Source organism: Haliotis asinina, chromosome 1 (assembly GCF_037392515.1).
Source record: "Haliotis asinina isolate JCU_RB_2024 chromosome 1, JCU_Hal_asi_v2, whole genome shotgun sequence".
NCBI classification, from domain to species: domain Eukaryota; kingdom Metazoa; phylum Mollusca; class Gastropoda; order Lepetellida; family Haliotidae; genus Haliotis; species Haliotis asinina.
Genome location: NC_090280.1, coordinates 88048663 through 88337020, shown reverse-complemented (window position 1 = coordinate 88337020; position 288358 = coordinate 88048663). Strand labels below are relative to the sequence as shown.

Sequence of the window (288358 nt, the reverse complement as noted above, 5' to 3'; positions counted from 1 at the left end):
AGGCAAACGGCCTCTCAAACCAAAGTCATGTACATCTCTTAAAATACCATGTTTCCATGTTGTATCATAGGCCTTTTCCAGATCCAAAAAGATTGATACAGCATGCTGGTTATTTACAATGGAATTTTTAACGAATGATTCTAGGCGAACCAAATGATCAATAGTGCTTCACTTTTTCGGAAAACCACATTGAATGTTAGAAATAAGATGACTGGATTCTACAAACCATACTTATCTATTATTGACCATGCGTTCCATGGTTTTACAAACACAGCTTGCTAAAGAAATTGGTCTATACTTAGATGGATCTATATTGTCTCGGGCAGGCTTAGGCATTGGTACAACAATGGCGTAGCGCCACGAAGGAGGAAAGTGTCCTGTAGTCCAAATATGATAAAAAAATGTTCAAAAGTGTCTGAAGACAGGCATTGGGAAAATGTTTCAGGAGCTGGTAGTGGATATTATCTGCTCCAGTGGCCGTATCATGAGCTTGAGCAAAGGTAGTATTCAGCTCATGCAGTGAAAATACTTCATTATAGTCTTCACCATTTTCGGAATGAAAGTTGAGTTTCAACTTTTCTTGATGAGTTTAATATCTCTTAAACTTATGAAGATGATTTGATGAAGAAGAGTGAGTAGCTGAAGTTTCACCCAACTTGTTGGCAATGTCAGTTGGCAATTATCTGTTAACATGTCATGTCCATCTTTAAGATGATGAACACTAGAATTCCTACCTTTGTCCTTGATTCTCTGCATCATGTTCCACACCTTCGTCATTGGTGTAGGTGAATTTTTGACACAAAGGTCTTCCAAGACTGACTTTTACTTTGTTTAAAAGTACGCCGAGCCTTGGCATTATTTATTTTTACATTATTTAAATTGTGAAGTGTAGGATGTCGTCGAAAGTACTTCTCTGCCTTTTTCCTACTCTTCCTTGCCTGCTTACAATCATCAGAAAACCATGATTTACGGCAATGAGGTTTAGCAGAGGACGTGGGAACAGTTTCATCAGCGATATCATTCAGTGTATCCGAGAACAACTGAATAAGATCAGGAGCATTTACAAAAATGTCAGATTTCAATTTTTCTGTACATAGTGTTTGAAATATAGGCCAGTTAGCCTTACTAAAATTCCACCTTGTTGCAGGTATGTCATCAGTCGGATTTAAAGTTTTGAGAATTGTCTGAAAGTGGTCACTAGCACAAAGGGCATCATGGACCGACCATCCAAATATTTGGATCTGAGAGTGATAAGTCAAGTTCAGAATACGTTCCAGTCCCATGATGTAAATGCATGGCTGATCCATCATTTAATAGGCATAGATTATTGTTCGAAATGAAGTCTTCAGGGATTTTGCCTTTATTGTTAATATTAGTATTTCCAAACAAAAGGGTTATGACCGTTAAGATCACCCATAATTATAGAGGGTTTGGGAAGTTGGTAAAATAGATTCTGAAGATCGCTCTGCTGAAGATCCGAAGAAGAGGAAATATACAAAGAGCAAAGCGTAAAGGTTATCTGAAGAGTAAGACGAACGGCAACAGCCTGAAGATTGGTTTTAAGAGGAACCGGGCTATGAATAACACCCTGCCTCACGAGTATAGAAGCACCGCCAGTGGCTTTTACATCTGGAGGGGAGAATTATTGAAAAGAATTGTACCGACGCAATTCAAATTGATCTGTACTTTTCAAGTACGTCTCCTGTAGACTAAAAGCTGATGGTGTAAAATCTTGTGACAATAACTGTAAGTCGTTAAAATTGGTCCTCAGGTCTTTGCAATTCCATTGTATTAATTTCATATAACTGCTTAAGGTTCTTCAACTGGAGATCGTGAGCGCGTGGCAACGCTACTCCTACACCCTGTTTGTGACGGAGTTATCTCCATGTCAATCGGTTCGAACTGATTTCGAACCGCCACAGAAGTGTTAAATGAGAAGATTCTTCTGTATGCTGAAGGGCTCTGATCTTTCTTTTCAACTTTTTCTTTTCTTTATTTATGAGTTTATCAACGTTCTGAGTATCTGGAGTTAAATTAACATCAGATATTTGTCCTGGCTGGTTGTTCTCAGTTTGTGAGGCTGATGATCGCTGACAATCTTGTGATGACTGAGTCGCATCATCTAAGGTTATGTGAGAGTCTTTTATCCAAGATATTTCAGTCTGACAAGATGTTGCAGTTTTTTTTACAGAAGAGTGAACGGGAGAAGACACTGTGGTAGAATAGGTAGGAACTGTTGCTGGTTTTGACTGAGCCTGAATCAGTCTCTTTGCTTCGAAGTATGAGATAATATTATTACATTTCAATTTTAGGATTTTGTTCTCATACTCAAATGTTTGACACGTTTTCGATGATGCCATACGTTCTGCACTGCAGTTGGCACACCTTATGTCATTAGTATATTCAGTGCCTTCATGGTTTCCACCACAGCGTGAGCATACTGATTTACCTGTGCAAGATCTTGCACCATGTCCAAACGTTTGACATTTGTATCACCGGAGTTGATTTGGTACGTACATCTCCACTCCAATATTACAACACCCAGCCTTTATGAATTTTTGAAGAGTTGTCAGACCAAACGTGAAAAGATAGGTATTTGTTTTGACTAAAGTTGATTCTCGTTTTCTGCTGAAACGTTTAACAGAAGTAACTCCCTGATCTTTCAGTTCTGCCACAATCTTATCTTCTGTCATATCGTACAAACAACGTGTCCTGTCTCTAACAATACCTCTACAGGTGTTGAGAGTTTTGTGAACAGAAACAACAACCTAGCTGATTACAAACTGCTTTACTCCCAACGGATTGACAGATTGTTGCCTATGTAAATATTCAATTGAAAGAGAACCATTTCGTAAACGGGTGACGTTTTTTACCTCTCCACAGATACCGTAGGTGCCCTTAGAAACGGCAAAAGGATTGATCTCTAAAGGATTTCCATCAGAACTTTCAATGACCAAAAACCTTGGACAGGAAACAGTTTTGGAAGTAGATATCTCTTCATCGGATGAAGAAGAGATATGACGACGTTTGCTCGTTTTAGATGAACCAGAATGAGCGTTTTTCGCCATAGTGTATTAGTGTAATTCTACCAGACTGCAACACCAGACTCCATACTCCAGAAAATACAGACCTGAAAAGCCATGGTATCTTAAAGAATAAGTGTCAGACTGGTTCGGCCCATGACACGGTTCTTAAGAACACAGAATTCAGAGGTCTAAAGAACCAGATTGACCCATGAGCCATCGCCTTCTGGCATAGGACTCCAGGTAAGTAAATGTATCAATAATTTGTATACTAGATTTTAAAATGACCAATACCCAAAAATGTGAGTTCAAAATGTAAGCAATTTCTATGCACAGGGCATGGCGTGACCAACTGATTGACTGAATCGGGCCCATTCAACCTCCCGTCTAGGTGAAGTCAGGGCCAAAGTGGTGTGTTGAGCAACAGGAACACGGTCACTGGCCCCTGTTACCATCAACCACCAGGATCCCTTCCTCCACCGACACAGGGCCGCAACCCACGGCTAACGGGTTGGTGGACCAAATATTCCCCAGGGTCCACAACGGGGGTTTGGCGAGCACGCAGCGTTACACCCACCACGAGGAGGTGGCTCGCCACGGGTGCCCCCTGTAATGAAACCTGGCTTCATCATTATGACCCTGAGAGCAAGCAGGAGTCAATGGAATGGAGACATGTCACCTCTCCAAGGACAAAGAAGTTGAAATCGACCAGGTCCCCAAAGAAGGTTATGGCAATTATTTTTGGGGACAGTAAAGGTGTTAACCACATCGACTACTTACCTCATGGAACGACAATGAATGGAGAGTACTATGCTCACCCTGTGAAGCAGGTACGCCAGTCCATTAAAGCGGCAAGTCCAGAGAAGCGGCAAGGAAAGATCGAGCGAGAGATTCTTCTTCACCAGGACAATGCGCCAGTCCACACCAGTCGAGCTGCAATGGAAAGTGCATGCGAGTGCGGGTACGAAATTTTACCTCACACTCCCAATTCACCAGACCTAGCCCCTAGCGACTTCCACCTCTTTCCTCGACTGAAGAAACACATCCGGGGCGAGAAATTTCAGGATGATGATGAGCTTATAGCTGCTGTGGTGTGTTTTTAGGGGACCAAGATGTGGAGTTCTTCAGATCAGGAATCAGCAATTGGCAAACCAGATGGGAGAAGTGTGCCTATGTTGAAAAATAAAGCAGTATGAATTCCAAAATATTGCTTTTTCAGGGCGAGGCTCAAAACTTTTTCATAGCCCCTCGTACCACAAGTGTTGGTTCCGGCTTTTTTGGACTCTCAAAAGCACTTTTGATTGAGGTCATGTTGGGAATTGAGAGGGAAAAGGCAACACTTTCGTGGACCTGTTGTCTTAACATGCGACATTTTGTAAAATCACAAAATGACATATAAGTAGATATAATACTAATGTACGGATTTAGACTCATGATAAAGTGGGTCTATTACGGCATGAGCCAAGTTTCAATGCACCTCATATGCCATTCCGACAGCATTCCGGCTCATTCCGCCTCAAATATGAAGGGTGTATTGTGCAATGACAGTTGAGAGATTCAAATGCACACGCTCCCGTGGGATAACGTTGAGTGTATTTCTGACGCTATCATGGACCTGTTTTGGATATTTTACGTGCGGTTTACAATATGTATGGGAAGAAAATGTATAACGATAATCGCGTGTTACAACAATATATTCATACATAACTGATACACTTTACCATGTTTAACACTGGGCTTACATAACGGTCGGACGTTTACAATCTATTTAATTTTACAAATCCAAGAGGTGTGACAGCTAGGTTACGAGAAAGTTCAGTTTGAGAAATAGTTCGTATCCGTTTTGTACGGAAGCGTATTAGGGCCAAGGTAAAAAATCTTTTTGGTGTCACTATCTCCTACGTAGAACTTAATATCTCCTACGTAGGACTTACTACTTAGTATTTCCTGCGTAGGACATAGTACTCTAGGTGATAATAAGTCCTACGTAAGAGATACTAAGTCCTACGTAGGAGATTGTGACACCCAAAACACTTTTTACCGTGGCCCCAATACGAAGCCGTAGTTTTGGGATTTAATATAACTGAAGAAAATATTTGCACATTGGAATAAAGCAAATCCCATGCGTGATTCTTAAACCCTCTTTAGACATATACTTTTGGAAATATGCTACTTAGAATAAGGTAACTGTGCCTTCTTGCTATGCTATGTATTAATGGAAAACGGTAATGACATGATCTGTGAAGTTTTCCTTAATTGCTGTTTATCAGTTGACAGGATAAGATCGAAATCTGTATGATATGATATGAGGCATCGCAAAACGCCCTTGATGAGAAGTGGTGTCAAAAGTCAGTTCACAATATACCGTGTGTGTTCACGATTGGCGTCGATCCGGGCTTGACAACGACGGCTCACTGAGTGATTGAAGAAATGTTGTTACATGTCTGAACCGGTCCGTGAAGATCCAGGTTAGAACTGGTCTTTAGCAAAACGTTCTTGTGAAAAATCTCGTGGCCTTGGTTACCACATGGCATCGTATCCCAGTTGCGTAGATCAATGGTCATTGTTTTGGATTATCATTGTTTTGGATTTGGAATGTCTGGTCTAGACTCGATTATTTACAGAAACCATTTACAACCATGCAAAGGCAAGTGAAACGTTATTTGGAACAAACACGGGACATATATTCCGTATCACATATTTTACTCACACAATGCTATTCTTATGTACGTACAAAGAACACAAAATACGCAGAAAACTCACATGAATGGGACTCTGTGTCCGGCATGACTAGTTCCAGGTTTACAGCTTTATGATACGTTACGCTTCTAACTGGCCCAAAACTAATGCGCAGATGAGACTTTTATCATTCTGTTTGCCAGTTTCCCACTAAACATCAAGATGTGCCGCAAAAACCAGGTCACTATTTTCTGTATTGTTTCTGTATTGTTACTGTTACAGTTAATAATTTGCCGTGACAAAAGGTATAAGAAATCCCCTCAGAACCAGCAAAATACAACAAAGACATTCTAAAATATTCAATATCTTGTATTGAGCATACAAATAGCAAGATACATCGATTCAAAATAGAGCCTCTAGCAACTGAGTCAAATCTAAAGTAATGGGTCACAAATATAATATCAACTCGCCAAAGTCATGGTTTTCAGTGAGAAACAGTTCTACTGAATCTTTCACGGCGAGTGATCTTGAATGTAGGTCAACGCTGGCGAAAAGGCAGACAGATGTATATAAGCCGAATGGTGCCACAACGCCAGTGTACATCTGATTGTAAATCCGTGTTTGTGTGTCGTCAACACAGCCACCAGCATTCGCTGATTCTTGAACGTTCGAGCACTGTGTCATCACATCGCCACTTACTTAGGACTTTCTCGTTCGGCCTCGGCCTCGTGTTACCAACTACCAAAACACCCATATGCAGAAGAGCGCTGAATGGTAGGCACCTCTAAAGCGCTACCTTAACAGGCGTGTCGATAAATACTATTACTCTAAACATTGTGACCCGATAATAACTATCACTTGATCAATAATAATACAAATTACGGAAAACACTCTCGTAACATTACTGTTGGGAAAAGCGTCTAGATTGACGAATTAAAAACGGCAATAATGACTGGACAAAGCAGACAATTAGTCACTGAGTAAATTTCTGTGTTTTTATTTATATTTCGGCCCAGGCACCAACACTCATTCTCATGTTTTCTGCTTCTTCAACATCATTCTCTTCTCCATCATTTCACAAATGCATTTTTTCTCATAAAAAGTCGGATGTCTTCTGACAATGGATGCATTTATATTGAAAGAAAAGAGTGCTTCGTAATTCTCTTCAATAAAAGAAAAAAACTTGCGCCTTCCCATTGTTTGAGCAGTTTCCTGAAAAAGAGAAACACGTACGAGCATAATACATTTTAGAAACTGGGTGTGCTCTGAATGCAAATGAATACTTTCTGAATTTTGGTTAGATTTAACAGTAGTATTTATCCATATGATGATACTGTCATAAACGCATTTACAATAAATTCACAGACCACTGGGTAAGTGAATGAGTTGATATGTAACATCGCGTTTTCAATATTGCAAACAAATTGTGACGACAAAAAGCTATGAACTGAGAAAAAATATGCATACTTTAAAAGGTCAGCGAAGGACGACAAGAATATCACAAATTGATTGAAACTAGTTTGAGTTCAGTATAAAATGCTAAATCATTTTAAAACACATAATATAAAATCGGACTATAGATCGCCAGCAACTGAAGGTATGACACAATATCAATGACCATGGGAACAATACAATTACTTCTTGTGTTACTCAGTTTGTATGGTAGGGCCACTTCAGATTAAACATACAGTAAGGCGGGATGGAATAAAGTAAGGTAAAGTAAAGTCTGGTATGGAAAGGACAAGTTGAGGGCTTGTATTTGGGTATGCGAGGTTAAATGTATACCGGATAAGGTTAGCGAGATAGTGAGTCTACCCGTTTCAATAGTGAAAGTTGCTGAAGACCTACATTTTAATACCGGTCTTCAGGGAACAGAGAGAATTACATAGTATATGATCATCGTACCTCTGTATTCTTGTCTCGCAAGGATCCATCACTGTCTACAATTTCATGCATCTTTTCACAGATGAACTCCTGTGCAAAGACAAATGAAAGAAGGAATCATTATACAAACAAGAACTGAGTCTGAGCTACATGTAATAACAGACGGAACAACCCTTCACTTTTCTGTGATAATGTCACAAAATCTACACCCAGAATTAAGACACGTGACTATATGACAAGCCAATCGTGGTTTTAATGATTTCGTGGAATGACCTGCTGTAGTATCTTCATGGGATCCGTGTCTGCACAGGGACACACACGACATGCGAGTTGTTCCAATCACCCGCTTTATTATTCTGACGTAGTACACAAGTTCACAAGTTACATCACGTGACCTCAGATGCGATAAGGCATACAACTACATCTCAGAATTATGAGAATACTACACCTGCCCTTAATATTAAACAGAGGTCATCCAAAATAGTAGTTCCTTTCATAAACAATCACTATGTTCTTTAAAGTTGTGATGACAGTTGTGATTAAGGTTGTCTTGGAACCAGACCCTTAAACCCACTAAATCCACTTCTTCTTCAGTATGAAAATTTTTTGTGTGCCCTTGACACAGCCATGACCCCGGCAATGTGTCAATTTTCAATTCTATTAGTGTACACTCACACGTGGCATTCTACTCAGCCAATAACTACGACACCATTGGTGCCTTGTATGTTTAGTCAGGTTTACACTTTCGCTTCTGAAAATATTGTGCACATTTTTAGCAAAGCCCAACACAACCGTTCTGTTTCATGTCCTGTTACCTGCTTTCAAATCTCTTTTAAATTGGAAATTATTACGTTTCACCCAAAACACCATTCAAAAGATGAAAAAATCACGGCGTTTCTGATTCGCTCTTCACTGAGCCGGCAAATCCTCTGCCGGTCATCATGGATGGACATCACTGAATCTGCCTTCACCTATGAAGAGCACACGAGACCATTGACTTTGATTCCAGTAGCCGTGATGTCTACTCCATCTCAAACGAGGTGCTTGTGACGTGTCGGTAGGGTGGACGAACTGTCCGGTTGCCCTTCAACGTCGACTACCGGTACTCTCGGATACCCTAACATTCTTAACATTGAAGAGTTCTGTCTGAAGATTTGCTGCGTTAAAGATTGTGTTATGTAGTGTTGATCTCTGTCTGTTACGGTGAATACTTTGCCGTGACAAAATGTATAAGAAATCCCCTGATAACCAGCAAAATGAGAAGTCTGGTATTTTTTAAGAATGTGTATTCAGCAAAACAAAGGCAAGATACAAACGATTCACAATAGAACCAGAACTGAATCAAATCTTAAGCAATGGCTCACAAATATAATGTCATCTAACCGAAGTCATGGTGTGAGAGTGAGAAACAGTCATACTGAATGCAACACAGAGAGCGGTCAGGCAGCGGTTATGTAGGTCAAGCGCTGACGGAGAGGCTTGTACATAAGTACTCCAGTAAATCTCTGTGTGTCCTGCGTACCAACATGAGACCGAGCCTTGTGACTGATTCAAGAACTTTCGAGCACTTGCGACCCTCGCCATCAACATAGAAACTTATGGTAGTGTCCCGGAAGTACGCACAAATAATCAAAACATTTAGTCCAGAGGAAGTAACTCTAAAGCACTATCTTAAAGCCTGCTGCCACAATACGAAAAGTACTGAACATTTACGATATGAAATTTGACCTGGGGTGACCTGGTCCATGAGCATATTCAAGGGACCCATCGGCATGGAATTTCTGCCATACTCTACCCACTGCACTCTGTCTCACATTAAACTAGACAGCTATCTGCCTCTGATCATGAGTTTGATTTTGAATCCAAAGGGCCTATAGCCTGACCCCTTTCAGCAAGCGTCAAAAGGCTCATTTCAAGCTGCGATTTCAAAGGTAACAGAACCGCGAAACACAGTGAAAATGCATCATGTATGTGTTTTTTCCTCCACTTTCCATGGTGGAAAGAGCGACTTGCATGTTCACATCATCGACATTAAGTGGCAGGTGGATTTCCAAACTGATAGTTCAAATAAATAAGGTGCCATTTGTTACAGAATGTATCGGACGTTAGGAACGAAATAATGACATTTCAAAGGCCTGGTGTGTTTCCATACTGTTAAGAAAGTTTGTAAAACAATCAGTTGCATGTTTCAAACAAAAACGGAGATTTTACAACTTTTAAGAAAAAGTGGTACCAATAGCTTGATCGTGCAGTTTCGTTACCCATGTGTTGCATATGCCTGTTTTCACTAGTTTGTTTTATCACTGATCCTGTTCGCGAACGTTCTGACTAAATGATGAGTCATCACGTTTGGCTAGAATGTTAAAAAGCTGTGTCGGTATATATAAAGGCTGGTTGTTGTGTTGTGCGACGTGAAATCACACGGAATTATACTCGGATTAGTACTGGAGTTGTGTACATCTGCCAACCGTCATCGTGTGTTTGTCAACATCATCTGACGTACTTTCAAGATTGACAAGCTTCGTTTTGTATATCAGCTCAAACTGCAAATGCCAAGACTGGTGAATTAATATTTGATATTTGCGACCCATTACCTGAGACTTGTGACTCAAATGAATTGTACTAGAAATCCGTATTGTGATTCATTATTTGCTCAAAATATCATTAAATATTTTAGACTTGTCCGTGTTATATTTTGCTGGTTCGAAGGGGATTTATTATACCTTTCGTCAAGGCAAGTTATTAACCGTAACACATTAACACAATAAAAAGACTCCGGTGTCACTGAACAAGAATCACCACTAAAAGCAGGGCTGAGATTCTTTTAGGCTGCTGGCATGCTTGAACCAGTCAAATAGATTATGCGACTATCACCTCCGAGGTCTCGTTGACAGGGCCTGTGCTCAGCGAGCGGATTGTGGGTGGATATAACCTCCGAGATCTCTTGGACAGAGCCTGTGCTCAGAGAGTGGATGGTGGTTGGATATTGTTTGCGAGGTCTCTTGGGCAGAGTCTGTGCCCAGGGAGCGGACTGTGGGTGGATATCACCTCCGAGATCTCCTGGACAGAGTCTGTGCTCAGTGAGCGGATGGTGAGTGGATATCGCCTCCGAGGTCTCCTGGGCAGGGTCTGAGGTCAGAGAGCGGATGGTGGGTGGATATTGTCGCCAGCACAAAGCCTCTGTTATCCTGCCTGAGGGGATTGGTCAGCAGCAAAACAAGCGTGAAGGTCCCTGTAAGAATTAACATTAAGCAGCCCCTGGTTGTAAGAGACGACTAACGGGTGGTCAGACTCGCTGACCTAGTTCGGGCATATGATTGCATCTCAGTTGCGTAGATAGATGCTCATGAAGTTCACTGGAATGCCTGGTCCAGATTCGATTATTTACAGATCGCCGCCACATATTGCTTGAAAGGTGCCCAATGTCTCACATCTCATCTCCGGACATCTTAAATTACGCATAGCATTATGATTAAAATTTCCTAAATAAAATGTGACAAAATAATTATGACATATTGAGCAGAGACTTACATACGTAGTCAGAGATTTAAATAGTTAAATTGACGGCGTCCATCTTAGATTTTCTGCCATCAGAGGGAACTGCTGAGGTGTGGAACAACATATAAGTGTGCCAAGTTTGGTACTTTTAACTCAAAGTGCACAGTTTTGAGAAGATCCTGGTCTTACCCGCCATACTATCTGGTTTGCCTTTCACTGTACCTTTCATAACATGCTCACTGTCCACATATATATAATTGCAATCGTTACAAGCGAATAGACAACATCGTTGTCGTTCCTCTTGAACTAACACAGATGCTAGCAACCAAAACCATGCTTCTTCGCCCTCTCTTTTTTCACAATAGCATGTAACCCGCTCACACATTTTAATACAGATGACACTGTAGGATGTAAAGAACCGAAAGGAAATACTCACCAGACAAGGTTTGACGTTGTAGTACATGATAGACATCTGCAGTTTCAGTTAACGTAATAACAATGTTTCATATTAAGCAATGAAGGGTAAATAGCACATTGTGTCTTAGAGCTAAATTATATGACAAAATGGAACGTTTCGTGTTGTCAGCTATAAGTGACATCAGGGCATGGGTCGCCAATGGAAAATTTGGAGGTTGTGATGTATATCCATTGCTACAACAGATGTAGCATTCCTACAGCTCATTGCAGTCATTGATCCAGCTCATCACAGACATTCATTCAGCTCATCACAGTCACTGATACAGCTCATTAATACAGGTCATCTCGGTCATTTTGTTAACAAAGGATACAGAAGGGTTCGTGAAGTCAAAATGGATGAAGATGTTTGTTTTCAAGACATGTCCAAGACTGTAGTTGCACACCCAGCGCTTCATTTTTCTTTCACTCTGTAACAATACATACACACAAAATATAATTTACGATCTTCTTTAAATTAAAACTCTCTATATTTAGCACCAAATTCTTGATATGATGGACAAAATAGCCAGTTGTGTTCAGTTGTGTCACATGCAAATGTTTCAAATACCCTATCCAAAAGGTAGTTAATATTCCACCTGACAATATTTGAAAAGGTGCATGATTGCATATGGATTTAGAAAACGGGCATTTGCAGTGAAATGACTCATTACTTGCTGGCCATCCTTGTGATAAAATCCAGAAGGTGTTCTGTTATTGTTTTTTGAGACGTCTGTCACGTCAAGAATGGATGCGTATTACTGGAATGGATATGGGAACATGACAGCGCTCTCGTCCTTTCAATCAGTAATTACAGATTACAATCACGACTGTTAAATTACGTTGATGACACAAGGGCCACAACTGACATACAAGACAGTATCATCAGAAAAATTAGTAAGGGAAGCTGGCCAAAGTGCATCTCAAATTGGAAATTATCACCAGAGTCAAATGTGTCTCGGTGAAAAGGGAACGATACATAAATGCGCTACAAAAGGGTAGATTCTTCCTCATGTCCGACAATGGCTATGCATTGTTAGACAGGTGTCACGGGTACCCCAACATGGCCGAGTCTGGCCGAGGATTAGTGAAAACAAAGGTCGACAGGTATATTTATGAAAAAAGTTACGGACACGTTTTACAGAACTTATTCCTTTCACTATACAACTACATGGTAGCCAGTTGCACATTAGTGACCAACATACTTGGTACAATACACACTCACCAATCGCCGGGTGATGCAAAATAAAAATATTTGCACAAATAGCAGCCCCGGAAAAATTCCAAACCACATAAACGTAGTATCAAACAGGTGGTTTTGTTTCGTATGTATCAAAGCCAAGGCGAATGCTACAAGTAGGAACCACAAAACCAAGCTGATGAAGCACCAACTGCAGCATCGCCCACCGGAACTGAAGATGGAAAAGTATTTCATGCGGAAGGACTTGTTGATCACATCCCGTGCTTCATAATACGTTCTTTCAGCAAACTGAAATTGACGGATGAATATATATTAAAACTAGTAATAGCTCCGAAGGAAGCATCAAAGATGGCATTTCATGTAAATTTGCAATATTCTTCACTATAAATGTTTGGCAAGCAAGTTATGGCAAGGGTTATAATATCTATCTGTCTCAAGATCAGTTGAAATGCAGACAACCAGGACATGAAAATATTGCAATACTAAATGTTCAAGAGATAAACATTTACTCCATACATTTAATGATCATGTAGACTCATTTGGATTTGATTCACCAACTATTGCTCCTGATTATAGCTATAAGCACTTAACAACATGTGTCCATTTCAGATTTCTTGCTTCATATTAAAAAAATAAAAAAGTGAAATATTTGAGGTCTACATGGTGTCTTAGTGTTGGCAAAATAATCAAAGGAGATGCAAGCAAAACAATTTCATTTTAAGTATTCAAAATGGGGGAAACAATAAGTGACAACAAGTATTCGTGAATGTTCTCCTTGTTCACTGTGTCTCGTTAAAACCAGTCGTTAGTGGTGTTTACAGCCAAACTACACAGATAAGTTACAACACATTAATGCATTGCCGCATCTTCTAACTGCTCCAACACCTTGCTGCCAAGCTGCCGTAACTGGTAGCGCTGATGCTGGTCAAGACTTGGAAACCACCACGCCGACCCTCTGCAGGATCTGAACACTTGTTCTCCGCGTATCTGAACCATTCGTCCATTCAGTTGTTCTAAATGTAGACAATTTTCAAATATAACAATATCATTGATTTACAAACATCTTTAAGTTTGTTCTTAACATGAGCAATTCCACTTTGATCATATCAATTGGGCTAAATGGACTTTGATCAACAATTTGAAACTGTGGAGATTGCAAATTGGATGCCACAACTGACATTTAGATTGTTCAGTATGCTGATAGGATCAGGTGATGAAACAATGTCATTGTTTGGTCTTTGCCATAAAATTCGACATTACGCTGGAAAGCTTGAATGATACACTCTGATACATTTGCTTTTACATCCAGAGATTACGTTATTCACATGCGCACATTTCAACAGTGCTTAACGTACATATCGGGCAGTTTAAGAGTTGTAAGGTTGAATGGATTAATTTTCATTCTTACAGAAATGGTATCGGATCTTTAATGGCCATCATACAAATCGTCTTACCTGCTCCCTTGTCTCGACGGTTCACTTCTGGCACGAGGTGCTTCAGATCAACTGCAAATATTGACATGAATTATATATATATCCACATAGTTAGCCATCAGCGTATCGGCAAACGAATCAGCCAATGAAAAGACTTCGTTATACATGAATGCACACCCACCCTCTCTGACTAGGTTCCTTCTCAAGGGTGCTTCGTTACGAGGGAAGTGAACCCAAGTAAAACATATTGCACTTTTGCCCCGCGATTGTATGTTTATAATTTTGTGTAATTGTGAAAATCTCCCCAGTGTCTGGAACATAAAAGCCACCCCTGATGTCATTTATTCAGCTGTGTATCACCCTCTTGTGTTTACATCTCCCCATCATCATTGTTTATATAACGTCTATATGATCTAAATCAGTGATTGTATACACATGTACACCTCTGACTACCTGTAAATCTAATTACCTGTATGTCACTCTGCTGTGTACACATCTCTTAACTGGCTTCACTTTATCCCTGTTATCATTGTTTTTATAACTGCATTTGATCTGTCCTCTGTGTTTTGGGCAGCAAAATATAGCATGTGGATAAATGATATGTCTACCAGTACAGATTGAAGTTATTGCAAATTTTCTTGAGGAAACATCTCCCACACGTCTAGTTGGCCCACACTTCATTTCTTTCCTGGGTACGCCCCTGACCTCTGCATTACAGTGTATTCCAGAAGGGGTGCACTTTTGACTCGTTTGTCCTGCTGTTGTGTGAAGATCCCTTTTCACCCTAGTTTCACAACCAAGGTCCACTAACGCCGCTAAGTGAATAGTTTATACTGGCATCAAATATGCCACTCTATTTTGTATGACCAATGAAATTACGTTGCAGCATTTAGTAATCATTTGTAAACTCAAGTCAAATTTCATGAATTACTGTTTATGGGCAACGTTTGATCTTTGGTGTTGTTTTCACACCAACCATGTATAGGTACATACTTCTGGAAGGCACAATTTGATTTCCCAAATATGTCCAATGGTGGAAGAGGTCAGGACTGAGTGGAAGCCAAGCGAGACTTGAATGCTTAGTAGTCGTGGTTTGAGGGCTTCTGGCTCACATCCAGCTATGTTAAAACTCTATGGGCTCGGAGTGATGTGGTGCTAAATATATCCATGACAGTCTGTGGTGCAATCCCTACCCGTATGGGAACATTCCCAAAGCTATGTATAGAAAGTGACGGTCAGTGTACAGTGATTGTTGAATCAGGGAACACAGCGAGCGAGACGGGCGGTGTATAGCTCTGATACGTGAAACTGTCGGGTTTTGTGCTTCATCATACCTCTGCCACAGTACATGTGGGGGTATATCTGTCTTGCCAAGGTCATCACTTGCTGCTTTTCCACGAGGTTGTTAAATAGCACCAGATAATGACAGTTTCTTCTCTGGATTGGGTCTATCTTGTAGTAAGTTTTGACTGATAGCGGTCACCGACAGATTTCTGCAATGACTTCTCTCTGTAAACAGATCATTGACACGAGAGTCCTTGCTGGCCATAGACATGAGGTCATCTAGTGCTATAAGGTTTCTGACTCTGGGATTAATGAAATCATCCTTTTCCAAGTCAGCTGGAATACCTTGTATACATTCCACTCGTGCGTAGACTGTAGCTTTAATATTGTCATACAGAGGCTGCCAACGTCGATAGAACTATAGGATGAGAGGGGGTTGAATTTCAAAATATCCAAAGTATTTCTTTCACTAGATGAGTTTTACCTCACGAAATTGGACCAGACACGGTCATGGTAAATACGTGTATCAGAACTGAGATATCAACTGAATAAGCTCGATCTGCAGGAGGAGCAGGAGCCAAAGGAGCCATTGGAATTGTTGGAGCCATTGGAGCAACAAGAGCCAAAGGAGCCATCTGAGCATGAGCTAAATGACGGAGATCTAACGAAGGTTGATAAATGTAATGTATTACTCTCATATGACGTTTCACGTTCAATGGTTTCGAAAAAGAATGTTTGCATAGAGGACACAAGCTCTTTTCCATGATGAGATCCCTTCAGTTTGTCAGCTCACAAATGATTGTGATTAGACACTCTCCTCCTTTTATAGTGTGGGGATTCTCCAATGGTCATAAGCTTAGCCCATCTTCCAGCAAATACGTCCTGTCATCATAGAGGCTCAGTCCACGTTTGTTGAGCATATATGTCCATAGCGCCTTGGCCTCTTTGCACAAAGTGACCTTAGTGCTACGACTATATTAAGCCTATGTTGGAGAATGGGTATTACAAACATTGTAGCGCTATGATCGCTTTATGCCAGTGGGCCCTGATCATGGACATGGTTGACATATGTGCTTCTCTTTCAGACACTGTTTATAGTGCTCATGTTTGGTATGGTATTTAATCACAGATTTTTTACAACCTTAGCAGTCTTTTTCTTTACCAGTGATGACTTGGCTGTCTTCACATCCATTGCTTCAAAGATCAGTGAATACATTTTGGATTTGAGACCTATAAATTCATGGATGGGTGTACCATTGGTCTCATCTTTCATTTTGCCTAAGACTTTCTTGTTTGTGATGCTGTATAAAGGATGGTCCTTGTGATAGCCTGAGGTATCAAACAGATCCGGATCTTCCCACATATCTACATAGACATTCTCTGTCTGGATACCATAACACGGTGAGTCTGTGTCAGTAAACATTAGTTGAGCATCATACTTGTGCTTGACATAGTTGTAGTGGAATTTGTTCAGCATTTTTGAAATGTCCAGAATACTGAAACCTACATAGATGGGTCGATTGAGGTATAGTTTTTGTTTCTTTAGATGGGCAGCAACCAGATTTTCATCGAAGATTCGGAAGGAATCTTTGGACCTTGAAGAAACTTGACATCGACTCCATTTCTCAGGTTTTCCATGGTTTAGCCCAACACTGAGTTATTTATGAATTTTTAGAAGTCTTCTTTAAAGTCATTTCTAGCCTGTTTTCTCATGCTGGTGTTTAATTCAATGTAAGTCCCCAACCAGGCCCGCTGCACAAATCTTAAGACTCTATGAACTTTGGTGAGAGATAAAACTTTAGATTCTGATAGTGGAGGACATATTTTTGTTTAGATCCCGAATTTGGAATGTGCTTCTGGACAGGTTTGGATCATTTGCCTTCTGTTTCTCAGTTGGTTTTCTTTCTATTTTCTTCTTGTCTCGAATTTCACCCTTCACATCCTTGAAATCTTTATCCAATTTGCTTTTCAATGTCTGTGCATAGGGTAAAAGCATATCGTTTGACACTCCAAGGGATTCTGGTGCAAGCGGATATTCATTGTGATCATGTCACCCTTCCGGGTAGTTCAAGTCCACTTATGATATGTATCCATCCTCTGCATCATCACGAACTTGAGTGATATCAGGTACGTCATCCACCCATGTAAACCCAGACATTAGAAGAGGCTGACTCATAGTCCAACCATACAAATTTTAACATCAAGGTACATACCCTTCAGCTCTTCAGGATTGTAACCATGGGCACTGGGATGTTTGGCTTTTGTATATTGGTGACTGATCATCGATATACCACCCCTCAAGCCTTGCCACAAAGAGATGTTGATTGGTATCTGTCAGTGCCTTGACTCCTGTCATTTTGAGAGCAGCCAGCCAGGCAAGGCCCGGAAATGGGTGGGGTCTAAAGCATAGGCATCCAAACAACGGTGTCTGCTATTTTCAAAGACATCAGTAAAATGCCAGCACATCAGTTCGTACGTACAAGTCATGATATTGACCTAATTTTTTTAATTCCAAAGGTGTTCCATACTACTTGGGCATGAGCAAAATCTTCGCCCCGGACAGAGTGCTGTAAAAGGCTTCCTGAGGAGGGAGAGATGTCACGGTAAACCTCTCTTCAGCATCAAAATACTCATAGGGGTACACCTGCTTCCTCAGCATCAACGGGAGTATGTCCTGAGCACATTGTTCAGTCATATGCGTGAATTGCATAGGTCCTTCCTGTGCCAAATTATCCACTTTTCGAGGGAGGAATTCATAAACTGAAATAAGTCTATGAAATCCATACAGCCTAATGAAAAGGAGATGTATTTCTTCATGCATTTGAGGAATACAGTTGATCTCCTTGTTCTGGATTTTACCAATTGCCTGCATGGTCAGATGACTGTCATATCCCCCTCAAGTTAAGGAAAACTACAGGAATTCGTCCTGTGAATTTATAGTGCTGATTACAAACACCATGTGCTGCTCCACGATATGTACCAGTCACGCGACAGTGGTCTCTTAAGTCCCTTTTCCACACAGGCCACTAATCCAACGAATCACCAGGAATTGATAACATTTAGGATTCATGAACTTTCGTGGAATTGCACAAATTTTCTGGCTCAATCGGCGTTGATCTATCTTTAAGTTACAATACAGGAACGGTAGAGTTAAGAATATTTATGGGATTATGTTGAACTCGCACATATGAACTCACTATGGTCTAGAAGAACTTATTACGAATATTGTGTGAACGTTAGGAACCAATTACGAATCAGTGAAGAATATGCCGAATGCACGTAAGAATCAGGTACGAATAAATTAATTGTACCTATACTTGACAATTCATGGGAAAAGGCAGTCACTGTTGTTTGGGTATCAATTCCAAAATGGATGTTTAAGGTAGAGCTGACCCTTCACCGTACTTGCCCTGGAACTGGAGAATCAACACTAACTGGTGATTCCTGGATGAAGACTACTTCGAAGAAGAAGGAGATCCCATGTGGTGGGTTAGACTGTGGTAGACACCACCCAGTTTGACTTCCGATGTGGTTACAGCGACAGTGGTCATGCAGGCTGTCATGCAGGAACTGAAGGATGAAGTCATGGAAAGCCATTGTCCAGCAGTAACAAGCGCGGTGGAATATTCCTCATGCCCCGTGGGGCATTGGTTGGCAAGCTCATAGTCACCAGAATAATACAATCTGATACATCCATCACTGGTGGTCTGTCATCTCAACAGGTGACTGCCCACTTTACTTTCTTCTGAATTTTGGTACGGATGCTTTCAAAAATGCCCTCACCTCCTTATCCATCTGCCTTCTTGTCCCTCTTCCCTGGGTCTCTTGCTTCTCTTAACTTTCCCCTTACCCTTGCCTGCAACACTTATCGTGGCACAATTGTTAGCAGCTTAATGACCCGAATGCAATGTTCAACTCCTTATATACCCAATTTGCTGGCAATCGTAGCTGATTCGTAGATGTAGATAGGTATCACTTGCTTCTTGCCTGCTTCAGGGTGTATTTGTGGGATTCGTAACTGATTCATTGTTGATTCGTGGTTAAGCCGAATGAGTTAAGAATATCGAAGAATGAATTTGAAATGATTATGATTCAGCTTCTATGCCTAAGAATGCACTACGAATTTGTTACAAATTAAATATGATTTTTTTTTGGAATCGGGAGTACGTGGCCAAAATTTTGAACAGTTTAAAACTTTGGTCACGATTTCACGATTGCTCAACAATTGCCAGAACTAACTACTACTACATTACGAAGTAGTTACGATCTTCACAAACTGATAACAATTCAGCTACGAATCCTCGAATTTGTCAATTTGTGGCAATTTGTGAGATTCGTGGCCTGTGTGGAATAGGGGCATTACAGGGTTTTTGACAGCTGTGACACTGGGTGGTGTTTTTGAACTTTTTGTCAATCAGATCCTGTCATGTGAAGAGACTCACCATGCTTGAACTTCTGGGCTATATTATCCTGTTCCTGGATCATATGCTCTACAAATTTGGTAGCTGCATCTAAACCTCTGTAACTTACAAGTGGCTTGCAGTTGTCAGGCGTAAGACCTACTACTTTGTAAACAAAACCACATGGTCGATGTTTGGTGAGCATCTCGGTGAACGATAAGCTCCGATGTGAAGTGCAGCTGGCGATGGGGACTTGTAAGCTCTCAAAGTCGGCGTAGATGACGTAGGGAGCCTTCAATTGCTTCTTCACGTGTTTGAGCTCATATGACAGCCATCTGTCTTCTTCCTTGGGCAGTTCAATACGCCGAAGTCCATGGGTTTGACAGTAAGGTGTGTGGTCATTCAAAAGTCTTTCTTTTGTAAAGTCATGGAGACAGTAAGGGCAGCAAAATGACAAGTATTACGTTTGGTCCTTCCGCCAAGTAGTCAGGTCGTGTGTCTGATAGAGCAGTAGTAGGTTTTCTTCCGGTCTGAAATCAGTAACAAATTGACATGTTTCTGCAAATTGATGTTTTGTTATATGTAGAGAGGGTGCACTTGTCCTTTCTCATAGCCAAACGTGTTGATAGAAATTCGGTTCTGTGACTCAAACTTTGTCCTTAAGAGCCTTCTTCAGTATAGACTTCACCTCTTCATAGTAATTTCTGAGGAAATTCATAGGGTCGTATTTTACCACGCCCTCTCCCAGGATAGCTTAAACCTCCATCGTACCCCTCGATGCTTTCTGGCTGCAATGATGATCTTGTTGATCATCAGCTGTCTAACCTCCTACCCGTCTGTTCTTAGCAGGAAGGGACATTGACTTCAAGAGATCTTTCAGCTTATCATTTCTGCTGAACTGGTTTGAGCACATGTCACATTTGAACTTCTTAAGGCTATGGGTAGATGTTTTATGACGATGTAAACTTTGTCTGCTTGAGAAAGTTTTGTCACACTTGTCACATCTATATATAACGGGGCTTCTTAGTAGCAGGTGCCATATTCTGTAAATAAGTGAATGAATGAATGAATGAATGAATAGATAAATATAGAGAATATATACATATAACTTAGAAGCTGAGGGCTGGCTTTAGTAACTCTGTCCAATGATGTATTGACAGTCAACATCAAATCATTTGAATGGGAATAATCTCTCACCTACATGGTTACTTCATCTCAAAATGATCTGCGGAGCGACCTCCATATGAGATGATAACACATCCTTAACCTGCTCTTATATACACAGACTCAGGGCCAAGAAAGGTTCATTCATCCGCGCAAATCAACGCATGGCATCAATAATAAAAGTAATATGTGTTCATATATGACAACCAAGAAAATAGAATATATTGGGTTATCTCTATGAAACGATTAATCAAATTTAATATAGTTTGTGGAACTACATTTAAATAATTCTATACCTGATCCAATATCATATATATAACTCACCGTTGAATTATTCTCTCAAAACCCCAAGCACCCCAACAACAAGGAAAGCGGGTTTGTGCAGTGTATCCCTTCTCAAGATACTGTTCCCAGAATGAAGAAAATGAGTGGTTTCTGATTTCATATACAGCGCCTATAGGCCGGGGTGGGTTCATTTAAGACAACTGTTGTTAGTCCTACACAAGCGGGCTCAGTCTATGCTTAGTATAGTTTACTCAGCAGACGTGACACGGACTGCTAGAATATTCCCCACATACATGTAGGGTTCTATCTCACAAGTTCTCAGGCGTGACCCGACAGTTTCACGTATCAGAGCTATACACCGCCCGTCTCGCTCGCTGTGTTCCCTGATTCAACAATCACTGTACACTGACCGTCACTTTCTATACATAGCTTTGGGAATGTTCCCATACGGGTAGGGATTGCACCACAGACTGTCATGGCTACATTTAGTACCACATCACTCCGAGCTCCCTCATTGGTTAACAATGGCATACCTCCTGTACCTGGCGCAGCCATTTTTAAAACTCTATGTCATCCCGACTCGGAGGGATGACCCTGACAGGAATGACAGATTTCACATAGAGTTACCATGATAGCTGGGTGTGAGCCAGAAGCCCTCGAACCTTGAAAGATGTAACGATGCCCAAAACGCTTTGCTAATGGCAACGCAAGTGGTGCAATGATGTTGCTCCAGTTGCATTCACCAATGACTATGTGCAACGCAGTTTGGTCAGGCAATCTGATACAGCCTGTACCAGTTGTGATAAATGTGGTCTCCCATAACCAAGTCGTTAAAACTGATCCTAATAATTGCCATCAATGCGTACGTAAAACTGGGATCTAGACAAGCAATTCATGTATACAAATAATACCTGTATTAATGTAAATTGCAATAATATACAAATAGTTATTATAAATACGATGTTTGCTTGAAATGTAACAATCAACGTTTGACCGAAAAATCAATGACAGACACAAATGATATTCTTTAGGTCCTAATTTGACAAAATTTAATGTTCACTAATACCCAGTAATTGAAAGGGTTGACAAAATAAGATGTTTTCTAATACCCTGTAATTGAAAGAGAATTATTATGTTATGCCGTCTGTACGTTTTAATGATAAACTTACATGTGTCTTCGTCAAAAGAGCGTCGGATTCTGAAGACATAGTCTTCCCCAGCTGTTACATCGACATAGTTCATGGTTCGCATTATTCCAGGGAATTCACACTCTTTCAGTTTAACAGGAATGATGAGGTTCTCTGGGCTGTCCACAGAAATTCCAAAAGCCAAATTACGTTCATACTTACACCACCCACTGTTCACTGCCTCTGGGGTCATAACGAAGACGACCTTCATGGAACACAATATTCCTTCTTGTATTAACGATCCGAGGTCTCGACCTGGTGTAAAATCTCGTTTTGGCCAAAGACATTTCAAGCCAAAGTCTCGTTCCATAGTGTTGACCAGTTCCTCCGCCCATGCCTCTTCATCTGAAGGGTCGTTGCTGTGGGAAATGAAAAGATGGTGTGTTTTTCCGTCTGGAAGTTTGGGGATGTCAAGTTTGAGGGTGTTTCTTTCAAGCGCTTCTTCCTCTCTAACAGCTCTCTCAGCCTCTATGCGATGTTGTGTCAGTTCAAAGTCTTCCTCCTCATCTTCTTCCATTTGGATCAGGTTCTGGCGATCAGACGATGTGGTCATTGCTATTTCTACAAAGTCTGCAAGAATGAGTAAATGAGTATTACCAGCAAAACGCGTGTGTGCAAGTACAATAGTCTTACAGTGAGTTAATATTTAACGTCACATCGGCAGTATTGCAGCCATATTGTGACGAGAGCATTCTTAAAAATGGAATCTATGCACATGATAAAAACCTGTCGACGAAGGACAGTAAAACAACTAGAATATCACAATGAGAAATAAAACTAGCGTGAAAAGTTAAAACTAATATTCCTATTCAGACAACACAATATAAAAACAGGCTATATAGATCACCAACAACTGAAAGTAGATTACCATACTAGGGGCCATGGGGACTTACAGTACTTCTGCTATCTGCATGGTCCCTAGCTGGATTTACACCATCCTCTCAGCTGCTGGTGACTGTATGCAAGATTAGCCACAAATTAAAATGACAGAAATACTACGACTAAAAAACAGGAAGATCAAATTTGACTTCAAATGTTTTGGGACTTACGTACCCTCTCAGGAGGACAATAATTTTACAGTGTTTTAACCCCCCTCGAGGATACAGCCACTAACACTCTAAGTTCCTAATTCGAAATTCCAAGCATAAAATATTTATATATTTACAATTCATTTAGCAAATCTAATTCTTTTAAAAATTCAATAATTAAATGAGAACTAACTTTATTAAAAAGATCCTTCAAAATTTTTGAATTAAAATATTTATCCCTTGTGATGGAATATTCAACACAGTCAAGCAGGACATGCTTGACTGTGATTCTTTCATCACAAGGGATACAAAACGGAGGATCTTCACCTTTTAATAGATACTCGTGAGTATACCTCGTATGGCCAATGCGACATCGTCGCATGATGACCTCTTCAAATCTGGACTGACAACCCAAGTAAGTATAACCGATATAAGGTTTCATTTCATGTAATTTATTGATCCCGGATATAAGATCTTATTATAGCTTTATAATCAGAGTATGGAATAAGAAGTGGTGTCACAGATTTCTTGAGTGCCGCCTTAGCAGCAAGATCGGCCATTGTGTTACCAGAAATGCCTACGTGACTAGGTAACCAACAAAAGATGATGTCGCACTGGCCAGTAGCAAAATTATTGTACAATTCAATAATTTCTATTAAAAGTGGATGTTTACAAGAAATGTTTTTAATATCCTGAAGGCAAGAAAGAGAGTCGGAATATATTATATACTGTTTACGTTTCGAGTGTCTTTGAATATATTTAAGACCTCAACGTAGAGACTGTCAATAGGTGAAGTTCTGAAAGACCCAAGACAAAGTCTTAAGCCTTGATGGTGGACAGAATCAAGAAGTTTAAGGTTGCTTTTGCAGGCTCCACCATATACGATGGAGCCATAATCAAGTTTCGAACGTATGAGTGATCGATACAGGTGTAAGAGGGTTGCTTGATCCCCTCCCCATTTAGAATTTGACACCACTTTCAACAAATCAAGTGCTTTCAGGCACTTAGTTTTCAGAGATTTAATATGGGGCAGAAACGTTAGGTGTGAGTCAAATATTAGGCCTAAGAATTTGGCCTCCTTGACAACTTTAATGGGAGTAGCATCTAGAGATAGTTCAGGGTCTTTATGCGGTTTGTATTTACGACAAAAATGTATACAGTTAGTTTTCGATTTAGAAAATTTAAAGCCGTTTTCAAGACACCATTTATCTATTTTGTTCAAACACAGCTGCAGTTGCCGTTCAATAGTATGCATATTTTTCCCACGACAAGAAATATTAAAATCATCCACAAATAACGATCCATCAATTGAATCGTTTAAAACTTTTGATAAACTGTTTATCTTTATACTAAAAAGTGTGACTGACAAAATACTGCCTTGTGGAACACCCTGATCCTGACTGTAATGATCAGACAGGGTAGAACCCACTCGGACTTGAAATTGTCTGTTGTTTAAAAATTTGCCTATGAACTCAGGCAAACGACCTCGCAAACCGAAATCATGTAAATCTCTCAAAATCCCATATTTCCAGGTTGTGTCATATGCCTTTTCAAGAAAAAAGATAGACACAGCATGTTGTTTATTAATCAGCGCGTTCTTCACAAATGATTCTAAACGCACTAAGTGATCGACTGTACTTCTGTTTTTTCGGAAACCACATTGTATGTCTGCGATAAGGTTATTGGTTTCCAAGTACCAAACAAGTCGATTATTTATCATGCGTTCCATGGTCTTGCAAACACAGCTAGTTAGTGAAATAGGTCGATAATTGGATGGATCCGTATGATCACGTCCAGGTTTAGGTATTGGTACTACTATGGCGTCACGCCATGAGGGGGGAAAGTTACCAAATGTCCAAATATCATCAAAAATAATGAGAAGAGTTTCTAGGCAGGATTCTGGTAAGTGCTTCAGGAGTTGATAATGTATGTTATCAGCTCCTGTAGCAGTATCATGAGCTTGATCAAGAGCAGTATGGAGCTCATGAATAGAAAAAGTTTCATTATAATCTTCCCCATTATCTGAATTGAAATTAATAGTTTTCTTTTCTTATTGCTTTTGATACTGCTGGAATTTAGGTAAATAATTAGAAGAGGAAGAGTGTTTAGCGAGGGTTTCGCTCAGTTTATTTGCGATATCTGATTTATCAGTAAGTAAATGATCTCCATGTTTAAGATGATGGACAGTAGATTTAGTACCTTTACCTTTAATTTTTGGACCATGTTCCATACCTTGGACATTGGTGTCTGAGAATTTATTTTGGATACATAATTTTGCCAAGATTGGCGTTTGTTCTGTTTAAAAGTACGCCATGCTTTAGCATTTAAAATTTAAAATTTATTTAAATTATGCACCATAGGATGGCGACGGAAATAATGTTCTGCTTTTTTCCTTGCCTTCCTAGCTTGTTTGCACTCATCGTTGAACCATGGTTTTCTTATGTGTGGAACTGCAGAGGACTTAGGTATACACTCATCAGCTATGTAAATCAGTTCATCAGAAAAGCATTTAATAGCATCGGGAACGTCACTAAAACGTTCAGGTTTAAGTTTTTCAGCACACAGTGTTTCATATAAAGCCCAGTTAGCCTTTTTAAAATTTCGTCTTGATGATGGAGGAACATCAGATGGAGTTACAGCTTTTAATATAGTAGGAAAATGGTCACTTCCACAGAGATCATCGTGGACTGACCATTCGAATTCATTCAGTAGTTCTGAATTTGTCAATGACAAGTCAAGAGCAGAATAGGTCCCTGTAGCAGGGTGTAAATATGTGCTGGAACCATCATTATAAATACATAAATCATTGTCAGAACAAAAGTCCTCCAACAACTTACCTTTAGTGTTTGTAGTTACACTACCCCAAAGTGGGTTATGCCCATTTAAATCTCCCATTATAATACAGGGCTTCGGGAGTTGGTCATACAGGGCTTGAAGATCAATTTTGGCAAATGTCGAAGAAGGCGAAATATAGAGTGAGCATAGCGTAAACGCTACATGTAAAGTAATTCTCACAGCAACAGCCTGCATATTAATATTTAGTGAAACAGGGCTTTGAATAACGTTTTGTCTGACTAGAACGGATGACCCGCCAGTGGCTCTATCACCCGGAGGTGAAAAAGAATAATATGCATTAAAATGACGAAGGTCAAATGTATCTGTTTGTTTTAAGTATGTCTCCAAGAGACATATCGCTGAAGGTGTAAAATCTTGGACTAATAGCTGTAATTCATGTAAATTTGTCCTCAATCCTCTGCAGTTCCACTGTATAATATTATTGGAATAAACTATCTTTTAGGGGGATTTATTGGGGATCTACCCCGCACTCTTTTGGAGGGCGACAAGCTATGTGCCCTAGAATGGACGTTTTCAGAAACGTCCATGTCTTCAAGAGACCCGTATTTATTAAACAGTTGAATTTTGTTCTGTGACCCTTTAGGAGCTCTGCCACTTTGTTGTTTTAAAGCATCAGGCTTTGGCTTCGGTTTACTTTTTACAGTGTGTTGACTATCAGCTGTCGATTGAGACTTTGAGTGTGACTGAGATGATGATTTGTGATCAGAAGAAGACTTTGATGTACTAGGAAGTGATTCCTCAGTCTGTGATGATATAGCAGTGCACAAAGTCTGTGGAGAATCACAATTGACCCAAGTCAAGGTAGTTTGGCACCCTGTGGTTGATGTTGTTTTAGAGCTACACCCCGATGATATTTTTGTTACTGTAGCATAACTTTCCGAAAGTTCAGATCTCTTTACCAGTGTTTTGGCCTCTGAAAAAGAGATTTTTTGTGTAAATTTTATTTTATTGATCTCCATTTGCTCTTTCCAAATAGGACACTGTTTAGAAAATGACGAATGGTCGCCTGAGCAATTGGTACATTTTTTATAGTCACTGTCACAATCTTCTGTTGTGTGTGTCTTCTCACCACAGTGAGCACACACAACAGACAATGTGCAAGTATTTACGCCGTGTCCATATTTCTGGCATTTAAAACACCTGAGCGGGTTGGGGATGTAGGTATCAACTGGAATGTTACAGTAGCCTGCCTTCACTGATTTGGGAGCATTAGGACATGAAAAAGTAAACAGATAGGTGTTCGTTTTGATGGTTTCACTGTTTCTCCGAGTTGAAAAGCGCTTGATGAAGAGTACACCTTGATCCTTCATTTCAGATCCTATATCAAGTTCCGACATATCATCAAACAATCGGTCTCGATCTCTAACGATACCTTTGCTTGAATTCAAGGTTTTGTGTGCAGAAACCGTGACCGGAATACCCACGAAAGATTTGATATTCAGCAAATTAGTTGCTTGTAGCTTTTTTCCGCACTCTACTAACAGGGCACCTGAACGTAAGCGTCTTATGTTCTTCACATCCCCTGCAAAGGGGTTCAACTTTAATGGTGTCTTGTCAGGAGTCTCAATAACAATGAAACGCGGCCAGTACTCAATCGATGCAGACGGTCTATGGTCAGTATCAACAGGGTCAATATCAAGTGGACGTTTTGGTTTTTTTGTTGGGTTCTCATAAGCCATGGTTAGTTTAAATGGTTCATCATCCGAGCTCCCCACCCACCACGGAGTATCACAAGGACAATGCTAAAGTAAGCGGGCCTCCAGCTTACAGCACCAAGGATACTCGGATGATATACTCCAGCAGAAGAATTAAAACATTAATAATTCCACCAGATTGGCCCATGAGCCACCGCCTTCTGGGCATACGACTCTAGGCAAAAATATGAATTAGTAAAATTTGAAATTCAGAAGATCCAAAAATCGGCCAAGACCTAATAATATCCATCTTACGATTCTCAAAATTTTGTGTAACATTACATACAGTAATGCTCAGGGCTTGGCGTGACCAGCCGATTGGTTGAACCGGGCCCATTCAACCTCCCGTCTAGGTGAAGTCAGGGCCGAAGTGGTGTGTTGAGCAATAGGAACACTGGTCTTGCTCCCATTGCCCTCAACCACCAGGATCCCCTCCTCCACCGACACAGGGCCGCAACCCACGGCAAACGGGTTGGTGGACCAAATATCCCCCCGGGTCCACTACGGGGGTGTCGGCGAGCTCTTGGCGTTACCCAGCACCCACCACGAGGAGGTGGCTCGCCACGGGTGCCCAATAGTCTTACAAGGCTGAAGGTCTCAAATATTTTTAGGAATGGTATTTTAGATTTAACATGCCATGAAAAAAGACAACATTTAAAGCAACGGAAAACAGACACCGACACAGTGACCCTAGAACTAGTTGAAATGTTTTGGAAAACACGTAAGTTTATACCAATGCCGAAATAGGCTTCCGCCATATAGGATTGTGATAAGAATGAGAGTGCACGAACCCGGCATGTTGAATGGTGAATTAAATAAATTGTACGTGATTACTTACTAAGTATGAGGATGGAAATCTACGAGCACAACTCTGAGAGGAATTGGTTATCTAAATTTGATGGTGGCGATATATTTATTTTAAGTGCCAAGTCTTGTATCGTAGGCATGCATCGTTGGCATTTTGGAAGAGGGCTTATGAGGAATATTATATAACGACATATGTACCCCGGGCTGCTGAAGGGTAGAAGAAGAGTCCATCAGTGAGTCCACAATACTTTATTCATGATATAATCGGTATGCAACTACATGATGTTGTAACAGGGGCTAGGTGCATTTAGGGAGGCTGTGGTCACCCAACCTGCCAAGCCGATGTCCGAGGGTCAAGTCCTGACTAACACAATGCATTCTTAACTTAACCTTTGGATCCTAATCAGACTGTCACGTGACGTATTTCTCCAGATGTCAGCCTGCAGTATCCCGCACCTCATCCACCATGTCATGCTTCAGTGGCCAACCGGCCTTTGTCTAACTAACTGTGTTGATTTCCTTTCTATTGACAGTCATTATTTAGAGAGCTATTTCAATTTACATAAGTCAAGGAATATTATAAATATTCCTCATATTTACATTCTTCATATTTCCAAAATGCCAACGACATATGCCTACGGTACTTGCTCGCTTTGCACGCATATAGAAAGGCTTTTACAAATTGTCTTTATATTGCGCAACCCTAATTGCGCCGCGTGGACAGTTTGCCTGTGCTTGAACCGGTGTATTCAATACTGACGCGTAGTAGAGCTTGAAACGTAGGTTAGGGGAATCTGTTAGGGGAATCGTTGAAATGAGGACCTGTGCAGCGAGACGAGCGTTGATCACCACAAAGAAATGGTTCTGCGTGTGGTTGACGGATTATTAAGAAGGTAACCGATTTTAGTTGTTGTATATTTACGTTATGATATTATTCACTGTCCCTGAGAACTACATTGTACTATTATATCGCTGTGTTCACTGTATCAGGAATTGTGTGGTGTAGAAGCATATGAATGAGCCTTACACCTCACATTCTTGACTGTTTGCGGGTGTTTACCCATTTATGGACACATTAATATTTAATTGACGAATTGAATGAACCACGTTTAAATGGATGTTTAGACCCGTTGAAAGGTAAAAAGATCTTTCACATACCCCAGTCTTCCCCTTGCTAATATCCGTCCTCAGTGGCACCCGCAAACAAACATGGTCACGCAAGTAAAGTTCAAGGACGCAATGACGTAAGTTTCTGTAACAATGATGAGTCACCTGAGCCGTATACTTCGGGGTGACTCCTGGCGAAGAAACCTTGATCGTGGGTTCGATCCTGAATTTGTTTTTTGGAAAGGATTGTCGTCAACATGTCCGTGAATATGCTTTAAACGGAAGCAGTGAACGTTTGCGGATGGCATGCTAGGGCTTTCCAAAGACAAATAAAAGCTTACGCACGCACGCACAACATACATACATACATACATACATACATACATACATACATACATACATACATACATACATACATACATACATACATACATACATACATACATACATACATACATACATACATACATACATACATACATACATACATACATACATACATACATACATACATACGTTAATGAATATCTCTCTCTCTCTCTCTGACCCGTGAAGGTCCCGGGGTAGAATAGGCCTTCAGCAACCCATGCTTGCCATAAAAGGTGACTATGCTTGTCGTAAGAGGCGACTAACGGGATCGGGTGGTCAGACTAGCTGACTTGGTTGACACATGTCATCGGTTCCCCATTGCGCAGATCGATGCTCATGTTATTGATCACTGGATTGTCTGGTCCAGACTCGATTATTTACAGACCGTCGCCATATAGCTGGAATATTGCTAAGTGCGACGTAAAACTAAACTCACTCACTCACTCTCTCTCTCTCTCTGTGTGTGTGTGTGTGTGTGTTCGTGTAAAGTGTGACACTAATATGTTAAACCTTTTGATTTCCACTTAACCCGAAATGTATGTATTATTTCAGACCACGGCATTTGCACCAAACAGCATGTAATAAACACCACCGTATCGAGATATCGGGACGTAAAGACTTCAAGTTATCCGAGGTACGACACAACCAAATGATGACAAAACAAGATTTAAACAGCGGCTGAGCTTCCAATTCGAGACAGTCGAACATTCAATATTTCGAAGTTTGCAAAAACGATACTGGACGTGCTCATACTTCTTGTGCGTGGAAAGATCAGAAAATGCTTACACTGGGGTCTTGGACTCTGCTTTTAGTTCTTCTTGTAGGAATGGCGGACACTCGCTGGTGTAGTCCAAACTGGGTGTCAATAGGCAACATGTTTGACGAATGTATAACTGTGAAGGACTGTGTAGGGAGAGGCTTTCTGATTTATGATCGAAGATGTGTGCATTCCTGTCCTATTGGGACATATTACCTGCAGGAGACACAAACATGCTACAACCAGTGTCCAAGACATACCATTTTAATTGGAACGAAATGTTTGAATGGAACATACAGCAAGGCAAACCATAACCAGGTGCTATTTAACGGGACCTGTATGGCAAGGTGTCCTTCCTCCGTTCCTATCAAGAAGGATGGGACTTGTTACAGAACATGTCCATCTGATACAGTCGTTAATGGATCGGAATGCGTGTTTCTGGAGGATTGCAAGAAGAACGGCTTCGTCAATGGCAGGTCATGTGTAGCCCAATGCCCTCCAGAACACAAATACACTCTGCACGGTGTATGCCACCGTTCCTGCCCTCCGGGTATCGCTGTCATGGGCAATGGAACAAGCTGTTTAACCAAGGAATATTGCACTGTTAAACTAGAAAGGGTTATATTTAATAACTCCTGTGTCGCGGCCTGCCCACAAGAAGCGCCTTACAGTGATCACAGTGCATGTTCCAGTGAGTGTCCGACTCCAAAGGTCGCTCTTGGACATAAATGTGTTTCTGCTGAAGAATGTTGGCAAAGGAACATGAGTTTGTATCAGAATGCTTGCATAGCTTACTGTCCGGCTGCTGCACCGTTCCTTGTTGACCATTACTGTCATGGTAACTGTCCAGAAAACACAGTCTTCTTTAATGATTCATGCATCAACGAGCGGGACTGTTTATCTCCATCAGGTCGTTATATGGTAATATTCAATGGGACATGCGTCGATAAGTGTCCACTTGAAGCACCAATTAACAACGAGGGGAACTGTGTGAGCTCGTGCCCAAGCACAAGAGTCGTTAGTGATATGCAATGTCTCGACATTGTTGACTGTTTTGAAAGCAATCGCTATGTTTTAAATGAAACCTGTGTTTCAAAATGTCCACAAAACTCGCCATACATATTATACCGCCGCTGTCACCAATCCTGTCCAGAAGGAAGCGTAATTAGTGAACCAGGATCGAGACTATGCATTGGGGAACCACAGTGTACCTTCAATAAAAAGGTGTATAACAGCACATGCGTAGCGGCATGTCCACTACAAAGTCCATACATATATTCCAGTCACTGTTACTCAGTGTGTCCACACAAAACTGTCAGCTTACCGAGTAAAATTTGCATAGCAGCATCACATTGCAGATCTCAAAACAAATTTGTTCAAGAAAACGAGTGCCTTAACACATGCTCCCCAACTTTTCCATATACAATGGACAACACCTGCTACTCCGCGTGTCCATCCAACAGTTCATTGTTTCCTGGGAACCGATGTGTGACTGTTACGAATTGTCGGTTTGAGTATAATGCCGTCATTTACAACGGGACATGTTTGCCGTCGTGTCCACGGAATGTCCAATATATACACGAAGGTAAATGTTTGTCGAAGTGCCCAGAGAGAATGTTAACGGAGGGTCATGATTGTATTCAACCACGTATGTGTCCACCAGGCGTCATCTATAATGGAACATGTTTACCATCGTGCCCACGGAATGCCCCATATAAACATAATGGTAAATGCTTGGCGAAGTGTCCAGAGGGGTGGTTAGCGAAAGGTCATGATCAAGATTGTATTAAACGATATCTGTGTCTACAAGGCGTCATTTACAACGGAAGATGTTTACCATCGTGTCCACAAAATGTCCAATATAAACATGATGGTAAATGTTTGTCAAAGTGCCCAGAGGGGACGGTTCTTAAAGACTCTGACTGCATTAGCGAGTTTTTATGTTTGAACGGATACATTTATAATGGGTCATGCATGTCAGCCTGTCCAAAGGAGGCACCATACAGTGCCAATTCGTTCGGCAGTACATGTTATTCAGTGTGCCCAAAAGACTGGGTCTTGAATGGTTCCAACTGTGTCATGGAATTACTGTGTTTTTCAAGCACGAATTACTTTGTATACAATGGAAGTTGTGTGACAGAATGTCCACCCGGCTCATCGACGTTCGTGAGGGGAGTGTGCTACGATGCAAAAATAGACCAGTATGCCATCAGGGTTATTCCAGCTGTAATACTGGTGATGTTCGTGTTATTGTACTGTTTGGTCCATAATCCTAAAAACTTGAAAGGAAAGGATATCACACAGATACGACCTGAGAATCAAAAGGTAAGTAGCATTGGGTTCAGGGTAACGCATACAAAACTCTTAGAACATTTACCTCGTTACTTTTAATGATCCTCATCATTATGAGTTGTTTACAGGTTTGAAAATAGTTTAATGGCAATAGCTTGGATCTTGGTTCTTCACAATGCTGCTCGACTGTTTCTTCTGTAAAATACATTTTCATAAAGTCTATGTCCATTGTGAATAAAATGTGTTACATGGGCTGCACAGGATAATCTTACATACGTAAAGTTAGATTAAAACGTTCCACGTTTTTAATGTCTGGCTAGAATTGTCTAAATTGCTTACGGCTAAAGGGATGGTGTAAATCCAGCTAGGAACCACGCAGGAAGCGAATGCATTGTATGTCGACCTACCTTCAGCTGTTGGAGATCCATAGCCTGAATTTTAAATTGTATCGTAATGTATGGTTAAATGATTTTAGATACAACTACAAGTTTTATATTAATATCTGTGATTATCTAGTTGTTTTACTGCCCTCGTTGACAGATATGTCTAATTTACCTTTAACTATTGTTCATCTCTAATTCGATTTAGTCACGATGTCACTGAAATATTGCGGATATGACTATATATGTTAACTCACTAAATTTTGAGGTATGGTTTTCATTAGTACCCTGACCTAATTTGTAACGTGTAAGTTTGACATCATAGATAATTTGAATCTAACCTATCCTACACTTCATATGTTTCTTGGGTATATTTTGTTGTTGTTGTTGTCGTCGTCGTTGTCGTTTTCGATATAGACAGCTTTCCTACACAGTGCAGTTTCTCTGCTGCTTAATAGTTGAAGTAATATTTCATTCATTGTAATACATTTTGTTTGATTTTTTTATTAACACGCACATGCAATTTGGATGTGCCGACTTCATATACGAAGAGGCCCGTTGGTATGGCCTTGACATCTGCTTTACCTGGTGATGCAGCGGTTTGTCAGTCACATGTACAACTGTTCACGTCTATGTTTCTTTGGTTAAAAAATCCAATGTTTTGTTGAAGTTACTGGACGTCGAGGATGAAGATAGCTGTACAGTTCCTCAGGCTGAGCCATCCCAGGACCAAGAAGCCTCCCAAGGACCCGATTCAAGGATAACATGTTCTGGAGTGTTACTAGAGATGGACGACGTACCCAATACCCACCCTCCCATGGCGGAAGGTGGTACTGACGACGTCATTGTCCAGCATCACCGCGACCAAGATGACGTGCCATTGCTTCTAGATGACAGCTGTTTGATTCAGCTGGAAGAAGTGCGTCAGAATCACTAACCAAATGTTGTCCTATTTAGTGATGGAAACAACGTTTGGTTTAACTTTGGCCGAGGGTGACCTGATTCACTGCTGTTACAATAGTCAAAATAAAAAGGTTGTTCAACAAGCTATCGACAAAATATTGAAACTGTTACTATTAGTCACGCGGGGGAATGCAGAGAGAGAAACAGTGCAAGAAAGTGTGGGGACGGCACAGCACACGTTGATGAATCAATTGCATTATCGGCACTAATGCATGTGCTTCACGAACACTTGGCTGTCCTTTTTGCTGCACTCCTCACTCGTAACAAAGAGTGAACCGTGTTAACATTTTAATAATAGTTTGTTAGACAACTTTTCTGTATTTAAGATATTTAGGACATGAATTCTGAAAAAAGCAGAGTTCTTCAGATGTTTTTCTTATGATCAGCGTTTCATTGAGGAGTACACGTTTATTAGTTTTCGAGTTGGATTGCAGTTCATTCGTCCGCTTTTGAGCCAAACGGACTATGCGAGAAAAGAAGATAAAAGTCCTTTTGCTATGTATGGTCATGTTGAACATGTACTGGACCAACAGAGAAACAATAGTAACACCAAGATATGATTACATAAAACCATACAATGCATAAATGTAAGACTGGACCGTACAGGAAGCACGATATAGGTAGGGCTTAGTGAAGCTTTTACGTCTGTTTGAAAGGGGATGACTTGAAGTTATGTCCCTTTGATGGCAGTTCCTTCAATACACACTTGGTGTTACACCACAGACACAATGTGTCACAAACTGAGAACACATGTAATCACGGGATTGCACTGTACATTGTTTTGTTACTGATGCCTCAAGTTTGAAAATGTCCTTTACATTGTGTTTGAAGCTTTCCTGAGATTGTAACCATAATTGTACATATGGTTGAATGATGCGCTTTAAAATCCGTGTACATAGAGTTTTACGACTTGGATTGCCGGAAGCTGCGGCAGTTTGAACACTATTTGACATAAAGAAAAAGTTGACTGTGGGAAGGTTTTTAGGATAGTAATGGGTAAATCAATTATTTTTGCACCGATTTCATTAGGAAATGGTCATACAGCAAGTATAATCATGCATATCCACATTTTATTATAGAATATTTATATATAGCGCACTTATCACACCTTGTGCATGCTCAAAATGCTGGTAGCTTTTCCCATCGAACATGGGATGTCAATCTCAAGGGCACAATGCATCATCAATCTCTACTCCCTTGGGAGTATACAAAGTGTTGCTGCCTCTAGACGCATCGAGTTTACAGTAGCTTTCTCATCCTAACGAGGTACCTATTCACAGCTGGGTGGACTAAGTCACAGTACTTTGTCCAAGTCCAATGCACGTTTCTGTACCCGCGTGTGCCTACCATCTGGTCATATACCAGCGGATTCGTGGGTTCTTTTAATGTGCACCGGGTCGTACTGTACTCTGTGGGTGTGACAACACGGAACCAGTCTACAAAGAATATTGACTCCAAGCTTTTATACCTGGGTGGGCTCGATCCCGACACCTCAACCGCTTTGGATCACTAGCCTGGCGCCCTATAGCCATCTCGCACCCCGTGCCCTACATTTTCGCTCAAACAACAATCACGCCCGCGATTTGCATTCAAACAACTTTCGTATTCTTTTAGAATTGTTCTTTCTGCAGTGACTTTCTTTGTGATGTGCAGAGCGTGCGTGTGGCACAATAAATAAAACTATCTACAACATGTGCTTTTGTTGAATATTAAGAAATACAGTTTGAGTTAAGTGATAGATGGCCAGCTGTGTATATTACGAGGATTACGAAACAACATACTCCCAGCATAATAGTACGGAGTTATATGTATTTCAAGGAGATTGCAGCTGACAATGTTTTGGCAAATGTATTAACAACGGTAGTTATAAGCTGTTAACAATAACACAATACATTGTTGAATCTAGGACGTGAGTGTGCGTGCGTGCGTGCGTGCGTCCGCGTGCGTGTACGTGTGCATGCTTGCTCGCGTTCGCGTGTGTGCGTGTTTGCGTGTGTGTGTGTGCGTGCGTGCGTGCGAACTTCATATACTTCAGCAGCGCCATGGGAAATACTTTGAGGATGGGAGGTCGACTAAATAGATTGCCACTACTCTGACACATGTTCTTTGTAAATATACAGCGTAAAAGCCAGAGACTAACCAGTCTCGATTATTCATCGAGGCAGATTACATCAGGCGCAAAAGTCAAACACAGAGGTGAAAACTGTTTAAATGGTTCTCTGAAAGTTCATGAATATCATGAAAGGTGAAATCATGGCTTTTCCCCAAAGCGGTTTGCGTAACAGTGTTACACGTGAATATCCGGGTAAGAGTTGGTTTTCAGCAAACAATGGTTTAACCTAGGACACCCTTCATGGTTGTTCATTCCACACATGAAGTGAGTTTTCAGCTTACACAGAAACCCATGAAGATCCGAGTTTGAATTAAACTTCAGTAACCTTACGCATCGTAAGAGGCGACAAACGGAATCGGGTGGTCAGGCACACTGACTTGGATGACAAAAGTCTTCGTATCCCCATTGTGTAGATCGATGCTCATTGATCACTGGATTGTCTTGACTCGATTATTTACAGACCGACGGCATACAGCTGGAATAGTGTGGCGTTAAACCACAAACAAACCAAACTTAACGATGTGTGTGTTGCTTCACGAACCTGGCTTTAAAAGTCCAAACAGCAAATCATATTGTTATTCGCCTGCGCCAGACAATTGCCCATTATGTAAAACCATGGCCAGTTTAAATTGTATCAGCATCACAACGCCACTGGTTCCAATGTAACTAGTTCAGTTTAAGCTTGAAGCGGACCGTCATTCTCCACAAAACTAACACACATTGAGTGTTCGAGACTAGACTATGGTGTAGTCTCTGAAATGAACGTATTTTACAGAAACAATAACTGTTCAAATTATAGTAATAAAATAAATAAATAAATAAAAAGGAACCCATAGAGTATCTTCATTTTCAGAAACTTCGGTAATCTAGATTCAACAGATATTCTAGATTTCTATTAAATGCATTGGGTATGTTTGTTCAGGGTCTGTAGTGAGTTTAGTTTTAGGAGATTTTTAGCAATATTCCATCAATATCACAGCGGGAACACCAGAAATGGGATTCACACATTTTATCCAATAGGGAATCGAACAGGGATCTTTGGTGTGACGAGCGAAGGCTTTAACCACTATTCTACCCGAACAAAATGACAGACTGGCATCGGACATCAATAAGCCAGTTTAGACGGTGGGACAATAGCAGTTACAGGGTAGAGTTCATTGTTTGCTGAACAGATATGTGGATACGCCCATCACATTGTGTCCTATGTAATTATGTTCAGTACTGTGTGCCTGACGTTGGTAATAAGGTTAAGCAGATGAATGATTAACTGACTAACCCTGTCGGATTCGTTTACTAAACGGCTTTCCACGAAAAACCATTCTTCGAAAACAATACACAATTAGATCTGAACATAGCTGCTTAGAGATGCTTGTGAACACGTTGTTGTGAATTCTGCACCATTGCTCTTGCAAGGCAGCGCCACCTTCCTGCAAATTCCGAGGTTGCTTCCGAAGACCATGAAGCCTTCTCCCAAGTGCATTCCAAACGTGCTCTTTTGGATTAAGGTCAGGTGGCCTCGATGGCCAGTCCATGACGTTGATTCCAGCATTTTGAAAGACATTTCGTGTCAACATCGTGGTGTGCGACTGAGCATTATCATGCTGGAACTGTAGACCTGGGCCATGAGCCGCCATGAAAGGAACGAGTTCAGGGGTGAGCTCCTCGTCGCGGTAAGCAGTAGCTGTGAGGTTTCCACGGATGACCAGAACTCGAGAACGGATGTTCCCACAGAAAGCACCCCACTTCCGCCCCCGAATCTGTTGACTTCCTGTACACAGCATTGGGCATACCGTTCACGACGTCGTCTCCAGACTCTGTGCCTGCCGTCCGCGAATCTGAGGGTAAACCTGGATTCATCGCTAAAGACGACTCGAGTCCAGTCTCTCCGGGTCCATCGGAGGTGACGTTGGGCCCACAGCAGACGATGACGTTGATGAAACGACGTCAGTATATGGACGTCGATATGGACGTCGAGAATAGAGACTGGAAGCCCGCAACCGATTTCGAATGGTCTGTGACGACAGTCGATCTCTTAACATCTCATCCCTGGTTCGTGTTGTGGCTCCATTACTCTAAATGTCTGAAGGGGTGTAGAGATAGGCTTTATCCTCATGGTCGATTTACAGAGGTGCGTCCCTTTGGGAGTATGAGGATCCTTGAAGATTTGCCAAGACAATCTCACAAGTCACTAAATCAGGGAGGGATTGAGAAAGGCATGGGCCATTTTGTACTTCAGAAGAAAACAATGGCCCATTAGAATTTTGAAGGTTACTATTAATGCAAAGGCACTCGTCCTTTCTGAATCCAGAAAATTACTGATAATCCAGAAAATGGCCCATGGTCAAAGTGTATCCCAATCCCTGCTTAAGTTAGAAAAAAGACACAAACAAAATCAAGTGAACACTTTATTTATACAGCTTCAACGTAGAGTTTTGTATGTCATGTACATTACCTGTTTTGACAGGTGAGTCTTGAATGACACCGGCTATTGCAGAGAAGATTGTTCTTAAAGCATTTGTATTCTTTGGTCCCACATCTGCGGCTGCAGCACAGTTACACTATATGAAGCCTTGGCCTCCTGATAAAGACTCGGCTCCAGCAGCAGTTCGAAGGGATACTAAAGTTTCAGTTTTGCCTTCTGATAAAGTTTCTCTGGGCACAGATCGAATTGGTTCCTCGAGAACTTGTCTTGGAGGATACCAGCAGGACGAGCGATTGTATACTGTCCGTTGTCACTCACATTATTTCTCTCATCACCAAGACCACGGTCCACTGCTGGAATGAGAATCACCACATTGCCTTCCACACACCCTTCTATTTTTCATGACAACATTTCTGCTCTTCGCTATCCTCTCGCTCATCACGACGAAGACCAGGGTCCCGCTTCACGACACTCTCGTATGCCTTAGATCTCGGAACCTTTCTCATAGCATCCGCATCTCCTATGTTACAATATAAGAGGTACGAATGCTGCGAGAAAAGTTACGACATCTTAGACCTCCGACAGTTTTGTTAAACGGGACCCCGGATTCTAATTCTGCACCATGTGGTTTCAACCATGTGTTGAGACAACATTTAAAAAAAAGAAAAAAAAAAAGGAAAGAAAAAAAGAGAAAAAACCTCACGTGATGGATTGGTTGTACATTCAATCAGTCAGTTTAGTTTTATTACCAAATGCGGATACTTTTAGTCATCTGACCAACTCGTGAAGGTCCGGCTTAGAATATAGACCTTGAGTAACCATTGTTTGTCGTAAGAGGCAACTAACGGGTCAGGTGGTCAGGCTCACAACCTTGGTTGACACATTTCATCGGTTCCCAGTTGCGCAGATCGATGCTTATGTTGTTGATCACTGGCTTGTCTGGTTCAGACTCGATTATTTACAGTCCGTCGCTATATGGCTGGAATATTGCTGAGTGTGGCGTAAAACTAAACTCACTCACTCAATCATTTGACCTAATAACTGAAACTTTTAGTCTTTTAACCAAATGACTGATTATTTTAGTACTTTTTACCAAATAACGGTTTTACAGAATGATTGTAACATATACATATAATAGAAAGGAGGCGGTGGGGTAGCCTAGCGGTTAAAGCGTTCGATCGTCACGGCGAAGACCCGGGTTTGAATCCATGCATGGGCACAATGTGGGAAGTCCATTTCTGGTGTCAGCCGCAGTGATATTTCTTGAATGTTCTAAAAACGGGGTAAATCTAAACTCACTCGCTATAAGAGAAAGGACAGACAACAGTAAGCAGGGAAGTTCGTGGTTGTTTAACGTCGCGCCCGTATTCTTCCTGTATGGCGGCGACATTAATGTAAAGACGATTAATGGTAGTGTCGGAAGAGGTATAGGAGAATGTTCCACAGTAAAGCAGCTTCGTGAAGAAAGGATCCGCTTATTCTGATAAAAGAGAGTTTTATTATGAAAACGTAGTCACCATTATTTTCTAGGTGTCACAACACCATACTAGTGCTTCTGGTGTTTATTACCAGTATCACAATCATTGAATATCTGTATGTCTTTGTGTCGCTTTCCTTCTGCAGCGTTTCAAACTGAAGTTCAAAAGCAACTATGCCTCTCGGTTAAATAAATCACTATGTTAAATCACTGAAATTTGAAATACACATCTTTATTGAACTGGACTTCGTTAGCACTCAAACGATAACTCCATACTGTTTTGTATTCTGAAAATACTTTTTACAAACCTTGATGAAGCAAAATACAGATTTTCGCATAATATACGATTTATAATGGGTATCTTACCCTTGGGCGGATCCAGGAATTTTTAAAAGAGGGGATTCAGGGGGATCAAACCCACTAAACCCCCCACTGGCTCAGACAACGAAAAATATAACCTTCGATGTGATCATAAGATATTTTCAAAGGGGACATGAGGTTGGGTGGGTTCGGCACAAATTTACAACATTCCAAAAAGTGGTAGGTGTCAGTGGATTGCAAACATTACTATCTTACCTGGTCTTTCTTAATTTCATTTTTTTAGACAAAACAATCCTGTCACCTTTTGAGAAATGATCGATCGTTAAGTATGCATGAATAAATAAATTTAAAACAGTTGACTTGGCTCGTTCCCCAGTGTAACGTCAGTTGTGTTTAACCACGGAGACTATATAGAGTATAGTTGTAGATTATCCCTGGTTTAACAAAACTTCAGCCAGTTTATTGTATCAGTCGGAATTCTACAATGATTGAAGGAATTAGAGTAAGAATTAAGAGCAAGAATTATGTGAATGAATGAACGAAATAAAGAAAAGGAAGAAAAGAAAGAAGTACATATGTGAATGAATGAAAGAATAAGTGATACACCGCGGCCTTCCCTCCCAAAACATGTTAAAGAACGCAAACGTATCGCGAGAACACGCGAGAACATCAGCTGTCTTTTTAAAAAATCTACTTTGAAAGATTTTCGTTTACATTAATAATTAATTCAGATATCTTATTGCATGTGGGGAATGGAATGGACATTAACAAAATGTTAACTGACACTGTTACACTGCCCTAAAAAATATAGTGTAAAACCCTCACAAAGCGTTCTTAAACATCTTTCCAGTTTTGTCAAATAATTTTTCACACACCCCAATTACACCCTAACAATTTTTAAGTCATAAAACTGTCACTATTACTGGCAAATACCTTTCAACTTCTAAATATTAAACGAATGTGTGAAAGAAGTTTTTAGCGGCACAATTTAGTCTATCGCTGTGAATCGAGAATAGAAGCCAGTGAGCTATAACTTACCGACTTGAAACTTTACTACAAATCTACTGTCCTAATACGACACTAATACCAATTATTTGACTTAAACTGAAGTGACAAAATAGTTAACCTATCTTCTGCATGTTGGATTTCAGTTGTTACAACACTCAGCGAACTTAATCAGCTGTTGAAAATAAACCGGGCTCGATCTTAAATACTACGCTGCCACCATAATGGTTACACTGGCTACGTAACGTACCGAGACATACGCTCAGCGGCTTTTCGAGGAGTTGCTTCTCCCCCTCTATATAGGCTCCCTGATAAAATCTTTCTTTTGAATCTCGATACAGTTTGATAAGGGTCACCTTTGTAATACACGCACACTTTCATAAATGACGCATTTTGTTATTAACGCAATATCCTGATTAATAACTAAGATATTCACATCTCTAAAATATTATGCGACACTGCATGTATTTGTTTCTAGTACGTTTACAAATGCAAACGTTTACATGAGACCGGAGGTATTGTAAATTCAAACGCTCAGCTGTAGTAAAACCCCATGCTACGATTAAAAATATGATCCAGTTGGCACCAAAAAAATAAATGAATAAGATAGGATAAAAAGAAAGAAAGAAAACTAAACAATTGAGCAAAAGCAAGTATAGATGTGAAAATTTGATTTGACCCAAATGTCACTTGCTTTATGAAACGTCTCTAGGCTAAAAACCGTCGTTGAAACACTGCAAAATGAAGGTCGGACGAAAATACAGTTATTGTACACGTATTCTAACCACGTATTCTATGGATGTGTACTTTGTTTCGCGGGTCAGTTTTCTTCAGATGCAGTAATAATAAGAACTTGCCCCCAAATATTAAAAAGGCGTTTAAAATAATTCGAAATCACCAAACAAAGTAGTTGCACTGAATGAACTATTTTAAACATGAATAGGTATTTATCGCGAATAGATTGTTTCCGTGCCTCAAAACTGTAACCCTGCCCACCAGTCACATGTTGGTAATGTTTACAAAACATAAACACGGGATTTTCCCTCATGTATTTTTAGAAACAACCGGTTGCGACCGTTGTCAATGCATACTGGGATGTTTCAACCTCCTAATGTTGATCGCTACTTTAGCCAATCAGCTAGCAGAATAAGGCCAATCGGATGCGGCGAGTAGGCGTCCATAGTGCCCGCGTTGTCAAGTTACCTTGATAAAAAAAAGAGACCCGCGATTTACATTCAGACGACGATCTGTCATCTACATTGAGAAGGCAGAAGTTGCAGTTAATATTCTTACAGTTTTGATAATACGTCTTTCAAACCAACAGAAATGTAAGTATGACCTATCTAATGGTTCAGTGCGCGTGTACAATGACTTCGTTTAGAACCTTTCATGCGCACATTATTATTTCGCGTGCTTTTCAATTTCCGAATAATTCTCACTGACGACCGGTGCCCGTGGAACACCATTACATAATTTATGTCAATCTTAAATACCGGCAACTTGTTCTCACTAACACAGCATCATACTAAGAGAGAAAGCATCTAGAGTCAATTGTCACGTGTCATAATGTTTAATTATGAAGGCATTGTTAATCTCCGATTTATTATGTCTTCGCTAAATTGATGATATACTCAACATTCGGCTCGTAAAAAAATCCTCAATCGACCTTAGTCATTCTTAGGATTTTAAAAGACTGACGTACAGCAGTGACAAATCTTGACTAGATGATAGACCACAGGTACACGTGGTTCCGATTCACTTACTTGAAGTATCAGGATCTCTGGGATTTATTTTGCAGAATGTACTGGTATCCTATTGTTTATTGTAGGTACTATATTAACCATTAATTTAGAAAATAGTTCATATACGCTTAATTGCATTAGTGGACCTTACTTACAGGGTTATGCATTTTAATCTCCACTTCAAATATATTCAGACTGATAAAAAATAAAGATATGCCTTATTGGTAATATTCATGTGAATCTCTATTTTATATTAATGTTTCAATTTTATACCCCTTCTTTTATCCATCGCTGGCCATTCCTTTATTTCGAATCATATGGTCGGGTATCTTAATATATTCTCTCACCAGTAAGGTTGTGGCCATGTCCGAGATAGCTGTTTATGTGCAAAAGGTCTTCCCTTTCACCTCTGGGCACACCCTGCTGAGCCTTGTAAGCAAGAATGTTGAATATAAATGACAGTCTTATACCCTAGGTGATCGCTTTCTTTCTTCTTATGGCAGTGAATGGCCTTTGGGCCTTTAAGTTGAGGATTCCAGAATGTCAAACATATATATCCATAGCTGTAGACTTGGATGCCTTGACTTCAGTTTCAAGCTTCTATGTCCTTGCCCTGGTGCCCACCTAGGTTCATGTTCTTATAAATGTATTAGGGTGCATGAAAATAATGAAATGTTTCTTGGGCACATATGTTTTTAAAAGTGACGATGGCAGTAGGACTTTTTTACAAATTTTTAATGAAAAGTGATGAGGGAGGAACACTTTTTTTCTCTCTCTTGGAAATACAGTTTGGAAAGTTTGGCACGTGGAAATGATTCAGTCACACTTGTTCTTACAGACACTCATTCTTACAGTGAACAAATGGATGATCAGGATGTGGCAAAGTAAAACTTATTTTTTAAAATGGCAATAAAAAAATATGCCCAAGAAACATTTCATTTTTATTTATTCTTAGCCTTAAATATTCACATAGTCTAAGGACATGGTCCTGTGATTTGACCAATGGTATATAACCCTTGAATTGCGTTCATATTTTTAAAACGCTGTAACGCATAATTAAAGACAACATATTGCGGGTTCATTTGTTTCAGGTTTTGGGGCCAGGCTTGCTGACTTGGTTACGCAAATGGCATTGTGTCCCAGATGTGTAGATTGATGCTCCAGTTGTTTATTACTGGATTGTCAGATCCAGGCTCTATTATTTACAGACAGCTCCTATATACCTTGAATACTGCTGAGAGTGGCATAAAATTAAACCCACACACTCAGGTCTTGCCTCAATAATTTGTATTAGTGGTTGGATTTTGTATGGATTATTTCCGACTTTTCATGTGAAACATTTTATTTCCAGCAAAATGACCGAAAGGAAAGCAGTCATCAAGAATGCTGACATGAGTGAAGACATGCAGCAGGATGCTGTAGACTGTGCCACAACAGCCCTTGAGAAGTACAACATTGAAAAAGACATTGCTGCCTACATCAAGAAAGAGTTCGACAAGAAGTACAACCCAACATGGCATTGTATTGTTGGACGCAACTTTGGAAGCTATGTGACCCATGAAACAAAGCACTTTATCTATTTCTATCTTGGACAAGTTGCCATCTTGCTTTTCAAATCAGGATGAAATGGGACTCTGTACTTCCTCCACAATGATATTTACCAGTCTCTTTCCTACATATGATGGATGAAAGGCAAGCTAACAGCTGTCGGCTGATTAGTGTTGACTTGTGTGTGAGATGATGTTTCTTGACTGTTTGTGGATCTGCATTTCTCAAAGAGCCAAATCAACCGCAATCACTGAACCAGGACATGTGAGCCTGCAACTGAAAAAAACGTTTTTGTACCTATATATTTATCATTTTTTGTTACTTTTGTTGTCATCATGTGGAACATAATGAAGCCTTTTTATTTCATGTATTAAAATGATATTGTTTACTACACAATCTTTTTTTGTGTTTTGTTGTGCTGTCTGGAGGAAATATATTAAGTACAAACCAGGGGTTCAAAAATCCCATCGCCAGACGCCCGGGACAAGTCAGTTTTCATTTTGGGCAATCAAATAATGGTATCTTACTTGTCCGTGGACTACCAGATAATTTGCACTTATGGTTTTAAACTGCAAATAATCTTGGATTTCATTTTATTTCTGCTCATAATGAAGCTATTAAAGTTAGCACTAATAATAAAGTAGAGCTAGTGGAGAGTGAAATTGTCACTCTTTGATAAATAGTCCAGTAAACATTAACATTATGCATTGTGTCATAAAATCAGGGCAAGTGAAAAATTAGTGAGGACAAGTTACTTTCTTGAAGTCACTTGTATTTTGAACCCCTGTAAACAGTCACCTGTCTGTGAGTTGAACAAAAAGCTCCATCCAGTCTTAGCATAAATATCGCAAGTACTGTGTACCAGTGGGTCAAAACTGGAATGCAACATATGACTAGTTTTTATCATAACTATCAAGTCATTCTGTTAATTTTGTCTCTGATATGCTGCATATTCTTTTTCATGTTTGCCAGTAAATTGCCACCGTTACATTTTTTGTCCAAAGCTGACTGCAGACCAAGGTTTCATTCCACAAAGTAAATGCAGCACAAAGGTGATTATATCTTCTGTACATACAACTGTCTGAAAGCTACAATGGCTTTGTTGAACAGGGCCCATGTCACTTAAGACTGGTGGAGATGTGATGCTCATAGCTGTTGCAGGATTGTCTGGTCCTTGCTCATAACTCCACTAAGCAAATTTAATGCTACAATGACCCTATGTCAGAGGATGAGAGTCAAATACGTTAAGTGTTCAGATGTCTTTATGAAAACGGCACAGACTATTACTCATAGATTGTCGAAAGCAGGGATATTGTTGAGTGTCATGGGTACTTCAGATTCTAACCTTATCTCCATCATTTATACTTTCAGTTAAGCCACACTAACCTCCAGATCCACTCTGGGGATCATTTCAATTCATATTCACCCTCCTTGATTTCATGTGATCAAGTTAATCTGCTAATCTTCTCCATCTCACAGACCAGTCAGAATGCAGATTGCCTCAATGTTGGGTTGGGAATACCAATATGGTGTCCAGTCCCATTACCAAATTGACAAACTGATAGACTGACATACCAAAGGAAACCACAAGCAACCTTTTGATGGAAATAACTTTGTGTCCATTTCCATTACCCATTTTTTTTTCATTGTCTTGACATTTGATTGGTCAGTGACATGAACCATCTTCGGAGGTAATTTAGCACACTGTACTCGTGTCATTGCGAGAATTAAAGATTACTGTTTTAAGATGAAATTTTGAGATGACCTCGGACTTGAAACTCTCCACAGTACAAAATGTCTAGTTATATGAGCAGTCATAAAAATAACTCATAATCACGTAATTGACATATCAAAGTTCTTGTTTCATGTGAGCATTATTTGGGGACTGTGATATGATGGTTGGGTGGGTATCATGAAAAAGTGTTTCATGGTTACTTTGGATGTTTTTTTTTAAAAAAGTTACTGTTTTCTTAGGAGTGGTATTGGGGTGAGGGAAGAAGGTTTGACGTACTTCAGAATATTTTGCTCATGACTACATTGCATGCTTGTGATTGTGTGGCTGATTGAACCTGACCAGACATGAAATTGTTTTATAGTGACGGCCCACTGAAATACCCTGCCACAGTCAAACATGAATACTCCATTCACACACATAATACTGACTCTTAGCCAACCAGTTCTTGTACCCATTAATACTGAGCACCAGGCAGGGACCAACAAGTACCATATTTTGATGTCTTTTGGTAGGATGCGGCTGGGAATACATCAAATCGGAGGCACAGTGGGGTTAGGGAGCAAAATACAAGTGTCCTGAGAACACCAAGGCTACAGTTAGGGTGTGTGTTTGTGATCCTTGTGTGGAAGTCCTGGATGTAAGCACACAGTTCATAACTTCATTTTGGATAATCTGTCTTGAAAGGACAAAATGTCAAGTCCGTCAATAAGACTTGTTGAAGCTGTGAATATTTTCTGGATAAACAAATTATACCCCAAAATACTCCACAGTAATTTCTAAGTGAAATCAATTGGCAAGTAGTGCCATGGAAGTGCTGAAATCAATAATGAAAATGACAAGAACAAATTACAAGTACTGTATTGAGCATTTCTCCTTCAAATGTTGTTGCACGCCTCACTCAGCAATATTCCAGCAGTATGGCAGCAGTGAGTAAATAATGAAATCTGGACGATACAAACCAGTGATTAATATCATGAGTAATGATCTGCACAACTGGGATATGATGACATGTATCAGTCAAGTGTGAGTCTGACCTTTCAATCCCACTAAGACCAATTCTGAGCTGGACACCCAATGATGGACATTATAGATGCATGGGGGCATGGGGGGCACATGAGGCTGAATCATCTAATGTGCTGAAATCATGGTGCAACTTGTAATGACCAATCGGGTACAAATCACATTTCCATGTTTGTCAGTACATATCCTTGCTTAAGGGTAAGAGTCTAAGACTGCCTCAAACTCTCCACCTCCCATATCAGGTGGCATGATCTAACTTGAATACTGTTCAAATTAGCGACAAGCCCATTTCTTTCCCTGTCCACTCACTCACACTCACTGACCCACTTACCACCCACCAACCCGCCCTCTCTCACTCCCTTGCTTGCTCACCACCCACATGCTCACCCAGTGAAGTGAAGGGTTTACTGTTTGTGGCTTGTTCTTTGAGAAAGACATCACTAGGCAAGTTCAGAATGCTTTTTCTACAGGGCAGAACAGGTCTTCAGTAACCCATACTTGCAACAAAAGGCAACTCTGCTTGTCATGAGAGGCGGCTAATGAGATAGGTTGGTCAGGCTCACAACCTTGGTTGCCATGTCATTGGTTCCCTGTTGTGCAGATTGATGCTTATGCCATTGATCACTGGATAGTCTGGTCCAGACTCGATTATTTACAGATTGCTGTCATATTGCTGGAATATTGCTGAGTGTGATGGAAAACTAAACTCACTCACTCACTGGTGCCAAAAATTTCTGAAATAGCTCTGCTGAAACTTCATTCTTCAACAATAATGGTCACAGTGCATACCAATGCCCACATACTTGACCAGATAATGAAGTTGTACCTATTATGACCTTAATCTTACCACATTTTCGTCAAACCATCGTCAGCACCATTAAGCGCTCATGCACATAACGTTTTATTCCATTACAAAACCAGTAACACCAAGGAAAGACTGAGTACACACAAAACCTGTTTTTGTGCCATTTCTTCTGAGGCAACATCACAATTACAATGAACTGATCACCTTGTCTTTCTATATGCTGATCATGACTTATCTGTCTCTCACAAAGGTCCATCACCAACCATTGCGTCTCAGAGGTAAAGCTTTGTCACTCAAGGACTAATCTCCACTGGTCTCATTTTGTCAGACCTTTCACTCTGTTACAACACAGTGTGCATGTGTGGCAAAACAGGATTAATTCCCCCATCTAATTATATCAGACCTTTTACTCTGTTATGATACTACATTTTGTGCATATGTGACAAAACAGATGTTAATGTTATTCTTCCCCAACCGAAGTAACAAACACTGGTTTTACTCTCACCCAGTGCCACCTGGAGAAAGTAAGTTTTTGCAGGAGAGCCATTTTGTTCTGTCAACCTTGGCGCTATTGCCGCCAACTTCTGAGTGAGCGAGTGTGTGAGTGCTTGCATGCTTTCCTGTGTGAGTGCATGCAAACAAGACAAGCCAGCAGCCAGCTCAAACTGAGCCATTTGATTTATACAGGCTCTGATGACAAGGACCCGTGAAGAATAGAATATGCCTTCAGCAACCCATGCTTGAATAATAGGCAACTGCTTATTGTAAGAAGCGACTAGCTGGATCAGCTGGTCAGGCTCGCTGACTTGGTTGACACATGTCATTGGTTCCCAACTGTGTAGATCAATGCTCATGCTGTTGATCACTGGATTGTCTGGTCCAGACTTGAGTATATACAGACTGCCGTCAAATAGCTGGAATATTGCTGAGTGTCAGTGGTGGCGGCGGTAGGTAAATAATGGAGTCTGGACCAGACAATGCAGTGATTAAGAGCATGCGCATTGATCTACACATTTGGGATACACTGACATGTGTCAATCAAGTCAGCAATCCTGATTGCCCGATCCTCTTAGCTGCCTCTTAAAACAAGCATGGGTTCTCTGTCAGTGAGGGCTCTGATAACCTGTTGTGTCACACAGTACAGGACCCAACTAAACATTGACAGGATGAGTGAAGGATGAGGGATCTGTGGAGTACTGAGCCAATCTAATGTCAGAATTCTGAAGATTTTGTCTCATTTAATAAGTTCAATTCTGAAATTTTGCAAAGAAAATTCACAATACAAATACTATTATAGGTAGTAGTGTTCCAACTAATCGATTTTATTGACCACTGATCAGTTGAAATTAGTAATCAAGAAATCGATTATGATTGGTTAACATATATGTACATATCTGCATAATGTAAGCCTGTAAGTATTTACACTGTTTTCAGTGTGAATTTCACTTATTTAATTCTTATATCACAGCCTGTGTATCCATCTTGGGCCACTTAAGTCAGTATCTCTTAAAGGCAAGCATGTAAGCACAAAACAAAGAGCTCCTTCATTGGCTCACACAACTGCATGTGACCAGTGGCAGCCAATGACAAGACTCGTAATAGTCTCATATCATAGCACCTGTAAGTTAAACACTCTTTTTAAGATTGAACCTTAATCCATGGTCGATTGCTATGATAAAGCAATGATCAATCATGAAAATTCAACCAATTCCCAACACTAATTATAGGATGTGGATGCCATCATTCTCACAAATAAAACACAGACACATAATATTCACATCAATAAACTGTCATACCATATGCTTTATTAATTACCATCCAGAACTGCCTGTCTTTGTGCAATTTCAAGAAGTCGATTATGCTGTTGTGGGCCCTGTTTCACAAAACTCTTGTAAGCCTAAGATCTCGTAAGTTTTCTTGTACCCACTGTGCCTCCTATACTGTAGCAAAGGAGCTATAGATGTTATGAGAAAAGTTACGAGATCTTAGACTTATGAGAGCTTTGTGAAACAGGGCTCTGGTAGCTCCACTCACTGATGATTTTGATTCCAAAGTCAGATTGACTGATTACACAGTTCAACTCAAGTGACTTATGTGAGTTTGTCAGATCTTCACACACAAAGGTTTATCAGAGGAAAGATCCCGTATAAATTCACACAATCTTGAATCCAGAATGAATGGCTGCCACTCCAAATGTGAGGTTCTCATGGTTGACAACTCTGAAGCCAGCCCTTTGGATCATGTCAGAAAATTCTTCCTGAAAAATAGAGAAAGATTGAGAGTTAGGACTATACTAGACCAGGGGTGGATCCAGGATTTTGGAAAAATGGGGTGCACACATATCATGATCATGGCCCACTTGCACAAAGTGATCTTAGAGCTGCAATGGTTGTAATTCACATTCTCCAGCATAGGCTTAAGATAGTCGTAGTGCTAAGATAGCTTTGTGCAAGTGGGCCAAGGACAGAGGCATTTACTACTTTAGCAAAAACCTATGAGCATAGGCTACACAATGGCATGACCAAGTATTGTAATGGGGCACAAAGTTGGCTCATGGCAACAGATCCTAATCTGACTAAGAGAAAGAACTCTTCAGTAAGGACCTTCATGGTACAAAGTGAATAACCAAGATTCTGGTTTAGCACTGGTCTGAAGAAACCTATGCGTCTCATGAAAGGTGACGCAATGGGCTGTTAGTTGTTTAATGTTGCTCTCACCAATATTCCAGCTATAAGAAGGCGGGTTATAAGTAATCATGTCTCAACCAGACAATCCAGTGAACAAAAGCATGGGGTACACTAACAGCCCTGACCACCCAGTCCGGTTAGTTGCCTCTTATGACAAGCATGGGTTGCTGAATACTAATTCTAACCTGTGCAATGACATGAATCACAGCCTGACCTCTAATGACCTATAAAGGAAGCTAAAGTCCGATTCTAACATGGTACACACATGGAGTCATTCTGTCAGAGGCATTCTCTCATCTGCTAAGCCAAAAATGACATGAATGAACCTGAACCATTGTTAACTTATAGCATTCTCACTTTCTGTCAGCGTAGAATGACAGGTATCAGAACCTGACTTCTCAAGACTGACAAATTTGTTGCTGGGGAAAAGTTTAAACCCTTAACACCTCTTGACTCGTTCTGACAATGGCATTCTCACACTTGGTCAGCTAAAAATTATATGAATCAGAGCCTGACTTCTCATGACTGACAAATGTGACTGAGGATTAATTTTAACATTGAATACTCTTGGGAGCATATGAATATGCACATCTGACATCTTGCATCTTTGTGACTATGGTTGGATCATGGAGATTCTGTTCTTCAGCTCCGTATTGATCCCTTCAGTGATGCAACTGCTTGTCACTACGACCCAGTAGATGGGTCGTGATGACCCAACAGATGGAAGACTTTAAGAAGATTTACTGCAAGCTTAGTACAAATGAATCCAACTGTCACAACGGTTTCTTGTTTGGCATCGAATTCAGCTTAAAAAATATCAATATCTTGATGAGCTGTCTTCAGATATACTTCTCAAAAGAAGTTAAAGAATACCCAGTTTTTTCAAATGACTTTAATTAATCTGTCTTGAAACATATATTAACTAATGCAAGCACAGAAAGATATAACACACAAGAGTTTCTGCACAGCACATATCAGAGATTTTGTGTCAAGACTATGGTCAGCTGAAGTTTGCAAGTTGAGTCTGAACCCAACAAAGCAGATAATATGTTTACAACGATCACCTTTAGGGATAGCCAGAGACATGTGTGTTGAGATGTTATATGTTTTTCATGCGCTGCTATCTTCTGGATTTTGGACTGACAGAGGATGTTGTTTTTATGTCAGCTGTTCAGTTTTCTCTGCAGGGAAGAATGAAGCATTGTTGGGGTAAGCACTGGACATCATTTTCAGGATGTCCTGAGCATCTCAATCACAAGTAAAACAATTGCTGGTTGCTAAATATCATTACAAGGATTTTCCCTGAATGAATACCCTGGTGAGTGAGTGAGACTCAGAGCATATAAATTCAAACCTTTTGGTCATAGAACCTTAAAACATTCAGCTGCTTTCCTGTGAAACTTGTGACTTAAAATCTAAACTCACTCACTAACTCCAGTGAAACTCTATCCCTACAGGCATTAAATCTGCTCAAACTCTTTGAAGTTTAAAAGCGCAACTAAAGCCATTCCTCTTCCTGAGTTCCTCACAGTGTTTGCTCTGAGAGCATGGCCAAGTTTTGTGGAGTCAGACACCTTAAAAATGACCTTTATTATTATCATTACGATGCCACACATGGTGAGACGTGCTGCTGGACACATCATTTAAATGCTGAATTGATTGCTAAATGAGGCTCTGTACAGTTTACATGATTCAAAACATGTTTTAGTGAGAATTTTCACTTGTTACAAGTAACAGTTTATTGTATATACATAAACATCAAGTGTGGTATTGTGACTCCACTGAGCTGCTGCGGCAGGTTATGGAAGGCTCTCTAATCTGATAGATGAAGATTTCAATCATCTGCAAGTCTTTATCTTGACTGCTGTCATCAATGTTTTTTTATACGACAACTACAGTATTGCTTCACGATAAAGTATCCTGATATTTCCTTATACTATCTGATATTTCTTGCATTGAGATGTTAAGTTAGTTAAAACATTCTTTGGTTTTGGTTGAAAATGTAAAACCATCAGGTTGGGAAAATCCATTGGGACTTATCTCGTTCCATTTTCAACCCAAATCTCACAGGAATTGTGCTGTAACCATAATGTCATCTGTTCCCGTCTGTGTTGCCCAGACATGATTTAGTTCATCCATCAGTTACATAGCTGGTCTAATGAGCTACAAAGAAGGCGATAACCACTGGATATTACTTTTAGCCATATCTGATGCTTTCAGTTTGAAGTAAAGATGTCAACCGTTCAGTTCAAATTCTGCAGGTTTGACAAAATCAGTTAACACTATGCCTGACCTTTCTCGACACTCATTATACACGAAAGAGTTCTGTCTACAACCAAGCTAGTACATTACACTCTGTTGTCCCTAACTGAATTACAGGCTATTTTAGACATCCCAAGGCTGCCAACATTATCCAGACTCTCAGCTGGTACAGTCACCACTGAGTGGTACAGTCACCTTGCATCATAGACTAGGGTATAAGTGGGATTACTGCCTGTAGACTGCTATACAGTCTCTCTCTCAGCTGGTACAGTCACCAATGAGTGGTACAGTCACCTTGTGTTACAGACTAGGGTATAAGTGGGATTACTGCCTGTAGACCGCTATACAGTCTCTCTTTCAGCTGATACAGTCACCAATGAGTGGTACAGTCACCTTGTGTTACAGACTAGGGTATAAGTGGGATTACTGCCTGTAGACTGCTATACAGTCTCTCTTTCAGCTGATACAGTCACCAATGAGTGGTACAGTCACCTTGTGTTATAGACTAGGGTATGAGTGGGATTACTGCCTGTAGACTGCTATACAGTCTCTCTCTCAGCTGATACAGTCACCAATGAGTGGTACAGTCACCTTGTGTTACAGACTAGGGTATAAGTGGGATTACTGCCTGTAGACTGCTATACAGTCTCTCTCTCAGCTGATACAGTCACCAATGAGTGGTACAGTCACCTTGTGTTACAGACTAGGGTATGAGTGGGATTACTGCCTGTAGACTGCTATACAGTCTCTCTCTCAGCTGATACAGTCACCAATGAGTGGTACAGTCACCTTGTGTTACAGACTAGGGTATAAGTGGGATTACTGCCTGTAGACTGCTATACAGTCTCTCTCTCAGCTGATACAGTCACCAATGAGTGGTACAGTCACCTTGTGTTACAGACTAGGGTATAAGTGGGATTACTGCCTGTAGACTGCTATACAGTCTCTCTCTCAGCTGATACAGTCACCAATGAGTGGTACAGTCACCTTGTGTTATAGACTAGGGTATAAGTGGGATTACTGCCTGTAGACTGCTATACAGTCTCTCTCTCAGCTGATACAGTCACCAATGAGTGGTACAGTCACCTTGTGTTATAGACTAGGGTATGAGTGGGATTACTGCCTGTAGACCGCTATACAGTCTCTCTTTCAGCTGATACAGTCACCAATGAGTGGTACAGTCACCTTGTGTTATAGACTAGGGTATGAGTGGGATTACTGCCTGTAGACCGCTATACAGTCTCTCTTTCAGCTGATACAGTCACCAATGAGTGGTACAGTCACCTTGTGTTACAGACTAGGGTATAAGTGGGATTACTGCCTGTAGACTGCTATACAGTCTCTCTTTCAGCTGATACAGTCACCAATGAGTGGTACAGTCACCTTGTGTTATAGACTAGGGTATGAGTGGGATTACTGCCTGTAGACCGCTATACAGTCTCTCTTTCAGCTGATACAGTCACCAATGAGTGGTACAGTCACCTTGTGTTACAGACTAGGGTATAAGTGGGATTACTGCCTGTAGACTGCTATACAGTCTCTCTTTCAGCTGATACAGTCACCAATGAGTGGTACAGTCACCTTGTGTTATAGACTAGGGTATAAGTGGGATTACTGCCTGTAGACCGCTATACAGTCTCTCTCTCAGCTGGTACAGTCACCAATGAGTGGTACAGTCACCTTGTGTTACAGACTAGGGTATAAGTGGGATTACTGCCTGTAGACTGCTATACAGTCTCTCTTTCAGCTGATACAGTCACCAATGAGTGGTACAGTCACCTTGTGTTATAGACTAGGGTATGAGTGGGATTACTGCCTGTAGACCGCTATACAGTCTCTCTTTCAGCTGATACAGTCACCAATGAGTGGTACAGTCACCTTGTGTTATAGACTAGGGTATGAGTGGGATTACTGCCTGTAGACCGCTATACAGTCTCTCTCTCAGCTGATACAGTCACCAATGAGTGGTACAGTCACCTTGTGTTACAGACTAGGGTATAAGTGGGATTACTGCCTGTAGACCGCTATACAGTCTCTCTCTCAGCTGGTACAGTCACCAATGAGTGGTACAGTCACCTTGTGTTACAGACTAGGGTATAAGTGGGATTACTGCCTGTAGACTGCTATACAGTCTCTCTTTCAGCTGATACAGTCACCAATGAGTGGTACAGTCACCTTGTGTTATAGACTAGGGTATGAGTGGGATTACTGCCTGTAGACCGCTATACAGTCTCTCTTTCAGCTGATACAGTCACCAATGAGTGGTACAGTCACCTTGTGTTATAGACTAGGGTATGAGTGGGATTACTGCCTGTAGACCGCTATACAGTCTCTCTCTCTCTCAGGTGGTACAGTCACCACCGAGTGGTACAGTCACCTTGTGTTACAGACTAGGGTATAAGTGGGATTACTGCCTGTAGACTGCTATACAGTCTCTCTTTCAGCTGATACAGTCACCAATGAGTGGTACAGTCAACTTGTGTTATAGACTAGGGTATGAGTGGGATTACTGCCTGTAGACCGCTATACAGTCTCTCTCTCTCTCAGCTGGTACAGTCACCACTGAGTGGTACAGTCACCTTGTGTTACAGACTAGGGTATAAGTGGGATTACTGCCTGTAGACCGCTATAGTCTCTCTTTCAGCTGATACAGTCACCACTGAGTGGTACAGTGACACCTTGTGTTATAGACTAGGATATGAGTGGGATTACTGCCTGTAGACTGCTAAACAGTCTCTCTCTGTTTCAGCTGATACACTCACCACCGAGTGGTACAGTCACCTTGTGTTACAGACTAGGGTATGAGTGGGATTACTGCCTGTAGACTGCTAAACAGTCTCTCTCTGTTTCAGCTGGTACAGTCACCACTGAGTGGTACAGTCACCTTGTGTTACAGACTAGGGTATAAGTGGGATTACTGCCTGTAGACTGCTAAACAGTCTCTCTCTGTTTCAGCTGGTACAGTCACCACTGAGTGGTACAGTCACCTTGTGTTACAGACTAGGGTATGAGTGGGATTGCTGCCTGTAGACCGCTGTACAGTCTCTCTCTCTCTCTCAGCTGGTACAGTCACCAATGAGTGGTACAGTCACCTTGTGTTACAGACTAGGGTATGAGTGGGATTGCTGCCTGTAGACCGCTGTACAGTCTCTCTCTCTCTCTCAGCTGATACACTCACCACTGAGTAGTACAGTCACCTTGTGTTACAGACTAGGGTATAAGTGGGGTTTAATACTGCATGTAGACTGCTATACAGTCTCTCTCTGTTTCATCTGGTACAGTCACCATGGAGTAGTACAGTCACCTTGTGTTACAGACTAGGGTATGAGTGGGATTACTGCCTGTATTCCAGCAATATGACGATCAGTCAGTATGAGACAACAGGCACAGTAATATGTGATTGTAGGTATGTCAATATGAGACAGGTACAGCAATAGGTGGCTGTATTCATGTCAGTATGAGACAATAAGTACAGTAATATAAGACTGTGGGCATGTCATTATGAGACAATAGGCACAGTAATATGTGATTGTAGGCATGTCAATATGAGACAGGTACAGCAATAGGTGGCTGTATTCATGTCAGTATGAGACAATAAGTACAGTAATATAAGACTGTGGGCATGTCATTATGAGACAATAGGCACAGTAATATGTGATTGTAGGCATGTCAATATGAGACAGGTACAGCAATCGTTGGCTGTATTCATGTCAGTATGAGACAATAAGTACAGTAATATAAGACTGTGGGCATGTCATTATGAGACAATTATTAGGCACAGTAATATGTGATTGTAGGCATGTCAATATGAGACAACAGGTACAGTAATAGGTGGCTGTATTCATGTCAGTATGAGGCAATAAGTTCAGTAATATATGACTGTGGGCATGTCATTATGAGACAATAGGCACAGTAATATGTGACTGTAGGCACAACAGTATGAGACAATAGGAACAGTAATAGGTGACTGTAGGCATGTATTAGACAATAGGCACAGTAATACACAACTGTAGGCATGTCATTGAGACAATAGGTACAGTAGTATGTGACTGTAGCCATGTCAGTATGAGACAATAGGTACAGTAGTATGTGACTGTAGCCATGTCAGTATGAGACAATAGGTAAAGTAATATACAATTGTACGCGTGTCATTGAGACAATAGGTACAGTAGTATGTGACTGCAGGCATGTCAGAATAACAGCTGTCATGACAGCAATGCACAAAAAGTTGACTGAAGATTCAACGTACAAGGAAGTCTCACATCAGTGGTGTGAAGATCCTTCCTCAGCCAGTGGTATCCCCTGCTGTGATATCGCAGGAATAGTGCTAAAAACGGCATAAACCCACACTCACTCACTCACTCTCTCTTCAGTAATTTGAAAACCATTACACCAAACAGAAGTTCTGTGGTGCTAGCTGTGCCGAAGGCCACTTTGCCCTCGTGACCAATTCCCTATTGATGACACAATCAACCAGACATAAAATGTTCAGCCTTGAGTGCCATATCACACAATAGCTGCTCTGTGAGGATACCATTACAAGCCTCATACCCAACAGCTTCATCCTTCTACAAGGTGTCAGACTTTCCCCCAAATACCACCAACCACTCCAAGTGTTACTAATTAGCATGGAATAATGTCAGCTCCATCAACTGATTGCATGTTGTAGGAAAATCACATGTCTGTTTACTCAGCTGAGGAAAACAAGCTCACATCGACTTGCTGTCTACACTATACAAATATTTATAGTATACAGAATGTCTTTGCTTAGGTCATGACGACCTTACCGATCATTATTTCTTTCGCAGTCTTCAAAGGTCACGTTTTACAGGACTTGTCTGATAATGACATCGAACAGAGAAGGGAAATGAAGTCTTGTAGTTCAGTGATAATTTCTATTATGATAATTCAGCTAAATACAAATGCAAGTATTACTTTAGATATATCCTTACTCCTGAATTAAGGAATATCTTATTTTGAGGTCATACCAATTTCTTGTATATTTCTTTTTTAACACTTAATATATATTTCAGTTAATTTTTATAAATATTTCACTTATTTTACCAACCAATATGCAAAACAGGCATGTATTTGATATTCACATTTTCACATGCATGTCTGCAAACAAGAGTCACTCCTTTAAGGGCTTCAATTCTTTTTGCCTTCAGAATACCTTTAACATTAAACAACCTGACTCAGTTTGCACTTGCAATGCATGCACAATATAGATTGTTGTCAGTTTTCATGGTCAGGGTCCTGTTTCACAAATTTGTCACAGCGGTACAACTGTCACAAGTCTTTGTTACAGAATAGGAGTAATAGATCTGTAATTTATGGCATTCACAGGGGATAAAAGGTTGAGAGAAATGTTTTTGTTGCTTAAATCTGAGCAAATACATTGGTTTTGTGGGTGTGTGTCACGTTGTCTGATATTCCAGTTATGGTGAGTAAGTTTAGTTTTTGTGGATATTTTTAACTAAATGAATTTAAACATATTTGTATTCACTTAATTTTGATGGGTCTTTTGAGGAGTGCAGCAAAGTAAAGTGGTTAAGTGAATGAGTGAGTGAGTGAGTGAGTGAGAATGGTTTTATAAAGCTTTTTGTGATATTCTAGACTATTGCTTAGTAACAAATAAACCCCTTCCAATTGAAAAGGAGCCTCAAGGAGACCTGAGATTCAGAAACGAGGAAATGTGGACTTCATACAGGGCTTTTAAGCACTGCAGAGACAGATAATAGGGAAAACAATGTGGTTCAGGGACTGTGAGACCGACATATTCCAGTATTATTCCAGCAGGGAATACCTCAAATGGGCTTCAGACATAGTATCCATGTTGGGAATGAAATCAAATTTACGCTGGTTCTGTGGTGCCGGGCAAGTGAAAACTTACCAGGAGCATTAACAGAGATGTTTGCAGTGGTTCTTGTATCCATGGTGTATTGATGGTTAAGTAAATCTACAAATGTTATTTTGGATCAGTGGAGTACAGACAGGACCACTAATTATTGTCCACTCACTGGTCAGTGTTCTAGTGGGAGATTTTGAAATTTTTCTTTCCCTGCCCAGGTCTTCAAGTGGGTGCTTTAACCTCTAAGCTACCCCACTGGCCCATATAACAGTTGTATTCCATGTCTGCTTCATTTGGGAGTTAAGTCTCAGGGAATACTGCCTGTGGTGTCTATTTCTAAATATAATCCACAAGAGTGGGTGTGGTGCAGACAAACCCAGGAAGACAACCAAGACGAATCTGAACTCAACCTCGTAACCATTGGTATCTGGTACACCCAAGGGAGGCAACTCTGCACAGCAATTTACAGCATCTTACAGCATCAATACAAGAACATCTATATCCCTGGCATGACAGTGGTCAGTGGCTATTTGCTGACCATTGTAATAATACCATTTTAAAGGACAACAAAAATAATACATGAGAATGATGCTGACAAGAAAATAAGAGAATCAAAGGTTTAATTTCAAATATTCAACAGATATGTACTGAAACTTCTAAAATGATAATATATGAGTGAGTGTATGATTGAGTGAGTATGGTTTTATGCCACTTTTAGCAATATTCCAGCAAAATTACAGTGGGGAACATCAGAAATAGGCTTCACATATTGTACCCATGTGGGAATGTATCTCCAGCGTAATGAGCAGTCACTTTAACCACTAGGCTACTCTATTGCCACAAGCCTGTTAGACACATACTTTCAAGTCTCAGATACAGTAAGTCCAAAGCTTTAAGAGTCTAATTCATATGAACACATCGTAGTGGGTGTGTTGGGCAAGCTGTCTAAGGCGCCAGGATAGTGATCTAGCAAAAATGGACGTGCTGAGTGTCAAACCTGTTAACTCAACATTGTGTGCAGACTCTTTCAGTGTTGTCATCACAACCCCTAGTGTACACAACCCTGTGCACTTGAAAGAACTCATGAATCTGTTGGTACATGACCAGATGGTGGCCACATGAATACGTGAAAAACACCTAGTTGCGGGTACAGCAAGGTGCAGTTAAAACATGGACAAAGTACTGTGGCTATGTGTCCTAGTCCACCCAGCTGTGAATGGGTACCTTGTAAGGATTGGAAAGCCACACTACATCGGTGCGCATAGTGACTGCATGAGTTACATGATCCCCAGGGAGTTGAGATTGAAAAGATGATTTGTCGCTGAGATTGACACCCAGTGCTTGAGGAAAAGATAAAAAAAACGCTTTGACCAAGCATATAAATGTAATGGGCTAGAGTGCTATATACCACTCACCACTTTGAAATCTCATTTCTAAATTAGTGCAAATACTGAGGGTAAAAAAGGCCCTTATCATGCCTTATGTTGAACTGTGTATTGGTGAACACACTGCATTGCACTACAGGGATCTTTATCTAGCCTCATGTAAGAATGTTGAGTTTTGATTGGTCCACGTGACTCTGATAAAATACCATGTACATCCATCACGATCCGTGAGCGGGAGTATAAAAGTTGTGTACTCCCGCTACGAAAGTCATATTACCCTGCTATGCCTCGGTGATGATGCAAAGTGAGAAAAGTGCGCATCGACAAGCCTTTAGTAACGTGCGGTGTATTGAGGTCAAACGATCAGCTGGTAGGCAGCAATGAAACATGTTGTGTTGCGTGTTGTTTTGTTTTGATCTAGTGAAAACATTCAGCTAGATAAATGCGTTATCACATCGTGTCTAGGGAAATACAGAGTTTTATCAGTCCCTCGTAAGGTTGTATTCCCTGAGCTGGAGGCGTATTTCCCTCTACACGATGTGATAACATGATGTGATAACACGATGTGAGTATCATACGTGTAGGATAAAACATGACTCGAAAGGTTTATATTTACTGCCAAACCGAGGAGAAGAGTTTTATCCAACTTATAAACTGTCATGAATGTAAAACACATATATCTTACTATGTACTATTTTCAGTTTGTGCAAATGTTTTGTGTACATGTAGTTTGCTGAACAACAATGATGAAACAGCCCACAAATGATGGAACAGTTGGCATCAACTGGGATGAGACTGGCAGACAACAACTTGCCTTGCACACACAATACACATGCTCTGCACACAGTACTGTCCAGTAAGTAACACATGGTTCATACAGACAACAATCTCGTTCTTCACAGTAATTAGCCTAGTGGATAAAACCGCAAAGCTAGAGAGCAAAGGGTTGTGGGTTTGAAACCAATTATTGGCAATATATATTGGAAGTTTTCAGTAATGTGATATTTTCCAATCAGCGATGGCAAGAGAAAGTTGTATCAATCATAAATAATGTTCAATGTCTTTACCAAAGACAAAATCTGAGACAGGTTTACAGGAGCTGCAATATACTGGGAACTGAGTGTTCCACTTGGATTGAGCTTGCTTGCACATGCAGATCTATTTTCTACAAAAAAGTAAATATACCATTCAAAAAGTAGGGGATATTAGATTTCTAAGATTGAAAAAATACAAATACAAAGTCAAGGACACTGATGAAGAACAAAAATTAAAGGAAAAAAAGACAATTTATTCTATGCCTTTGGAAATATATCATCTGTATGGATATACATTACTTTTTCTCACATGCCTTGGCATTGGCCAGTGGTATGCTTGCAAAATGGAATAACCCCTACTTTTTTATAATGGTACATTACCTAGTGCTGCCATTTAGTTGTTATGGATGCAGGGGAGATAACAAGAGAATATGTCCACATTTCTGTCATATGTTAATCACTTTTTGAAGCATATTTGTGAATCCATTTCCGCATATATTAAGTAAATGATGCAAACATAAATGAAACTTGTTATTTTTTAACCAAATTTAACACAGACTCCTCCCCCCTTCCAAACAAACCCCCTCAAAAAACAAAAACAACTTCAACACAAATCAATTAAAAAACACGACACCAAGCTAGTTAAATCGTAATTATCACAGGCCTAAAAACTGGAGACTAAGAAAAAGCTGAAAACTACTGTGCCTGAACACAATTAGACTCTAATCTTGGATGTTCCAACGTAACCCTGGAAAATCAATGATATAGCCAGCGACTGAGGACAAGATCAACATGTGCAAATCTCATTACTGAGCTCTTCAAGGGCATGTCCTGTAGTGAACAGCTTTATCCACTTATATCAATCTATATACACTTTTGAAGTTCTTTTTATCTGTAATACGTTCTGTGACCTAGAAAAAAACATCTGGCTTTTTTTCCATAATGACAGCTGCAATGAAGATGAATCCGAGAGGGTTATATCCCTAAGAAAGGGGGCGGATAAAAAAAACCTTTGTGAAAATATTTCACACAGTTACCAGAAGTACTTATAGTTCCATTTTCCTGATCACTTGATTAAATAAATAAGATCCCTTTATCACCTGATACATTTGCTTCAGTAAATTATACAACATATCACTTTAACAACATATGACACTTAAGTCTTTGGGATGATCCCTTCTTCATAGAGATACTTCATATCTCAGGGCAATATTTCTGAAAGATCCTGAGGATGATTTTGCCAACCAAAGTTTGAAGACATTATCAAACCAAGCCCACTCGGTGTCTTATTGCTAATAGAAAATCTTGGTTATCACCAAGACGGTTTCCAATAACCAGCCCATTGGATAGACTTACAGAAAATGACAGGATACAGCTACTTCTCAAAACAGGATTCTAGGTATCTCATATCTATGTTACAGATGTAGAAACTTCAAAATTAAAACATTGTGATTCATGTGACATTCTGGGTCTTGAAGCTGTGAGCTATGTTTGGACTTCCTTGTAAGGGAAACTATCCTTTATGAATACCATTTGAAATCACCTCTGGAATCATATATGTACATCTGAATCTATTTTTTGATGCTCTCAGAGTTTTGTTTCCCTATAGTGCCTGTGATGATGCAGGTTAGAATTTTTCTTCAGCAATCCATGCTTGTCGTAAGAGAAGAATAACGAGATCAGGTGGTCAAGCTTGCTGACTTGGTCAACACATGTCATTGTATCCTAGTTGCCTAGTACTCATGCTGTTGACCACTGGGCCACCATATAGCTGGTCTATTGCTGAATGCGGCGTAAAAGGACAACCAAACAACACCACTGACAAGGAACCTGATCTCTTGAATCAGGAACAAGACGATTAGGGCAACACAACTCCATGCAGATGACATTCCCAGGAATCCTGGTGTAACAGGTGACCTGGTTGATGGAATGTCATCACTGCTCTCAATATCAGGGGTGAGTGGGTGAGTGAGAGTTGGTTTTGCCTCTTTTAGCAATATTCCAATCATGTCACAGCAGGGGACACCAGAAATGGGATACATACACTGTACCCATGTGGGGAATAGAACCCGGGTCTTTGGCATGAAGAGCAATCACCAAGCTACCCTACCACATCTAGGGCTTTCTTTTTTCTTTCTATACATGCAATACTTTGACGAAATGATGAATGAATACGTTGCTGAAAACGAAGGCATTGTTTAGTTAATCAAACTTCTTTAGTTGGTTTCACAAGACATGACAAACGAGTATACATGAATGAGGTGAGCGGACTTCCAGCTCAACCCCAGGGCCTTTCCTGCAAGTGGCATAATCCTGCTCGCGGTCGTCCCTACAAAGACAGTCGGAATGCCGGCCTGACCACACTCACATCTCACGTTTCACATCTCACCTCCAGTATAGATGTGAGCATACACATATATATAGTGTTTTAACAACAATAGACAGGCAAAGATTCAACAATGGACAGATAGTGAAACTAATAGCACTTCCTTCTACACTTGATGTGATGACAGACACAGCCAAAGGAGATGACCAATAAAGGCCATAAATGTCATATACAGTAATTAATGGAAGTGACAAAGAGGAACAAGGTAGCTGACAAAACAATGTATTCTGCGATAGTGATAAAGATCAGGATTGAAGATTGAATAATAATAACTAAATATCATATAGCCTGGCCACATAGTTTTTGGTCTGTAGAAATATTTGGACGTGGCTGTCCTGAAATAGACACTATAACAACTAGGAAACAGTAGGAAACATCAGGAATATGCTTTACCCATGTCAGGAATCAAACTGGGACCTTTTTTAAGACAAGCCTAAGCACTAGGCCATTCCACTGACTGTGTCTCTGATGAATACTAAATGGTTAACCACTAAAAGTGGATGATTTCTGAGTCTAGATTTTCAGAATTTTGGTGTACACGTGTCTACGAACATCAATATAATTTCTCATAAATATTTCACGATTGAATCAATCTCCTTGGAAAGACCACAGCCTGTTCTTCCAGCACTAAAATCTATAAATAAACCTCTTTGGAATAAAGCCTACATTCATAAGAATTGGTTTCTTGATGAGAGTGGCATTAAAGTCCAGAAGGACTGTCTGATTACAGTAGAACTCCAGTGCCCCTGAAGGCTGTTGTACACAGGTTCAGTGAGGTCTGATGAACACTGGAAGTGTGTAGTTATCTTCCTTATCACAGCTAAACACTTGTGCCTGCCAAATCAACCTTAACACTGGGTGTGCCATCAGGTACAGCGGGGTGTCTCAGAGAGACTGACTTGGTTGAGAGAGGTTGAGAGAGGTTGAGAGAGAGAGGTTGAGAGAGAGGTTGAGAGAGAGGTTGAGAGAGGTTGAGAGAGAGGTTGAGGGAGAGGTTGAGAGAGGTTGAGAGAGAGGTTGAGAGAGGTTGAGAGAGAGAGGTTGAGAGGTTGAGAGAGAGATTGAGAGAGGTTGAGAGAGAGAGAGAGAGAATTGTTTATCCATGCAGTCATGACACAATGACTCTCTATCTCTCTTACATTCCCTCTCTCTCTCTTTCAGTGACACACAAACACACACACGCACGAAGGCACATACATACCCACAAACAATGGCTCTAAGACATACACATATTCACACAATAAATACATAGGCAAAATCCAGAGAGACACATGTACATACTGCAATGATCACAAATTGACCACAGAGCCTCCAAAATTCAAAACACAGAACACAGAGATTGCATGAATATCAGAACCAGAAGGTTTACCACATATCTGGCCACCATAAATAAATTGCCTAATTCTAGTTTGCATGAATATCAGAACCAGAAGGTTTACCACATATCTGGCCACCATAAATAAATTGCCTAATTCTAGTACCTGCCACACTGCATGTGACGTTACCAGTACCAGTCAATCTAGTTTGGCTCAGATGAGCCATGATAGATTCATCAAATAACAGTCCATTTCTCTTGTCACACAAATCAAGGCTGAAGTCCATTGCCACATGCTCCATCAACACCTTACAACAAAATCATTTTACAAAACCACCCCCTACCACTACTTAACTATTAATAAAGAGTATCAAGTTAGAGTCAGATTTCTTGTTTTGATATGTTTTCATGCAAACAGCATTGGAATTTGGTGTGGCGTTGAGCATTTACAGCTTCATTTCAAATTGATTAAATAGATCCACTGCTCCATACATTCACTGATGCAGTCATATTGCGTCACAGCATAAAATATCTTGAGTCCATACAAAAGATGAGTAGCTTGTGACATCGATCTGTAACCATGGTGACTAATTGAAACTGAAACAGACAACAGACAATATCACAAGCAATGTCTAATGCTGTCCGTGTATGGTGTCACGTACCATCAACCAATAATATAATTGCTTGCGGGAGGATCTCTAGTCTGTCATACAGACCCTGAAAGAAATATATCCCAGAAAGTCGATCCAAGTCTAGAAATTGAGGATACAGCAAGTTTTATGCGTATGCCATGAAATGGAAACTTCCTCTACCAGAAAAATAATCGTCTGCTCATTAAATATATTTCAAAAGACGCAGAGTAGAAAACTGACGAGAAGACAAGCAACTGGCAGCACATCCTTAAACCTTGTGTGTATATCGTTGATGAGATGGCTAAGCCAACAGGTTTTGGTCAGTACAAGGATACCCCATTCTAAATGTAGCAACACGTCTATTTAAGTGCATTACGCAATTCCAAACCATAACAGAAAGCTTATTTACCCTTATATGGACTGTGGTGTCCCATCAACTTTAACCCATCATTGCGCAGCCCTGTCGTCCTTTACCAAACAAGCGCCATTGACCTCTTTATGCCTATGGTCGTTTGCTTATTTGTTGATAGTATAACATATGGCATTAATTACTCAATCTGTTTTATAAAGTGTCCAGACAAACACAAAAAAAGATAATAATACGCGTTTCCAGTCTCTAGTTGTAGGTGTTCAAATTTAACTTGCCCTGTACCATGCTGAAAAAACTCATTATGATTGTTTCGTAAAGGAATCAGATTTACTGTACAAGCTGTTGCATTCTCCCAAACCAAATCAGACATTAACTCCAAACATTACTTTGTGGAACAACTTACTTTCACATCAGGAACATGTTTGTTGAAGCATATCGATAAACGTTTGAGATATTCGTCCGTGACCTCATAGGAACATCAAGGGCAGTTAATTTCATGACTTTGTTGGGAGTGGTTTCTCTTAGACTGTGACTGACGGACACCTTGCCCATCATTTAATTACTTTCACCCTTGTCCCCGTTGAAATACATAAATCTATTACTTTCCATGGCCAGTTAATTATGTCTCCCATAAAATATGTGTACATATCATAAAATACATACATGTTAATCACATGTTTAAATGTAAAGCTTTGAGTACATTATTTTCTGCATTAATTTCCCATTTGGTGCATCACCACGTTGTTTGGGTTTTTTTTGTATTCAGACATGAAATAATAGAAAATGTCACGCTGACTGAATTAATTCCCATATGTGATTAAGTCGATTTGCATTCAAAACAGTTCAGTTTTCTCCATAATATACATTCAATGAAATAATCTTTCAATAAGAAAGTGACCAGACATATATCAACTCTATAAAAATCATTAAATAAAGATACTATAAGTGATGTACATTTGAAAAACCTGATAAATAGATACACACTGGAACACATTTGTGCAGAGACAGTGCTCAGGAGTACCTGTTTGATGACTAGCAGTTATATGATTTTCAAGGAGAATATAAGACATACATTTTCAACAAAACATCAATCAAGTGATAGTGTTAAATTTAATACAACACTCTTCTTCATGGAGATTCTTTCAGAGTCTTTTTTCTACTGTTTCAAATAGTGAATGCCTACCTTTAAATTCCTGCATTTTGAACAAAAATGAACCAATATTTCTTCTGCGTTTGGACCTAGTGTTCATCAAATTATTTAACTGACATCGTTACATTATACGTAAGTTGAACCAGATGTGATTTTGGCTTAACTGACTATAGTTCATTAAGCACTCGATATGGTCTGATTTACAGTTTGTAGTTCTTTCACACTGCTCTTTCACGTACTAGTATGTTTTATGTTTCGGTATTTTTCAGTCAGGTGGTTAAGATCAATACTGAAATGACAACATACTGATATTTGTCAACAACTGGTGACCGTAAGTCCCCATAATTCCCAGCGTTGTGCCATAGCTTTGGTTGGGGTGGCTGTAATCTGTGTCTTTCAAAGGTGTAGATGGCACTGTCATGTGAAGAATCGTTCATGACAACATTGTTCTATAGGGAACGACAAAACTCCTCCTCCGCTGTACACACATATAAAACAGTTGTTATCTGGTATGTAGTTGCTCAGACAAGTACCTTTCGTAACACGTGAACACGTTTGACTCATATGCATAAATTGCGTAAATATACCGGCATAAATGATTTCATATGATCCGTCCATGGCAGTAGTTGTTTTACCGGCATGGTTACGGGAGAATACTTTCATCATTAACTGGATGTTGAGATAACACATCAAACAATAACGTATTTGACCTTATTTGCAACGATATATATGCTTAAATACATAATAATGTACATAATATATGAGTTACAGTTACACTATTAAACTATACTGTTATAGGATGTGTACCTGGTATATCAGTATATGGAATGATGACACTTTGGAATATTAAGGCAAGACCACACCGCTAGGGAATGTACGTCGTCTTTTTATTTTTCATTTTTCCTAAAATTGCAGTATAATGACGTTAATTCGGAACAAACACTTTCTGAAACTGCAAACAAATCTACATGGATTCCTTTTTACTGATAGAGTGAAAAAATCGCAGAGGACCTAGCTGCACGTTTCAATTATTGGTTGGTTGGTTTGATGTTCAACATTATTCCAGCTCCACATTGGAACGGACTAAATTATACAAATTTTAGTAAAAACATGGAGATAGAGTACATAATATGAACAAAATGACCACACTTGAACTTAAACACTTGTCATGGAGGATGTCAATCCGACCAATAGCCCGGAATAGCCCGACACGAGAGTTCGGAAAAGCCTGACGGGTGTTCGGAATAGCCTGACGTCATTGTTCGGAAAAGCCCGACGTCACTGTTTGGCAGAGCTGACAAGAGCTCAAAATCTGACAATTAGATTGTGTCAAATATTTGCCTGAAACAGGTTTACTAAGAGGGATTAACTTGTCTTCACACGTGATTATGATGCACATTGAATAGTTCGTTGTGTGTGTTAATTATTGTTAGGTGTGATGAAACAGGGTAGGAATTAGGCGGAATGAGGTGTTAAGTGTTCCGTAATACCCAACACCGCTCTAATGAACAAATTTCATAACTGTTTTATTTTTGATGAGTCTACACATCTAATTATGCATCTTTGTTAAAAGGTTCAGTTTCACTGAGAAATTATCCTAAAATTTCGATTTGCGTAGTGATCTTTTGTTTCCATGGGTTGTACGGCTCCACGTGCTGTCATCAAAGCATAATGGATAGCAAACCATGCAGCCGGTTTGGAATATAAATATGTATTGTCAAACATTACTGATGCAATAGTCGAAAAATATTTACGTAACACTGTAAAACATTATGAAAACCTCGTCGAATTGCTTGCCTTATGCCAGTCTCAGCATATTAATGAATGTGCGCATTTGTTTACAAACAAGAGAAAAGTCTGGTCACATGATATGCAAATTAGCCTGTGGCAGTGATGTCATGTCATTGCTGTGCTGGAGTGTGGAATTACCACAGACATATTTATCAACATAACCCTAGAGAACTTTTTAAACCAATCAGCGTGCAAAACAGCTTCCAGATTTTGTTGGCCAGTTGAGCAAGTTACGCCTGAAAGTTACTAGCCAACAACATAATTCACTAACCCAAAATTTGAATGTAGACACGGGTTTCATCATTAAGCCGCTAATATGATATTTATTTTTAGCAGGCCATAATCTTGCATGATTTTTAAAGTGTATAAACTTATCAAGTCAGAGATGACAAAATGACCCCATGTAAATTTACAAGCCAGATGGGCCACTGACTGTGAGGATTATTGGCCTGACTGGATTTTTAATAGCCACAGGCTAGGGGGCAAGTTGTTATTCTGCACACTGATACCAATATTAGCAACTGATTTAGATGAAACTTGGATGGACTGAGCAAACCTTTGAGCTGTGGGACTATACATTAATAGTCTTTAGGTGTCTGGTTCTTATTTCTTGATTCAGTCTTGAAAAAAGACATTTTAACTATTATCGTTAACTTGGTTTAGACAGTATTTTGAAATACATCGTGAAATTTAATCTTTTGATTGTTGACATAATCTGTTTAATAATCAATAATGCAACACTGATATTGATTGCTTCTTTGGCTGATGTTCTACATGTTACCTAGACCTTTGATATTCTATATGAACAGGTACAATGGCAAATTTGTCAAATGTGGAAGTACTTGCTTCAACCTCTCATATTTTTGTGTTATACCAATAAACATGGCTATTATGTTTCTCCTTGTTCTGGCAGCCATATTGGTTAAGCTGGTTCTTGGCTCCTTTTGCACACGCTAATGTTTGCCAAAGCTATGGTATAGAATGCCATATAAAACGCTCTGCTCGTTTATACATGTGACGTCACATCTGGATTGGTCAAGCTGCACTCTGTCTGTAGACTGATGTCATGCTGAAAGATCTGGAATCCAGTTAAGCCCCTGTATGTAAAGTGTTTTTTTTGTTGATGTTCTGGCGCACCTTTTCATAAGGTTTGAAAACTGAATGTGTGTAAAAATTGCGTTCGCTTGGTCCTGGATCTACCTACAACTATGAAATTACACAGAAATGTAGAATATTAAATTTCCAACTAGATGGTATCGATTGAAGTGCAAATACTTCGGAGGTTTGAAAAATAGACCTGCTAAATGGTGTATGAATTTTTATTGAAACAATAGTAAATGTCCCCGCTTTATTGTACACCGATAAAAGCACTGTGCGACGACATTTTCACATTTTTCATCTTTATGGAGAGTGTAAGTGAACAAAATACTGCCTGATATCTGAACGATGTAAAAAATATTAAGTGGGTTTGTCTGTTTATGTATAACATTAAATCTAAGAAATGCTGGCGCATCTACCTACTCTAAAACATGTAGATCTATACACATACCATTCTGACGTCAACAACGAAAGGCATCCAAAGTCTGAAATATTTGCTATACAAGATTTAATTTGTATGCATGTCCATAGGTATTACGTACCTGCATATCGTTCATACACCAGAGATGACTTTGTTCACTCACAGTTTTCTCACAAGCTTGTAATAAAAATCTTTGTCATATAGGGCAAGTAGGGTGCGGATTTAAAAATTGAAGATCTGTTCACGCCCATGAAATGAATATTTATGTTTAATGTTATTTCTCCTTTATACTAACATCAGAGACATATCATAACAGAAAGTAACAATTATAAAAAGAGACTTCAAAGACTTAAGAACTATTTCATTTTTCAAAGGCCTTTCCAGCACCTGCATGACAGGGATTTTAAAAAAATACACAACATGATTTCGACGTCTTCCAAAGGAAACAGGGCAGCCAGCTAAAATTAGCAACCAATGGATAATGAAATAACAGCTATCCTCTCTTTGACCTGTACCGGCTCATATATTGTGATATGCTAGATGGGGCCCAGCTTAATATTACAATAAGTAACCAACAAAAACAGAAATTGACGCAAACAAGTTTGCGTCCATTTCTTGAAAAAAATCATCAGATGTTTTTGACAAACAAATTTTTACAAGTCAGATCCTATCAATGTTTAACCCTGAGGGGATCTGTAAGAAGCTACAGGCAACTGAGTGAATCAGCTGGTAATAAATACTAGGTACACACTGGGATACTGTGCTATTTTTGTACTTTGTGTATCCAATGGGGTTTCATCAACATCAACTGTCTCAGATCTGTAAACAGCTTTTGACATACATTTATTTTATTCACCCTCATATTTTCCTCTATCAGGGCCAAGCAAATATGTGCTATTGCTGAAAGCAGATAATGTCAAAGCTTGTGAAGTTTTCCATATATTGTGTGATCAAATTTAAATGAACTGGCTCAGTGAATTCATATATGCTGGACAAAATAATTTAGGGGTATTGGTGTTTCTATGATTGATATCTTATCAGTGTGTTAATGAATTTATACATCATTACTCATAATTTCAAAATTCATATATAACAAAATTCATATATTTTTTTTTAATTTACAATTACAAATATTTTGGAGATTTATCAGAGTGAATCAATGTTGATATTAATGTTTTGAGAGTGCATTACAATCTGTACTTACTTACAACCATAGTTATTTGGAATGTAGTCGATTTTGAAAGAGGATTGGTGTATGGCATGTAATTTGCATGTATGTGATCTTCATTTTAAAACAAACACTAACAAATGTGTGATGCAAGACACGCATCAAAATTAATGCTCTAAGTGATTTCTTGACCTTCTTGAAAAAACGTCAGTATCAAGAATGGGACCCCATGCATGCGTGTGGGGCTACTGCGTTGTGCATGTGCATATTGTGCATTGTGTTTAGGGGTGGTTACAGAGGGAAATGGTGGTGTGTTCATAAGATGTCTGTCCTAGAAATGTTTTTTAACGTTTACACTTTCTATCCATAAGGAAAGTTCATTATCCCCTACTTTTTTTGAAGAGTATATATCCCCAGCTACTTCTGTATAAATCAATTGTCATGGCTCGGTATTTTGAGAAATGTCAGTTTTACCACACATTATTCAGTTTACAGTGAATTGTTCATGCCACCCTACAGTTTAGTACTGCAAGACTAAATGTCGATATCATTAATTATTTCAGTTGCAATCATCATGTGTGTGGTTGTATGAGTGGGTGTGAACGTGGGTGTGCATGTTGTATTTTTGTTTTTATTACTTATTCATATATTTTCTTTCTTTCTTTCTTTCTTTCTTTCTTTCTTTCTTTATTTATTTCTTTATTTATTTATTTATTTATTTATTTATTTATTTATTTATTTATTTATTTATTTATTTATTTATTTATTTATTTATTTATTTATTTATTTATTACCTCTTGCTAAACAGTGTCTTCATATATGTATACTATTGGGTTCCTCCACTTCCCACTTGTAACATTGTAACAGGGTTTTTGGAGAAATATTAAATATTAAAAAAATAAAGAAAAAACAATGAAATAAGATAAAACCTTGCCATGACCTGAGAATCATTTATTTTGCTCACATTATCAATCACTTGTTTGTCTGGTCCAGAATACAATATTTACAAAACACCAGAATACATGTGTCAGCAGGGTGGATCAACTGTACCCCTTGGTCACGCTCTTGACATGAACATATACAAATAAGGGAACTGATGAAATGACAGTGAAGGTGAAATTACTCTGGAAAGTCCACTAAAGCAAATTTGGGTATGAAGTTCAACATCTGGTATGTCCACCATGTTGGGCAACACATTCACGACACCTTGATGGCATACTATTGATTAGTTTCTGGATGGTTACAAGTGGTATTGACCGCCATTACTTCAGCAGAGCTGCAGGTTGACAGGTGCAGGGTCCCTGGAGTACACCCTTCAACTGAGAATATAGATGTTCAATTGACGACAGGTAAGGGGACTTAGAGAGCCAGTTCAATGTCTGTATGCCCTCTCATCGCAGATAAGATATGACAATTTGCGCCCAATGTGGTTTGGCATTATCATCTTAAAATTCAAAATTCCTGTCAATGATTCTAGCCAGTGGAGTCACGACCGGATGCAAAATTTCGTCAACATATCGCTGACCAGTCAAGGATCCATTATCGATGACCAGACCTGATCACCTGTCATGTGTAACCCTACCCCACACCATGACACTACCACCTCAATATTGATCATGGTCAATCATTGCCACGCTGGCATACCGCTCACTGCTATGGAACCAACAGCATTATATGCCATCTCTGAATCTGTGGCAGAACCTTGACTCATCTGAGAACATGGTGTAACGCCAATGGCGCAAAGCCCATCCCTGATGCTGCCTAGCCCAAGCCAATCTTTGGCACCTATGGTGAATTGTAAGGGTAACACCCTTGAAAGGCTGCCTTACTTTCAGACAGGCTTGACAGAGCCGGTTTTTAATGGTTGAATTTGAAATACATTGCCCACTGAGTGAAGGGAATTCCCTCTTGATGGCAGGTGCTGATTTGAACCTATTGCCATTAATGTAATGAGACGATCCATTGCAACCCCACCTGTTTGATGGTGCTAAGTCTCCCACAGGTATGAAGTTACACTTTTTGATTTACCAAACTTTTGGGCAACTTGACACAATGATGTACCCCCCTAAATTATCATCCCCACAATTCTCCATTTGTTTTGTTCATTGAGATACTGCCTCCTCAGAGGCATATTTCAGCATGTGTTCAACACTGTAGCATTAGTGATTGTGAGTTCTCCAATATGTTTACAGAAGTTAGCTTCTGTGTGTACGTGCATCACGTATTGGTAATGCATCACGTGGAATTTAATTGTCATTGGATGTTGTGTTCGGGGGCAACGCTACAGTAATGCACCCTTTCACCTCAAAGTTTACTGCATTCAGCTTTTTAGTTCCCTTATTTTTTGTCAATAGTAAATTTCTCATACTGTGCTAATTTCAGGTAAGAGTGATTGTATGTCATGTTAAACTTTATGAACTCTTTGTATTAATTGGGGATCAGGATGTTTTCCTATAAACTGTGACTGATACATGATTTCCCTGACCCTAAAACTATCAGACTTTATTTGTATTCCCAGGTGCTAGATAAGTGTGTCTTCCATTGATCCACCTATTTTTGTGCTCATGCAGTAAGATAATACAGCTCTTTGATAACATCTCATACGGAAAGATCATGAATCCTTTTGACAAAAAACAGTGTTCATCGTTATAATGTCTGTCTGATAAGAACTCAAGGCTAATGTAAGTATTTAGAATGTTTGGAACAGAAGTTTTAGTCAGAATTGTAAAAAATATCAAAATAATGAATTGCTGAAAAATATTTTCGTATATAGCAATGTGCTGGCACAGAAACTGTCAAGTCTTACAGTGAGTGAGTGAGTCAGTTTTATGCTGCACTCAGCAATATTCCAACTAAATGGCGGCGGTCTGTATATAATCAAGTCTGGACCAGACAATCCAGTGAGCAACTGCATAAGCATCGATCTGTGCAACTGGGAACCAATGACATGTGTCAACCAAGTCGGCAGGCCTGACCACATGATCCTGTTAGATGCCTTTTATGACAAGCATGGGTTATTGAAGCCACATATTCTAGCTGGACCTTCACGGGTAACAAATGTCAAGTCTTATAAGTCATACCAATGACAGCAAATCCTAATGGACTGTCTTATTCGTCTCTTATTTTTATCTTTCGTTCTAACTGACAAAATATGTCCAAAACAGCAAACAGTACACTGATTACCATCCTGTTCGTCTGAAAGTGATGAAAACAAGTCAACCACCACTATCAAACATTGATGTAGTTCAATATATTTGCTGTCTATGATTGATTTATTGGGTTTAGTTTTATTCTGCAGTCAACAATATTACACCTATATGGTGTGGTCAGTAAATAATTTGGACAAAACAAATCAGTGATCAACAGCATGAGCATCAATCTACACACTGGGACATGATGGAATGTGTCAACCAAGTCAGCATGTCTGTCAGTCTCCTCTTACAACAACTATTGGTTACTAAAGATCAATTCTAACCCAGATCTTCACAGATGTTTGAAATCTATGACATCCCTCTCTAAGAGGCAATATCTCTGTAAGCCCAATGTATAATGGATGATTTGCCATATGTGATAACCCACGCTGTGCAGACAGTCCAAGTGAGTGGGTGGTTAATAAATAGTGAATATCACTATCTGTTATGTGTGATATATATACTGCAAATGTCTTAAATAATCTTCTGTCCAGGACAGGACCTAATGAATGTCATGTGCTGGTAATATCCTAGTTTCTGGATCAACTGATGACTGTGTTCAATGATTTAGTTTAAAAAGAGGCTGAAAAAACTGGGTGAGAGAGCTTTATCGCCATGTTGAGCAATATTTCAGACATAGCATGACATGTCAATGGTGTGGGAGGATCAAAACCAGTGGTGGAGACATTTACTGCTTGGGAGCAAAACAGGCTGCAGAGAAAATATATGATGCAAGTTCACAATTTTCATAACATATCTTCTCGAAAGAATAGACTGATTCACAGCCTTTCTGCAATGTCCATCGTTATACAGAACAAATAATACAGGACTGATGACTGACCTGACTGTGTCAGAGACTGAGAGTTGCTTAAGACTGGGACTGGGACAGGGAGATGAAGAGAGAGGTAACGAGAGAGAGAAAGAGAGCGAAGGGGAGAGGGAGAAAAAGAGAGGGAGAGAGAGGGAGAGAGAGAGAGAGAGAAAGAGAGAGAGAGAGAGAGAAAGAGAGAGAGAGAGAGGGAGGGACATGGATTGACTGAGTCACTAAAAAGAGATTTGTTTGAGAGAGAGACAGGGTGACTGAGAGAGACAAACACTATGAGAGATTTGAATGAGAGAGACTGAGATTTGGTTCAGCAGGATGGAGACTCAGCAAGATCAACAGAGACCAAGGAAGATTTGGTTGACAGAGATTGGCACTGACCGAAACCAAGAGTGACATACCTGGTTGGGGAACTGCCTGATGCTCTCCACCAGGTATTGGTAGGACTTCCAGTCTCCTGCTATCACCTGCCCAATCACAGGAATCACTTGGAAGGAGTAGTTGTCATACAACCTGCAAGGACACAAACCAACGTCGGTAGGATTGGATCAATCATCTTAGGTCAGACCAATTTTATTTCTTCTTTCACAGATTTTTGTCCTTAGAAAACATAAGGGCAGGGGGAAAAATACAATTTACACAATCACTAGTCAAACCAAAACATCACATGAGTTTCCATGCTAATGCTTTTGGTTTGTTAATATCAACAAAATATATTTTAAGTTGAGTTTTGGTTTCACACTGATTTCAAGACTATTTCACTTTATATCATGTTAACATTAAAGTTTTCATTTTTGAATGGGAAAATTTATTTTTTTCTCCTCTTATCTTGAGAAAATATGACCAGCAGATCCATAAAAACAAGAAATATAATTGGTATGACCTGAGCTTGTTAACATCTGTCAATACAATTTGTCATCAGTGAGAGAGTGAATTGGGTTACTAGTACATAGTGCTTTTCACAATATTTCTGCAGTGTCGTGATGTTGGACATCAGAAAATGAGCTTCACACATTGTACCCATGTGAGGAAGTGAACCTGGGTCTTCAGTGTGACGAGCAAACACACCAACCACAATACTACCTCACCAACCCTGTGTGTGAAATCAAGGTGGTGGTCTCTCTTGGAGGCTTATACAGACTCCACAGCATGCACCTGTATTATGAAAAACCAGTCTATCACTGTCACACTCACCAAACCCAACATAAAGTTGGTGTCCTCGTTTAGAGGATACACCTGTACGTTGGAAAACAATCACTGTGTCCTATTCCTTGTCCTCTACTGGGGTTATGGGGTAGTCTAGTGGTAAAAGCACTGATCATCTCACCAAAGTCCTGGGTTCGATTCCCAACATGGGTACAATATGCCAAGCCAAATGATTCAGTTCTAACCCATCAACCAAACTGGAACAGGTGATGAGACTTTACACCTTGCATGTCATCTGTATCTAAATCCTGAAAACTGGATACTTCCAGATGGACAAGCTGGATTCTGATTATTCTCATTAAATATTTATTTCCCATTATTTGGTTGTTGTGAAATGGCTCAAAATCGAGTATCTGAGATGGAACATGAGTTGTTCAATCACTATGGCAGTGAAGGATATCCACTGAAAGGTCAGGTGCTGAAGTTGTAGTGCTGGACTGTTAATTTTACCTCAAGTTTAGAGAGAAACTCAAGTTTCTCTAAAGTAGGTTTATGAGATCTGACACAAGTATCTTATCACCATTGGCTCCCAAGATTATGTTTATTTAAAGAAATACATAAAATAAGACCAGTATTCTGACAGCACACACACACAGCTGAGCTGCCAGGAGTCCTCTTATAAGTTATATTCTGGAAGCTAATAATTGTTGACTTATCTGTATCTAGCAAATAACTACACAGCAGACCTGTAGCCACGTTATCAGGGGGAGAAGGTAGACTGGGAATAATCCCTCTTTCAAAATATACTCATCAAAAAAAGTAGGGGATCTTCATTTTTTTAAAAATTTATGATTACAAATATTTAGGAGATTTATCAGAGTCAATCAATGTTGATATGATATTATTGAATGTTCTCAGAGTGCATCACGATTTGCACTTCCTTACAACCATAGTTTATATTAGTTATTTGGAATGTAGTCGTATTTGAAAGAGGATTGGTGTGTAGCATGTAATTTGCAAGATGAGTGTCAAAATTAATACTCTAAGTGATTTCTCGACCCTCTTGAAAAAACATGTATGGGGCAACTGTGTTGTGCATGTGCATATCATGCCTTGTGATTAGGGGTGGTAACAGAGGGAAATGGTGGTGCGTTCATAAGATGTCTGTCCTTGAAATGTTTGTTAACATTTACACTTCCTATCCAAATACTTTCCCCTACTCTTTTGGAAGAGTATATAATCAATGAAGGTTGTCTCACTCAGCCATATTCATACTATTTGAAGGTGGTCTGTACATAAATCACCCACAAATTAGGAGTAGACTGGGAACAATGCCTTTTCAAAATGTAACAACTGAGTCATTTCAAAGTCACATTCACAATCCCATTTGCACCACACAATCCAGTGACTGGGGTAGACTGGCAACAGTCTCTTTCTAAATAAAAATGATCGTGGTTGTTCCCATGTTACACGCAGCAATATTCCAACATTTTGAGGGTGGTCTGTAAATAATCCTGTTTGCTATAACAATCCAGACATCTGGGGTCGACTGGCGACAGTCCCTTTTTCAAAATGAAAGGACAATGCATGATATCCGAGTATAGTTTAATGCTACACTGTGCAATATTCCAGCTATATGCTGGTGTTCTGTAAATATCTGAGTCAGGACCAGACAATCCAGTGGTCAACAGCATGAGCACCTATCTATTGCGAAACGATAACATGTGTCAACCAAGTCAGCAAGTCTGACCACATGATCCAGTTAGTTGCCTCTTACAGCAAGCTGGGTTACAAAAGAAATCTTTGTTGTACAGGTCCCTTGTCCTCATATTAAAAGGTAAACCTTTGGCGGGGTCCTGGATGTAAGTACCACTAAATGCATTAAAGTCACCAGAGGATTCACCTTTTAAACCTGACTCTTTGGTGCTTATTGTCATCCTCAGCAAATTTCTCACTATATGATGCTTCATGAAGCAGCCTTTACTAACCTTTACTCCCATTCTTCAACATTGCACTACAGTTGCCTTTGTGACTTATGATCACCTTAGTGCTTTGTAAATTGAGACCCTGGACTTGATAAGACAACTGACTACATTTAGTAGTCTGTGATACAGATCCTGAAACAAATGTACCCCATGTGGCCCATGCAAGTCTAGAATGTGTGGAATGTCTAGATTCCAATGATTAGTCTGTCATAAGGACCCTGAAACAAATAAACCCCATGTATCCCATGCACGTCTAGATTGTGTGGAATGTCTAGATTCCAATGATTAGTCTGTCATAAGGACCCTGAAACAAATAAACCCCATGTGGCCCATGCAAGTCTAGATTGTGTGGAATGTCTAGATTCCAATGATTAGTCTGTCATAAGGACCCTGAAACAAATAAACCCCATGTGGTCCATGCAAGTCTAGATTGTGTGGAATGTCTAGATTCCAATGATTAGTCTGTCATAAGGACCCTGAAACAAATAAACCCCATGTGGCCCATGCAAGTCTAGATTGTGTGGAATGTCTAGATTCCAATGATTAGTCTGTCATAAGGACCCTGAAACAAATAAACCCCATGTGGCCCATGCAAGTCTAGATTGTGTGGAATGTCTAGATTCCAATGATTAGTCTGTCATAAGGACCCTGAAACAAATAAACCCCATGTGGCCCATGCAAGTCTAGATTGTGTGGAATGTCTAGATTCCAATGATTAGTCTGTCATAAGGACCCTGAAACAAATAAACCCCATGTGGCCCATGCAAGTCTAGATTGTGTGGAATGTCTAGATTCCAATGATTAGTCTGTCATAAGGACCCTGAAACAAATAAACCCCATGTGGCCCATGCAAGTCTAGATTGTGTGGAATGTCTAGATTCCAATGATTAGTCTGTCATAAGGACTCTGAATCAAATATACCCCATGTATCCCATGCAAGTCTAGATTGTGTGGAATGTCTAGATTCCAATGATTAGTCTGTCATAAGGACCCTGAAACAAATAAACCCCATGTGGCCCATGCAAGTCTAGAATGTGTGGAATGTCTAGATTCCAATGATTAGTCTGTCATAAGGACCCTGAAACAAATATACCCCATCTAGACCATGCAAGTCTAAAATGTGTGGAATGTCTAGATTTCAACATTAGTCTGTCATAAGGACCCTGAAACAAGAACATCCTCTGTATCCCATGCAAGTCTAAAATGTGTGGCAAGTCTAGATTAGTTAGTATAGATAGTTAGCTAGGTGTTCTGACAATTTGATATTGCCATGCTCATCAAACTTAATTGCTTCTTACAACAAGTATGGGTTCCTGAAGACAAATTCTAACCTTGATATCTACAGGTCTTTAAAATCAAACACTGCATAAACAACTTCACACAACAAACATCCAGTAATAGAGCGATAAATGTGGAAAGTTATGAGAAGAAAATACCGGGAAAAATTTGTGACACAAAGTCGTAATAGTGTCATGACAGTTATTTCTGTAGACCAACAGCAAACACAAAGGTTGAGGACAAATATTTCTTTTATTGACTTTCAAACATTGCCAAACCAGCTAGCACATAATTAGATACATAATCCTGCACATCCTGTTTCCTGCCTGCATATCGTCCCACAGTGTCAACTCTCCAATCAGGAAAGGTTACTGACCTGTCACTAAGCACATGTAACAGTTAAAGAAATCCAGACATACACCGTTAAATCTACAGTTAAACACACTTCCTCATCCTTCCTAGTCAACAGCAGCAAAATATTTATCTAAAAACTGACACGGAACTACACGTGTTATCACACCTTCCTTTAATACTCACAGGAAACAACACATGCAAAAGTAGCTTTCATCTTTGAGAAATTTATCAATAGGTATCGCAAAACTTCAAACATGAAGTTGAAGTTATCATCAGCCATACTCAATAATTTGGGGGAACAATACTTTCTACGTTTACAGTATTTACTGTATAAGAAAAAGAAATGTTATCAGTACAGAAACATCAAAAAAGTTCAAACAGGTATGCGTCATCTACTCACGCAAATGTGTGCAAAAGAGGGACAGGCCAGGTAAAATTGCTGTGGGAGAATGTGATCTCTTAAACACAACAAGTAACAATCACTATTTTAATCAAGCCACAGTCAGTCTATCACAGAGAATTTGTAGTGAGTTTAGTTTTATGCTGCACTCAGAAATATTCCAGCTATATTTAAATCAGTCTGGACCAAACAATCCAGTGATAAACAACATAAGCATCAGTCCGCTTAACTGGGAACCGATGACATATGTCTACCAAGTCTGCGAGCCTGACCACCCAATCCCATTAGTCGTCTCTTATGACAAGCACAGTCACCTTTTTATGGCAAGCATATCCATATCATCACAAGTCAGAGAATTTGTAACCCGTACATCAAGTACCCAGCTAACATGTGACGTTCCCACAACGTTATGTTTGGTTACATCAGGAAATGATGTAACTAGGACATTATTAGAACATCCTAGGATAACGTCATATCACAACCTTGCCACAACGTTACACATTACGTTCTCCCTACGTCCTTGCAACATATTTTTAATACTTTGGTGTAACGTACTCGTAACATTGTGAGGACATTCGTTTTATATATTTTGTTTTCTTGACCTATTAGAAGATGTTTGTATTTGCAGTTGACCATCTAATTAGTTATCAAGATGATATTGAATCTGGAACAACTTTTGAATAAATTTGTTTTGCGTTCAACTGAAGAAAATATATAACTTCACGTTTGAAGGTTATGAGAATGTCATTTACAGACGTTGTCACAACGTTACACTTTACGTAACCAGGATGTCCTAACAGCGTGTATTTCAGACCAAGGAGCAACTTTCGTATAACGTTGTGAGGACGTTCTGTCTAGTAGCTTGCCAGCACTGACCCATTGGAAAATCGTTACGTCTTATTCTCCTCATCCCGGAGCTTACTTGATGGAATATCATATTTGACAGGGTCGAAGCATGTCATATTCTTTTTTAAATTACCATACAAATTCAGTGTCATTTGATATATGTTTTGAACTGTAAAAATCGGATAATTACTCGGAGTTCTGAATTTCTAAATAGCATATTAATGATCACTGACATCGGTTTTTCATGAAATCACCAATGATAATTCTGAACTTTGTAGATGAACCTAGAATCGGCTGGGATGTTTTCAAAAATACATGCTAACACTAAGTGCATTTAAAATTTCCGCCATTTTGGATACTGAGTAGTGTTTACATACCATATCGTACGTGGATTCAAGGGTACGCGATTTCATTGAGTGTTTCTGTTTGTTTGAATAATGGAAAATCGTTACGTCTTATTCTCCTCATCCCGGAGCTTACTTGATGGAATATCATATTTGACAGGGTCGAAGCATGTCATATTCTTTTTTAAATTACCATACAGATCTATCTCTTCAGTTAAATGAAGTCTATTCAAAGTACTTACCTTATTTTTGTTTCATACAATATATTTTTATATTATACACTTATTGTTGTGCTCTTGACTTCACTCATTTCAGTGAATGTATGAAACATGTTTCCTTCTATCTTTGAACCCACAAGATCCAAACTGAGACACATTGCACATGACTTCTTCATGTGACGTCATTGCCTGTGCGAGTACTTTCCCATTCGTTGACATCACAGTTCTCGCGCGGCTGCCAGTCCTACAGGGTTCTGAGTCTGTTCCTCACTTTTAAAAGGGGCTCATTGCCATAACAGTGAGTATTTTGTGTATTGTTTGGTTTAGATTAGTAAATTATATGTATTAATTCAGAACGGACTCATTGAGAATAATGAAAACGACTCTTTATTAGATCTATTTACTTGTCCTACTTTTTACACAAATCCGAAATTCAGTGTCATTTGATATATGTTTTGAACTGTAAAAATCGGATAATTACTCGGAGTTCTGAATTTCTAAATAGCATATTAATGATCACTGACATCGGTTTTTCATGAAATCACCAATGATAATTCTGAACTTTGTAGATGAACCTAGAATCGGCTGGGATGTTTTCAAAAATACATGCTAACACTAAGTGCATTTAAAATTTCCGCCATTTTGGATACTGAGTAGTGTTTACATACCATATCGTACATGGATTCAAGGGTACGCGATTTCATTGAGTGTTTCTGTTTGTTTGAATAATGTTTACATAAATATTGTCATATTGAGTGTAGTATACCACTTTTGAAACCGTTACTTCAAGTGTTATCAAGCATAGGCATAACTGTCGCATGCCCTAAGGCTGTACGGAGGGCTAGACCCATGGATGTAATTCTATCCTTCAAAGAGGCAAGTCTAGATAAGAGGACATTTCTGCCTTGTGAAATACCATCCCCCTCCCTCTCCCCACCCACGTGGTTATCTTTTCTCCTACGCTTCTCTTGCCATAGTTGTCCTAAAATTTACAAGGGTTATGATATGATGAAGGTTGATAGAGGAATATATTATCACTAACACTGAAATATTGATATTTATTAGGGAAATAATCTATCAAGCCACAGTAAAGACATCTCACTGCTCACACTGTTATAACAAAACAGGCAAAACTTGTACATAGGGTGCACATCCATTATAGCATTAACCCCCTGGATGCCACAGGGACACATATGTCATTCCTCCTGAATCTTCACCTTGAAGTCCAATAAAATTCTAAATATATCATGCACACAAACGTACTTCACAGTTGTGAATTCTGTGGGAAATTTCCTGTTTCTTGATACTATGCACTATTGTCTCAGATAAAGCTGAAGTGCTTAACCCCTCAAAACTGACTTCATCGTAAATGTCGCTTTTCGCGATTCGTTATTTGCTGTATGTTTTGACATGCGAAAATGGGATAATTACTGGGAGTATTGAATTTCAATAATGACATATCACTAATATCAAGTTTTCATGAAATCAGTAATGATAATTCTGAAACGTTGCAGCTGAACCCAGAATCAGTTGGGATGTTTTCGAAAACACACTTACACGAACGCCAAAGTCTGCTTTCCGCCATATTGGATAGTGTTTACAAAGTCACGTTTCACTGGCCGGTATTGAGACGCCTATTTCATCATGTATATTCCATTGTCAGCTGCGACACAGTTTAAGAATCTACACAACTGTTAGAGGATCACAAGTAGCTATTACTGCAACTTGTGCTTTATTCCTGTGATGTACAATATTCAGTATGATGGGACAAATATTGCAGTTTCATATGAACAGGCTAATAAACAGCGATTTAATTTACACTTATAAGTAAAACTGATAATATTAATGAAAATGATTTGTACATTTTCTGTGTAATTGTATAGCCATATGCAGACCCAGGACCACGCGAGAGCAATTCTCGCACAACTGTCACTTTTCAAAACTTCCAAAAATATGCGCATGAAAAACAACAACAAAAACAAACAAAAAAAAACCCCTCAGCATTCAGGGTGTTAAAAATGTAATGGCATGTTCTAATCTTGTGCTTTTGAATAATAATAGGGCTATCATGGAATAATAATTTATACAAAAATTTGTTTATTACCACAACAAGCATTATACATTAGGATTCAGATATTAAGAAAATATAGACATAGCATATTAATTTCATCATGATCAGTAGTAGCTTAGAGGAAGACACCAGCTTAAAGCAAAAACTAATTTCATAGATCTAGAATTCCACAAGACAAACCGTTCATTAAGACAAAAGCTGAATCTAGACAGTTTAATGAGCTTCTTTGAAGAAAACATATCATTAGTACAACAGTGTGAAAACATTTTTAATTAGGGTCATTAAGCCATGGCCCAGTGAAGCACATCTATTGTAATCCAAGCTATTATAATTGACACATCAAAACAGACTTGGATAGAGCTAGCCCAAGCATACAGTAAATGTGCCAGCAGGATTAATGCCACTTAAGATAGGATTAATAGGATTAAGAGCACTCCCCTCTGCCTGGTTATTCCAGTAGGTCACACCCCACTCTGTATATTCAGTATGTCATTGGCTATTATAGGGCACGCCCATTTTGTATCTTTTAACGAGCCACAACCTTTTTATTAAGTTGTTTCAAAGGCATTTAGAAGTTGGAGGAATCAAACTAAAAGTGCTTTATGGTTCAACTTCTTTATTATAAAAGGTCACAACGTTTCGAGACAGATTCTAGTCTCACAGATTCTAGTCTCACCTCACCTGAAGAAGAGACTAGAATCTGTCTCGAAACGTTGTGACCTTGTATAATAAAGAAGTTGAACCATAAAGCACTTTTAGTTTAACCATTTTATTGTTTCAAGTTTAGTCAATTTTATTATAGTCTCCAACTCCATTTATCGCTCAGAAGGGTTTAGACTTCCAACTCAGACCAACTCTAGCCCTCAGCCCAGAGGGTTGTACCGACTCTCTGTGGCCACCCTTGTTATTCTATTTCTTGTTAATAAAATTGTAATTAGCTTCTTGTGACTTCGGACTCTTTGCTGAGTTAATTCCCCCAAGCAGACCAGCATGCCAGTAAGACAAGGGATTTCACTGGTACGCTCATTTGGACACGAGACCCCTATCAAAATAAGTCTTTAAGATAAACTATTCTTTTTTCAGATGCATGCTGCCGCTGGGGAAGATGAGGAAGTGCAAGTCTAGAATGAAATGTTTCTTAGCAATGTATTTTACTTGAATAAATGGTTCAGTGTAAACAAAAGAAGCATCCCTGTTATTTGTTACCAGGGCTCAAAGTAGACAGTTTCGAAAAATCCAAACCAGTGTTGACCTAATTTTAGCGTTCGTAATCTAAATCTAACAAAAAACAACGTAAACTACGACTTTTAGCCCTGGATATTGTTATGATCATGGTGACAACAACCCAGAAACCGAATACAAATATTTATCCTCAGACTGCTGTACATTCTGAGTATGTATATACCCAAAAACTATACATAATGTTGTGACATTTTTTTTATGACGTCACGAGGACGTTATTTTTGAGTCGTATGAACGTAGAAAATAACCTTGTGACAATGTTCTGTTTATGACGTCGTGGGGACGTTATTTTTGGGTCGAAAATAATGTCATGAGGATGTGCTTTTGACGTAATGGGGACCGTTATATGCTGACGTTCTGGGGACGTAAACATAACTTTGGGGCAAGGTCCTCAAAACGTACTTTTGTTAGCTGGGTAGCGCTCATTTCTACACTTACAAACATATGTTCTTTTAAATCTTTTCACTTTCAAACAATCTTTGCCTATAAATGCACAATGCCATTTAGAAAGTGGTAAAATCCTGTTTGGGGTGGAAAATACACTGTCAGAGTGAGTGAGTGAGCTACTCAGTTTAAAGTACTCAGCAATATTCCAGCTATGTAGCAGCGATCTGTAAATAATGGAGTCTAGATCAGGCAGTGCAGCATAAACATCGATCTACACAACTGGGATACCATGACATGTCAACCAAGTCGCCGAATCTGACCATCTGATCCCGTTTGTCACCTCTTACATGACAAGTGTGGGTTACTGAAGATCCATTATAACCAGGGTCTTCACAGGCCCCACACTCTCAGAGTCTGGCACCCTAATGCCAGCACACAAAGTCAGTGATGTTAATCATTCTACCACCAGAGCTTACATGGGGAGATCTTAAGATTGTTGACTTTGTGACATCAGTCATGTCGACACTACAATACAAACTGCTATCACCTGTGGGTCTGATTAATACAGTCTGAATAACATAACAGGACAATTGAGAGCAAGGTAGTATGGCACCACGCTAGAGTACGTTGGGTTGATTCTTCTGTGCAACAATCAAAAAATAAAAGAAAAAAACAAAAACACATACAGAGTCCTCCATGATTAATTCTGAACATGACATCATGACATTTCAGAACACGTGCTATGATACCATCCTAGTGAGTGGGTGAGTGAGTTTGGTTTTACACCACTTGTAGCAATATTCCAACAATATAACTGCAGGGGCTACCAGAAATGGGCTTAACACATTGTGCCCATGAGGAGAATAGAACCCAGATGTTTAGTGCGATGAGCAAATGGCTTAACCACTAGGCTACCTCATACTAGAGCTATGCTGATCCTTCTGTGCAAAGAGATAAAGCCACATGTTGCATCACCGATAGGCCCTGATTAATTTATTAATAGGATATGGTAAATCTGACAGAACTATTTCCCAGAGCTGGAGCTCTATGTGTCACTTCCACTGATCAATGTATGACACAATACATTTTTGCATGTGACAGGGATGGCAACAGGTGAAAGTGATTTCAGCTGAAAATCAGTTGGGGTCTGGGGGACGCAGCAATGTATCTAAGGAAGTTACGGTGAAATTCTGAAAATTGGTAGCCCAAGAGATGCAAATGTGGGTACTTGAATATTTTCTCCCCGGATTTAGATTGACTCATTTGCATTTAAATCCACAGATTTCTGAGGATTCATGGAAAAATAGCCCTCCATGATTTGGAAAATTTATGCGCGGACTTAAACGACACAGTGCTAGAGATATGCGTCTCCTGTTCCACAACAGAGTGTGAGGAGTTCCCCAAAGGTAGCGATAATCAATAGCTGGCCAGCACACAAAGTGTTGCTGCATTGCATAGTCTGTGCCATATTACACAATATTGTACACACGGGTTCAAACTGCTGACAATGTATATTACATGAATTATATATCGCTTGATTTGATTACTGCTCATGTCTGGCATAGGTTTCCTATGCTGCTGGATGGCCCTGCGGTACTACATTGTACTGGAACTATAATTTTATCATGTTTCAATTTGGAAAAAAGGCTCTTGCTTACGTAAATAATGCTCATAGCAGTGATGAAGATGATGGACAACAAATCAAGCTGAATATGTAAAAGCGTTAGATATGGCACTGTGGTACTACATGATGATGATGATGATGATGATGATGATGATGATGATGATGACAACGACAATGACGATGATGTGTTGATTTGGGTAAAAAGTTGTTCATCATCATCATCATCATCATCATCATCATCATCATCATCACTACCACCACAAATGCTATTATTTTAACGATTAACACTTGAACCAGCACCTGATTAATTGAAATGTCTCAAGTTATACAAAATATCTAAAAAATATAGAAATGACTCACAAGAATGTTTTTAAAAAGTTAATAGTTAAATATCAGTTATGTAGAGCACCTAAAGACAAGGCCGCTCGTCAAGGTCGTGACATTTAAACATTCTCTGTAAAACAGTCAATAATTGATGGCAGCTGCTCAGTCAGCAGTTTTCATGCGAAGACATTTCTTTCCATTGTCAGTGAAGACAATCGTGAAAAGTACCCTTTGAATAATTATCTTTTTTATAAACAGTCAGGACTGTAATTCAGGAATACAGAGGATGTTTGCAAAGCTGCCAACTTGAAAATAAGTGACTGCTTTTAATAATGCTGATATTAGCTCCAAACCTGTGTCACTGTAGGTTCATATATGGACGATAACAAAGACAGAACCTTCCTGACTTGTGTCTCAATATCAATGATTAAATTGTTGGTCTGGTCTAGTTTAGGCACGACTACAAAATACCAGATACCTTCCGCCATCTTTGAAAGCAAGCAAATTTACTTTTGGATAGGGTTAGGGTAATGTTAGGGTTAGAAGAAGGTTTAGGGTTAGGGTTAGTGTTTGGTGATGTGACACTAAACAATGTGGCTGGTAGGTATCCGGTATTCTGTAGGTGTACCTTAGTTTCTTTCACAGTACACCGCTTAGATTTCATCCATTTTGGAAAATGTCAGTTCAGGCATTCTGGTATCCAATACTTTCACTCTGCACAACATTATCTAGTGTATAAATTATCTTGAGACTCATTTATAATATATACACAGAATCCAGTTGTTATGATAGCTCCGGTTCAGAATTCATGTCACGAGCATCATATTTTCTTATAATTTATAATGGAATTTCTTTCACTGATGACCTTGAATGTTTCTTTCTCAATGTTTTCACAACAGATCAGTATTTCCAATCTATGATTCATACAAATAAGTTGGAGGCTGTTAAAACTGTATACTCTGTTGTAAGGTAGTGAGGGAAATGAGTTTAATGCCTTTTTTAGCAAGATTCCAGCACTGTCATGACAAGGACATGAGATATGGGCTTCACACATTGTACCCATGTAGGGAATGGAACCCTAAGCGTACTGAGCAAACGCTTAAACAGCTAGGGTACCCTGCCACCTCTGCACTGCTAGAACAACAGGTGAATGTGTACTTTTACACTGCCTTTACCAGTATTCAAGCAATATCACAGCAGGGGACACCAGAAATGAGCTTCACACATTGTACCCATGTGGGGAATCAAAAACAGGTCTTTGGGGTGATGAGTGAACACTTAAACTACTAGGCTACCCCAACACCCCATTAGAATAATGGTCTTCATGGGTGTAAGTCATCATGATACATAGAGTTTCCAGTTGTATTGATGACAAGCCAAGATTAAGCCACCAGTGTGTGCATGAATGTTACTACCACCCTCCACGTCAGCGCTTTATGGGACATGATACAACCAAGTGGTTAAAGCCAGTTCACTCATCACACTGAAGCCCCTGATTGTCTGGTCGAGACTCAGTTCTTTACAGACTGTCGCCACATAGCTGGAATATTGCCCAGTAGGGCGTAAAACTGAACTCACTCACTCATATATCAGAAATCTGATGGTGATTAATGAGGATGAGTTCTATCAATAATGCTGGAATAAATCCCATAGTATTGCCTGCCTCAGATGAGACTAGAACAAGTGGTCATAGGATCATGGAACACTAAAGGGAGGCAATTCTACTGCGAAAAAAATTCAGTGTTGTCAGTCACAGACATTTGTTATCACAAAATAGTGGGAAAATAGTGCTGATGACAAGTGATCAAAATCAGAGTAAATCAGTGACTCAGCAGATCCTAGAGTACCTAAGAGATGCAACCCTGCACAGCCAAGTCTGCAGCTTCAAACTGTCAACAGCAAAACAATGAGCAGAATTCAGAAACAACTCCCCAACTCTGGAGCTTCCTGTTTAATGTTATCGATGTAGGATAAGGAACAAACACTGCCAATATTGTTGTGCAAAATACCATCTTTATCTCATCTTGCAAATGTGAAAACCTGAAGCCAAGATGGAAAATTAATGTTTTCCAGACACAATAAGAAAAAATCATAAGAACAAATATCCTCCATTTATCCCAATCCCAGTCTGTGGCGCATCTGTGTAGATGGTTTGAGACTACTACACATGAGAATATTACTGTCATACAGAACATGAAATAGAACTAAGCTATACATTGAGTAGTATAGGGAATGGGGAGAAAAACCGGTAGCGGGTACACTTTGCTCAGAAGCTTCTGAATATAGCTAATTCTGCTACCAGCATATATATTTCAACAAGACCCTTCGATAAGACCACTTTTCGGCTGCTCCCAATTACTCCCAATTATAGTGTATTCCCAATTAGAGCTATGCGGGTACATAGACATAGAAATATGCCAGGAACCAAGCTCTCGCGAGAAGCATATACCGAGATCCGATCGGGTCGTTTGTCCATTCGGGAAGCGAAGAGGAAGTATCACATATCGCAAGCTCGATACACACGGATCCGAGGTGGTATAGACAAACCCACAACTCCCGATATATCCGAAGACTTGGAGGCCCTGCTGCAGAAGTGTCGCCCCATGTTGCTTTCCGACCGAGAGAAACAAATCCTGGAGCAATCGGGACACACCTTCTACGAACACTACCAGATCCCCAAACAGTTTCTCGAACTCTACTTGCTGTGCTTTCGTCCACTAGTAGAAGCCGGCAAAATAGTTGATTTTGTCTACATCTACCCACCCAACCAATTTCAACCCTCGGCGGGCAAACTCCGAATCATTCTCGCTGATAACTGCTATCCGGGCCCCAAGGACAGACACAACCGATGCACCGACTGCCTAGCCACTCTATCGGAACTGCCTGCTCTCTTCGGACCCGACAACTCTACGTGCAAGTGTGGTGCCACCGACCACTGCGTCGACAGCAAGAAATGCATTCTCTGGGAACAGAAAGCGATAGACTACACACCCCAGGAGCGACTTCCACTCGAGGTTCCAGAAGAGATCGAGGTTGACAGCTGTTGTGTGAATATAGAGAACCTATACGACAACGCCTGCCTTTTCTGGAGCATAAAATACGCACTCCTCATCAACAAATTGATGGACTGTTGTACGTGTAAGGAGAAAGAGTCTTGTATCTTATGGCGGTTATCGGAGAAAGCAGAGGTACCACAGGGGCGGGGTAATATTTGGCATACCCCATTACCCGACTATGGTGGACCCAAGCATATGGAAGTAGCACCCCCTCCATGTAGCGAACTCAAAAAAGCTGCGAACGTCCCAGAAGGAGTCTACTTATGCAAAAAGTTTGCTGTAGCGGGACACGAAGGGAAGAACCGGCTGTTATTGCTACTCGATCCCCCGACTGGGGAAACGATTCCAGTCTATGGCTACAAGATACGAGAAACGATTCGGGCTGCCGGGGGAATAGAACGCCTACGGTTAGTGCGGGAACCGTTTCTATGCAAGCTCGGTAAAATCTGCTACTCACCTATATCAGAAAAGAAAGACGATAGAGAAATCGAATTACTGCTTCCAGACATTGGACGAGAATAGGTCCGGCAGCTCGCCTAGTATTTTGGTAGATGCAGTCGTGGGCTTACAAAGGACGAATACTTATCTAGGCTAGTTTTTCGTATTCCAACTGCTTTTCGTGGTACCCTACTACTTTTTTCCCCTCAAAAAACAACACTCTACTGCATAATGAAGGGATCCCCACGTTTCGTCTTGGGTGTTTCTACCTTCTCGGTCGGTGTGTGCACTGATTTGCTGTGCTTCCAGGTCTTGTAGACGACCTTCCAGAGAAAAACAGCGGCTAGCGAAAGGTAGGTCCACCTTTGGGCTGTTTCTAGTATCTGCCGCACCTTCTGAATATCCAGATGGGTCTCTTCTTGTTCCTCCTCAACGTTTTCTATTTCCTCTTCCTCATTGTCCTTATCCAGCATCGACAAGATGTCGACCAACAAATTCGTGGTTTGCTCCATATGAGCCGGCAACGTATTCGTGGTTTGTTCCAAACGAGCCGACATCGCTGCAGTTTGCTTCACACTAGCCTCTAGCCTCCCCAAGCGGTTGTAGAAGTCCTGGATGGTGGGCACAGTCGGCTCTGCAGCAGGCAATACGCTGCCGGCAGACGTCTCACTAGCGAGAGCAGGCAATACGCTCTCGCTAGGGGGTAAGATGGCCGCAGGCAATACGCTGCCGGCAGACGTCTCACTAGCGGGAGCAGGCAATACGTCTGTGCTGGTCGGAGGTTCTACAGCAGGCTCTCGCCATATGTCGTAGAGTCTTGTGGATCCAATACCGAAGCGCTTTTTGACCTCGCTTGCTGGGAGCACCCCTCGAAGGGAGCGTATTTCTTGGACCTTTTCCGAAGACAAATCTCTTCTTGGTGGCATGGGGTGTTTTTCCTGGGAATATATATATATACCATACTTCCTACTTGTCTATATAGGAACCAATCCTCTCCCAGGAAACTTCTAATAATGCTTAGCAATGCTTAGCAATGCTTAGCAAATGCTTAGTATTATTAAGCATTTGCTAAGCATTGCTAAGCATTGCTAAGCATTATTAGAAGTTTCCTGGGAGAGGATTGGTTCCTATATAGACAAGTAGGAAGTATGGTATATATATATATTCCCAGGAAAAACACCCCATGCCACCAAGAAGAGATTTGTCTTCGGAAAAGGTCCAAGAAATACGCTCCCTTCGAGGGGTGCTCCCAGCAAGCGAGGTCAAAAAGCGCTTCGGTATTGGATCCACAAGACTCTACGACATATGGCGAGAGCCTGCTGTAGAACCTCCGACCAGCACAGACGTATTGCCTGCTCCCGCTAGTGAGACGTCTGCCGGCAGCGTATTGCCTGCGGCCATCTTACCCCCTAGCGAGAGCGTATTGCCTGCTCTCGCTAGTGAGACGTCTGCCGGCAGCGTATTGCCTGCTGCAGAGCCGACTGTGCCCACCATCCAGGACTTCTACAACCGCTTGGGGAGGCTAGAGGCTAGTGTGAAGCAAACTGCAGCGATGTCGGCTCGTTTGGAACAAACCACGAATACGTTGCCGGCTCATATGGAGCAAACCACGAATTTGTTGGTCGACATCTTGTCGATGCTGGATAAGGACAATGAGGAAGAGGAAATAGAAAACGTTGAGGAGGAACAAGAAGAGACCCATCTGGATATTCAGAAGGTGCGGCAGATACTAGAAACAGCCCAAAGGTGGACCTACCTTTCGCTAGCCGCTGTTTTTCTCTGGAAGGTCGTCTACAAGACCTGGAAGCACAGCAAATCAGTGCACACACCGACCGAGAAGGTAGAAACACCCAAGACGAAACGTGGGGATCCCTTCATTATGCAGTAGAGTGTTGTTTTTTGAGGGGAAAAAAGTAGTAGGGTACCACGAAAAGCAGTTGGAATACGAAAAACTAGCCTAGATAAGTATTCGTCCTTTGTAAGCCCACGACTGCATCTACCAAAATACTAGGCGAGCTGCCGGACCTATTCTCGTCCAATGTCTGGAAGCAGTAATTCGATTTCTCTATCGTCTTTCTTTTCTGATATAGGTGAGTAGCAGATTTTACCGAGCTTGCATAGAAACGGTTCCCGCACTAACCGTAGGCGTTCTATTCCCCCGGCAGCCCGAATCGTTTCTCGTATCTTGTAGCCATAGACTGGAATCGTTTCCCCAGTCGGGGGATCGAGTAGCAATAACAGCCGGTTCTTCCCTTCGTGTCCCGCTACAGCAAACTTTTTGCATAAGTAGACTCCTTCTGGGACGTTCGCAGCTTTTTTGTGTTCGCTACATGGAGGGGGTGCTACTTCCATATGCTTGGGTCCACCATAGTCGGGTAATGGGGTATGCCAAATATTACCCCGCCCCTGTGGTACCTCTGCTTTCTCCGATAACCGCCATAAGATACAAGACTCTTTCTCCTTACACGTACAACAGTCCATCAATTTGTTGATGAGGAGTGCGTATTTTATGCTCCAGAAAAGGCAGGCGTTGTCGTATAGGTTCTCTATATTCACACAACAGCTGTCAACCTCGATCTCTTCTGGAACCTCGAGTGGAAGTCGCTCCTGGGGTGTGTAGTCTATCGCTTTCTGTTCCCAGAGAATGCATTTCTTGCTGTCGACGCAGTGGTCGGTGGCACCACACTTGCACGTAGAGTTGTCGGGTCCGAAGAGAGCAGGCAGTTCCGATAGAGTGGCTAGGCAGTCGGTGCATCGGTTGTGTCTGTCCTTGGGGCCCGGATAGCAGTTATCAGCGAGAATGATTCGGAGTTTGCCCGCCGAGGGTTGAAATTGGTTGGGTGGGTAGATGTAGACAAAATCAACTATTTTGCCGGCTTCTACTAGTGGACGAAAGCACAGCAAGTAGAGTTCGAGAAACTGTTTGGGGATCTGGTAGTGTTCGTAGAAGGTGTGTCCCGATTGCTCCAGGATTTGTTTCTCTCGGTCGGAAAGCAACATGGGGCGACACTTCTGCAGCAGGGCCTCCAAGTCTTCGGATATATCGGGAGTTGTGGGTTTGTCTATACCACCTCGGATCCGTGTGTATCGAGCTTGCGATATGTGATACTTCCTCTTCGCTTCCCGAATGGACAAACGACCCGATCGGATCTCGGTATATGCTTCTCGCGAGAGCTTGGTTCCTGGCATATTTCTATGTCTATGTACCCGCATAGCTCTAATTGGGAATACACTATAATTGGGAGTAATTGGGAGCAGCCGAAAAGTGGTCTTATCGAAGGGTCTTGTTGAAATATATATGCTGGTAGCAGAATTAGCTATATTCAGAAGCTTCTGAGCAAAGTGTACCCGCTACCGGTTTTTCTCCCCATTCCCTATACTACTCATTGAAACAAATCATGGGTATTGAGGGTTCCTGAATCACTGAAAACTGCCCAATGAGTACAGGGTGAATTTTTGTTTGTCCAGTCATCTTGATAATAATAATAAGAGTATTCATATAGTGCTGACTCAATGCTCAAAGTGCTGACAAGTCACATTTCATATGCACAAGGAAATACAGAGACTACTAAATGATATCCCGTGTATTATATAACTGTAAACCACTTTGATGTCATGTATGGCAGCATGCGTTGCAATTACACTGTATATGATCAGACAGTGTTATCTTCAATGGGTGAGTAATAAAGGGATCCGTGAAACATAGCATTGAAAGAGGTGTTTTTGGAGAATGGCAGAGTGTGTGTGTGTGACTGTGTGAGTATGTGCTTGTATCTATTTGCACATTGCTGCTTTCAAAATACTTGTTACAGTGTATGACAATCACTCCTTGTTTTTCCCCTTAATGTTGAGCAGAATCATTTTACTTTCTTTTTTAAATGTCCCATTTAAGCACTAACCTTCGCTTCACAGACTCGTTACTGAATTATCTTCGTTATTACTAAACATGTTAAAGTTATTTTGATTTTGATTTTGATTTGGTAGTTGCATCGTTTTATTTCTTCTTATATCAAAAGAAAACACCTGGTTAAACTTTCCGTTAGTTTCCCTTCATATGTGGCCTAATGACCCCAATACTACATGCCAGAGAGTAACTCATCCTACAAGGTATCTTAATAACTAGACCCTTGGTCTGTCTGTAATTACATACTTCTGACTGGACAAACAAACAACACATGTCACATCAAACAATAATATTTCTGTCAGTTTAAGGTACATGATCCACACTCAGGGCAAGATACCATTTTTCAAACCAGACGCAGCTTTAGACTTGCCTTTCCTGTACAGTAACTTTTTACTTTTACAAAAAACACTAGTCCTTCCACATTTTTACCAGCCTCTGACTAACATACTAGCAGCTAACTCTATCTTTTAACACTCTCTAACATGATGTGCAGGCCTGTGGTCTGTAGGAATCTTGTGTATTGCAAGGGTTTTGTCATAACAAGCAAATAACGGCTTCGGGTTGACAGGCATGCCGGTTGGTGCTTGTCATATACCACTCCCATGGATTGATGTTCAAGACATCAGTCACTGCATCAGGGATTTAGTCTTTGTTTTTTGTCTTTTGTTTATTATACATAACAATAATAAACAAATACTCAGCTTAAAGTAATATTTAATTGAGTGAGTTAATACTAAACGTCACGTAGGCAATATCTCAACAATATCATGACGAACTGAGTGAATTTACACCGGGTGATGAGCGGATGCTTTAATAAGTAAGCTACTTTACTGTCCCTGCAACATTTATGATGACTACAGGTCTTGGAATTAAACATAAAAGCGTAGGGGTAAAGCTAAAGCCATATCAAAAGTTTAATGTTTGGGGGCTACCCTCAGGTTTACACAGCACCCTCGCTTCAAGCCAGGATCTCAGGATTTCCCACATATCGAACACTGATTACAGAACATTCTCCTGGCAGTGTGTACCACAAGCTGAGAGAGAGCTTGCTACATACATAATTTACAAAGTCAACATGTGATAGTTTCCATCCATCAGCCAGATTCTGACTGACCTTTCCCCCTCAGTGCAGTACATAGAAACGGCTGAAGATCAGGCTTGTAGCCTCATGCAGTTAAGTCTGAAACACATAAATATCATATGTTGCCCTTCCTCCATACCCCAACCTTCCTCTGAGACCCCTGCCCTTCCCATCCCTGGACTCTGATGTGTTTACTACATGGCCTGGCACCTCCCTCCCTTGGTGGAATTACTCCCTTAGGGCCACATCAATATCCTATGATGTTTGAGGAGTTATCACATTAAGTGATACGGGACACCTGTGAAGTGTTTTGGGATGGTTTATTGCTGCATCTTCATATATACCGTAATTCTTCTAGTTAGAACAACCAATGACATTATTCTGAACTGTATTTACATGTTATTTAACAAAAACCTTGGTACATTAAACATATCTGTCATGTACAGATGTATGTTTGATGTAGCAGCCAATGTGTACTAACAAAATGTACAGACAAAAAACTTTACATACACACTGTATAAGCAGCTCTTAACTGAAGGAACTGTCTCAGCAGAACACAACAGCAGGAACTGTGTCAGTAGCACATCACAGCCCAGGAACTGGGAGAGCAGCTCACCACAAAAGCAGAAACTGTGAGAGCAGCTCACCACAACAGCAGGAGTTGTGTCAGCAGCTCACCACAACTGCAGGAACTGTGTCAGCGGCACAACAAAACAGCCCTAACTGTATCAGTAGCGCATCACAGCAGCAGGGACTGTGAGAGCAGCTCACCACAAAAGCAGAAACTGTGAGGGCAGCTCACCACAACAGCAGGAATTGTGTGAGAAGCTCATCACAACTGCAGGAACTGTGTCAGCAGCTCATCACAACAGTAGGAACAGTGTGAGCAGCTCATCACCACAGCAGGATCTTTATCAGCATCACACCACAAAAGCAGGATCTGTGTCAGCAGCTCGCCAAAAACAGCAGGATCTGTGTCAGCTGTTCATCACAACAGCAGGAACTGTTTCAGCAGCTCATCACAACAGCAGGAACTGTTTCAGCAGCACACCACAACAGAAGGATCTATGTCAGCAGCTCATCAAAACGGCAGGAACTGTGACAGCAGTTCATCACAACAGCAGTAACTGTTTCAGCAGCACACCACAACAGAAGGAGCTATGTCAGAAGAACACAACAGAGGGACTGTGTCAGAAGCTCATCACAACAGCAGGAGCTATGTCAGCAGAACTCAACAGCAGGAACTGTGTCAGCAGTTCACCACAGCAAGAACTATGATATATGGGATGAAGTGAAACCTGTATTCCCTTCTCACTGATTATAACAAATAGTTGAATATTAAGGACTTTGAATAGAAAGCTTATGTTTTGCCAGTTGAATGCATAACCTGTCTAGATTTATATGAGGCAGGGCAGTGTATAAAATAAGGTCCGTCCAATGGCACCAGTGTTTACAATACTTTAATTTGCTAGCTAGCCATGAGTGCCTGCAGGCTTTAAAATCTGCAGGCCCTGAATGAAATCTGCAGGCCCATTTTGTCAAACCAATAAAAACAAGAGGACAAAGTGATCGGTATCCTTTGCAATGGCAAAATACTCTTCGCAAATTTGTCTACAAGTTATGATTATGTCAAATGTTTTGGCATGTATGTGGCAAGGAGATGAGAGTATTGAAAGGTTTTTAAAGGTCACATGCAACATAATACACAACTTTGCAGATTCTGATACCTATCGGTGTGCACTTACTCAAACAAATCATCAAAAATGCCAATTCAACCTATAAAGCTGATAAAAAAGCCTGCGAAATCAGCGTTCAAATTTTTCCCCAGCATCGTGGGGAAAAAGTGGTTTCAACAACCCATGACGCATGCTCAGTGAGTAGGTTCGAGGAGCTTGAAATTGTATGCCTGTCTGGAGTATGAGGTTGTGAGCAGCAGGCTTGGTTGTGTACACAAACAAGTAAATAATCTACTTGTTAAAAAACATGTTGATTGTGATAAGCAGGCTCTGTCACAAAGAAAACTCAATGTCTGGTTTATTGACACCTATAGCTCTGCCTTTCTGTCTACTAATGACAATATGCAATGCACAACTTCAATCACTAACAAATTTGAAACTAACACATATTGGGCTTATAAGCCATAAACAAAGAGCTGGCTAAGCATATCGTCAAATGAACCAGTGGCCAATGATAAGGCTTTCCTACACATGAGTGCACACCCACCAGCTCTGACTGGGTTTTGTATTGCAGCTGCTTTGTTTTGAGAGAGGTAAACCCAAGTACAAAATATTGCCCTTTTAAACAAAGACCATGTAAAAAACAAATACTTGTAATTGAAACTGAATATCTAATCATACTTACGATCGGAGGAATAGATTGTTGACTTGACTAAACTCCAGGCACATGAATCTGCCCCCAGGCTTCAGAACCCTATATGCCTCTGACAGAACCTGAAAGACACAACGTAAGGACATGGAACCAGTCTCCAAAATACGAACCTTGGCTCTACACATTATAAAAATGTGGGGAATCAAACTGGGGTTTATGGTGTGAGGCGAGAATGCTGTAACCACTTGGCTACTTCAATGACCATCAAATACAGTGGATTCTGTCCAGGGGTTCAAAAATATTTGGAAAAGCCACTTGCCACAGGGCAAGTGACTTCAAGAAAGTAATTTGTCCTGAATAATTTTTCACTTGCCCTGATCTTATGATTATGACACAATGCGTGATGTTAATGTTTACTGGACTATTAATCGAAGAGTGATAACTTCACTCTCTACTGGCCTTACTCTATTACCATTGAGAACTTTAATAGCTTCATTATGAGCAGATATGAAATGAAATCCAAGATTATTTGTAGTTTGAAACCATAAGTGGAAATTATCTACTAGTCCACGGACAAGTAAGATACCATTATTCGATTGCCCAAAATGAAAACCGACTTGACACAGGCGTTGGACCATGGGATTTTTTAACCCTTGTCTGTTTAAAATGACATTGCTTAGGACCAGTGAAAAATGTTATTTATTAGGGATGCTGGTTAAGAAAGCATTTTGGGAAACTCAATCCAAAATTAAACCACACATAGACAAAATACAATAAACAAAGAAAAGCACATTCATGAAAGCACTCCTGGTAGCAGTGTCAACGTGTAGATATTGACTTATAGTGCAGTAACTGACCATGACTTCTTATTATATTACATGTTGGTTACACTGACTGGCAATACTCACACTAAACAGGGATCATCTCAATGTCGGTGTCATTATCACATGATCATAACAAGCATTTAACATGTGATTTCACCAATCTATGAATCCATTGCACAAGTTGTTAGCAAGTAATTAACAGTTAGTCCTACTACACTTTGGCAGGCCACTTCTAACATACGTGTTGATTGATGATTGATTACAATGTTGGTTTAGAGACAGTCAATTTGCACTGAAGCCAGATTTGACAGTCAGACTTCAGAATACTGGGATCTTGAATTGGATTGAGTTTCTTATATAATACTACACAGGGACAAATTTGAGACCAAATAAGTATGTGACTTTACAGGTAATGTCGGGAGAGGGATGTCGGTTTAGAGGGAGAGCACTGTTTAACTTTATCCATTTAGACCTGGTTGAGGTATCTGATCATATAATAACTGTGTCAGAAAGTGTATCTGATTTTAACTTCCACTCAAGCATCAACAGAGACAAGCTAAAGGAAGAAGAAAGATTCAATGTGGTGATGTTGTCATGGTAACCTGTGGCGATTTGGCTCTAAAATAAGCATCAAGGAACCAAACACTCTATGAGGAAGGGAAATGGAACCTCTTGCTGCATAAATCACAGAAAAGAAGAGTCCACACAATGTCCAGCAAGTGGAACTGGTCTAACCAAGAATGTTGAAACTTTCATTTCAATTTCCGTTTCTTGTCCTTCTCCTTCAGTTGTTTTTGTTTACATGGAGCAGGATTTTCAGATAATCCAGAAAAACAATTAATTTCAAGGCACTGATATACAAGGGGAAGTCCAAACATTTTGAGAACTTGATATACAGTGAGACCCCAGTTACCCGGACCCCAAATATCAGAAAATCTCGCCTTCTGGTCAATTTTCATAAAACACAAGCTCTTACATTATGAAAGTAAATGTCTATAACGGGTATGTGGTTTCCGTTTCAGGACCAACCAGCCAAATGAACACAAAATTCGCTTATATCTGCATGAAGCGTTGATCTTCCACTGACTGTGTGAAGTGAAGCGAAACAAAAGTGCCCACATGTTTTGACACGTGACAAGGTCTGCTAATCCAGATTAATGACCAATCAGCGGGGTACTGGTGGTGACTAGTAGGCCTATCTGACACTGAGTTAATTGTAACTGACAAATCAAAACGACAATGCTGTACTGAAGGTGATTTTGAAATGGAAGTATATATATGCACTGCCATGCATAAGTATGGATGACAGAAAACCAATATCTGGATATTCAGTTATCCACACATAAATACAAATGTATCCGGATATCTGGGCTCTCTCTGTACAATTAACAGTCAGAGCAGGTCTCAAACTTATATTTTTCACTATAGTCTCCCTTCAGTTAAGTACACTTAGTGTTTCCTCCAGAGCTTTTTAGAAGGGCGCTGTGCCCTGCCCTTTTTTCTGGTGCCCTGCCCCTTTTTACTGCGCCCTGCCCATTACTTGCTAGTTATGATGGAGCACAGGAACAGACTGAAAGTCAGCAACTGTAACAAGCATCTTATGATCAGCCTAAACACTGACAGCCACAATGACACCGACTTTGAAGCTTCCTAAGAAAAAAGAAAAGGAGACTGTAGGTTAATAATACATGAGGCTCAATCTGATCATTTTGTTGGTTTTTATTATGGTTTGTGCCCTTTTCAAACATGGGTGCCCTTTTCTGTAGAAACTTCGCCCTGCCCTTTTTGTGGTCTGGAGGAAACACTAACACTTTACCCATTGGTGCTGCAAGCTGGCAATGCCCTGGAAATGAAAGTCTCCTGACTGCTCTCTAAACCAAGCTTCTTCTGTACTTGCAGTCTTGAGTCCATTATTGGCAAGTCACCCTCATGCAAGTGAGACTTCAAATTCCAAATCAGATCATAATCAGTGGGTGCCAGGTCAGGACCGCACTCTTGGATTTTGCTTGCTTTGGTACCCTCAAGTGTCAGGACATGAACTACAGCTCTATACTCCGTTTCAGAATTCTCCATATTAGTAGGGTGTCTCTCTTCTTTTTATAACAATATTAATAATGTTTGTTTCAAGGTGTTGAAACTTTCACAGATACCTCATAAATGACAATGTAAATTATACTGCAAGCAACAGAGCTGTTTGACAACTTTAGGTAGTGAGTTCTCAAAAGCTTTTGATCTCCCCTCAAAGCTTCTGATTTTCAAAGTTAATCCCACAGAATTTGTACTTCTTGCTCATGAGCAACTAACTGATACTTACCTGGCACTTTATATTCATAAGTCGAGCATATTAACTGAAAAACCCTCACGGCTCTGAACTGATTCCACAGTATATGATCTGATGCAACTTTTAACACAATATACCTGTGAAGATCCTGGCTAGAGTTGATCTTCAGTAACCCATGCTTGTTGCAAGAGGCACTCAATGAGATCGGGTGGTCAGGTTAGCTGACTTGACCCATGTGATCGTATCCTAATTGCAGAGCGATACTCATGATGTTGACAACCACCATATTGCTGAGTGGCGCATAAAACTCACTCACTCATTCTAACACAACATCAATGGTTGGGTAGCTTGAAGTTAAAACATTCGCTGGCCATTTTGAAGACTCCGGTTAGATACCTCACATAGGTACAACGTGCAAAGCCCATTTCTTGTGTCCCCTACAATGATATTGCTGGATTATTGATTAAAAGAAGCAAAAAAGCATACTCGCCCCACCCATTTTAACACTGTACCAGTTATGTTATAGCAAGTCGGCCATGTTGGTGCATGTGAACATATCACATTGTACTTACTGATACTCTTGATGAAAATCACTGGATTGTCTGGTAATTGTTTACAGAATGTTTCAAAATTCAATTTTGTTCAGTGTCACATCACAACATCAAAAACACAATCATCTGGATGAAAGGAAAGCCTTCAGTAATGAAGTAAGTGAGTTGGGTTTTATGTTAGTATTGGCAATATCACAGGGTACACCAGAAGTAGGCTTCAAACATCATACCCATATAATAACTTCAATCTTTCCTAGTGAGTTCGGAAATCTCCACTTGCTTCATTTAGGGTTTTAGCATTGCAGGGAGGGCTGGGTGGAAGGGATATTATTGTGGTTTAGGGACGGTGAGACAAGGCAGAGTTACCTACCTTGTCTATATGGGTGCAGTTTCTGATGCCAAAAGCAATGGTATATACATCATAGGAATTGTCTTCGAGAGGCAGACTTTCGGCATTTCCTTGTAACCAATTGATTCCTGAAATGTAAGTTGACATCTTTTTTATATTTTGGTTTAAGATTTGACCAACCATGACACAAAATTATAACAAAAATAAACATTTTTTCCATATTAGCTTGCATCTCTCAAACTCTACTGGGTAAGATTATGAAATTTCATTGATACAGCTACAAAACAGAGTAAGAAGAATTAACACTTTCAGACAAATAATATAACATCCAGTTCTAAGGACATATTCTCATAAAGGGAAAACTGTCACAACAGCATTAATAAGATTAAATACCATCAACTACATTAAGAAATAGTATTTCATTTACAGTTTCTCATAAAAGTCACTTGATACAAGATAAACTGAGAAGTGAAAGGCTATCTGTAAGACTACTAAGAGAGTCATCATTTCGATGTTACAATTGTTAGCAATGTCAACCTCTTAGTGAATCCAGTAACCAAAGACTGAAATTTAGGGATTATGTGACATGTCTGTCATTGTACCCTGAGTGTGTGGATCATAGCTCATGTCAATCACTGGTTTGTCTGATCCCGGTTTGGGTCTCGGTCCACAAAATGTTTGTACCACTATGACATTAGCAAACCTATCATATGTTATAGTTACGACAGGTTGTAACAATAAGAATAGTTTGTAGATCAGGGCCTAGATTTTCGAAGTTCTCTTTGTGCTAGGATAGTCATCAGTTAATGTTAATGTATAGCATTTGCTATTATCATTGGTCTAAGAGTGCTTCAAAAATCTAGGCCCAAGACCCTATCATATACAGGAGGCTGGTCTACTGAGTGAGTTTAGTTTTACGCCGCACTCAGCAATATTCCAGCTAGATGGCGGCGGTGTGTAAATAATTGACACTGAACCAGACAATCCAGTGACCAACAACATGAGTATCGATCTGCGCAATTGGGAACCGATGACATGTGTCAACCAAGTCAGCGAGCCTGACCACCCGATCCGATTAGTCGCCTCTTACCTGTTCTACAATACATGAAACAAACAAACCTGTTGTATATCCCAGTTTCTCGAGTTTTGCCTTCCCGACATCCAGCATTGCCTGGTTGATATCACACACAGTAACCACTGAGTTGCGTTGAGGAGATTCTGTCTCCTCATCTGACGATGAACTGTCAGAGCTATACTCCTCTACTGAGTCCATATAAACATTTGCTGTTATATCCCTCGGCATTTTCACATTAAAATCTTGTTGACGTTCTGTTGATCTTTGTGACTGGATATATCTTAGAAACCGGAGGGCTATGTCACCTGAATGTGAAAAATATAGAACAAATTTTAAGTGTATAAAAAAAATCATATTCTTGTATTTCTGTGGTCAGTTCAAAATATCTGAAAGGTACATAAAAGATCACAAGTATTTATATGTTTGCCAGGTAATACACATTTGTCCACAGGCATGACCAACCAGTCCCCCTGCGATATGAATGAGCCATTTCTGTATAACAAGAAACATGGCCAACCTGTTCCCACTTCTAAATCAATGAACTTTCCATCAGCATATATCAAGAAACACGACTGACCTGTTTCCCCTGCTACATCAATGAACTTTCTATCAACATATACCTACAAACATGACCAACCTGTTTCCCCTGCTATATCAATGAGCCATTTCCATCAAGAAGCATGATGAACTTGTTCTCCCTGCTATATATATAAACCTGTTCCTGCAACTTAAAGGTCACATGCAACGTAAAACACAACTTTGCAGATTCTGGTACCTTTTGGTATGCAATTACCGAAACAAATAATAAAAAATGCCAATTCAATCTATAAAGTTGAAAAAAACGCCATGAAAAAAAAGCCCGCGAAATCGGAGTTCAAACGTTTCACTAAATTCCCCCCAGCGCTGGGGGGAAAACTGGTTTCAACAGCTGTGCTGCGCTGCGTCCAAAACGCATGCGCACTGAATAGATTCGCGGAGCTTGAAACAGTATGCATACTGAGGTCGTGAGCAGTAGTCTAATCTTGGTTGTGTACACAAACAAGTAAATAATCTGCTCGTTACGTAAAAAAAACATGTTGATTGTGGTGCGCAGTGTCTGTCACAGAGAAAGCTCAGTGTCTGGTTTATTCACACCTATATGTCTGCCTGACTGTCTGCTAAAGACAACATGCAATACACAGCTTCAGTCATTGACCACGTGCGATTTGAACTTAACACCTATCAGACTATACGACATAAAGAAAATAAGCTGATTTATGACTCGTGCACCCGAGTCCCGTGTCTGCCACATTATGTAATTAGGCACATGTGATACACATGATATGTTTTTATGTCTGTGGGTTGCAAACAAACTACATCCATTTTTTTCGGATGACTGGATCTGACGGAAACTGGTGCAAACTCTTGTCAGTTTCAAGTCCTGCTTTGTACTTGGACGAATGACAGATTCCAGCCGCGCAGTAGTTTACTATCTCTACTGACATGATTTTTTTATTGGATCGAGCGCAAATTCAGAGAATATGTATTTTCCAAACCCAACATCTCTATACACATTCTTCATGGATAACAACTTCTTTTAGTGTATATGATTTTGTTTGACAATAGTATATGAATCCATACTGAAACGACGGATCAAGTACACAAAAAGAAGTTGTTATCCATAAAGAATTTTACTTTCTGGTGACTGGCTATACTTCTAAAATGCCCATCAAACAGATCATCTTTCTGTACACACAATGAAACCTAGCATATCAGCAAATGAAACAACCAATCGGAAGCTGTCGTTTCACTTGACTGCATATCCACCCACTACGGCTGTGTTCGGTCTCCCGAGGGCTTCGTTTCGGGGGAAGTAAGCCCAAGTACAAAATATTGCACTTTTGAATCGCGATTGTACGCTTATAATTGTGTTTATTTGTTTTTTTAAAAGGAGCAGTGTATATTATATGTCATGAATAAGTGATATATGTGTTTTAATTATGTTTGATTTTTTGGTTGCATGTGACCTTTAATAATTTACAAGAGTCATTAGAAGAAGACATATCCCCCCATATTTAAAGGACAAATCATCTAACAGTTACTTAATGTTTTTTAGTCTAAGTCTGAATCACTTCCATGGAAATCATGAAAATTATACATGCCATATATCTGTAAATATCAAAAGGCACCACTTCAAGATATGTCTCATGTATCTGCCAAGATCTGTTGAAAGATACCAAATGGTTTTGAAGCTGTGCCCTGGAAATGAAGCCCATCCCTCCATGTTGAGACTAAGTCTGAATTGTTTCCATGGAAACTGGGAAAAAAAATGCCAAAACATTGTAAATAGCAAAAAGCACCACTTTGTGGTCTGCCTCACATATCTGCCAAGTTTTGCTGAAAGATATCAAAAAGTGTTATAGTTGTCCTCTGGAAACGAAGCCCATCCCTCTCTATTGAGACTAAGTCAGAATCACTGCCATGGAAAATGTGAAAATGTGATAAATCACAAATATCTGCAAATAGCAAAAGGCACCACTTTGAGGTCTGCCTCACATATCTGGCAAGTTTTGCTGAAAGATATTTAGAAATTTTCGAGTTGTGCTCTATAAACGAAACTCATTCATCCCTTTTGAGACTATATCCAAATCACTTCCATGGAAAATGGGAAAATGATAAATCACAAAAATCTGTAAACAGCAAAAGGCACCAGTTTAGGGTCTCCCTCACATATCTGCCAAGGTATGCAGATAGATATTGCAACGTTTTTGAGTTCTGTTTCGGAAACAAAGCCCATCCCTCCATTTTGAGACCGAGTCTGAATCGCTTCCATGGAAACCAAGAAAATGATAAATCACAAAAACCTGTAAATAGCAAAAGGCACCACTTTAGAGTTTGTCACAAACGAAACACACCTCTCACGTTTGAGACTAAATCCGAAACATTTCCATGGAAACAGAGAAAATAAGAAATCACAACAAGAAGACACAGTCATCAATATCCCCCTGCAAAACATGCTGCAGTGGATAAAAACCTGTCAATAGCAAAAGGCACCACCTTATGGTCTGGCACACATATCTGCCAAGTCAAAAAACCTGTCAATAGCAAAAGGCACCACCTTATGGTCTGGCACACATATCTGCCATGTTTTGCAGGAAAATATTGAACGGTTTTTGAGTTCTGCTCCGGAAACAAAGCCCATCCCACCATTAGACTAAAACCAAAACATTTCATGGAAAAACAAAAAAAAATAAAAATGCAAAAAATCTGTAAATAGCAAAAGGCACAAACATAGGTTCAAATTATTATATCTATCAATTATGGTCTAAAAATATTGAACATTTTTTGAGTTATGCTCCGGAAACAAAATGATTATGGACAGACGGACGGACTGACAAAGCGACGACTATATCCGCCCCGCATTACATGGGATGATAAGATGAAACATGACCAACCTGTTCCCCCTGCTACATCAATGAGAGTGGTCCCGGGTGTTGGTGCCATGCTTTCCAGAAAGTGATCTTTCCATAACCTGTGCACCCCAACACTCATGGTATCGTTCATCAGGTCATAGCGGGAGGCCACATTCTCAAATACTTCATACACTGGAAGAAGACAATGGTCATTTTACAAATTGTATCATACATACATAATACAGTCCAGTCAAAATAAATTTTAACCCTTTAAATGGAAAGAAAATATCTTGTATCAATGCTATATACTTCATATGAAATAAAAACTTTAGAAAAACATGGGGAATTACTAAATGTCTTATTGTGTGCTTTGGGGTATCAGGGATGCTACATCCAGGCAGGTTAAATACTACTAGCATGGTAGCTTCTATTGTGAGGTTGCATTTTGTGCAGGTAACATTTTCCACCACAGTGTATTTATTGGTCTAAATTTATAGTGTCAGATAAGTCTTCTCCTTATGTGTGAATCAGTTACCAGATGAAGATTATGTCGACATGTCCTTTTTCTTGCTCAAATCAGTAATGTACACTCACATTGGGTACACGGTTTTGTGATGTTTCTTGGAAGGTCAGAGGTAAACATGCTGATGACTGCCTCAAAGCAGAATGAGATGAAAGTTTTGAATGAAAATGTTAGTTCAAGTATAGCTAACATCTGTCAAAACATTCCCTGTGACATCAGTGTTTTTGAGCTGTTCTAGAGTTCGACAGATCATAACATTGACCACAACACTCCTCTCAGTATCAACTGTCACTGAGAGCAATATGACTGCAGAGACATGTGCAATCAATATTCTGATAATGCAACCTGTCACTTGGTTACACCTGATTGTTAGTGATATAAATGAAACTGTCACCTAGTTTTACAGTCATACATCATATGCCCAGCACTCGCCACAAGTGTCCGGCCAAAACTATGACCTCCTGGAACTCTCGATATAAAACGTTGACTAGTAAATAATATCTAAGGTCAGTGGGGTGCACTCCTGCAATTTGAACTATTTCATTTACTAGTAATTAAGAAACTTAATGACATTCTCGAAAATATTTTATATCACTCTGCCTTTGTTTCATGTTTTGAAAGGCAATGTTCTGAATTTCTCTGTCTAAGTTACTGCTATCAGAAAACTGTCTGAAAGTCACTAATGGTCCAAATAGAATTTATCTTTCATTTTTTATCTTTTCATATTTTTGGAAATTTAGCAGTTATCATTATATAGTGTCAAAGAGGTTTCAACTTTTATTGACACCACTATTGCAGAAATCTCCACACAGAGGAGATGTTGGCGAAAGTGACAGGTATTGACCAGAAATATGTTTAGTTATTTATTAGGATTCAATCATGCATTTCAATATACAGTACAATACATTACATGCATTATTTCATCTGTATTCATCTGTTTGGGGTAGGAAAAAAGCATATGTGTGCATCACACAGGCATGCCTGAGCCACACAAAGAGGTGAGGTCTCAAGGGGCTTCCAAGGGCTATAACATTTCAAAATTTATACGCATCTCAGAGATTTATATCATCATGCCCAAGTCAAACTGGCTGTTGTGGTTCATGAACCATCTGATCACATGTCCACAAGTCAATGTCATTATTTCTAGGATCAACTTTCACAAAGAATTTTGGAAGATGTGGTACACAAAATGTGACTAAAAAATCTCCGAACGGTACCGGTATTTTTCAAACATAACGTAATGTTTATAGTGTTCTCGTATCCTTAATAGAAACTGAAGGTCCATGTCACACTATTTCGTGGCACATTACCATGATAGCCCGACATTCATCCTTCCACTAATATTTGAGGATTGTTGCTCACAATATTAATGTCAGGTCATCTGGCAGTGACATAATTATTTAATTATTTACAGGCCACTGACATATATTTTGGATATCGGTGAGTGTACCCTAAAACAACGACAAATAGTTGGCCGAATATGATCTAGACGTAGACTGTGTTGTCGGGGTGTTTGTCAACACCATCACGTTTACCTTTGCCCTCTTTCTCTTCTTCTGGGATGTATTCAAATCCAAAATGTGTTTCCCTTTTCCCACCATCGTCACCATTCTTGGCCGTGGCCAGGCATCTAATAAATGCCCCCGATAGGTTTTGGTGGCTACATCGACGACGAAATACGTCTGCTAGGCACCGAGAAGCACGCATTGTCATGGGCGCAGCCATATTGGGAGTACTCGTAAAAGCAATAACAATTTAGGGATGTATTTCATTTACATTTACTACACAAGTTATAATGTGACAATTAAACACCAAATATTTATATTTACACACACTATAAATGTGTATAGTCATAAAATAACTAAGAAGTAATAATTTCTTGTAAAGAGGTATTTGTTATTTCTTTAGCACAATGAAGTATCCTTCTTGGAAACATGGCGGTGGATGGCGAATTCCTGAGAAGCGAACGAGAGACGTTTCGCAATTGTTGTTTTAAGCTGAGCAGATTCGTGTATAAAGACAACGACAGTTGCCGCACCAATTTGAATCTCTTATTGGATGAGCTTACTGCTGCCGAAAATTCACAGAGGAGCGTATCGGAAGAAGTAATTGTTAAACATGTCAAGCGTTCATCTGTCAAACTGCTCAGTGATACAGCTTTTGTCTCTCGCTTTATTTCGTAAGGATTAGTGCTAGTAGTAGCATCGCCTGGTTAACGAAGCCCACATCGAAATCTTTGGCTAGAGTGCAGTTTACCGGTCGCACTACCCGGGGACTGCTGAGCGCTCGCTAAATGAGCGCACTGCTCTATCCTTAGCCCTTGGGCACTCCACTTCTAGATCCTTAGCCCTTGGGCACCCCCCTTCTAGATCCTTTGGTGCAAGTATATCCATCCGAAAAAAATCGGAAAAACTGCGTTCAGTAAAGTGCACTACTCCCTGCCTTATGTATTTCTTGTATTGCCGCAAGCATGTGAGATACTTAGGTAGTCTGTCAATTTCATGAACTTGCAATTCTATGCCCATAAAATATATAAAACGGTTAAAAAATACAATACAACTTTTAACTTTCCTGACTGGGTATGTCCCAAACTTTTTATCTTGTTTAAAGTAACACAATATGTTAACCCATTGTTGAAAAGGAACCGGCTAAATAGAGCTACAGTGGGGTCCTACATGTTTCATGTCTCTGTTTTAAGAGAAGAGTCCAGGGAGTGATTAGAATGAGTAGAACAACTGAACCTGGTTAGAATCAGAATGATAATTATGTTTGTGACTGATGCTATGTGCAACTACTAAACTGAAAGTGTGATGCAGAACTGTTGGATGACACCTTCTTTTACTGTCATGAGGAAAGCAGCATTACATTTACGAAATCGTAAACTGTCAAATCAAAGTATTAGGTTGTCATATCAGTCAATCCAGAAATAACACCAATTTTACATACCTAGCACTGAATTTAAGCAACCTGCTCAAATCTTTTGCTGATGTTTCTAGAAAATATATCAGTTAAAATAAGAGTTTTCTTTTGATATTAAGGTATGTAAACAAAACGTGATGCACCTTTAATAATATTAATTAAAATTGCCTGCATCCTCATCCTCATGTTCTGACCAACAAGAAGCGTTTGACTTTTTTTTGTTCCTTATTTTGATCTCTGTATTGTTTCAGGAGGGTAATGAGTTGCTATGGAAACTTTCGTCCTTGGTTCCATTTCATCAGGAAAGGCTTATTGCCAAAGTCTGCCAGACCATAACCAACTTCAAACTCAGACATTCGGTGAGCTGCTTTACATGGCAGGCTACTATTCTAAGAGTAGAAAAGATTGATTATCTTGGTATACTCACGTTTCATATTTACTTGTGTGTCAGTTTGCCAGTCACCATGGTTAATATTGCTCTTCAGCAGCACATACTTGTGAGAAGCAACTGACACTATCAAATATCAGACACAGTGGTTTTGTGATTCTTCAAAGGCATTTAGAAGTTAGCGTAGCAATACAGGACAAATTTTATGGATAGCAACTTCTTGAGTTTATTTTCACGACGTTTCGGGGCTTATCCTAGCCCCCTCATCAGTTTGAGCTGAACTGAACATTACGTAACTGTTAGCCTTACTGTTCAGCTCAACCTGAAGAGGGGGCTAGGATAAGCCCCGAAACGTCGTGAAAGTAAACCCAAGAAGTTGCTACTCAATAAAATTTGTCCTGTATCACAGTGGTTTTGTTGATGTATGACATCCAAATAATATCCCATTAGTGTAGATAGCAGGATTGCCTGTATCATACCTGTGACTTTTTCAGGTACCCTCTGTTAAATCAGCCAATGCCTCGTCATCTAATAAGTAACTCACATGAATGGATTAACACTTCCTACTGTCTGTACAGTCATATAGTAGTTTTTACCGAACACACAGAAAACAAACTTCTAATTCACATGATACATGCATACTTTTAGGAGAAAGGGAAAATAACATTAAGCCACACACCACTTTTCATGTGCCTTTTTTTTTTGATTTGTTTGTGTCAGCAAATAAAATATATGGTTTCATGTGGCTTTTAGCAGTATTCAAGCTATATGTCATTAGGGGAACTTCAGAAATGTTCATTCATGTAATGTACGTTTACAGCATCCAGTTAGTGATCAGTGTCTGGAGTCCCTGCTGGACTTCTGTATTAGAGCCCTGCAGTGCTGCCAGCCGTGGTCCCACCCCGACATCCTGCAGGCACTCAGCGCCTCTCTCCATGACAACAGTAACCGAGTCAGCAAGGTCAGCTCCTTCTTTATCATGTGTGGCCTTCAAATTGATGCCACTGAAGATCTGTGTGCTTTCTAATACAGTTGACTTTCACCAGTACTTTTGAAGTTCCAGTGCATTAAAGGAGGCACAAATCATAAAATGGCATCTGATCATTTCATTTGACTATAATATTGGTAAAGTCATCCTTCTAGAAATTGTCAGCTTCAAAAGCATCTCAAACAACCCCAAAGTAAGGGAAGTGGCTCTGAACTGTGATCTGCTCAATAGAAACATGATATTTTACAAGTGCTTCAATCATTTGTTGCCTATTTTGCTCACAAAGTATTTAGTAACAAAATATTTCATGCCACATAACATGCAGTAACCCTCCAGTGTTGAATTGTGAATTAGAATGCTGTTGATAGACATGCTGTTCCCTGTACCCTGTAATCATGTGTCCTTTTACCATACATTGTCAGCAACATACAACATTTTATCAGTAACTGATTGCATTTTTACCAAACAATCAGTGGAAGCGGTTATAATTGGCAGCTGTCCAATCTGGCAAGTTGTCAATATCAGCATAAAATTTGAGTCTTGTCCGTGGCTAGTACATTTGTCATTATTTGAAAACTGCGCAATCCGGCATCTGATCCTACATGTGGCTAGGAGTCTGCCGGATGTGTATTGTCACCAAATTAATGCTGCGTTAAAACAACATCGACTGAGACAACTTAATCTTAGTTTAGTATAGGTATAGTTGTACATGTAATTAGTGAGTACAAGCTCACTGTCTGCCATTGTCATTGTGTGCAGTAATTGAGAGAACCATGTGATGCAGCAAGGCATATGAGAGTGACAAAAACTGTTCTGTTCTGGTCGTAGGGACACATGAAGATCCCGGGTAGAATAGGTCTTCAGCAACCCATGCCTGCCCGAAAAGGCAACTATGCTTGTCATAAGAGGCGACTAATGGGATCAGGTGGTCAGGTTTGCTGACTTGGTTGACATAGGTTATCGGTTTCCAGTTGTGCAGGTCGATGCTTATGCTGTTTATCACTGGATTGTCTGTTTCAGACTCGATTATTTACAGGTTGCCACCATATAGCTGGAATATTGCTGAGTGCGACATATAACTTAAGTCACTTACTCACTCACTCTGATCATAGGTATCCATGGCAGCTCTATAATCCACCATGCTGTCTAAACCGGATTATTTGTTTAGTTCAGACGAGTGCCGGCTGAGACAGCTTCCACTGTATTTCCTTTATGCTGAGCAAATATTGACTGCCATAAATTTCCTTGTACCTTTCTTGATTTATGAGTGATAATCCATTTTATGTTCCCCATGGCAACAGTACCATGAGTTGTTGCTAGGCAACCAAGGTATCTTGGTACAGCTGACAGATGAAGGAGTATCAGACGAAGACATCCTTACAGGTGGTGTACAGTGCCTTGAAAACCTCACTTCCAAGTACGTTACTTTTGTAGTCAGTACATTTTTATGCTTCCATTTTGGGATGATTACTGAATTACAGACATAAGCGATTAATCCAATAAGGCCACATTGTCACTGGAGATTTTACATTACTACCTGTGGTTATGTTACATGAGAGATTGGAAGTGGAGATAATAGCAATGGCTAGACTGACAGGCAGATGTTACAAACATGTCTCAAAGTGAATGTGTAATACAAAGTGACTGTCGTTTGTACAGAGTGCCTGGTCAGAATGGGCTGAGTGATGCACATGGTCAGTTGATCTTCTCCATCTTCCTGCGTCTGCTTCACACCGTCCCCACACAGAAGATTGACCTCATCGTGCAATGCAAGGTCAGGACATGAGTTAAACAGCTTTAACCATGAACATGGTGTATTCTTAAAAAATATAATGATACAACTGTCATACAGAAAATACACCATTGCTTTTATCAGTTTTGTTGCTGTTTGGAAAAAAAACTGAGGATATTTTCGAGATACTGTCAGTCAGTGTCCTAGAAAGTGGACTGATTTAAATCTTGGTACTTTTGAAACTGTAGCAGTATCATGATATCATGGAGGTTTACTGTTTTGCGTTATGTATGTATACTGCAAGAAATTGGTTTAAAATTTAACGAGGGACACCTAAAACCACAAATAACCAAAGTGATACTGCTAAAACTCATTTGTCAGCCAACAAGTTTCAATTTGCCGTCGTAAAAGAATTCAAACAAACTGAATGCTGTTTGTTCTAGCAAAGGTTAACCTGAATTTCATTGACTCACAGACAACATGAACCAGTCAAATAACATTCTGGCTTGGAAGTCAGATGACTATCATGATGTTTAGTGCTGGTGGTTGTCATGACAGTGTTGATGTTGGTGATGATAAAGTTGTTAATGATGATAATGATGATGATGATGATTTCCCTATTTCTCTTCAGATCCTGATTTGTTCTTTGCGTGGTATCCAGAATCTCCTTCTCACAACCAAGCTTATGCCGTCAGACAGTCTTGGACCACTTTTGGCCGGGATCAGGGTAAACATGGCAAATAGTTGTTGCATGAATTTAAATTTTCAACCCATTGGACTTATTATGTTTGCTAACGCAAATCAGTTTGCATTACATTATTTTTAACTTACCTTACCATAGGTCTTATGCATATTACCTCAAGCTTCGCTAGTAGAGATCAGACAGACGTTGATTCGCCATTCCCTGAATGGCTACCTCGTATAATCTACGGATGTAGTCACGGAAGTGACGTGATCTCCCTACTCGCGGGAAAGCGAGCCATCCCAAAATTCACTTTTACTTCTAGCGTTCGTCTGATCAGACGTGTTTGTTTCGCTCGGAGTTTTCTATTGTGTTGAATAAAGTTGTCGTTCAACAGGTAGGTATGTCTTGTTTCCCTAGGTGTGTGGTTAGTTAAATTGAATTTAACTTCACTTACCTTGCTACCTCGTGTTGTAAATGTTTCTTTCTTTTTCTCACTTCGATGTGGGTTTTCCTGCGTTGTTTGTGAGGTGTCATGGCGGCCTTGGAGGTTCTTTATTCCGTCAGGAATACTTCCTCCATCTGTTCTGCTATTTTGTATGGTATTTCCTCCCGATTTTTGCCGTTTTCATGTGTTTTTTTTTGTCCCACGTGGCATGTTTCACAGGTAGCCATGTTGGTTGCTAGCCGTCGCTGTCTCGAGCTTACAGGCGTACCCACTTTAGGTTGGGGGTGCGCTTTTGCTGCATTTTTTATGTAGGGGTGTTTTTCGTTTCTACCTCTAGCGTTATTGTTTTATTTCACGCTTCGGGTATGTTTTTATCTGTTGCAGTTAACTGTGTATGACTCGGCAGTTTTGTACTGTCTGCAAGGGGCAGAAGTCAGCCAAGGATCCCCACCCCTGGTGTCCGGATTGTGCATCGCAGACCTGTTCCCTTGTCAGCCGCTGTCAGCATTGTACTAGTCTTTCTGTGGCGGATTTCAAGACCTTTTTAGCTGTCCGTAGAAAGAGGTTTACTCAGCGGAAGAGGAGAATGTCTTCCCCAGCTTCTTCTTTAGGTTCTTTACAGGACGACCCGGAGCTGCCTACCTTTACAGCACCAACGCCGACGTCTGGTTTGGAGCGCTCATCTACGACGCCGGTTCGATCGTCTCCGGAGCCACTTCGCTCGGACGCCTTTGTTGACTTATCCCGTCCGGACGCCTTAGCGCACCCAGAAGTTCAGAGGCTATTACGGTCTCTCCTGACGCCCAGCACTTCTACTAGAGAGCCAGCGCCGACCTCAGCTACTGTGCCAGCGCCCATGTCAGCGCCTGCCTTGATTCCCGAACTAATTTCAACGTCAACGCCTACGCCTATGCCAGCACCGACACCTACGTCAGCGCCTATGCTCACGTCAGCGTCTACAGCCTTGATGGGGACACCTTCACTGGTTCCAATACCAGCACCTATACCTACGCCAGCGCTTGTTCAGACGCCGGCTCCTGTGCCTCCGCCAGCGCCTTACCGGATCCCCAGGATCTCTCACACGCTATCTAGAGAAGAGGTGCTACAACGTCAGCTAGACGAGGAGCGCGCTCGGCGCTTAGAAGCTGAGCGCTCGAGACGCAGATCATGGTCCAGATCTCCAAGGAATCGGCGCTCCCGTTCTCCTCACCGTAGTCGGCGCCGGCGCTCGCGCTCATGCTCACGCTCTCCTAGACGACGGCGCTTCCGTTCGCGATCCAGATCTCCTCGGCGCTCTTCCAGAACCCGGCGTTCACGTTCACCAGAGGCCTCGCGAGTTTCACTGAAGGATTCTTCTGCTCGGACGCCTTCTACCTCTTCCACCCAGCGGCGGGAATCGACTTCAGTCTCTTGGGAAGATTTGGAGGAGCAACACTTCTGCCCTGACTATGAAGAAGAGGCAGGTGTAGGCGAGGATGATGGCACCTATCTACCACTATCGGCAGTGTTTGAGTGGATTGCTGACAGGCTACCTGACTGTCCTTCTCCGTCAGTCGATCCTAATAATCCGGCGTCCATCCGTTTGTCCCCGGAACTACTAATTCCACCTCATCCTATGGTGGCGGAGGCAGTGTCTCTCCTGGACGAGGATTTTGCCAAGCTGTCTCTGAATCCTACGATCAAGGCGTCTAAGTCAAGGAAGTCGGATTACAAGATCCACAGCCTAGACTTCACAGATAATGGTGCAGCCCAGGACGACTCACTCAAGCGCTTGTCAAGTTCTTCACTCTCAGCTTATAAAGTGCAGGACTCCAAATTAGCAGCTATTGACACGGAACTCAAGCGTATGCTTAAACCCATTTCGGCGTTAGCCTCAGCTACTTCAGCGGCTGCAGCAGACCTATCAGAAGACAACGCCTCCAGGGTGGATCATCTCACGACGATCTTCCAGTGGCAGGGCAAAGTTCTTCATGACTTACTCGGTCACTTACGTGCAGCATTGGCTATGACAACTTCGGTTCGCCGTTCCGGCTTCCTGGATACATGTAATTGGCAGGAGGAATTTAAGCGCCAATTACTTCGGGCTCCCTTCACTTCCAAGTTTCTGTTCGCCGACAAGATTCCAGATATTTACAAGTCGCACGCGGAATTAACGAACACTGAAGTCGCGCTGTCTACCTTTGAGGCGCTTGGTTCTGCCTTTCGTGGCAGAGCCAGAGGAAGTGGAAAGAAGCGCTATATTCCCAGGAGGGAATCCATCCGCTCCTCCTTTGGGAGGGGACGGGGCCGCACCAAGGATAATGACACTCAGCGGAAGCCCCAGGAGCGCAGCCGGGACACCCCCTCGATGCCAGGGCGAGGCAGAGGCAAGCGCCCCTACTCTGGTCGCTGAAGCCGTGGATGTCTCCGACTGGGACCTCCCACCCCCAGTCGTACCTGTCCATCCGACTCCAGTAGGTGGGAGACTAGGGATCTTCTGGCCCAACTGGTCATTCCTAGAGGATCCGTTTGTAAGCAAGATTCTGAAGTCCGGCTACAAACTACCATTGGTCGAGACTCCACCGCTGACATCTACTCCCCAGTCGCGGATATATCTTCAACACCAACTAGCTCTCCTAGAGTCCAATATCGACATTCTGTTATCCAAGAGAGCCATAGAGACAGTGCTGGAACCCCACCGCTCCCCGGGGTTCTACTCACCCATCTTCCTGGTGCCAAAGAAAGATTCCGACAAGATGCGCATGATTCACAACATGGCGGTCTTCAACAGACAGTATCTGGCCGACCCTCCTCATTTCCGAATGACGTCCCTAGAGCAGATTCGAGCCAAATTGTCTCCCGGGGCTTGGCTAGCCAGTCTGGACCTACAGGACGCTTACCTACATGTTTCCATACATCCGCGTCACAGGAAGTACCTGAGGTTCGTCTTCAACGGAATACATTACCAGTGGAGGGTGCTTCCGTTTGGCATTTCTACGGCCCCGTGGCTTTTCACACGCATCACGCTTCCGGTTACCAGGTTTCTTCATCTAAGGGGAGTGGACTTCGATCCATACATAGACGACTGCCTTCTCAACCACGGCAGTCCTCTACTGCTACGCAAACACTTGGACTTCTCCACCCGCCTGCTGCATCAACTGGGTTGGATGGTCAACACCAACAAGTCACATCTGGAACCAACTCAAGAACTGACCTTCATCGGGGGATTATTTTTAACAAAAGACAATCTTGTCAGGGTCCCTCCAGATCGATGGCTAAAGATTCTGGCGTTTGCGGATCGAGGTCTCTCTCAACCCATGACCCTCAGAGAGTGGCAGTCTCTGTTGGGTCTTTTGACATCGGCGCAGGATCTTACTCTCAGAGGGCGCCTTATGCTACGGCCCTTACAGAGGTTTCTGTCACCATTCATCCAGATGAACGACCTCAAGTCACGGGTTCTTCTACCTCCACATCTACATCAGTATCTCCGGTGGTGGATGGTAGAATCGAATGTCTGCGTCGGCGTCTGTTTGGAAGACTCCAGTCACGACCACGAGTTGTTCGTGGATGCGTCTCTACTAGGGTGGGGCGACCATCTGGCGGGCCGAACGACCTCAGGGCTGTGGTCCGACGCCGAAAGGTTGTGGCACATCAACAACCTGGAATTGCAAGCCGTCATTCTAGCAGTTCGCCGCTGGCTACCGATTTTGTCCAACACCAAGCTCCTGGTGGCGTCGGACAACTCCACAGTCGTCCACAGGGTTATCCGGAATCAGGGCACGACCAGGTCCAAGCAACTTCTAGACCAGATGTTCGTGTTAGCAGATCTGCTAGACAGCAACAGGATCACAATCAGGGTTCGACACATACCCGGCTGCAAGAACATTCTGGCAGACGCGTTGTCGCGCCCAGGCAGACCTTCACCGACGGAATGGATGCTTCATCCAGACGTGTTTCGTCAGATTTGCCTTCGCCACGGGAGACCCTTGGTGGACCTCTTCGCCACCAGCTTCAACCATCAGCTACCAACTTACGTGTCTCCCGTACCGGATCCACAGGCTTGGGCAGTCGACGCTCTATCTCTGTCGTGGGAGGGTCTAGACGCGTACGCTTTTCCACCACCCGTTCTTCTCCCAGAAGTGATTGGCAAGATCAAGCAGACACAGAACCTGAGACTGCTTTTGGTCGCGCCCTGGTGGCCAGCCAGACCGTGGTTCCCCGATCTGCGACGCCTCGTCAGCGGAGATCCGGTTCAGCTTCCAGATTGGCCACACCTCCTTCGTCATCCGCACAGCCAACAACTCCATCCAGATCCGCTGAGATTCCATCTGCACGGCTGGACCATTTACAGAAGGCATTAAGGGCGAAAGGCTATTCTTTGCATGTGGCGAATGCCATAACCCGAGCTCATCGGACATCCACCAGATCCCTCTATGATGACAAGTGGCGCTCATTTGAAAGCTTTTGTGCTCAGAGATCACAGGATCCCATGACAGCTTCCCCACAGTTCGTGGCGAATTTTTTGATGTTTCTACGTAATTCCAAGCATCTCAAAGGGAGTACGTTGGGTACCTACTTGTCAGCGTTGAACTCCGTCTTGGCGGTCAAGACGGATCGTCAGATTTCTAAAGTTCCAGAACTGGTTGCCCTGCTGAAGGCGTTCAAGTTGGAGGACCAGAAGGTCAAGTTCCGCCCTCCAGCTTGGGATCTGAATGTTGTTTTGCAACACTTGAGAGGCTCCCCATATGAGCCCCTAGAGGATGCTTCCTTCGAGCTGTTGTCCAGGAAGACGGTCTTCTTACTTGCCCTAGCTACGGCAGCTAGAGTTAGTGAGATTCATGCCCTGGATGTCACACAAGTGCGTTTTGAACAAGCTAGGCATGGTCGAGTCCACTTGGGATTGCTGTGGGACTTCATTGCCAAGAATCAGCTTCCCGGGCAACCAGATAGACGGTTCTCCATCCCGCCTTTATCGACCATCCTCGGACGACATGATACGGAGGAGGAGTTCCTGTGTCCAGTCAGGGCCCTTAGATATTACATCCAGAGGTCTGCCTTGAAGAGACATTCCCGAAAGAGACTGTTTATCCCTTTTTCTTCATCGTGCAAGGGGGAAGTTAATAGAAACACTATTGCTCTGTGGCTTCGTGCGACTATCCTGGCGGCGTACGATGCCAAGAAACTCCCCCATCCGACGGCGAACAACCCCCATGAAATTAGAGCCCTGGCGTCCACTATGGCCCTCCACAGGAACTGTACGGTGCCACGGATTATGGAGGGTTGTTTTTGGAAGTCGTCCACCGTTTTTGCCTCACACTACCTGAGGGACTTGGCTGTCGAGGACATGGAGGGGCTTCAGTCTTTTGGCCCGTTGGTGGTTGCACAGCAACTTACCCAGCCTTCCGCCCATTAGGTAATTGTGTTGTTCTTACCTTTGGTCTTAAGATTAACCTCACCCTCTGGGTGCGTCGGTTTCTCTTTGGAGTTCCCTTGGGTTATCCTTTGTCCTGTTTCCAGGTTTGCCCTGTGACGTTGGCATTGGTCTCCCGGGTCTCCTGTGCATGTGCTTGGTCTGCTGAAGATGTGAAGGTCCTCCGGAGTCCACACCACCGTCCTCTCTGTCGAAGCCATATGCATAAGACCTATGGTAAGGTAAGTTAAAAATTTATTAAAATCTAAATATTTTAGATATTTAAATACTTACCTTACCATAGGGCGGTGACTCCCTCCCAACGCTGGATGCTCCTCCCCACTTTGGACTCATCGGACCTTTCTTTCCTGCTGCCAGTAAAAGTGAATTTTGGGATGGCTCGCTTTCCCGCGAGTAGGGAGATCACGTCACTTCCGTGACTACATCCGTAGATTATACGAGGTAGCCATTCAGGGAATGGCGAATCAACGTCTGTCTGATCTCTACTAGCGAAGCTTGAGGTAATATGCATAAGACCTATGGTAAGGTAAGTATTTAAATATCTAAAATATTTAGATTTTAATAATTCTCATTGACGAATGGATATGAACAGTGTTTTGTTAGTTTATGGATAATTTGTGTTAAAATTGAAGCCTCAGAATTCAGTTGATCAGCATCAAAATCTCTAGGTAATGGACAAACATTAACAATATTTTTTAGCTGATGATTGCTAATTTACTCCACACCACACCACACCACACCACACCACACCAACATACCCACCCACCCACCTACCTACCCACCATGCAGTGCAGTATAGGCGCAAAGTTTCTGATGCTACATTAAGCAAAACTCACTCAATCATTATCCATTTGTAAGAATGAGTATCAGAACATGACAAAATTGTCTGTGTCAGCCATTTAACATTTACATTGCCAGGCCTACATGTTCCATGGTTTGTCCAGCAATCAGCTGTCCCCCATTCCACCCAGCTTGTACCCAACTCCCATGGTTCAGTATGACCTCGGATCAGCATCTCCCCAAAACGACAAGAGTAAGCTGGACACCAAGGAGAAAGAAACTCCAGCTAAGCCCGCCAAGAAATCAAGACGAAAGAAGGCTTCAAAGAAAGAGGCCGAGAAGGAAAAAGATTCTGAAGCTCCAAGCACCGAATCCCAGAAGACAACAGAAACAGAGAGTACAGATACTGCAACATCAGCAACAACCTCTGCCGAGGATGCAGCCTCAACCTTTCAGACCTCATGGATGAAGGGCTTAAGTTCGGATTCCGAGTATTCTGACACAGAGGGAGGTCAGGCTTCCAGAGTGAGGTCCATGTGTACGAAAGTGAGGCAAACAGCCTTCAGCTGTTTCCATGCTTTAGCAAAGGTGAGAATGTTATACTGAGTATCCAATCATGAGAAGTTACTGTACACAGTTCATTCTGACTTGACTTTAACCCTCGAAAAGTGCTTGTAGCTGGGCGTTGGTTTATCCGACAAACATGAATCTTTATGGCCACTTCTGTTTACTATTTCCTAAACATTATAGATATAAAGTGCTTAAATTTACATCAAAAATCTTGGAAAGTTGCTGTAATTTTAATTGTGTAGCAGCCATGAAGTCCATTACTGGGATTTGAACCACAGACCATCTGATCTGACGGTGCCTGACAATAGCCAGTATGACAATAGGAACAATGATCTCTTGAAGATTTACAAAAGTAGTTATTGCTTTGATTTCTCAGCTATTCTGACCATCTTGTCTTGAGACACTGAACAGCATCTGGGTTGCATAGTGATTCATGTACAATTAACAAATGCAGGACCCGTGAAGGTCCCGGGGTAGAATAGGCCTTCAGCAACCCATGCTTGCCTTAAAAGGTGACTATGCTTGTCGTTAGAGGCAACTAACGGGATCGGGTGGTCAGACTAGCTGACTTGGTTGACACATGTCATCGGTTCCCAATTGCGCAGATCGATGCTCATGTTGTTGATCACTGGATTGTCTGGTCCAGACTCGATTATTTACAGACCGTCGCCATATAGCTGGAATATTGCTAAGTGCGACGTAAAACTAAACTCACTCAAATGCAGCCCTCATCCTCAGTCTGACCAGCAGACAAAGAGAACAGAGTGGTGACTCTGACTAAACTGCTGAGAAAAACTTGAAGCTTTTGAAATTCATTACTTTATGTTGAAGTTGCCTGTGTGTCTTCTGAAGATTTTATGGAGTGATTCAATTTATTTTTGGATTAGCAGGAAAATTCAATTACCATATTTCCTCAAGTATGTGGTGAATCTCTAATAAGCGCTGTTTTTCTTATAAGCGATGGGGGTATGGAAGCTCACTATCAATTACGGTAATTAGACCCAGTAAGCGCAAAAGCACCGGGCCTCTAATAAACGCTTGGTCTAGAAGTCCGTTATAAATAAGCACTTATTATGGGAAAATTCAGTACTTGAAACTTTGTCCTCATATATTCACATCTGCAGAAGTAGAATAAGTGTACCATGTTGCTTTTACAGAATTTAGACAAGAAAGTCATTTTTGGTTACTGGTCATCATTCATTCCTGACACAGCAGGAGCAGGTAACTCTCCCCAGAATCAAACGCTGTTCACTTCAATACTCAAGGATCCCTCACCCATGGTAAGAACTGGCATCAATCTACTTGAATACATTTGAAACTAACTGCGGCTTTTTTTCTTCTGTGGACCCTCTTTTTTATCTGAGGGGATGAAAGCATTTATGCATGGTGTATTATGAAATCTATGTACAGTTTCTTGGTCACTTGGAATTATCTATATTCCGATAAAGACTACCATTCCTTGAGTAAGGATATGTGATATCTGGTGTATCAGCTCTCTCTTGATTGTTTCAGTGCCGAATGGGAGCGCTATCAGCTCTGACAGCTCTAGTAGACCGAACACGAGCCTTCCTGGCCCAGGCTGAAGAAAAGTAAGCCTTCACTGTTATACCATCTTACCCACTATACTGAATATACTAAGACCTAAATCATTCTTCATTGGTGGTGGAGTAGCCTAGTGGTTAAAGCATTTGCTCGCCACTCCTAAGACCTAGGTTCAATTCCCACATGGGTACAATATGTGAAAGCATTTATGCTTGCTTGAAACAGACTCTTTGACTACTTTTGCACCAGGTTTATTTGAATAGCTTACCAGTGATAACGTGACTGTTACATTTACAGTTATCAAGTGAGAACAGCGTTCGTGCCGTTCTCCGCCATCCTTGGTTCAATGATCAAGGAACTCCACAGATGTCTGCTGCTAGCCCTGGTTGCCGAGAACTTCCCTCTGGCTCTCACCCAACTCATCAAGGTTCGAAAGATACACCGTTTGAACTCATCTCTTACACTTTGAACCCATGAAGATCCGGGTTAGAATCGGTCTTCAGCAACCCATGCTCGTTTTAAGAGGCAGCTAATGAGATTGGGTGGTCAGGCACCCAAAGTTGGTTAATACAAGTGATCGTATCTGAATTGCATAGATCGGTGCTCATGATGTTGATCACTGGATTGTATGGACTGTGGACTGGGCCAATTATTCACAGATGGCCACCATGTTCACCATGAATGGTAGCTTAAATCAAAAGGTCAGACATGTTGACATACCATATGATGGGGTTCCGGACATAATATTGCTCAATCATTCACTCCGCATAAGAAACTAATGTGTTGAGCTTTCTTGTTGGTTGTGAAAGTCAAATGACATGAAGACTATCATGAAGAGATTGGTGTCCTGAGTAAAGTGCTGATGAAGTCACAGTGTCACTGCATCACTTATTTTTTACACAAAACTAAAAGTGTTTCTTGTGACATTGTTTTGTTTTGTCCTTCAAGTGTTTGGGCACACTGGTGATGAACGTTCCCTATCACAGGCTTCATCCAGGACTGTTGACCAGGGTTGTCAAACAGATACGCCATTTCCTCAACCACAGAGGTACGTACTTAATCCTTAAAAACCACTTCCATAACCACAGAAGTTAATGGTACCCTCTTCCTCAACCACAGAGGTAGGTACTAGATCCTTAACCTCACTTCTTCAACCGCAGAGGTGAGTGGTTGCTTCTTCCTCAAACTTAGAAGAAGGTACCAGTCTTTTCACAAATAGTTCCAGCCTTTTCACAGTGAGTGCTAGTCTTTTCTTGAACCACATAGGCAGCCACAAGGTATTTGCCTCTGTTTTATCCATTAAGACAGGTATCAGCTACTTTTTTTACCGTAGAGGTACAAGCTACTATTTTCACATTTTAGTATGTTTTTATGTGTCTGTATAAACTCTACCAAGTATTCTCTCTGTTTTGACATAGAGGCAGGTACTAACCCCAGACTCAAGAATATGGTAGGTGTGGTAGAAATGTCAGTATGACTCACGTCTCATCACTCCTTATACATTCAGACCCGAACGTGCGAGTTGCATGTCTGACCTGCCTGGGGTCCGTGGTCAGTATCCAGCCCCCTCTCATGGAGGTGTGTCACATAGTCCAGCCATCCACTCCTCCAGTCAGCACCAGGATCTACCCCTCAGAGTCTGTTCTGTCCCAGAAACCAGAAGACAAATCAGCTGATTCCGGTTTCAGTAGTATATCAACGACCGACTCAACCAATCAAATCCTGGGCCAGTGTTCAGGTCAAAGCTCAGGTCTGAACACCCCAGCCCTGGCTGCAACACCAGGCATCCAGACACCAGTATTTTCAGATCAGACTCTGCAGGCCTTTGCAAATGACACATCATGGATCATCAAGCTGTGCATCCGGAATGTGATGCCGCAGCCACAGGGAGACAACTCCAGCAACTGGAGGGACGCCAGCGTGTCCTTTGAACCTCTGCCAGTTCGTCTGGAGTCTCTACAGGTCCTCGCTAATCTCACTAATGGATACTTTCCAATAATCAGGTAATTAGGATTGTACTGCCTTTACTGTTGCTAACAAATATTCCAACAATTAGCAACTTATGTAACAACTAGAGACAATAGTAGTAAGTAGGTGTTTATGCTGTTTTCAACACTATTGCAGCCATATCATGGAATGAACTGATTGCTATTTATAACCACTAGACTGTCCCACCACACAGTAGCTGTTGAACAGGACTGACTCATACCTGCCTTTCAAACTGAGATTTGTGTCTGATCACAAGTGTCATGTGCTGCATTGACAGATTTGCCTCGTTGAGGTTCATGAGAGGATCCTGTACTGTTTCTATTCCACATCTGCAACATGCTTTAGAGGTTTGAAATGGCAGTTATGTCCCCTGTAAACAGGTAAAAGGGTCCTTCGCCTAGTACTTGTCCATCTAAAACAGGTACTGGTTGATTTGGAGTCAGTGTACTGTGACAGTGTGAATTATTCATATTAAACTACAGCATGGTATCACAATGTGCCGATAACCTAGCAGTTAGAGCATGCCAAAGCGAGTGAGTTTAGTTTTACCCCATACTTCGCAATATTCCAGCTACATGGTGGCAGTCTGTAAAGAATCAAGTCTGGACCAAAAATTAAAAAAATTACGACAAGCATAGTCGCATTTTGTGGCAAGCATGGGTTGCTGAAGACCTATTCTACCCCAGATCTTCACGGGCTTCATATGGGTGCAGTGGGTGAAACCCATTTCAGGTATTCCCGGCAGTGATATTTCTGGAAACTCACTTACCCATACTGATTACCAGATATTTGGAGGTTAGTGTGAAGATACGTATCTGCTGACCATATACCTGTCTTGCAGGAAGAGTGTGGCACTGCTTCAAGACCTCATCCAGGCCTGCTTCAAGGACAAAGACCCGATAGTTAAACTTCATGGAACTAAGGTACATTGATCCTTACTTCAGTTGTCTGTTATGAAGACCCTACTACCAACATCACCTAACTTTAGGCCTAAAATTCATGTATGTTTAGATAATGCAACTGCAAATGAAAAAATTCTATTGCTTTTTTGACAGATCATCTACGAAATCACAAAACCTAACCTTAGACCAGTGAACTGTTTTCAGGAGAATTATAGACTGAATAGTGTCTTTAGCATTTACATATTCTGAGGACAGACAGTTTGTTTCCCCTAGTCCTCACATGTCCTACAGTATCATTTCAGTTGAGTTTATACATAAACTGTTATCAACCTAACTGTCAATGCAAAACAGAGCACTAAGGTGATAGTCTCAAAGGTGATCTCAAAGCAGTGTTAAAGAATGGGAGTTAAGGTTGACTTTAGTAAAGGCTGCTTCATGAAAGGAACCCCAGATTTTTACTTGACTAACGGCCACCTGTGTAATCTCCTCTGCTAATAGAACTCTTGAGCTGACTTGTGATGCATGTGTCAGTAGTGTTGAGTGTTAATTAAAATCATTTGATCGTGGGTTTGAAGTGTGATAATGGATCCTTGGTTTGCACACACCAGAGCCTCTTTTCACACAGTACTAAGGTGATTATAAGTCACTAAGGTAACCTGTGTGCAGTGTGAAAGAATGGGAGTTGAGTGTAATCTTAGTAAAGGCTGCTTCGTGAAAGGAAGCCCAGGTTCATGGTTTTATCAAGTCATCACTTTGGACTTGTCTTCCACATTGTCAGAACACTGAGACCAATATGATGTGAACACTGTGATCACAGAAAGTGGTTTAAGATGTCAAGTCATGTTTTAAGAAAGGAAAAATTGCTAATCCATGGCCTATATGTCTATGTGTTTATCTACCTATGTGTCAGTGTGTTCATCTATCTATGTGTCAATGTAATCATCTGTCTATGTGTCAATGTGTTCATCTACCTATATGTCAATGTAATCATCTGTCTGCGTGTCAGTTGCTGGATAAGCTGAAAGAAAATACTGTTAATCCTTGGTCTGTTTGTCAGTGTGTTCATCTACCTATGTGTCAATCTGTTCATCTGCCTATATGTTAATGTGTTCATCAGTGTATATGTCAAATGTGTTTATCTATCAATTGTCAATGTGTTCATCTATTTGTAAATGTGTTCGTCTGCCTATGTGTCAATGTCTTCATCTGTCTATATGTCAATGTCTTCATCTACCTATATGTCAATGTGTGTCAATGTGTTCATCTACCTATATGTCCATGTCTTCATCTATCTATGTGTCAATGTCTTCATCTGTCTATATGTCGACTTATCTATCCATGTGACAATGTAATCATCTGCCTGTGTGTCAGTTGCTGGATAAGCTGAAAGAAAATACTGTTATCCTTGGTCTATATGTCTGTGTGTTCATCCACCTATGTGTCAATGTGTTCGTCTGCCTATGTGGTGATGTGTTCATCTACCTATATGTCAGTGTGTTCATCTGCCTATGTGTCGATGTGTTCATCTACCTATATGTCAGTATGTTCATTTGTCTATATGCCAGTTGCTGGACGAGCTGACTCAGGCCATGCTGCAGGACATCCAAAAGCAGGTTGCGGACTCCACAGTGACATCCACCATCACTCTGCAGCAGGTATTCATCCTACATAAATTCTTCCACAACACACCGTACCCAAGAAGATAAGAAACAAAATTGGTCTTCAGCAACCCAGGCTAGTTGTAAGAGGGAACATAAGATACCAGGTGGTCAGGCACGCTGTTGCATTACACCTTCATCTTTGCTTGTCATTCGGGGCAAGTCATTGGTCAGAATTGTTGGCTGAGTTGTTAAATGTCTTTTCATCCCAAGCATGTACATCAGCGTCTTGATGTCAGTTACTTGCTTGTTTGGTCCACTCTTTGTTATTTACAGCCTAATGTTCGTATATTGTAATACTGCTGAGTGTAGCATTAGGAACTATGAATGGCCAATCCAATAAACACACTCCCATGAAACAGTATGGCATTGCCTATGATGATTGCAAGTGTTTTCTGGACTATATTTGTCTGATTGTTCTTCTGATAAATTATATACCCTGTCTGAAAATTAACTGTGAATGAAGCACATTATCAGGGCATGCACAGTCTCTATATTTGTACCATTTGACCTGGATTTTGATCTTCAATCATTAGTTCAGTGATACATGACAAGACTCAAGTTTGAGAATCCAAAATCCCCCAAAATAAAGACTTGGTTATTACCTGAATGTGTGGGAGCCTTCTGATGGACATGTTACATGGCTTTATTTCCTGTGTCAGGTCCAGGAATTCTGGGAGTGTCTACTGAGCGGCCCGCTGCCCACGATGCTGCAAATGGAACGGAACAACCAGGTCCGTGCCAACGCCTGTGACTGCATCTCCAACATCGGCCCAGACGTCCTGTCCCACCTGCCGGTCAGTGTCCATCAAACTTGATCTCCTGTACAGCTCATGCACTTATGGACACAATCCCACAATTGTAATAAAACAAACATTAATGTTTTAATTTTGGTGATCATTTCTTGATGATGGATGTGGAAACAGAAGGTTTCACCACCAGAATCTGGTTTCAGATGGATCGCCGTGTGCTGTGCATTACCCTGATCCTAGGCTTGACTTGTGAAGAAGACAAGCTGGTCAAGTCAGCGGCCGTGAGAGCTCTCGGAGTCTATGTGCTCTTTCCCTGTCTGAGAGAGGTAAGGTGCACTGTACAGCTAAATAGTACAAAATTTTGTGTATGCATGTGTGTGACTATCAGTGTGTGCAATAGTATCCAGATTGTGCAAGTCAGTCAGGCGAGCTATGCCTGAAAGTTACTATTCCGCGAAAAATATTGTTTTTATGATCCCAAAAAGTCTAGACATAAGTTGCAACATTAGGCTATTAATATGATGAACATTGTCATCGGGCATGATCTAGCATGATTTAAAAGTATGTTATAACTTAGCAAGTCAGAGAAGTCATATTTACAAAATGACCCCATGAAAATTCAACAGGCCAGTGACTATGGAAATTAGCAGGCCCGATTGTATTTTTTTTTTTTTCAGTCAGGAGACAGCAGGCCAGTAGCTATTTCACACGCTGGTGACTATTTTACTATTGTAGACTGATGTTGCTGACAGTTCTTGCCCATGGAGATACTTCACCACTGTTAACATGGATACCCCATGCACACATATGACCCGTAGATGTCTGGTGCATGTTTTATCTACTTTTTGTCGACCCGTGAAGGTCTACCCGGGGTAGAATAGGCCTTCAGCAACCCACGCTTGTACCCGTGAAGGTCCCGGGGTAGAATAGGCCTTCAGCAACCCACGCTTGTACCCGTGAAGGTCCCGGGGTAGAATAGGCCTTCAGCAACCCACGCTTGTACCCGTGAAGGTCCCGGGGTAGAATAGGCCTTCAGCAACCCACGCTTGTACCCGTGAAGGTCCCGGGGTAGAATAGGCCTTCAGCAACCCACGCTTGTACCCGTGAAGGTCCCGGGGTAGAATAGGCCTTCAGCAACCCACGCTTGTACCCGTGAAGGTCCCGGGGTAGAATAGGCCTTCAGCAGCCCACGCTTGTACCCATGAAGGTCCCGGGGTAGAACTGGCCTTCAGCAACCCACGCTTGTACCCGTGAAGGTCCCGGGGTAGAATAGGCCTTCAGCAACCCACGCTTGTACCCGTGAAGGTCCCGGGGTAGAATAGGCCTTCAGCAACCCACGCTTGTACCCGTGAAGGTCCCGGGGTAGAATAGGCCTTCAGCAACCCATGGACCCGTGAAGGTCCCGGGGTAGAATAGGCCTTCAGCAACCCACGCTTGTACCCGTGAAGGTCTCGGGGTAGAATAGGCCTTCAGCAACCCACGCTTGTACCCGTGAAGGTCCCGGGGTAGAATAGGCCTTCAGCAACCCACGCTTGTACCCGTGAAGGTCTACCCGGGGTAGAATAGGCCTTCAGCAACCCACGCTTGTACCCGTGAAGGTCCCGGGGTAGAATAGGCCTTCAGCAACCCACGCTTGTACCCGTGAAGGTCCCGGGGTAGAATAGGCCTTCAGCAACCCACGCTTGTACCCGTGAAGGTCCCGGGGTAGAATAGGCCTTCAGCAACCCACGCTTGTACCCGTGAAGGTCCCGGGGTAGAATAGGCCTTCAGCAACCCATGCTTGCCATAAAAGGCGACTCAGCTTGTCGTTAGAGGCGACTAACGGGATCGGGTGGTCAGACTCACTGACTTGGTTGACACATGTGATTGGTTCCCAATTGCGCAGATCGATGCTCATGTTGTTGATCACTGGATTGTCTGGTCCAGACTCGATTATTTACAGACCGCCGCCATATAGCTGTAATATTGCTGAGTGCGGTGTAAAACTAAACTCACTCACTCACTCATCTACTTTTTGTCAAAGACGAGGTTACCAACAGGGGACAAGTACTTTAGGAAATATGGCAAATATGATGGGCGTTTCTTTAAAGACCCTATTATACCGTTTGTATGTCAGTGTCTGAAGTAAGGCGCATCGAACCGTCTGAGACGGGCTAGATTTCTGACAGATTGTCTAAATTTACAGCTAGTCAGCCTGATGGTCTGGTATGATTTTTATATATTCCATACTTCTGAGTAATTCACCATATCTTGATGTCTGATCTGGTTAAGTCCACTTTGGGCTGGTAACATTGAATCTTCATACTATAAGGGATAATAGAAAATACCCATTAATTATATAATCAATAAATCTCCACACAGTCAGTCTGACAGGTGCCTAGCTTATCCATCAGTGTGGTATAAATCTATCATTACTGACTGCCTTCTGTCCAACAGGATGTGTCCTTCATCGCTGATGCTGCAAATGCGATCCTGACAGCAATGGAGGACTGGAGCGTCAATGTCCGCATGAAAGCAGCCTGGTCCATGGCTAACATGTGTGATGCCCTCGCCCTCAACAGGTCAGACCAGATTTCTGTGTCAGATGTTTGTTTAGATGGTCATGGAACTGCTAAAAGACAATCAAAGGAAGAGTTTGGCAAAATGTTCTTGTCCTGTCCAATCAGATATTGCGACAGAACATCTTACAAGTAACCATGGTAATTGGCTACTCAAACAGATGGCGATCAAAGAAAGAATGGGGAAATATGGTTTATATTTGTGTTTCATGACCAATCTAAACAAATCGAGTGGCAAGACATGTTGCTAGTATCCTGACAGTCGTAAATTGCGAGGTAGCCATTCAAGATTGAAGGCAATTCAACTCCGTCGGATCTCCTATTAAGCGAAGCTTGAGGTAATATGCTATAGACCTATGATAAGGTAAGTATTTAAATATCTAAAATATTTAGAGTTTAACAAGTTTCTGCCCTGACAGGGAATGTGGTGACCTGGAGTTTGTGGATGAGTTCTCTGACATGCTGCTGCTCAAGCTCCTCACAGTGGCAACCAAGTCGTCTCAGGACACAGACAAAGTCAAGTCAAACGCTGTCCGTGCAGTTGGCAACTTGCTGCGGTATCTCACAGAAAGAAGTCTAGGTAATTCTGCAGCCACCTTTTGGTTAGTTTGTTAGAAAATGTACAGAGCTGTGTCTCTTGTGTCTGAATCATGAATTCCGTCTGATCATGGTCTCTGGTTTGTTAAAAGATTTCAGTTGCCACCTGCAAATGACATCTCCATTACTTAGTGAGCTTCCTCAATGCTTCACATCACATCACATACTGGTGTCAGGTCTCATGCTAGTGTTAGGTCATATACTGGTGTCAGGTCACATACTAATATCAGGTCACATACTTATGTCAGGTCACAAAGTGATGTCAGGTCACATACTATTGCCAGGTCCCATACTGGTGTCAGGTTACATACTAGTGTCAGGTCACATACTGGTGTCAGGTCACAAACTGGTGTCAGGTCACAAACTGATGTCAGGTCACATACTAATGTCAGGTCACATACTAATGTCAGGTCACATACTAGTGCCAGGTCACATACTAGTCACATACTAGTGCCAGGTCACATACTAGTGTCACGTCACATACTGGTGTCAGGTCCCATACTAATGCCAGGTCCCATACTGGTGTCAGGTTACATACTAGTGTCAGGTCACATACTGGTGTCAGGTCACAAACTAATGTCAGGTCACATACTAATGTCAGGTCACATACTAGTCACATAGTAGTGCCAGGTCACATACTAGTCACATAGTAGTGCCAGGTCACATACTAGTGTCACGTCACATACAGGTGTCAGGTCACATACTAATGTCAGGTTTGGTTAAAAGAAAGGTGTCTTTTTCATCCTAGAGCATCATACAGTTTTGACATTAACTAGTGACAACACACTGATAACATTATGTGGCCAGTCTTCGTTCATGATCACTACAGTTGTGATGGAGAAATTGATGATCTAAGCACAGTGTAATCAGGTGTGTCACATTATTTTATTTGCAGTCAGTATTGGTTTTTAAACTCTTACTTGACATCTTCTTTGTGAACAGGTAAAAGTAACTTTGTGAGTGCTGTTGGAGAGAGTGTGAAGGCATTGGTGAAGAACATCCTGTCAGGTACAATGAAGGTAAGTACACGTGGGTTATGTATGGGTTAGTGCTTTCCTTATGGGTTATACCCGTGAAGATCTATGATAGACTTGGACAGCTCATGCTGTTGATCACTGGATTGTCTGGATGAGTCCCAATTGTTTACAGACTGTCGACATATAGCTGGAAAATTGCTGAATGCAGGGTTAAACAACAAGCCAACAACTGACATTCCTTAAGGGTGACATGTACTCCAGAGATGGATTTAGGTTGTCATTTTCATGTATTTTCATCTGATGTTCTCCCATAGGTGAGATGGAATGCTTGCTATGCTATCAGCAACATGTTCAAGAACAACCTCCTACCCCATGGCAAGGCTGAGTGGACAGTAAGTGTGTTCTTGTTTATTTGGAGAATCTTGAGTATTCTTCCTATAGAGATAAACTCTCTGTTATTATGTAAATTGAAGTGATGAAAACTCTCTTCTGTGGTAAATGGGATGTCGTCTGAGACCTGCGTGACAGTTTGCCAGATTAATCTGGAACACTTTGATTAAGTAGACCACTGTTCAAAACTCCCTGTTGTTTTGTAGATTGAAGTAATGAGGGCCCTCTCCTCTGTCGTGAAAGACTGCAAGAACTTCAAGGTCCGCATCAATGCTGCCCTGGCTCTGTCTGTGCCCCGGGAGAGGAATGCTTACGGCTCACCAGAACTGTACGCCTCGGTGTGGGAGAGCCTTATTGTGGCACTCAGGTCATCAGAGGATGTCTCTGACTTTGCTGAGTTCCGCTACAGGGACAATTTGACTGATCAGGTACCTGGAAGTTGATTCAGTTCAGATCACCAATGGGGATCCAAGGTGTCCTGGTGGTCAGCAGCACTAAAATGTGGCTTAGTTTTGGTCAGCTGTGAACTACTGTGAGTGGGCAGGTTGATAAAGAAATGTTGACTTTTGGTAGATTCAGTGTCTTAAAATATACAAATGTGCAACACAGCTGAAAATTTCAGAAATCTTACCACAAATTTTCATTAATTATCGTCCTCTATTGTTGAAAAGAATACTGAACTCTTTCAAGTAAACCAACACTAAAGTGGATGTAAAACACTAGTCACTCACTCACTCTGTCACACAGATCATAGAGGCCATCTTCCATATGCTGAAAATGCTGTGCCCTGATGATCTGCCAGCTCTACTGCCATGTCTGCAGTCCAAGGGCTTCATCCTGCAAACCTTCATGGAGAAACTCCGGTCATCCAAAGCCCCATTCCTTAAGGGTATGGAACATGATCGTTGCTTTGGTTCTTCTGTCTGATGACTGTGTACATTTTGAGATTGTGTGATTGCTGTAGGGAAACGATACCACTATGCATAATGTTTCAGTACATCCTGGGTTCATTCTTTTTTAATTCATCTTGTAAGAGCTGTCTGCCTGCCCACCTGATGGGAGGGGCAGTGTAGCTGAAGGGTTTAACATAATGCAAATATGCTTGTATATTATGTCCATGCAGTATTCCTGTGTCCATGTCCAACACTGCCCTTTAACACTTGTAACTGCCTAATGTATCATCCCAGTGCCAAGGTCCAACACTGCCCTTTAACACCATGTAACTGTCCAGTGTAACCATGTAACATTCCTGTGTCCAGGTCCAACACTGCCCTTTATCACCCTGTAACTGCCCAGTGTAACCATGTAAGATTCTTGTGTCCAGGTCCAACACTGCCCTTTAACACCATGTAATGTCCACTGTAACCATGTAACATTCCTGTGTCCAGGTCCAACACTGCCCTGAAACACCATGTAACTGCCCAATGTAACCATGTAAGATTCTTGTGTCCAGGTCCAACACTGCCCTTTAACACCATGTAATGTTCACTGTAACCATGTAACATTCCTGTGTCCAGGTCCAACACTGCCCTGAAACACCATGTAACTGCCCAATGTAACCATGTAAGATTCCTGTGTCCAGGTCCAACACTGCCTTTTAACACCATGTAACTGCCCAATGTAACCATGTAAGATTCTTGTGTCCAGGTCCAACACTGCATTGAAACATCATGTAACTGCCCAATGTAACCATGTAAGATTCCTGTGTCCAGGTCCAACACTGCCTTTTAACACCATGTAACTGCCCTATGTAACCATGTAAGATTCTTGTGTCCAGGTCCAACACTGCCCTGAAACACCATGTAACTGCCCAATGTAACCATGTAAGATTCCTGTGTCCAGGTCCAACACTGAAGGCAGCCAGGATGCAGGTGGAGAAGGTGGGACTGTGTCTGTCTACCGGAGATGATCTTGTGGCCATGCAGCTGCTCACAGAGGTCTGCCTTATACAAGCAGGTACACAGTTGACCAGAAACCGCTGGCTTGTCTCTTAACTCCCAAAATGTATTAATCATACAGGGTTGAGTCGAAGGTATTGCAGAGTATAGGCAAGTGACTTTGTCTGGAATACACCTTTGTTCACCCAGCAGTGAATGGGTAGCTGACTGTTATCCAGTGTAAGCTTGAACGTGATGAACAAAAGCTACATTCCTGAATCCAATCACTCTTTCGACATTGCATATGCAATAAATGAGAAATAGCAGTGAGTATGATAGTAAAATGGTTGCCCTAAATGAATGTGGACTGCACTCCTTGAAGCCGAAAATGTGAATGGTTATTGGTTAATGGTTATTTCTTGTTATCTGCATGAGTGGACATGAATATACATTGTATTTTGGAACAACCATTTTCCCTGTTAATACAGCTCCACAATGCTGTCATGGTTACTATAGTGACAAAGATTCTTCTGTGATGTTTCAGAAACTGAGGAGGAAGAAGACAACAGACCAGCTGAAAAATCAGCGTTCATGCAAATCTATGACTAATGATGCTTCCGATGATGAGCATGAAGAAGTAGATATGTGTTTACATGGCATCCTATGCATTTCTGTCACATTTAGCATATGGATGATATAGATCTGAATTCCAGGTTTGGCTTTGTAATTATTATTTACCACTTGGAGTCAGAGATTCTTTGATGCTGTTTCCCCGATTAAAATTTGCTTCTTGATCCACATTGATGGATTAACATCACATTGAATTGTATCAATAATGTTACTTTTTTCTATTTATAATTTATTTTGATATGAAGCGTCATGAATACAATCAAAGAGGTAATCTAGCACAAATCCAACAGCTTATTATCATACATATATTTATTAATAATAAAATGGTAACCTAAAGTGTAAATGCACATAAAAAATGACGATACTTTGTAAGGATATACAACTTATCTATTGTGAAAGTTGATATTTCGACAAAGATTCTAATGTCGTCAAGCAAGACAAGCATCAAGAACAAGGACATTAGATATTTCACCTTTCACAATAAAGAAGTTATATTTCTTGCAAACTAGCATCATTCTTCATCACCCTAACTTCCAAAATGCCCCTCAAGGAAGTCAGCCATGCACATTGTTTTAAAGTACACGTCAGGTCTGCATGTAACGAATCACACAGAACACAGGGGTTAGTGATGTGTTGTGATGAATAAACCTTCAGTATTTTTGTGCTGCTCTAAGATCAGTGTTTTGAAAAAAAAAGGTTAGTCGGCCATAGATCTGATTTCTTTTTAAAATGCACTTATTGCTTGTAGAGAAGCACTTGATTCTATTAGTGTGTGTTATATGCAGTGATGAATTATCTTAACCATGGAGGAAATCCTGTATTGCATGAGCCTAAATACGGGAATTCCCAGTTGGTGTGAAAGCATTCTCTTGTGATGCTTAAGACCTGCATTTGATTCAACACATGGGTACAATGTGTGACGTCTATTTCCAGTTTCCTCTGCCATGATATTGCTGGATTATTGCTGAAAGCAGTGTATAATCATACTCACTCACTTCAGACATAGGTTTGGTATCACAACATCAGAAACGCCCACAGCGAACCATTATTTTCTGGGGACCATCAACAGTGGACAGGGATGGTAATGTTCTTTGTGAACCGTTGAATGGAGGCTGCGTCATTTTAGGCCTTCAATTGCCTCACCAGAAAGCAGTGTATCAAGACTGACAGATAAGAATATGAAGCACCACAGTCAAATGCTGGTAGGGATGACAATTACTGAAGATTACCTTCATATTTTAACATTTAATGTCCCAGGTACTTCAATTTTCTTTGCTTATCAAAAAGAAACAGTTGTCCCAAGGGTATTCTTGTTTTCTAGTAATCAATTTTTTTTTCATCACTAGTCACAAATGTTTCTATCTATAGTTTTCATAGCATCATCTTGTCATAAAAATATTGTTACTCTCAGCAAATACGTTGCACTTTTTATCTACCAATAATAATGACATCACGCAAATGTTACTGTTGATTTTTTAGCCAGGAATACACATCCCAAACTTAATTTAACTTCAAAATCTTAATTTGATCCAGCTGGTCATTAAAATTTTCTAGGAATGCAATCTGTGATATTCTTGAGTTATTAAACTCTCTTGTTGACTATTCTTTGTCTGGAAAGTTTATTTAATAAATCTGAATTAATATCTGCTTCATTAATGTTTTGTCATCTTTTTCCGAGTAGCAAAGACAGGTGGCAGTATTGTTTCCTGGCAATGAGTGAGTGAGTGAGTGAGTGAGATAGGTTCATTACTACATAGGTACATAAGGGACCTCTAAGTGATTCAAGCACACGATGAAACATCAAAGAGAAACGGGATAACGATAACAACGATCACAGCCCATGATCACAGATTTGTGTTTTGCAGCATGTTCCAAAAAGAAGTATATTTGTACATCTGCATAGTGACTTACCAGACCTTCCTGCGTGGCAAGCTTCACTTGAAAACATGCGACACTCTACATCAGATGAATGATCTACCTGTGCCCTTCCTGAGGATGAAAGAGCAGTGGGGTAGGCTAGAGGTTAAGGTGTTCGCTTGCCACAATGAAGACCCAGGTTCAATTCCCCATATGGGATCATTGTGTAAAGCCCATATCTGGTGTCCTCTGCCGTGAAATTACTGGAGAATTGCAAAAAGAGATGTAAAACCATACTCACTCACACACACTATCAAAAGGCTTCTTGATAATACAGCATAATCATGTTGGTAAAGATGCCATTTTGTGAAAGAAATACAAGACAACTCAAGATGTGAGTGTAGACATGATGTATTTATTTCTGTTGAAGGTTTACATTGATGCATATGTCAGTAGTTGAAATAAATAATTTGCATGTAGAGTGACACTACCTAGACACACATACACAAACTGCTGTGTACAAACAAACACTTCAGTTGTCCTCCAGCAATCATCTGAGACTTTGCTAAGTGTTTGGTTGCTTCTTTCAGAGCATTAACATGCATCTTTCCATCAATCAGTCCATATGATCAATGATTCAATCCAGACTCTAAGGAAATTCTCAAAACAAACAGTTCTCTGAAGTTTTACTTCACAGGCTTCACATAATGCCAGCAAGGACCCTTAAAACTAAAATATAGGGGTTCAAGGGACCCCCCTGTTTGCGATTCTTGGTAAAACCCTTCTTTAATACTGCTCATACAGATAATTAGAATCACACTGCAAACTACTTAAAGTATTGAAAGATTAGTATAACCAGCAAGAACACTTTTCGTATATCAAAGATACATAGAAACTTAGACTCATCAAATCCATGAAAACAATTTTCAGTCATACGCAAACTTCCATCAACTATGAAGAGGGGTTTCATAAACATGGTTCCAGATGATTGTTTAAGGACAAGATGGACAAACTAACTTCCATGTGCAACACGAAGCCAACAAGGAACATTGCAGCCAGTAGTTCACAGCCCTGTGTGCAAGTAGATAAGATCTCTGTAAACTGAATACACATCATATTAAAGGAAAATATACTACCCATCAAACGTTTAGACGAAAAGTACTCACTATATGTTATGAATTTCTCCACAAAGTTGGCGAAACCAAGTGCAAACCTTATGCAGATGAATCGCTAAAGGCTGAAAAGTATGTGTAAATATGGTGCATGTGAACCACTGCATTTTGATGTAAAGTTTTGTTAAGAATTAGACAATATTCAGTGAATTTCTTATAATTTATTAAACTCGTGTTAATAATCTTTTCAACATTACTAATTTGTTATATAATACGTCAGTTCAAGTCTAAACAGCATAGACAATTTTGCAAAATCAAGTTTAGATCAGTTGATTGAAGGAAGTGGCTACATTTACACAACTGAGTCTAAACTTTTGATTGGTAGTATATAATAATGCATTCACAAATAGCCTGTATGACACAACTTTGTAATACAAGTTTAAATAAATACATTTCATTGGTCAAAAATACAATGAACGTGTCTGAATAGTCATGAACCTTGTCAATTCAAACTCTACATGGGTGAAATGCTGAGGTATAGTATGCTTTGAAATGTAATAGCTGGAGACAATTACAATTAAATATATTACTGTTCCACAATTTAAAAAACTGAAGAATCGTATTGCACTCAGGAATGACCATAAATCAGTAACAATGAGAAAAGCATTCTAGTAACTGTTTTATTTCAAAATCCATTCAAAGATTTACTGTAGAGTCAGCACTATTTGAATACTGACTTGTAATTAGGTTAAAGAGTCCACAGCATCAAGGTACAAAGGTGTCACCCTTTCGTCTTTTACAACGAACCAGGGATCCTGACAAACTGACATCAGAATGAAGAATCTACGTCTGTGTCTAAGTATTGGGCATGACGATAGTCTTTGTGTAAGGTTCAAGTGTCCAAGTGCCTAGATCAAAATCTTCACAAGCTTTGTTATGAATCTGACAATATCTGAATTGTAATCCGAGCATTTTGATCAAATATCAGTTCACTTTCATAATTTCATCTGCTAGCATAAGAATATCAAACATACTGTGGGAAAAAAATAAGGGATCCCATGAATGCACAAGTGTTCTGATACTTTTTCCCAGCTTCCTTCACAAGCTGCATGATACATTGCTTGTGACGAAACCTTGAGAAAAATTAAGGAACACTTGTGTTTTCGTGTGATCCCTTATTTGTTTTCCTCAGTATATTAAGTAAATAGATTTATACCGAACTTAGGTATATCTGTTGACCTGCTTGATGTCAACAACCATCAGTTCCCAGAAATACGAGAAAAAACTGAGTAAACGTTTTTCTTGGTTATTCTGGTGTTTGCCATGACAAAGTGACATAATTAACAGCTTGTGACATAAAATCAGACAGTACACATGGAAACTAAGGCACAGAGGAATCCGCTACAACAAAGACTTAAACAGCACCAGAAAGAAAATCCTGATCAATAACAAATAAGATGTACACACAAAAACCAGAAACAGTTTACAATCTGTTCACCTGAAACACAACAAACAGGTTCACTGATCTTCAAAGCAACACTGGAAGAAGAGAACAAATCTTTTGGCAGATCTTAGGGGAAGTTAAACTTTACAAGAATGCCACATGTACATTAGGACTGCAAGAATTCAGTTTGATTCATCGAAAATTGAATCTGAAACCTGAGTTTTCGATTTTTGACAAAGATTTTTGTTTATTTATTGTTACTTGGGTTCGATATTTAAATTATTTCCACACACCAAAAACATACTTTTAACTCCAATTCAGGTGGTTTTGCGCACTGAAATTAGGCCAAACGTGATTGGTTGACCCAGTATTGAAAACTGAATCAAATCCTGGTCTGGGCAAATTGTTACAGCCCTCATGAACATATTGGTAGAAAGCAGTGTGTTAAGCAGGTTTTTGGCAATACCAAACAGAAGCTTCAGGATTCAACACTTGTTGAGTTCAGTTGATGATGTTCTCATTTTCTTCGTACTTTGAGTCAGAGGTTGACTAAATAAGTATCAGAATTCATACATTTCTTGGATGAAAACCAGTCACAGCGTAAAGTCAATGCTCTGAATATTGTAACGGATTAATAACGTTATATGCCTCTACAAACAAGGTGTAGTATGGATAAAAACAAAAGACATGATTACACAATGCCATTTAGAAAGTGGTCAAATGCAACATATGTCACATTTGGGATTTCACTTTCTTACAAGTAGAAATTCTAGTACCTGTTTTGGTTGAGTCCCATATGGGATTTGAACCTGCACCCTCAGAGTCAGGCACCTAATCGTAAGCACACAAAGTCAGCTGTCTAGCCCACTCAGCCACTGCGACTTATGGAAGGGCTAGCCGGCTGACTTTGTGTGCTGGCAATTAGGTGCCTGACTCTGAGGGTGCCTGTTCGAATACCAGATGGGACTCAACCAAAACAAGTACTAGAATTTGTACTTTACTAAGAAAATGAAATCCCAAATATGACATATGTAACAAAAGACAAATTTCACAAGCATTTAATGGGGTTCATGTTACGTTAATAACTCTTTCTCCACTGTATCTATCAAAACTACTGATACCCATGATACCATGACAGTACCAGTGTTTACCATTAATTCTATGGCAATACGGAGGTTAACCATCAGTATAATGGCAAACTAATGTTAACCCATGATACTATGACAGTACCAGTGTTTACCATTTTTTCTATGGCAATACGGAGGTTAACCATCAGTATAATGGCAAACTAATGTTAACCCATGATACTATGACAGTACCAGTGTTTACCATTAATTCTATGGCAATACGGAGGTTAACCATCAGTATAATGGCAAACTAATGTTAACCCATGATACTATGACAGTACCAGTGTTTACCATTAATTCTATGGCAATACGGAGGTTAACCATCAGTATAATGGCAAACTAATGTTAACCCATGATACTATGACAGTACCAATATTTACCATTAATTCTATGGCAATACGGAGGTTAACCATCAGTATAATGGCAAACTAATGTTAACCCATGATACTATGACAGTACCAGTGTTTACCATTAATTCTATGGCAATACGGAGGTTAACCATCAGTATAATGGCAAACTAATGTTAACCCATGATACCATGACAGTACCAATATTTACCATTAATTCTATGGCAATACGGAGGTTAACCATCAGTATAATGGCAAACTAATGTTAACCCATGATACTATGACAGTACCAATATTTACCTTTAATACTCTCGCAAAACTGAAGTTAAACATCAGTATGATGGCAAACGTAAATTAACCCTTGATACCATGACAGTACCAAAATTTACCATTAGTTCTATGGCAATACTGAAGTTTACCTATGTTACTATGGCAGTACTGATTTTCATCATTAGTACTTAGGCAGTATCATGTAAACCCTTTGAACAACAACACTACCAGTATTAACTACTGATATTATGTTCACCATCAGTACTATGACAATGTTAACCCTTCATACAATGGCAGTATTAATGTTACATACATTTCAGTTGTTCCCATGTATTGGCATTAGGCACAGGATAATACAATCCATCAGTAGTTTCATCTGTCGTTAAACCCTAACTCTAACGATGCTCAATCACTTATGTCTAGCTTGTTGGGACTGACAACTGTCTCAGGCACAGTCCATAACGAAGGTGAAGGGGGAGACCCAACAAAAAGTTTGAACACTGCAATATTTCACAATTATGACTAGGTGGAGTTTTACACATAACAAATGGCACCTCTAATGCTAATATTGACCAAGCAATAATGTTTGTCAATCACACGTAATAACAAAAGATTAATGTTCAAACAGAAAAAAAACAACAAAACACATCTTCCAGCCCATTTGATAACTCCCCTGCCAACTAGGACAATCAAATTTGTACATTTATTGAAACAGATTCTAGCTGACCTAGCTATATCAAGCTGGACTGAGTTTCACAGAGCTATCTTAGGCCTAAGATCATGTAACTTTTCTCTTAGTATTTGTATCTCCTATACTGTAATATGGGAAGTACAAATGCTACAAGAAGAGTTACACGATCTTAGGCATACAAGGTTTTTGTGAAATGAGCCTGCAGTACCAAATATACACAATTTGTACAACACCTCCATAGCATGTACAACTACTTTTTTTTCTCTACAAACAGGAAACCTAAGACTACATTCTGAACTGACAGTACAATAAAAACAGAAACTCAAAGTAACAGTTTTTATACTATATTAACACAAACATAAAATCCTGCCCTCAAGTCACAGCTAGACCTCAAGACAATCCTCAAGAAAGATGTAAAGATTAATGCGTCTGAAAGCTACACATATTTGAGTTGTCATTACAGAAAAGGAGGCAAGATGAAGTGAAGATCAGGTTAAGAGACATACTGATATTTGAAACCTTGAAAAAAGACCCAACTACATTGTTTGCTGCATATGGAACTACACAAAATCATCGCTTGGCACAATAAGATCAAATTGTATCACATTTGTCAAGTTTCCTTCCGGATGGAACTTGCCATTTTTACTTGGTAAGACACACATACACAGACATAGCCAATTACAGTCTAGCCTGAATTAAAATCAGTCATGCAGGACTGAAAACATATTCTGTAGACACCTCTATAGTGAAACTATAACCACACACCTGCACATAAAGCATCTCAGAAATAAACTGCAATATCAGCTCACAGTAAAGTATCAAAACTAATATTACTTGCACCACTTACCTGCACGGAAAGAACACCAAAATTTTATAAAAGGATTGTAGAGAATAAGCAACAAGTTAAGGAGAATTACTGATTATAGGTACGTCACACGTGAATGGTATCAAAAGACTTTGGTGAGAAAATCATTCTCTCAAGAGGAACAAACTTTAAATCACAAAATTTTTGCCAGCATGACATGTTGCCAATGACTTGAGCTTGCAAAAATATCATGACACAACTTACTGATTAAATGTATTAAAGAACCCGTGGTGGAGGCCTTGGTACACACAATGGTTGGTGCTTAGTATCTGTAACAAACTTCAACATGACTGTGAAGCGTGTGACTGTTAAAAATTTGACACATTCTTAATACTTTGTTGTCAAGTCCCACAATTTAATAGAGGCATTCCAACTGATATAATCCCTTTGCTTATATGGCCTTTGCAGCAGGTGTTCTTTTCAGGAAAACATCAGGCTCTGAATACACACAAAGTACTCTACTAAGCACAGTCCAAGATTAGCAACAACTTTTAATATGTGGCTGGATCTACTTCAGATAGAACTTTCATTTGAAATTAATTTTTGAGAATTAGGCAATTTGGTCATTACTCTAAAAAATATCATGATGCAAAAAATTCTTGAATTGCAATAATTCGGAACTGAGTTTTGGGTTAGTTTTCCTATATACATGCATTACTTTTTAATATTTTGGACAAAACTGTAGACAAAACGCAAGAAAAGTCATCATTGACTGTTCAGATGGGCCATGAACAACGGATGATGCCATGTTGTACATTTTTAACAATGAAGCACAGTGATGTCAGGTTGTTTCAATCGACCAATCAGCATTAAGAACTGATGTGCACATGTGCAAATATCGTTTATCTTTTACACAGAATCCTTCTTCCCTCATAATTATAATACATAAGCTTCATTCACTAGAATTCTTTTCATGATTGTTTTCCTAACATCACATCAAAAGTCCATTAGCTGTATCAAATCTATCAATTCATCATTAATTCATCATAACCATTTGGCATAATGGCCAGACAAAATAAACAAATGATACTCAGCTTCCTTGTCATATCAAAACAAAAATATAATCATGTAATACATCGAGTCCACATCACAAACAAAGCATCATCACTTTCTTGGATTGTTCAAGTCCTAGATTTAGTGAGACAAACAGTTCATTCTAATAGCCATTCCATTTTGTACACATGTCAGTGAATTAAGTATATTTCACCACTCAGGATTCAAGTGAGACTAACATAACTTCATCCGAAAATCAAAAGTATTAACAAAATATACTGGAGACAGGAAAGCATATCATTTTCTCTTGTGAAAGTACATGTAAATAATATGTAAAATGCCACAGAAATCTGAACACTACAAACTTATTCCAGAATAAAAAATGTTAACCATGGACAATACTACTTTTATCTGCAGTTTGTAGGTAAAAAACAGTAACAAGTCATACATGATACTATAAGAACATAACACATCTCATCCCATATCGCAGGGGTTAATACAGGTTTATCAAAATGCGAGCCAGGGAGATATAGATGATGAATATACAAAACAAGGGAAACGAGTTAAAACCTTTGCCAAAAAGTGAATGATATGATGATATGAAGTTTTTACATCAATGACAATGCAGATATCCAATATTGGCCGACAAGGCAGCCATATTGGAGATCATGTTCTGATGACCTGTGAAATGTCAAAATGATATCCGTTCCTTATGTGATTATGAGATTCAATTTATACACATAGATGTATGAAGGTGTTCAATCAGTGCAGCTGCAATGGGAACAAATGCACAGATGTTATCTTGTTGCTGGATCTGTATAAGCAGCTCTTGTGGGTGTTGGCAATGGTATTTGAATACAAGGACCACTTGATGATCAACCCAATTTGAACCCCCTCTGTATTTTCATCACTTATCAGTCATGTCTTATGTGAATAAGAATGTTACATATTAAGTAGTGGGGTACATCGTTTTGTGTGATATAACCTGATACAGTTTTACATACGAATATTGTTAAGGTATTTCAATATCTGGAAATAATTTTATTGTCTGGTCAATAAGTGTGAGAGTGCCGATGAATGTTTCGTACATGGGTGTAATTAACACATGTCACCAAATACATTAAAAAGTCCTGTGTATCTGACAGTCACCCCCTATATTTTTCAAATCATTAAAAGAAATAATTCATAGTACTGTTTCACGCGGACATATGACCTCTTTGTTGAGTGTCACATGAAGACTGTTCTTGCTGACCAATTGACTGTTGAAGCCCTCTTACAAAGTTGATGACCTTGGATGACCTAGTGACCTTGATGACCTCTTGGGATGATTGATGTGATAATATGTGTGTATGACATTCTCCTGGGGCGTCGTTATACAGCACTCAGATTACAATACCATCGCCAGTCATCTCTCCTCAACCACGTCAGCTTTTCTGCAAACACACGTGACAGTAATACAAATAAGCATTCATTATAAGAGTAATCATTTTCTCAACAAAAAACATTATCTGCACTAAATTTGGCTAACATTACATTATGAGGACGCTACTTGAATGAAAACTAAAGCTAAATCAACACTAAATTAGAAGTGGCATTCATCAGAATATAATACATCTTCAAAGCCTACGTGAACAAAAAATAATTAAAACAAAAAAACCCAAACATTTCAGGGGCTCACTTGACGCTTCATAACAGAGACAACTTACATTCTAAAATTTTATAACAAGAATATATTACTCAAAATAACAACACTAAAACTTTCAAATTCATTCTGAGACTGAAAGTAAAACATCATGCTTGTCCCCCAAACTCTAGATTCCATAACAGATTTGCACTCCACTCCAACCATGCTGTTACATAACATCAGGAAGGGAGACAACTGTGTCCTTCATGCGAAATTCTGACAGCAAGCCTTGCAAGAAGCTATCCTACTACAGAATCTGCACATACTGTGGTTAAATATATTTCATGAACGGTGACTCTATTTATCAAACAGTTTATCAAACTGTTTGAACTCTAGTGTTGGCATTAGTGAGTGAGCGATCTTAGTTTTATGCCGCCTTTAGCAATATACCATAATTGGGCTTTATACATTGCACCAATGGGGAATAGAACCCAGGTCTTCAGTGTGATGAGCAAAAGCTTAATCACTCAGCCTACCCACTGCCAAAACGTTGGTATTAAACACTACGTTGTTAATAACAACCCATTTTTGATGTATCAATAAGATTAGTCTTCAGCATCTCTTGAGTAGAAACATTAAAGTTCACATAAATGTGAACTTAATATACTTTTCAAATAATGTTTAGAATTAAACAATGATTGAATCAGATTACAATAAAACATAAAATATATCTGAATATATATTCCATTTGGATTCAAATAGCTCTTATTAGATTACTGATCACTGACATCACAAATCATGCAAACAATCCATAGTTGTGGTGACTATTACAAAAATGTATGTAGTTTCTTGACTTTGTAAACTCTTTTTGACATACTGAATAGTTAAAGAAACACAACTCTGACTTTTTGTAAGATTATAAAATATAAGACACAAACATGAATGCTTACTTTTAAGAGAATTCATTTTTATGAAACTTGCAGGTCTTCTGCTGTCCAGCATATGAAAACTATACCACTTCCAAAGATTAATGGCAACTCAAACAAAAAGACTATCTTGATGGGAAGCATCTTCATTCTTCTTGAGTAAAGCAGCAAGAAAAAAATTCCAATTTGAAAAATAGATCAGACATTTTTCACTGCTGTATGGAGAGCCTAGCATGGGCCAAACTGGTGATTGATAGTATGAGCACCAATGTATTCAGTGGGACACCATGACATAGTCAGATTCCCTGACATGTTTTTCTTAATTGATTAACACCACACTTTGACTGCTGTCTGTAAATGACCGAGCCTGGACCAGACAATCCTGTGACTGACATCAGTAACAATGGATACAATGACATGCATCAATCATGTTAGCGAGCCTGATCACACTACCATGTCAGTCAAGTCATATGACCAATAAGGAATGCTGAACACCAGTTCTAACCCGGATGTTCAAATGGTTGAAACTTCAAGGATGCCTGTTTCCCATTAAGTATGTAAAAACCATACAACCTGTCATTAGCCTCTCATAAAAGTTGAACTTGTCTCCAGATAACAGATGCAACAGTACAATGAAAGATACACCATGCTGTTAATGAACCATGAAGATTATTACTGCAGCCACCTAATATGTGGCAAAACCTGGTGCAAACCACACCATGCATCTCTTACCAGTTACCATGGTTACCCGAGAATGTTCACAACATATCAGAGTCCCACGGACCCAGCCAGTCTTTGTACACTGGCACGCTGGACTAGAAAAACACCATAGACATTCAGCAGTCTTAGTATTTAATCATGAACAATTACTGACATACACTATTTAAAAGAATTACGGAACTTCTATTTTTTTAAGCATTAATACAATATTATTATCAGTCATGCCTTTCCATATTACTATGTAACATGAGTTCTTTCGTGTCTTTTGAATAGTATGCATACATGTAACAGCTGTAGTTTCTAAAAAATAAGAATTAAAATTGATAAAATGAAATCATTTTTTTTCAGTCTGAATCAAAATTGGCATTATCCCCTATAACTTCGTCTAAGACATCATAAATCAATGACAATTACCCATCCCTCGAACTTACATGCCATACTACGATTCTAAAACAGTCTTATCATTCTTCATAAGCACTCAATTTTCTTTGTAATGAAAAAACATGTTCAAATAAAACAATATTCATGAACATTGTAATGTCATAAAGTTGAAATATTAATATCAACAACACTCTTTAACAAAAACATTCAACTTCATTTCACTTGTTGCAAAATTAGAGTTGATTTGATACAGGCATGTAGCTGCCGGAAGCCAACTAAAATATATTTTGTTCTAGGGGAAACTAGAGGTGGTCTGTTGTGGGAGCATTAAGGTACATGAGTTCTGACAAGCATGTAGCTGACTGAAGATAACTAACATATATTTGTTCTGGGGGGAGGACTAGAGGTGGTCTTGTGTTTAGGTGGATGAGAGAGTAGGCAGGGATTGTCCTGACATGACAAGTCATCAGGTCTTGAAATTACACACAAGTAACAGGTTACTCTTCCTTTGAGCAAGTGAGTGAGCTGGGATTTGCACTGCTGGAAGCAATATTAAAGCTGTGTAGCACTGGTGGACACCAATATGGGTTGCATGTGTTCCTCGAGGATCAATCAATATCTTCAACATAAATAGTGAAAGCTTCAAGAACACAATGCCACCAGTCTTTATCATGACAGAAATATTCAAATCATCCTTATATTTTTGTGATAAACTAAAAAAGTTTGTGGAGAATGCTCTAAAAACATTTTGATAATAGAAAGAGTGTGTATTTAGGGACCGTTCATAACTTATAGCTAAGGGAGGTGGGGATGGTGGGTGGGGTGGGGTAATGATGATTTTAAGTGAGGTTGGGGGCATCAATTTTGTAACATGCTCTGGAGGGGGGGTGTTAATTGATTTCGTACATGACAAGCAGCGGGAAGGGGGGTCATTTACTTGGAACATTAATGTTGGGATGTGGGAGGTGGGGGGGTGGTCATTCACATTGTACCTGCAACTCCATAAAAAACTCATCATCAACCCCCCTAACCATAAATTTATGAACAGTCCCTTATGCCACTTTTAGCGTTATTCCTGACGTATCATGGTAGGAGACATCAGGCCCCGACTTCTCAACCCAAACTTCAGTTTTTACTCAAATTTCAAACTGACTTTGGCAACATGAAACACCTGAACTCAACTGTATTTTTAAAATAAAAAAAACACATACATACTTAATTAGTCTATCCACCAAACTCAAATTGTCTACTGTGTTAGCCTTTAATATTGATTTCAGTACATTCTGGGAAATGAATTTTCCTGTGATTACTCAAATTTGAGTAAAAGCTCAAACTGAGGTCAAAATTGAGACTTAGTATGTTTCGAGAAATCGGGGCCAGAAGTAGGTTTCAGACATTGTACACATCTGAGAATCGAAACCATGTGTTTGGTGTGGTGAGTTAACACTTTCAACTACAAGGCCATGCCACTGCCCTGTTTTAATAACAGACCAGACCAGACAGACTATTCGCTAACACATAAATGGTGTACATTTGGGATGTATTAAACATTCTGGCACACAACTCTCTGTTCCACCACCCCAAAACTTTATGGTCTATCACAAAAAACAATTACAATATCTGATCTGTAAGTTGGATGCACATCTATCATATTTCAAACCTAAAACACTTAAGACGACACTCAAACATGCTTTCTCAAGCCAAACAGGATTTCTTAACACTCATCGAAAAATAGGCATGGAATAAACATGATAAAAGCATTGGAAAATCTTTCAAAGTATTCCAACATCAACTACACTGATGTATTATGTGGAGTGAGTGAGTTTAGCCTTATGCTGCACTCAGCAATATTCCAGCTATATGGTTGCGGCCTGTAAATAATTGAGCCTGGACCAGACAATCCAGTGATCAACAGCATGAGCATCAACCTGTGCAATGAGGAACAAGGCAGCGAGTCTGATGACCCGATCTCGTTTGTCACCTCATATGACAAGCATGGGTTGCTGAAGGCCAGCATTCTAACCTGGATCTTCATGGGTCTGTAGTAAGTGACAAAAATGTATGTCAAAAATAAAAATATCCTCTTAAAAACAGTTAGTGAAATGCTACATGTAAGAATTCACATGCCAAGAAAATCTATGTCTTGAGTCAATGCAAAATGAAACAGGATCATTTGATCAGAAAGGTCTCAGAAAAAAAATTACGAAAACAGAATGTTGTTATACCATGTATATGTCAAAGAGTGTATAACGAATATTTCACAACAGCAAGACAAGTTTCCAAAGATGTCATCCAATTTTCAAATAAAGATAGAAAACAAATATAGCCATAAAAATATTCTGTGCATCTATTCTAGATGGCAGCAACAGGCATGTTAACTGCTTTGTGTGGTATGTATGGAATAAGTCATTCCAAAAATGTTGGAACTGGCAAGCAAAGAACTGATGTTAACTTGTCTAGACCAAGTCATATTTGGGCAAAAATATTTGAAAAGGATGCTGCTAATGATTGTCGTGTTTCTATATGCAATTTCTTTTCTCCATTTAACCATTTCATAATTACTACATGAACCAGATGTTGTTATTCTGACATTTCACCTTTAAGGTAAACATATTTATTTGATTAGTTGGTTGGATGAAAAATCAGCTAATGCTGTCAGTGAGAAGATCGTTACTTCAGAGGCTCAAGACAGAAAATGGTTTTATAAAAATTTTACACATTTTCAAATCAACCTTTGCCCATAACATGGATTCAGTATTCATAGCGTGAGTGAAAAAGAACTAAATATAATTGTTAACAACGTTAGATTTGTCCCAGTAGGAAACACACATTGAGTATGTCCAACAGAAACTGATTTTGACAAAACGACTTGGGTTTCACAAAACCTAAACCTGAGCACACACAAGAGATGATTGTCTTCAAATTTATGGACATATCAAATTTAAAATGGGACCTACTTGTAACAAATCTGAACCCTTTATCAGAAACCAATATTTGTGCAAATTCAGTAACTTGACATAATCAATGTGTGTTTGTTAGAGCTGACAAGATATTGATTGAATGATGTACGATGAACATTCCTGTCTTGAATGCCCTCATGGTAACATATCCATGGTAACAGAATGTTAGTGTGATAACAACAGGTATTGGACATGGCCGGATGCTTGAAGCATGCTATCGGTGACTAGTGACATGTATCAACAAGGCTGAAGTATGAAACTGGATGATGTGGACATAGCAACATCAACTCATACCAACGCTCATGCTTTCTGCATAGACTATTCAGTGGAAACACAGCAGGTTTGTGTGACAGTAAAACTGGACAATCTTCTATAACGTGAGCATTGAAAATACTTGTGTGTTATAGTGCATAGTACATATCAACTAGACTCTTTGCTTAAAAGGGGCTTAAGTTCATTTAAGATCCAAGCGGTGACAATTCACTTGGAATGAATCAGCTCTTAAGGTAGATAATCCTGTGACTGATAGGGATGTAACTCTACATACAGAGATACAACTTCTTTTGACACTGTTCCATCTTGGAACAGTAGAACTGGGTATTATATATTGCATATATTACTCAAATACTTGAATGCCCGGACTGATATGAAGGTAGGAAATTAGCATTTACTTGAATTAGTTCTGATAATATTCCTGGATAAATGATGAATATTGAAGCAAAACATTAATTAGTTTCTGTAGAGCCCATTGGGGCAAATAGACATCTTCCTAGAGTAGAGCTATTTCTATCTCTGTCTAAGCCCCAGTGCTGTACCCCAGGCAGAAGTTCCAGTAGGGGTTGTTAGAAGAGAAAGACAAACCAGTGACTGATACTATAAGCAGTAACGTATTCAAGGTCAAGGACATACTTTCAGCCTTATATATAGGTTCTCCTAGAGAGTTCTTATGGTATACATGAGATACTGGGGGACAAATTAACCATTTGTACTCCATGTCTCCACACACCACTACATACACTATGTGTCGCTATCACCATGTACCACTGTCTGTGCAGAAAGCTGAAAGTCTATGGTGGTGCTTATCCAAACATCAGAACTATCAAGGTGACTCGGTGTGAAGTATTTCGGTTGGTCTTTAACCACACGTGCTGGCACTAGAGTCATAGTAACTGTGGTTTGTCTACATGCACAAGTGAAAATTGTATTTTATTGGTGTGCAACAGAATCATCATAATCAATGACCAGTGCCATGCTAGGTGAAGTGAATATTTGAATATTTTCAAAAAGATCTTCTATCGCAAATCAAAGATGTAAGACTAAAATATGACTGAGACGTCAATAATAAATTCATCACAAATCTGATGTTCCGACACAAACACACTTGCCACTTATGCCAACCTTGATGTTCCAGCCCATATTTCATAACGCCAGCCTGTTGAATGTTTGGGAGCACAGCAAAATTTCCATGTCATTTCAATTTTTTCTTAATTCAAACTTCTTTTCATATCAATGAGCATATGTTTTTATGGAAATGACATGGAAATTTGTGGCTGCTAAAACAACAAAATGTCTTGATTTGAAGAAACTTACGTTGACATCTTCCCCAAGTCCATTCTCCTCTCCTTCCTATTGGCAATGTTTGTGTTATTAATGATGTTACTACTGCCCAATACGATCAAGAAAACCAAATTGTACATTGACAGGATAAACTAGTGTGTAAGCTTGTATGGTCTTATGCTGCTTTTAGCAATATTCCAGAATATTCTAGGAATATCACTGTGAGGAACACCGGACAGGCCTCACACTTAGTACCCGTGCCAGGATGTGAATCCAGGCATTCAGCCACAATTGTATGGTGTTAGGGAATAGAAAGCATTATTTGAAAAAGGTTATGACTAGAAATCACTACTATTTGGTTGTGAAGTATCCCTGAAACCAGCTATGATGTATGATTATGAGGAGGACATGAACAAATGTAGCCTTGTGTGCTTGATTTTGTGTTTCTGTACAGACATGACCAAAACTGATACTGCTGGAATAATACTGACAAAATACAACTGTGACCCATGTAATAAAGTCATTACCATATTAACCATATCATAAGCATGCTGCTTCATATGGACCCCAAAGTTCCAAACCAGTTTGTCTTTGCAACTGAACAGTTACAATACTCTGTATTTCATGGTGTACAGAACAAACTTATTACAGTAAAATACAACTTAGAGATGCTTTCATCAATTGCCACTCCACCATTTTTATTATGGTGAATATGGTACAGTAAATCCTGTCTTCCCACTATACATGTAACAGTCCACTATATAGTTTGAGAATAAGTGTATATGGTTCATGCAGTGTGAGATATGTACAGCTAGTTACCCACCTCCCATCCCTCGTCTCTTCTCATCAATATCCTGACCATTTGGTGCTTATTATGGTGAATATGCTACATTAAATCCCATCTTCCAGTCATACATGTAATAGTCCACAATACAGTTTGAGTACAAGTATGTATGGGTCATGCAGTGTGAGATAAGAATAGTCACTACCCACCTCCCATCCCTCGCTCTCCCCAGCCAGATTGTAGTGCTGCTTCCTCAGATCACCCAGCTTCCTCCTTTCCTTTTCCAGCATCGTCTCCAGCTCAATCACACGCACCTGGAGACAGTGATGAGACATGGTGAGACAGTAACAGCTTGTGATGAGACATGGTGAGACAATAAGAAGATGAGACATGGTGAGACAGTAACAGCTTGTGATGAGACATGGTGAGACAATAAGGCGGTGAGACAGTAACAGCTTGTGATGAGACATGGTGAGACAATAGGATGATGAGACATGGTGAGACAATAAGGTGATAAGACATGGTGAGACAATAAGGTGATGAGACATGGTGAGACTGTAACAGCTTGTGATGAGACATGGTGAGGCTGTAACAGCTTGTGATGAGACATGGTGAGACAACAAGGTGATGAGACATGGTGAGACTGTAACAGCTTGTGATGAGACATGGTGAGACTAACAGCTTGTGGTGAGACATGGTGAGACAATAAGGTGATGAGACATGGTAAGACAATAGGATAATGAGACATGGTGAGACAGTAACAGCTTGTGATGAGACATGGTGAGACAATAAGGTGATGAGACATGGTGAGACAGTAACAGCTTGTGATGAAACATTGTGAGACAGTAACAGCTTGTGATGAGACATGGTGAGACAATAGGATGATGAGACATGGTGAGACAGTAACAGCTTGTGATGTGACATGGTGAGACAATAAGGTGATGAGATGTGGTGAGACAGTAACAGCTTGTGATGAGACATGGTGAGACAATAAGGTGATGAAAAATGCTGAGACAGTAACAATCATGTGAACAGCATGTGATGCTAGCTACCGGAAATTTGTAAAACCACTGGGTATCCCACTAACCTGGGTCTGCATCTCCATCTTCTTTGTATCGTGGAGAGACAGCTGGGAGAAGTCCATCAGATCTAAAGCAGTAACAACAGTGTACATCTGCTTACAGGAAGTAGCAAGCATTTACAAGTGAAGTTGGGTCTGAATGTATTGGCCATGGGGCCAAACTTCTTGGGGCTCAGTTTTAAGAAATGAAACCTACTTGCACTCAGTGCAACATTTGATAATAACCTTGTTGCACCAGGCAAAAACAGGTTGCACTTGCTGCTCAATACAATTTTACATGAGTTTTGGTAATGAATCAATGATGATTTCTCAAATCATATGCTTTAGATGAGCATGAGATACTGGGACACATTCTGAACCAGCATCCACTAATATGTAGGATGACCCTATCTGGAACTGGTCAACCCTATACATGAGGACCTGCGGACTTCATCAAACCCATGTTGCCTTCAGGGACTCAACAGTGAGCAAATGTTTCAGTCAGGACTGTTTATTGGCAAAAACAACTGCATGACTATATACTGTGATATAGATACCAGTACTGTAATATACCATTTAAAAAAGTGGGGTATTGGATTTACAAGATTTATAAAATGTAAATGATGAAGCCAAGGAGGAAATGGATAAAGAAGAGAAATTATGGGAAAATGTGACAATTTATAACTTAGGAAATGTCTCATTGTATGGAAAAATATTACTATTTCTCATATGCACTGGCATTGGTTAGTGGTGTGCTTGCAAGATGGAATATCCCCTACTTTATTTCAATGGTATATATTGGAAGATGAAGTGTTTGACAGTGATTGACTTTGATTGTACATGCAGATCATTACTCTACACAGTAAATATGACTCAGTCACTTGCTATCATTTTGATGTCTTGGATACAGGGGAGATAACTTGAAAGAAATTTCACTTGAATTTGCATTGTTTGGGCATGCAATTCTAACAGAAAACATTACTTGTGAAGAAAATGTGAGTACATTTTTGGTTAAATGAGAAAAATAACAACAAAACCTATGTTTAACCCACCACCCTCATGGTTTGGTAGACTGTCAGTTTTACCTGAAGTCATGGTGATGCATACTACAGAAATGATCCTTAAAAGTATGATCAATATACCCAATCCCGACAAAAATGTCAGAAACTAAACTCACTCTTATCTTCAACTATCTGTGATGCAGTTTTGGCAGATGCCACAACATTTCCTGTGGCCTCATTAACTTCCTTTGATGCTCGAGACAGCTCTGACAATCCTTGACTCCCTCGATCAGCTTTTACCTTGGAGGCCACAGTAAGCTGTGCAGTGCTGGCTGCGATCTCCTGGGCACACACCATTAGTTCCTCAAACTTGCCCTCACCCTTCACCAGCTTGTCTGCTGCCTCCCTTCAAACATCAACATCTACTCAGTGCACCATCTGGTTCATTGCCTGTTTGATTGGCATTTTAGAAGTTGATGAATAATGATGAATGTGGTGCGTTTTAATATCCACCACAAAGCGTGTTGCGGGGGATAACAATGGAACTGGTTATAATACAGTAACAATAGGGGGAAGCCACATGTTCAGGATATACATTGCAGATGGAATTAATTAGTAATGATTGATGTTCTGTACTTTTTATCAGCTCATTGTAGGCGGATGGAATGAGGTATCCTTGATCTCTGTTGATTGAGGGCTTGTGTTGATGGATTTGAACTGCTTCTGCCAGTTTTCAGTGACTCAGTTTCTGAGTGAACGATGACATAACACAGCAAGCAAAGAACATATTCTCTCTGTTTCTAATCTTACTTACATGAGTGTGGAGGCACCAAAGCCCACAGCCTTGGCAGCTGATATCAAGCCCTCTGTCCAGCGGTGATGTTTCTTGTAAAAATCTTTGGCTGTTGACGTCCCCTGAAACATTCATTGAGTCAGTTAATATTTTAGCAATATTCCAGTAAAATCACAGCCAAGGGATACCACAATGGGCTTCACACATTGTACAGATAAGTGGAATTGAACCTGGGTCTTTGTCATGATGAGCAAACACTTTAACCACTAGGCTACCCTACGGCCCCTGAAACATTCAGAAAGACACATGGAGCTGACACTGGAATAGTGAGTGAATTCAGGATTTCACTCTTAACAATCTGCTTCTCTGTAACGATTACATAAAGCGCTGCAGTGAGTGAGTGAATTCAGTTCTAGCTGGACTGAGCAATATTCCAGCTATATGACGGCGGCCTGTAAATAATCAAGTGTGCACAAGACAATCCAGTGATCAACAGCATGAGCACAACTGGGAACCGATGACATGGCAAACATGATTTGCTGAAGGCCTATTCTACCCCGGGACCTTCAAGGGTCTTCTCTGTTATGATTACATAAAGTGTTGCATTTACACATTACAGTTTTGTAAAAGGTACAAACACTGGCAGCTTCGGCCAGGATCTTAATGCAAGGCTAGCAGACACAGAGTGACAACATGTCACACATAAAAAGTCTGTCAGCTTTGTGTAGAAGGAACATGTAGAATGATTCAGGGTGATAAGACAGCCTCTTCTATTAAACAGTGAAAGTATACATATTCTTCAGAGAAAGAAATGTGACAGCTTGGGTGGATAGATGGACTACATTTGCCTGGCCATATATGGTTCTTGTCAACTGTGACACTCCCAAAAGTAGCAATGATAATTAAGAAATACAGTTCATTCTACCACGCTTGTGTCCGAGTGCTTTAATGATATAATAGTTCAGGGCGAAAGTGTGCTTTATTACACTATACATGGTGATAGAACAAACAGTATTTCTTTTCTAAGATGCTGTATTTAATAATTTCTAAGCCTAATTTCGATTAATCTATGGCAGAAAACAAATGACGGTGTCTGTGATCTAAATTAAGAATCCTCACACTGGGCTAACTGACGTGCTGTTCTTTTGACATGTCAGCCCCCTACATTAAGACAAACGTTACTAGATAAACAAATGATGAACAGTTTGGTGACGGTTCATGTTCGGGTTAAATATCTTCTCTACATCATTTTAATTACATCTGTGATTCTCTTAAACCATACAAGGCAACATAACCTCATTTCTACTACCAACGAAAGTTTAGATCAGTACATTCAGCTGAAGCTGACTAGTCATGCGACATTCCACGATTGCATAGTGGGAATGTAAACACTGCAAACATTACTGTGTCTCTGTAAAATTTTGAGTCGAATCTATGACAGATTTTATCCTTCGGAAAACATAAACATAATGTTTCCATCAGTGATGTTAGCTGTGTGATGCAACTGCAAACCAAGAAACAGGATGCGACAAAGCAGTTTACTGTGGTAGGCTGTACGAGGCGATGGCAACTGACAACCATTGTGACGTCAGTTACATTGTGGCGTAATGCAAAAAGTTTGATTACAAGGGCAGACTGGAATGGCTCAGTGATGTCAACACATTGTGACATAATGCAAAAAGTGCACATTATCGTCTGATAAAGTATTGTCGGCGCCTTTGATCTCTCACCGAAGCATCTTAGAACAGCTCATCCTTGACAGTTGGTTACTCACCCTGCCCTGAAGTACAATCTCCCTCTGCACATCCCTGGATTTCTCTATTAGCACCTTAATGGCCTGAAACCAGACAATGTAAGTCAAAAATAGAGAACTAGCACATTACAGGTTACGGTTGCTGTTTCATGAACACATGCCAGAGTTAAACTGGAATAGCAACATGTGAGTGAGAAAGATATATGCCAAACCCATCTACTAACGAGCAATTTTTTAAGGAGGAATGTCCACAAACAAAATATTCGAAAAATAACTGTTGTCAAGAAACCAAAGCTGTTCATGAGTTAATGGACCTGTAATGAAAGAAGGCATAAGGTCCACTGGCATTCAAGTAGCTTATTTATAATCATACAAGGAACAGATCCATGTCACAGATCCATGTGCTTACTGACCTTCATGAGAGCTGTGCAGGCGTCTAGAATTCTTTCATTCACCTCCAGCTCGATACCCGTATTGTCCTCCCTTGTCTTCTGAAGCATCTCCTGTTAAACAAACACAGTGAAGGTTCAGATTAACATCCAGATTTCCACATCTAGCAAGCTTGAATGGTGCGTGTGTACATGCACTTGTTTGCAGGAGACAAATGACATTAACCCTGCAAAGTGTGAGAGTGAATGAGTATGGTTTTATGTGGCTTTTACCAATATTACAGCAGCATAACAGCAGGGGACACCAGAAATGGGCTTCACTTATCCTGCCCATGTGGGGAATCAAACGCTTTAGGCCCTAGACTACCTCACTACCCTTACTCAGGAAAGAGATCAGATTCACATGTGCCCAACAGGGAACAAAGTTTGTCAGGCAAGCATCTTTATTACAGTGATACCCCCACCATCTGAAGGTGTTGGATAAAACCTGTTGAAGGATCTGCCTAGTTCGTGCAACAAGGGGAGTTCTATGCATATAAAACTTCTTTATTATACTGAAGGGAAAAAAATAAAGGATCACATGAAAGGAGGACAAGTGTTCAATTATTTGTTTCCAAGATTTCTTCCAACTTTGGCATCGCATGGCTTGTGAAGAGACATATGTCAAAATAAGGGAACACTCATGCTTTCATGTGATCATTTTTTTCCTCAGTACATAATATGAGCAACATTTTGTTGCAGCTGCTAACAACATTATCAAGCAACATATAGTCGCTACATCTAAACATCGCTCATATTATATGAAAAAAGTTCTATATCCATAGAACTCTCCTCGCTGTTCATCACACATTCTTCTAAATGCCACTGAAAGAAGCCTAGTTTGCATCCAGAGCAAGTGTTATTCACCTCTATCTTCTTGGCTGCCTCTTCAATGGCTTTTGTTGTTGAGGACATCTCCTTGTCCACTAGGTCCCCTATCTCCTCTGCCTTGACGTCCTCCATCTTGGGGACAAGGTCCTCAGCCAGCTTCATCACATATTGCACTTTCTGGATGCAATCATCCACCTCAGATGTTGCACTGCCACCTACAAGAAAAGGCAAACAACTTTATATTAAAGAGACTTACTTCACAGTCAGCAGTGATTCATAAATTGGTCAGAAAACAACAAGGTTAATGTATCGATCCTGTTCACTATTCTTGGGGTGAATACAACCCTAGTTGTCTATACATTAAGATGTTACAGTCAGAATCTTGAAAACAAAACCCAAATAGCTGACAGTACTTGCTGTCACAGATATCCAAGAGCATGAAGGTACAGTGATGTCCACACTGTTAATGTTAATCAAAAGGTGTATTATTTAACACAATTATCCTCCTTCTGATAGAATAAAGTGACCACCACTATAACGGACAGAAAAAAGCAAAGTCCCATCACAACAGCAATCACCTCAGTCAGGTTAGTCTGTCACAGGTAGCCACTCAGGGCTCTGTTCCTCAAAGCGAGTGTAGTGCTCTGACAGTTCATAAGTCTATGATAAACTACGGGAGTTACGACTGCAACAACTCTACAATCGCTTTGAGGAACTGGGCCCAATCATAGCGCCAAGACGACCGTAACTCCCATACTTTAACATAGAGTTGCGATGATCATAGTTCTATTGCCTTGAGGAACAAGGGTCATGGACTGTTAATCTGAGAAAAGGCCCCTAGCAACAAATACAGACAGAATACCTTTGCCAACAGCATCAAGCAGTGCCATGCCGGAACTCCCTGTGTCTCGACAAGCATTGGCTAGTTCCTCCCCCGGCTCTATCTGTGCAGAGTGGGACGTAGCAAACCCATGCACGATACAGTCACTCATTCGATGTGAAAACATGCTGATTGTTCCAATCAGGATATCTAAATCTGAAACAAACAAGTTACATTCTGCACTATGAAGAAGTACCACACAATCTGATACCCCCAAAACCCTTCAAAATCAGCCATACAGATGACATAGAATAGTGACATGAACTGAATCATGTTGTCCTTGACATTTTCTAGCATAATAATTTTGGGAAGTTTACACTAATAAGCTACTATTTGTAGTCAAGTTTTCATACCAGTCCTCCAAGGTAGAATTGCAGGTGCTATTTCCATGCCTATGAGACTGATGAAAACCTCACCTTTCTTTTCCCCTGTGTATGCACCATGACTCTGTTGTAGCTGTGTCAGACTCTCCAACACAGGTTCTGCCCTCATTAGTAAATACTCTGGAAAGAAAATATTTAGCTTCATATCATGATGGCCTGGAGCACACAACCTATACACTGACATCATGAACACATTTTACTGAATAGGATGTAGTGATTGACTCCTACTGCAAGCATCAACAAAGAAAATGTCAAATGTAACTAGTACTGACAAGCTCTAAATGTTTTGAATGGTAACTGTAACTCCTTACTTCATAGGACACAAATATTTCCATTCTGTATTCTATCCAGACCAAACCCTGTTCATTCATATTATTTTACTATACTTTGGTTATTCATATGGTACTGGGTAATGAGAGGTCAGCTTAATCCCTGCAGCTAATCACATATTGCTTTCACAAGGCTGTGCCCCTATCTCTATATTTGTCAACCTACCTGCTGTACAGGTGACAGTTGTGTGGGTAGGGTTCTCGTTCTGCTCCAGGGCATCCTGTATTATGGCCTTTCCTTCTGACACACCCCTCTCTGCAATACAGATATGTCAGCCTTCTTCACTCAACAGAAAATGTTCATAATAAAGTACTGTATACATTAGCAGTTAAAACAGTTCATATTACCTTATAGAACCCTAAGTGACGTAGTGATTATGTCCCTATCATCCATGTTTCAAGTAAAGGATGAAAACCAACCCCAAGGTTTTGTTTGAAAAAGTAAGGCTGAACAGAGATATACTCAGTAAAGAGAGAATCTGGCGAGACAACAGAGTGACGTCACTGGAGGTTTATAACGTATCACAGTGGCATGTAAATAATCCAGACATGTGTTCGATAGCACGAGCAACAAACCCTAACTTCGGGAAGAATTATGCACAATCAGCCTTATCGTTGTCAATGTAATGACAAGATCGCTGTTAATTCAGCTTGTAGAACAAATATGACAAATTAGGAATGTTTTGCCGTTCTCGTTGCAGTATGCCTAACAAACTGCTGATGCAACCTCAGATTCTGACTGACTCACTACATCCTCACCTAACAGTTTCTTGTGCAGGTCATCAATCTGACCACCAAGCCGACTTTCACTGTCCTGCTTCTCTGTCCTCAGTTGATCCAACTGTTTCTGCAGTTCGTCAAGAGTCTGGTTCAGAGACTCCTCTTTCGAGGCCTTCTCAGCCAGAGTTTGGTCCAACTGAGCCTGCAGCTGGGACACCTGCTCACTCAGCTTCTTCTCGCTCTCCTCATATTCCTTCTGCGTGGTGGACAAAGTTGCCTGCAATGATGACAGCTGACCACAAAGCTCCTGCTCTCGCTGGTCCCCTCCTTGCTGTACTTCAGAGAGACGAGATTCAAGGGAGGCAACTGATGTCTGACTTTCCTCCAACTGGGATTCAAGAGAAGATTTACTGTCCTCTAAATTCTTTACTTTACTATCAAGGTCCTAAAATGGAAAACAAACAAAATGCACGTTACATGATGCATCTATCTACAGTGTCCTTCAGGTACTTTCCTTCAACATAATCACTTGCCTCTTGGTCAGAAGGGATACTATAAGGTGACATATGGGCGATTGTTTTGCTTTATGACACTACTGGGAAAACATTTTGACATATAAGACAGTAAGCATGTAATATACATTGGAGTATCATAATTGTCCATTCTTAAGTGTACACTTTGATACATTACAGACAATTCCAGCGGGATAAAAACACAAGACCAAACCTATAAATCAGGAAGACATCTTCCATAATCTTCCTCAGCTACATGTTCCTTGACTTATTTCCTTCAGCATATACAAACTATGTCATTACACACTGTAAGATCAAGGATGGGTTAACAGAATGATCTTCACAAGCATGAGTTGCTTGAGACCATTCTAACCTGACATCTCACAGCCTAAAAATGTACTATAAAGCTGTAAAGGTGATCGTACTCACCAACGTTTCCGATATTAAATCTTTCAGTACATACAAAAAATATATCATAAGACGTTATGGTTCATTTTTCTCAAAAGCAGACGGATGAATTGCAATCTACCTCGAAAAGTGATAAACATAAAATACTCAATGAGTATTTTATGTTTGTTGTTTTTCGAGATAGATTGCAATTCATTGGTCCGCTTTTGAGACAAACAGACTATAGTAAGATCAAGGGTAGGCTAACAGAATGATCTTCACAACCATGAATTGCGTCAGACCAGTTCTAACCTGGACATTTCACAGACTAAAAATGGACTATCAAGGTGATCTTCCTCAGATACATGTTCCCGATTTTATTTCCTTCAGTATATACAAAAATATGTCATAAGATATTGGTAAGATCAAGGGTAGGTTATTAAATGATCTTCACAAGCAACACTGGCATATAAGCAGGAGTGGCTACAATGGGAATGTTTATGATACAAAAGCTGGACTGATTACAAATAATATGTGTACAATACCATACCACTGATTTGACAGAAAGCTAGCATTACCTTGCTCTTCTGCCATCCCTCATAGAACTCATCCAAGCCAGCAGCCTGCCAATACATTAACCGACACCATCGTTATGTTCAGGCGAGCTGTAGAGACCTTACACAGCCACATAAGACATGCTGTTAGTTCATGCTGACCATACATACCACACTGCTTGGCAGGGTTATCTCTCCATAACACATGCTTGTTGTTGAGAGTTGTCTCCACTATGACGGCATACAAGCAGGCATGCTTACATGACTCTGAAAATCTTACCTTGTGATAAGAGACCATCATGTTTGAAGGGACCAACAGCTCTAACCATAAGTCGGCCAATCAAACATATATTATATTTTGGCTGCTATTCAATAGTTCCAAAAAATATTCAGTCACTACTCCTGTGCTGATTCTGGTAACATTCGGAGCAAGGTCAGCTGAAATGACGTTTAGAGTCATGTTCGGGAAAGTAGAGAAATCTTTAGGGCACATACAGTTATATGCACAACACCTTAAATCAATTAATGCCTACATCAAAAACAGTGAAAAACAGAAACACAGCAAGTGAACAAATTAATTTCAAGCAATGAACTTTGTATTAATAAATAGCCTGTCCTCTGTAGTACTTTCTGCATTTAAAGCCAACTTACCTTTCATTATCTGTATTCATCGAACCTTGACCCTTTCACCACAAGAAACAAAACCCATTCACCAACACAAAGCAAATCACAGTAGCAGCATGCACAAGCCAGGATCTGCGGCTGCCAACATGACCTTGACCCTCACCTCTTTCTGCTTCTCCAGCATTGAACATTTACCAGTGACCTCAGCCAGCTGTCCAGTGACCTCATCTGCACTTTTCTGCAGGTTATTGTGGATGACCTGCTTTTCCTCCTCGAGGCGCTGGAGGTCCATCTTTGCCTCCTGACATGACATCAACACAGGGCATGCACATCACAATAGGCAGGTCATGCATAGACGGTTAGAGCTACCCTACACAGCTGTGAGTTTTCACTCTCCTATCAAATACCTTATGCAACCAATTTCAGGTAGGTTCACAATCTACAACTTCCCTGAAACACCTTATTTATTAGGGGGAGGGGTCATAAAATTTTTTAGGAAAGATAATGAAGAAAGGTACACTCTATACTGGAAGTTAGGGGTTTCGCCTTTACTTTTTTCAGGGAGGGTCACAGACTAATGCTTTGTCTCTGAAAAATTATTTGGACAGATACAAGTACATCTTCACTTTAACTGTAAATAAGCCCTGGTGGGCCTGGAGATGCAGAATCTGTGGAAATCTCGACTTGAGGTGTTTCACACTGCAGGTAGGTTTTGACTGTTGTGAAAAATGGAGAGTAAGACAAACTTGGAAGGTTATCAAAAACTACCCCTGATCGTGGGGATGGTCAACCAAAAGAAGGTAATTATTTTCTGTGCATTTGTGCATCAAAAACTACTGTCAAAATTAGGTTCTGTCACCATTCTGACTTATTTTGTAACTTTGATGAAAATGTGCAAACACACATGTCCCAGTACAATTCTAAAAATGCTCTTAAGGCCTCCATTTCCATAGCAGTATCCTTACAGTAAAATAAACAAAATTCTTAAAAATGTAGACAACCATAGTAAAATAGAAGAATTTTCCTGAACTTTCTTTGCGATATACAGATCACGATTTACGTCTGGTAGAATTATCAAACAAAGTGAAAATGTAACAACATCCAAGTGGACTCCTTATAAACTCCAAGTGGACTGCTTATAGGCTCTCACATTATGATGTGGAAATCACAAAGCTGTTAATTGTTTAGTGTGATCAAACAAAGGGATCTGTGTCAAATCTGTTAGTCGAGTGAGCAATGAGGTTGTGTGAAATTATTCGTTGTGACCTGAATTCTCTCTAGAACACAAAGCCATGCAACACACAAAAAGATCAGTTTAAAACGCAAGTGACAGCTTTAACTAGTGCAAACAGTGTGAAATAAACAAATTTGATGACAAAATCATTGTAATAAATTAATTTACTTAAAAGAATTGATTCCAATGTAACAATTACATGTATACAGTTGTGATTTATAACCAAACAAAATCCTGGAATAAAGTATCTGGATTGAGTGACTGAGTGAGATTGCAATCTTCAAACTATCAGACATCCTACAACTGAGAAATTGGATTTACACACTATGTTCGTGTGAGGATCAGAACCAGGGTCTCACAAAGCAACCTTTACTACTTAAGGTAACCTTGACTCCTATTCTTTAAAACTGCACTACGGTTACCTTAGTTACTTGTGAAAGCCCTGTGTATTTGTGCTACAACCTCATCCCATAAAATATAAAGGATCAGTAACTGACCGTCAAGTCCCCCTCAGCTCATCAACATGGCCTGTTTGTTTCCCGATTTTGAAAGACCACCACGTTCAACAGTGCATTGGGTTTAGTGCCTCTTTGAATATTTTTTCCATCATATTAGGGGAGGAATGTTCAAGACTTGCAGCAACCCTCGTGAGTGGTGTTGACAAATGTAATCAGGGAGAATTGAGGACCAAACCCATGATCTTGGACATGGTTTGGCACACCTAAGGGAGATAACTCTCCACACCCTGAAATCATGTAATCAGGGTGAACTGGATAAATGGTGTAAATATGCTTCTTAAATACTGGACACCATTTTTGGAGTTTATTCAAATTTACTTTCACTAAATTAAATGAACAAATTAGGTGAATGTGCAGCGATGATCCCTCACCTTAATAACTTGCTCCTTCTCATCAGCTGCCTTCTTCTCAGACGCAAGTTGTTTTGTTACATCAGCATGCTAGAAAGATTAAATGATAGATTGTCCTGAAGTCTACCGGTAGGCTATTAACCAATGCAATGAAACTTTGACCATACTGCCATATCACCATCATCACAAACCCATTCTGCTCGGTTGTCAGTTTATACCCACTTCAGTGGCAAATAATAATCAGTGGCTACAGCTCCACCAGATAGCTGGAATAAAAATCAAAATATATTGATGTCTGAGCACCAGAACACAAAGTTAATAAGTCCTTGAGTGTACATTTCCCAGCCTTTACATCCTGTATGCGCACATCCCCTTGATACTCACATTCCTGAGAAGCTGCACATGTTCCTCCCTCAGTTTCCCATAGATGTCCTTCATCTTCTGGAACTTCTCTTGGTTGGCCTTTGCTTGTTCTGCATCGTCAAACAACAAAAGGAAAAGTGCCTTAAACTGTAGTTAGATAATTATATTCTACCTGTAGCACACCCTGAAAATCCAAGTGTACAATGACCAAATAGTGCTGAATATAACTTCTTATAAAATGTGGTAAGATAATGGATGGACATTTTGTTTGGGATAATAGAAATGCCAAATCTGGTTTGCAACCTTGATGTTAACAATATCTTCAACAAATGGCAAACAGAAATAGGTTTGATGAAAAATGGAGATAATTCTATGGAAATATAACTTCTTCCTTACAGTGAATGAGATATCTTTCATTCAACCTACTATAAAAAATCACCTTCACTATAATGATGAAGTTTTATCTTCCCAGAATTATCTACCGTGTTACAGATGACACGCAAGATGAATGGCACAAAAGTAGCATACTCACTCTCAGCTTCAGGTAGCTTTGCCAGGGCATCTAGACTAGCCTGTGCTTCATCTCTCTCTTTCTTCAATGTTTCACTGTCCTGAAAAACACATGACACCATTATAAATTGTTCTTGAAAAACAGTAATAAGTCCTTTTGTCAAGAAGAGAGTCTTACAGTGAGTGAGTTTGATTTTCTGGCCACTTTTACAGTATTCCACAGGGACATAAACCTTTCAAAGTTTCCTACTAGACCACAGGACCAGTGAGAGCACAATAATTAGTCATCCTGTCTACACTTCACTGTCCAGAATAACATTTGCAATTTAGGAAAAATATTCACTGGAAAACCAGGACCACTGCAAACTTATCATTTAGTGGTCCTGATGAATTTTTACTAGCCTGGAACCACTGGACCAAAATATATTTTGCACACAGATTCCAGTCATACCTCACAGCATCAGCTTAATGTGCAGTTGTAAGTATCACATACGTAGCACTTTGGTATATTTCATGAGCACTTATAAGGCTCAATAAAGAGTCAAAGCCCCAGTTATTGGATCATGGTGTGCCAAAGGGAGCAAACGCTGCAGATGAGAATTTCAGATAACTGAACCATCAACACACTGCTAAATTTTGCTTGCAGACTGAATGAATGTTTTACCTTTAATGCTTTATCGGCTGATAGCCTCAGTTCTGATAACAGCTTCTCCATTTTGCTGATTTCATCCTTTAAAGACTGAATGATTCTACCATCCTGGAAGACAGAGATAAAACCATGTAATAAATTCTCATGACAACTGCTGGGTCATATATTGATCAAGGTTCATGACCAAAAGTTACTACACATATATATACATGTATTCTTTACTTCAAAAAGTACAAAGTCTCATGTTAACAGCAATATTAGCTGTGTTATTGAGGTGACATTGATTTGAAGTGACAGAATCATAAAAATGACACAAAAGGTATCATAATAATCAATGCAGGCATTTATCATTCTAGTCCCCCTTTCTCAAAGCAACTGTAGCACTATGATGGTTGCAAGTCTATGTTAAGGAATGGGAGTTAGGATCATCTTTGTGCTATGATGGCTTTTTGGAATGGCCAATGAAAGATATTGATAAATAACATGTGGAGGCCTGTAGCTGTGTAGCAGTTATTGATGTTAATATCAGACATGTGTTTGGCTGATTCATTGCATTTCTAGCCCTCTGACTGACTATCATAAACATGGTGATCTCAATAAATCTAGTCATTTCTCTGGTAGTTAATTATTATAACTATGAACTGATATTCAGAACTTCCCACAAATACATCTATGTTAAGAATACATAAGTGAATAAAATATAAACATCTATACAGTACAGTTTCAGGTCATGCTTACAATGCTTGTTCAGCTTGTTCAGACAATCCAGTGATCAACAGCATGAGCATTGATCTGTGCAATTGCTCAACCAAGCCAGCGTGTCTGACCACCCATTAGTCGCCACTCATGACAAGTATGGGCTACTCAAGGCCAATACCTAGTAAAAACTAGTAAATAAAAACGACACATATGGTGACTCTTTATTGCAGGAAATCATGATATGCCTCTCAATCAAGAGACCCGTGAAGGTCCCGGGGTAGAATAGGCCTTCTGCAACCCATTCTTGCCATAAAGGGCGACTATGCTTGTCGTAAGAGGCGACTAACAGGATCGGGTGGTCAGGCTCGCTGACTTGGTTGACACATGTCATCGGTTCCCAACTGCGCACATCGATGCTTATGTTGTTGATCACTGGATTGTCTGGTCCAGACTCGATTATTTACAGACCATTGCCATATAGCTGGAATATTGCTGAGTGTGGCATAAAACTAAACTCACTCACTCACTCAATCAGGAGACATTATTGGTCACAAATTGATATTTCCACGATTCACCATCCTATCGACCAACACCCAGAGATTATGGAACCAATACCTCTGTCTTCATTCTGTGCATTTCTTGTTTCAGGAACTCAATCTCTCTTTGAAGTCGTTCTATAAGCTGGTCGCTGTAGGACAAATGCAAAACAATAGCATATCATATGATTGTTTCAGGACAATTTGCCACTTAACTTTCATAAAATGCATGCATTATCATTTCTTTGAATATCATCTTTCATGAACTGCTTGCTTACATTTAACAATTTGAGTAATTTGAATAATAAGAAGACAAAAAAAAGAAAATTAAATAAAATATCTCGGTCACCTACAAAAACAACTAAATGCCACTAAAAGACATAATAAATAATAGTTTTTGAAATGGATATTTCTAACCTTAGAGAGAACCTTATCACTTTCCATTTTCAAATTTTATACATAGGGTAACCTGTACTTCTCAATAGTATCTTGGGTAAAGATTCTGACAGAAATTGTGGGTAACTGTGATGGTTTAGTTCCATCTGAGCAAGGTATGCTGTTTCTCAGACTGATCTGAGGAACTGTTACTGTGGATCACAGGGCAGACTTGCCAAAGGTGTCACAGATCTAAGTCTAAACTAAAGGATGGCACTTGAAAGAACTATTGCCTCCATCACTTCCTGCAAGTACAATATCATTAGAACTATATGATACCTCCATGCATGGGGCATATCTTGAAGAAGTGGATATTTTATACATTGTCATTTTTGAGAACCATGGGATATTCACACAAATGGTGTGCTATTGAGAACAAATTTGTGTTCTGTACGGGTCTTTTTTGGATAAAATGGAAATTTCAGAATTGAAGTTGAATCATCTCAGAAAGTCGCCATCTCAAGAACTGACACCTCCTTCATTTCTGCTGGCATGTCAAAGTTTGGTCCTGCTTCTCTCCCATTTGAAAATCCTGGATCTGGACACTTTGTTTCATAAGACTCAAAACAGAAGTTTTGGTCCCTGTCTGCAATACATTATCCCATAACTCACCGTTCATCTGGTTCAGGTGGCCTTCCATTGAAATTGAATGCGCCCATCTCCTGTCCAAAAGTTTTGTCAAATCTGTCATTCTGATGCAGGAAAACAAGAACATGCCACACTGTCAGCAGAGGCTCAAGCACAGCAGACGGTTAGAGCAGATGCAAGAAGGTGAGGTCAAGGTCAGAGGTTAAGGTGATACGGTCAATTTTATGTTGGGTAAGATGTCAAACAGCAAATCCAGAAAACTATTCTCCATACGTAATGTTCAAGTGTTTAATTATAATATGCAGTTCTATCCTAACAAATTTCACAAAATTTTGATATGATGGTTTGAGGGAGACATCTACTGATACTCCATGGATTTATGGTAATCCTTTTGACTGATATTTAGAGTGGAAGTTAACACTATCAGTCCAAATTATCCCAAATTCTTGAGAAAAATGAGGGGATTCATTTCAGACATAAAGGGTATACACCATAACCAAATTTCAATCATAGTTATCAAAATAGTGGTTGAAAGTGAAGTGTTTTTGTAATGATCATGATAATCTTATGACAAGCTAAGAAATAGGTCTGAAATATTTGAACCATCCGATGACCTCTTAATTTCTCCTTATGTATGCACAGTCTATCATGAGGACTAGTCTCAAACAAAGGACATTTTGAAGGAAGCCAGATCTTGATGACCCAAACATATTACTGCTGTTTTTCCTTCCTTCATGTGTATGAGTGCTGTTATTGGTGAGGTATTTCTCTACAACTAAGCCAAACACTCCACGTCAAGCATGCAAAGATCAGTGTTGAGCTCAGGGTATCTGTAGTTAGTATGCCACACATCCACGACTTGCAAGTAAAGCATATATTATTTATTTCATGACAGATACCATGGATGCATTCACCACCAGCTTAATCTTCACTCAGGTTCTAACCAAATTATGCTGAACATAGTCAACCAATCACATTGCAGGATTCTTTCACAAGTAAAACAATAGGTGATGGCAGTATTCACCTATATGTCACAGTGTCTAATACAATATGGCTGTGGTGTTTATGGACCCAGTATATAAATATAAATAGAATGGAGGAATGACACATTTGATTGAAGAGGGTGCATACTATAGAGTATAGAGACAACAGGGCTTGTGAGTGAGTGAGTATTTCAGGAATATCATAGCAGGGACACCAGAAATGGGCTTCACACATTGGACCAATGTGGGGAATCAAACCCAGGATTATCAAACACTTTCACCACTGGGCTACCACATCGCCCCAAAAGGGCTTGTGAGATTCAGTAGCATGTTAGTCCAACTGAGATTTCTACAGAGTTGTTTCATGAACATGATCATGAAGTCACAAAGAGTTAGGCGCTAAAACATGGCAAAATGAGTCAGTAACTTGGCAGTGGAGCTGTTAATATTTCTGTTAGTCATGTTAAAAAGATAAATGCTTTTCTTCAATCATGCACTGAAAGTATCACATGCAAACCAGTCTGATCACTGTAATTACAGCTACAATTTTTTTTGAACAAAAACCTGCTTCACATCTTTTATCTATATCACATTTAACAGCAATGGTGACATACAGACCAAATCAGGCAACCTAAAATCTGAACATTTTATATAATTCAGTATAAAAACTAAACACACAGGAAGAGAATACTGTCACCAATATTCCAGCTAAGAGTGAGTGAGTGGGTTGGGTTTAACACCACAACTATCCTGCTGCTTTGCAGCATGTCAGTTCAATGTGGGACACAAACCAAAAGTGATGCAGGTGTTCACCACTTTGGTAAAATCCACAATCTCAGGTATGGTGCTGACAAACCGATAACAAGGATTTGAACCCAGAACCATGTTTCTGACATGGCATGTTATGTAGTTCTGCATAGTGAACTTCAACCAGTGCCCCACTATTCCACCTATGTCACATGACTTGTCTCTTTGCTCCTTACGATGGCAAGCACAAACAGCATATGGTAGGTAAGTATATGGTAGGTAAGTACCATTCCAAAAAGTCATTACAACTGCATTTATTTTGAACCACTAAGATGTAGAAAAGGGAGGTGAGTGGTACATGACTTTCGTTGCTTTTTTAAAATCTTTCAATAAAGAGGTCTCAAATGTAAAAAATCAAAAGCATTTATGGCTGTAGTCATAAAGTCTTCAGACATGGAAGCCTTGCTGAGAGCTGTTACCTCAGTTGTGTCTATGAGGTTGCCCACACTTTCCACCTCCGGTGTGTCGAGCTCCGGTTCTGGTTCTGGTTCTGGTTCCGATGGGACCACTGCTACAGGCTTCACATGCTTACTGATGTCAGATGCTATCAAGAAGTTGGGTGGTTCCTAAAAAAAACCACAGAATCATTTCAAGTGTGGGAAACGAATTTAATGCTGGTTGGAGTGAGTGTAGTTTTACTCTTCTTTTAACAATATTCCAGCATTATCACGGTGGGGGAAAACCAGGAATGGGCTCCACACATTGTACCCATGTGGGAAATCAAACTCGAGTCTTCGATTACAACTGACTGACACTAGGCTAGCTACCATCCCAAAATGCTCTCAGTTCAAAAGCTGAAGAGAAATCAACCCACAATTGGACCAGGTGGTTGCTTAGACGACTGCACCAACTGTGTCCCTCAAGTATTTAATGAGTAGAAATATGAAAGTCAACTATACATAAAATGGATCAACAGATTAGCTGGTATGTTTACTGAAATACCAGTTAACAATGTGCAAAGGTCAAAGGTCATGGTCACCTTCCATCAAAACTGGCATTTGTTTGCTCTGCCCAGAACACCTGAAGCTAAACTAGGAGGGTTCGGACTGACTGTTCCAAAATACCATAATCCCTCTTTATCACCCAAAACTGAACTTCCTAGAATGGCTTGGCCTATTACAGAAGAAGGTAAAATGAGCACCTAATTTAGAGCATGTAACTCTGAGAGCCTTCAAAGATCAAATGTCAAGAACAGTCACAAGCATCAGGCTATCCTAAGAGTCTCTTGATCCCATCCAGAAGGTAGCTCCTGCTTCAGACATGTATGGATGATATACATCAAGATGCAAAGGTACAAGAAACTGTCAGTACATGAAGACAAATCTTGGACTTAGAAGAGTTCGCCAAGCAGCCTTTGCATATCTTAACCACCTGTGGCACTTTCTACAAACATGCTGTGCCTCAATATTTCACGATACATTAAATGAGTGAGTTTAGTATTACGCCGCACTCAGCAATATTCCAGCTATATGGCAGCAGTCTATAAATAATCAAGTCTGGCCCAGGTATTCCAGTGATCAATAACATGAGCATCGATCTGCAGAATTGGGAACCGACGACGTGTCACCAAGTCAGCAAGCCTGACTACCAGATCCCGTTAATTGCCTCTTACGACAAGCAGAGTTGCCTTTTGTGGCAAGCATGGGTTGCTGAATGAATATTCTACCCCGGATCGTCTCAGGTCCTGACATTAAATGACTCACCTCCGGCAATGCTGGAACCTGGACTAGGTTCTTGAAATACTGAAGTGTGGCACTGCTGTGGTAAAACTGTTTTAACCTGAAACACCAATTATTCACATTGAGAAACCTGCATTATTACAGCTTCATTGCCATACATATCCTATGAAATAAAATAAATGACTAATAGTCATCTCTTAATGTGTGAAGTACAAACTCAGAAAATAACTGGTGTAGTCTTTTTAAGCAGATTGTTCCGACAAGAGAGTGAGTGTGTTAGGTTTTATGCTGCTTTTAGCATTCATCGAGTGGTATCATGTTGGGTGAGACTAGAAATGGGCTTCACACACTGTACCCATGTGGGTAATCAAACCCAGCTCTTTGGGTGTGAAGAGCCAATGCTTGAACCACTAAGCTACACCACAGCCCTGTTCTGACAAAGACTATTATCTAGCCTCATGTAAGAATGTCGAGTTTTGATTTGTCCACGTGACTCTGATAAAATACCATGTACATCCATCACTATCCGCAAGCAGGAGTATAAAAGTCGTGTACTCCCGCTACGAAAGTCATATCACCCCTCTACGCCTCGGTGAAGGGAGAAAAGCATGCACAGACAAGCCTTTAGTGACTTGCAGTGCATTGAGATCAAACAGTGGCATCTCACGTATATAAACACAAGTTGATTCGATGCGTGTTGTTTTCTTTTAAATTAGGGAAAACATTCAGCTGGATAAATGTGTTTTATCAGTCCTGAGTAAGGTTGTATACAACCTTATAATAATACAACCTTATGAGGGACTGATAAAACCCTGTATTTCCCTCGACATGATGTGATAACTTATAGTAAAAACCTACCTTTTGTAACCCTTGAGGAATCTCTCTCGGTGACCTGAGAGTGTGTCAGGGGTCAGACCTGCAACAGCAAGGGAGTGAGAGAGTTTTGTTTTGTGCCGCTACTAGCAATATACCAGCAATATCAAGGCAAGGGACACCAAAAATGGGTACCCATTTGGGGAATTAAACCTGGGTGTTTGGGTGATAAGCAAATGCTTTAACCATTAGGCTACCCCACTGCCTGCGAGGGAGTGAGAAAACCACAAGAGTGACTGCATTTAATCTAATAATGTCAAGCTGTTTTCAAACCAGGGATTGACATTATGAACTTATACTTTGACCTCAGCAAGGTCAGACACAGCAACCACCAGGGGCTACTTCCATGAAGGAACATTTACTGAAGTTAAGCTTGACTCCCATTCTTTAAAACTTCACTTACTAAGGTTACCTCAGTGACATGCAATCACCTTTGTGCTTTGTGAAAGGAAGCCCTGATCTTTAGCAATCTCTTTCCTCAAACATGCTCAAGTAAGAATCTTGGAAGCCATATATCTCAGAAGTCTTTGATAAATATCTGCGTTAAGAAGTAAGAAAAAATGCTTTGGTGTCCTTTAAACATATGTAAGATATCAATATTCATGGATGTCACTCACTAGAATGAAGTCGGAAAAGAGACTTGACCAGGTAGTCATACAGCTGGCAGGAATCTAGGATACACAGGATGAGTGGAGCGAGGCGGCACTGTCCTGACATTGTCATAGAGTTGGCACGGGACATATCCAGTGAACCAAACACTAGAGAGAAATCAAACAACACAGAAACTTAAAGACATGTAGCCTTCAGTGAAAGCACTGACTTAGGTCTAAAGTGTTATAGATGCCTTGATTATTACAAGATGAAAAATCTGAAATGTGATGACTGCTTAACTAAGTCAATATTTGCTAGCACCTGTACTATGTGTTATATTTGGGATTACACTTTCTTAGTAATTTACAGATTCTAGTTCTTGTTGGGGGGTTAGTCTGATCTAGGATTCAAAACCCAACCTCTTTGAGCCAGTCAACATATTGTCAGCAAACTAAGTCGGCTTTTTAGAGAAAATCTCATCAAAAACATCACTTGTTACATTTGACCACTTTCTAAATTGTAAATGGAATTACTGGTATTTGTAGGATCGTTCAATTGTTACCTGCTTGCTGGAAGCTGAGTATCTCGTCCAGGTAGTCCAGCATGTCGATGGAGAACTCAAAGCTGAAACAAGAAGAACACTCTATAGTCAATGAGGACAAAAAGACAAAAAGGTTGATGTGTCTGGGAAATTATTATGGTATATACAGTTCGAATTGCCGCAACTATGCTTCAGCAAACAATACATAAAGATTGAATATCATCTACTTACTAGCTGTTAACATCAGATCCACAAATTTTGTTGAACGTTTCATCTGTCATCATCATATTTCCTGGAATCCTTGGGAACTGAAAGAAAACCAGTCAAAAACAGCTCATCTCTAACATGAACAGAACATGCTAAAGGGTGAGTGAGTGAGTGAGTAAGGGAGGGAGTGGATGAGTCAGAGAATGTGTGAGTGTGAGTGAGTGAGTGAGAGTGTTTTGCTCAAAACAATGCAGCCTCTAATGGCACTATACTTCTATGTCTGAAGAGTTAGACCTGGTATTCACCAATCACATCGTAAAAGGAATCACACATAAAAAGGCTGATGTTTAACAAAAGTAATGTAACACTATGACAATTATAATTTAACTTAACGTATGATCGCTTTGTGAAATGAGACTGATAGGCTTGATGACAATTGCTTACAGTGCTCATGACGTCTGTCACTGGATTGTCTGGCCCAGACTCAATTACTTACAGCCACCATACATCAGGATACTCCTGTGTATGACATGAAACAAACACACCATTCAGTACAAATACAAACAATATCAATGACAAATGACAGCCTACTGAGGCAGCCTGAGCGTACCTTGGATCAGCTGTTCCTTACCTTCCTGTGAAAGGCTAGCTTCTGTTTCAGCAGCTTGCAGTAGGATGCTATTAGTTTCCCATACCCCTCTTTCAGATGACCCTGGAAGAAAAACATGCATAGCACATGCAATCAAAGGCTCAGTGAGTGGAAAAAGATAGTACCCAGTACCTTGGACTTTCTTCTCATCCTTCTGGATATTGAAAATATCTTGTAGCACTCTTGGTCATTTAATTTACTTTCACAATATGTGATATTCTCACAGGGGCAATGAATGAATACTCTACATTTTTCATGCTTCTCAGCCCATAAATATACTTATATCACAGGAATTGCAGAAATGTTGATGGATTGTTGAAGCTGTACATTCACACTGTATCAATTCAATACACTTAGAATTGCATTGCTTCAAAACAATGACCTCACATTTGGTCTAACTGGCAGGGTTCCCTCAAGACATTAATATTTGGAGGTCAGGTTGACTCTCCAAAATTGTTTTGTTTCGTTTCCAACTAACTTCTTATGTGCCTCAAAGGCTGAATTCTAAAGGATTATCGTGTGTACTTTCGAATCAATTTGAAATGAGGAATTAATTAAGTGAAATTTATTACCCATAGCATTCAACTGTGTGGTTTTGATTAGTGATTTAATTGAAGTGACTCAATGTTTGTTTTTATGCCTATTTTCATTTTACACTATGTCACACATGCAGGTTTTCCAAATCAAGGGGAACCCTGAAAGAGTTTATTAACAAAGCAACTCTTTCATATGTGTAACTTTGCTAGAGTTCTCTCTGAATTCTTTAGATTTTTTCTTCCTTAAAACAACATAAATACAGAAAAAATGCAGAAAAATGTGCACGTCGGTATATCACTAGAACTACATTTTTCTCAATAAACATTTCTCCACAAATTTAATGACTTACTTCTTACTTATCTTTTTTACCTAACATCTTACATCCAGAACACTATAATCGATAATAACACAACCAATTCAATCCAATAAACACATCCACTGTTTACAGAAATTGCATTTGTTCAATTTATAGCACAGATGGAGTGATCAAAATGACAAATAAATGACCTTGAACTATTATTCCCTAGCCAACAAAAAAATCTTCCCTCACAGCTATTTCCATTTTCATTGTAAGGAGAAACTTTCAATTCTTTTACAAGGCAGTAAGCAGGTCCAATGATGGGTCTCACAGCACAAGGATCAACAGAGGTTCTTCCTATACCGTAACAAATCTTCTGGAAAATATTTTTTTATCTGGTATGAAGCTGACAATGTAATTGGCCTCAACATACTATGACTAGTCCTGTGGGAAATATTATCACAGAAGCTTCTCTAGGCTGGAAACACTGTGCTCAGATAAATAGAGTGATTCATCTTGAGGGACACAGGTGTATTAATGAATTATAGAGCACCAGTGTAAGGAAAATACCCACTAGACAAATTATCAATGACAGTCAGACATCAAAGATTGTAACTTTACAAAGCTTTCCATGATAAATAAAATGTATGATGCTGAACCTGTGAAGACAAAAATACACAAAAACAACTAAAAGGCACACAAACTAAAGAACACAACAACAAGCACTGAGAAACAAGCACTATTACAAATGCATGCTTTCACTGATTCTTATCACACAGTAGACCCTGTGACCAATTACCATAGATAGATTACTGTGTTTCCTCTAATGAGCACTGAGCCTCTAATAAGCGCTGGGGTATGCAGCCCTGTAAGCGCAAAAGATGCTTGCCTCAAATGACCCTGGCCGGGTCTGGAAGTCCGTTGAAAAAATAAGCACCTTTGCCCTTATTAGAGGAAATATGGTAAACTTCTTCTGATCGTTTCATGAATGAATACAAGTACTGTCAAACATTGATCTCAAAGCTATTCAACACAAATGCAAAACTGATGACTCTTGCAGGAATACACTCTCTTGAACTGAGCTGTTATGTTAAGACAAATGTATGTTTGACACACCAAAGTTTAAAACAATGCGTTATTACAGCTATATCCCGAAGTATTTGAGGTCTTCAGAGCTTGAGTGATCATGATTATGAGGTCACCACGCAGTGTCCAAACTAGACAGCCAGTGTGGCCACACAATCAACCTGACCAGCACTGACACAGTCCGAAGAACTACTTACCCATAGTTTTCCCAGATCTGTCAGGTGACTCCGGTACTTCATGGAATCAATAATGACCTGCAAATGTAACAAGGAAACACTAAACAGTCAGCATCCTGCAACCATTTTCTTACACTAAAGGGGGTGTCCAGCATGGAGTTGTATCAAGTAAAGTTGAGCAAATGCCACAGTAATTCTCAAGACTTTCATAATACTGGTTTATCGAAGAACACCCAGGAGTCCCCCAACAGTGTATTTTAGGACGCAATTGCTGTAAATCAGCAACATGGTGTAGCTTATTGTATGTTTGGATAATCATCACAGTTTTAACTTAGACAAATACATTCGCACTACTCTCTACTCCTTTTTGATATGACGATGATGATGACGATGCATCAGCAGCAGCAGCAGCAGCAACAACAGCATGTATTATATACACAAAATGTTATGCTAGGCCAGACCAATTTTATTTCTTGTTTCACAGAACTATGGCTTCTTAAAAAACAATCCCTCCCGAGTTTAGGTTTTCTAAGGACATATATCCGTAAAACAAGAAATAAATTAATCTGGTATTGAGATAAGCGACAGGTCTGAATATGTATCAGTGTCATCAACCTCCATGTACTGATTCGTCATTTCATGAAGACACCTTGTACTGATGTGTAGTAATATATGTAAATGTGACAGTTATCACAGACACATGAGAACCACCAAATGACTAACATATGACAGTACATGAACAATTCCTCGGTGAATGCAATTGTAATTTGCCATGTGAATGATATTTAACCCAACACTTGACCTAGACTAAGAGAACAATAGCTTGCCCACTTCTGCAATCATTTAAACGAAGTTTCTCGTCATATGAAAATGTGTTTTCTCCATCCAACAGGATGCTTAGCAAGTTAACACTATTTTATAGAAAGATTCAAACCACGGCTGCACCACACAGCAGTTGTGAAAATACTATGAAAGGAGAGAAAATCTTGGTCATTTTAAGGGGTTTTGGGGGAAAGGGCATGCATAAATGTGTTCAGGTATGTTAGAGAGCATACATAAATGTGTTCAGGTATGTTACAGGGCACACATAAACATGTTGCTACAGAGCACACATAAATGTGTTCAGGTATGTTACAGTGCTCTCATAAATGTGTTCAGGTATGTTAGAGAGCATACATAAATGTGTTCAGGTATGTTACAGGGCACACATACACATGTTCAGGTATTTTACAGGGCACACATACACGTGTTCAGGTATGTTACAGGGCACACATACACGTGTTCAGGTATGTTACAGGGCACACATACACATGTTTAGGTATGTTACAGGGCACACATACACGTGTTTAGGTATGTTACAGGGCACACATACACATGTTTAGGTATGTTACAGGGCACACAAAAATGTGTTCAGGTATGCTACATGGTACACACAAATGTGTTCAGGTGTGCTTTTGGAACTTATTTGTGTATACTGGAATCCAGTGTCTGGTTATCTTATCCTCCAAGTAAGCCTAAGAAAATAATGCATCACTTGACGAGAAATTGACCATATCCCTTTAAGTAATGGCCACCTCCATAGCTCTGTCCAGTAACTGCATGAGTGGGAAATGACAGGGTCAAGTTGACAAAGTTAGGAAGTGCATGGTACATCACATTTATTCCTGCCAAACTATTTCCTGGTAGTCCCCTCCACCAACAGAAATATGGAGCCAAGTTCTGTGTTGTCTCCAACTGACCTTTACTTTTAAATGAACTATTCATCAACATTGGTTGTTGAGAGAAGAAGGCAGAGTTTGGGCAATTTCTATACTTTACAGCACCTTGTTTTCCAGTTTAATAACAGTATTTACTACTTTGGTGAAATATACAGCAAATTGACCTATCAAAATGTGACGAGGATGTAAACAAAGAGCAAGCTGATCCTCACACAGCCAAGGGAAGTTGTAAAGATTCAGGATATGTAAAGATTCATGATGCAATGCTGTCATTATGATGTTACGTGTACGTCCTGAAAGTTTTCTCCTGAGAAGCACTCCTTTTCTACACCGATTTATTGGTTATAAGTACCATGAAAATTCTTTCAAAACTGTGATCAGAATTTTTCATTCCTCCTATTTAGAAAATTTTTAAAAATTGCAGGACTTTATTAATAAAATCAGCATGACAACAACACGTTATATTAATTCATCTATGCCACCGTGCTCTTGCCATTTATTGATTTTATGTAAACCTTTAGAGCTGTGTCAGTGAATGAAGCATCAGATTGTAATATCAATTTTGCAGCATGTTAAATTGAGACATCAAAAACTGCATCATTCACTGTTACTCCAGTGGAGAACCATTCATATCCCAGAGGGGAATAATATCTGGCCTCCTGACTGCCAGCAAACCAACCAGCCAATGACCTCCTGATCTGGGTCATTATAGCCAATATATCCCACCAGCACTAAGGCGTAACACCTGCATTTTGTTTACTTCCATAATCCTGTATCACCTGTGTCACATGATATTTACTCATGGGGTTGTGATCTGGATCAGATTAACATTGTTTTAATACATCCAAACAAACCCAGAACATGTAAAGGTTGTTTCATGATGCTGTCAACAATATTCAGGTGGATTGTAATTGTCACTCAACTTAGTGCCTCATGAGCATGAGCCACTGTCTATATTATCAGGGCACTATGACACTCCATCATCTGGAACATACACTGTGACAGTGTGAATGTTATCTGTATCTGTCAGCCCCTTGACTGTCCAAATTGTAAAGCACAAGTATTTAACCACAATGCCATGAATGTACAAGGGGTGTTAACAAAATGACTAAAATTTATTCTTCTGCTTTGCTTGGATACGCAGTGAGACCCCTGATACCCTGACTCCTCTCCTGATACACAGAAACTGCCTTGCATTCCAGACAATTTCATTTCCCCCAACCACCCACCCCAGGGATTTACCCTTTGTCCTTTTGAGGGTCCCTTGGAATTGTACTCTGTTGTGTATCATCACATTAATTAAACTGGAACTGATATCAAAAGCAGGCTAGAAGCAGAATCAGTGACTCAGCGACAACGTATTGTGTCTTGATCAACATCTTAAAGAAATTATTTGGACTTTTCTGCATCCCTGTGGACGCGCTAATCTATTTCACTGCGTCCATTGTCAATTTTTATATGTTTTGGACGCAGGAATTTGCATCCTGTAAACAATGACAGAACAACCATGCAGTTAATCACGTTTTCATTTAATCAAACAGTAGCAATTCTAAGTCACTTCTTCGCTTTAACAATATTTTTCACAAGGTTCGTTTTGTTGATTACATTTGTAAAACACTACCAGCTCATTCCAAGTCAGGACTGAATTTTTATCTTAAAGACTCCAGTAGGTTTATGTTCCTAATATTCTAGTTAAAGGTCATATGTAACCAAAAAATCAAACATAATTAAAACACAGTAATCACTTATTCCTGACAGATAATATACACTGCTGCTTGTAAAAAAACAAACAAAATTATAGGCGTACAATCGCGATTCAAAGGTGCAATATTTGGGCTTGCTTCCCTTGAAACGAGGCCCTCAGGAGACCGAACTTAGTCATAACGGGTATGTGTGCACTCAAGTGTAACGACTGCTTCCACTGGCTGGTACATATACTGATACGCTGAGGGCTTGTTGTGTGTACAGAAAGATGATCTGTTTGATGGGCATTTTCGAAGTATGATTCTTTAAGGATAAGAACATCTTCTATTGCACCTGATGCGCACCTGAAGCTTTGATCTTCATGCTGACCATGTGAAGTGAAATACGAGGGTCTGATGTGTCTTGACATGAGACAAGGTCTGCTAATCCGCATTAATGACTGGTCAGCATGATACAGATGGTGATTAGTAGGCCTCTCTGACACTGAGTGAACCATTGTGTGTTGAAAAGTGCAGTGTGTTGAACAACTGTAAAGGTATCACTATGATTGTTATGTTGTAGTAACTGGCTTTTAATGTCTGTGCGATGAAGGTTGATCATTAGGAACATTTTGGATATTCCTTGATGTATATGAAAATGAAAAATCCAGATATCCAGATATTCAGTTATCCAGACAATTTGCAGGCATCCAGGGTCTCATTGTAATCCATTTTACATCTCATAGATAAACAAGCTAGTTGCTGACACTTGGATTTTTCATCATTATGTACTCACATTTGGGTGCCCATCTCGAAGTATCTTGTGGAGAACGTGAAGAAACTTCCAGCACACTATGGGGTTTCCCTGAACAGGGAGTTTGGTAGCAACGGTCCAGAACATCCCTCCGCCATTGTCTTGAAAGGTACCAAGGATAGTGTCTTGAAGCAGTTAAGGCCATTATTCACAGAGGAAAAAAAGTAGACACTGTCATTTTTTTACTTTTGCATATAAACTTTTGATGACAAATAATTCTCATACATGTACAAAATTGTCATAATTTCCACATGCAATCCATTTCCTATCTTTGCATGTCAGTAGATGTTATGGGTTTATTTGTTTGTATGTTTGCAGTCTGCCCCCAGTTATAATCCAGTTACCGGCTGTCTGTAAAATAATCAAACAGGGAACGGACAATCCAGTAACTCACATCATGACCATCAATCCGAGCCAAGCAGTAACACGATTGCAGAGATGCCAACCCTAAAGTGTTGCAAACAGTAGTTTCAATGTTCAGAATTAGTAGTTTTGACCATAAAATTCGTAGTCAACTAAATAAACAAAATCATGATGGATTCTGAGAAAAAAATGAATGATATTACGGTCACTTGGTTAAGTTATTAAATGTGTCAAATCACAAAGGTATTCAAATCAGCTTTGCTAAAATTACGTTTGTTACTTGCAATCATTCCAGTTCAAATATGTCATTAAATATGATGAATGGAAGGTACGTGAAGTCGTAAAATGTATTTCATCGTTGAAAATATATGTTTTTGTCTATATGTCCAAATTTTAATGTATTTTATTCAAATTTCGTAGGATTCCTAGTGGAATCTTTTTGGTGTAGTTTGAAGTTAAAATTCGTAATGACTACGATAAAATCGTAGAGGTTGGCATCTCTTCCACTGGGATATGATAACATGGAAACCTAGTGAGAATGTCTATGTTTAAGTATGTGAGTTACAATCGTCTTGGCACTACAATGCTCTGTTCATGTGCAAGACCATTTAGAGTTCAAGGAGCATGAGTTAGCCTGACTTGTTAAGACACTGACAGAAGTTAAATTCAGACTCTGAAAATAAATAATTCTGACAGAAACAAATTTCCTTTTTCTCAAAAGGAGTTACAATCAGTTGTGCCATTCAGAACAGAATGAAAAAATATGATTTGTGTATTATGAGACACTCAAGCCATGGGGGATCCTGTAGGTTCTGACAATATGGACCCTTAAAGTGCATATGAGTGTACAAGTATTATTCTTCCATGACATTATGGTACAGACCCTTATGTGATGATGTCCTTTGAGATGAATGCTGACTACAATAATCTCCTCCAATGTTGACCATTCACCACTCTCTGGTCACACAACCCCAATTGGGCCTCCTGCCATCAAATCAACAGATTTTCTCCACACTATTGGACCATTCAACCTCAACTGGGCCTTCTGCCATCAAATCAACAGATTTTCTCCATACTCTCTGGCCATTACACTCCAAGTGGGCCTCCTGTCATCAAATCAACACATTTTCCCAACACACTCTGGCTATTAAACTCCAACTGGGCCTCTTGCTATCAAATCAACAGATTTTCCCCACTCTCTGGCCATTCAACCCAAATTGGGCCTCCTGTCATCAAATCACCAGATTCACCAACATCTCAGGTTTCTCACCAAAATCATTATTTTCCCATTTCCATTCAAAATCAGCTTTACTCGACAATGAGGTACTGACAAGCAGTGACTAATCACATAACGTGACCACACTGGAGGTGCATGGACAAATGGGGGAGGGACAGCCAGTCAGTAACATCAATATTCAAGACTTCAGACATACTGGGATAACAGTGATCCAACATGACCCAACTATTTTCCAATTCACATGCAATTTCTTTCAAAATCCATCATCTTCACAACAATGTATCAACTACATTCACACTCTTTCAAATTCAGGTATGTATACAGTCAAGTCTCTTAAATCCGATACTGTCTGCTGCACAACAAATTGTTGGATTACCGAGGATGTCAGAATAATAAATGAGACTAAGTTATGCTTATTCAATTTGTTACCAAGAAAAGCGTCGGATAAAACTGATTGTCAGACAAAAGGTCGTATTAACCAGACTTGACTGCATATTTCATTTCAGAAAATGTCTTGATTCTGGACCTACCAATATTTCTGTTTTTGACATATTTCATGCATTTTTACCACAGGCCTCCACTGCCGGTCAGAAAATCCATAACCTAAGCCCTGGATTTTTATTCAGTACCCCTACTATATAATATTTAAAGGTTCATTACACAGCAACATGATCGGAAACAGAATCATATGCATGCATCAAGGAAAATGCATCAAGGAAAACATACCATATTTTAAAGGTCTCCTCGGAAATAAAACGCTTTTTTCCCTACCTTCGATGTTTGTAGGAGGCATATATACATGCTCTCACATACTCTACCACAAATTTACCATCAATCTAGTGACCTATTGATACAATTCTCATGAGCCGATGTTGATGTTCTGACAGCCCCACATAAAGGTTGTAATGACATCAGATATGACAGGAAACAGGACTCTCAAAAGACCATTCTACATAGACAAGTTGATAAGTTAATTACGGGGACTCCCATGATGTCTGTCAGTGTTGTAATGAATAGTCTTAGAATAGACAAGACTGGAACTGTGGTAAAAGGCCCCGAGGAAACTATGACGTCACTGTTTCTTTTGCGTTAGACGTGTCCTGGGGATGTCGAAGTAACACAAATAAACAGTCAGGAGGGATTTTATCAAACATATAAAGATTCACCCCTTTAATAAATCATTCAAAAAAGATCAAAACTAACCCATGGAAGTTAAAGAGACAAGAACAGTTCCACAAAGCAACTTAGTGCTAAACACATCAATAACTTGTAACAACATCGATTAATATATCGCTAAGACTTATCATAGTGTTAAAGTTAAGGAGTGAGTTTAGTTTTACGTCACACTCAGCAATTCCACCTATATCAGGCATTGGTCAGAAAATTATCGAATCTGGACTAGACAATCCAGTAATTAAAAGCATGAGAAGCGATCTGCGCAACTGGGAACCAATGAGGTGTGTCAACCAAGTCCTGTTAGTTGCGTGACCACCTGATCCCGTTAGTCGCCTCTTTTGAAAAGCATAGTCGACTTTAGGCAAGCATGGGTTGCTGAAGGCCTATTCTACTCTGAACCTTCACAGGTACATTTTGTGTTAAGGACACTTCAGGCATGATGACCATCCCTTGTTACAACTCCAGCGTCAAAAGTTAAAGACTTAAGGAAACAATACTAATAAGAATAAGGGCATCTGTACTGCACTGAATTCTGCACCACAGATAAGAGCATGCTCACAAGTCAGATATTTCTGCAGCAAAGGTCAAGTGCCTTCAAAACACAAAATTCTGCACCACAGATAAGAGCATGCTCACAGGTAAGATATTTCTGCAGCAAAGGTCAAGTGCCTTCAAAACACAAAATTGTGAGTGTTCATGATCATCATAATTTTTTGGACGCTTGTTGTGGTTAAACAAGTCTGATTTTAATACATATTCTAATTTCTTAAATAGATGTGTCAACCCTCAAGTTTGCAAAATTAATAAACAGGAACAAGAGTCATCAGAAGATGACGTATCCCCCGGCCCCCACATATTTGAAAGGACAAATCATCTGACAGTTACTTAATGTTTTTTTAGACTTAGTTTGAATTGTTTCCATGGAATTTATGAAAAATATAAATGCCATATATCTGTAAACAGCAAAAGGCGCCACTTTGGGGTCTGCCTCACCACTTAAGCTTCTGATTGATATATCTACCAAGTTATGCAGGAAAATATTGAACGGTTTTTGAGTTCTGCTACAGAAACAAAGCCCATGCCTCCATTTTGAGACAAAGTCTGCAACATTTCCATGCAAACTGAGAAAATAATAAATCACAAAAACCTGTGAAAAACAAATAAAAGGCACCACTTTAGGTTCTGACTGATATATCTACCAAGTTCAGCAGGAAAATATTGAACGTTTTTTGAGTTCTGCTTTGGAAACGAACACCAAAATGTTCCATGGAAAAACAAAAAAATTTAAAAATGCCAAAAATCTGTAAATACGAAAACGCACAACCATAGGTTCAGATTACTGTGTCTATCAATTTTGGTCTAAAAATATTGAACAGTTTTTGAGTTACGCTCCGGAAACAAAATGGTTACAGACGGATGGATGGATGGATGGGTGAACGGGCGGACAGGCGAGGCATTGACTATATCCCTCCCGCATTACATGCTGGGGGGATAAAAAGGTGGTACGCCTCCTCTGAAGCATTTAGGAAACATGCCTTTCAAAAGGGAAACTTCATATTTGACACATTCAAAAGCAAGGACTTACCTACGTCATAGATTCTAATTTTCCATTTGAAAGTGTTGCCCACTAAATGATCAGTAACATTGACTTATGGCTTGTGTAGCACCAACATGAAAACTTACTCTAAGTTCTAAACTTTGGGACACCAACATGAATAGTTTGCGTTAGAATATACAATCAAACAAACTACTTAGTACTCATTTGTGATTCAACTCTTAAAGCAGTCCTGTTTCCGAAAAAGTGATACTGGAAATACTGACTCAAATTCAAAGACATAAAATCCCCCAATGGTGATTATTCCCTTTGTATATATAAACTTCACACATAGTATTCTTTATACACCATCCTTCATCAATAATTTTGGATGCTGTTGTAATTACTTGGAAGAGTACTCTAACTTCATTGAAATCCCAGAATTTTAAAGATCTATTTTCAGCTTTCACTGCACGAAGGAATAATTGTTTGTCATAACATCTAAGATATTCAGTTGTATGTAGATCTTCAGCTTCCCCCTCATCCACTGATTCTGATATTGCACATCTGATCCTATTGATTCTGTATGGTACCTTCAATCAAGAATCAATAACTTGTGATGATATTGTAGGTGTAGTTCTTGTTTATGGTTATCCCTTTCTTTAACATTCCACTATGGTTACCAGAGTGACTTATGATCACCTTAATTCTTTGTGAATAGAGGACCAGCCCTGTGACGGTGCTGTCGTACATAACGATCTTACTTTGCGCTAAGGTCACCATCACTCCCATGCCTTAACATAGGCTTAGGTAGTCTTAGTGCTAAGGTTGTTTTATAAAAACAGTACCTTTGTCAGTAAGCTTTCCAGATCACTTTCAGGTCGGGTGAAAATACAGGTATCAGGACCATAGGGTCAACAAAGACCCATATTCAGGCCCCCCTAAGTAATTGAAGGAATTACAGCAAATTTGAAGGAATTGCATCTCAAATGTAAACAAACGCAGCCCACTCGCGAAACAATTGCAGCGATACCGGTAATTTAGCGGTAATAACAGAAACACATCGGCCCTATCGGAAGCAATGTCAGTAATACTGGAAACACGCTCGGCCATCTTCGGAGATTTTTCGGTCGCGAGCGGAAACTCACGCAGCAAAACATGGCGTCGTTGGAAGAAGCACCCGTCTCGGTGAGTTTTGTTTGTAGTTCCTACTATTACATTTTTATACCTATCCATCTTTGACCACCCGTGTCGAATGCGTCTAGGTATGAGGTGTTGTCGGGGCAATAGCTTATGTTTTTAGGAAAAGATAGTCACTCTAGGAGAGAGTCACAAGTCATGCCCCTGGAGATTGTTTACATCTGAACATCGAAGTCGTAAAAACATAAGCTACTGCCCCGACAACACCTCATACCTAAACGCATTCAACACGGGTGGTCAAAGATGGATAAGTATAAAAATGTAATAGTAGGAACTACAAACAAAACTCACCGAGACGGGTGCTTCTTCCAACGACGCCATGTTTTGCTGCGTGAGTTTCCGCTCGCGACCGAAAAATCTCCGAAGATGGCCGAGCGTGTTTCCAGTATTACCGACATTGCTTCCGATAGGGCCAATGTGTTTCTGTTATTACCGCTAAATTACCGGTATCGCTGCAATTGTTTCGCGAGTGGGCTGCGTTTGTTTACATTTGAGATGCAATTCCTTCAAATTTGCTGTAATTCCTTCAATTACTTAGGGGGGCCTGATATTTCTCTATTGTACTACTCTGTGCTAGTCTGCACATGCTTGTACTCTTTAAGGCTAATGTCAGTTTTACAATGATAGCCTATGGGGATTAGATAATATCATAGATACCTAGTCCATTATACAGACCCTGAAACAAATATGCCCAATGTAGACCATGCAAGTCTAGAATGTGTGGCAAGTCTAGGTTACCACAGTTTCTCAAAATGAAGTCTAAGAGCATGTTTTCATTGTTGTTTATTTTAATTTCAACATTTATTTTTCTGTAAAATATGTTTAGTTCAGAGACTTACTAAGCTCTTAGTCAAATAGATACGCTGCATTAACACAGAATACAGACTCTCAGACTACCGACTGTTGTTGTATCCCAGCAACAGGTAGGAAAACAGCAAGCACCATCTTCATCATCTGTTGGTATGGCTCATGGGAGAAGAGAACCACCAGCCTTATATCCCCCGGTAGACCATCTATCTACTTGACCACTGAGATGGTCCTGAATCAGCATAAACAAGTTGATATTTTTTAATGTTTGAGACAGACTGCACACACAGCTGAGAAGATTTCCTGATCAGTCGGACAATCTTGGCAACAATCAGGACTCTCTGCTTGTGAGTTTGTCTGAAACTATTTCCTCTGGCAAAGAGACCGTTTACCAAATCAGCGAGGATCAACAGTCAAAGTACAAATTTAGCCTGTACTGACAAGTTGATTCTGGGACTCACCACAAATTACTGGTATCATGACTAAAGGAATAAACTCAAACCAACCCACAGCTTTGAGCTCAGCTGGTAATGATTCAACTTTGCCTTCGAAGTATTGATCAAATTTATTTTTCTTCACAAAGTTTCATGTTTCCATAAACTGATTTATTTCAGATACAAATTATCTTGAAAAGGTTTTTCTCATTACAAAAAACTCCCTAATTACTTTCTTTATGAAATAATATCATAAAACATAAAATCTTCTCAGCAACTTTCTCTGACCTTCATCATTTTCAGTTTGATCATGAGTCAAGGTCTTAGGTGGACTGGTCAATCCCCATCAATTTCATCATGACAATCAACACTGATGGCATTTCTGCTACTTTTCCTCATGTGGAACCTTATCCCTAACAAGCATAGAATATCACACCAAGAGCCTGTGAATCCTCCACATGTCATGCTCAGTCAAAGTAATTCTATCAAAACAAATTAAGAGATTAATCGACTATGGTCTCATATTGCTCGGGGTGCTGTGCGTGACAATGTGTGTCCAGTTCTAAGACACTGACCACCATCTTGGCTGATAGGCCTAATGGACATAAATCTGGCAACATGGACATCAGTGACTGCATATTTAACACAAAATGGTTTCATTGACCATGTGGTGTTCTGTGCAGACACTATCAGTCAAATCTTGTCATTTGGACATATTTTTCAGAAGATTGTTGTGTAAGTACAGTCAGTGCAAAATCTACTGACAAAACTTCCGCATGTACCATCGTATAATGCGAGTTTTTCGTACCAAGAATAAGGGGATCAGGAAGGAAGGAAGGGGGTCGCATTATACACGGGGTAGAAGATCTCATGTTTTTTCCAGCTATTTCACTTTCAGTTTCCACTGATGATGTCAACTATAGCCATCCTAGCACTTCACAAGAAAACTCCGCATTTAGTATGTTTCACTATTACACTATTTCAAGTTTATCTTACTATATTGAACATAACAATTACTGTACCAGATGTGAAAAAAGTATATGTAACACAAAAATAACATACTAAGAGAGTAAATAAACTGTCTGGACCAAACAATCCAGTCATCAACATCATGAGCCTCGTCTAATTGGGACACAATGACATCTGTTAAATCAGGGAGTCTAAACACCACCTTGCTTTTGTCGCTAAAAGGCATGGGTTGCTGAATTCTAACCCAGACCTTCATGGGTCGGTCTTGCAATTTCATTCTTGAAAATGCTTGGGTCCAGAAATCTGTGAAGTGCTGACTTTGCTGTCTGATCAGCAGTATGATCAAATTATGTATGACTGAACTTAGATACCTGTCCAAATCCATGTATGCTGTTTTAGACAGTAACAACAATTTTCAAAAGGATACTTCGGACATGTTTTTCTTTCACTGGTGTTTCTTGACTGTTGATAGCCTTGTTGATTGCCACTGCCTGAAAAATAAAATCATTGATTAAATGTCGCATTCAACAATTATTAAGACTTCTGGAAAATAATACATAATCATAAATCATGTGTTAGAGAACACTGTTTTTAGGAATACACAACAATATCCGCATATATCTTGTCTGTCTGAAAATGATGAAGTCTAGACTACTGAAACCAGTGGTTGATAGTGTAAGCAACAAATCTCCAAGTTGGCAGGAAGAGAGGGAACAATGATCACACATTTCATCAACAAGACTCTCACCATCTTCCATTCTAATACTAGCAGATCTTCTATGTGGGAGAATGCAAATACTTTTCCTTTAAATCAATCATTTGTCTTTAGCTGGAATAAATTATACAGTTTGACATTAGAAAGATATATTATTTCTCTGCTTACAGGACCTAGTCCAGCTGTATACTTGCGGTTGGTTCTCAACAGCAAGCCACAGACCAAGACTAAACATTAACAACACTTGCAAGACTAACTACAGTGTGGGCTTCACACATTGTGCCCATGTGGGGAATCGAACACGGGTCTTCAGCGTGACGAGCGAACGCTTGAACCACTAAGCTACCCCACCACCCCCAGACTAACAAGAACAAACCTCAGGTGAAACTAGATTTAACATAGGCTGTTTGATACTGACTCAAATATCCCAATGAAATCCTTGGTTCAGTCATAGAACAGTTAGAACTTTTGTGTCCTCTAAGGCTTGGCATCATATCAGTGGATTTGGGCACAGGCTCAGTAAAGCCATATAACTAGAAGACATTCAATTAAACAGGTGCTTCGGATAATATTTTGCACATAAATGTAGTAACACAACGGCCAGAAGATTTTCAGAATCGGCAGTCATCTAGATCTGACAACAATTGGAGACTTTAATTGGCTGTACTGGATCAGGAATTGTTTCAGTAGACCAACAACTAGTCTCCAAGATAAACATATTTTACAGGAAAAAAACATAATAAAAAACAATACATGATGAAAAGGAGCACTGAGATTTTCTTCATTTCATTTGTGAAAATCTAGACTTGCTGCATAATCTAGACTTGTACAACTGGGGGTAGACCTGTTACTGTCAGTGTCACACATGTAGCCAAGCTGCCTGTAACACAGACAGCTGCTGCTAGAGTTAGAATCAGTGAGTGTTTTAAGATGTGAAATTCCTACGCTTCATTGTACAGGAGTGGGATATTACTCATGAAATTCCAGTCTCACTGTGTCACTTGCTTCATTGAGTAGCTTGGAGGTGACCCATATGTTGAACACATGCCCTTATTACCATGGAGTGAGAAGGAAGACAGCTGGTCCCTGTTTCACAACTGCCTCCCAATATATGACAGGAGCTGGACATGTCATGAGGACACACTTCATAAGAGTACTAGTGCTGCAACAATTCAGTTTGATTCATCAAAAATCAGACATCTTAGTTTCAATTTTCGATAATCATTATCACTATTTTGTTTCAGTATTCAAAAAAATATTTTATTCATATCGCAATTGTCCTTGATACATTGATGTATCTCCACATGAGATGATATATCCTGATACCACTTTGTAAGGACTTCAGCATTAGGAACACGAAGGGGGTCTCTTTGAAATTCATCTGAATGCAAAAAAAATACAAATTGAACCATATATGAATTTGTTTGTGTCTGCAATCTTTGCAACATGAACAAAGGTGTTAGTGTATTAGTGAAAGAATGTGAACAGTTTTCAAACTCTGTGAACAGCAAAATACTTGTCTTTAAGCAAATGAAATATGTTTAAGTCGTTTGACAAAAGATACCATTTATTAAGAGCTGTGGATGATGTGTTGGCTTTGTTAAGAAAGATAACAAAGAGCATATATTTAGAATGCATACTAATGAGTTTTTTCAGTGGCTCTGCATTCTCATATATATTACACTGAATTTTTGTAAAAACTCTGATGCAGAAAGAGAACTTCCAAATGGAACCTTCACTTTTAAATATATCTATACATTGAATGTGTTCAACTGCACTCTCTTTAGCATTAAATGCTGAAACTTTATTATACAGCTTTTTAAGTGTGTGTGAATGTAACATAAATTCTGATGCATAACAAATAAAACCTCAGTCATTTTATCTATCCTTTCTGTTATGTTGACATGTATCGTATCACCACCACTGCATCATGATAATAATCACCTGACAGGTTCTTTGCCAATACTTTCCTGATACATCATTTCACCTCATTAAACTGGTATTGGGATATATCATCTCGTCACTTAGGCCATGATACACAGCTACACTCAGTTGCACAGCTGACATGGTTGAAGCAAAGCTTGTCCTGGGTCATAAGCAACTGTTTCAGTGATACTAACGGTTTCTTTACAACTCGTCAGTTCATGAGCAACTTGTCATTCAAAATAAAATAAAGTACTGCCAAGTGTTGCAGTCAATGTACTCTTCTTGATTGTACATTAAGAACAATGTAAAAAGTCATGTTTCATTTATAGCAATATTTGCCCAAAACGCCACAAAAGCCAAACTGAGATAATAAAGATAGTGACATATGCTAGATAAACACCTTATTTGATGTTAAGCAAATAGATAATGCTTATCTACAGAGACTCAGTATAGATCTAATACATTGTTGTCACTTCTGTGAGTGGACGGATCCGTGATATGAACTGACCTTATGGTCAATAATGAATATATTACACTGATTTTATGTATGGTGAACATGGCAATACCGAAATAATCAAATATAGAAAAAGTAATAAATATCTTGTGGAATCAAGCTGTTCCGTCTAAACTTGCATCAATCTCCTCATTGATAATCAATAATTTATTTAATATTTCATGACTACATACAGATAAGAACAAGCTGTCCCTGAAAAACCTAGGCTCGCTTATGAGGAAAGATTTAATGCTTGTCATATTAGGTGCCTTAAAAGGGATCTGGTGGTCAGACTAGCTGACCATTTTGATAACTGACATTGTTGATGCATTCACAGATATATGCTGATGATGTCATTCAGTTATATACAACCTCACATCAAACAGCTGGAAAATTTAAACAAACGAGCTACATTTCCATGGAGTTATGGCTCGGTGCAGCCTGTAGTAAGGCTAGGTCACTCTCACATCAGTTTGCCCACACCTGGTTCATCTAATCAATAATATAGTGTTCAATAACATGGTGGTCCCTTTCAACACATCAAGGTAGGTCTACTCACATTAATTCCATGATATATTTCAGGTTAGCCCTGGGCACTGGCCATCAGCTTATGAAACATCAACTCTGATTAACAATCAGTGAATCACAGTGATGTCATGTTATTGTTGCAGTTGATTCTGAGTGAGTGTGTGTGTGTGTGTGTGTGTGTGTGTGTGTGTGTGTGTGTGTGTGAGTGAGTGAGTGAGTGAGTGAGTGAGTGAGTGAGTGAGTTTGGTTTTACGCTGCTTTTAGTAATATTCCAGCAATATCATGGTTGGGGACACCAGAAATATGTTTCACACATTGTACCCATGTGGGAATCGAACCAGAGCCCTGTTTCACAAAACTCTCCTATGTCTGAGATCTCGTAACATTTCTCATAGTGATCATATCTCTTATATGGTAACGCAGGATGTATGAATGCTACAAGAAAAGTTACGAGATCTTAGGCTAACGAGTTCTGTGAAACAGGCCCCAGGTCTTCAGTGTGACTAGTGAACGCTTTAACCACTAAGCTACCCTACCTAACCAGTTGATTCTGTTCCAGAAATCATTGGCTTTCTGACCATGTATTTTTCCATGTAAGCAAAACTGACACAACTTTCAATGGTCATTATGAGTGAGTGATTGAGTGAGAGAGTGAGAGAGCAAGTCTGGCTTTTAGGAGTATTCCAGCAATATCATGGCGGGAGACCCATAAATGGGCTTCACACATTGTACCCAATTAAACCAGGACCTTCACAGTGACAAGCCAATGCTTGAACTATCTGACTAATCCACTAACCCTTTGGTTATTATACTATGAAAAGCGAAATTATATTCAATATTTCATAGTTCATCAAAGCAGCAACTTGCAAAACCACAGTTTTTAGGCTTATTGACAGGTTCTAGTGACTTATCCACCATATAACATACAATCTAGCATACGGAGAGGGAATATCCCACCCACACTATCATTACAGAAACTTATAAATAATTCAGTGGTCGATCCGATGATCAACATGCAAGTGCACAGCCAAGTCAGTACTGAAACGCAGCACACAACACAGACAGTGTAGCCAGCTGACTCAGCCAGGCCATCACGTACAACAAGTGCAGTGTTAAAATAACACAACAGTCTGTAAAAGAACAGGTTCCTGATAGAACAGGATCAGGTTTTCTATCAAACAAGTTTCCTTCCATTCATTACCATCCTTGTCTGGGTTTATCATCCTAGCTGTTTTCCATCAAAGACTCTTTATCTGTGGAATGTATCCAGTCACTGATTTCCATGTATGAACTCGACCCTAATTAGCCTAACTTGTTAATCAGCTGAACAAATTAATCAGCCTTACCAGCCTTTATTTGGAACAATTCTGATCCATTTTAGTGTCATAACTATGTTTACCACCCATGCCTTATCACAAAGTTGCTCAATTAAGACTCAGCGAGAACGACTTAAATATGCACTTTTTAGAAATATTTCAACAATATTATGACGATGCCTCACCATGGGCTTCACACATTGTACCAATAAGGAGAATCAAAAGAGTCTTTGAGTCACGATGAGTGAACATGTCAACTATTAATCTCAATTAAAAGATTCAGGAAGATTCCAAATATCTGACACATGTTAAAGACATTATAATATTCTGACCATTTACTCTAAAACCTGAAACATGGCTCTAAAAATGTTTACATGATTTATTCATACTTAATTTCTCTTCCTAAATGTCAGATTGGCTTCCAAAACATTGCCTTGGTCAAAAATATATTATGCCAGTAGAGCCAGGTGGTTTGGCAGAGACAAAGCCAACAAACAGTCCTAAGCTGTACAACCAGATTTCTGACAAGGAAATGAGGCTAGTTACAACATTGATCCAATCTAAAATAGATACTGCTCTAATAAATATAGACATGCATCTGATGAGGAAGTTGATCAGGGGACCACACACCTGCTCTCACACATACACTGGTCACTCCTACATATTCATCCCAGTTTGCTACAACAAAAATATTGTTTCATCCTTCCCATGTTGACACTGAATGGTGATAACATGCCATAAATAAACAACTGTTCTGAGCAGCAGGATGTAGTTGCCAGTAAATATAGGTACGTAGATTACAGGGAAATGTTAGCTACCATTCTGGGTTGTCCATGTTGCCTCAGTCAAATAGGTATTTATATGTTAGCCTTTGTCACTTGATTGGTTTAATAGAAGATACTAAACAACCTTCCATGCAATACCATTCTTATTAAACGCATTAATGATTTTGTAAAACAAGCAAAAGCAAGTTTGATGCTAAATCTTTCATGATTCTTGTAAAAAGCATATTTCATGGAAGCAAGTGCAGTATTCTGTTTATTACTGTCCAACATTGAATTGATATAAACTGCCTACAGTGTGATGACTCTCCGCTTTCCACAAGTCCCCAGTGCTGGGGGAAAATTAGTGAATCGTTTGAACTCAGGCTTTTTTTCATCGCGTTTTTTTTCCACTATATAGGTTGAATTGGCATTTTTGATGATTTGTTTCAGTGTTATATGTTGCATGTGACCTTCAAGGTACAAATTTCAACTGCATAAAACTGACCACATACTTTTCTTGCACTCAGGAAACATTAACTTCAACAGGGATGGCAACAGGTGAAAGTGATTTCAGCTGAATGTCAGCTCACAGTGAGTCTGGGGGCCGCAGTCCCCCAACAGGGACCAGAATCAATTGATTTGCATTTAAATCTGTAGAATTCCAGAAACCTGCCATCCCTGCTTCAAATTCTGAAAAATATTCAAACAAGTTTGCCACTAGTCCTCTACATTTATTTTGTTCAATACAAACTTTTCCTCATAGATGTATGTATCATTCTTGTCTTGACTCCCACTAGCTGCCTGTACATCAATGCTGACATTGTACAGGTGCCATAAATGCAGTTTGTCACTATACAACATTGACATACAACATAGAATTACAACACCTGTGCATGGATAGCTCACAATAATGCACCATAACATATACAATCAATCTGCAACCTATATGTAGTGAAATAGCAATTTTCCGGCATTTTGCAATAGCGAGATCAAGTATCTGGTCAATATGAGTGCAAGGGAACTTGTATCCTGAAATGGTGCTTTCATTTGATGAGTTCATATATTCTCTCCCTTAAACAGGTTCTTCTAGTCTGGATTCATGTATGTCCCAATTGTCAAAAACTTTTAAAAAAATATCAGCCTGTATCTTTGGTCCTAAGTCTGAGGTCACTCGCAGCAAAATGTCTTCAGATCTTGGAATACCAGCTTATACTAATTCTAAGCTTATCTAAATCCTACTGAAACTACTCCCATAAAACAAACCTGAAAGTGAAACAGCTTTCCACACTTTATCCTCATTCCCCTGTGACCTTGAACCAAATAACACCATCAAAACTCTAAACATCAATTTGTAAAAGTTTATTTTATCAAAATGAAGCTGGGAACAGAATCATGTCCATCTGCCCTGTCTCTTCATTCTACTAGCCAAGGAAGTGGAGCATCAACAGCCATGCTAACAGGATTCCAAAGAGGATTAACGCAACTGGTCGAGCAAACAAACCGATGGACTTCAAATAACATTAACATGATTAGGATGCCTACCTCGACTACATTTTCCACTCCAACAATTACTTGACTTGTGAAAGTTCCCTTGATTATTAGCACAGAGGCACTTCAATGTGTTAAATTAATATTGGTAGATCTGACAAAGGCATAATGTATTCAAGGCTGCAAGGCCGCACATGTTTGAAAAAAAGACTGTCAAGCTTAGGCGGACATGCTAAACAATAAAAGGAACAATCAATGTTTCCTCGTTTTTAACTGTTTGTCTAAATCATGCAACCAAAAGATTCCTGTCTGACTGACATGTAAATATTACAGAATTTCTCAAAGTTGACACACACTTTCTGTCTGAGTTGTAATATTCTACATCTGGTAGCCTGAAATAAGCAGACGTTTCAGTTTCTCTAGTTTTCCAGTTCTACAGGGATATCATGGACACCTGAACCAGAGATAGCATCCTTGCTCTATTCCAGTAAGTCCTGTTGATGCTCGAGGAAGGGGAGAAAAAACATGTACATACTCTAACATCTGTTATAATGATATTGTGAATTACAATGAAATTATGGGGTCCCTTGATTCAAATATGATCTCACACCGTGGGATCATAGTTAAATGCAGTAACTTAACTGCTTCCACAAAAATATAAATGTTACGTTTCAAGATAAATATGATAAAAAAATGCTAAGAAAAAAAGGTTTAAAGCCATGAAGAAGCTGCCATTACTTCTCAGAGACATTAATACAAATCATGATACAGTCTAGATTAATGTTTAGAGTCTAAATATTTATAATTTTGACAGTAACAAACAAACTCATACAAAAAAGAGTCCCAGCTAGCGAAGAGATTCAGGCTTCACTTACAGATTTACCATTGTATCACAAGGCCACAGGCAAAATGTGGTTCAGGGACTGTGAGACGGACTAAATACAGTCCAAAACTGTGCTACTGACATTAAAGAGGCCTTTACTAAGGTTAACCTTAACTCCCGTTCTTAACAGTATATTAAGGTCACCTTAGTGACTTACGATTGCTTCAGAGCTTTGTGAAAAATATAAATAAACTGGGAACACGCGTTGAGATAAGTGTAAGTTTGACATAACGGCAGGTTGGACACCACCATGTTTGGCTGGACAGGCAATCACCATGATTACACTGAAGGATGTGCTGGGTCAACATGGTCAAGGGTTCGTCAGTGACTGGATGTGTTTCATCAAAGTGTTTCGACAGCTAATTTGGGTCGTGGTCAGTCTGGTACATGTAATTACACAAACATTCTCCACATTCACTGCACAGTAACTGTGAGTCACACGCAAATATCCAATTGTTCGGCCATGTTCAATTACACAGTACTGGACTAATACAGTCCCATGAAAAATCAAATGCATGCAATGAGAATATAGTTCTTTTCAGCCCTGTTACCCATATTTGTTATTCATGTTATACTCCAAGGCAAGGTTATACTGTCTCATCATCTCACATATAGTTTGTTTCATACACAAAACATTTCTAGCTTGGTCATTTTTCTAATATTAATAACACTAATGCTGACTTTGTGGATTTTGACCACTATATACACTTGTTTAATTTTTATCATTCTGCAGAAATGGTCCAAAATATACTGTAATATTTCATATAATTTTCACTCAATAAATCTGCAGTGATGTTTTGCAACAGAATGTACTCAGTTTGACCAAGTTTTCATTTATGATATATACAACTCAAACACTTCTCTTGAGATGTGAAGTGACATGAGGGGAGAATGACCTCTTGCTGATACATGCCAAGTCAATGTTTATACATGAGTAACTGACTTAATATTTAGGATCACACTGGCAATACTTCAGCCATGTCGTGATGAGAACAATTTATTCATATCAGTATTAAAATCAATAAATTTAGAACATATCATTTAGTACATAAAAATATGTCATTGAAGAACAATCTATACATGAAAAATGACACAAAGTTTAAAAAAACAAAATTCTCCCAACTATATTAATGGTTTTTATTATATTTTAACATCACTAGAGTTATATGGAAGGACAATATTGGTCATATCCATCTAGTCTGAGTTTATATCATGATCAAAACACGTCTGCTTGTCACAATATGATTATTATCATTCTACAGTCCTATATTGCAGATTGTACTTAAATGACATGTACTCAAATAAGTTTTGGAAGAGTCTCTGTCAAACACTTCTGAGGACCAGTCTGAAATTGTCGCTTTGCATCATTTTCAGCAGGTGTATTAAAGTAATAACAATAAAGTAATAGCTGAAAGTACTTGACCAAACAAATATCTACAGAACACAGAACTTGCACAAATAGCCTCAGTTGGCTACATATGTCAACTTACGGACAACAAATAGGAAGCCATCGTGAAGACAACCAAAGTACTTTACCGTGTCCAGTGTTCTACAAACACAATAGATATCACACCAAAGTAGAGTCATTCTACCACCATAGGGTGCATGTGCACAGTTTATTAATAGTGCCCACCTACTGAAGGACCTACAGAGACACTGTAGGTGGACATATGCACAGGCTGCACTACCGCAAATAGTCAGCTAGACAGCTTTGGCAATCAGTTTGTTACAAACTTTCACCTGGTGCGGCAATTCATGATATGCATTCCCATGTGTTGATTCTCTGTCTATTCTCAATATCAGTGATAGCGACCCCGATCCACAAAACATTCGATGCACTACAACATTAGTAAGCCTGTGATCAACTATGGAGTTAATACAGGTTGTAAGCTAAAGAGCGCTTTTTGGATCAGGACCCTGGATATAGAACAGGCAAACAATATGACCATAAGACCATTCAAATTACCCATTCTAAGACATTTTGCTCATTTCCTTTACTTGCATCACATTGGTCTGATGATCTGCTATCAAATTAATGTGAAAATCACTAAATTGATGAACATGTATTAATTCAAGCATCAGGCTTTTTTCTAAATGTCATTTGCTATGGAACGGTTTCATATCAGCAAACAATCTAATATCTTATTTAAAAGGTTCATTCATATTTTGAAAAAAATTATGTCAATTCTAAAAAGATATAATTTTCATGAGAACAAGAGCAGTTTTCACATCAGGAAGAGTTAATATTCCAAATGCCAATACTGTATCTCACTGGTGTCCAGATGATTGTGTTCTTACCAGAGAAATTACGGTACCCCTGCCCCAGCATGTCCACATACAACAAAGGGAAGAGTCATTTAGCTGTCATTACAGGCTGTGACCATCTTCATAAGGTACAGTTCTTTTATTTCGGTCCAAATCATCATCAGTCTCTCACAAAAATAGTGTCGTCCACTCACTCAAACTTAAATTTTGCTGCTCCATTTCGAACATTTTACTGTTAACAATCAAACCAACTAGACCAACAATAATTATACTAGTCACAGAGTCAGACTTTGAACCATCAGTTGAAGTCAGTCACTGTATCACATAAATTTAGAAGTTTTAAAGGGTCGACAGGTTCCATGGATTTTTGCCCATACTCAGAAGAGATCTATTCAGCTTGAACCTACTGTGTATTGCGTATTCTACCATTTTATTATATATCCATGCAAACTTAGGATAGTAATACAGGGGCGCAATAGTGATGATGGTGTTATAGTCTTTGGGTATATAATGAATACAGATTCTTATACTACTGCATTTGGATGTCTTGTTTATAACGAGAAGATGTCATGCGAGCAGAGAAATGAGTCTGACACGTGAATTAAATACTTTGTAAAATAATTGACATCATCTTGGTTTGACTATGAACTGACCACAACTACTTCTTTATTTGCTAATCCAAGGTTAAAACAGCCATGACTGTAGACGTAAACTCTTTTTACTCTGATAACCGAAAAACTTACTCCTCAAATGTCCCAGTGAGTATGATGTCTGATTTATGATTCAGTGATAATTGATGAATGCTCTACCAGGTGGATACACCTGCCTGATATTTATTCATATATGTGCTGAGTTACTGGCTGGGTATTTGGCTTGAAACACCAACACTGTAAGTAACTGATGGCCTAAACGCCCACAACACTTGTACCGTATTGAACTAAATAATCAGAAACTGTGTAAATGTTTCCACTCAAAGAGCCTGTACTAATCCAGATCACTAGATTAATCGACTGATCATCAATACTTGGATTCAAGTTCATGTGTGTCAACAGTATTTCCACTAACCAAATCTGTCAAGTACAAACATGACTGCCATGCAACATATTCTGTTGTTGTGCTTCAAACAAGCCCTCTCAGTTTTTCCTATTTCTACTTGAGCTGAGGAAAGTGACACTGAATTTGACAAAATACTGCTTCTTCCCTGTGTAAAAACTAAGAATGAAAGCAACTGACTTATATTAGATCTGTGACCTGTGAAGGTTGGGGTTAGAATATTGGCCCTAAGTAGCCTACGCGACTAATGGGATATGGTGGCCACGCTCACTGACTTGACTGACAAGTCATCAGTACCAAATATGTAGATCCATGCTCAAGCTGTTGATCATTGGATTGTCTGGTCCAGGCTCAAGTATTCACAGACCGCTGCCATATAGCTGAAATACCGCTGAATGAGGCGTAAAACTAAACTCATTCATATTAGTTCTGAGAGATTTAGAATGTTTGTCTGTTGGATTCATAATATTTATGCCAAGATTGCTTTTGAAATATCTGCCTGTTTGACCGCCCAGACCTCTTATTGTCAACACAGACTGCCAAGTTCTCAAATTCACCTGCCCGATGGTCAGGTTAAAATTTTAGACATGTATATGAAGATAGTTTGTGGGCAGGAAAGTTTTACACCTAACCAGCCCTATGGTCTTCCTGGCATTAAACCATATCCTCGGTTACTTGTATATTTTGGACAAGCACATAGCTTCTTTTTCCACATTTTCTGGGCAGGGCACACCCAGTAGAGAATGCAATCAACTCTAGAGGAGTCATTATTTTTTAAAAAATATCAATTATTATACAAAGATTAAAGTCTATAGAACTGGAAGAAGAGAAACATCTTGAGACTGTCTTTAAACATTTGGAGAGTGGTGGCATTGCAAGTAAAAGACCTCTGACCAAATCGTTTCAGATGTGAGGTTGGAACAGAGAATAAATGTTGTTGGGCAGATCGGAGGACTCCAGATAGGTGGTAGACTGGTGTGAGTTCTGACATGTAGGAAGGAAATGACTGGTAATAACACTGATAGGCCAATGAAAACACTTTATACACTTTATTACAGGAGGTTTGTTTCGGTTTTAGAGGATATTATGACAGTTTCTGGTGATTTTTGTTCCGTTTTGGTGTAAATAAGTTCTGCTTTGGTGTATATGAGTTCAGTTTTGATGGTTTGTTCACTGTTTGTATGGTAGGCCTGATACTATTTTCACTTCTGCCTAGCCCCCTCTGCAATGCTAAAGCCCTAAATGAAGCAAGTCAGATTTCCTCAGGTTCTGAATGTCTGGTCTCCCCTTGCACTCCTTTTCAATTTAAACGGGATACTTTGTTACCATCAAATTTATCTATATTCAGAGACTAGGCATTGGTCTGGGCTGTAGAGAACATATATGGTTTAGGTACTGTGAGACAGACCTGTTTCCTCCATATCTTGCGGTGAATACCAATAGAATTACTTCAAGCATAAAAGTGTGGACCATACAGAGGAACATGCAGAACTGATACCTGCTACCTTTGTATAAACTACACAAACAGGTTCCAGCAATTCATACTTAGATACAGAGCTAAAACGAGGTCAAATTTCTCAACATTGCATGTGGTCAGTGTACATGGTGCTGCTTTTCACAGGACATAAAGACTGATATCAAGCTGTCTGAACTTCACAGCAGGATACAGAACTGAACATTATAAAATCACTGGCCCATGGAAATATTACCAGTTATTATTAGACATTAGGTCCTTGGCTCAGCTGTCACAAGAACATTCTGCTTACTCAGCAAAAATGTGTCCGTGACTGTGAAAAGGGCAATGAATTGCTTTATAATCAGTGATGTAAGAAATCTAAAAACTTCTCTTTTGAAATTAGACAAATTGTTATATCTGATCTCCATATATTGATAACAAGAAATAGGCATGTTTATACTGTATACACAATGACATAGGCACTTGCTTACTAACATGCAAAATGCACTTGCACCAATTGATGTGTGATGACTGACTGTTGTTTAATCAGAGACCATATAATATATGGTCTCTGGTTTAATCAAATTAATGCCTCTTTCTGCAATATTGCAGTAGGAATCACCACAGACAGGTCACACTTAGTACCATGTTAACCTTTCTCATGAAGCAGCCTATACTAAGTTTAACCTTAACTCCCATTCTTTAACACTGTACTGAGGTTACGTTAGTGACCTACGATCACCTTAGTGATTTGTGGAAGGAGGCCCAGGTGTCTTAGGCATCCACAATGCTAGCACATGCCACATCACAGTCACACTTAACATTCCATGAGATCGTATTATTTATTGTTACATACAAACGTATCAGAATCATCAGAGGTAAGTACTTTTAGACTAATGCAATTTCTTACAGGGCAACACAACATTTGGGTCATAATTTCAGACAAGGTGGCAAAGCTGTCAGAGGCTAACAAAAGGTCATCGCAGGTCACCCTGACCTTGATACAGTCCCAAAGAGCAGGAAGTGATGAAGAATGAGTGAGTCACAGGGAGGATACATCCTGCCCAGATGTCTATCTGGAGGATGGTCTCAGTTTACTTCTGGGTCAGACATTAATTTGTTTCTGAAGTCTGGTGACATGATCCTGTACACTTCACCATCAATCTAAAGGTAAATACAGGAGGGGGCAGCCTTGTGGTTAAAGCCTTAAAAAACATACGAAAAAAGCTTTATATTGACAAGGAATGACATTTTAAATCGGAATCAGACACAGATTCAAGGTCGATTGACAACATGTAAACGTAACAGAGTAACCTCCCTTGGTTAAAACCACTATCAGCACTGGGGAAACGAAATTCCATTCATATCAGTATGAAAATAGATAACATTTATCGATGAAGATATGATTTGATTAATTAAATACTTGACAACGTTAAAGTACGAACTCTAAACATAGTGCTTGTGTACAGCACTTGCAAAACACAGTATCGTCAATCTTTTTTAGAACATCAGTTCGTTTAGCTTCGTTTTCGAAATCAGACAATATTATCACTTGAAGTTGCAGACAACAAATGAACATTAAATTCTTACTTACAACGGTTTGTGGTAATTTGGAAAATTGAAAAAAATGGTTGTAAGAATGGCCATTGCTCTCTCAAAATGAGCTTGGTGCTATGATATGTGACAACTGTAGCCAAAGTAAAATGAGCAGTAGTTTCATTGGTGGTGGTTGCAATAACTTTTGTACATCCACACTATTTTGAAAGATGGTAATACAGGTATTCCCCGCTACATTTTCCAAATCGCCAATCCTTTTTTTTTGTGAGAGGGCAACAAATTCCCCCTAGATTTTCAGTTCTAGAATAGACACTGGTTTCACTGACATTTGCCACAAATATCAGTGGGCTTCGGACCAAGACATGCAACATATAGCTGATAGCACATAATACTTTTCTGCATTCAAATTAGATAGAACTGCATCAATACTATCCAAGCAACTACAATAGAACGGATTTAAAGAAAGGGGCCTGACTTTTCATTATTACCTATTACTTACTGAACATATACCATAGTTAAAGTATATACAGACCATTTAACTCTACTCAAGTGTAAACTAGCAATATCAATCGAACCCACTGCCTTCAGCACTTTGGCAGCTCTATCAATAGTATCATTACATACAGTCAATGCTGCAAGGCATGTCCTGTCAATCAAACACCAATAGCCTGAACATGCCCTACCTTACCCTTAATAAAAGATGAAAGATGATGCATATAGGAGCCGGCTCACTTTTAAGTGTGTTCACTTTTACGTACATTATTATTACTTGACCTGATGAACTTGACAGTTGCATGGGGTAGATTTAAAAATACTGTAGAAATGATCCCTAACAGTATGACTGGGTGGCTTATATTTAAAGTTACTGGCCCACTTGTATATGATGAAAGCTGCACACCACCAGAGCACCTGTTCGATACCCACCAATCCCTGTTCATCTAACCCCAACCCCTGTCAACCACTCGTATTTCAACCAAAATATACATCTTGAGTCTGGGACCAAGAAAACAGTTTGTTATATCCACACTGAACTGTAATAACTACATGCTGCAACAAAACACTGCATACAGAGGATATATAAACTGACTCAATGTGTTGTCAGTTGTACATGAGTAGGAAAGAGCACAATGGATGATTTCATCGCCACTTGTTAAGTACAACGCACCAGCTGACTGAAGCGTGTAGAATTAATGCATGTAGAATTAAGGTCTTTCAACGGATGTGATATACATTATCTACTGAATGAGTGAGTGAGTGAGGTAAGTTTTGCGCGGCACTCAGCAATATTACAGCTATATGGCAGCAGTCTGTAAATAATCAAGTCTGGACCAAACCATCCAGTGATCAACAACATGAGCATGGATCTGCACAATTGGGAACCGATGATATGTGTCAATCAAGTCAGCGAGCCTGACCACCTGATCCCGATAGTGGCCTCTTACGATAAGCATAGTCACCTTCCATGGCAAGCATGGGTTGCTGAAAGCCTATTCTACCCCGGGACCTTCACGAGTGATCTACTGAATGACACACAGCCATGAAAGTAAGGTTTTTCACCAGATGTGCTTCACACATCGTACCTGGTGTAAAATTCAAAATGACTATTTACAGGCTAATGAACTTTAAGACAAATGCAGTAAGTAAGTATGAGAAATATAAACATCCTAAAGGATATAAGATATAGCTAATTGTTTAATGTTTGGCTGTTATGAAGACTGGTAATTCTCCTACCATCAATAAACAAGACTATTACCCCCATACATTTAACATTCCAGTGCTTAATCAACAGGAGATTTCAGTTAGCACTAACCACATACCACTTTTGCACATCCACAGACCTTTAACTAAGAATGTACAAAGGTAAATAGTGTTCAATGAGGCATGATAATCTCTTTGAAGGGAGCATAATAGGTACTTTAAGAAGGTTAAATTGGCATGATTGTCAAATCTTACACAGTGTTCAGACCTATAACATATTAACAACTTATACCACAACAGAAAGTTATGGCCTACTTGTAGTGGTGAAATCCATGAACTGCTCTTAAAAACTGTGCTAACACTTGAGGGGTCCAAACTATCTCTTTTATCAAGGCAGAGTGAAACAGCTTATTCATTCATAACTGAAGCATTACTATACACATCTAGAGAATTGTCAACCTATTCACTGATATCTTGCCCCAGTGTATATATCGACATTGAAAATTTAAATATTTCTCTATTTCTGATGAGCAAAAACTTAAAGATAGTTATACATGACATTATAGAATTTACACAGATCACTTAGCATTAGACTCACGAAGATCCGGGTTTCAACTGATATTCAATAACTCATGACTCGTAAAAAGCGACTAATAGGATGGGGTGGTCAGGCTCATATTGAAATGTGCCATTGGTTCCCCAATTGCATAGACTGATGATCATAATGTTGATCACTGGATTGTTTGGTCCAGACTTGATTATTGACAGACCACTGTCATACACCTGGAACATTTCTGAGTGTGACGTAAAACTAAACTCACTCACTTAACACTGAATGACTGAATGACATTTAATGCTATGTCATCAATATGAAGTATAAATATTTCAGTATGGTCCAAACATACCTATGTGTGAAAGCACGAGCATCAATCATTATTCTAGGGTTCAGTTACAACACTGCATCGGACAGATGAATCCTGTTAACCTAGGGTTCCAGGTGGAGATAACCAATGCATACATAGGCAGAATAGCAGATCACCTGCTCGTGTTGGCAATGACATCCTTGAATCTGTCCATAAAATACATTATAACAATCTCAAAGAGATCACCAATTTTGCTCACTATACCCAGCGTTCATTACTTGCACCTTGACTAAAATATACAAGTGACTGAGGCAAAAATATTGAGTTCAGTGTATCAGTCAACTTGTTATAAGTGTTTTCATTAAAAGTTCAATGACAGTCATTTGGTATTTTCAATATCAGTTGCTTGCAAGTCAATTACATATTTTCATGTAAACATTGACTTTTATCATGTTCGTGTGTCATAAACTATACAACAGTTTGATCACAGTCACACTTCGTGAGTTGAGTCATGATAAGACAACCATGTTGTTTACATTACATGTTCAATCTCAACATGCCTGGATTCAACAGTCACAACTCATGATGCCATACCAAAACAATTTCTATTTCTGTATTCTGACTGATTGAAAATGCTGGGGTGCACACTTTCATGTTACCAAATTTAATACTAGTTATCGGTAATTTATTTGTTACATATCACCATTTGTAGACCATGAAACATACACTTCAACAAATATGATGTACCCAATATAACCAATACAAAGCTTGAATAAAGAAATGCTATTAGGAGGAAATGCATATTGCATGGTTATAGTATGTGATAGATGTATGAAGACAGATGAAGTATTTAGGCACCTAGATCTGTTAACATTGCTTGTAACTACTCCACAGTTGGCAAAGTGTACAAATCGTCTGCAGACAAACTTATCAACTTTACTTCATTTTGGAGGGATTAGAGAATTCTTCAACTACTGTTTTCTTTTCTGACCACAAAAGAACAAAGCTCAGTGCAGATATTTCTGTGAACCCCTAAAAGTAAAAGTCAAAAGACTAATCTCAAATAACAAAACTTATGATATGTCCAAAAATAGCAACCATCATATTTTCCTCCAAATGGAATAACTATTAAGAGACAAGTTAACATAAATATGTGCTTGAATGTCTTGACAATTATATTTACTACTTTCTGAAATAAATCTTTTACTCCATTCTACCATGTTTACAGGCAGACTCCTGTCAACATGTTCAAACACAGATTTGTTCTTCAACCAACAACTGGGGCTATCATCCAAACCCCTGCACCATGTGTACTAATACTAAGCAAAGATGGCCACGTCCCAATGGAAGGAAAACAAGTGCTTTCTCCTAAATATCCTGTACCAACACCAGAAAGTTATGGTACTTGAAATACAGTACTAAGTCAAAGTTGAATATGCAGGGATAGAAATGAACCAGAAAGTGTATTAGCTAAAAAGTTGACATGACGACAATAAAATAATGACAGAAGTCACAGTTGCTTAGTAACTAACATGTCCCAAGTAAAGAAACCTTTCAAAATTTCCCACCAGACCACAGGACCAGTGAGTAGACCAAAAATACTGGTGAACCTCAGTGGTTCTGTCTGTACTTCATTTGTAGTTTTACGTAACTATCAATACACAATTCACTAGCCACCAGGTTCAATGCAAACTTACCATTTACTGGTCCTGATAAATTTTTACTTTATCCACTATGCTTCCTCAACGTCCTATAACGTTTTGTAACCTCATATGCTTAAAATGCTAACAGTTTAACAAGATTCAAAATGACAACTTAAGCGACCAGGCAGGTTCACCTATGTAGGTGAAAGATACATTTAGTTCGCTGCCTATAAAGCCCTGCTGTCCAAACAATTATGATTTAATACTTTGTTTGATGTTTAACCTTGCACTCACCTATAATTCAACTATATGACAACAGTAAACATGGTAAATAAATGAGTTTGAACCTGACAATCCAGTGAAAGAGGGATATCAGTTTATGCACATGATGCATCTGGGATACAATATAAGTTGTTCACTGGTCCCTCGGAATACATGGGCTCATGTACCCTGAGGGACCAGTGAACATCATATTTATCTTACTGAACACCTGAATTTTCATTTTGAACTGTTTGAAGCACTGCTACTTTTGAATGTGAGGCGAAATGTTTTGTCGCCATTGTGCAGACGACACACGGAAAACAAATTTAGAGTTATCTCCCTTCCATTTACTTTCAATTGCAAAATATGGGTAATTTCCGTGCATCATGGGTGATTCAATGTTATTCAAGATAAAGAAGTACTACCATGAAGAACCAAATGAGTTCGGCATTCCCAGTGGTGTGCATTGAAAAAAATATGTCGTCTGTAACAGTGTAAGCGTGGTACATTGAAAACAATACAAGGGCACTTACCCAATCAGAAAGTGACATTAATGTGTGAGGCAAGATAATGATATATACCAACAAAGTAATGGAAAATGGCTACATAGATGTCCTATGGCCAGTAACAACAAAGATCAACATCCTACGATCAACATTCTATGTTACACAGAGATAAATGAAACACTGACATTGTACCCAAAAAGTCTGAAATTCTACTTGGCATTTCCTACTGTTATACCACTGTACCAGTAGAGGTGTCATGATACAGAAAATTCACAATATGATACGTATCACAAAGTCTTGGAACAATACGATTTGATACACATCACAATATGCTATCTTCAGTTATTTCCTTAAGAAATGTATATTTTGATATCAAGTAACAGTGTAAATATTGACACAACCATCAATTTCTAGAAACAATTAACAATTTGAGGTGAAAGATACGTATCACGATACGAAAAAAGTACCCATATATTTATCATTTGATAAAGTATCACGATTATCGATAATATGATATATATCGTCACAGCTCTGTGTACCAGTATGCACAGATAACAAGTAGGGCTTGGAGGAAAACTTTCACAGGTGCTGCATTCTGAAAAGATAACCGTGTGTCAGTTATCAGGTGATCTTTTTACTAGCTACAGCTCCACCATGGCTCTGTTATTGTTCAGAAATAAAAGTGTTTGAAATTGCACTGACATGACACAGCCTTGTTCAACCACGGATTGTTGGCTACAGTGATACACATACACATAAATCATTATCCCAAATCTATATAATAATATTGAACATTGGTGTACCATACCTTGCACCACACATTTTTTATTCATTTGCAAGGGCTGCCTGACCATAACCATCTATGTATCAGCAAGAGTTTGTCCCGTTACCCCCATTCCAAATGATATTTATCAATTGATACACACTAGAATAATTAACAAAACCTAACAACAAATACTAAAATGACTCACAACAATAACTAAAAGTCCAACAATTAAGTAGAATATATAGAGTTGAACTACTCATTGGTACCTCTGTTAATCCCAGGAGGAAAGAATATATGGGAACTGAAGGAATTCTTTCCTATGCGTCTTTAATAATCAACACCATCTTCAAGAAACACATTGCATAATAACTAATACAGAATTCTTGCGCAATTTTCCGGTTCGGTGATATTTTGCGGGTTGCTACTGGGTGGTTACTTAGGTCGCATACATGTGGATGCATACATTAATTGTGGTCAACCGCAACACAATATTTCCCTCTTGGACACGGTGTTCTTTAACTTATTGCCACCGAAATCCACTGATCGTTCCACATGCATATCTGAGCCTAGGCTGGCACTTGTCAAAACAAAATGTGCAACTTACCTGTCTTTTTTCAAAGTTTTCACGTTCAACTTCCAAAGAACTCTTCCCTCTTTGACTAACCACCCTTGGTAAATGCAGGGACGACATGTTAACGCAGTATTTTGGATAATTATCGACTAACTTTACTATATTGACATCCAGTCAACAAGATTGAGTCTCCATTTTTGACACACTCACACCGACCTCTTGTGGGTAACTATAGAACTAGGGACGACAACTCCATGTTTACAACAAAGGGGGTGTGTCTCGGGACGTTACGTACGATTTTTACCGGATCTTCCATTGGAACGTGTAGTAAATTGAAAAACGTAGGTAAAACAAATGAGGTGACTGTTGGCACTTAGTCTGAGAGTATATTGAAAACACATTCTCAAAACAACGTATGGCTGTTTCTGATCACTGTGATTATCATTAATTACAGATCTTAATATCGTAAAATGTGTAGAAAAATGTTTGCATTGCACTTAAGCAAATGACCACTTTAACATTACACAAAACATCTGTTTTTCCGAAACTCTTATACATGCGAATGTACACGCAGAAACTACAACGACACATTCGCACACACGGAAGAAGTATGTATTGTGAAACGCTGAAACACGGAAATTTGTCGTCTAATAATTTTGAAGAACTGTTTGCATCACAATAGCTCACCCTTTTGTTTCCTGGCATGATTCCGAAACACCAAACCTCACATAGATACAACAGCTTAGTGAAACTGGAGTTGTGAGATTCCGCTGGGCAGTGTGCAGTGACACTACGAAGATAGAGACAGGCCGATGTCGAGTTAAGGGTTTCATATCCTATTACTCATAAGTGGGGAATCCTTTCTATACTGGTGGCTTCGTGACATGATTAGTCGTATCCCGTTTCGTTATGACTAAATGATGAAACTCATGAAACTGATTTGTATGATTATTGTCAAACATCCTTGTGTCAAAGTTTGATGTCTCGAAATAAAGACTTGGCCTGTATATTTAGTGATCTTTTTGCGAGTGTGACTAACGTCCGATAATTCGAAGTATTATCCATATGGTACTAGATAACTCGTGTCATATACCATATATTGTTCACCCGTTGAAGATATCACTGTTTTAATAGTTTTACTCATATGCCGTATGCATGACGTCACAATGTTTTTACCTCTGCTACAAGGCTGAGAGTCATCATGGTTGAATTCTATGGAGTGAAGCACTTTGCGCGATAATATTATGCGCATGTTGGGTGAGTAATAAATGAAATACTAAACTGTGTCCCGTGTAATACCATATTTATGAAACCAGATCATTAACTCGTTTAATAAAATGGCATCACACGGAAGGCCGTTTAGTGTCCTGAATATGTGCACATGTGCACAGGTCACTTTGCCCTAGCAGCCATTGTTTCTGTATTTCATCCCCTGTGACGTCATTAAACGATTGAACAGGACAGTCACACTTGCTATACAGTGTTTTACTGTACAAATGTACGTGAGTGATATGTATAATAATAATATGTATAATAAAGAAATTGTTACACCTGTAAGTGTGTCACACAGCTAATACGAAACCTGTGCAAAATTGTCCAAATTTCACACTCGTTTCGTACAAGTCGTATGACACTCTCATGTAATATTCTGTACGCATTACCCTTCTTTTCTCCTGAAGACGGAGAACCCTTTTTCGTTAAAGAGTAGCAAATTGCAAAATACAAGTTTGACAACACGATAGAAATGTTTATGAAAACAGTGTAGAATGTCAGACCAAATGGTATATGAGACACATCATGAGACACACACCATAGCATATGCGTGTATAATGCATGCCATACACGATTATACCACCGAATGCTTTTATGGTTTAATATTATCATGAGAAGACTATTCATACCTTTAACCAGAACTATTACTTTTTTCAAAAGGATCGAAGGACTCAAACAACTATATGCCCAGTCAGATATGCAGACTATTGAGCTATGAACATTTCCCTACGCGAGCGTCTGTGTGTGTGTGTGCGTGTGCGTGTGTGTGTCTGTGTGTGTCTGTGTGTGTCTCTCTCTGTGTGTCTGTGTGTCTGTGTGTCTGTGTGTGTGTCTGTCTGTGTGTGTCTGTGTGTGTTTGTGTGTGTGTCTCTCTCTCCCTCTGTGTGTGTGTGTGTGTGTGTGTGTGTGTGTGTGTGTGTGTGTATCAAACCATGCAGCATGTATGATGTCGAACGTTAACATGGCCGTTTGAATCAAATCTTACAGATACCATACATTTGTTTACATCTTGTTAAAAATTTAATGACTACACAAATGAGTGAGACGCAATGTCTCAGTTTCTCCCATGAAGACATTTTACACTCGCTTCACCAACATATTTCTGGTTGGGTAAAAATAAAGTAGTTTGTTTGACAACATTATAAAAACATGATGCAACCACAAACTATGATATTAAAGTGATCGTAAAGTGTCCAATGGTATAAACACCCTGTGGTGTGAGGTATTATAAAGTGACAAATGGTGTAAACGTAGGATAAAATGCCCTGCACTAGAAGATATTACAAAATGATCAGTGGTATTAACATAAGATAAAATGACCCACATATACGTAGGATAAAGCGACCAGCGGTAAAAACGCAGGATTAAGTGACTGAATGGTGTAAACGTAGGAAAAGCTGACCAGCGATATAAAAGTAGAATAAATTGACCCATGTTTCAGATGTAGGAAAAACTGACCAGTGGTATGAACGTGGGATAAACTAACCAGTGGCATAACCGCAAGATAAGTGACCCATGGCATGAATGTAGGATACACTGACCCATGGTATGAACCTAAGATAAATTGTCCCATTTTATGAGTGTCGGATAAATTAATCCGTGGTATAAACGGAGGATAAATTGACCCTTGGCATAAACGTGGGATACATTGACCAGTGGTAGAAACGTAGGATAAAGTGACCAGTAGTAGAAATGATGTTTAAACTGACCCATGATATAAACTTAGACTACATTGACCCATGGTAAAAACTTAAGCTATACATCCATTGTCCCATGGTATGATCGTAAGATAAATTGACCCGTTGCATAAAAGTAGGTTAAAGAGAACAATGGACTACATGGGATAACATTTGTTTGTGGCTGGATATCAGTGGACCAGTAGAAATGGCCGTCCTTTCATATTTACAGTGACGCCTCCATCGAAGTCATTGCAGGTTTAAAAAGAATTGTCGTGACCTCATTTGAAATGAAGGAGCAGGCCAACTGAAATGGCGTTGATCTGAGAATTGTATGAAAACGTGACTTAAAAAAAACTGTAAATAACTCTGTCCTATACTGGACAAAACAAGTCAGGGATATTGGTATTTTATGACTGATATTTTATCAGTATGTCAGTGAATAAATACACACATTAATATTCATAATTTCAAAATGTACAAATCTCCCTAACTATTTTTGTCCAGTATATTAGAGCTCTTACGTACCTAAATAATTAAGCACCAGATTAAACCTTATAGGTTAAGTGGATAGAGGGCGTAGGATAAAGTGGGAAGGGATATAACGTATCGCAAAGTGACAAATGCTATGAACACTCGAATCCGTTAATCACAACCCGTTAGCATTGCTTGCAGGATATAAATATTAACCCGGATCTTCATAGGATCTATTTCATTGCAGCGATCAGCACCCGCGATGACATACCACAAGGTCTCTTCAAGCGTCGTATATCCCCTGACAACGCCCCCTATAACTGTTATCTTAACACTAACAGCATAATGCAAGCCTCGTTCCAAGATTTGTTTCAAAAGATAAATACTTTCAAATGCAGTTGAAAATTTAATGTCACGCTTGTCCTTGAAAGGGACACCGTTCTAGTTCAACGTCCGGTCTGCCAGTATTGTCGTTGGTCTGATACGGGGCGGAGCTTGTTGTGCTTGACAGGACGGGGCAACGTGAAGATACTTCCTTGTGGAATCACCTCAGGTTGTTGCCAGTGAGTGAACAAGGATGCTTGCACTTACAGCTTGAGTGAATGGTTTTAATTTCAAACAAGACCGGTGAGGCAGTGTCGACAGCCTGTACAACACCAGTGTGACAATGTTGGTATCCAGTATAACAGCAGTGTGACGGTGTTGGTATCCAGTAGAACAGCAGTGTAAAAGTGTTCGTATCCAGTACAACACAGTGTGACAGTGTTGGTATCCAGTATAACAGCCATGTGACGGTGTTGGTATCCAGTACATCACCAGTGTGACAATGTTGGTATCCAATACATCACCAGTGTGACGGTGTTGGTGTCCAGTATAACAGCCATGTGACGGTGTTGGTATCCAGTAGAACACCAGTGTGACAGTGTTGGTATCCAGTGTTGGTATGCAGCAAAACACCAGTTGGAATCAAGTACATCACCAGTGTGACAGTAGTGGTCTCCTGTGCAGAACAATTTTGACGCTGTTTGTGATAGTTAAAATATCCAGTATAACAGCAGTGTGACGGTGTTGGTATCCAGTATTCAGTATAACAGCAGTGTGACGGTGTTGGTATGCAGTGCAGTTCCAGTGTGACTGTGCTGGTATCCAGTATAACAGCAGTGTGACGGTGTTGGTATCCAGTATTCGGTATAACAGCAGTGTGATAGTGTTGGTATCCAGTATGACAGAAGTGTGACGGTGTTGGTATCCAGTATTCAGTATAACAGCAGTGTGACGGTGTTGGTATCCAGTATTCAGTATAACAGCAGTGTGATAGTGTTGCTATCCAGTACATTTCCAGTGTGACAGTGTTGTCCAGTATAACAGCAGTCTGGCAGCGTTGGTATCCAGTTGAACGCCAGTGTGACAGTGTTGGTATCCATTAAAACACCATTGTAACAGTGTTGGTATGCAGTAAAACACCAGTTGGAATCAAGTACATTACCAGTGTGACAGTAGTGGTCTCCTGTGCAAAACAATTTTGACGCTGTTTGTGATAGTTAAAATATCCAGTGCCATATGGATACCACGACAGTTTCAGAACATCAGGTAGTATTCAGTAAAGCAAAAATGCTCTGAAAATAATCCCGCTTAAAACAATTACCCATTAACAATTACTTGTAGGCCATTTATAAGTGACTGATTGAAGTAGGCGAATCCATGGTTCACCAAAGCGCTACACATACTTACGGTTACGTTCAGCACGGATATTGATCTATTTAGTTAAGGCACACACGTGATATTAAGAAATCACCAACCGTAAGGGGTTAGAGATCACTGACTTTAACAGAACAGATCTTGCATCATCTAGACTTTCATCTACGCCCAAAGACACACGAGAAACGTCTGTGGCAGACAAACAACATATCCAGCAGTTCCAATATGTCGTCAAAGATAATGCATGTACTTCTTGCTGTGTGGTTTGTTGCTCGCATCTTTGCGTTCAGCCCTGATCCAAGACCATGTTTCGAGAAACTTTGTTGGTGCACCAACATTGCTGCTAATTGTACTCGGAATCCCAGTCTCACGTTTGTCCCTCTCTGTTCAGGAGCTCAGAACATATCTATATTCATCTTTTCATACAATCACCTTTCACGTATTTTAAACCATACTTTGGATAACATTACAACTCCGTACATGAATATCCAACATTTGAATCTTGTCGGTAACAATATCACATTAGTTTCGTCCCATGCTTTTGCCAAGCTGAACAGCTTAACGAGTCTTAACCTCAACCATAACCCCTTCATACTGACAATGCTGGCCAAAGCGTTTCACTTTTTGTCGAAATCGGTCAGTTACATCTACCTGAATGACCTTGGCATCAGCGACTCGGATCTTGAAGACAATCTTCTAGATGGTCTCCATAACAGAATAACAGGGATTCATCTTGCTGAAAACAATTTATCTAAATTCAATTTTAGCCACTTTGCTAAGTTTCCGGAACTGACAACCTTAAATCTACGTCAGAACAGAATAAGTCTATACCCAGATTCTTTCAGTCGCGTATTTTCCGAGACACTGGCTACATTGTGGATACATCATAATAATATCACATTAATGCCTGATTTCTGTTACAATAATAAGTCTTCCTTTCCTAACCTGTACAGCCTTCGGATTGGTTACAATCGGATTCCATATCTGTCTAAGAGTAGTTTCGGGTGTTTGTCAAAATGTATTGATGTATGTCTGACCCATTTGCAAATATCGGGGAACCCCTTTGAAATGATTGGTAGTGAGACCTTCAGTCAGTTTCCCAGTCTTCAAATGCTTATAATGAAACAGTTATCATCTGCCCAGACTGATATCGATGACGAGACATTCGTCGGCTGCAGCAACCTCAACTATCTTGACCTCTCTGGCAACAATATCACTGCAGACAAACTCGAAAACCTTGTGCGACCTTTGATTAAATCATTGAAATACCTTGACTGTAGCAACTGCAGCTTACAAAGAGTACCGGAGGTCACATCGGAACTGACTGGGCTGGAGGAAATTTTTCTAGATCATAATCACATTAAATCCATTAGCGACAACGCATTTATCAAGAACATTAAACTTCAGAACATGTCATTAAGTGACAACAATCTCAGTTATTTGTTCATACCAGTCTCAATACGAAGTCGTCTCAAATATGCTAACATTGAAAACAATCCCTTTAATTGTAACTGTGACTTACTGTGGTTTAAAGATTGGTTGATCGGCGCCCGGAGTTTGTTCAGTTGTCGCTTATCCTTTTATACTTGTTCTAGTCCCCCAGACACCAAAGGAAAGAGACTGGTAGATGTTCCATCTGTTACAAAATTCGTCTGCTTGTATGATAGCCAGTACGTCTCTCTGTTGGTTTGTGCCGTCGTAGCTGTTCTGATGTCTATTGTGTGTTTTGCGTTGGGCTACAAGTGGAGGTGGAATATCCGCTACTTTCTGGTTTGGAAGAGGCGAAGACGTAGGGCCTCACCCGAAACCATACCTCTTCTAACAAGTGATGTCTACCTTCTGTACTCAGATGAAGACTTCGTTTGGGTTAGGCATCAAGCGTTGCCCAATTTGGAAGACAAAGGTCGTTTACGGACTTGCTTTCGATCCCGAGACTTTGATCCTAAACTTCACATCATGGACAGCATTGTGAAGAACCTTAATGGATGCAGAAAGGTTCTTATTGTTGTGTCCACCAGTTTCCTTAAAGACACCGGATGTCAGTTCGAGCTGTCCTTGGTACAGAAACGCTTGGAGGACACACACGAGGCATTTGTTGTGGTCCTTTTGGAGGAAATTGATGACAGATATATGTCAGAATTTCTCTCCCGTCTTCTACAAGAGTGTAACGTTTTAAGCTGGCCCGGGAGTGATCAGAACGAAGCTGAATTTTGGAATCAAGTCCTGTTGGTGTTACAAAGGTCAGACGAGTCAGGCGCATTAAATGCAATGTAATTACAATTTCTTATGGACAACCGCAAAATGAGACAATAGTTATTCTTTATCAATGGTGATAAACGTGGATTTACTTACATGATGTCCCATCACTGTGAGATTGAGGCTGAAGGTTAGGATGAGGCACTGTTGACGCTGTCTGTAATAGACATATTCCATTGTATATAGTTCAGACTTATCAAGTGCTATGAGTGAATTTGGACACATCAAAGATGGAGTTTGCGGAGGTTTCTTTGCACTAAGAATATGTTTGATTAAAAGTTGGACTGTATTTTCGTTTGGGGTCAACATGTCCTGATTTCTGTTGTTGCTTTTCATTACATTTGATGAATAGAAGATCTGATACGATGAAAGTGACATTTTGAATGACATGTATCGAATAATGAATCAGTGTGCAGTCCCACAGAGAAGCAAAATTCCACAGGTAGTAGTTTGCAGTCCCTTTGTCCTGATTTGTCGTGTAAGATTATCTTCTGTGTGTTGTTATATATTGCATTCACTTAAGCCTGGGATTGAAATATTAAATGCAATAACACCCATAAGGCCATTGATGTCTTTTGACGGTAAAAGATGTCTGATTACAAATGGGCTTATCACACTGAAATTGTGAAAATATGTTGGCTGGAGATGCCAAACACTGTAATTGGTAGTAAATTAATGTCTAGGGGACACATAGATGCTATGTGTGAAGTCCATTAATGGTGGTTATCTTGTCACAGATTGTCGTGCATTTTTCTTTTCCTTCTCGGGTGATTTGAATTCAAAATAGTTTCCTCTAGGCTACGATTGTTCTTGACTAGCGAACACACTGCAGAGTCATTATATTCTCTTAAATCAATTTTGAGATTGCATATTTTCTTTGCTTCGTGAGCGTTGTACTTCCCTGTATAAATGATACTATCGCTCGCGGCTGTCAGACTTTGTTGAAAATAAGTATCAATTTCCTCGTAACTCGCTTCGTAAAATTTGTCGTGTGACTCACTAGTGAGGGGGGTCCGCTAATAATAGGATCGAGATGTGATGGCTGTGTCCTGAGCATGACATGTGAAGGTGATTGTTGTAATCCGATGTGTGTGCAGTGACTAGTGCAGGAACTGGATTAAGCGGTACTACACCTACAGCGTAACTTGTCTGGCAGTTGCCTTGGTTTGAGAAGTTGTGGTTACCATGGCTGTCTTGTGCGATATTTACCTTGATGAGTAGTGTTGGCTACCTGAGCCTAATCTGCGTGATAGGTTTCAATCAGAGGTACGTCTACGCTGTGCTTGTCGTATCCGTGCAGCATATCTTGGTTCATACAAAATCACTGAAACTGCTGGGGTAACCGAATCACATTTTGCGTGAATGTGGTAACCACGTCTCTTCAGGAGGTACGTGTTTAGGGGGAATCCAGAGCGCCATCTGTTAACTGTGGATGCAGTCTGCAGAGCACCTGCGTAACTGACATGGGCACCAACGATGGCATGCTTTTAACCATAGAGGTAATCACTACAGTAATTCGTAAACTGTGTACCTGTGAGTATAATCACTTCGGAATAAGCTTGACTGCGGAGGTAAGCAATATGTCATACGTGCAACTGTAAGAATAAGCTCAGCAACTGTGTAGGTAACCATTCTGACCCGTTCATATCGTAACTGTGGAGGTAACCAGAGTGACACCTCCATAACTATGGAGGTAACCAGTGTGACACCCGAGTAACTGTGAAGGTAACCAAAGTGACACTTTCGTAACTGTGGAGGTAGCCAGAGTGACAGCTAACTGTGGAGGTAACCAGAGTGACACCTTCGTAACTGTGAAGGTTACCAGAGTGACACCTACGTAATTGTGGAGATAACCAGCATCACAGCTAACTGTGGAGATAACCAAAGTGACACCTACGTAACTGTGGAGATAACCAAAGTGACACCTACGTAACTGTGGCAGGTAACCTCTGTGACACCTATGTAGCTGTGGAGGTACCTAATGTAACACCTACGTAACTGTGGCAGGTAACCTCTGTGACACCTATGTAGCTGTGACGGTAACCAGTGCGACACCTACGTAATTGTGGAGATAACCAGCATCACAGCTAGCTGTGGAGATAACCAAAGTGACACCTGCGTAACTGTGGCGGTAACCAATGTGACACCTATGTAGCTGTGAAGGTTACCAGAATGACACCTACGTAATTTTGGAGATAACCAGCATCACAGCTAACTGTGGAGATAACCAAAGTGACACCTACGTAACTGTGGAGGTACCCAATGTAACACCTAAGTAACTGTGGCAGGTAACCTCTGTGACACATATGTAGCTGTGACGGTAACCAGTGCGACACCTACGTAACTGTGGAGGTAACCAATGTGACATCTACGTAACTGTGGAGGTACCCAATGTGACACCTACGTAACTGTGGCAGGTAACCTCTGTGACACATATGTAGCTGTGACGGTAACCAGTGTGACAGCTAACTGTGGAGGTAATCAAAGTGACACCTTCGTAACTGAGGAGGTAACCAGAGTGACAGCTAACTGTGGAGGTAACCAAAGTGACACCTTCGTAACTGAGGCGGTAACCAGAGTGACAGCTAACTGTGGAGGTAACTAGTGTGAGACCTACGTAACAGTGGAGGTAACCTGTGTGACACCCTACACAGCTGTGAGATCTAAAGGATAATTAGTATCATCCTGAAACTTTGTGTATGGCTGATTCATGATATGCATTTTATCCAAGGAACACGAGTTTATATATTTTAATACCGTTTCGCTCTGGGTTTACAGTATTTTTCTACTGGTGCGCTGTGTTTCATCTAAGCGGATACGTTCTTGTCCAGGAAGTAAACTAGCAGGATATACAGACAGTTCCATGTGTATATAGAAAGGAATCATTTCCGGGGTTGTGTCTGAGAAAAGTAGCATCATTTGTGGCAATACTGTCTGCAAGAGGAAAGGCAAAACGATCAGGATGCCACTGCGTGCACTCTTGCTGGTGGGATCTTTGACTTTTCTGTACATACATTGTATGGGATATCCTTTCCCTTTTGGGAAGCCGTGTTATGAAACCCTGTGTTGGTGCTGTAATAGTACTGCTATTTGTAGAGGAAATGGCGACCGTTTGACATATGTCCCCAAAGTGAGAAGCGAATATAATATAACAATTTTTCTCTTCCAAAATAACTTCCTTCCACGAATTAGAGACAATACCTTTGATAACCTTACAACGTTAGCCCTTCTTCATCTAAATCTTGAACACAATAAGATATCCAATGTGTCTGAAAATGCTTTCAGCAAACTGATTAAGCTACAAAGCTTAAAACTAAGTCATAACCCCATCATTTTGAACTCGCTGGCTGTTGCTTTTCATTCGTTGCCTAATTTAGGTTACATCTACCTAAATGACCTTGGCATCAGCGACTCGGATCTTGAAGACAATCTTCTAGATGGTCTCCATAACAGAATAACAGGGATTCATCTTGCTGAAAACAATTTATCTAAATTCAATTTTAGCCACTTTGCTAAGTTTCCGGAACTGACAACCTTAAATCTACGTCAGAACAGAATAAGTCTATACCCAGATTCTTTCAGTCGCGTATTTTCCGAGACATTGGCTACATTGTGGATACATCATAATAATATCACATTAATGCCTGATTTCTGTTACAATAATAAGTCTTCCTTTCCTAACCTGTACAGCCTTCGGATTGGTTACAATCGGATTCCATATCTGTCTAAGAATACTTTCGGATGTTTGTCAAAATGTACGGGAAGGTGTCTGACCCATTTGCAAATATCAGGCAATCCCTTTGAAATGATTGGTAGTGAGACCTTCAGTCAGTTTCCCAGTCTTCAAATGCTTGTAATGAAACAGTTATCATCTGCCCAGACTGATATCGATGACGAGACATTCGTCGGCTGCAGCAACCTCAACTATCTTGACCTCTCTGGCAACAATATCACTGCAGACAAACTCGAAAACCTTGTGCGACCTTTGATTAAATCATTGAAATACCTTGACTGTAGCAACTGCAGCTTACAAAGAGTACCGGAGGTCACATCGGAACTGACTGGGCTGGAGGAAATTTTTCTAGATCATAATCACATTAAATCCATTAGCGACAACGCGTTTATCAAGAACATTAAACTTCAGAACATGTCATTAAATGACAACAATCTCAGCTATTTGTTCATACCAGTCTCAATACGAAGTCGTCTCAAATATGCTAACATTGAAAACAATCCCTTTAATTGTAACTGTGACTTACTGTGGTTTAAAGATTGGTTGATCGGCGCCCGGAGTTTGTTCAGTCGTCGCTTATCCTTTTATACTTGTTCTAGTCCCCCAGACACCAAAGGAAAGAGACTGGTAGATGTTCCATCTGTTACAAAATTTGTCTGCTTGTATGACAGCCAGTACGTCTCTCTGTTGGTTTGTGCCGTTGTAGCTGTTCTGATGTCTTTTGTGTGTTTTGCGTTGGGCTACAAGTGGAGGTGGAATATCCGCTACTTTCTGGTTTGGAAGAGGCGAAGACGTAGGGCCTCACCCGAAACCATACCTCTTCTAACAAGTGACGTCTACCTTCTGTACTCAGATGAAGACTTCGTTTGGGTTAGGCATCAAGCGTTGCCCAATTTGGAAGACAAAGGTCGTTTACGGACTTGCTTTCGTCCACGGGACTTTGATCCTAAGATTCACATCATGGACAGCATTGTGAAGAACCTTAATGGATGCAGAAAGGTTCTTATTGTTGTGTCCACCAGTTTCTGTAAAGACACCGGATGTCAGTTCGAGCTGTCCTTGGTACAGAAACGCTTGGAGGACACGCACGAGGCATTTGTTGTGGTCCTTTTGGAGGATATTGATGACAGATATATGTCAGAATTTCTCTCCCGTCTTCTACAAGAGAGTAACGTTTTAAGCTGGCCCGGGAGTGGTCAGAACGAAGCTGAATTTTGGAATCAAGTCCTGTTGGTGTTACAAAGGTCAGACGAGTCAGGCGAATTAAACCCGGTATAATTTAGGTTGACTAGTTCCATAATCAGACAATAGTGACGTTTCAAGTGTGGTAATGTACTATTATATAATGGATTTACTGACAGGATAGAATGGTAACTGTTCCTTATATTCGTTGTGGTATTCTCCACATTCAAGAATCATCGTGAAAAGTAGTCAAAAGGTTTCCCAAATATTCAGAAATGAAAAATACCCCAGAGTCATCTCTGCTGAAAATCTACTGCTATTGCTATTATATCACTCATTCTTTCATACAACTTCAAGGTATTATTACACCATCCAAGAAGACAGTGATACTGTCGTCGCTATGAAGCATTTTGCATATGACATTTGCATGTTTGGACAAGGTTTAAACGATCTATGCTCACAGAGATTGACACAAGGCACCGTACCCTACTTGTGTAGATCGTTGCTCACGATCTGGCTTGGTTTGATAGTCGACTTCAATCCATCAATACCTTATACGTGTACACGTAATAAACGCGGTTTACTGTAGCTCGCGTAGTAGCGGATTCTTACAAAAGTTTGCACATTGGTTTTTAGTTCCACACCTCAATGCAACGAGAGAAAAAACACAGTCAATCCTTAAGTACAAACACACAGATTTGAATTACTCTGTAAAGGTTGTTTGAGGGTGGTTTCTTGTAGGCTTTTCTGTAAATATCGAAAACTTTGGAAAGGAAACATATGTATAAGTATTGTGTATTTAAGTACTCACACAGTTACGAGGGTGAGATTTTATTTATCATCCAAAATCATTCTCCATCATGTCTCAATAAACGAATGAATTTATCTGAACACAAAACTGCCATTAAGTGATCTCAGTGAGGTCATAGCATTGTGACGTCATCAGTTTTATGACATCATGGCCACGTTTCTTCTATGACGCTGGGTTCTGTGAGAGGAAAATAGATTTAGTCTATTTTCTTCAATTTGACCCCTTCGGTAATAAACAGAATATTACATTCGTGCCAGTATCATATCATGTTCACCACTCGTGGCTAAATATCGGTATAGCCCTCGCTCTCGCTCGGGAAATATCAACATTTAGGTACTCGTGTAGTAAACATCGTATGGCATTGAAACTCATATACATGTAATATCCTCTATGTATATCTCACTTTATCTCATACAAGCGTTCTCTACTTTGGAAGCCAGTTTTGGGTGACATATATATCTTAGACTGAACGGGATGAACTTGAAACATGAAGTGTCTCCTTCTAATAGTCTTGTCCATGAAATATTTGTACATTGAAGTTCACCGAGTTAGTGGCGGTTGTCAGAATTGGCGATTTTCGACCTAATAACATTGCAGATATACATTTCTTCGGCTCCTCTGCTCACTTCAAATCTAAACTGGGTTGTTTGTAAATATTTTTCTACAGGTTGACATTAAAAATGATAGATTCTGTACATAGTTGTATTACCTTTGCAAAACGGTTTTGCTGGATCTCTTCAATTTATTCCAATTATTTAAATGAAGTCAATCCCGCGATTTCTTTAATTTGTAAATGTTCCTAATCTTCAGTCTAGTTTGTGATTGTGTTTGTATAGTGAGAGGATTTATACCGAGCATATATGCCTGTTGATCAATCCAATTTCTTTCTGAAATAAACATCGCTGAAACCACAATAGTGTGAATGTATTAAGTCCTTGGAAAAGAACAAGAACATCCAGTCTGGATTGGCCTCAGAAAGAGTATCATTTGATACAAAGGACGCAATAAGAATTGTATGTATGTTGTGATGACACCATGTGTTTGGGACAAGGATAAATATGTCCTGCCCTGCCTGTTCCACAAAATAGTATTATTGCAGCCAACCACCCATCCAGGAGCTGTCAGCTCATCACCCACCCTGACCACACTATCAGTTGGATCTCCTCTTACGACCTCTTACGTGGAATATTGCTAAAAGCGGCGTAATCCCACTCTCACTCACTCACTCACTCACTCACTCACTCAGAATTTAATCCAGAATCCACACACGATTGTCTGATATTCTGGCCAAGCACAACGATTCAAATACTTCATATTAAATCTGGTAAGATATGGATTGTACGCCGCCTTTTGCCATATTTCGGCAATATCTCCGAGATAGGGACCTGTCATATGTAACTGGGAATCAAACTAGATTATTCAAGGTAACGAGCGAGAGCTTTAAGAAGGCTACCCTTCATAAATAGCTGGTAATATTTACATTACATGATGTAGAACTATTTCCTGCAACAAGTTCGTAGCTTGGTATTTTATATAATGTCTGTTTAGCTGTTACACAGATATGTAAAGGTAAAGGGACCTAGGATGCGTACACTGCAATTGTATCAGACTGCCACATTTGCAATCGGCTGTAGCAGATCTTGGTGGAAAACGTTTTAATACAATACTGATGCTCTGATGATGGCAACACAGATACATAAACACACAACTGTGGACTTCAAAAGAATGTGCAGGGAAATTGTTTCTTCTTTCAGTACATTTTAAAGCTCGTGAATCGCGGAAACATTTTGCAACATTTGATTTTAGTGTCCAGCCTTGTCCAAATCATTTGTTGTTTTTGTCGTGAACTCGAATTCAGATTTCATCACTTTATGCAGGTTTTGTGTTCTGAACAGAGGATGAATTTCTTCCTCGAGACACTCTCTCTTGTTTGCCCCGAAAGTACTTCTAGTTTCAGTTTCAAAGGAGATTTACTTTAATTTCACTTTTGCTATCTTTCGAATCTTCGCACTTTCAAATATCAATGTATTAACTTCGGCACCAGTGAAGGTGTTGATACAGAAAACGACACCACTGTGACGGTACAGAAACCGACATCACTGTCACAGTTACTGGCTGAGTTTAGTTTTACGCCGCATTCAGCAATATTCCAGCCTTATGGCGGCGGTCTGTAAATAATCGAGTCTGGTCCAGACAATCCAATGATCAACAACATGAACATCGATCTGCGCAACCGGGAACCGATGACATGTGTCAACCAAGTCAGCGAGTCTGATCAACCGATCCCGTTAGTTGCCTCTTACGACAAGTATAGTTGCCTTTTATGGCAATCGTGGGTTGCTGAAGGCACATTCTACCCCGGGACCTTCACGGGTATCACAGTCGCAGTGTTGGTTCAGAATCCGACACTACTGTGACAGCGTCGGTTCAGAAACCGTGAAATGGGCACCTGTTCGAACACACGCAGCTATAGTTGTTAATGGCAACCTCCAATAACACATGCAAAGTCAAGACAATGCTGTAGCTGTATTAGACATTATGTTTGTCATTGTGGCGTAGACATGTCCTCCACAAACTTCTCTGATAGCTGTAATTGGACTTCGATTATCTAAACTCTGAACAAACACCCTTTCTGCATGACTTGCGTGACATTCATTAAAATCTTTTTAGAAGCTGGTCATTTCCAACTAAATACTGTAAAACATTTAAATGCTGACTCTAAACTTGAGACAATGGAGACAAAGTAAAGGAAGTCATTGGTATTTCATATGGTGGAAAAATGAAAAGGGGTTTCTCAAAAGCAACAATCTTTTCTTGGAGAAACAGTTGAGTTTTGATCAAAGGAAAACAGTGTCGCCCTCAGCGAAATGGTTTTAAATTTAATTTTGCGACTTTGTTCATCTTTCAATTTTCGTGTACGTTTTTGCATACATTCATAACATAAAATTACATTTTGAATTTTGTAAACAAGTTTACCCGTGACCGGCAACAGCGTTGAGAGTTTCCATACAAATGGGTTTCTTTGAAAGAGAGCGTTTTCATCCGAAAGGTTCAACCGCCAACACTGAATCCTTCGATAGGGAACCCCTGAAGCTCCGTGTTAGAATTTGTCTTCGACATCCCGTGCTTGTCTTCGGAGTGACGAGTGAACGTGTCAACATCTATACTACCCCACTATTTCATTTACGAACGCCAGACTCCCCAGAATTATTAGTTTGCCACCCTTAAATTTCAAACCTCTCTTAGCAAACGTCTGAATGAATGAGTATAGTTGTTCGCCCCCTTTAGAAATATTCCAACCACATCACAACAGCGAACACCCGATATGGGCTTCACACGCTGTACCAGGACAATCGAACCCTGAACGCTTTAACCACTTGTAGTACCTAAACCACTCCTCAAACCTCTGAGACTTACACACTTCGGGCTTTCAGTCTTGCCCTAAGATAAAACGCCGCGAGATGTCTTGAAAGACGTTCAAAGGTGAGTTGTACACATAAACCAGTCACATACTTCCTAAAACTGATCTATACGCATACGTCGACTTTGTAGTTGACACTTGACGGTTTTATTCTTTTTTGAAAATAACAACAAATATTCATACGGATGTAACATTTGGATTTATAGGCAATAAAACTGAAAATGTATTTTACGACCGCATCTGTCTATATGCCTTCTTGTGTGATACTTTTGTGTATGATAAAACATGCCAGACGGTTTTCATTTTTTAAAAATACCAAGGGTTGGGGCTTTAAATCTCATGTTTTATAAAACTTACAAACCGATTGAACCTATACTTTAGATATAACTTCAATATCTGGTATTATTGTTGAAATCAACTGGGATGAGACTGTCACCCAGTCTTACGTGCGCTGCCCGCACTAACCGTCTTGCCAGGAACACGCGATTCGTGCTGACCAACAGTCTCATTCCTCACAGCGATCCTTCGTAGCCAAGTGGATAAATCCGCCAAGCTACAAAGCGAAGTTTAAAGGTTCGAAACCAGGTATCGGCACTGTATCGTAGAAGTTATCGATGTTGTGGTGTTTTACGATCGCATTCAGTTATAGGAGGGCGATGTTCTATCAGTCTTCAAGGCATGCGTATAATGTATAGTGGCGTGGCGTGGCGTGACGTCACAAGAGGTTTGTCAGAACTGACAATGGTGCATTGACAAAAACTTCCGGTTGCGTTTTCATAAAACCCAATCGGGGTGTTTAACCCAGGATTACTATGGTGTGTGAAGTAGATTAGTGCCGTAGTAAGAGGTCTTCATGCCTGTCCTAAAACTAGGCCGATGCTCATTGGTCCGACACTTGTGAGGTAATGGTTAGAGCGTCCGCCGGGGGACGGGCGTGAACTACGATGTTGATGCACGTGCCTGTATTTGGTGAAACATACTGCACAAAATAAGTTAGGGATATTGGTATTTTTATGATTGATATTTCTTCAGTGCTTCAGTGAAGAAATAAATCATTATTCATACTTAAAAATTTGGATATATCCCTAACTGTTTTTGTGCAGTATACATATATAGTGGATGGCTGTGTTGTGGCAACCACAATGTGGGCGCGTGTGCCTGTGAACACCAACAATAACGAGTTGAGTTGTCATGATACATGTTTTCGTGAATTGGAAGTAAATGACAGATAAATGACTGCAAGTCTTTAATGCAAGACACACACACACGCGCGCGCGCACACACACACACACAAGTGTTGGTATGTGAGAGAGTGAGTGTGAGAAGACAAGGTGTGAGCGCATGTGCCCGCATTATTTAAAATACAATGCGGACGCGCCTGCTACCAAAATGCCCGAGTTCCTTGTACGAATTTGCGTCCCTTTGTCTAGCTGTGAACGTCATGGTTGTCGTTTCGGGTCTTGTTTCGCCTTGAACTAGGGCTGGGTCTATCTCTGTACGCCACCCCCTATTGCCTTACCCTACCCTGAACATATGTGAACGTTGGTCAGCACTATACCTGTACCCAAGGGTCATATCTTTCCCAGTCTTGATCTGAAGATTCGAAGCGGAGGTCAATTCATTTAATCACTCACTAAGTGTTGGAGGTCCACTAAGCCATGGTACATCTTTCAGATAAACACCGACAAACATTGAAACAGGAACAGATGAGTGAAAAAGACTATCAGTATGATAATAGAAGGCTTAAAGGTAGATGCTGACACATGGTAGTTCCACAGATATATCATGCACAGGGGCCTATACAGCTTTTTGAGAAGGCGGGGGATGCACATTTCATTTTCACTCGGGTTTCAACGGTCATATAACACAGTTTCAGGACAAACGGTGCGTGTGTGTGCGTGTTAGTAGCCTTGTGCTGCAAACGTCCGCTCGTAACGCTGTTGAGACTGGGTTCTCATATGGGTACAATGTGTGAAGCCTATTTCTGGTGTTCCCCGTCGTGATATTGCTGGAATATTGCTAAAACTGTGTAAAACAAAAACTCATACACACACAAGAGACCAAACAATCTGCATGTCGTTATGGACATTCATTTCTTGTATGAAACACAGGGTCTGTGTCGTCATATGCGCGACACAAACGAATTCTTACAAGCAGGCTAAAACGACAATTAACAAGAACGGGACTCAGCATTTGGACCATCACAATCACAGTTGCAGGGCTCACATGTTCGTGTCCGTGTCTGGACACGCCTGCGACAAGGTCCCCATGCACTCCAGGGGCCCCACGACCCCAGCTTATACTTCCATGGGGTCAAGTCCATCGCGTCCAGTGATCTACAGGGCACCCTGGAAGGAAGAATAATTATTTAGCAAGAAGTCTTAAACCTGTCATATGGGTACATATATAGTATGAGATCTGGACTCAAAATATAAACCTAAAGTGTGCTGCTCACTATATATTAGGTCATCTCTTGTTTTCCCAGAATAACCGCATTTGAGGTTTTTGTTTTCGTTAGTATGACCGTTTCCAAGGGTTCACTTTTTCTAACTTTATATGAACATCAACATTCAAATGTTACATGAGTGTTTGAAATCAATTGAAAAATAGCGTTCGAGATTACGGTCACAATACAAAGGTTTTCAGAAGTGGGAGTGGAACCACCATTCTCTCAGACGCTCTACCTCACGGCCACCGTGCCGACTAAGGTGGAGGGGTTAAATTATCTACTTACAGTTACTGTCATTAAATTGATTTTACGCTCGCTTCAGTTATTGTTATGTAGCTACAATAAATGATCATCTACATTGTAATTACCCATCACTGACGGTACATATGATAGAGAAAACACTTCTCATCGGTTTGGGATCCCCCCCCCCCCACCCCACCCACCCCACCCCACCCACCCCCGGTTTTACATTGTCTACTAAAACCTCGGAGGCGTGTTTTCTCCTATACGAAGTACTTGAATCTGAAGTTTACTCAGGAAGCACATCTGAAATGTAACATGAGTTACGCAACTGGTTTCCTGAAGGGTTCAAATACACTTTAAGGTCCGGGTTAGAAATTCAGCAACCCATGCTGGCCCAAGAGTTAACTAACGAGATCGGGTGGTTAATGCATGCCATCGCATCCCAATTGTCAGTCACTGGATTGTCTGGTCCAGACCCGATTATTTACAGACTGCCGCCATATCGCTGGATTATTGCTGAGTGCGGCGTAAAATGCAACTCATTCACTCACTACTAGTGGGCAATCTGTTTATTACCTATTACATGTATTTTATTTTCACTTTTTTGCTCTTATTGTGTAGGTTTGATTTAGTATATATTTTATAGCGTATTGTATCGCGTATTGTATCCCGTTTGGTACGTAGGAAACCAGGTTTCTCTTTTTGCCTTCTGGGTGTTCTTACACACGTTACAGGATTGATTTGGATCTGCTTATGTTGCAGATTTATGCCACGTTGTGTTGCCTGCAACGGTAGGAAGTTGAGTAAGGACCCCCATCCGAGGTGTTTGAACTGCTCTCGATATGTTCTCTGACTTCCAAGTGTGACTTTTGACTTTGACTTGTGACTTTGGTATATCATTTGTAAACAGAAATTTTCGATATTTCAATTAATTGTTTATGTTGATGAAATTTCGATTTGTATCGATGCTTGGAATATTTCATTTATCAGTTTGTCGGGTTTATAGATTAGAATTAAACTAAAGAGAAAGACACAACTGAAATTACAGAAAATATTCGACATGATGAACGAGATTCAAACAAAGAAGTTGTCCTAATGATGACTGCTATCAAAATATATAGAAATGCTGAAAAAAAAACCTGCTGAAAACGGGTGTGCGGTTCTTTTTTTAAGTGTGTGTTTTAAACAGCAGTTGTTAATGTGTGTGTTCCCTGAGCCCGATGGACAAGGGAACAACGTCTTTATCTCACCGAACACCTCAAGGTTAATTTTTGAACAGTCTAAGTAAACTTAGTCTCAGTGTATTTCGTTACACTCCACTAATGAGTCTAACAAAACCTAGTAGAAGGTCGTGTCAGGTAACCTTTGAGCGACTTATAACCGTCCAATCAAACGTGAGACGGTTAAATAGATTTAACCGATCAAACAACGGCTACTATTTAGGGATCGGAGGGACTTTCAAAATATTCAGGTCACTGACATAGAACTCTCCACAAACAAAAATCCGCATATAACACAATTATTTGATTCTGTTTCTGTTTCTGTTGACATGGTTACCATTAGCTAATATTACCGCAAGATGACATGCTTTAATATTGCCAAAAACACCATTTTCAGCGAATGTTTACTCACCGTTGTCGTGGTTGTACGTAAGCCGTGTGCATCACCCGGAAGAGAGCGTAAGCTAAATAACATTTGGAATCGTTCGGGTACGAACCTTTTCGAGATACAAAGTTCAAAAGGTATGTGCTAATGTCCACTTTCGCGATTTGGTAAGCTGTGTTATGATTGATCAATCTCAAAGGTTATCTGACGCGACCTCCCATAAGGTTTTGTTAGACTCAGTGGTGGAGTGTAACGAAAAGCACAGAGACTAAGTTTACTTAGACTGATTTTTGAATTGCTTGAAGCACTGGTATAAAACTTTTTGAAGTCCTCGCTTGATTTAGTAGGCGACAAGAAAAACAGATTTAGAGTTATCTCCCTTCCATCGACTTGCATCCGCAAAACATCGTTAAGTTGTTACTCGCTTGTAAGTGGGATACATTGAAAATATCAGAAGGGCCCTCAGCCATTTTGAAAGCGACATTTATGTGTGAGGTAAGATAAAATAATGTGAACGACTTTAGTATAACTTACTTGCTGCCCTTGCCGAATGCATTCTTCTGTATGGTGACAGTGTCGGTATTGTCACAGATGATACGCGACAAACTTGCCTTGCGGATTTCTGCCAACTGCTCTGTAAAACATATTGCTCTCTTTAACATATTGCCTCTCTTTAACACCTTACACTGCAACAATGCATGAATTAATTCGTTTAATAATTTTCTTAATTATAATCCATAAGATTTTTGTAGCTTTTGTTCTTACAACATATATATTAGAATTGATCTTCAGTAAGCCATGCTTGTCCTCAGGGGCAACTAACGGGTTGTCATCGTATTAGTTACGTAGATCGATGCTCGTGCTGTTGGCTCACTGGATTGTTTGGTCCAGGCTCGATTATTAATAGACGGCTGTCATGTAACTGGAAGATTGCTGAATGCTGTTTAAAACTAAGCTCACTCACTCGTTACAACATAAATTTCAAATGACATAATGACACATGATGGCCCAACTGAACAACAAAAGAAACGCAATTTTCGAATAATTCTCACATAACTAAGTGTTCACGTTTATGTATTCTATTTGAAACCTGACAAAGTCAGAGCTACGTTTCTTTTGCTGCTCAGTATATATTCCGGCGAATAACACAAATGGGGTATAACGTTACCGGGTGAGAATTTAACGTATTCGTTATTTCCCTCAAACCAGAATCTGTCTCCTTTCTTGAAAGCCTGGAATTGTTTTCCCAGAAGGCAGGTGAACGTTGGTCCGAGAATCCCTCCTTCTATAGGCTCCTCACTTACACCCCCTGACCACAGGTCGATGTCGTTCACGTCTCTGAAAAATAGTTGGTGATAATTTATAATACAGTGATCTCAGATGACGATAGACAAACATGGCTCCTGTCATATTTAACCTCGTGTTTATGAGTGAATGTTGGGCCAAGCTACTCATATTATGTCATGGTCTGTAAATAGTCGAATCCGAGTGAATGAGTGGACGCGTTGAGGTTAACACCGCTTTGAACAATGTTTCCTTTAAGGGAAGAATTATATGTATGTCAGCTTCTTAGTTCTTACTCATTTGACACTCCTGGCAGACGTTTCAAAGCATATTCTTACACATTCAACACTCCTGGGAGACGTTTCGAAGTATATTCTTACACATTCAACACTCCTGGGAGACGTTTCGAAGTATATTCTTACACATTCAACACTCCTTGTATATCCTTACACATTCAACACTCCTGGCATATGTTTCGAAGTATATTCTTACACATTCAACACTCCTGGCATATGTTTCGAAGTATATTCTTACACATTCAACACTCCTGGCATATGTTTCGAAGTATATTCTTGCACATTCAACACTCCTGGCATACGTTTCGAAGTATATTCTTACACATTCAACACTCCTGGCATACGTTTCGAAGTATATTCTTACACATTCAACACTCCTGGAAGACGTTTCGAAGTATATTCTTACACATTCAACGTTCCTGGCATACGTTTCGAAATACATGCTTACTCCTTCAGTAGTTGAAGTAGCAAGAATATACCTCGAAACGTCGTGTAAATCACGATACAGAAGTTGAAATCCATAAAATTCTTGCCTTTATTTCTATCACTTCTAAATGTTATTCGAAGTCTCGGTATTCCATAATCCCACGGCCTGTCAGCTTAGCGTAAGAGGACTACACAGCTTAGACCGTAACACACACGAGCAAAAGTACGACCGTCAACCCAATCATTTGTTTCTGGAACAGCGAAGGGCCGCAACTCTGCAAAGGGAACTGGACGACTGAACATCCGCGTTCCTAATTTTTATGTAATCCAGACAATTGTTGGCTTACATCGATCAGGACGTTAGGCCTGTGTCCTGGCTGATTGGCTCACACTGAGATTCCGTTCCCGATTCAGGGACTTGTTGGACATACAGCGAAACAACGGTATGTCGAACTGTTGGTTCGTCCGATTTGAAAGCCTAGTCCCAGCGTTTTCTTATAACGTAACGCGTTTGTGTCGAGCAACGGATAACTCGAAATACCAAGGTTGGTCTTTCCAGCTTCGGGGGGTGGGGGAGTAGCCTAGTGGTTAATGCGTTCGCTCGTCACGCTGAAGGCCCGAGTTCAATTCCCCACATGGGTACAATGAGTGAAGCCCATTTTCTGGTGTCCCCCGCCGTGATATTGCTGGAATAGTGCTAAAAATCGGCGTAAAACTAAACCCACTCACTCACTTTCAAGCGTCGACACAATGATGTTTGGCTGTAATTATGTACAGGTCGTCGGTATATAGCCGGCAAGTTGTTTTGCTATTGTATTTTATTCGAGACCCCGAGATTAAAACGTTTCTTACGCGTATGCCTCCTTGAACTTGCTCACTGTGACGTTAGAATGGGTCGTATTTATCAGCTCGTCGAAACTGGTAACACTCGGATTCCCACAGAAGGTCCTATATGCAGTGTAAGGCGGTATGCCGTGATCTCGTCCTCTCTGGATGTTAAGAGATGCAAGGTCCAAGCTCCTGTGTCCATCGGGGAAAAGGTGATCGGTTATCTCTTGTGATATCTTCCGGTCTACGGACTGTACAGATTCCGTTACCAAACCCCTGATAAATCCACCGACGGTTCTGTTTTGTTCGCTAATAATAAGATGTGTGTTTTCGAACACGTCCCTCAGAGGCGTTCGTCCGAGGTCGTCATAGTCCGGACTGTAGCTTGCGAAGAATACCCGAACCATTGAGTGACCCATCCTTAACGCTGCTGCTGCGAAGGCGTTTCTGATGCTGGGGTCGACTGTTTCATCGTAGTCGGTGGAGTAACCTGATGAGAGGAGGCTCAAGTTGTATGTATACATTTGATCCCCCATGATAATAGGCAGGTAGTCGCCGTAGGTGATTTTCTTTGAAAAGAAATCAGACACGGATAAGAACATGTGGCTGGAAAATACGGTAATCGACGTTTATGACAAACATGCTTATAAATAACCCGCAAATATTACATGTATACTTTTAAAAAAAGTAGGGGAACTGTACATTCAATGTGCGGTTGTCGCATTTGGGAAATATATTGGACTGAATCAATGTTGACACAACAATAATGAATGTTTTGAGAATGCATCACCAGATAGATTTCATTCAAAGCTATTCGTTCAGTTATCCCTCTTGCTAGGTGACTGGAGTATGACATGAAAATTTCAGGTTTACAATTTTCAGTCAGTAGTGTGTGATTTGACCCTGGAAAACTAACCATGCACAGATGCAAGAAAATTATCTGAAAAAATGGTCTACAATGATTTATCGACCTGCCTGAAAAACGTCAGGATTCATGATGACACCGCATGCACGTGTGGGAGGCTTTGACGTTGTGGACGTGCTTCCCACACATTGTGTTTGCGTGCGGTGATAACGTGACATGATGCTGCATACATAAGATGAATGTCATTGTAACGTTCCTCAATAGGATTTCTTTCTACCAGACTTCAAAGTTCAGGTTTCCCTGCGTTTTTGAAGAGTATATTTATGGTATTGAATATCTCTTTTATTTTGTGGCATATAAAAAGACTGCTGCAAGTTTATTGTATGTACGATCTGCACGTGCGGTCTTTTGATTAGCGGTACATGTATTATACTGTATATAGGGTCACGGGGATAAAAAAAGATGGGAGGTATCTGTTCAAGGAGCTAATGGATCGATACGTCTTCAGATCTCCAGATAACTGCAGCGATGCTTAAAATAACTAATCAATACATTTGAAAACAAACATGTCCAAAAACACTTCGAATGGTATGACAACACTGTGCGTATCTGTGAGCAATGCAGCTTAATCAGGTTTCGATCAAAGTATTTTTATAGATATGTTGTTATTGACTGAATGCAGGAGTCCTGAATCCTGAACGAATTATGAATATTATTGTTACTATTGATTCCAGTCTTTATAAAGAGCATACGTCTTGGAGTTCACATAGAACCTATTTGTCTTAGGGATGCATCTCGAGATTTTGTGTACAGTATTACTAAAAAACAAGGATAAGTTGGACTTGTACAGAGGACGCGTTTACTAGAAGTAGGCGGTTCATGGCAATGAACAAACCCATTAGGTAAATGAAAGGGACAGCAGATGTAGGCTGGTGCACGTGTAGTGCATGACGATGAAATTGATCCATCGCATAGGCCTACTCATAAAACTCTCACTCTGTTTAGCACTGCACTTGATCATGGATAACCTGGGGCCCTTTCACTCACAATGACAAGCGCCAGTGGGCGGCACTCCTACATGCTAATACAGGCCAATAGTCAGGTCGATGCCCAACTTATCCTTGTTTGCCATGCGTTTACACGGGGATACTGTACCTGTAGGATGGCCCCAACTATCTTCCTGGCTTCTTGGAAAATCCCTTCATCTCCCCAGTGACAATTCAATTCCTTTAGTCTTGTGGCTATACGGTTGTGTTCCCTCATAAACAACGTGTGCATACTCTGAAGTCCAGGGTTCTCATTCACCCGATGATCACCTAGGAAAGTGGAACAATCTTTCGTTTATACATATGTTTTTTACAGATTAAAATGAAACTGCAGCAGAGAGGGTTCGAGTGATCCTGGCACAGTCAGGTTGGTAAAGCTCATCAGCAGCACCGGGCCCTTGCCCCCTCCAGACGCAGTCTAGATACCGAATGGGACTTTTCCCAGGAAACGCTGCCTAATCGAACCCACAAAGAACTCTCCGGAGAATATGAAGGCTCCTCAACACAGCCGCCTTCTTCATTACCCAGAGTGTCATTATTATTATTATTTTTATTATCACAGGATTTTAATATAGAACGCAAATCCAAGCAATTAGGACGTGCTCAACGTCCTGGCATCTTTCTCTCGATCAATGGATACCTATCTCAACGACGACATCGTATTTTCAATATCAACTCCCTGGGAAACATACAATTTGTGGAGCCACTAGGCGCATCGAGTTATTGGGGTTTTCCTGGTGGACTGGAACGCTTAGCATAGTCATGTCCAAGTTTATTGCACGTTACTGTACCCGCAACCAGGTGTTTGCACGTGTTCATGTGGCATCTGGTCATCCACCGACGGATTCGTGGATTCTGTTAAGTGCACAGTGTTCTGTACTGTACACTTGGGGTTGTGGCAACACTGTAAGAGGCTGCACAAAAGGTTGATTTTTACACTCGGTCGCAGGTGGGCTCGATCCCGGCACCTCTAAGTTCACTTGATCAATAGCCTGGCGCCCACCACTCCACATCAGACAAAGTACCGTGGCCACAAATGAGGGTCACTGTGGGTTAAGTAGGTGAGTGGGTACTCCAACAGCGTCATGGCGGCAAATGCCAATGATTGACTTAAACACAGTCAGGTTTTCACCAACGTGTTGTGCCATGATAACGGAAACATGGCTCACTCACTGCCTAGTCTACTAACCTGCGAGGAAGCAATAATCAGGACCAGTTTGAGTCCTGCAGGCGTCTTGATTCTCCAAGTCCCGTGGAAGGAAGCCGTGGTTTGCAGTTTTCAGTTTTCCTGATAACCAGAGGTTTCACAGTCACAAGCACATACAGCCCAATACCAAAATTAACATTATTAAAGAACGAGTTTTTCATGTGTTTTCGTTACACTATTTTAAATAATTCAGGATGTGTGGATATTTTATTATCTTATCTGATAATATAGATAAACTGGTTAACTGCTTTCTCTTTCCATGGATGGTGGAACCAAACATATTCTGCCCTGAAGAAATATAAAAAATGTGATGTAGGACTTTTTAAAAAATTAATCAAAGCCTTACAATTTGGAGCAAATAAAGGGGAATATACAGTCTGTCCTTAATAACCTACCGTCAACAAATGTCCGTACTTTGATCTGTTCATCATATGATGACCCGTATACCTGAGAGCCGTCAATGAAGGCAGTAATCTGGTTCATCTGATCTGCTGGGGCTGTGAATTATTAAATGATACATAAGGGCAACAGGTACCCTAGTTGCACAAACTAGCATCTAGTCGTCTAAAAACCTGCGTGATCCGGGGCTCCATTCACAAAGGACTAAGGTGATCGTAAGTCACTAAGGTGACCTTGGCAGTAATCTGGTTCATCTGTTCTTCTGGAGCTGTGAATTATCAAACGATACATAAGGACAACAGGTACCCTAGTTCCACAAACATCTTGTCTCAAGAGCTGCGTGATCCGGCGGTCCTTTCACAAAGCACTGAGGTGATCGTAAGTCACTAAGGTGACCTTAGTGCAGTGTTAAAGGATGGGAGTTAAGGTTACTTAAAAGTTACTTCGTGATAGGAGACCCAGATCAGGGTACAAGTTTACCACATGGTCTGGACAAGAGGTCGGGCAGATTTAGAATTTAGATCAGGTGTACTGGTACGTTCCATTAGGACACTTTCATGCTTGCCTTATTGCAAATAACTATGATATCCTATTTACCAAGTAATCACAAAGTACATTTATTAATGTCATACCACTCGTTTATTCTCACCGTTCACGTCAGATATTGCTACCCTACAAATTAGGTCACCCCACCTTACAGTTCAGAAATCGGTACTCTTCAGCACAACCTTTTAACGTTTTTATCTCTCTTTTTTTCAGCACAAGCATTCTTTCACTTTACTTTGGATACCGATATCGTGCTACTTATTCTAACCCTTTAATCGTACATTGGCACCCTGCTATTTTTCTGTTCTCACCCTTCAGTTCAAGTATTGGTAAGATAGTATAATGATCCTTCAGTGGAGATATTGTAAGTCCCATCCATCCATTAATCTCGTCACCCAGTTCAGGTATTGATACCCGTATATCTAAGATATTTTCAACGTTTTTCAACGCTGGTATTGGAACTTGATTGAGATTGAGATTGGGTACACAACAACACGGGTATTGGCATCCTTGAATCACGCGTTGAATTCCTGCTAGGTAGGTATTATCAGTTTCCGTGCAGGTATCCGTTCGTCCCGGAAGCCGAACAACTACAGTGTGTATTTACACCCAAAAGCCATGCATTGTTTCATGCCAGGTTAATGCAGGCAGACAAGCTATACCAGAAACACATACCTGATTTACAGTTGGCGTTCTCGATTTGCACAGATCGCACAAAATTCATGCAGCTGTAAGGAAAGCGCCTGTCGTTCCGTTCAATGTCAATAGCAAAGCACTGGGGTCTGTCGAAAACAGGGACTTGATGTTAGATACAGGTTTTAGGAATGCCATCCTGGCATAATTACATGCTTTGACGAAAAACACCCGATGCAAAAATGGATTTTGTTTTATCTGAATTCTGGAAACTGGTGAGTCAGTAATGAAGCATACGACCCTAGGGATAACAATGCGTTTATTGCATGGTGCAGTGTTGATTTGCAGACCGTTGTCAAGCTAGGAGTGATAACAATGGGTGAATTTACACAGAGACGTTGATCTACGAAAATACACCTTGTTCGCGACACCTGATTTACTCTTGTTTTAAATGTAACAATGGCCTAATTAGTATTTCAAAGACCCAAGCAAGTTACCTTTCATCTAACTCGGCCTTTGTTATGTTGGTACTATCGACAAGGCCTGTGCAGCAAGCAATCAGTGCTCCATGGTCACCTGGAAAATATTGCCGAACAAAAGAACGTATACACTCCAAAACAGATAAAAGCAAAGGTAGGAGGAATGTAAAAATGAATACCAAATATGAATTTCTCAAAAAGTGAGTTGTGCAGGTAAATTAATGCACGGCCATAAGATACGAAAAGGTGAGTGAAACATGCAACTAAACCTGCAGCAGATATCACATTCTCGACACCTCTTGGTTTCTCGGGGCGACGATGCCTTACAAGTTATTGAGAACTGAAGACCTTCGGGTTTACATTTCATCTGTCTCGTGTGCATTTTATGAACAAAGATCAGAGAAGTCGCCCGAATTTCTTGGTTTTAAACCCAAAAGTCAGATTGTTCGTTTCGTATGAGTCGTAATGTTTTTTCATGGAATGTAACTATGCCCACCCCACCTTAAAAGTTCGATACGGTTGGATGCACCCATCTGCCCCCTCCCCAACTCCGAGATAAAGAGGATACTAAACGACCTTCCGTGTGATACCATTTTTATTGAACGAGTTTGGTATCAAACGAGTGATGGCGAGTTTAATACTAAATCTTATACTAGTTTAATGAACTGGTATTTCACGAAAGCGAATATTCTGTTCATTACTCGCCAACATAAATTGACAGAAACTGCGGCGAGTCAAGCAAGGTCTAGTAAAATTGCGACAGCGATATTAACATTGTGACGTCGCACCTTTGAACCATTTTGACGTCATGCGTCAAGCGGTATTATACTAGTGTAATATTGCCGTACAAATATTGCACTGCAGTATCTACAACGGGCAAATAATAACTGTTTTTAGATCCCAAATGTTCATTTAACTCCCGCCACCACTTACATCCGTTTTCCATATATTTTTTACCCATTTTATACCGCACCTTTATTTTGTACTGATGTGTTTTAAATATGTTTTATACGCCAGTGTTTCAAAAGCCAGGATATGGCTGGATGTTCAATATTATTTTAATTTCTACTGCTGATTCATAATTTTGTGTTTGACATGTGACACTATAGTAACTAACTCTGGCTGACTGTCTGTAATCAACGATCCTGGGTCAGAGTTATCAAAGCTTGGTGTATTTATGGACTGAAATATCTTCGTGGACACCCGTAGAGATCCATGCTTGTCAAAAGATTATTTACAGACCTCCACCTGACTGCAGATAATGTAGATTCAGGCGTTGACGGGTTTTGATGATAAAGAGTTGGCAGTGATGTATATCCACCAGTTAATATGAATGAGTGTCGCCCCCAACACGGCAATCAGCCTTTTTATATATACCAAGTGATTTCCCGAAAGTTCGGCCACTTACGACAATCGTCAACACTGCGGAATGCCCTCGAATAAGTCTCCCGGAAGTAAACACATAGAAAACTAAGAACAGAAAACCAGAATCCTAGAAGTGCTGACCATCTATCAAAACGAAATGTGACCCATCATATTTAATATTCAAAACACTAAACATTGTGACCCAATAATAATTATTACTGAATAACAAAATATACAGGAAATACATACTCGTAACAAGCTGGAATATGGCAGAGTATGGAGTAAAATTAAACTCACTCACTGACTCTTCTTGGCACTTACGTTCAAGATGTGACAGTTCTTGTATTGGTGTGCTGGTGACATCGTGGTCCAGGAACTGGCCCCACTGCATCAGCATGACGGTGAACTTTGGGTTAACGTCATCTGCTGAGGAAGGGGCGTGGACGGTAGTGCTGACTGTACGAGCACTGGGTAGTTTTGCGCCTGTTTTGCTGTACTGTCTTGGGCTCGCCACACCTGTTCTCAAAGTAAATTGTATCATATTCACCTGTATCTTCACAAACATAAAAAATTGTGACAAACACTAAATTGCCTGTGTAAGTGTACCTTGTGAGTTCTTTACACGTCTAACCAGGTTAGAACTGATCTTCAGCAACCCGTCCTTGTCCTAAGAGGCGACTAACGGGATAGGTGGTCAGGCTAGCTGACTTGGTTGATCCATGTCATCATAACCAAATAGATCGATGCTCATACTGTTGATCACTGGCAGGTGTGGAACAGACTTGCTTTACAGACCGCCGCCATATAACTGAAATACTTGTGAACGCGGCAAAAACAAAACACAAAACAAAACAAAACAAAAAACAAAAACAGCCCCCCCCCCCTCCCTCCCAAAAAAACAAAGAAAAAACACCCCCAAACAAACACATCTTCCCACGTTAACTGAAACACATACATCGTCTATGTAGACATATCTGAGCAACGATCTACTCAATCATGAGTGGCTATGATGACATGAGTCAACCACCCGCTTGAAGGACTGGGTAATAAATGGGTGAGCTTACCTTTAACATCCCTCACACAAACATTCTAAAATTGTCATGGATGGAAACAACATGAGACATTTCACCCTTCAACTCACTTGACCACAGTGTGCGAAATAGTGACTAGCCCGCTAGGCCGTGGCTAATAAAAATCGAGTGGGTCTAGCAAATGTACATGGTTCCCGGCCCGACTGGCAAGGAATTTTCATGGGGTCATTTTTTGAATACATAACTTTCACGACTTGTTAAGTTGTAGAGCACGATTAAATCATGCATGATAGAAATTCTCATCATAATAGCAGCTTAATGATGAAACCCTTGTCTACATTTCGGGCTAGTGAATTATTTTGTGGGCAAGTAACTTTCTGGCTAAGCTGGTACGAATGACTAGCAAAATTTGGAAACTATTTCGCACATTGCTTGGCCATCAGACAGCGTTTTCTATTTTTGCCTGTGCTTTAATTGGTTATATGCGGATTAGGGTTGAGCTTGCATAATTACTCACCACCAAGTTCACTCACAGTTCATAATGATTAGTGAAATCATTCGTTAAAATTAATCAAATATGACATGAGTTGAGCATTCAGTGCGCACACGTTTAGTGTGAAATCCTGTGACATCAGACATTTATATATGTATTTGCAAATGATATTTGCAGTAAAAATGTCAACTTTCACCATATTTGTGACATAATTCATATTCGTGTATTAGTATTAGCAATTATACCTATTGATTTTTTAATCCCTAAACAATACCTGCATGCAATACCCACATCCGACAACCCCTAACGAAACACGTTGCCGTAACGATACCCTTACTTTATACTTTAAGAATATGTTTTATAATCCTCCAGTAGATATTACCATTTTATATAACCATAAATACAGTGTTCCTAGAAATTATTGAGAAAATCTTTGTTTTTTTTTCTAATGATGCTAAGATTGGAAAAAGGGCTTTCACTATGCACTAAGCATATTAAATAAGGGAGACAACTCTTGAAGGCTTAGAAGGCAGCTCATTTCGTCAAGAGTTATCTCCCTTGTCTGAGCAGACGGCTTCCTGTGTTGACATGGCAGAATTTACAGCAAGAGAAAAAAGAAAGCTCATTCTAGATGATTTTGAAAGGGGTGAGGCTGATGGTAAAGTGTTAGCGTGTAGACATGGTATTCCTCTGTCTACAGTATATAGAACTTTGAAGAATATTCAAATAGGAATCGGGATAGAGCACAAAGCAGGGGCAGGTCGGCCTAGGGAATTCAGTGTTGTGGAAAGCGGAAGACTTGGGCAGATTGTGAGTAGGGGCAAATTGAAAAGTGTTGAGAACATCAGAAATGAAATGATTAGCAGAGGAAGTCCTCAGGTATGCAATGAAACAGTTAGGCAGGAATTACAGAGACTTAATTGGGTGAAAAAACGTGGAATTCCCTCGCCGTTGATGAAAGATGCACAAAAGGAAAAACGTTTAAACTGGTGTCGGGCTCATGAAAATCAAGATTGGGATAATGTTTTCTTTTCGGATGAAAGTTCTGTTTGGCCTTTCCCTAAATGTGTGAAAATTTGGACCAAAGATACTGTCAAACCTATCTACCAGCGACCAAAACATAGCCCGAAGTTTCACATGTGGGGTGGCATATCGGCTCGCGGAGTGACGCCATTGTGTGTTTTCACGGGAAACTTGACAAAAGAAAGATACGTTGACATTCTAAATGGTCACTTTCTTCCGACAGCACAAACATTGTATGAAGATGATTGGATTTTCCAGCATGATAATGACCCAAAACACACTGCGCGCTACACAAAACAGTGGTTGCCGGGCGAAAATGTTCAAGTTTTAGACTGGCCCAGTTACAGCCCAGACCTAAACCTAATTGAGAATGTGTGGGGAGTCATGAAGGACAGAATAAACCAAAAGGGACTGAGAAATATTGAAGATATGAAGGCCGAGGTGGTCCAATATTGGGATACCCTGTCACACGATTACCTACAAACTTTGATGGGTAGTGTGCCTAGGCGTATTCAGGCATGCATTGCTGAGCGAGGAGGTCTAACAAAGTACTAAAACAAGACTGAGACTGTAAAAGGATGATGTTTTAACATGTTTATGTAAGTAAAACGCCAGAAGATAATAAACGTAATGAGTTACATGACGCAACATGATTCTCAATAATTTCTGGGAATACTATAAGCATGTGCTTCAAAATGGTTATAGGTAGGAAATTTCACAACAGACTTAATAATCTATCCTTAATTGTGTATTTCAAAATTTAAATTCCTTATTTTTATACTGTGCCTTTGTTCAAGATGATCTGTAACACTTTATCTGCTTTCATATAGTTATGACCTTCACTGATTTTGTGACCCTTAACCCTTTTGGGGGCATTTGTACTTTTACCCTTTTAATATTCAGACTGCTGTATCTTAACTCTTGCTGTACAAATGGTGGCACATAAATAAAATATATTGTACTGTGTCGCATTGCATAATTATGTAAATGACAGTACACCCACCGTCGTTATATGCCGGAGGCATCCAGCGTCTCATTGGAATAAACGCACTTCCCCATCTAGGGTGAAGGTGATTGTTACAACTGCCATCGGCTGACCGGTAGTAAGATTTCGTGTTACATGCGTTTTGAACATCACAGCGGATCTGGGGTCCAAATCCTTCCTCCAAAAGAGACGGTGGTACTGTTCCTAATGTTCGAACACTGTAATTAGAAAAAGTAGTAACACAGGCATTTCCACAATCGTGAGACATTAGAGTATCTCTGCATTTAAGTAAAACCGAACGACAGTATCATGATGTAGAACGTCGGTGCAAAAAACAAACAAAAAAATATATAAAAATATTTTAAAAAATAATAAAATGCCAAAAAAAGAAAGAAGAAAAAAATCTTGACTATCATAAAATCCGTTTGGTGTAAATCGAAATTAGCTGTGATAACCTTGAATATATCCCTGAAACTCAGGAATGACACCAGTGAGTTGAGTGAGTTTAGTTTTACACCACACTCAGCAATATTCCATATGGCAGTGGTCTGTAAATAATAGAGTCTGGACCAGACAATCCAGTGATCAACAGTATTAACATCGATTTACGCATTGGGATAGGATGACATGAGTCAACCCAGTCAGCGAGCCTGACCTCCTGATCCAGTTAGTCACCTCTTACGAAAAGCATCGGTTACTGAAGTCTAATCCGGGTATTCGCGGGTAGTCTAGTGGGGTAGCTTCATGGTTAAAGCGTTCGCTCGTCACGCCGAAGACACTTGTGTAAATCGACGAAGGGACATTTACGAGCAATGGTCTGAGTAATTATCGCAGTGATAGTGAATACGCACGTTATGTTAGCACAGGTGCACTAATTATATAAACATGTTTTATGCTTGATTGGTCAGATCGCATGCAACTATAAGCTTTAGCGATTCAGTAATGCAACCAAATAAACAACAGCCCCTGTACATGACTGTTAACATACAGTAGAGTCATCAGAATTTTTCACATAATTTGGAATGAACCCATGGGAATTATAACCACTTTAAGTGCCTCAAAAGAGTCAGTTGAAATGATTTTATGAATGAAATATACTTAGTCTAGTATTCAATTCGTTTATTACAGAGGTATAGGCCATCGGGTCATAACCACACAGGTTACATTGTGCATGTCAAGGCATGGTGTGTGCAGTATAAATTGATAAGTTTAGATCTTAGATACAGTGCATACTAGATTAATCTACCTATATTATTGATAAGTTTACATTCTCTTGATCAAATGAGGAGTTTGAATTTGACTTTACCTGGACGATACAAGGTTTTAAGTAAACGGTTCTAGCGGAGCTGTTCAAATTTGGAACACACGAAGGGAAGGTGGTATTCATCCTCAATATAACTCTCATCGCACTGTAAGCTTATTGTATTATTTCTATCTAATTATAATACCTTCCAGTTTCAGTGCGTAACTCATGTGAACAACATCTAAACTGAGCAAGTGCTACTCTAAACCTTTTCATGTTAATTGCATTTAATTGCAATTCCATGGGTAATATTTTGAAGGAGAAACACAACATGTCAGCGCTACGAACTCAACAACTTTACAAGAGATCGACCGGGAACTGGTAGGCCAGGGGTCACAACTCATGTGGATCTTGCATCTGCGCAAACGGACAAACAGAGCACCATACACAACCAATAATGCTACTGGATTTCGTATAGCACATACCATCAGAAATCGCCTACGACAGCATAGGATATGCGACCATATACACCACATGTTCTGCGGTATCATCATCGTTGCGCATGACTGCAATGGTGCAGAAACGTCCGGCCATGGGCCCCCGTGCACTGGAGGAGGATCTGAGTTAGTGATGAGTGGCGGTTGTTGCTGTATCGCCATGATGGTAGGATGTGTGTCTACCGACGGAGAAACGAACTCTACACTCGACACGGTATTCGTAAAGTTGAAAGATACGGCGTTGGAAGCATGATGACGTGGGCAAGTATATCCTTTAATCCTCTCAATGCTATCGTCGAACCCATTCGACAGGAGTGCAGGATAATGACATCTCCAAATAAAACTTGCAATAATTATTCAACGAGTCGGATTTACGTGTCATATGAATTATGTATGGAATGTACTAATTCTCACCTTTTTAAATATGTAATGTTCAATACGTTTATATACATTAAAACGAAATGCCCGCGAATTAAAAATGAGATCGCCGAATTTCTCGGCACGCAGTTGAAAATAACGGCCATTGTTGACTTCCAGCGCACCACGCCGTGTGGTACCCAGTCTAATATTTTCTTCATAATGAAATATTTTTTGATAGTTTAGTCGATATTTTTTGTTCCTTGACGAAGAGAAAGCTCATAAGTTTCCCATTTTCTAAAAATTAGTAACTTTCGGCTCAAATAAATATAAACAAAACCAATCTCAATGTTATATCATCGATTGGACGAATAGAAACGATCATGGCAACGGCGGTAAACAAACAACTCCACATGTATCGTGATGCCGAAGAAAATGTGCCATCCTTTTGACATATCCAATTATTTTATCTGGAATTAATTACACGGTGTGAATAGGTAAATGTTATTGCCTCTGCACAGAAATTACCAGATTTAGCGATTTTATTTTGATTTGGTTTGATAAACCTTCGAACATTCACAAAGTTGACAGCCGTTGGTGACCCAAAAGGGCGTGGCCAAACTCGCGGTCTTTCTAAGTGACAAGATACGAAGGATGTTTGAAAATATGCGTTCATAAGCAGAATCTGAACTCATATACATTGAAAGAAAACGACTCAATACCTATATAATGCAGATCGTGAAACAGTATCACAATATTTGTAATTGTACCCACCCTTGATGAAACCGGAAGCACGTACACGGCATGGCACTCGTGGAAGTAAAATGTGAACGAGTTGGAAAACGACCATTGATACATTTTCTAAACTGATTCAAATTCCCGTAAGATCCATACTATACACCAGAATTACCTTTCAGTCATCCTCAGTCATTTACTGTTAGTTGTGTTCAATAGCAGTTGTCATTTGTTGCTTGTGTTGTAGTATTTCTCATGAAGTTAGCAGTCGATGTGTTGATCTTTAGTTTAGCAAATCCGAAGTCGATGATTTTCGCGGTCTATTTTTTTCAAAGAATGTTCTGACACGGGGAGACATATAAATTGTCAGTGTGTCGTAACAATAACAGAATATTCTTCTGTGTATATCGTTACAAGAAGTACAATTTTGATGAATGAAGATGTCATGAAAAAAAATCATTTTTCCTTTTACAGAAACGAACGAAACCAGAGCTAGTGTGAGAATGTAACGTACAGTAAATGTATTTCATAAAAATTAATTACTGCTTAGAAAACAACTGTCATCGTCTTTGTGAATCAGTATTTATTTTAGACATTAAAACAGCTAAACATCACATTTTTTGTTCACGAATTTGGAGCAAAATTGAAATTATTTTGTTACTCCAAACAGCAGAGCTTTCGGAGTTAATTCTGCCTAGTATAATGCAGGTAATGTTTCAGATCAAATTGTTTGACGTGTGTGCATATTTGTATAAAAAAATCATGTCATGTGGCTCAGTCCGTGGTTCCATACAGCTTTTAGATATTGCACTAGTGCAATCTGAACTGCAAAATGTACCTCATGTTTATGGCCATACTTTTTACCTACTTGCACACTGTCTATGTTCATATTTTACTGTTAAAACAGACTTCATCTGGGAAACAGACTGATGATCCAAACTCTTGGAGCAGTGATTACACTGACAGTGATCGAAAGACAGACTCATTTTTTTCTTGTGATGAAATTTCATGAAGTAATATGAAATTATCATACCAGATCTAGAATAATTTTGTTGTAGTGATGTTTTGAATATGGAATATCAAAACTACAAGTGACAGATAATTAAGTGTTGAGTAGGAGGTGCAACCTATGTTAGTCTTTGGCATCAAGGTAATCATGTGGTGGCAAGTAAATTTCTTTTTTCCTAATACTGAGCTCTGCAGTGAGTGGTTTTTGTTGTCCAGTTTGGAGCTATTCTTTAAGATTTCAATTTGGATTTTTTTCATTGCCATGTGTATATGGCAAAGACATATATATCAAATGCTTCCAGATCTTTAACGGAAGACTGCTCAGTCCTTGGCATTTTGTTATTCAAGGAAGACAGTTCTTCATGTTTCTTGTTTCATGATGGTTTAGGCTATTGAACACTAAATAATTGGAGTATATCACCATCAGACACTTCAGCAAACAGAAACAATCCTTGAAAGTTCATTAGACCCATTTCATATTGTGACATTGTTCCTAAACCCAGGAAAAGACAATAAGGTAGAATAATATATATTTACAGAATATGAAGCCTGTTTACTTTCACCAGAGACAATATAACTTCTTATATGTATATGGTTTCTTTTTTTATCAAATGATAATATTTTCTGATAAATTTACATGTACTGTTACTTCAACAACATAATTGACATTATTTGTCACATGCGATTCAAAATAATTCAGCAAACAAAGTGGTACTGTTGAAAACAAAAATAACTCATCACTCATTTGTATTTGATGTACATTTTGTCACGATATTATGAAGAAATAAAATACACAAAATAATTTGTAACATCTATCCATATATTTTATGGCATACATGTAGTTGTAATAAAAAATTGTGCAAAATTGTCAGCTTTCCACATTACTGAAAGACATTAATTAAAATTTGGTTATTTACACGTTGCTAATGCATTGACAGATTTTAAGTGTCTTTGCCCTTGTCTATTTGAGAGAGAAAAATAATTGTCATATTATTAATATCATTTAACATATTAAAGTATATGAAAAGATTTAAAGTTGTAACCAGTTATGAAACATAAAGCATTGACAAATCTATCGTAATTATTCATCAAGAACGTTAATTCATTGCATAAAATTATGAATGTAATTCAACTTGTTCTAAAGTGAGACATATAATTTTCCCAATCATGTAATATGAAAACAATTTTTATCAAATCATCTCCGATTTCATGTGAAACTATAACTGAAAATATATTTTTATTTATAAAACATGTATACTGCAGTTCTTACTACACTACATCGTCATAAAAAGAAAAGCATGAATGTTATTTTGAAACACAAATGCCACGCCCATATCCGCGCACCTGTTGTTGAGAATGATGTTTGTACACGTTTCTGTATTGGACCATGTGAAAAAAAGAATAAGCTGGGATCAACATGCATCACAATTATATCTTTGCTATCTTTATATTCAGCGGACAATAAAGTAATGTGCCTAATATGAACAAAAATTCAAATGAAAGATACTGAAAAACTTGCATCTGCAGTGTTGATCGACTACTGTTTCCGGGTCACGGGAGCATACAAGGTCAAACTGGTTCGGCTATGTGCGAATTATATAGTCAAAAATACACCAAGAAAATTCTATGAGCTCTGATTAATCACTTTAAACAGTTATTTGTGCTAAATTCAGACGAAATATCTCCAACTTTTCTGTTCATATTCAATAGCGAATGAATTTCATCAGGCAATCCCCGTCTGTGACATCACATCCGGTGACCTTTGCACTTACTAGAAAACAAGTTAGATTTCACGATCTTAATTTTCGTCCGTCTTTCGTCATGCTAAACGGAAAATGATACATGGAACACTTGTAGAATGAGAAATTCTCCCTCTTTCACCAGGTCTTACACAGAAGAGTTCTGTAATCTTTCTTCTGACCAAAAAAGCTATATTTTATGTAGGAGTTCGACGAAGCGCGCCATGTTTGTTTTTTAGTATGCGTAACACGATTTAACACCGTCTTTTTGTGGGTTTGTGCAAAAATTAATGAACCATAAAACGTGATATTTGCACTCATGAATGCTTATGAATCATGTATTTTATTCTGCTATTTTCATTACATGACACGTTTAAATAAACGTAATAGTGCCATTTCAGTAAGACCTGTCATGACATCGAAAATGTTATTTGCTTACGTTGAACGTTTTCGATTATTTTTTTTTCAGAATTATTTTTTAATTTGTCGTCGCGCGGATATTTGCCAATAAAAAAATTAAATTCAGATACTTATGAAATATCAGTAGTAAGAATATTGAAATCGGTTTGCGATAATTGGACAATTTATACGGTTCCTAGTATAAAACGCATCCGGCTACCAATCGAGTAATTCAGGTAAATTCAGGAAAATTTACTATATTTATGTTTGTCTTGTAATTAATATCTGTACGTTTGAAATTATCTGGATATTTTTTGATAATAATGTTTATTTTTGTATGTAGTATTTATGAGCTGAATATTTTTTCAGTTGTCCCTTATTTAGTGACGCACTGAGTATTTGAAATCACCCACCCTCTTATTAGCGCCTTATGCTGAAATTAATTCAGCAGGCTAAAGGTTAATGGTAGGACAGATCTGGTGCACGTACAGGGAAATTTAGCTGCCGTATGAAATCCTCAAATATCACTTTATTCCCGCAACTGACCTCAGAAGAGAGGTCTTCCAGCGAGACAACGCCAGAGCGCATAGTGCACGTGTTACCATAGACTATCTTGCCAACAACATTGTGAATGTGCTGCCATGGCCTTCCAAATCGCCGGATCTCAACCGTATTGAACATTTGTGAGATCTGCTAGACAGACGTGTGCGACACCGACAGCCTCTACCACAAACGCTACAATAGTTGAGCCATGCATTGCAGGACGAGTGGAGAAGGATTTCACAACGCCAGACTCGACGACTCATTCAGTCCACGCCCAGGAGGCTCAGAGCAGTGATCGATGCTCGCGGTGGTCACACCAGGTACTGACCTTGTCACAATGCCGTCACAGACACAGATGTCCAAAGGGCAGTAAATGACTGAACGTAGCGTAGTGAAACATGTGCCTAACCCTGTGTAAAATTTGGTTATTCTACATTCTCTATTTACTGAGTGATCCGATTACATAAAACACGTCAAGGTAAATTGATAGTTTGGTTGTCCGTTTCCTTTTGAACAGAACTGATTCCCTCGGGAGATGTGAACAAAAATAGTACAAGTATATGGTACCAATATTTGCATTGTTTCTTGAGGTTCGAAATCTTTGCACTCTAACTGATGTTGTTATATCGAGCTTTGGGTTTTAAACGTGAAGGGGAAACTAAGGCTGTCTCTATTTTTCTGAACATTAACATCAACAACACCTGCACATCGGACAACGCATATTCCTTTTCCAGACCACCTTCTTTCTGAGTAGCAAAATAATTGACATTCACAAATCCGAAATCGCTAAATGCTTATCCACCACACCCTCCTCTATGAACGTCAGCATCAATGATCAGTTCAAATCTGAAAACGAATGATTCTTATCCAACACCTCTTCTTTCCTGGGCATCAACATTAACAACAAGCTCAAATCTGAAAACGAATAATTCTTATCCAGCACGTCTTCTTTCCTGGGCATCAACATTAACAAGCTCAAATCTGAAAAGGAATAATTCTTATCCACCACCTCTTCCTTCCTGGCATAAACATTAACAACAAGCTCAAATCTGAAAACGAATAATTCTTATCCACCACCTCTTCCTTTCTGGACATCAAACATCAATAACGAGCTCATTTCTAACAATGCACAATGCTTATGAGCCACTTTGTCCTTTTTGCTTATCAAACATCAATAAACAACTCAAATCTGAGAGAGCTGAATGCTTATACACCACCTCGTCCTTTCTGTGCATCAACATCAGTAACATGAGCAAATCTGAAAACAGATAACTTTTGTTTCCTTAAAGCCAAGGAAAAATAAACTTACTGTTCCAAAATAAGCTTTGATATAACTACGTTCAGACGATGGTCCTCTCCCCGACGACTGCTGATGAGCGACGTGAATGTAATTGAGCTGAACTTCTTTGCACGCTCATTTGCAGCTTTATCTGCAACACAAATTATGCGAAGTCCCATGGTATTAGGATCGTTAAAAAACAGTATTCCTACCGCCAGAAGGAGCAACTTTGCTTGAAAACATTCTTCACGAGAAAATCAAGAATAATGGCTTAATGACTCAAAGCAACTAAACTGAATACATTCTTTCTTCTTTTATAACTGAAAGAAACATTTTACGTTTTCGTCTATCCAGTTGTTGGCGACAGTGTTTCGATAAACGTTTAACAAAGTCTGAACCCACCCTCTTTTCCTGAATATGCATATTTGTTCACATTTTAGAGGAGCAGTGGAGCAGACTAGTGGTTAAAGCATTCGCACGTCCGAGTTCGATTCCCCACACTGGTACAATTCCTGTTGTTCCACGCCCTTATACGGATGGCATATTGGTAAAAGCAGAGAAAAACTAAACACACTCACTCACTATATTTTTATCTTTTAACCACTGATTAGAGCCATTGTAAGAGGAGAAACCACTATTGTGAGGATACTGTTTGCAAAACGAATCAAAACACAAACATTGGAACAGTTGAAACATACATCTGAGTTGATCAGTTTATGTTTTTTTCTGTTAGTTAGAGATATTATATAAAAGAACTTAAACAATTTGCTTCCCGTAAACCATATTTTCAGTCATCATATCTATCAAAATTATTTTTTTTAAAAGTTTTATGTATTGAACAATGATGTCGTCATGTGGTTGCAACTGAATCTCTTGCCACAGATTTAATTGAACCATATTCGTTTTAAGCGGTGAATGGACACTTCGCTTTCAGCGGTGAATGCAATAACTAAAATTAATGATTGTTGAATGGTCTTCTTATCTAACTGAACATTTCTTCCAGGTTTCACTTACATGAAAAACGAACAAGATAGGTGTTGTGAGTATGCCGGACATGCAACGTGTTCGTTCTATTTCTTTGCACTGGTCTCATCAAATAATATAAATGTCATTAAATATGTACCTATATCTGCAAAGGTGTGCCGTAAATTAGTTTCATTCTTCACTATTTCCAGAGCATGTAGTACTATTTCTCCCAGTTCTGCATCCGTTAGGTTGAAATAATCCACCAAAGGGCCGCCTAGTCGAAGAGTCGCCGTGGCAACCATCAGTTGGCATCCAAACAACAAAGGAAGCAGCATCGCGCCCTGGCATGAATGACATGCTGAAGAAAACACAATTATTATTCACTCCAGAAAGTGGATTTTGTATTTTGTACAATACTTATCACGTGAAGTGTAAGTGTAAGCTGAATGGGTATTCAGAATTCTGTGCAGAGGATACAGGTGATCCAATTTTGTCACACATATTTTAAGATGTGCACATTATATTTTGTCACACATATTTTAAAATGTGCACATTTTAAATAGTTATATGTGCACATGTGCTACGAGAAAAGAGAGAGAGAGAGAGAGAGAGAGAGAGCGCAAAGCCGTTAAAGACACTCTGAACCGCACAGAATACAGAATACTTACTTGATGGGTGTTATATTTGACATCTTAATTTCCCGTTTCAGGCCCAGTACCACATTTTAGGAACGTTTAGGTACTTGGATACATAATGAACAAAATATTGGAATGGACGAGGCACGAACTGATAAGAAATACCATGAAACCTGACTTCAATGGACAGTAAAACGAAAAAGGTATCACAGTAAGAATTAAAAATAACATGCAGCGTTAAAATTATAATAACACTACTCCAACAATACATAATCCCCCCAAAAACCCAAACAGGCCAAAGATCACCATCACCGTACATGGCATGTGGCACGTGGCCCAAAGTTGATCACATTTATCTGTGGTGGACCTCTGCCTAAAACAATACATGCTCACTGAGAGTCCCCGCAGTGTTTCATTCTATGACATATCATGTTGAATGGCAGTTAGTTATAGAAAGATGTCATCAGACACCTATGAGTATGATGAAGGCATACTGACTTGGGACTGAGACAGACTTGGATGAGGCATTTATGTGTTGTTGTTTGTTGCTAGGAAGAAAGTCAGTTCAGGAGTCTGTAGGTTGCAATCATTTTCAACTTGTGTTTGGAAATGCCATTCGTGAAAATCATATGCCCTTGAATAAACAATAGCCTAGTGATGGCACTACAATGTATTTGTTGGATGGTGTTTCATCGTTTCAGACTAGCCTCTCGAAAACCTTTGAATATGATGTGCATGATCTGCAAACCGTCAGGACAAAACAAAAAACTCCGTAACAAACAATCTCCAGAGATAAATTTCAGCGCTTAAAGGCAAATGATTTTGCCAATCCCTTGACAACCACAAAGTGGTACAAGGGCAATTGATAACAAAGTCGATGACCCTGTTTTTGTTTTCTCGTGTCATTATGAACAGAAATTATCGTAAAGGAAATCACAATGCGCCTACTCAAACTTTCAAGACAAAACATGACAAACAATCCTCAGGGATAGATCTCCGCCGTTGGTTCAAATGTGATACTGAAACCAGAGCACTGATACCAAGTGTCCGAGGTATTTTAACAGTTCATTCACGTCATTCTGGATATGCCTGGTCGGACAGATTTTAAGAGGCATTGTGTAGATATAGGTGATGCTGTGACTGTGTCAACACCTACGTGACACAAACTTTATTGAATCAAGTCAAAGTGACTGGAAGCTCAGGTGCTGTAGAGACCACAGACCCTCGTATATTTGCGCGGATTAAAGGGTTTGTATAAATGTTTAGAAAATGAGATGATCTTCGGAAAGATATGCTTCACAGAACAATAAATCATGATGTGTTTTACTGTGAAGCATTTCGGGTTGGGACCATCTGAAGTATTGTTTTCATCTTTAATCCTCGCAAAGACACGACGGTATGTGATACAGACACGGAACTTTGTTGTTGTTGGTTTGTTTTACACACAGTTCATTTAAGGATCGATTTCACGTTTACTGCTTAGTCTTAACAGGTGACAATATCACGTTTGATTTAGTTTACCTATTGTCTATCGCACTTAAACAGTTGAACAATTCGGAGGCCCACTGAGGTTTTCCCATCTTGACTTATTGGTATTGAACAGGGCTGGACAGGTTTATGGTGTGGGAGGGGCGGTCGGAATTGAATTCAAAACCCTTGTTTATTGCCATCATTTGAAATTATTGCAACGGTGAAGTTGAATTTTTCTCAGATTTTTTCTTCATCTTCTATTGATTTGTACTTTGAACTTTGTCACAACATAACAGTTTGTGTGGAATCAGCAGAGCTCTGTCCAACACATCGTAACTCGACTCTGTCCCAATCCAGCCCACCTGTCTACATATTCTAATGTGGTCATCTACTCAAAAGTCAAAATACGTAGTAGGTGGGTTGCGGACGAAGTAGTCTTCTCTGTACAAGCGCTCGTAATGGCTGGGAAGACGTGGCGATCTCACGCTTCTTGGACGCTCGATTAAGCTGTGACATAACCAGTGTGATCATTGGCTGTGTCAGTCTTCCTCGTCACATGGTCCGTGCGCTTGCTTTGCAAGCTTACCCTTTACTGAACGTCATGCCAAATAGGCATGAAGTTGGAACCCATCATCGTCATATGGAGAATCGTCACGGGTGCTTTGGCCCAGGTACACAACGCACAGGTTTCGACACCCACCCATCACATCCCTCCAGGCAAGCTCAAACATAGTCAAAGACAGCTGCAATCAAATTTAATTCTAACAGACACACTGAGAGGGTTCCAATCAATAACAAACCTCCAAATGTCAGCCTAACATAATACACGGAACACAAAAAGCACTCAGGACATTCCTAAGAATTCGCATAGACCTCTGTCCATGACGGTACTATTGGCAACAAACATGCTGACCGAGCAGACAAAGAGGAACCTGAACATACCCTTATCTAAACACGAAATCAGAACAAAAAAAATCTTCCAAAAGTGTCAAAGTAAGCACCAAAATATAAAATCTAAACTTAAAACGCTGCACTCAAAACTGAAAGTCCACTAACATCTAAACTGGTCGCACAAAAGGCGATTCCCTCTACATAGGTTTCGCTTCCCTACACGTGTTTGGTGGGCTTTGCCTTGGAGTTTGTGGTGTTTATAGTAAACTGACCAGAACAAAAATACAAAAAGCAAAAACGCAAAATAAATAAAAACGCAAAAATACCATCTATCCTTGATCAAAATCGTGTTACTTTATAATGCCTTCGTTCAGTGTTTTTTTCAAACAGATGAATATTCACAGCTTAAGAAGACTCAGGCACTTGCTAACTATATCTCCAGAACGCACCGATGTACATTAGTACTGCATTAGGACTAACAAGGCAGGGTTTTAGTTTGGCTGTCACCTGCTACTGAAGTCAGAGAAAGATGCGAAAAGATGCCCCGACTCAGCGAAGCAGAGAGGAGCAACGCTGTTGGTAGTTTGGAAGCTGGAAACATTTTCAGCAGCAGTCAGAGTGTTCAACGTCGCTCCAAGCACCATAACGAGACGGTGGAACCAATATCAGCACAAGGAACCACACGTGATCGCCCCAGATCCGGCAGACCAAAAGTGACCACCAAGGGGCAGCGTCGGCACATCTGGTTACGTCATCTACGGATTTGAACTACAACTGCGTCCTCTTCAGCATGCAACATTGAGGCATTGAGTAGAATATAGGCACAGACAGTGAGGAACAGACTGCGAGAAGCAGGACTTCGGGCTCGACGCTCTGTTCGTGGGATCATTTTGACAGCACAACACCGTCAACGACGCTGTCAATGGCGTCAGTAAAACAGTGTACGGCTGCACCTGCCTTGGACAAGAGTGTGGCTCGGTGACGAATCCCGTTTCCTACTCTATCGCTCAAATGGAAGAACTCGAGTTGCAAACGTCAAGGACAACGTTTTTCGCCATGTTGTATTCAAGACGTTGACAGACTCACGTGCACGTGTAATGGTATGGACAGCCATCTCACAAACTGGAAATACAAATAGTGTCCGTGTGAAGGGCAATTTCATGGTTCGGAGGTACACAGACGCTAGAACAATTGGATCAAGCACTTCAGGAGGAGTGGACCAACATACTTCAACGTGTCATTCAGATCCTTGCTAGGTCCATGGGTAGGAGATACCATCCTGTTCTTGATGTCAGTGGTGGGCATACGCGATGCTGATCCACGTTGATAACCTTGACCTTTGAATGTGACATTTTAACCCTGTTGACATGATCTCGACTTCTCCATGTTGCGCATTTCCTCCTTTGTAAAATTATTTAATCACATATTAAAGGTTGGTTTCTAAACGACTGAACCAAAATGACAGGGGAAAAGACAATTTTCATGATCGGAAAACCTGTTATAATAAGTATCATATGTAATGTATAAATCATATATACGACCCATCAAGACTTTATACTTACTGGTGTAAATCTAGCCACTCCATACTGTTTGTTTACACATGAACTGATGTATTATAAGACAAATTCGTAACGTTGCTGCTACAGGTTCAAGAAAAGATGAAACTCCAGTTAGTGTAGAAACCGACATAACTGAAAATCGGAGAATCTAAGTTTAACACTAAAACGCAGCTGTTCACTTGCACAATATTTGAACACGCATTTCAGCAATTTGCTTAAAACCCGATCGGGAAAGATGTAATACATTAGTCATTTGGGGAAAAGTCACTTAATCCTTTAAAGAGTTAACAGTTCCTTACCGTTCACTAATTCCCTCAGTTTTCCTGTGAGGACCTGTGATGCGCCTATCTCATCTGCGTTGCATATACCTCTTTTTTTCTCTTCACACGTATATATTGTACATCAATCAGAGGCGTGGCTCATGGGGCGCATTTTCGATAATAATTCCAACCAATCAGAGGGAGTCCACGTGACGTGACAAAAGATCCGTTTACGACTTCATCCAAATGGAGAGTGCCTTCAACCGATTTAAAAACAAATTTACTAGCCCAGTATGGTTTTCGATCATGATTTGCGAAAGGACAAAATGAAAACATACCTTGTAAGTACTCGCGATGAATATAAGTTCAATACAGCTCAACGGATCCTTCTAGCCTGGATGCGAATACCACTCCAGATCCACGTATTGCAGTCCACCCATTCATAGACTTTCCAGTTAGTGTAGAAACTGACATAACTGATATTCTTCAAAGATAGATTTGTAAATTATCTTGTGTCTTTCCTTTGCAGGATGTGTGTGAACCTCACTCCAGATCCTGAGAAAATCCACGTAGTTTTTACTCCGTCGTTCTGTCGATTACTTGAGTCAGGGGAATCTGTCATAATATAAGTCTAGTACCGGTTGACATATTTCATAAGCGAACCCATAGCATTTTACAATATAAAATAGAAAAGTATGCACAAAAAAGATGGACAGAATTTCACATTAACCATTACGTTATAAATGTTATAAACAAGATGGACAATGAATTATAAGTTAGCTTACCTGTACCTTCACCATTTTAGCATTGACATTATATGACGTAACTGGTCTTAAACTAATGCAAAAGGTTGTTCTAAAATCTTTTCTGCGTTTCTTTGTTTGAAGAGTACTCTGTTCATCCTGAAGAATCAGCTTGAAGATTGAGAACCAGGTTTCTACAGTACGTTTGAGTCAAAATCTCCCCAGTGAACTGCACTCAAAATCAAAATCAAATAGTCGTAAATAATTGTTACAAATCGTGAAATTGCTGATGAAAACAATGATGGTTTGTTAAACAAAATTTTATGTTGTAGACAAATGCAGCAAACATTTTGGCTATGCGTATCATATCTAACTATTTATCTATCTATCTATCTATCTATCTATCTGTCTATCTGTCTGTCTGTCTGTCTGTCTAGATAAAGGAAGTATTGATTTTATGTTCCTGTCCAATTTGTTGATGATACCTCCTACCTTCAGTGGGCAGTGAGGCTAGTTTATATGCCTAGATGACTGCTTTCTTCTTTTTGAAAGGTTGTCTGGTTTGAACAGCACTGCTGACAAGACAAGATTGGGGAAAGCTTTAAAAAAGATGTAGATATTAACTCTGCAAAGACTTGAAGTTAGATTGGACTCAAAACAAATGAAAGCTATTGGGTATCATATGTATTGCTGCACTTGACAAAACGGCGAAACTGAATAATGACAATATTTGTTTTAAAAAGTTAGAGAGTGATATGAAGTTATGGTCAATAAGAACACTTCCTCCAATCGGCAGAAATATGACTTGGAAATCACGAAAAAAAGAAAAACAGGTAAAATCCAAAGAGATGTATTTGCATGCCAACTGATTATGGGAGAATTAGTATCCCACTCATTCAGAACATCATTTATGCACATAAAATATCATGGATAAAGAGATTATATTCCAGCAACCTCAAACTTAACACCAGTTGAAAATTGTATACCGAACTACGTAAAGCCTTGGTAAGTATAAAATCTCATATTAGAAATCCGTTTTGGAGAGATTTATGGGGATCATATTTACAAAAGCAACAGAAGACACTAAACTCAAATAGGTACACTAATGTATTTGGTTTAATTATATGTTTAAGACAGACAGACAGACGGACGGACGGACACGGGGACAGACAGACAGACAGACAGACAGACAGACAGACAGACAGACAGACAGATATTTTATTCAGTATAAAGCCCAAAGGCCCATAATACAAAGTAGATTCTTTGAGATAAGCGCACATAAAATTAATAGGATTTACGTTTTCAGGGTTGCAGTTCTAGTTTCATGTACATATTTCAGAAATTTACAGACATTTATGATAATATTTTTTCTTTAGTGTTAAGTATGTGTATTATATTTTGTTTGCTGACATTGCCATACAAAAATGGAGTGACAAACCTATTTCTTGCATCATTATATAATTTACAATCCAGCAGGACATGTGTTTCGTCTTCGATACATTTCAAATTTTCTGCTTTACAGTACAAACAAACTCTGTCAGCCATTGGAATGTCATTATATCTTCCCACCTAACCCAAAATTGCTGCACCTAAACTTTGCTAGAAGAGATTTTAGATAGTGAGAGATTGATAATGATAGGTAGCTTTCTACATGCGGTAATGATTTAAAGTGTTTGCGGGCAAATGAATCTGAAAGGTTATGAACAGTGGCAGACCATGATTGTTTGTGGTTATCGGAGAGCCGAAGTTTAAATTGCTGCATAAATGCTTTGCTATCACCAACATCCTGCGTGATCCATACAAACCCAAAACCAAGGGTAAATGGGATATTTTTATTTATATTTGTAGCCCATGTGGTCCTATCTAGATCATCAAGAGATTTCAACATATGATAACACTAAAATGGGAGTCGATGTGATTTTAACTGAATTAACCTACATCAATATTTAACTGCTCTAGACATATAATTATATTGTAACGGAAGCCTGCCACATTCCCCTAGAATCATACTACCACTAACATTTCTGCCAACTCTGAGGTATTTCCTGCAAATCTTAAACTGGAGGCCTTCAATAATTTTACAATATGATGTTTCCCAAACCTCAGATCCATAATACAGTATAGGCAGAATGACAGAATCTAACAACTTGAAGAGGTCCTGAGCTGACAGATTACCAAAGTTTCTTTGAAATGGGTAGATAGATATAAGTGCTTTATTGCTTTGAGACAGGAGGCAATTTTCCTTAGTCCATGATAGCCTGGGAGTAAAAACTATGCCAAGATACCTATAAAATGGCACGACTTCAATTTGTTTACCCCCAAAGAACCAGTTTTCATAGTGCCTTAAATATCCTGAGTTTCGAAAAACAATAATCTTTGTTTTTTTTCCAAATTAATCTTCATACCAGTATGCCTGCTGAATAACTCTAGTGCATTTAGCCTCTTCTGTAACTGAAGTGCAGTATCTGCAACTCCTGACACATCATCAGCAAACATTAATGCATAGAGATTATCAACATTAACATTGATGTTAACACCTTTTCCTCCAAAACTTTCTAAAACTGTAAAGAGCTTATTGGTAAAGATAATGAATAGTTGGGGACACAAGATGCAACCTTGACGCGTGCCTTCATTGCACCTGAAAGTATCAGCGAGGCCATTTGAAGTCCTAACACAGGCTACCAATTTCGAGTGCATGGACACTAAGACATTATAGAATTTGCCAGTTATTCTAACATCCTTTAGACAATCAAATAAAACTTTATGATTAATTGTATCAAATGCGTTTGCAAAATCTATAAGCACACAATAAAAGCACACAATGAGCATACTTTTGTACAACGGCATGCAATGGAAAAATATGGTCAACAGTGCTATAATTAGTTCTAAATCCAGCCTGGTTCTCACTAATGGTATTATTACTCTCACACCACTTCTGCAGCCTAGATGTTAAGATGCAAGTAAACACTTTACAAAATGAATCTATAAGAGAGATGCCCCTATAATTACTGGGGTCTTCTTTTAATCCTGACTTGAAGAGAAGACATATCATACTGGTACATCACACAGTTGGGAAATTGCCTGTATTAAGTATTTGGTTAAAAAGTAATGTAAGATGCTGAACAGAATATGGTTCTGATGTTTTAATAAATTCAGCTGTTATACCATCAGGTCCGGGAGATTTATTGTTTTTCAGTTTGACAATGTTATGGCTCACTTCCTGTTCTGTAATGTTATCATTTAAGCCATCATCACACACAGTATCACACACTGCATCTGGAGTGTCAAATGAGAGTAACTGTAAGTCTTGATCACAAGTCAGCAGAGAGGAGAAATGTTTCACCCAGTCACATGGGTCAATATTAACATTAGTAACAGATGTTTTCCTAGTACACTTAAGTAATTGCCAAAACATGTTAGGGTCATTCCTGGCTTCCACAAGTTTGTGTTGTTTGTGTTCATAATATTGTCTCTTTTTCCATTTAAACAGGCATTTCAGTGATGATCTCAGCGATTTTAATATATTAAAATCAGCGCCATAGTATCTGTGGGCTCTAAGAGCAGCATATTTCATACGTTTAAGTACTTCTAATTCTTGCAATTGGTCCCACCATTGAGGCTGGGTTTGAAATTTCCTTGTGTTAGGCTTATATAATTTCTTAGCAAAATCTGCAGACTGGTAAAAATGTTTGTGATAGCTAGTATTGCTGAGTTAATATTGTTATTTATCTTATCGCACAGGGACCCATGTTCAGTTTCCATTAAGTCTTTAAAGTTACTAATGAAATGTTGAGAGGAATACTGGTTCCATACAAACTTTATCCAGTCATGTGAATTTTGTTCCTGTACAGTGGCGCTAGTATGTAGTCTGGCTTCTGTTCGTACATCACCATCAGTAATAGGTTCACATTCACATGTTGAGTGGAAGCCAGTGTTTAATGAACATGATATTGGGAAATGATTGGAGTAATCAGCATCTTCAACTCGCTTATGTATGGAAATAACTTAGCTGAAGCTATCGCATGATCCACAACACTTGAACCATTATAGGTATAGCAGGTGAATTCTCCATGTTTATCTGCAAACAGTCTGCCATTCAAAATATGTATACCAGAGCTTCTATATACTTCTGCAAGTTTTTTCCATAATTATTCAGATCTTGGTCTTTATTGGATCTGAGGGTGTCGAAGACATCACTTGGGTAGTCATCTATGTCATGTTGAATAAAATCAATATTATCATTAGGAATATAGTCCATAAGATCTTTAGTTTTTGCATTTAGGTCTCCTGCTAAAAATATAGCCTTATATGTTTGGTCTGAAGAAATAATATGGAGGCATTCTTCCAGATAGTCGAGACCATCACAGTCCCTGGTTTCATAAACTGGTGATTTTTTATGAGATATGTAGGTAAAGAACAGTCTGACATCATTTTCCCAGTTCCACAGCGTGCTATTTATGAGGAATATGACAGAATTCTCGAATACATGGTATATTCTTGATATATAATCTCTACTGATCAAATCATCCTTAATAAGAACTGACACTCCTCCGCTGTGTCTACCAAACCGTTCAGTTCTCATTGGTATTTATGTGTTTAATATAGCTACCGAGACAAGTTTCGTAGGCGATTAATACAATGCATTTACACCTTATATTTACTATGGAGAAGTTACAAACTTTAAAAAGAACTATAAGAAATATGTCAAGTCAAAACGAATATCATAAAGTCGAATCTTCCATAATTGCTAAAAGTGAAGACAAGTCATTCTTCCCCAAACACAGCCGTTTTCTCCAAGATCTTCAAACTTAGCCTATGCGTTAAAGGCTCTAGAACGTTTTAGCTTTCTGTCTTAGATACCAGTAACAACCCTAAGAGTCTTTGAAACACAGGATGATAACAGTGTTAAGATGAGGATGTCATACGGTATTACACCTACAAACATTTTCGTTAGTAAAACCGGTCTAACAAGTCAGTCCTATTTGAACATTCTGTTCACAAGAATTGAAAACAATTGTCCATCTATTCTATAATTGCTGCCATGTTTAAACGAGTTTGACCAGATAGCTAATGACTCATATTGAGGGCAATGTTGATTTTATATCAGAAAACATTTTACTTGGATTTACACTGAAAACTACTAATTCTTTCAAGTTTAATGCAGTATGTGTTGTTATGAAACAAATAACACATACACAGGCAATAAAACACTTCCAAATCTCAAGCATGTAGTAAATTGGACATCAAAATACTATGACATTGTTAAATATTTTACTTACTCTACATGCAGTAACAGAGTGTTCTTTACTTCCCGGTCGACCTTCCAATATCTATTTACTGAAAAAATGATGTCAGAAAACATATTGCAACGTTGATTTAATCACTATTGTCACTACTGGATATATTAATGTAAACATTTTCAAAAACATTTATCTACGTTATGAATGAGGATTTGTGAATGTATATTGATGTGAATGTATTCTATACACATTACACTGTACAAATAACGATGGTAAAATAAAGTTATGGTCACAGAGATACTGCGCGAGGGGTACTTCTTACGAGGCGGGATAAAATCGTTTTTGCATGATCCACAACACTTGAACCATTATAGGTATAGCAGGTGAATTCTCCATGTTTATCTGCAAACAGTCTGCCATTCAAAATATGTATACCAGAGCTTCTATATACTTCTGCAAGTTTTTTCCATAATTATTCAGATCTTGGTCTTTATTGGATCTGAGGGTGTCGAAGACATCACTTGGGTAGTCATCTATGTCATGTTGAATAAAATCAATATTATCATTAGGAATATAGTCCATAAGATCTTTAGTTTTTGCATTTAGGTCTCCTGCTAAAAATATAGCCTTATATGTTTGGTCTGAAGAAATAATATGGAGGCATTCTTCCAGATAGTCGAGACCATCACAGTCCCTGGTTTCATAAACTGGTGATTTTTTATGAGATATGTAGGTAAAGAACAGTCTGACATCATTTTCCCAGTTCCACAGCGTGCTATTTATGAGGAATATGACAGAATTCTCGAATACATGGTATATTCTTGATATATAATCTCTACTGATCAAATCATCCTTAATAAGAACTGACACTCCTCCGCTGTGTCTACCAAACCGTTCAGTTCTCATTGGTATTTATGTGTTTAATATAGCTACCGAGACAAGTTTCGTAGGCGATTAATACAATGCATTTACACCTTATATTTACTATGGAGAAGTTACAAACTTTAAAAAGAACTATAAGAAATATGTCAAGTCAAAACGAATATCATAAAGTCGAATCTTCCATAATTGCTAAAAGTGAAGACAAGTCATTCTTCCCCAAACACAGCCGTTTTCTCCAAGATCTTCAAACTTAGCCTATGCGTTAAAGGCTCTAGAACGTTTTAGCTTTCTGTCTTAGATACCAGTAACAACCCTAAGAGTCTTTGAAACACAGGATGATAACAGTGTTAAGATGAGGATGTCATACGGTATTACACCTACAAACATTTTCGTTAGTAAAACCGGTCTAACAAGTCAGTCCTATTTGAACATTCTGTTCACAAGAATTGAAAACAATTGTCCATCTATTCTATAATTGCTGCCATGTTTAAACGAGTTTGACCAGATAGCTAATGACTCATATTGAGGGCAATGTTGATTTTATATCAGAAAACATTTTACTTGGATTTACACTGAAAACTACTAATTCTTTCAAGTTTAATGCAGTATGTGTTGTTATGAAACAAATAACACATACACAGGCAATAAAACACTTCCAAATCTCAAGCATGTAGTAAATTGGACATCAAAATACTATGACATTGTTAAATATTTTACTTACTCTACATGCAGTAACAGAGTGTTCTTTACTTCCCGGTCGACCTTCCAATATCTATTTACTGAAAAAATGATGTCAGAAAACATATTGCAACGTTGATTTAATCACTATTGTCACTACTGGATATATTAATGTAAACATTTTCAAAAACATTTATCTACGTTATGAATGAGGATTTGTGAATGTATATTGATGTGAATGTATTCTATACACATTACACTGTACAAATAACGATGGTAAAATAAAGTTATGGTCACAGAGATACTGCGCGAGGGGTACTTCTTACGAGGCGGGATAAAATCGTTTTTGCATTTTGCATTTCTGAAAACCTAGTCTCCTGGCAATATTAGCGTTTGCGTAGGGGGAAATAGATACATAGAGCAGATTTCCTTCATTTAAAACAACTTCTCCTGACCACAGCTGGTAGATTTTGATGGTCTGTTGGAACAATGTCCTTAACTACAGCCGACTCGGTAGTGTTAAGTCTGTCAATAATGTACGACTGACTATGAATTGTTGTTTAAGAACTGATGAACATAGAGAATCACATGAGCCAGTTCCATGACGCTCTAGTTATTGTCAATACATTAACTCTCTGCTTGAAGGATAACGCAGTCATGCGACATACGGAACCATGAAAAAAACGACAGTTGGTCTTCTGGTATTTATATAGGGGAGTCACACACTACTGTCAATAGTTTAGGACAGACGTTGTGTTGTTGACCTTCACCGCCTGATGAAGATAGTGATTTACGTGAGCCAATTCCATTTTGCGGTCAATATTGTCATTACATTAACACTCTGCTTGAAAGACTACGTAGTCATGCGACACACTGAGATCTTGAAATGAACGACAGTTGGTCTTTTCATTCCCATATTGGCCAATACATTCAATATATGAATCCGATTTCAAGGTTTTCCGCGCAAAATCAAATTCAAGAGCATCTAAAGCATCTAACTCATCAAATTAAAGCATCAAAAGCGTCTGCCAACGTCTATACCAACTTCTGTGCGATTGCTGAATAGGTGATATTGATTAAATGTAACTTGAAAGTTCCCTCCCCCAGGCACGATTTATGCAGAGACCAGCTAATTGTGATGACATACATTGTGGTGCCTATAATAGCATTTGGAATGATATTATAGAATCCATACAATAGGGGCAAGCTTTAAAAAAGATGTAGATATAAACTCTGCAAAGACTTGAATTTAGATTGGACTCAAAACAAATGAAAGCTATTGGGTATCATATGTATTGTTGGACTTGTCAAAACGGCGAAACTGAATAATACCAATATTTTTTTAAAAAAAGGATAGAGAATGAAATGATGTTATGGTCAATAAGAACACTTCCTCCAATCGGCAGAAATATTACTTTGAAATCACGAAAAAAGAAAAACAGGTAAAATCCAAAGAGATGTATTTGCATGTCACCTGATTAATTATAAGTTTAATATAGCTAGCGAGACAAGATTCGTTGAAGTTTAGTACAATGCAGTGTAGTTTAATATAGCTAGCGAGACAAGATTCGTTGAAGTTTAGTACAATGCAGTTACACCCTATGTTTATGATCAAATGAATCCTACGGACTATGATGTTCTGATGTGGGTCAAGGCCAAAAAGACTTTATTTCATAAGGACGTTGTTATTCGGTGTTTGTACATTCCACCGAAAAACACAAAATATGCAATCGACGAAAATTTCTTTGTTTTATATAATGACATATTGCAACGTTATTCTGACAATAATACTGTTATTCTAATGGGGGATTTTAATTCCCGTGTTGGAACTGCCGATGATTTATGCGAAATTGATGCTGTTATTGGTCGACACATTGGACTACACGAATCTGACTCAGATATCGATTCACTTTCCTATAATGTAATTCAAAATAGCATGTCTCGTCATAGATCCTCTATGGACCTAGCACGTCCAACAAAATATGATAACTTCCTCTTAGATATTTGCATAGGCATTTCATTGTTCATACTTAATGGTAGAACGAGTAGTGATAAAGATCATTAACATGCAATGATGCAAGTGTTGTTGATTATGCAATTGCTAGTGTTGACACGGCATGTCTTACATCTGACTTTCGTGTATAATTTGATTCATCATATACTAAGCTTCATTTGCCTGTATTTCTAAAATTACAAATACACGGAAAAGACAATACTCCAAACGTCCCTTCAGATTTTGGTATCCAAGCTGCCAGAAACATATACACAGAGGAAGGCATTTCAGGATGCGTCATTTGAGAAGCGGAGACAGAAAAGCCAACAGTCATCGATACCCTGAGCTGTATTATCCCGAGGTCTACTTTCTGCAATCTGGATACAAGACCTTCTTTCCATCTTGTGCGGAGATTGACATAACTGAAATTCTTCAAGGTAGACTTGTAATTTCTCTTGCATCTTTGATTGCAGGATATGTGTGAACCTCAGACCTACGTTCCCACGCTCCCCGCTGACGATTTGAAGAAGTTTCGGGCACGATCCAAGTCGGGTACAGCAGGCCAGAAAAAGATGGGAAGAAGTAGACAAAAGATGAGTGTCAGAAGCATGTCTTCTCCATCTTTCGATCAACACTGTCAAACAGAGTTTCATCTTATGGTCTGCCTGCAGTTTTAAACCGAGGTGTTATTCTCTTTGCTGGATGTTACATTCATATATGACTGGTACAGATTATATATTAACTTGTTGACTGTTACTCCTGTGATCTTGTTACAGGAGTGTTCTTTTAAGCTTTAATTGAATCACCGCTGACTTGGCCTCAGTCACTCAATCCGTCACCTCAATGTGAAATAAGCTCACACTAATCCAATCATGAGGACTTCTCTGGCTTCATTAAGAAACAGCTTATAAGCAAGTGACGTCAGGAGACTGATCATTACATCCAACGTTTACCAACTTGTTGCATCGTGTTTTCTCTCCATTCCTCCAATACAAGTAGAATGTCTTCCCCGAGTTTCTCAGTGACTCCTACAACCGAGGTTGATATCAGCTTTACTGACCTGAAGACATTGCTCTTCGACAGCCCATGTGCCTGGAGAAACAGTGACTCCGAATCAAGTGACAGTGGTTTGGGATCGCCCGACTCATTGTCAGAGGTTGGTACTCCTGTTCTTGAATACTTAAATGCATTCTAGCTGGTGACTGCCATACATAAACCGATGCCACAAATCCAAGAGGATTCCGTCTGTGTCTTTTCATCTTGCCAAACAAATCTGTGTGACTTTGCTGAATATTCCTTTCTTCTTTTTCAGTGTTCCTCTGATGGTAGCCCACTTTCTCTGCGTGGATCCCTTGCCAGGCGTTCGCTTTTCCCCGCCAAAAGGCAGCGCCAAGACTTGCATGATCATGAAGATTCTCCACTCAAACGTTCAAGACGGGAGCTGATATCCTTGGATTGGGATTCCGATGACGAAGACGAGAGAACGCGATCTGCTGTGGAAATGTTGCAAGCTGCTGACCGAAACCTTATTGGTGATGGCACAAGAGTACACTCCCTTCCAACGGTAGAGACGAGAAACCACAGGGATTTGAAGACTGTTACTCCTTCAACGGTATGTGTGACTCTGCTGTATACTATATTGCGATTCCTTAGAAACGCCCGTCCATATCTGCAAACTATAATGAGTACACACGAAAGTTAAATACACATGGTGTTAAGTGAATACATGTGGATGTCATGGTCAGCGTCGAAACCATCTATCCTTTGTTCTTATGTTTTATCTCCTTGCATATTTTCAGGTTCAACTACTAATGAAAGGTCAATTTCCCGAGATTAGCAAGTATCAGATCGTTGACTGCAGATACCCCTACGAATTCGAAGGAGGACATATCCAAGGTGCCAGAAACATATACACAGAGGAAGGCATTTCAGAGCTTATCAAATGCCCTGCTGGCCAACCGACAGTTCTGATTTTCCATTGTGAGTTCTCCTCCGAGAGAGGCCCTAAAATGTAAGTTGTTTAGTAGTCTTACATGACATCTCTTATTGGAAATACTATATGTTTCGCCTTTTGTAAGCTTCTCAAACGTAAGATCTCCCTAGATACACGATGTCGTCTCTCTGTCCCCACACACTTTATTTCAAATCTTCATCTTCTCTTTCTACAGGATGCGTCATTTAAGAAGCGAAGACAGAAAAGCCAACAGTCATCGATACCCTGAGCTGTATTATCCCGAGGTCTACCTTCTGCAATCTGGATACAAGACTTTCTTTAGTGAGCATAAGGTAGGCTGTCTGCTTATATAATGTACTACATCCCTGTGAACAATGTATTGTAACCCACTCATTCGTATACTTTCCATAACTGATATTTTTCAAGATAGACTTGTAATTTCTCTTGCATCTTTCCTTGCAGGATATGTGTGAACCTCAGACCTACGTTCCCATGCTCCACGCTGATCACGTCGACGATTTGAAGAAGTTTCGGGCACGATCCAAGTCGGGTACAGCAGGCCAGAAAAAGATGGGAAGAAGTAGACAAAGGATGAGTGTCAGAAGCATGTCTTCTCCATCTTTCGATCAGCACTGTCAAACAAAGTCTCATCTTATGGTCTGCCTGCAGTTTTAAACCGAGGTGTTATTCTCTTTGCTGGTTGTTACATTCGTATATGACTGGTACAGTTGATATAATTGCTTGTTGACTGTTACTCCTGTGATGTCGTTTCAGTGTCTGGGACGATTCGTTGTATTGTTTTGAATGACTGATATTGCAAAGCGACACTGTTATTCTGCTGCTCGTGCATTTGTTTATCACGTGCTTGTTGACTATTGTTACTGTTATAATACCATTTTTAAAAATGTTACCCTTATGTATGGCGTTGATATTTTTTCAGTTTTCAATAAAACAAACTGCAAACCTATTTCGTTTCTACTTCGTTTCTATTAATATGCAGCGACAACTCTTGTGTCATGACAAGTGTACCGTCAGACGTCATGACAGCACATATCTACAGACGATTGCTGTCCAAGTCAATATACTTTCTATTCCATACAAACTTACACATATTATACAGAGACATATATGCTGTTTTGAGTACGATCCATGCAACATGTTGTATCTTACTCGTATTTTACTCGGCATGTCCAGTGTATGGTATTATTTAGGCCAAGTTTCCACTGTACACATCAAGACAGCCGAGCAAGTGGGACACAATAGTCTTGGTTATTGTATGTGAAGCCATATGTAGAAATGAGGGTGCCAATTACTTCCTATAGGGACCTTGCATTCAACTAAGATAAAAGGGATTAAATAGAGATGTTTCCTATATCAACGTCGTCATTAAGTTTGACCTGTAGATCAGTGTATACAGTCACGCCTACAAAGGCGCGTTGTTTTAAGCTTTAATTGAATCACCGCTGACTTGGCCTCAGTCACTCAATTCGTCACCTCAATGTGAAATAAGCTCACACTAATCCAATCATGAGGACTTCTCTGGCTTCATTAAGAAACAGCTTATAAGCAAGTGACGTCAGGAGACTGATCATTACATCCAACGTTTACCAACTTGTTGCATCGTGTTTTCTCTCCATTCCTCCAATACAAGTAGAATGTCTTCCCCGAGTTTCTCAGTGACTCCTACAACCGAGGTTGATATCAGCTTTACTGACCTGAAGACATTGCTCTTCGACAGCCCATGTGCCTGGAGAAACAGTGACTCCGAATCAAGTGACAGTGGTTTGGGATCGCCCAAGAGTGATGGCACAAGAGTACACTCCCTTCCAACGGTAGAGACGAGAAACCACAGGGATTTGAAGACCGTTACCCCTTCAACGGTATGTGTGACTCTGCTGTATACTATATTGCGATTCCTTAGAAACGCCCGTCCATATCTGCAAACTATAATGAGTACACACGAAAGTTAAATACACATGGTGTTAAGTGAATACATGTGGATGTCATGGTCAGCGTCGAAACCATCTATCCTTTGTTCTTATGTTTTATCTCCTTGCATATTTTCAGGTTCAACTACTAATGAAAGGTCAATTTCCCGAGATTAGCAAGTATCAGATCGTTGACTGCAGATACCCCTACGAATTCGAAGGAGGACATATCCAAGGTGCCAGAAACATATACACAGAGGAAGGCATTTCAGAGCTTATCAAATGCCCTGCTGGCCAACCGACAGTTCTGATTTTCCATTGTGAGTTCTCCTCCGAGAGAGGCCCTAAAATGTAAGTTGTTTAGTAGTCTTACTTCACATCTCTTATTGGAAATACTATATGTTTCGCCTTTTGTAAGCTTCTCAAACGTAAGATCTCCCTAGATACACGATGTCGTCTCTCTGTCCCCACAGACTTTATTTCAAATCTTCATCTTCTCTTTCTACAGGATGCGTCATTTAAGAAGCGAAGACAGAAAAGCCAACAGTCATCGATACCCTGAGCTGTATTATCCCGAGGTCTACCTTCTGCAATCTGGATACAAGACTTTCTTTAGTGAGCATAAGGTAGGCTGTCTGCTTATATAATGTACTACATCCCTGTGAACAATGTATTGTAACCCACTCATTCGTATACTTTCCATAACTGATATTTTTCAAGACAGACTTGTAATTTCTCTTGCATCTTTCCTTGCAGGATATGTGTGAACCTCAGACCTACGTTCCCATGCTCCACGCTGATCACGTCGACGATTTGAAGAAGTTTCGGGCACGATCCAAGTCGGGTACAGCAGGCCAGAAAAAGATGGGAAGAAGTAGACAAAGGATGAGTGTCAGAAGCATGTCTTCTCCATCTTTCGATCAGCACTGTCAAACACAGTCTCATCTTATGGTCTGCCTGCAGTTTTAAACCGAGGTGTTATTCTCTTTGCTGGTTGTTACATTCATATATGACTGGTACAGTTGATATAATTACTTGTTGACTGTTACTCCTGTGATGTCGTTTCAGTGTCTGGGACGATTCGTTGTATTGTTTTGAATGACTGATATTGCAAAGCGACATTGTGATTCTGCTGCTCGTGCATTTGTTTATCACGTGCTTGTTGACTATTGTTACTGTTATAATACCATTTTGAAAAATGTTACCCTTATGTATGGCGTTGATATTTTTTCAGTTTTCAATAAAACAAACTGCAAACCTATTTCGTTTCTACTTCGTTTCTATTAATATGCAGCGACAACTCTTGTGTCCTGACAAGTGTACCGTCAGACGTCATGACAGCACATATCTACAGACGATTGCTGTCCAAGTCAATATACTTTCTATTCCATACAAACTTACACATATTATACAGAGACATATATGCTGTTTTGAGTACGATCCATGCAACATGTTGTATCTTACTCGTATTTTACTCGGCATGTCCAGTGTATGGTATTATTTAGGCCAAGTTTCCACTGTACACATCAAGACAGCCGAGCAAGTGGGACACAATAGTCTTGGTTATTGTATGTGAAGCCATATGTAGAAATGAGGGTGCCAATTACTTCCTATAGGGACCTTGCATTCAACTAAGATAAAAGGGATTAAATAGAGATGTTTCCTATATCAACGTCGTCATTAAGTTTGACCTGTAGATCAGTGTATACAGTCACGCCTACAAAGGCGTGTTGTTTTAAGCTTTAATTGAATCACCGCTGACTTGGCCTCAGCCACTCAATCCGTCACCTCAATGTGAAATAAGCTCACACTAATCCAATCATGAGGACTTCTCTGGCTTCATTAAGAAACAGCTTATAAGCAAGTGACGTCAGTAGACTGATCATTACATCCAACGTTTACCAACTTGTTGCATCGTGTTTTCTCTCCATTCCTCCAATACAAGTAGAATGTCTTCCCCGAGTTTCTCAGTGACTCCTACAACCGAGGTTGATATCAGCTTTACTGACCTGAAGACATTGCTCTTCGACAGCCCATGTGCCTGGAGAAACAGTGACTCCGAATCAAGTGACAGTGGTTTGGGATCGCCCGACTCGTTGTCAGAGGTTGGTACTCCTGTTCTTGAATACTTAAATGCATTCTAGCTGGTGACTGCCATACATAAACCGATGCCACAAATCCAAAAGGATTCCGTCTGTGTCTTTTCATCTTGCCAAACAAATCTGTGTGACTTTGCTGAATATTCCTTTCTTCTTTTTCAGTGTTCCTCTGATGGTAGCCCACTTTCTCTGCGTGGATCCCTTGCCAGGCGTTCGCTTTTCCCCGCCAAAAGGCAGCGCCAAGACTTGCATGATCATGAAGATTCTCCACTCAAACGTTCAAGACGGGAGCTGATATCCTTGGATTGGGATTCCGATGACGAAGAAGAGAGAACGCGATCTGCTGTGGAAAAGTTGCAAGCTGCTGACCGAAACCTTATTGGTGATGGCACAAGAGTACACTCCCTTCCAACGGTAGAGACGAGAAACCACAGGGATTTGAAGACCGTTACCCCTTCAACGGTATGTGTGACTCTGCTGTATACTATATTGCGATTCCTTAGAAACGCCCGTCCATATCTGCAAACTATAATGAGTACACACGAAAGTTAAATACACATGGTGTTAAGTGAATACATGTGGATGTCATGGTCAGCGTCGAAACCATCTATCCTTTGTTCTTATGTTTTATCTCCTTGCATATTTTCAGGTTCAACTACTAATGAAAGGTCAATTTCCCGAGATTAGCAAGTATCAGATCGTTGACTGCAGATACCCCTACGAATTCGAAGGAGGACATATCCAAGGTGCCAGAAACATATACACAGAGGAAGGCATTTCAGAGCTTATCAAATGCCCTGCTGGCCAACCGACAGTTCTGATTTTCCATTGTGAGTTCTCCTCCGAGAGAGGCCCTAAAATGTAAGTTGTTTAGTAGTCTTACATGACATCTCTTATTGGAAATACTATGTTTCGCCTTTTGTAAGCTTCTCAAACGTAAGATCTCCCTAGATACACGATGTCGTCTCTCTGTCCCCACAGACTTTATTTCAAATCTTCATCTTCTCTTTCTACAGGATGCGTCATTTAAGAAGCGAAGACAGAAAAGCCAACAGTCATCGATACCCTGAGCTGTATTATCCCGAGGTCTACCTTCTGCAATCTGGATACAAGACTTTCTTTAGTGAGCATAAGGTAGGCTGTCTGCTTATATAATGTACTACATCCCTGTGAACAATGTATTGTAACCCCCTCATTCGTACACTTTCCATAACTGATATTTTTCAAGACAGTCTTGTAATTTCTCTTGCATCTTTCCTTGCAGGATATGTGTGAACCTCAGACCTACGTTCCCATGCTCCACGCTGATCACGTCGACGATTTGAAGAAGTTTCGGGCACGATCCAAGTCGGGTACAGCAGGCCAGAAAAAGATGGGAAGAAGTAGACAAAGGATGAGTGTCAGAAGCATGTCTTCTCCATCTTTCGATCAGCACTGTCAAACAAAGTCTCATCTTATGGTCTGCCTGCAGTTTTAAACCGAGGTGTTATTCTCTTTGCTGGTTGTTACATTCGTATATGACTGGTACAGTTGATATAATTACTTGTTGACTGTTACTCCTGTGATGTCGTTTCAGTGTCTGGGACGATTCGTTGTATTGTTTTGAATGACTGATATTGCAAAGCGACATTGTTATTCTGCTGCTCGTGCATTTGTTTATCACGTGCTTGTTGACTATTGTTACTGTTATAATACCATTTTGAAAAATGTTACCCTTATGTATGGCGTTGATATTTTTTCAGTTTTCAATAAAACAAACTGCAAACCTATTTCGTTTCTACTTCGTTTCTATTAATATGCAGCGACAACTCTTGTGTCATGACAAGTGTACCGTCAGACGTCATGACAGCACATATCTACAGACGATTGCTGTCCAAGTCAATATACTTTCTATTCCATACAAACTTACACATATTATACAGAGACATATATGCTGTTTTGAGTACGATCCATGCAACATGTTGTATCTTACTCGTATTTTACTCGGCATGTCCAGTGTATGGTATTATTTAGGCCAAGTTTCCACTAAACACATCAAGACAGCCGAGCAAGTGGGACACAATAGTCTTGGTTATTGTATGTGAAGCCATATGTAGAAATGAGGGTGCCAATTACTTCCTATAGGGACCTTGCATTCAACTAAGATAAAAGGGATTAAATAGAGATGTTTCCTATATCAACGTCGTCATTAAGTTTGACCTGTAGATCAGTGTATACAGTCACGCCTACAAAGGCATGTTGTTTTAAGCTTTAATTGAATCACCGCTGACTTGGCCTCAGTCACTCAATCCGTCACCTCAATGTGAAATAAGCTCACACTAATCCAATCATGAGGACTTCTCTGGCTTCATTAAGAAACAGCTTATAAGCAAGTGACGTCAGGAGACTGATCATTACATCCAACGTTTACCAACTTGTTGCATCGTGTTTTCTCTCCATTCCTCCAATACAAGTAGAATGTCTTCCCCGAGTTTCTCAGTGACTCCTACAACCGAGGTTGATATCAGCTTTACTGACCTGAAGACATTGCTCTTCGACAGCCCATGTGCCTGGAGAAACAGTGACTCCGAATCAAGTGACAGTGGTTTGGGATCGCCCGACTCATTGTCAGAGGTTGGTACTCCTGTTCTTGAATACTTAAATGCATTCTAGCTGGTGACTGCCATACATAAACCGATGCCACAAATCCAAAAGGATTCCGTCTGTGTCTTTTCATCTTGCCAAGCAAATCTGTGTGACTTTGCTGAATATTCCTTTCTTCTTTTTCAGTGTTCCTCTGATGGTAGCCCACTTTCTCTGCGTGGATCCCTTGCCAGGCGTTCGCTTTTCCCCGCCAAAAGGCAGCGCCAAGACTTGCATGATCATGAAGATTCTCCACTCAAACGTTCAAGACGGGAGCTGATATCCTTGGATTGGGATTCCGATGACGAAGAAGAGAGAACGCGATCTGCTGTGGAAAAGTTGCAAGCTGCTGACCGAAACCTTATTGGTGATGGCACAAGAGTACACTCCCTTCTAACGGTAGAGACGAGAAACCACAGGGATTTGAAGACTGTTACTCCTTCCACGGTATGTGTGACTCTGCTGTATACTATATTGCGATTCCTTAGAAACGCCCGTCCATATCTGCAAACTATAATGAGTACACACGAAAGTTAAATACACATGGTGTTAAGTGAATACATGTGGATGTCATGGTCAGCGTCGAAACCATCTATCCTTTGTTCTTATGTTTTATCTCCTTGCATATTTTCAGGTTCAACTACTAATGAAAGGTCAATTTCCCGAGATTAGCAAGTATCAGATCGTTGACTGCAGATACCCCTACGAATTCGAAGGAGGACATATCCAAGGTGCCAGAAACATATACACAGAGGAAGGCATTTCAGAGCTTATCAAATGCCCTGCTGGCCAACCGACAGATTTTCCATTGTGAGTTCTCCTCCGAGAGAGGCCCTAAAATGTAAGTTGTTTAGTAGTCTTACATGACATCTCTTATTGGAAATACTATGTTTCGCCTTTTGTAAGCTTCTCAAAAGTAAGATCTCCCTAGATACACGATGTCGTCTCTCTGTCCCCACAGACTTTATTTCAAATCTTCATCTTCTCTTTCTACAGGATGCGTCATTTGAGAAGCGAAGACAGAAAAGCCAACAGTCATCGATACCCTGAGCTGTATTATCCCGAGGTCTACCTTGTGCAATCTGGATACAAGACTTTCTTTAGTGAGCATAAGGTAGGTTGTCTGTTTATATAATGTACTACATCCCTGTGGACAATGTATTGTAACCCACTCATTCGTATACTTTCCATAACTGATATTCTTCAAGATAGACTTGTAATTTCTCTTGCATCTTTCCTTGCAGGATATGTGTGAACCTCAGACCTACGTTCCCATGCTCCACGCTGATCACGTCGACGATTTGAAGAAGTTTCGGGCACGATCCAAGTCGGGTACAGCAGGCCAGAAAAAGATGGGAAGAAGTAGACAAAGGATGAGTGTCAAAAGCATGTCTTCTCCATCTTTCGATCAGCACTGTCAAACAAAGTCTCATCTTATGGTCTGCCTGCAGTTTTAAACCGAGGTGTTATTCTCTTTGCTGGTTGTTACATTCGTATATGACTGGTACAGTTGATATAATTGCTTGTTGACTGTTACTCCTGTGATGTCGTTTCAGTGTCTGGGACGATTCGTTGTATTGTTTTGAATGACTGATATTGCAAAGCGACACTGTTATTCTGCTGCTCGTGCATTTGTTTATCACGTGCTTGTTGACTATTGTTACTGTTATAATACCATTTTTAAAAATGTTACCCTTATGTATGGCGTTGATATTTTTTCAGTTTTCAATAAAACAAACTGCAAACCTATTTCGTTTCTACTTCGTTTCTATTAATATGCAGCGACAACTCTTGTGTCCTGACAAGTGTACCGTCAGACGTCATGACAGCACATATCTACAGACGATTGCTGTCCAAGTCAATATACTTTCTGTTCCATACAAACTTACACATATTATACAGAGACATATATGCTGTTTTGAGTACGATCCATGCAACATGTTGTATCTTACTCGTATTTTACTCGGCATGTCCAGTGTATGGTATTATTTAGGCCAAGTTTCGACTGTACACATCAAGACAGCCGAGCAAGTGGGACACAATAGTCTTGGTTATTGTATGTGAAGCCACATGTAGAAATGAGGGTGCCAATTACTTCCTATAGGGACCTTGCATTCAACTAAGATAAAAGGGATTAAATAGAGATGTTTCCTATATCAACGTCGTCATTAAGTTTGACCTGTAGATCAGTGTATACAGTCACGCCTACAAAGGCGTGTTGTTTTAAGCTTTAATTGAATCACCGCTGACTTGGCCTCAGTCACTCAATCCGTCACCTCAATGTGAAATAAGCTCACACTAATCCAATCATGAGGACTTCTCTGGCTTCATTAAGAAACAGCTTATAAGCAAGTGACGTCAGGAGACTGATCATTACATCCAACGTTTACCAACTTGTTGCATCGTGTTTTCTCTCCATTCCTCCAATACAAGTAGAATGTCTTCCCCGAGTTTCTCAGTGACTCCTACAACCGAGGTTGATATCAGTTTTACTGACCTGAAGACATTGCTCTTCGACAGCCCATGTGCCTGGAGAAACAGTGACTCCGAATCAAGTGACAGTGGTTTGGGATCGCCCGACTCATTGTCAGAGGTTGGTACTCCTGTTCTTGAATACTTAAATGCATTCTAGCTGGTGACTGCCATACATAAACCGATGTCACAAATCCAAAAGGATTCCGTCTGTGTCTTTTCATCTTGCCAAGCAAATCTGTGTGACTTTGCTGAATATTCCTTTCTTTTTCAGTGTTCCTCTGATGGTAGCCCACTTTCCCTGCGTGGATCCCTTGCCAGGCGTTCGCTTTTCCCCGCCAAAAGGCAGCGCCAAGACTTGCATGATCATGAAGATTCTCCACTCAAACGTTCAAGACGGGAGCTGATATCCTTGGATTGGGATTCCGATGACGAAGAAGAGAGAACGCGATCTGCTGTGGAAAAGTTGCAAGCTGCTGACCGAAACCTCAATGGTGATGGCAAAAGAGTACACTCCCTTCCAACGGTAGAGACGAGAAACCACAGGGATTTGAAGACCGTTACCCCTTCAACGGTATGTGTGACTCTGCTGTATACTATATTGCGATTCCTTAGAAACGCCCGTCCATATCTGCAAACTATAATGAGTACACACGAAAGTTAAATACACATGGTGTTAAGTGAATACATGTGGATGTCATGGTCAGCGTCGAAACCATCTATCCTTTGTTCTTATGTTTTATCTCCTTGCATATTTTCAGGTTCAACTACTAATGAAAGGTCAATTTCCCGAGATTAGCAAGTATCAGATCGTTGACTGCAGATACCCCTACGAATTCGAAGGAGGACATATCCAAGGTGCCAGAAACATATACACAGAGGAAGGCATTTCAGAGCTTATCAAATGCCCTGCTGGCCAACCGACAGTTCTGATTTTCCATTGTGAGTTCTCCTCCGAGAGAGGCCCTAAAATGTAAGTTGTTTAGTAGTCTTACATGACATCTCTTATTGGAAATACTATGTTTCGCCTTTTGTAAGCTTCTCAAACGTAAGATCTCCCTAGATACACGATGTCGTCTCTCTGTCCCCACACACTTTATTTCAAATCTTCATCTTCTCTTTCTACAGGATGCGTCATTTGAGAAGCGAAGACAGAAAAGCCAACAGTCATCGATACCCTGAGCTGTATTATCCCGAGGTCTACCTTGTGCAATCTGGATACAAGACTTTCTTTAGTGAGCATAAGGTAGGTTGTCTGTTTATATAATGTACTACATCCCTGTGGACAATGTATTGTAACCCACTCATTCGTATACTTTCCATAACTGATATTCTTCAAGATAGACTTGTAATTTCTCTTGCATCTTTCCTTGCAGGATATGTGTGAACCTCAGACCTACGTTCCCATGCTCCACGCTGATCACGTCGACGATTTGAAGAAGTTTCGGGCACGATCCAAGTCGGGTACAGCAGGCCAGAAAAAGATGGGAAGAAGTAGACAAAGGATGAGTGTCAGAAGCATGTCTTCTCCATCTTTCGATCAGCACTGTCAAACACAGTCTCATCTTATGGTCTGCCTGCAGTTTTAAACCGAGGTGTTATTCTCTTTGCTGGTTGTTACATTCGTATATGACTGGTACAGTTGATATAATTGCTTGTTGACTGTTACTCCTGTGATGTCGTTTCAGTGTCTGGGACGATTCGTTGTATTGTTTTGAATGACTGATATTGCAAAGCGACACTGTTATTCTGCTGCTCGTGCATTTGTTTATCACGTGCTTGTTGACTATTGTTACTGTTATAATACCATTTTTAAAAATGTTACCCTTATGTATGGCGTTGATATTTTTTCAGTTTTCAATAAAACAAACTGCAAACCTATTTCGTTTCTACTTCGTTTCTATTAATATGCAGCGACAACTCTTGTGTCCTGACAAGTGTACCGTCAGACGTCATGACAGCACATATCTACAGACGATTGCTGTCCAAGTCAATATACTTTCTGTTCCATACAAACTTACACATATTATACAGAGACATATATGCTGTTTTGAGTACGATCCATGCAACATGTTGTATCTTACTCGTATTTTACTCGGCATGTCCAGTGTATGGTATTATTTAGGCCAAGTTTCGACTGTACACATCAAGACAGCCGAGCAAGTGGGACACAATAGTCTTGGTTATTGTATGTGAAGCCACATGTAGAAATGAGGGTGCCAATTACTTCCTATAGGGACCTTGCATTCAACTAAGATAAAAGGGATTAAATAGAGATGTTTCCTATATCAACGTCGTCATTAAGTTTGACCTGTAGATCAGTGTATACAGTCACGCCTACAAAGGCGTGTTGTTTTAAGCTTTAATTGAATCACCGCTGACTTGGCCTCAGTCACTCAATCCGTCACCTCAATGTGAAATAAGCTCACACTAATCCAATCATGAGGACTTCTCTGGCTTCATTAAGAAACAGCTTATAAGCAAGTGACGTCAGGAGACTGATCATTACATCCAACGTTTACCAACTTGTTGCATCGTGTTTTCTCTCCATTCCTCCAATACAAGTAGAATGTCTTCCCCGAGTTTCTCAGTGACTCCTACAACCGAGGTTGATATCAGCTTTACTGACCTGAAGACATTGCTCTTCGACAGCCCATGTGCCTGGAGAAACAGTGACTCCGAATCAAGTGACAGTGGTTTGGGATCGCCCGACTCATTGTCAGAGGTTGGTACTCCTGTTCTTGAATACTTAAATGCATTCTAGCTGGTGACTGCCATACATAAACCGATGCCACAAATCCAAAAGGATTCCGTCTGTGTCTTTTCATCTTGCCAAGCAAATCTGTGTGACTTTGCTGAATATTCCTTTCTTCTTTTTCAGTGTTCCTCTGATGGTAGCCCACTTTCCCTGCGTGGATCCCTTGCCAGGCGTTCGCTTTTCCCCGCCAAAAGGCAGCGCCAAGACTTGCATGATCATGAAGATTCTCCACTCAAAGACGGGAGCTGATATCCTTGGATTGGGATTCCGATGACGAAGAAGAGAGAACGCGATCTGCTGTGGAAAAGTTGCAAGCTGCTGACCGAAACCTCAATGGTGATGGCACAAGAGTACACTCCCTTCCAACGGTAGAGACGAGAAACCACAGGGATTTGAAGACCGTTACCCCTTCAACGGTATGTGTGACTCTGCTGTATACTATATTGCGATTCCTTAGAAACGCCCGTCCATATCTGCAAACTATAATGAGTACACACGAAAGTTAAATACACATGGTGTTAAGTGAATACATGTGGATGTCATGGTCAGCGTCGAAACCATCTATCCTTTGTTCTTATGTTTTATCTCCTTGCATATTTTCAGGTTCAACTACTAATGAAAGGTCAATTTCCCGAGATTAGCAAGTATCAGATCGTTGACTGCAGATACCCCTACGAATTCGAAGGAGGACATATCCAAGGTGCCAGAAACATATACACAGAGGAAGGCATTTCAGAGCTTATCAAATGCCCTGCTGGCCAACCGACAGTTCTGATTTTCCATTGTGAGTTCTCCTCCGAGAGAGGCCCTAAAATGTAAGTTGTTTAGTAGTCTTACATGACATCTCTTATTGGAAATACTATCTTTCGCCTTTTGTAAGCTTCTCAAACGTAAGATCTCCCTAGATACACGATGTCGTCTCTCTGTCCCCACACACTTTATTTCAAATCTTCATCTTCTCTTTCTACAGGATGCGTCATTTGAGAAGCGAAGACAGAAAAGCCAACAGTCATCGATACCCTGAGCTGTATTATCCCGAGGTCTACCTTGTGCAATCTGGATACAAGACTTTCTTTAGTGAGCATAAGGTAGGTTGTCTGTTTATATAATGTACTACATCCCTGTGGACAATGTATTGTAACCCACTCATTCGTATACTTTCCATAACTGATATTCTTCAAGATAGACTTGTAATTTCTCTTGCATCTTTCCTTGCAGGATATGTGTGAACCTCAGACCTACGTTCCCATGCTCCACGCTGATCACGTCGACGATTTGAAGAAGTTTCGGGCACGATCCAAGTCGGGTACAGCAGGCCAGAAAAAGATGGGAAGAAGTAGACAAAGGATGAGTGTCAAAAGCATGTCTTCTCCATCTTTCGATCAGCACTGTCAAACAAAGTCTCATCTTATGGTCTGCCTGCAGTTTTAAACCGAGGTGTTATTCTCTTTGCTGGTTGTTACATTCGTATATGACTGGTACAGTTGATATAATTGCTTGTTGACTGTTACTCCTGTGATGTCGTTTCAGTGTCTGGGACGATTCGTTGTATTGTTTTGAATGACTGATATTGCAAAGCGACACTGTTATTCTGCTGCTCGTGCATTTGTTTATCACGTGCTTGTTGACTATTGTTACTGTTATAATACCATTTTTAAAAATGTTACCCTTATGTATGGCGTTGATATTTTTTCAGTTTTCAATAAAACAAACTGCAAACCTATTTCGTTTCTACTTCGTTTCTATTAATATGCAGCGACAACTCTTGTGTCCTGACAAGTGTACCGTCAGACGTCATGACAGCACATATCTACAGACGATTGCTGTCCAAGTCAATATACTTTCTGTTCCATACAAACTTACACATATTATACAGAGACATATATGCTGTTTTGAGTACGATCCATGCAACATGTTGTATCTTACTCGTATTTTACTCGGCATGTCCAGTGTATGGTATTATTTAGGCCAAGTTTCGACTGTACACATCAAGACAGCCGAGCAAGTGGGACACAATAGTCTTGGTTATTGTATGTGAAGCCACATGTAGAAATGAGGGTGCCAATTACTTCCTATAGGGACCTTGCATTCAACTAAGATAAAAGGGATTAAATAGAGATGTTTCCTATATCAACGTCGTCATTAAGTTTGACCTGTAGATCAGTGTATACAGTCACGCCTACAAAGGCGTGTTGTTTTAAGCTTTAATTGAATCACCGCTGACTTGGCCTCAGTCACTCAATCCGTCACCTCAATGTGAAATAAGCTCACACTAATCCAATCATGAGGACTTCTCTGGCTTCATTAAGAAACAGCTTATAAGCAAGTGACGTCAGGAGACTGATCATTACATCCAACGTTTACCAACTTGTTGCATCGTGTTTTCTCTCCATTCCTCCAATACAAGTAGAATGTCTTCCCCGAGTTTCTCAGTGACTCCTACAACCGAGGTTGATATCAGCTTTACTGACCTGAAGACATTGCTCTTCGACAGCCCATGTGCCTGGAGAAACAGTGACTCCGAATCAAGTGACAGTGGTTTGGGATCGCCCGACTCATTGTCAGAGGTTGGTACTCCTGTTCTTGAATACTTAAATGCATTCTAGCTGGTGACTGCCATACATAAACCGATGTCACAAATCCAAAAGGATTCCGTCTGTGTCTTTTCATCTTGCCAAGCAAATCTGTGTGACTTTGCTGAATATTCCTTTCTTTTTCAGTGTTCCTCTGATGGTAGCCCACTTTCCCTGCGTGGATCCCTTGCCAGGCGTTCGCTTTTCCCCGCCAAAAGGCAGCGCCAAGACTTGCATGATCATGAAGATTCTCCACTCAAACGTTCAAGACGGGAGCTGATATCCTTGGATTGGGATTCCGATGACGAAGAAGAGAGAACGCGATCTGCTGTGGAAAAGTTGCAAGCTGCTGACCGAAACCTCAATGGTGATGGCACAAGAGTACACTCCCTTCCAACGGTAGAGACGAGAAACCACAGGGATTTGAAGACCGTTACCCCTTCAACGGTATGTGTGACTCTGCTGTATACTATATTGCGATTCCTTAGAAACGCCCGTCCATATCTGCAAACTATAATGAGTACACACGAAAGTTAAATACACATGGTGTTAAGTGAATACATGTGGATGTCATGGTCAGCGTCGAAACCATCTATCCTTTGTTCTTATGTTTTATCTCCTTGCATATTTTCAGGTTCAACTACTAATGAAAGGTCAATTTCCCGAGATTAGCAAGTATCAGATCGTTGACTGCAGATACCCCTACGAATTCGAAGGAGGACATATCCAAGGTGCCAGAAACATATACACAGAGGAAGGCATTTCAGAGCTTATCAAATGCCCTGCTGGCCAACCGACAGTTCTGATTTTCCATTGTGAGTTCTCCTCCGAGAGAGGCCCTAAAATGTAAGTTGTTTAGTAGTCTTACATGACATCTCTTATTGGAAATACTATGTTTCGCCTTTTGTAAGCTTCTCAAACGTAAGATCTCCCTAGATACACGATGTCGTCTCTCTGTCCCCACACACTTTATTTCAAATCTTCATCTTCTCTTTCTACAGGATGCGTCATTTGAGAAGCGAAGACAGAAAAGCCAACAGTCATCGATACCCTGAGCTGTATTATCCCGAGGTCTACCTTGTGCAATCTGGATACAAGACTTTCTTTAGTGAGCATAAGGTAGGTTGTCTGTTTATATAATGTACTACATCCCTGTGGACAATGTATTGTAACCCACTCATTCGTATACTTTCCATAACTGATATTCTTCAAGATAGACTTGTAATTTCTCTTGCATCTTTCCTTGCAGGATATGTGTGAACCTCAGACCTACGTTCCCATGCTCCACGCTGATCACGTCGACGATTTGAAGAAGTTTCGGGCACGATCCAAGTCGGGTACAGCAGGCCAGAAAAAGATGGGAAGAAGTAGACAAAGGATGAGTGTCAGAAGCATGTCTTCTCCATCTTTCGATCAGCACTGTCAAACACAGTCTCATCTTATGGTCTGCCTGCAGTTTTAAACCGAGGTGTTATTCTCTTTGCTGGTTGTTACATTCGTATATGACTGGTACAGTTGATATAATTGCTTGTTGACTGTTACTCCTGTGATGTCGTTTCAGTGTCTGGGACGATTCGTTGTATTGTTTTGAATGACTGATATTGCAAAGCGACACTGTTATTCTGCTGCTCGTGCATTTGTTTATCACGTGCTTGTTGACTATTGTTACTGTTATAATACCATTTTTAAAAATGTTACCCTTATGTATGGCGTTGATATTTTTTCAGTTTTCAATAAAACAAACTGCAAACCTATTTCGTTTCTACTTCGTTTCTATTAATATGCAGCGACAACTCTTGTGTCCTGACAAGTGTACCGTCAGACGTCATGACAGCACATATCTACAGACGATTGCTGTCCAAGTCAATATACTTTCTGTTCCATACAAACTTACACATATTATACAGAGACATATATGCTGTTTTGAGTACGATCCATGCAACATGTTGTATCTTACTCGTATTTTACTCGGCATGTCCAGTGTATGGTATTATTTAGGCCAAGTTTCGACTGTACACATCAAGACAGCCGAGCAAGTGGGACACAATAGTCTTGGTTATTGTATGTGAAGCCACATGTAGAAATGAGGGTGCCAATTACTTCCTATAGGGACCTTGCATTCAACTAAGATAAAAGGGATTAAATAGAGATGTTTCCTATATCAACGTCGTCATTAAGTTTGACCTGTAGATCAGTGTATACAGTCACGCCTACAAAGGCGTGTTGTTTTAAGCTTTAATTGAATCACCGCTGACTTGGCCTCAGTCACTCAATCCGTCACCTCAATGTGAAATAAGCTCACACTAATCCAATCATGAGGACTTCTCTGGCTTCATTAAGAAACAGCTTATAAGCAAGTGACGTCAGGAGACTGATCATTACATCCAACGTTTACCAACTTGTTGCATCGTGTTTTCTCTCCATTCCTCCAATACAAGTAGAATGTCTTCCCCGAGTTTCTCAGTGACTCCTACAACCGAGGTTGATATCAGCTTTACTGACCTGAAGACATTGCTCTTCGACAGCCCATGTGCCTGGAGAAACAGTGACTCCGAATCAAGTGACAGTGGTTTGGGATCGCCCGACTCATTGTCAGAGGTTGGTACTCCTGTTCTTGAATACTTAAATGCATTCTAGCTGGTGACTGCCATACATAAACCGATGCCACAAATCCAAAAGGATTCCGTCTGTGTCTTTTCATCTTGCCAAGCAAATCTGTGTGACTTTGCTGAATATTCCTTTCTTCTTTTTCAGTGTTCCTCTGATGGTAGCCCACTTTCCCTGCGTGGATCCCTTGCCAGGCGTTCGCTTTTCCCCGCCAAAAGGCAGCGCCAAGACTTGCATGATCATGAAGATTCTCCACTCAAAGACGGGAGCTGATATCCTTGGATTGGGATTCCGATGACGAAGAAGAGAGAACGCGATCTGCTGTGGAAAAGTTGCAAGCTGCTGACCGAAACCTCAATGGTGATGGCACAAGAGTACACTCCCTTCCAACGGTAGAGACGAGAAACCACAGGGATTTGAAGACCGTTACCCCTTCAACGGTATGTGTGACTCTGCTGTATACTATATTGCGATTCCTTAGAAACGCCCGTCCATATCTGCAAACTATAATGAGTACACACGAAAGTTAAATACACATGGTGTTAAGTGAATACATGTGGATGTCATGGTCAGCGTCGAAACCATCTATCCTTTGTTCTTATGTTTTATCTCCTTGCATATTTTCAGGTTCAACTACTAATGAAAGGTCAATTTCCCGAGATTAGCAAGTATCAGATCGTTGACTGCAGATACCCCTACGAATTCGAAGGAGGACATATCCAAGGTGCCAGAAACATATACACAGAGGAAGGCATTTCAGAGCTTATCAAATGCCCTGCTGGCCAACCGACAGTTCTGATTTTCCATTGTGAGTTCTCCTCCGAGAGAGGCCCTAAAATGTAAGTTGTTTAGTAGTCTTACATGACATCTCTTATTGGAAATACTATCTTTCGCCTTTTGTAAGCTTCTCAAACGTAAGATCTCCCTAGATACACGATGTCGTCTCTCTGTCCCCACACACTTTATTTCAAATCTTCATCTTCTCTTTCTACAGGATGCGTCATTTGAGAAGCGAAGACAGAAAAGCCAACAGTCATCGATACCCTGAGCTGTATTATCCCGAGGTCTACCTTGTGCAATCTGGATACAAGACTTTCTTTAGTGAGCATAAGGTAGGTTGTCTGTTTATATAATGTACTACATCCCTGTGGACAATGTATTGTAACCCACTCATTCGTATACTTTCCATAACTGATATTCTTCAAGATAGACTTGTAATTTCTCTTGCATCTTTCCTTGCAGGATATGTGTGAACCTCAGACCTACGTTCCCATGCTCCACGCTGATC

At 39.9% G+C, this 288358-nt stretch overlaps 8 protein-coding genes, 1 long non-coding RNA gene and 1 pseudogene across 15 annotated transcripts; 5 read left to right on the top strand and 5 right to left on the bottom strand.

The window, feature by feature from the left end:
- Positions 1–6053: 6053 nt before the first annotated feature.
- On the bottom strand, positions 6054–30117 carry LOC137254950 (uncharacterized). The gene is made up of 9 exons (XM_067792565.1): positions 30035–30117; positions 22474–23061; positions 14193–14243; positions 13624–13751; positions 12763–13026; positions 11873–11968; positions 11521–11556; positions 7608–7676; positions 6054–6914 (listed from the first exon to the last, which is right to left on the bottom strand). The coding sequence occupies exons 2-9, from the start codon at positions 23042–23044 to the stop codon at positions 6735–6737; spliced, it is 1395 nt and encodes a 464-aa protein (XP_067648666.1). The 5' UTR covers positions 23045–23061; positions 30035–30117; the 3' UTR covers positions 6054–6734.
- Positions 30118–31130: 1013 nt separating this feature from the next.
- Positions 31131–34718, top strand: LOC137283932 (proprotein convertase subtilisin/kexin type 5-like). Its single transcript, XM_067815608.1, has 2 exons — positions 31131–33434; positions 34452–34718. Exons 1-2 carry the CDS (start codon positions 31131–31133, stop codon positions 34716–34718), a joined length of 2571 nt encoding a protein of 856 aa, XP_067671709.1.
- Positions 34719–43307: 8589 nt separating this feature from the next.
- On the top strand, positions 43308–45770 carry LOC137283924 (uncharacterized). The gene is made up of 2 exons (XR_010956881.1): positions 43308–43410; positions 45176–45770. It is a non-coding gene; the product is annotated as an uncharacterized lncRNA (long non-coding RNA).
- A 4935-nt stretch (positions 45771–50705) lies between these two features.
- On the bottom strand, positions 50706–110862 carry LOC137254982 (2-methoxy-6-polyprenyl-1,4-benzoquinol methylase, mitochondrial-like). The gene is made up of 7 exons (XM_067792567.1): positions 110053–110862; positions 108037–108186; positions 104647–104907; positions 103549–103655; positions 99556–99644; positions 76898–77009; positions 50706–51189 (listed from the first exon to the last, which is right to left on the bottom strand). Exons 1-7 carry the CDS (start codon positions 110240–110242, stop codon positions 51085–51087), a joined length of 1014 nt encoding a protein of 337 aa, XP_067648668.1. The 5' UTR covers positions 110243–110862; the 3' UTR covers positions 50706–51084.
- Positions 110441–137958, top strand: LOC137254813 (HEAT repeat-containing protein 6-like). The gene is made up of 24 exons (XM_067792554.1): positions 110441–110622; positions 111688–111795; positions 112645–112785; positions 114114–114229; positions 114472–114586; positions 115176–115271; positions 122003–122452; positions 123592–123714; positions 123947–124023; positions 124274–124403; positions 124925–125024; positions 125484–125979; positions 126807–126888; positions 128433–128522; positions 129188–129322; positions 129481–129603; positions 131714–131838; positions 132255–132415; positions 133375–133451; positions 133724–133801; positions 134006–134227; positions 134547–134688; positions 135642–135755; positions 136221–137958. Exons 1-24 carry the CDS (start codon positions 110452–110454, stop codon positions 136283–136285), a joined length of 3537 nt encoding a protein of 1178 aa, XP_067648655.1. The 5' UTR covers positions 110441–110451; the 3' UTR covers positions 136286–137958.
- Positions 137959–138558: 600 nt separating this feature from the next.
- LOC137299120 (huntingtin-interacting protein 1-like) lies at positions 138559–212031 on the bottom strand. 7 transcript variants are annotated; one of them, XR_010957783.1, is made up of 32 exons: positions 211248–211430; positions 190890–190953; positions 182725–182867; positions 178550–178606; positions 176414–176494; positions 175807–175883; positions 175597–175658; positions 175061–175201; positions 174429–174486; positions 173595–173670; positions 172311–172457; positions 170126–170175; positions 169158–169230; positions 167859–167951; positions 167217–167295; positions 166706–166794; positions 166343–166411; positions 164383–164520; positions 162182–162587; positions 161589–161678; positions 161127–161213; positions 160693–160866; positions 159867–160045; positions 158985–159074; positions 158593–158655; positions 156840–156940; positions 156202–156431; positions 155052–155113; positions 154174–154278; positions 153214–153249; positions 143989–146445; positions 138559–143934 (listed from the first exon to the last, which is right to left on the bottom strand). XR_010957783.1 is itself a non-coding variant. In XM_067831664.1 (31 exons), the coding sequence occupies exons 1-31, from the start codon at positions 211917–211919 to the stop codon at positions 146437–146439; spliced, it is 3147 nt and encodes a 1048-aa protein (XP_067687765.1). In that variant the 5' UTR covers positions 211920–212031; the 3' UTR covers positions 138559–146436. The 7 variants fall into 7 exon arrangements, 6 of the variants coding, with proteins under 6 accessions (XP_067687765.1, XP_067687731.1, XP_067687773.1 ...); XM_067831664.1 differs by lacking the exon at positions 211248–211430 and adding an exon at positions 211902–212031 and having other exon boundaries at positions 138559–146445; XM_067831630.1 differs by having other exon boundaries at positions 138559–146445.
- LOC137259008 (small nucleolar RNA U3) lies at positions 156075–156161 on the bottom strand (annotated as a pseudogene).
- Positions 212032–216513: 4482 nt separating the features above from the next.
- LOC137299112 (toll-like receptor 13) lies at positions 216514–218666 on the top strand. Its single transcript, XM_067831617.1, has one exon. The coding sequence runs from the start codon at positions 216560–216562 to the stop codon at positions 218606–218608; it is 2049 nt and encodes a 682-aa protein (XP_067687718.1). The 5' UTR covers positions 216514–216559; the 3' UTR covers positions 218609–218666.
- A 2868-nt stretch (positions 218667–221534) lies between these two features.
- LOC137299103 (toll-like receptor 13) lies at positions 221535–223684 on the top strand. Its single transcript, XM_067831607.1, has one exon. The coding sequence runs from the start codon at positions 221553–221555 to the stop codon at positions 223599–223601; it is 2049 nt and encodes a 682-aa protein (XP_067687708.1). The 5' UTR covers positions 221535–221552; the 3' UTR covers positions 223602–223684.
- A 6223-nt stretch (positions 223685–229907) lies between these two features.
- On the bottom strand, positions 229908–254041 carry LOC137276841 (chorion peroxidase-like). The gene is made up of 13 exons (XM_067808492.1): positions 253864–254041; positions 252771–252891; positions 244959–245158; positions 241730–241924; positions 240062–240140; positions 239607–239713; positions 238382–238483; positions 237969–238067; positions 236889–237049; positions 234893–235437; positions 233203–233372; positions 232569–232668; positions 229908–230085 (listed from the first exon to the last, which is right to left on the bottom strand). The coding sequence occupies exons 1-13, from the start codon at positions 254039–254041 to the stop codon at positions 229908–229910; spliced, it is 2235 nt and encodes a 744-aa protein (XP_067664593.1).
- Positions 254042–288358: the final 34317 nt, after the last annotated feature.

What these genes read in the sequence shown, in the direction of transcription:
- LOC137254950 (XM_067792565.1), bottom strand. Translation starts at nt 23,044, where the DNA reads ATGACCACATCGTCTGATCGCCAGAACCTGATCCAAATGGAAGAAGAT. An exon ending in TACGGCAGCTTGGCAGCAAG is followed by an intron (nt 13,027 to 13,623) that starts GTGTTGGAGCAG and finishes CGTCAATTTCAG; the next exon opens with TTTGCTGAAAGAACGTATTA. An exon ending in TTTGCATCACCCGGCGATTG is followed by an intron (nt 11,969 to 12,762) that starts GTGAGTGTGTAT and finishes GTATTGTTACAG; the next exon opens with AGTGAAAGAAAAATGAAGCG.
- LOC137299103 (XM_067831607.1), top strand. Translation starts at nt 221,553, where the DNA reads ATGCCACTGCGTGCACTCTTGCTGGTGGGATCTTTGACTTTTCTGTAC.
- LOC137299112 (XM_067831617.1), top strand. Translation starts at nt 216,560, where the DNA reads ATGTCGTCAAAGATAATGCATGTACTTCTTGCTGTGTGGTTTGTTGCT.
- LOC137254982 (XM_067792567.1), bottom strand. Translation starts at nt 110,242, where the DNA reads ATGGCTGCGCCCATGACAATGCGTGCTTCTCGGTGCCTAGCAGACGTA. An exon ending in AGAAGAGAAAGAGGGCAAAG is followed by an intron (nt 108,187 to 110,052) that starts GTAAACGTGATG and finishes GTCTTCTTCCAG; the next exon opens with TGTATGAAGTATTTGAGAAT. An exon ending in TCAGGCAGTTCCCCAACCAG is followed by an intron (nt 51,190 to 76,897) that starts GTATGTCACTCT and finishes TCTATTTTTCAG; the next exon opens with GAAGAATTTTCTGACATGAT.
- LOC137276841 (XM_067808492.1), bottom strand. Translation starts at nt 254,041, where the DNA reads ATGCTGCTTCCTTTGTTGTTTGGATGCCAACTGATGGTTGCCACGGCG. An exon ending in TCAAAGCTTATTTTGGAACA is followed by an intron (nt 245,159 to 252,770) that starts GTAAGTTTATTT and finishes TTCTAATTACAG; the next exon opens with TGTTCGAACATTAGGAACAG. An exon ending in TGATTATTGCTTCCTCGCAG is followed by an intron (nt 237,050 to 237,968) that starts GTTAGTAGACTA and finishes CCACTTTCCTAG; the next exon opens with GTGATCATCGGGTGAATGAG.
- LOC137254813 (XM_067792554.1), top strand. Translation starts at nt 110,452, where the DNA reads ATGGCGGTGGATGGCGAATTCCTGAGAAGCGAACGAGAGACGTTTCGC. An exon ending in CACTTTTGGCCGGGATCAGG is followed by an intron (nt 115,272 to 122,002) that starts GTAAACATGGCA and finishes TTACATTGCCAG; the next exon opens with GCCTACATGTTCCATGGTTT. An exon ending in CCATTTCCTCAACCACAGAG is followed by an intron (nt 125,025 to 125,483) that starts GTACGTACTTAA and finishes TTATACATTCAG; the next exon opens with ACCCGAACGTGCGAGTTGCA.
- LOC137299120 (XM_067831630.1), bottom strand. Translation starts at nt 211,334, where the DNA reads ATGTCGTCCCTGCATTTACCAAGGGTGGTTAGTCAAAGAGGGAAGAGT. An exon ending in CAGATCTGGGAAAACTATGG is followed by an intron (nt 176,495 to 178,549) that starts GTAAGTAGTTCT and finishes TTTTTCTTCCAG; the next exon opens with GGTCATCTGAAAGAGGGGTA. An exon ending in GCTTGATGCTGTTGGCAAAG is followed by an intron (nt 160,046 to 160,692) that starts GTATTCTGTCTG and finishes CTTTTCTTGTAG; the next exon opens with GTGGCAGTGCAACATCTGAG.
- LOC137283932 (XM_067815608.1), top strand. Translation starts at nt 31,131, where the DNA reads ATGCTTACACTGGGGTCTTGGACTCTGCTTTTAGTTCTTCTTGTAGGA. An exon ending in TACGACCTGAGAATCAAAAG is followed by an intron (nt 33,435 to 34,451) that starts GTAAGTAGCATT and finishes GTTTTGTTGAAG; the next exon opens with TTACTGGACGTCGAGGATGA.